Source organism: Rhineura floridana, chromosome 9 (assembly GCF_030035675.1).
Source record: "Rhineura floridana isolate rRhiFlo1 chromosome 9, rRhiFlo1.hap2, whole genome shotgun sequence".
Classification (NCBI taxonomy): domain Eukaryota; kingdom Metazoa; phylum Chordata; class Lepidosauria; order Squamata; family Rhineuridae; genus Rhineura; species Rhineura floridana.
Window position 1 is genome coordinate 67096371 of NC_084488.1, and position 288358 is coordinate 67384728.

At 41.4% G+C, this 288358-nt stretch overlaps 1 protein-coding gene across 2 annotated transcripts; it reads right to left on the reverse strand.

Annotated features, from left to right (window-relative positions):
• Positions 1 to 46418: 46418 nt before the first annotated feature.
• On the reverse strand, positions 46419 to 228433 carry HHIP (hedgehog interacting protein). 2 transcript variants are annotated; one of them, XM_061583971.1, is made up of 14 exons: positions 227763 to 228433; positions 200252 to 200444; positions 182891 to 183047; positions 180473 to 180674; positions 94074 to 94225; positions 92203 to 92376; positions 91499 to 91642; positions 90154 to 90275; positions 86743 to 86866; positions 83971 to 84101; positions 75917 to 75998; positions 52833 to 52981; positions 48705 to 48833; positions 46419 to 47100 (listed from the first exon to the last, which is right to left on the reverse strand). In XM_061583971.1, exons 1-14 carry the CDS (start codon positions 228033 to 228035, stop codon positions 46985 to 46987), a joined length of 2148 nt encoding a protein of 715 aa, XP_061439955.1. In that variant the 5' UTR covers positions 228036 to 228433; the 3' UTR covers positions 46419 to 46984. The 2 variants fall into 2 exon arrangements, with proteins under 2 accessions (XP_061439955.1, XP_061439956.1); XM_061583972.1 differs by lacking the exon at positions 46419 to 47100 and having other exon boundaries at positions 47315 to 48833.
• Positions 228434 to 288358: the final 59925 nt, after the last annotated feature.

Sequence of the window (288358 nt, forward strand, 5' to 3'; positions counted from 1 at the left end):
GTAGAACACTGGGATGTAATTTTTTTTTTAAAAAATGTGTTTCTGGAAGGGGGGCCTACTTGAAGGTAACTTGGTCAGTTTTTCCCTCTTAGTCTGCAGTGAGAGTGAGGAACCTGTGAACCTGCAGATGTCGTTGGACTCTTAACAATCCCTGACCATTGACTGTGATGGCTGGGGCCAAAAGCAGTTGAAATCCAACAAAATCTGGAGAGCCATAGTTTCCCCATCTCTGGCCTAAAGCCATTAGCACTTTGTAATGGGAGACCCTATGAATGCTAGCATTTGACTGAGAAGGTGAATGTTTTAAGTTCATTCTATGGCTTCCTCCCCTTTGAAGCTAAACTGTAATTTCCATTGCATATTGGATGAAATGCAGTGGGTTCCACCATAATTAAACAGAACCTTAAAGAAGGTCCTCTACCCATGCAAATCTCATTCACCTTTAATGGGGTTTGTGCCAGCAGAGCTTTCTTGAAGTTCGGATACTTCCCTTGAAATTCCAGAGTGACTTCCATTTCATTCTCAAGTGTAATTGGCAAATTATTTTCCCCCTATAAATGTTCATGGTTTTGGATGTTTGGTTGTTTGAAAGCATTTGACCAAATAATCTCTAAGGCAGTTTGTTGTGCATTCAAATGATTAAACAAACTACCCAGCACTCTTGTTCTTCAGGCTGGTGATGGAGTCCAGAGTGTCCCTCCTTCCCTTCCCTTATCCCAGGCCAATTAACAGCTGGAACAGAGTTCTTTCTGGGCAGGAGAGGAAGCAGACTGTCTGCAGTTGCTCATTTTCGGGTCAGTCTTTACACCTTGGTGTGATGATGGAGCAAAATGGATTCATAATGCCTGGATTTGTTGTAAATGTATAATTAAACTATCAACATCATTGTGCTTTGTTTTAAAAAAATGATTTTTGTTCCTTGTGGAAAGGTCTAGGCACTTACATTTTAATTGACCAAAATCTAATTTGACACAGTGTTTTTTTCTCCCCCCCCGCCTTAGCAACATTTAGTCTAACAATCACCCTACTGTAGTCCTACATGAAAGCAATCGCATTTCTGTACTTTTCCTATGACAAATTTATTTTTCCTATAAGCTTTCATTGGCTGGCGCAGCTGGCATAGGCTTACTGACAATGAGCCAGGAGGTCTGAGCTTAAAGGAAAACTCACAGCTCTCTCAGATGTTGGCACAGAGCAGGGTAAAGCCATCCCTGGGCATTAGCACTAACACTTGTTGGCATTGCTGGCATGGCACTTATTGGTACATACACACCCTTGGGAATAAGAAAAGGGACATTGGTTGTGTAAGACAGAGGTGGTCTGCTTGAACAGTTGCCAGAGTGTGTGAGCAGCTACTATCTGGTCCTGTTTTTAGGAGATGAAATAGTTTGCACTGTAGATTGAAAAGTCTGATTTAACAGAGGGGGAGAGGCACATATGGATAAGTTATAGCTCGTACTTTATTAGGTGTTTATATCTGTGTAAATGTGTATGATGGCTGAATATCTGTAACTTCTGATGCTACTGTCAATGGGACCCCTCCCTTTGAATCATAGGTTAGTCCAATAAAAGAGTAAATTAAACAAGGCTTTAATAATTTCTGCAGTTGTGATACAATGTCTGAAGGAAATGCCAATTTGGGGGGTAACAGATGGGGCAATTATATGTGAAACGCTGCTCTCCTTTATGCTTTTCTTAGCACTGATAGCTTACCCATAATCATGATCAAAAAGCACTCTTTGCCTTTAGAGGAGAAGGGATTGGGGTGGGGGGAGAGAGATCTCCTAATACATTCATGCAGAATGAGATATGAACATAAACACATTTACATTCCTTTTGAGACAGGAGTATTATCCCCTGTAGTGATAGTAACAGCGGGGGAATAATGTGAAGGGTCCATGAGAACCTCAGCATATCAGTAAGCACACACTTCAAAGCAAGATACATTTTGCAGACTAAACTTGTTGTACACAATCCAAATAAAATTACAGAGCAATTCTATCTTCCCACATTCACAGCGGGGGGGGGGGGAGAAATCCGGTGGCAGAGCAACCATGTCATGTGCCCTGCTGTTCACAATGAGCATGGTGGGAAGTGGGTGATAACTTTCTTGTTTACCATTGTATTGACTGCAGTGGGAGATAATTAATTAGGGAATTAACCAGGGCTGTTGTAGAGTCTCACCAGTTTCTGATGTGCATCAGGAAAACAAAGTTATAGGGTGTGATGTCTCTCTGTGCCTTGTTTCCCCCCACTCTGCCAGTGGATCATTGTTGTTAGAAGATCAATGACAGCGGAACTTTCTGTCAGCTATTCAAGGAACTTCCGGTGGCCCAAGTGCTATCCTGTCGGTCTAACTCCATCTCTGGCAGAGTAACACACTACTTCCTGAGGCCCTTCATCTGGTTTACTAGTGAGGGTAGGGTTTCTTAAGGATATTTAAATTCCTAAGATTTCACTGGGCAAGCACATGTAATAAATCTCCTTTTAAAATCAGTAGGACTCAAATGGCTAAACTTTGGTTGAATCGTGTCCATTTAATATTCATTTGCTGAGTGCATGAAGGCTCAAATGCAAAGACAAATGGCGTAGAAATGAAGCTACATGTGATTTTAAAAAACAAAATATAAGTAAGAAATTGTTACAGTTTAAGGAATGTAAAATGGGTTGGACCATTTTGTGTGGTCCTGTTCATATTGCTACTGGACAGATGCAGAGCACATTCCATCAGAGGGAGGCTTTGACTGACAGCCAAGTCTGACAAAAAGTAAGTTTAATACATGTATGCAGCAATTGTTTGTTATTTAAGCTGAAAAACAAGCATAGTATTTAGACTGAGCTCTGCCTTGGCCAAATGTGACAGAAAGTAAGCTTGCTATGTAGATTAGTCTGAGTATTTGCTCTTTGCATTTTTTGGGGGGTGGGAGAGAATAAAGTTTTAAAATCATAAATAGGATGTTTGGGCCTCACTAGCTGACTGACAGTGAAATATCAAAATTGTGAGGGTTCTCCCACCACAGTTAGAAATCTGAAATTTGGCACATCTATTAGTTGAAGGCACTGAAATGTCTGAAAATGGGACACTTCATGTCTAACAAAAGAACACATAATGTGAATTCTCCTTTATAACACCCAGCATTCCAATGGAGAACCACAGGGGACAAATGCACTGAGTTTCAAAACAGTGTTGCACTGGATATATTTTGGAGCTATCCATGTGGCATTCACTTGTTAAGGAAGTAAGAGAGGAGCTTTGAATTATGGAGGTAGGTTACCATGCACTGCACCTGCAAATATCCACTGAAATAAGAAAGATAATTTGATTTTAAGAGTAGCACAGTGTGTAAGGGGAGTGGCTATCAGGTTAGGAAGGTGGATGTGGTATTTATAAACCAAAGATCTGTCCTATCAATTACATAAAGGTATGCCTGTTGGAATAAAACTTATAGACTTAGGAAATTATCTTAGTCAGAAACTTGGGAAGAACTAATAAAAACCCACTCTACAAATTATTACCAAGGCTGGCTTGAAAGTACTAAAACAGGGCTTGAAGAAAATGCCAATGCACAATCAACAGCGACTTGAACATGTGACTGAAATCTCGACTATGGCTGCAATCCTAAACTCACTAAGAGGGAGCAAGTAAGGAAGAACTAGAAAAGGCTTCCTATTTCAGTTAAGCCTTACTTAAGTAACAAAGCCTACCTGAGGTTTGGTGAGTTCTGGTATTTGTTGTTAGTCCTGTCTCTGAGTTTGTCCTTCAGTCCTCCCTTACCCTTTGGTCCTGACTTCTGGCTTCATCCCACAGCTCATGGTTCCTGATTTGCCCCAGACCACTGCCCATGGCTCAGTCCTGGCATAAATTGTGAGCAGAGAGAGGGTTAAGTTCTCCTTCCCCTGCTGCTTCTACCCGCTCACAAATTTCCTATTTTTAATTGCCTTTTCATTTCATTTATTAATTTAACAAAATTTATATACAGTTTGGTTATAGTAAAACCTCTAAGCAGTTTATAAAAATAATAAAACATTCAAATTATCAATAAGAAACAATTAAAAACAGATATTTAAAAATATTCACTTTAAGAAATAGCATTAGATCTCAGTTACGTGTGTTTGAGTGACAGTGTTTATTCAGCCTTTAAAAGGGTGACCTCCACCAGTTGATGAAAGTATAATGTAGAATAGAATAGATCAGAGGTGGAAGCAAGGTAGATCACTGGATGATTTGCAGAAGTTTGGGAAGGATTTCTGGCTTCCAGTTGTTTAACAGTGGCAATAACAAAAATAATGGTTTAATTTGTAAATGAGGCATTTAAAATCCCTGCTCTTTGGTAACTGAAAACTAGATTTCTACTAGTATTAAGCAGGTCATCATAAGAAGCAGTAGACAATTCGTTCTGCCCTGAGTCATCACTTTGAGTCTGGCTCTGGTTCATGGATCTCAGGAGTTCTAGGAAAAAAACCAAAAATTTAAAAATCCTGAAGTACTTAAGTCTGCTCATACCTGATTCTAGATTATTTGGGATGATCCTTTTCATTGGGTTTGACATAACTGCTGGGGCAAGGGGAGACAGCTAGTGCTACAGACTTACAACTGGCTGCCCATTTGCTACCGGGCCAAGTTCAAGGTTCTAGTTTTGGTGTACAAAGCCCTATACAGCTCAGGACCAGGATACCTGAAAGACCGTCTTATCCCTTACATACCCAGTCGATCACTGCGCTCTGCAGGTGAGGGCCTCCTGCAGATACCATCTTATCAGGAGGTTCGTTCTGCACAATATAGGAAATGGACCTTTAGTGTGACGGAACCTACCCTGTGGAGTTGCCTCCCCTTAAATATTAGGCAGGTGCCATCTCTGCTATCTTTTCGGTGCCTTTTGAAGACTTTTCTTTTTCAACAAGCCTTTTAAGTTGAGAGCTATCCCAGTCTGTGTCTGTGACAGAATTGCTTAATATGCTTTTTAATAATGTTTTTAACCCTTTTAAAAAAGTTTTTAAAATGTTTTTAATGCTGTTTTATCTTAATGTATTTTAAGATTTGTTTTTATGATGTTTTAAAGTGTTTTTAGTGCCTTGTTTACTGCCCTGGGCTCCTGCTGGGAGGAAGGTCAGGATACAAATTAAATAAATAATAATAATAATAACTGGAAATGCTGTCTTTCTATAGGAGAAGTTGCATTCCCTTCTGGCTGCTGAAGGTAATAGAATCACAGAATAGTAGAGTTTGAAGAGGCCTATAAGGCCATCGAGTCCAACCCCTGTTCAATGCAAGAATTCAGCTTAAAGCATACCTGACAGGTGGCTGTCCAGCTGCCTCTTGAAGGCCTCCAGTGCTGGAGAGCCCACCATGCCCTAGGTTATTGGTTCCATTATCATACTGCTCTAATAGTTAGGAAGTTTTTCCTGATGTTCAGCTGAAATCTGGCTTACTATAATTTCAGTCCATTATTCCATGTCCTGCATTCTGGGATGTTTGAGAAGAGATCCTGGCCCTCCTCTGCGTGACAACCTTTCAAGTATTTGAAGAGTGCTATCATATCCCCCACCCTCAGTCTTCTCAAGGCTAGACACACCCAGTTCTTTCACTCTCATAGGGCTTTGTTTCTAGTCCCCTAATTATCCTTGTTGCTCTCCTCTGAACCTGTTCCAATTCGTTTGCATCTTTGTTATAGTGTGGTGTCCAGAATTGGATGTAGTACTCAAGATGAGGCCTGACCAGTGCCAAATACAGGGGAACTAGTATTTCATGTGATTTGAAAAACTATACTTCTGTTAATACAGCCTAAAATAGCGTCAGCATTTTTTGCAAATGGTTGCATGGCTGGCTCATTTTCAGCTTGTGATCAACAACAATTCTTTTTCCTAGGCGTAGAACTTTGCACTTACCCCTGTAAAATTTCATTCTGTGGTTTTCAGCCCAATGCTCCAGCCTATGAAGATCACTTTGAATTTTATTTCTGTTCTCCAGGGTGTTAGCTATGCCTACCAATTTTGTATCATCTGCAAATTTGATTAGCACTCCCTGCACCTTCTCATAAAGTCATTAATAAAAATGTTGAAGAGTGCTGGGCCCAGGACCGAGCCCTGAGATACCCTGCTTGTTACCTCCCCCCTCAGTTTGAAAAAGGAACCATTGGTAAGTACTCTTTGAGTATGATTCCATAGCCAACTGTGGATCTACCTGATCGTTGTTCCACCGAGCCCACATTTAGCTAGCTTCCTAATCAGAATATCATGGGGCACTTTGTCAAAATCTTTGCTGAAGTCAAGATATATTATGTTCACAGCTTTCTCACAGTCTACCAGGGAGGTTACCCGATCAAAAAAATGCGATAAGATTAGTCTGGCAGGCTCAGTTCTTGACAAATCCATGTTTGCTTCTCATAATCACTGCATTGTTTTCAAGGTGCTTACAGACCGACTACATTAACATCTGCTCCAGAATTTTCCCAGGGATTGATGTCAGACTGCCTAGCCTGTAGTTCCCAGGTCCCTCCATTTTGAAGATAGGGACAACATTAGCCCTCCTGCAGTCATCTGGCACTTCACCCATCCTCCATGATTTTGCAAAGATAATAGACTGTGGTTCCAAGAGTTCCTTCATTACTCTAGGATGCGGTTCATTGAGCCCTGGGATACAAACTTCTTCAAAGTAATTTGGTATTTCTTGACCATTTGCCTATCAATCTCAAACTGTAATCCTGTCCCTTCAATTTGTACTTCAGTTTTGCCAGGACTGTCATAATCTTTTGGGAGAAGACTGCGCCAAAACAGGAATTCAGCCCTTCTGCCTTTTTTTTTGTCATCTGTTATCATTTTGCAATCCTCATTGAGCAGCTCTACCACCGTTTCTTTTCCCTGTCTTTTACTATGGATGTACCTGAAGAATTTTTTTTGTTTCTTTTAACATCCCTCACTAACCTCAGCTCATTCTAAGCTTTAGCCTTCCTGATGCCATCCCTGCAATTCTGTGCTACCTGGCTTTACTCTTCCTTTGTGGCCTGGTCTTCCTTCCACTTCCTGTATGTGTGTGTTTTCCCCAGGTCATCTCTAAGCTTTTTGTGGAGTCATATTGGCTTCTTCTGTTGTCTTCTACCTTTTTCCCTTGTTCGAGTTGGTTGCAATTGTGCCTTGAGAATTTCCTTTTTTTAGAAACTCCCACCCATCTTGGATTCCTTTTCTCGTAAGGTGCCACAGAACCTTACTTACCATTGTTCTGGGTTTATTAAAATCAGCTTTCTTGAAGTCCAGGGTATGCGTATGGCTACTCTCAGCTTTTGCTTCCTTTACAATCAAGAACTCAAGTATAACATGATCACTTTTCCCCACAGTTCCCGTAACTGCCACTTCATTCACTAAGGCTGCAATCCAATGCACACTTACATTGGGAATAAGTCCTATTGAATCCAGTGGAGCTTAGTTCTGAGTAGACATGTACTGAATTGCACCCTAAGTCATGTCTGTTGGTTAGAATCAAGTCAAGGATGGCTGATCCTCTAGTTCCTTCCTCCACTTTCTATAGGAGAAAGATATCTCCAACACGTCAGAGTCTTTTGGGATTGGCTGTGTTTGGCATAATTTGTCTCCCAACAGATATCAGTGTGATTGAAGTCCCCCATTACTACTGCATAATGCCTCCTTGAAACATTGGCAAGTTGCTTTTCAAAAGTTTCATCCTCATCATCTTCTTGACTGGGTGATCAGTAGTAGACTCCAACCACCATGTTCCTTTTCTTCCTTGCACCATTTATTTTAATCCAGGTACTCTTGATGGGGTTACCAAGTTCATCCTCTGGTATTTCTGTGCAGGGATATATGTTTTTAACATATAGTATGACTCCATCTCCCCTTCTATTCCTTCTGTTCTTTTTGAACAAGTTATCTCCTTTAGTTGCTGCATTCCAGTCATAGGAGTCATCCCACTAAGTTTTAGTTATACTATCAAGTTGTATTTACCCTCCTCTATTAAGAATTCAAGTTCATCCTGTTTGTTTCCCATCATCTGAGCATTAGTATACAGACATTGAAGATCATGTGATTTATGGTCTGGTTTTCTTCCTACATTTTTATGAAGACTCTTACAGGGCCCATTAGAGCAGTTCTCTCAGTTCCTGTTACTATGAATAAGCCTTCATCAATTGTTCCCTCCAAGTTTATGTCTCCCTCTCCCCCTTAGGATTCAATTTATAGCCTTCCTGATGAAGTTCTCCATGCTGTGGCTAAACACATTCTTCCTGGTCCTTGTTCAGGTGTAACATATCACTTGCTAATACTCAATCTTCCAGGAAGTGTAGCCTGTGGTCCCAGAATCCAAATCTCTCATGTCAACACCACCTTTGTAGCCAGTCATTCACCCAGAGCATTTTTCTTTCCCTTTCTACTCCTCAGTATGGGAAGGATGGATGAGAAAACTATCTGGGCCCCAAAAGTCCTTTAACTTCCTTTCCAGAGCTTCAAATATGATTTCTTTGTAGCTCCACTGGGCAGCATCATTTGTTCCCACATGGATAAGAAGAAAGGGATACATGTTAATGGGCTTTGAGCATTGGCAACCCTTCAGTTACATCTTTAATCCATCCCCTAAGGAGACAGCATGCCTGGCGAATCTATGGGTCCTCTCTGCATACTTGGGTTTCAATCCTACGCATTAGGGAGTCTCCCGCTTCTATTACTACTGTTCTCTTCTTGTTGTAGGGTGTGGTTTTACTGCCTCTGCCTGACTGAGCTTCATCCAATCCAGATTTGACACAAATCAGTACAGATTGGCCCAATTCAATTCAGGATTCGGACAAATCAGTTGCACAGCCCTAGTTTTAGCCTCATAACATCCCTGTGAAGGATAGGCTGACAGGGACTGATTTACCCAAAGTCACCCAGTGAGCTTCATAGCTGAATGGTGATTTGAACCTAGGTTTCCTTTGTTGACACCCAAAAAGAGCATCACAGTGCTTCATTCTAGGGATGCTGATGTGTGAACTATGGAGGAACCACCTCTCCTAGTGAGTGATTCAATAAAGAAAAAAAGGATGGTGTGGCAGAGAGTTGGAGAGAACAATTTAGAGTTCCTGGCCAGGTCACCCTGTTCTAAATGAAACATTGTGAGTGATTTTAAACTTGTGAGTGAATATAATTTATATTGATTTAAATGTATTATAGGTTTATATATTCTATTTCCAAGCCCAAAATGGGCCTGGATGCTCTAGTCTAAACTTTATATTTAATCTGAAGGAATAGATCATACTTGTCAACCAGATGCGTGAATGCTTTTCTGCAAAAATATGTACATTTAGTTATCATGGTTTTACAGTAGTCCAGACACGATATAAATAGGGTACATCACCATGGCTATGACATCTCCAGGAATGGGCATAATCTGCGCACAAGCCTCAGCTGTGCAAAAGTGCTATATCCATGGGAACATCAGGTTGAAGGCTAGATTCAGAAGCACACCTAAACTAAACAAGACTCGAGTGTTGGACTTAATGTACTCCTAACCTTTCCACTATTTTCTGGCAGGAATCATTTATGGATAAACATAATAAAGAGATCTAACATGCATGTCAGATTTCTTTCCATTGAACATAAACACTGTGGAAGCCATTGTAAGAGTGTATGCCAGAAACTACATGACAGAGGTAAGATACAGACTCTCTGCTGAACTTTGTGAGATGCAAAAATCGGAGCCAGATTCTTAGTGACATTAGATCCATCTCAGATTTTCCACTGAAGTAAAGAGAGAAAAGTCTGAACATACCACAGACATGTCTCCAGCAGAAACTAGAGGAGTTAGAGGGTTTCTGTAGCGAGTCATGGCACTGCAGAACTTCCATCCATCTGCAGATGTGTGCATTAGTTGAAATATTTTACAAAGGTTTATTACACCATAATATAAATCCAACCCATGGCAGCTGCCAGTATGGTCACATTTTAAAAAGCAGTTATTCAATAACTGAATGAAGAGCTTCCAACAAGACATGCTATTGCTGCCCTACATTGTCTTGTATGTTAGAGCCATTTCAGACAGTATAATAAGTAGTGGAGAAAGGAAGCATAACTTGCACTTTATGTTCCTCATGCTTTTCCAAAGATGAACTCAACCTTCAGGGCCCAATGTGATGTGATGTTTCTTCAAATAATAGCTGTGTAGCAAGCTGATCTGGTTTGAGACTGTGGCAGAGAGGATAGGGGGCCTTTAGCCTTTGCCCTGCTATAGTCCTGATCTGGATTGCACTCCCTGCCCAGGGTTGCTGTTTGCTCCAGGGGAACACTTGGCACTGTCACCAATGGGAGCTTCCATCCTGATGCCAAATAGCCACCTAGTGGGGACCCAGAGGAGGGCCATCACAGGTGCAGAGCCTTCTCCCTCCATGCCATGGTCTCATTCTAGAGGCCAGCGACTGCTATCTAATAAAGAAGAACAAGCATGCAAGGGCCAATTACATGATTAACATCACTTCTAGTTTGGCTCTCAGATGTGACCAAGTTGGGCCTAGTGAATGGTCAAGGAACATGTGATACTGCAGAATTGCTGAAGCTATGCTGGTATGGCTGTGATTAGCAACCTGGTTAAGAGATCAATGGGAGCTTCATGTATGACTAGGTTTGACAATGCTGATCTACTGTTGGGAGTGGGAAAAGGATGTGTGTGCGGTGCATACCTAAACTATGGCATTCACTGTCACAAGATGTAATCATTGTTCTCATTTGGGCCCTGCTGGGCTTCAGAAACCAGCATTCCACAATGGACTTGTGTTACTTCTATTTGTGCTTGTGAATCTCAGCGACAGTTGTGTGAGATCTTGGCAATACCATATCAGCCGCATGAAGAGATGTCAAAGAAAACAAAAAGAGAAATAACAGCCGCATTTCAGCAAATATGAAATCGTAACGTTATTGAACTGTTTTGAAAAACATGTATAAAAAGTGACCTGAGTAAAGAATTGCACAGAAAGCAGAAGTCTCAGTTACACTTTCCCTCAGATTATGGACATCCACAGTTTATATCTTATATCGATGCACCTATGTAAGTAATGAAATTGACATAAAAGGTGGAAAATTCCATCATCCTGGTCCAGTACCTGATAAATATAAAAGGCTTTTAATTGTTCTTTCTCTTCCCCTGCTCCCTTCTCTTGGTCTATCCAGTACTTTTTCACATATTCTGAAGACAACAAGATCCTGGACCATTGTTGTGACTGGGTAACTATGGACGTTAAATTTAGAAAGCTAGGATATTAGGACATTTAGAAGTTAGGCCATAGAAATTTACTAGATGGGCTGGAGGAAACTAAGAGGCCAAATCTTCAATTAGAATAGAAAATAACAAACTGATAATTCTGTGCCATTCTTAATCCATATGATTTTCGAAGTACTTTGTTGCATTCTTGAATTGCTTCATGTTGCTATGTTTACTTCAAAGTTCAGTGGAACATTATACATCAATAAACCAATTTATTCATTTCAGTTACACTGTTGAGTCTGTGGTCATTATCACTGGTAACTCTTTACTTCCTTGGTTACTGAAAATTTAAACCTTGGTTAGATCAACAAATTAACAGTAATTGTCACTAACCTGGATTACTTTAAAAGGGGCTTGGACAAATTCATGGAGGAAAAGGCTGTCAGTGGTTACTAGCCATGATGGCTAGTATACTACATCCAGTGCTTGAAAAGTTCATTTTTAAAAGGAACGAGTTCTAGTTCAGGTTCATTCTCTCCAAGAAGAAACTAGTTCCGGTTCAAGTTTGTCTTTTTTCAAAACAAACTAATTCAATTAGTTCTTGACCAAAAAAACCCCAACAAAAAAAACAGTATTCAGAATGTTCCAACCTGCTGTGCTGTGTATAGAATACAAAAGTAAACTTGGGGCCACACATAAGTAATAATATGTGTGACAAACAGAGTGTCAACTGGTGACACTTTCCCCATAATTGTATTTCCATACTAGGAAAGGCTTAACCTGTTTTATTTGTGTCACCCACACAACTGCTAAAGGCACAAGGTATCATTTGCTTTGCTCCTGTACTTCTCACTGCAAGCTGCTCCTGTTGGAAAAGAGTGACTCTCTTCAGCAGGAAAGATACAGGAAATGCCTCACATTCCTTCCTCCTGATTGCTTAGCAACAGTGATTAAGTGACTAAGTATCTTTAACATCAGCAGCACCTCAATATCTGCCTAATAAGCCTTAGAACATTCCTTTCATGTTTTGCCTGCTGACTTTCTTTATAGGTCTCATTGACTTTTTTTTTTTAAATATGGGAACTACTTTCAAATGTAGTTCAGAGATTTTTTTTAAACTAATCCAGTGAACTTCATTCAACTGAACTAGTTCATTCCAAGCACCAGCTACTTCCAGTATTGTAGGCTCTGAATTCCATTTGCTGGGAAGCACAAATGGGGAGAGTGCAGTTGCACTCATGTGCTGCTTGCAGCCTTCCTATGAGTATCTGGTTTGCTAATATGAGAACAGGATGCTGAACTAGATGGGCCTCTAGACTGATCCAGCAGTGCTGCTCTTTGAACACCTCAGCACATAATTTCAAATATAAGTGTCTGTCGACAAATAGACACGTGCTCATTTTCATACATGGCACTGTAAGCATTGCCTTCCTCCTAACTCTGTGCAGGAAAAATGTCATATGCAAAGTGACCCCACAAGCAGTCATACAACATGGAGGGGAAGATCAGTGGAGTAGTAAAGAGGTACTTTTGAATACTGAGGCATGTACCAGCCCTGGTGGTAAGTAGAATTCTCCCTTAGTAGTAGTTGAATAATAAGATCCAGCCTTTTTAGAGATCATCACATAGGGGCCTTTTCATCTATGGAATATGCCCCCCAGTGAGGCCTGCCTGGTTCCTTCATTGTCATCTTATTCAACACTAAGTAAAGAAGTACAGTTTCTCCTGGACATTTGAAACATTGAGATTGTTTTGTTTTAATACACTACCAAACCTTCCTGTGGTTGTGGGGGGGGTGCTAGTGTTTTGTTGTTGCTTATTGTTATGTTTTATAGAGTGTTTTATTTGTTTTTTGTTTTAACATTGTGCAAGTTGCTTGGGGACTTTTGGGTGTCAAGTGTATAATAATAATAGTAATAGTAATCATAATTGTTATACTGTAATCATTAGAACAGGGTCATTACTACTGTGAAGTGGCCAAATTGCCTTCCCAAGTAGCCTATATATAGAGCAATTTAAACTGAATAGTACCTGATAGAAAGTATATTAGTCCACAGTTCATTAGTGTTTATGCATATGTTAATTAAAAAAAATTCCCTCAGATCAGGAGGGTGCATCAGTTAATAAAACCTTTTGTGTGGTGGAATATTTTGATCCACTTGGAGAAAGATTATTTTGGTTGCTTGTGCCTCTATTTTATTTCATGTTAGCATTTATTTATAACATTTACGTTGAAAAACCTTTTTTTAAAAAGGAGCATTCTTAGCTTCAGGCTTTCACTTGATGCCTTAGAATGCAAAGAAAGCTTCTCAAAAATTGAAATTTTTGTATAAGTTAATATTGTTTAAATTTCTCTAGCAGCTCACCAAGTTTGAGCATCCTACCAAGTCCATTCAAGATTAGAAAGCTTAATTCTGCTTCCTGAGAGCCAGGTACTCTCCAGGTGTCCTTTTTATTGCACATTCATGATTATTTGTGCTCAAGATGCTATCAGGATGGTCACATGCAATCCCACTTTCAATACTGTTTGTACCTTCAAAAAAATTGGGGTGTGGTGGGCGGATCATACTCCAATCAATGCATATCCTGGAACTTCCTGCTAAGATCCTGTAAAATTTTATACCACAAATGTTCTGGTTTATTTTTGTTCCGCTTTTGTTGCTCTATAGGCCCTCTGGACAGCCTTGAGGAAACATTGGAGAACAAACTAAAGTGGAATCAATCTGCCACTAATGCACTATTATTGTGTCAAGAATGTGTTGCAAAATACACCCACAATTGAAACGCCAGTCTGGAGGGGTCCCCATTTTCTGAGACTGTATTGTAGCATACATATTTTATGCAATATTCAGAGGTTAAACAATTACAGGAGTCTATGGCAAACTGATAGTTGCATAAGGAGTGGCACACAGCAAGCATATATTAATCATTATTCTTTTACAATGGGGGAGATACCTTTAAAATTTCTTTAGCTTCTAAAAGATTTAGAATGTCAGCCTGCAGAAAAGGCTGTCTGTTTTTCTCTCTCTTCATTGCTTAGCAAATTTTAAGCAGTCAGAAATCACAAATGATGATGATATTTCTGTTTGCAAATCAGTTTTATCTCGCTCTGATTGCATTGACATTTTCCTTCAACACCGTCTGTCCCCTCCTGCAAACACCTGAAAGATCTTCAAGCACCCCACACATTTGTTAAACGCATCAGCATTAATTTATTTGACAGAAGCTATATGAAAGAGAGTGCTTCTTCAAAACAGTTGGAAGGAAACTTGCTCCATTCCTTGTTTTGTGTTTGGTGATAGCAACTGAACTCTGTAGCCCTGAGCAGCCAGTCCCTTGAGCATCAGTTTTCGCTTGGAGGGAAATTGACGGCTTTGACCCAATCCAGATCTGAGTCTCAGTTCTGGGGGTGTGGATTGGTATTAACTTACAGCTCTGGCATGCCATTGTGTGAGTCAGTCTGCACCTTGCCCTCCCACTAGAGCTATGAATAATAAACGCAAGGAGAAGTGGTGAGCCAATTAATTTGCTGCCAGCTCAGAACACCTCCTCCAGGATATCCAAAGTCTGGTGTGGGTGGAAGCTAAGTACATCTGGAGTGGCCGGAAGCAAACAAGCACAGTGGTAAGCAAATAGAGAGGTTCTAAACCTACCACACCCTGGGGTAAAAAGGTTTAGGTCATCAGAGGGTAGAGTATAGCATATTGCTGGGATGAAAAAGGGGGGGAAATAGCATCAGATGTTTGTTTAAGGATCAAGAAGATCAGATCAGCCCTTTTGTATTGCCAGCATTTATATGAAGCACTGTAAAACCAACTGTAGCCTCTTATTATCCTTCCATTATAGATCGTATTAAGCTTTGGCAGTGAAGACAACCATAGGCAGTGGCCTTCCTGATTTGTAGTTTCTACTTGGCTTACCTTACTTATTTAAAATTTATTTTGTTTTGTTAATGGTCAATGATAGGGCAAGCCTCCAAAGCTGAACTGCTCTGGCCTAGATTCAATATATAAACATTACTGTGGATTCTGGGAAACATAGTAAACCAAACCATTTAAAGCACATCTTGGGCCTTGACAGAGGCGATAAGGAAAACGTTATCTGGGCCTGGGGCTTCCGTGCTTCAAGGTGCTGGTGGCCTCTGCTCCTGTGGGGGGTTAGCAGGCCCTCCAGCCCCAGTCAAGGCCAGCCAGGTAGTGTTAGAGGGTGACGAGCAAGGAGAGAGACGTGCCCAGCATGCTTGTAAAGATGTCAGGCTGCATGTCTGTCACCATTCTGGGGGAAAGCCTCAGAGGGTAGCCCATTGCTTCTGCTGTGCATGCAGAAGGGCTCGCACAGAGCATGGAGAACCAGAATCAGTCTGGGCTGCAGGAGGGCCCAAAGTCCTGACCAGGTCCAGGTGCTGCAGCTACTGCCACAGCTGTGCCCAGGAAGGGAATCCCATGCCCACCAGCCAGCAGCAAGCACCATGACTGATACCCACAATTTATGTAATTAATCTATTACATTTATATCCTCCAAGGGGCTCAGCGAACATGATCCCCCCTCCATTTAACTTGTAAAGTCGGGCTTAGCAATAGTGACAAGCCCAAGATGACAGTGAGCTTCAGAGCTGAGGAGGGATTTGGACATGAGTCTCCCCAGCTCTAGATGTAACCACCACACCACACTGGCTTTCCAAGCCATTGCCTTATATTGTCCTTAGTGTTTATTGTCTGGGCCAAAGCTCAGTTCTTAGGCACCTTACTTATTACACTAATGTATGCATCATGCTCCCCCTTTAAACCTTTTAAAAACCAGGTACTGCTGGTGGCATCTGTTCATCCGGATCCTAAATATATTAACTTGGCCATAAGGCTCATTGGATTCTATCCAACTAAGTCACACTCCGGGTTAAGATACATTGAAATTAATGGACCCAAGTTAGTTATGCCTATTAATTTCACATGGCCTACTCTGAGTAGGACTAAAACTGCGTACAGCTCATGGACAATTCTGCCCTGTTTTCCTGTTAAAATTAATCTGTGTTAGCAGCAGTTAAAAATGATTGGAGGTTTATGTAACTATATAACGATTGCAGAATTTTATGGAAAAAAATGCTGTTTACTTATATGCAATAGACCTCCAGTTTCCCCTGGAAAATTTCACAAGGTACTTAGAGGTTTCTGCTGATTAATGTTACTGTATAGCACAAGAGTGGGGAACCTGCTCTCCGGCTGTTGCTGGACTACAAATTCCATCATCTATGACCATTGGCCATGCCGACTGTGGCTGATGGCATTTGCAACCCGACATCTGGAGGGTCACAGGTTCCCCACCCTGGGGCCTGGCCAGCGACTTGAAAACTGGGAGGCAGGGGGATGCATGGAAAGAAATCATGCAGAGGTTCAGGAAAGGATATGGGGAAAGGGTAACCAACAACATCTGGAATCTGACTGGGAAGAAGGAACAACTGAAAGTGCCATTGGTAAGGGAAAACAGAGTGCAGATTGCAACCAATTAGCAAAGATCAAAAGTACCCTTGGAAAGATTTTGTGGTTGAAAGCAACATATTACAAAAGACAAACGTAGTTGTTCCTTCTTACTTGGAAAGCTTTTATTGGAACTTCTTCTCATACTAAAACCTCTGCAGTATTTAGCTCAGCTTGATATTTGGGCTGCAGCAAATCAACTGAAGTCAGAGGTGTGTGGTTTTCAAGTGGGCAGGACAAAACAAATAGCAACCTGCATGGTCCCACGTTCAAACATCACATTAACATTTCATGAGCTTCTTTCACAACCTAAACTGTAAAGGGCTTATGACTTCATTATTATCTTAACAAAGACAATTGCACAACTACTTTGTGTAACTTGCCACAACGTATCAGTGGCTACATATGTTACACTGCCTGGGTGCTCATAAATCATGTTATCATCACCTTTTCCGGTCACATGGAGCCAATCATAACTACCACTATCCATTTCATGCAAACGACACAATTCAAAGCAGTCCTTGAACACACCTATGGCATCAGCTTTTGCTGCCTCAGTACATTGACTACAGCCTTTCTCTTTTGGAAAAGCCTTGTGCCACCATTTGAATGCCCATGTGAGAAGGCAGCATTGCAAAATATACAAAGTCTCCAGAAAGGCTTTGTGTCTACGTTGCAATAGGTTGCAGGGTTGGGGTGGGGGGGGGAAAGAGTTATGACAGCTTGGAAATGTAATAATTTTCTGGCAATTATACCGGATCCTGTCTCCTCTTTGTTCTTCTCTCTTTGCCTTGCCTCCAAGTGTTCCTTTGGTATTGCAAGCCACAGTTGTGCAGCAGGGGGACCGATAGGTCTACAAGGGAGACCTAAATGCAAACCAGGGCTGCCCATTGATTAAAGATTTTTAGTTGATTAATAATTTGTCTTAAAATTGGTTAGATAATCTATAATACTTGAATAAATTTGTACTTTATTAAAATCTCAAAATAGGTATCTCTTGGGAATACTGAATGAAGTTCAAGATAACTTACAATGTAATAATTTAATCAACACAATTTAACAAACACAAAATGCCATCTTGGTATTTTCCTTTGCATTTCCTATTACAGCAATAGTCCACTTTTTTAAAAAATAAAGCAAAATGTGCCCTTCAGTCTCAGCTCCAATAACTTAAATTTGCCCCTGTCAACTTTTCACCATGCACTCGCATTCTTCAGTGCTACAAGGAATATCTCGCACAATTAAACAACACCACTGGTTCTCTTCTCCTTCCTTTTGGAAAATGGAGAAAGGAATTTTTCACTGCAGATGGCTAGCAGAAACTTGTGGTTTTGCCACTGGAGGAACCACTGGAGGAACCACTGGAGGATATGTCAACTGCTTGGAATAATGAGACTTGAAGATGGAAAACAAATGCAGGAATTGATTTATTTGCTTGGGTTTGGGGAGGAGGGTATAAGAGGTCTTTTTAAAAAAACATATTGGGTTGCATCCAATGTTGTGCTAGCAGCATTCTACTTATGCAAGAGAACTTCCACTTCGTCTCCCCTCTCTGTGCCCAAGGGTGTCTGCAGGGGAGGGCAAGGGAGGCACTTCCCTCCCCCCAGAAATTGAAATGTGATGGTGGATGGAATGGGTTGCCAATGACTCGTAGGAACAAATAACATTTTATTAGATTTATTTGTGCTTACCACAAAAAGTTTTGTCTCAAAGCGACTTACAATTTTTAAATGTATCTAATTTAACATTTAAATTACAACAGAGATTTAAAAAAATTAACTTAAAGTGCTCATCCAGCAATAACATAAAAAGGACACATCCTATCCCACCCAACTAAAAGATGAACACAAATTAAGAGCAAAATGTCTGGGTGAATAAAACTCACCTTGTGCATAAAGATTGATAGCAATGGTGCCAGGCGGACCTATCTGGGGAAAGCATTCCACAGTCAGGGAGCCACCACTGAAAAGGTCCGGTCTTCTGTTGCCACCCTCTATACCTCCCTTGGATTCAGCACACAAAGAACGGCCTCAGATTATGAATGCAAGATCCAGGTAGGTTCATATGGAGAGAGATGACCCCTAAGGTATTGGGATCCTGAGCTGCATAAAGCCTTATAGGTCAAATCCTGCACTTTGAATTGAGCTTGGAAACCAATTGGCAACCAATACAGTTGAGCCAAGATCATAGATCTTCCCCCCAAAAACCATTTCTGCTGACATTCTTGCCTGGCCCCCCACACCCAAAGAAATCTGCACTGGAGAGTTCCCTAACTCTCTGGAGCAGATTTTGAGGATGCACGTGGTGCTGCAGGGGTGAGAACAGGAGTGGGAAATTCCACTGCACAAGTGAAAGTCTTGCATGAATGAGACAGCAGTATTGGATACAACCCAATTTGGAAGGAGCTTCTTTGGTACTTACATAGTGCAGCAACATCCGTTTTTCACTGTAATAGCTCCCCTCTGAAAATTTATACTATTGTATGAAGCTGAACTATCAGTGAGTTTTGCTTTTATGTTGATGCTCTGGTTGTGCTGTTGTATGATTGATACAGCTGAATGGCCATGTTGGAGGATACAAGCGATTTTCTTTATGTAATGTTCAACCATACAACAGAACAACAGGACATTATGAAACCACAAACCATACATATTCTTCCCTAGTCTCTTTTGTAGGCAGGTGAAAATAGTTTATTTCATTAGGCATTTGGGGATTAGTGGAGAGTCTCATTAGGTAGCTTAATTTTTTAAAAAAATAATTGTTTACCTGGATTAATTTTCCATTTTACATGGATTGATTTTAATTGCATTTTTAAAGTGGTTGTAAACTGCCCTGTAAACAATTTTCTGCTGAGAGGCGGTCAATAAATATATTGGGTGAGATCTTGCTAAGTTATACTCTGAGTAGACCCAATTAAATAAATGGACTTAAAAGTCCATTCATTAATTTCAATGGGTCTGCTCTAAGTATGACTAGCATTGGATATCACCCATTGGGTGATATTTGACTAAGGCTGCAATCCTAACTCTGCTTACCTAAGACTAAGCCCCATTGAACTTACTTCTGATTAGACACGGTTAGGATTGCACTCAAAGTCATATTCAAACTAGATCCACTGAAATCAATGGACTTCAGTTAGCTGTGACTCCAAGTATGGCTTAGTCAGATACCATCCATTGTTAAATATAGATGACGTGTTTGTTATTCATTTAACAAACTGATTCTGTTTGTACTATTCATATGGCAGGCATGTATCAGGTTCTCAAAAACAAAATGAAATAATGCCAAGCTGTTTTACTCATCAGGACTATCTAGAAATGTTCACTGGCTAAAACAATCAAGTTGCTTTTGTTGCATCACTGACGAAGCAGCTGTCTGCAAAGAGCAGATCTTTGAGGCCATCCTGACATTCTTCCCCAGTTCTGTTCCGTCCATTTGAAAAACCTGCTGTGGTTCACTCTTCCTGCTCCTTTTCATGCTCCAAGCGCATTTAGTGCAGCTGTTTCTACAACTTCATAGCTTCTTAGGTGTTGTGATTTAGTTGGGTTTCTTGGTGTCCTCAATGCCTCTTTCACTGAGAGACAGAGAGGTTGTCAGGAATAGCAATATTGGAAAGTCATTATATGCTGTTTCTGCCAACAACTAGACAAAAAAAAGTGCTTTAGTTCATTTAACTTCAGATGTTATCTGTATCCCATCCACAATATTATTTAGCAATGTGGAGGTAGAATAATTACAGAGATCGGAATTTTAGCTTTGCTTTTTATTCATTCTGTTTAATTCTGTGGATCTCGACGATAAGCCTTGAATTCAAATGTTAGATTCCTAATGTTAGAATTATTATTTTAGGTCTTTCTGTTATTTGTTTCATGGGCAGCATTCCTTTTCTAGATTTTAAACTGGGCTTTTAGTGTGCCATTTGTTTGGCTTATTTGAATATGGCAGTTTATTTCTAGACCAAATTAAAGCTTTCAGCAAAAACTGGCAATTTCTGCATTGCCAAAATATTGGATGAAGTAAAACTGGAGTTAACAGACTTTTGATATGACTAGTTAAATTTATTGGGATGGAGGGGTCAGCTCTGCCTGTCCATATTGTTTTGTGCACCCCAATCTCTGAGCGGTGAGAAATGTCCAGGGATTCCAGCAATTTCCCAGGGTTTAGTTTCCTTGGAATGAAGGTCAGTGGAGATTGTAAAGTCTTTAGGATATATGGCTTTATTTACACACATATACAACCTGAAAGGGTTCTCAGCATTAACAGTCCAACAAATCTTGCTTCCACCTTTGGCTTCTAGAGGAGGCTTCCTAAAGCCAAGACTTTGGATTCAGCACAGAGAGCAAAGCAAGCCTCTCTGTGTCATTCCAGCTCCCAGTTCCACACCAGACTATTATTATTTATTATTATTATTTACATTTATATCCCACCTTTCCGCCAAGGAGCTCAAAGTGGTGTACAAGGTTTTCCCCTCTCTATTTTATCCTCACAACAAGCCTGTGAGGTAGGTTATGCTGAGAGGCAGTGACTGGCCCAAAGTGAGCTTCATGGCTGAGTGGGAATTTGAACCCTGGTCTCCCAGGTCCCAATCCAACTCTTTAACCAGTACACCACACTGAATAACACAAAATCTACCTCTTACTCTAGCCAGGTGAGGGCTACCCTCATTCCTATGGCAACACATCTGCCCTTCACCAAGTCTTCAGACATGTAAATCAGGTTCATCAACAAAGAAACTGGCTTGACCAGTACAGCAGGTTTCTCTGCTACAACTCCATCTATACAGATTCAAAATCACAGGCTGGAAGGGTCCCTAAAGACATCATCGAGACCAACCCCACAATCCTACAACCATAATTTACTTTCATGGGTCATCAGGAGACTATTGATCAGTCTTATGAATGCAACCTCACATAAGTTCAGGTGTTATACCTGAACAGGGACTCACAAGAAGAGGGGCAGTTGGGGAGGAGGCACATACCGCTCTACCCTCAATATCCGCATCCATCCCACCTTTGATCTTTCCTTGTTGAGCAGAATAACCTGAAGGAAGTTGTCTTAGAACGTTTGGTTGAATGTGCTCAGAAGCCTCCCTGCAACTGCGAACCCAAGCCTGCATTACAAGGCTCCATGTGGGAAAGTTGGGGGAGGAAAGTGAGTGGGGCCAATGTGTGCAGGGACAATGGGATAGGATTACATCCAATGTTGCTGTTCCACTTGCGCAAACTTGTGTAATGGAACTTTCCCTTCTTGCCGCTCCCTTGCCGCTCCCTTGCCCTCTCAAAATTTGCTCAAAAGGATTGGGGGGCATCTGAAGCAGATTTGGGGGGCACATAGAGGGAAGAGAGGAAGGGGATGCCCTGATGTGGAACCTCACTTGCACAGCATTGAATACAACCCAATGTTTTACAGTTGAAAATTGGGGCACCCTGGCAAGATCTCAATATGCTGAGCATTACTGCCCAAGGCCCCAGCGCCACCATTGCTGAAGGTTCTACGTCTCCTGCGTAATGATGTATGCATTTGCTTTCTAACAGCTTAACCTTCCGTGTATTAGAATCTAGGGTTGTGCATTCCCCCCCAGGCCTGATCTAGGACTTTGGACTGGCCCTGATCCAACCCTATGCTGACCTGGATCTGCCCTCAAATTGATTTGGGGGTGGAGCTAATATTTAATTAGTGTTGGGGAAAGAAGGAGAGGCTGCATTTCTCCTCTCCCCCGACCACACCGCAGAGATCAGGATTGAACTTTCTGCTGCCCTGCAGGGAACGTGCTAGCAAAGCAGACCCCTGCAGCCCGCAGGATTGAGCAGAGGGTTCCGTTCAGCTTCGTTTGGCTGCCTGCACTTGTTTCGCTGCTGGGAGCAGGTGCGTGCAGCCCAAGTAGTGTTGGGCTATTGGAAAGCTGCCTGCCTTTCCTTCTTCCCCCATAATGCCCTGCACCCTCATATTTAACTCCTAGAGATCTTGAGGAGGAAGTTGAACTTTGAAGAATCTCTATTCACACTAAAAAACATTAACAAGGCATCTCCCAAAGGCAAAAATAGAGGCAGTGATATGTCAGGCACCAGAAAAATAAGCCAGTAGAAACAGCTGGGGAGTGTATCTGATCCCCCTGTCTCATTAACAAATATTTGCAAAGTGTGTATTGATTTTCTCTCTCCTCCCAAATAAACTATACACTTGTGGTGTCCATAAAGTGACCCCAGGTGTCCATAACATGATCCATAATAGCTTTGCAAGTGTTCTTCTACTATGCTATGTCTGTGTATGATATGGACTGCCTTCAAGTTGATTCCAATGTATGGCGACCCTATGAATAGGGTTTTCATGGTAAGCGGTATTCAGAGATGGTTTTACCATGGCCTTCCTCTGAGGCTGAGAGGCAGTGACTGGCCCAAGGTCACCCAGTGAGCTTCATGGCTGTGTGGGGATTCGAACCCTGGTCTCCCAGGTCGTAGTCCAACACCTTAACCACTACACCACACTGGCTCTATACCCAACTGCAATCCGTGCCCCCAGCCTGCAGCCTTACAACACCAACACAACACCAACACCACCAACAACAATAATAAAATTTTCTAAGCACTTGTACAGAATTAATCCTAGAATTAACTGTGACAAAACCCTGCCTGCAGACTAACAGTCAAAAAGCTAAAGTTGGTTTAAATCCTCCTGTTGCGTTGTTGTCAGCCAATAAGCACAGTCAACATAGGTAGTTTATGAGAATGTTTGTGTGCATGCATGCAAGGAGGTGACCACCTGGGGGTTGATTAACACTAGGGATGGGGGACAATATCTGACAAAATTGAACCTGGTACCGGATCCTGACTGAATTCGCTAGTTCGCTATCCCTTTAGAGTGGCACCAATCTCTTGCGGCGGGCCACAGCTGTAATCGGCACGGATTTTGTGGCTGCAACTGCAATCGGCAAGAATATTTTTTTCAAGATCCCTTATTTTATGTATTTTTTTCCACAATGTTTTGACCCTTCCAACTTGGAATACTGTGATCATTCACGGAAGCAACCTAAAAATTACGCAATGTTTTTCTCCACTGCCAAAAAACCCTACATGGAATGCTGTCATTTACATAAGTACCAACAAAAACTTAATTTTTGCAACCCGATAAAAAAATCTGCAGATAGAATCACCCAAAAACATGCACAGCAGATCGAATGGGCAAGCACCAGAGAAAGCAGAAACAAAAAAGGACAGACCAGTAAAGAAATGACAGACTATCGAAATGCATGCAGATCGGCACCATGCAGCGAACCCCATCCCTAACTAACACATACATGTACCAATTTCCAGAGAATTAGTTGTGCTAGGCTGTTGCAGCAAAAGCAATGAAGTTTCATGAGGTACTGACAAAGATGAGCAAACTTATTATTGCATAACGTGTTGTGGACCAGAGGCAAGTGGGCTCTGGTCCATGGAAGTGTATGCCTAAATAAATTTGTTAGTCTTTAAGGTGTCACAAAACTCTCTGTTGTTTTTTACATGCATGTACAGCACTCATCTCATCATCTGATGTTTCACATTTGGATGTGTGCACAACCTCCATACAAAAAATATTAAATATGAAATGATGTCAGGCAATATGAAAGGTTGATCTCTTTCACATTTGATTTGCTATCAATGTCTTAAACATTCAAGTCATCCCTTGATTTTGCAGTTGTGGAGAATGTGGATGTGTATTCATGGATCTTGAGACTCAAAATGGGAGCTTGGACATGGAAGTTTGAAAGAGGTTGCAGTTGAGAGAGCCAGTGTGGTGTAGTGGTTAGACCAGCCTTTCCCAACTAGTGGGCCACCAGATGTTGTTGGACCACAATTCCCATCTTTCCTGACCATTGGCAATGCTGGCTGAGGCTGATGGGAGTTGTGGTCCAACAACAACTGGTGGCCCACTAGTTGGGAAAGGCTGGGTTAGACAGTCGGACTGGGACCAGAAGACCAGAGTTCAAATCTCTGCTCAGAAATAAAGTTCACTGGGGAACCTTGGGCCAGTCACTGTGTCTCAGCCTAACCTACCTCACAGGGTTGTTTTGGGGATAAAATTGGGAGGAGGAGAACTATGTTTGGATGTCTCCTTGGAGGAAAGATGGGATGTAAAGAAATAATAATAAAAAAATTGAGCACTACAGTGCTATGGCCTTAATATTGTTTCAGGCAGTAGGGCTAGAGATTTGGAAAATAACCTCTCTACAAATAGATTCATGTTGATTGTGTATTATAATGATTCATTGTATTACATAATATCAGAAGTTCTTTTGTTATGGTGAGTCCCTACAAGACAAGTAAACAACAGTTTGAGCCTCTCCTAAGAGCCAGTTTCCTTGGCTCCTCGATGTATAGCCAGCAGTCTTTTGTTCCAGCGTTGAATACTTCAGCGCACGGCAAATGTGTCATTTTCATCCACCACAAGCATAAAGTAGGTCTGGCACAACACGATCACAAAATAGTTGTTTGATAATGCCATAAGACAAAGTACACTTTTCAACCAACAGTGCTCACTCTTTCCTCTGTCTGGAGGGCTGACAGTTAGATAACAGGAAAATGGAAGAATAAGAGCTTCAGGGCATGCTGAAACCCCTACAAGGAGACATGGATGCTTCATAGCTAAAAATCTATGCAAGAGAGGAGTTACCCTGTACATCACTGATATATGGGCCCTCTGCGGCTTGGCTTAACCAAGATATTAATAAAGAAGTGGTTGTGGAGGAGCTTGGCCACTCCTTGCAGTGCCCATACATTCCCAAGGAAGCCCACCTCCCACTCCTCTAAACAAGTGGTACCTTCAAGTTGACAATTTCCTTTGGAACGCCTCTCCTCCCAGCTTGTAGCCTCTAGTTCTGAACTCAGAGGCTTTTCAGAAGGAAATGAAAGGAATGGTGTTAATGTCTGCTTAATGTAGCTAAAGATAAAGTACAAACGGCACTGAATCCTCAGGACCACTAGGTGGCATGCTGTTTAGGTAATGCTGAAAATAAATCAAAGTTTTTGTAATTCATTAAAATAACAGCACAGATTTCTTTTCTTTTGGGGGGAATTGATAGCACTTCAGTATTTTCTAGAGGAAATGGCTTGTAGAGATACAGGGGCTGAAGGAAAAAAAATCCAAATGCAAATACTGATAGTCTGGAGGCAACCAACAAATAACCAACCAACCAACCAACGGGGGGGGGGAGGTTAGGCTGGGATAGCAATCTGCCTAAAAGTCTCCCAGTGAGTTTTTGTGGCTGTGGAGAAGAGAAACTAGGCCCCCTATATTCAAATTTTAGCCCCTTGTAATAATATTTATTAATAGTATGAAAATGTCTATGCATAAGCGAACTTTCTGAAGAGATGTTCAGCTTTCAGCTTTTATAATGCTGTTGGGTTCAATGGCTTTGAAATGCAGAATATTCAGTGATCAGGTACAAGAGAGCAAACAGATGAAGAAATGCAAAGTAATGAAATGTGCTCCCAATCTACTTGGGAAGTTTGACTTCTCTGTAGATGTAGATGTTGATGAGAGATCTCAGGATTAAGTTACCTTAAAGAAATGAATGGGTGGTCTTAACAAAAATTAATATTTGAGATAAAAATCAAAGTGTAAGGGTACATAGAGAGGGATAAATTGCTAACCTCTCTGTTTAGACAGGGATTCAGTTTCAGCAGAAACTAATTTTTCAGAAACATGACAGCTTTTGGCTTTCTTAGCAGGGAAATAGTTTGTGAGCAGAGGTGTGACAAACTTCCATAGATGCTCAGAAAAGGGTTTTGGTTCACCTGAGGTTTTGCATTTCACTTCATGCGAAATGGTAAAGAACATGGTTTAAAAAAGGAAAAACGCAAGTGTATTCAAGTTGTGTTCCGAGAAGCCCATTAAAGACTTTCCAGAGGGACAGTCACGTTTGTCTATTGCACAAACAAAAACAAACAAAAAAACCAAGTCCTTAAAATCTTAACAAATGTATTATAGCGTAAACTTTCATGGAGTACTAGAATCTTACATGCTTGGCAACGGAATGCAAAAAGTACCGCCTGTGATGCTGAATGCGTTCAGTGTAAGCAGAGTGACCCTTCACAACTGCAGCAATAGGTGCTAACAGAATCATTTGAGCGATACTGAGCATGAAGCTGACTATGAAGACAATGAAGCTGGCACGGGTTCTTGATTTTTTAAAACACCTACATGCACACAAAAACACCTCTTTCCTTTCCCCCCAGTCATCAGTTTTTCCATTTCCAAGAGTGTCTGTGCATGGCTGTAGTAGACACAGTGTTGGCTTTGGAGTAGGGTTGCCAGGTCGGAACCATCCAAAAACCGGAGAAAATGGGGACGGGCCCTACTGACATCACAGGGCGGGCCCTACTGACATCACGGGGCGGGCCCTAGTGCCATCATGGGGCGGGCCCTAATTATGTCATTAGGCATGATACATTAAGTATCAACCACAGTTGCTTGGAGCACACCATTAAAAAAAAAATTCTCTGATTGGAAATTAAAATAGAAATCTTACCTAAAATAGGGTGTTCCCAGGTCCATCTGAAGTGACAAGGTCATTCCTTCTCACAAGCTTAGGGAGCATGGATGCAAAATAGAAATGGACTGCCTTCAAGTTGATCCCGAATAGGGTCTTCATGGTAAGCGGTATTCAGAGGTGGTTTACTATTGCCTTCCTCTGAGGCTGAGAGGCAGTGACTGGCCCAAGGTCACCCAGTGAGCTTCATGGCTGTGTGAGGATTCGAACCCTGGTCTGCCAGGTCACAGTTCAACACCTTTAGGGAACATTTAATCTAGCTTACTTGCTTTTGTCATGAAGGGTTTAAGTGCCTTCAGGCCAGGCCAGCCACCGGAAGGCCACTGTAGGAAGAAAGGAACCTAGTGCTTTGGAGATGTTAGATGGGAGCATTCAGGAATAAAGATGGATGCCCCTGAAGACTGCAATTCTAAACTCACGCACTAAGGGACTAAGCCCCATACAACTCAACAGGACTTACTTCTGAGCAGTTTGGATTGTGCTGTTGGTAAAGTTTGACTAGGGATCCTTTGCAAAGAGATCCATATCCAAGCAGGTTTGGCAACACCCTGCCTGGAATGCCCTGCCCTTTTCTTTTAATGTGGCTGCTCCAAACTTCTTTACAGATTTGACCCTTCACTTCAGAAAGAGGTTTGAGAAATGAGTGGGAGTAAGAAGATTCTTACCCTTTCTGTCTACCCTGTGGGCTGCTATAAACTCACTTTGACAGCCAACCCAATTCCAGTGAGTAATAATTGACAGAGAGAAAACAGGCAGCAGCTTGGGAACAACAACTGCAGCCACACTTTCAAATATGTGAATTCTCTTTTACCACTATTGGGCAAGAAACAAACTGCCATGCAACTGACAAGGTGCATCATCAGTTGGTTTTAGGGGGTTGAGCTGAGCACATTCAACCACTGCTGTTGCTTCTATGGATGTAAGGGAGTGAGGTTAAAGGTAAATGAAATGCAAACAGAAAATGAAAAACAAAAGACAATGATGCTTTCCTAAATGCAATAGTATACCAACCACAACAAGATTCCTATGAGTAAGGCAGACGACTTAGCATCCCACAACCAGTCAGGATTCATAACCGAAAACCAAAACTAAAAAAATCCTGGCGTGGCAGCCACTCAGTTAATGCAGAATGCTGGGGCATGATTGCTGACATGAGTGAGATCCTATCAGCACATAATACCTCTGCTCTGAAATCTGCATTGGTTGCTGATTTGCTACCAGGCCAAGTTCAAGCTGTGCTTTCCATGTTATGGGTGCCACGTAGCACTTGTTCTGCTCTTGTAAGAAATCAGTCCTGTAAAGTGGCAGCATTTTGGATACTCTGTTCATAGGGTTTTTGTGGTAAGTGGTATTCAGAGGTGGTTTACCATTGCCTTCCTCTGACTTTGGACACATATCATACTTTGGACACATAATGAGAAGACATGATTCATTAGAAAAGACAATACCGAAAAACAGAAGAGAATAGAGAAAGAGGAAGACCAAAAAAAGAGATGGATTGATTCCATAAAGGAAGCCACAGACCTGAACTTACAAGATCTGAACAGGGTGGTTCATGACAGATGCTATTGGAGGTCACTGATTCATAGGGTCGCCATAAGTCAAAATTGACTTGAAGGCACATAACAACAACAACGAAGTGGCAACACCTACGCTTTGGAACTCCTTGCCTATTGACATTAGGCAAACGTTCCTTTTCAGCACCTGCTAAAATCATTTTTCTTTAGGCAAGCCTATCCACGCATGTAAAAGCTATTGTGTTTTTAAATCTGTTTTTTAACTCGTTGGTTTTATTAATTTGAATGTTTTTCAATATGTCTGTGTTTTTGCCAATAATTTTATTGTTTTAATTCTTTCTGTAAACCACTTTGAGATTTTTTACAATAAAGCAGCATATAACTGTTGTAAATAAAATACATAAATAACTTTTGGAGTCACAGCTTTTAAAAATGTTTTTAAATAAGTTTTGTTTAATATATTTTAAAGTCTGTTTTTATGATTTTTAAAGTGTTTTAGTGCTTTTGTTTCACGTCCTGGCAAAATAAATAAACTTCATTCACCCAATCCAAAATTCAGAATCATGCCACTTTAAGCTGTTTTGCAACTGTTTATACTTGTTTTATGGTTATTGGTTTTTAAAGGGATTTATTTCTTATTGTGAGCTGCCTTGGTTTCCAGTCACCAACTCTACCACACAGGATTGCTGGAAAGACTCCATACACACACATACTTGTAAAAATACACCACATATAATAGTTTATTGTCAAACTAGTTGGTCATTGCAGAACATTTTTTTAAAAGATCAGTATTAGTTTGCTACATAATAAAAAATGTGATATGTAGATAAACCCTGCCTAATTGCTTTAAAAATTGGATTTGAGAGAGAGGGAAAGATTAACAACACAAACACAATTCTTTGTTATGTTTACTCAGAAGTCCCATTAATTTACAGCACAATCCTAACCATGTCTACTCAAAAGTAAATCCTAATGAATTCAATGGGGTTTACTCCAGGTACATGGGATTAGCATTAAAAGCAAGTATTGGATTAAATACTTTCATATTGCCAAGGTTTTCAAAGCACTGCCCTCTCCAACAGCCCAGGGTCAGCCTGGGACACACAAGAGAAGAAAAACTTTAAGCCATATTCTTACTTATTACTGAAACTGAAGATCTGAAAACCACCATTTTCTGATGTTGCAATGAAGCCCAAACACTACCTGGGTCAACAAATCACAACCCTGTCTTCCCTTATTGGCTACAATCCTGAAAGGGCGGGGTTAGAGCCCCAGCTTGGGAAAGTTATTTTTTTGAACTACAACTCTCATCAGCCCAATCCAGTGGCCATGCTGGCTGGGGCTGATGGGAGTTGTAGTTTAAAAAAGTAAATTTTCCAAGCTCTGCTAAGAGCTGCTATACAGATCCGTTAATAAACAGATTAAACAGTCGCCGGGGGGGGGCTGATGTTTTGGTGTATATCTCAGGAACTAGACCACCTAGAAACTTAATTTTTTTTAAAATTGAAGCAGAGAGTCCGGAGATTAAGGTACGTTAGCCAGAGGGGACCCCCCAAAACCAGAAACTCCCGCTGAAAATCGGACACCTGGTAACCCTACTCCATCTTGCACCCCCTTATTGCACCCCCTTATTGACTACACCCGGGGTGGGGCCCCCTGTCCCCCACCCCCCCTTGGGACACCACTGGGTGGTGGTGCTGCTCCTTGGCATCGCCTGGGCAGGAAGGAAGGAGGGAGGGAAGGCAGCTAGCAGCAAGCAGAGGATGGCTGACTGGGAAAGGGCGGGCAGCCAGAGCCTTTGACATATGTGTGCGTGAATCACGCATGTGTGGCTGGGGAGGCTGCTGGAAAACCGGAGATCTACGTGTTTAAGGAGAATATGGCTGGAGACCGGAGACGGCCCCCTTTTGCCGAAGACTCCGGCTGAAAACCGGAGATCTGGCAACCCTACTTTGGAGGCAGGAGGCCTTTATCTTGGGACATCCATGAGACGCATTGGGAGACTTTTGGCAATTTGCAGTTTCTTTTCCTAATTTACTCCATGGGAGGGTTCTAAGGCGTCTGGCCAAACAGTCCTGGTTTCAGGTCTTGGCATTCCTTGCCCTCAGTAACCTCCCACTTCCTTGAGTGGGTCAACCTCCTACGCATACACTGTCCCTTTTTCTTTGGATGCATGGTGGCCCAGAGAGGGAGGCAGACAGGGATAGTTGCTCCTTCTCACTCCTGTCACTGCTCACTCACCCAGGGCAGGTGACCAGACAGCGGCAAGGAGGTGGTTCGGCTGGGCCTTGTGCCTCCAGGGGTTGGCAGTGGGTCCCTTGGTGAGGCATAGGCCTTGGCAGGTGCCTGATGTTACTAAGCCCCGATGCTGGCCATGTGTGTGTGCATGCGCAAATGTGCTATTCCCATCCTATTGAGGTAAATGGCAAAACGTTTGATTTGAACGCTGATGGATTACAGGGGTGGGGGACTCCAGGCATCAGAGCCAAATGGAGCTCCCCAGGCCTCTTTATCTTGCCCATGGAGCTCTCCCCAAGCTGTGCCTCCTATGCCCAGGCCACATCCTCCAGTGGCCCTGCTCCATACCTACATGTGCTTTAGCCTAGCTGGAATGTGTTCTAGGATAGGATGATGCCTCTTGCTTTCCTGGATGCAGGATGGAGAGGAGTGTGTGTAGCCCACTGTACAAAGGCAAGACGGGTATCTGTTGGTGCACCTGCTTTTGCCTTTCGGCCTGCACACCACTGGCACATGGCTTCTGGAAGTGAACGTGGCCATTGAAAGAATATGGCCAAAGGCTGAAAAACATTTCCCCATTCTTGGATTATGCCAGCACAGAGATGTATTTTGAACTGCCCTCAGCTCTTAGAACAGGATGAGAAAACATATAAATGCATTACCTGTAATGGATTGAAGGAGATGTGTGTGTGTGGGGGGGCTACCCCCGGAAAAGCATTACTGAAGTCATGGGTCAGTATGTCTGAAGCAAGTTTTTTTATATGATGATGATACACTTTATTGGAATTTAGTCATTTTAGTATTAAATTAAATGTATGATTGGTTTTATTCATATAACAATTTTTATTTACATAGTATTTAGTGTTTCTTGACAAACTCCTTCATATGAGTTAATTCTGTTCTGGTACAACAAGAAGAGTCTCTAACTGCCCATGAATCTAGATTGTTTTACCAGTCTTTTCTAGGGAGTAATTTTTGTAAATACCAAAGTTTTCCAGAGCTAATTTTCCACAGTAGTTTGGTTTGGTTTCTTCCAACTTTTTATAATTAAAATGTGAGCTAAAATCAACAAATTATGTATCTAACATTTATGTTCTTTTTGAAAATATTGCCCTAAAAAGACAGGCTGCAATTCTATGCACACTAATCTGTGGCAAGCCCCATTGAATGCAATGGGTTTTACTTCAGCCCTGTTAAATGCAATGGGACTTACTTCTGTATAGGATTGAGCTGAAAAGATCTGGTTTTAGAGATGCAATGTATCCAATAATCTTTTTTTATAGTTATGACAATAAGTTTTCATCAAATATGTCTAAAGCCTATATTTGGTTCCATACATCACCAACTCATATTATATAGAGACTGAAAATGCATTTGACAGGTTGGAATGGAGTTTTTCAAACAATGGTTTTGATTGCATCTGACTTTGGCAAAGGAATGGCTAATTGGATAAAAAGAAGGGCTAAATGTCTCTGTGGTGGTGATATATTATGTGGTTGTGCTATCTGCCTCTAGGGTAGGAGATGGGGCGGTGATGGATTTTCTCTGTTTTTTCCCCTTTTTAATTTCCCCTCCCATTAACTTCAGTGGTCATTTCGGGGGTTTATATTCAAGGAATGAGGGGGCTTAGAATTCTGTAGGTCCATCAGCCTCCCCTGACATCTCCAAAATGTTTTGCTCCTCCCCAATTTTCCATTAGCATACCAAGGGCTACTGGGGGAAGAGTTCTAATGGTGTGAGTGCCATCTCATAGGCAGGCCTTTCTCTCCAGTGGTGAAGCAGCACTAATCACACTTCCAATAGACCCTCAGCTGGTCTTTAGCCAGCTTTGTGATTATTCTGTTAAGCTGCAATCCTAACCCCACTTACCCAGAAGTAACCCCCAATGAATTCAATCACATATTTCTGAGTAAACATGGATTCTGCTATTAGTCACTTTCTATGTCTATAGAAACAAAGCAAAAAAAGGGAGGGGGAATCTAGATCTAAGAGTGAAATGGGGTACACATGTTCTACACAAGGCTAAAGTGTAAGAGTTAAATGGGCTAAAGAAAAAATATTCTTCAGAGATAAAACCAAGAAACACAGATTAAATGGGGTAAAAGTCAGTCTTTTAAAATCCAGCTGTGGAGCATGAACTAACTAGGAGAAGACTGTATTCTTTATAAGAGCAAACTGAGGGTCAAGAATTAAATGGAGTAAAAAGGAAGATTCCATGTGAGTCCAACTAAGGAGTCAGAGTTAGATGGGTAAAACTAAAATATAAATTATAAAAAGAGATGGCTGTTCTAGTGAGCACAGCTTGTTCTCTAACAGTAAAGGACAGTAAAGGAATCTGAAGCAGAGCCTCTCTTGATTATAATCACAGCACAAGTTCGTACAGGAGAAGGCATTCCTTGATGCATCTGCATTTATAGCCAACTAGAAGTTAATTGATACTGGAACTGGAACTTCCTCTGGAAGTCAAAGGTAGCTGTGTTGGTCCAGTCAAAAAAATAATAATGCAAAAGCTACAGTAAAATAATGCCTATTAGGAACAGCTAAGATGCCACAAAGTAATGAGCAAGCTTTTGGGCTCTCTAGATCTCTTCTTCAGCCTGGATGTTAAGGATGTCAGAGTAGGGGACCAAAGTCTGCAGTCTATAATACTCTTGAGATGGAGTACAGTAAGTGTCTGGCAGACTAAATTAGATTAGTCTCTAGCCACCTTTATGTGCTACTTGTGTTTGGCATGGACATCAGCAGGGGTAAAGCCTATGTGCATAGATGACAATGATGATTCACTGTACATATAGCCTTTCCTTCTACAGATGTCCATGCTTAGATGCCTGTTGACATCAGGGCAAGGGAAATATATGCAACTTTGGGACTAGGGCCAGTATTGTGGCCCCACCACCCCTTGATCATATCAGCATCCCTTCACATGAATGAAGGGAGCTACTGGTAAGTGCCAAAGGAATTTCAGGTTTCACCAAGAGCTTCTGGATCAAAGAAACAATAATGTCTATCCTGCAATCTGTTTTCAAATTAAGTCTGACACCTTCTTTGCTCAAGATTGCTACAATTGCCTCCAGCGCCACCAACCATGCCGCCCAACAAGATCAGCCACACAGGACCTTCTCTCAATCCCGCCAACTAAAACAACTAGGTTGGCGGGGACAAGAGAGAGGGCATTTTCAGTGACGGCCCCCACTCTCTGGAACTCCCTCCCGTATGACCTTCGACATGCCCCTTCCCTGAATGTATTCCGCCAAGCTTTGAAGACCTGGCTCTTCAGACAGGCCTTTGGGACTTACGGGGAGGGTTAAATTTTTACGACGAATAGCCTACTACTCTGTACTGGAACTGTTTTATTGTTTTATTGTTATATTGTATTTTATGATGTATTTTATTATGATGTAATGTATTGTTGTTAAATTGTACGTCGCCTAGAGTGGCCATTGGCCAGATAGGCGACTCACAAATTAAATTATTATTATTATTATTATTAAACCGCAGACTTTAGGGCATCAACACCATGGCCATCCTTTTCTCTTCATGTTCCCCTTTGCACAAAGGAGAGTTCTGGAGAACTTGAACGTTTTCTCATATTGTGTTACATTTTAGTAACAAGGTGAGGAAGCTGTGGCTCTCCAGATGTTGTCAGACTCCAATACTCCTGAGCCCCAGACAGTGTGGCCAATTGCCAGGGATGATGGAGCTGACATCCATCTGAAGGACCACATGTTCCCTATTCCTGATCTAGCTGGCTCTGATAAAGGCATTGCCCTACTGTGGGCTTTAAGATTTGTTCTGCAATAAGAATACGTTGCTACATATTTATGGAAAGTTTCACTTAGTCCTCTTGTGTTCAGTAGAAGCAGCTGTGAACTGTCACTCCAAGCTACTAACCTTTGTCATAGATTATCATGACTGCCTGCAGTGAAAGCAAGCTGCTTGTTCAACCCTGATAGTCAGACTGGAAGCACTGGCAAGACAGATGACTGCAGTCAGCATGCATCCTTTTAATTAGAGGACATTGGCATATGACAGACATCATTTCTATGAATGTGGAAGACATCAAACTATGGAACTACCTGAAGAACTCTCAGAATCACTGTCAATTATCTTTGCAAACTTATGGAGGATGGGTGAACTGCTGGATGACTGGAGGAGGTCTAATGTTGCCCCTATCTCCATAAAGGGCAAAAAGTAGGAACCTAGGAATTACAGACCAGTCAGCCTGACATCAATCACTGGAAAAATTCTGAAGCAGATTATAAAGTGGTCAGTCTGTAAGAATCTTGAAAACAATGCAGTGGTTACTAGAAGCCAACATGGATTTGTCAGGAACAAATCCTGCCAGACTAATCTTATCTCATTTTTTGATCAGGTCACTTCCCTGATAGACTATGGGAATGCTGTGGACATAATATATGTTAACTTCAGCAAAGTTTTTGACAAAGTGCCCTATGATATTCTGATTAGCAAGCTAGATAAATATGGGCTGGATGGAACAACTATCAGGTGGATCCACCGTTGGCTCCAGAATCGTACTCAAAGAGCACTTATCAATGCTTCCTTCTCAAACTGTGGGGAGGTAATGAGCAGGGTACCACAGGGCTCGTTCTTGGGCCCAGTGCTTTTTAACATTTTTATTCATGACTTGGATGAGGAGGTGCAGGGAATGCTTATCAGATTTGCAAATGATACAAAATTGGGAGGGATAGCTATCACACTGGAAGACAGAAACAAAATTCAAAGTAATCGTGATCAGCTAGATCATTGGAATGAAAACCACGGAATGAAATTTTACAGGGATGAGTGCAAAGTTCTACACCTAGGAAAAAGAAATCAAGTGCACGGTTATAAGATGGGGGATACTTGGCTCAGCAATACTACATGTGAGAAGGATCTTGGAATTGTTGTTGATCACAAGCTGAATATGAGCCAATAGTGCAATGTGGCTGCAAAAAAGGCAAATGCTATCTTAGGATGCATTAACAGAAGTATAGTTTCCACATCACATGAAGTACTTGTTACCCTCTATTCAGCACTGGTTAGGCCTCATCTTGAGTACTGTGTCCAGTTCTGCTCTCTGCACTTAAGGAAGGATGCAGACAAACTGTGTCCAGTTCTGGATACCAGACTTTAAGAAGGATGAGGGCTGGCACCCTTAGCGTGGGAGGGTAGCACTTCTGTGCCGTGGCAGTGTTGGGTCCCGAGACCAGGTAGGCGGAATGCTCTGGCAGGCACCACAGACCCAGGGTAGGCTGGTGCCCAAGGGCCCAATCATGCCTGACGCTGGTCCTGGCAAGTATGCAGACAAACTGGAACAGGTTCAGAAGAGGGCAACAAGGATGATCAGGGGACTGGAAACAAACCCCTATGAGGAGAGACTGAAAGAACTGGGCATGTCTAGTTTTAAGAAGAGTAGACTGAGCGGAGATATGATAGCACTCTTCATGTACTTGAAACGTTACGCAGAGAACGGCCAGGATCGATTATCCTAGATTGCAGGACACGGAATAATGGGCTCAAGTTACAGGAAGCCAGATTTTGGCTGCACATAATGAAAAACCTCCTAACTGTTAGAGCAGTACAACAATGGAACCAATTATTCAGGGAGGTGGTGGGCTCTCCAGTGCTGGAGGCATTCAAGAGGCATCTGGAAAGCCATCTGTGGGGTATGCTTTATGTTGGATTCCTGCATTGAGGAGGAGGTTGGACTTGATGGCCTTATAGGACCATTTCTATTCTATGATTCTATACTTCCAATGCAATCCTAAGCATATTAGATACAATAGATATAGTAACTCACACTGTATTCAATGGATCTGACTTGCAGGACAGGATTCCAATATAGGACTGGAGCCACAGTGACCATGTTGCACATAAGAACATAAGAAGAGTCCTGCTGCAGGCCAAAGACTCATCTAGTCCAACATCCTGTTCTCACAATGGCCAACCAGATGCCCATGGGAAGCCTGCAAGCAGGACCGGAGCACAAGAGCACTCTCCCCACTTGCAATTCCAAGCAATTTGTATTCAGAGGTAGAACATAGCTGATTATAAACTGATTTTAATTTTTATTTCTATGGTATGGTTGTGTATTCAATGTATTATCCCTCCTTTTTAGAACCATAGTGAAAGGCAGATTCAAACAATTATCATGGGACTGCATCACCTCAGAATTCAGGTACAAGACTGAATATTTTGGAGAACATACAGTCACGTGAGAGGATTGTACATTGTGCCTAACTTCTGTGTTTACATTAGCTCTAAGGCTAGATTCACACACTTATTTTAGCAATGGTAACATTTGTACTCAATGAAATTACTTGGATTTTTTTTCTTTTTTGCATTGGGTACATTTCATACAAATGCCCCACCACACTCCATACGCAATGTGAAGTGGTATAGTCCCTATACCACTATGCAACTGCAAATCTTGTAGCACCTTAAATAACATTACTTTTATTGATTACATTTGAACCTTACATTACCTCCAAGAAGCTCAAAGCAGTGCCCAAATTTATTTTGGCATAAGTTTTTCACAATGTGATCTTCCATTTATATGGACCGAGCCTAAAACTTTATACCCTTCCCTTGTAGCAGTGCACATCACTGTTATTTCCATTTTTAGGGCTGAGGAACTGAGGCTGAGGAATTTGCCAAGGCAGCACAAAGCAGGCCAAAGGCCAACTGGATCATCCTAGTCTAATTAGCAATGAAAAGAGAAGACATTGAAAGGGTTTGCAAGACCCTTGGCACAACTACAGTCTTCTGAAATGACGTCCATTTCCCAGTCTCCACCCAGGAGGCATTGCATGAGGTAAGGGAACCCTCCATGTAACTCCACCAGTGGGTGCCATGTTAAGCTTTCCCTGCTCGGAAGTCTCTCATAACTACCTCACACCTGGCTATATTTCAAAGATTAATGAACAGCATCTTGTCAGGTTTAATATATCACCCTGCTCAAGTTTACTTTGACGATGTAATCATAAATTCCTTGACTTGTGGACTATACCTTAAGGATTTGCATGGAAGTTCTAAGGAGAAAGTAGGGAGGGAACAGAAAGCTCTATAAAATAGAATAAGTGCCAATTTGGAGAAAATGAACTGTTATTTTTATTAATTTTTTTAACATTGGTTTCCTCCCCTCTCTTTCTCAAGGATTACTCGCAGACTAAACAGAATTGAAGCCATAAAAATTTAAAGACACCAGAAAACATAACAAAAATAAGATCCTTTTTAGGTATGACACAGTCCTAAAGGAAATGTATGCCCAATTATGCCACCCAAGCAGAGCTGTTAATTAACCTAATGAGAAAATACGTTCCATTTCCATGCTCCAGAAGCATTTGATATTTCTAAAAGCAACATCTATTCATTATGCTGCAAATACATTCCAAAAATGGTATTAAGAATAAATTTATCAGGCTAAAAAGAGAGAACAAAGACATTTTTCTGTTAATAATATGCGTAAAACAACTAACAGGTAATCATAGAATAGTAGAGGTGGAAGGGGCCTATAAGGCCATCGAGTCCAACCCCCTGCTCAATGCAGGAATCCAAGTTAAGGCATATTATCGCTAGTGCAATGGAATTTTATCTCTCTTCTCTCCTTGCACACACCCCCTCTTAAATCTACTCTAGGGATTCCTACAACCCTCCACAATCTCTTTGTAGCTAGAGATGCCTCCATTAAACTTCTAGCACAGAATGTATGACAACCTTTCTGGTATTTATTTCTGTGAAAAGTAATGGCATAAGGTTAACATGCTTTCTTTACATGTGCTGTGTATGTTTTAGAGCTTCCCAAAGCAAACAGTTGATCTCATTCCACCTATACTACACTATTATTGATGGAATTTGATGCCAGCTTTCAGATATATCTCCCCTGGAAAATCACAAACTGCAACTTTTAAAACACTGTATGAAATGACTGTGTGGAATAGCCTATATGGAGATAAAAAAATGTAAATGTACTGCCTTCAAGTCGATTCCTGAGTTATGGCGACCCTATGAATAGGGTTTTCATGAGGCTGAGAGGCAGTGACTGGCCCAAGGTCACCCAGTGAGCTTCATGGCTATGTGGGGATTCAAACCCTGGTCTTCCAGGTCGTAGTCCAACATCTCAACCACTACACCACACTGGGTCTTTATATGGAGATATGATAAACCTATTAATCTGGGAGGCAAGCCCATGGCTGGTGCTTTTGTAGTTAAGATGCTAAAAAAACAAAACCCATATGTACAGTGCTACATTGTGAGGCCTTAAGCCATCACAGTGTGACAAGCCATTCAAATAATACTTTGGTCAATGCCTAGGACTGGCGCTTTGGGACCTTAGGGACACTCTACAGCAGGTGGAAGGAATCTTCCTTAGCCAGGATCACCTTGGGTAAGGTCTGTAAGTCAGTGGTAAAGCATCTGCCTTGCATGCAGAAGGCCCCAGGTTCAAACCTTGATATATCCAGGCAGGGTGGGAATATACCCTGCCTGAAATGCTGGAGAGCTGTTCCCAGCCATTGTTGACTACTGACCAAGATGGGCCAATACCCTTACCCAGAGATAATGCCAATACCTTTAAATGGTTCACTTTTGATGAGTTCCTCCTAGGTTTTTTGCCTGTCCTCCTGCCTCATCTGCTGTGAGTGGCAGTTAAGGGAGAAGGGGTGAGATGGAAGTGTAACAGCCTCAGCTTGTTTGCAGAGCCAGTCCCAGTTTTGGGAAAGCCTGGGTAAAGTGCCGCATGGTGCATCCCGTTTTCCATCAGGGAACTCTGGTGGGCTTACCTGGCAGTGTTTCTGGTCAGCAGTGGCAATAGTGCTCCCAGTAGCATTGAGTGGCTAAGCCTAGCCACCATGTAAATTTCCTACAATGGCCCTGAGGTTGTATCACTCTAGGCACGGAGGGATCTGATGGCAAGATTGAGCAACCTTCAGCTGTGCTTTGAGTCCTGGACCAGATTTTTTGTTTTTCAATGGGGGTGCTGGATGCAGCTGACACTGGTCCTGTGCGTTTGCTGCCTCAGAGTATTTAATACTGTAGACACCATTTTGAGGGAACAACTTGGCAACCTAAAACCATTGCTGTGTAACAATAATGGTATTGTCATCATTATCATCATCATCCAAATAATATATATGTTATTCATCAACGTATACAATGTTTTGCTGTCTTTCATTAGCAAAAATAGAAATAGCAGTTTGAACTACAAAGTGGAGAGTTTTCAAGTGAAAGGAACAAGAAGAATAAGACCAGCATGTTGAGTTCTGAATCTTTAAGTTAGAGGATCTAACGGGAGGTAGGGATCTAACTTGGTAGCTGTCATAACATTACAATTGATGGGACTATTGTTAGTGTTAGCTTGAGCTGGTGGCATATGCCCAGATATGGTTACAGTCCTCCTGGCCTTTCTTTCTGCAGCCCTAAATGTATTTACGCTGCTGGGCTGGATAGCTGTATACTTCAATGAAACTTCACTGGCACAAGTACATTTGTGATCACAGACAGGATAAGCAATTGGTGTTTTTGAATTGCCAGATGACACAGTTCATAAACAGCTCTCAAAGTAGGTCTGACCTCACAGTAATCCACCAGTATTCAAAGGATGCATAAAGTCCCAAAGTGCTGAACTACATTTTCTTTCACTTTTGTAAATTTCAAACTTTACTGAATACAAATGTAGCATGTTAAAGAATGGTTTACTTATACTTTTTATTCCAAAAATCCATTTCCTTTATCCTTGATTTCCTCCTGAGTTATGGAGCCATCAAAGCCTTTAATGACCATTACAAGCTGCAGCTACAGCAACAATATTATGTTTCCTAGCAGGTGTACTCTCCACCCATTAATCGTATTATAGAGAAGAGGTGGGGTCCTAAATACAAATTCTTTGATTCCAAGCTGGTGAGGTGACTCCACCCTTCCTTGCAATTGGCTATGACAATCCAAGTGGCAAAAGTAAAACACATGAAGCACTCCTATGTGACAGAGTTTTATCTTAAATACAGTTCCACTGAAAAAGAAAAATATAACCCAGATGTTGTTTGGAAGTGCTGATGGAATGAAAGTCTCTTTAGTCCAAATGGACACCATGCTGAAATTGCATGCTGTCACGTCTCTCATTGCAATGAGATTCCTTTAAAGCCAGTGGTTTGCATTCCCAGGACTTGAGGTAAAACTCCTGTGTAAACTTTCTTCAAAACAAAAATGAAAGGTCAGGTGCATATTAATTACAAGGCATATAAATATGTCAGCAGGTTTTTGTAACTTCTTAATAAATCACCAAAGCAAGCTAAGCCAGTTCATGATGGCAGGACCATATGCCCAGTAATTAGGTATCGTGCCTTACAGAGTTCTTTTCTGTGCAACAGAGTCTACCAAATGTTATACTTTTTTGTCCTTCCTCAAAGGTCAGTATTATAATAACCAGAGGCAATCAGATAGAGGCAGAGATGCAGCATTCTCCATCACTCCTCTGGAAAAGCTGCAGCTGTCATGCAGCTGCTATGGGCACAGAGTCTCTGTCAGGAAAAATAAAATGTGGCAACACTAGGGAAAAGAGAATGATACCAGTATGGCCTATTTTCTTTCTAGCTAGCAATGTCTGCTCTCATGGATAGTAGCACTTCTGGGTCACCGGTTCAATCTTTTACACATCACCTGCTACCTGATCCCTTTTGCTGGAAACACCAGGGTTTGAAGCTGTGCTTTGAGTCCTGGACCAGATTTGTTGTTTTTTAATGGGGGTGCTGGATGCTGCTGACACTGGTCTTGTGTTTTCGCTGCCTCTGAGTATTTAACACTGTAGACACCATTTTGAGGGAACAACCTGGCAACCTAAAACCATTGCTGTGTAACAATAATGGTATTGTCATCATTATCATCATCATCCAAATTATATGTTATTCGTCAATGTATACAATGTTTTGCAGTCTTTCATTAGCAAAAATAGAAATAGCAGTTTAAGCTACAAAGTGGAGAGTTTTAAAAAATTAAAAATTGGCTGGTTTTGGGAATTTTGATCTCTTTGGCCTATTGCAAAATAACTACAGCAATGAAGCATATGGTCAGCAGCTTCTTCTGTTTCAAATTAAGAGCCAGCCACATCCTAAAACATGACCAGGAGTGCAGGAGGCAGGATGACCACATACAATGGAATATAGCATCCAGGTTACTTTAATAGCGTTAATGTACATGAAGGAATCTAGCAGGTGGAGCTTTACTCATCTCTGCTGCAAGATGCCATGAAAAGGTGCACTGCCCCAATTTTTCCTTGTTTATTCAACTATTCAAGGGACAGAAACCTGCCCTCTCTTGCATCCCATGACTGTAGTCAGTGGCATCTTGGGGAAAAGGCAAATGCCCTCACCTATGTTGACCATTGGGGACTCATTCACCCAGCAATTCTAGAGTCAGGCCAAACAACACATTGTGTTTAATGTATGTGGTTGATTTTTTTAAAACAAAAAGTGTGAGGGAGTAAAGAATAATATTAGGACTGTGGGGTGGGGGTTAACCTTTCTGCCTAAGGTCCCGATGAAAATGTTCCCCTATAGTTGTTATTTGCTGCAGAAGGGCAGCTTCTAGCAAATAGCTGGTAGGGACAGGATTTTTCAGCAGGACCATAGAATCATAGAATAGTAGAGTTGGAAGGCCATCAAATCCAACCCCCTGCTCAATGCAGGAATCCAAATCAAAGAATTCCTGACAGATGGCTGTCCAGCTGCCTCTTGAATGTCTCCAGGATGGGGGTGGGGAGGGTTGACCTTCCTTCCCTCATGCCATGGTTACAATTCTGGCTGGGGGGCCTTGCAGCGATTTTCCTTTTTAAAAAAGGAACCCCGGCGGTTATGTTAAATGTGATCATGTGTTTAATGTAATGTAAACAGGAAGGCCATGGCACCATTAGTGGTTCACAAGTGATTAAGGTGGCCATATTCCAGGAATGGGGAACCTAGGGCACTACTGATAATGTTGTTGGACCCACCAACCAGCGTGGCCAATGGTCAGGGACAATGGGAGTTGGTGTCCAGAACTTCTGGAAAGCTAACACATTCTCCAAGAATGCCTTAATTCTACCCTATTATTTCCCTATATAGTAGCATGGCTATACAGATTACATGGTACCATTAAGTAGGCCTAAAATCTTTAAGGATGGCTGAAGTTTTGAATGCTGCTGCATCTGTTCGTGCCAGAGTGGGTGAAGTAAACGAGCTTGCATTTACATTCCATGATGGGATTTTGTGTAGACATTTAGGGCAAATTCCATCTGTCAACCATCTTCTCAGTCATTCTGGTCATCTTTTGAAGCCTAATTCATTCTCCCCTTTCAAGGGAGCCCCACCATAAACAAATGATTTCTAAATGCATTTTGTGGAGTGGGGAGGGATATAGCAGACATACTTAGAAAGATTAAAAAGTATGTTTTATTGTCATTATATAAGCAAGTAGACAATGTTTGAAAAGTTGAAGGAGAAATACAAATATGTAATATGTTAAACTTCATTAATTAACAATATGTAGGTTTTATTGTGTAGCATTAAAAACCAAGACTTCAGATATGGCCCTTTTCTTACTTGTTTAAACAAATTTCTCCTATGTTTTAGCTGATAACATTATAATGTCTATTTACAGTAGTGTAATAAAAATATGTTGCATATAGAATGAGGATTTCTATAATCATGTGTGAGCTGAAATTAGTGCTAGAGCTGCACATATCTAAAAAACTGTAAACCTTTAAATTGTAAAAATGCCATGAAAAACAATCCCTTACACCCTGTAAATGCAATCTTGCAAACCATCAGGTTACAGAGAGGAATTGTGCTGAGCAAGATTTGCAGATTGGGTACCTGAATGAGCTTATGTCACTGTTTGTTACTCCACTGAGGCATGGGAATGAATATATGATTACCTTCTTCATGTATTCAGACTGCTCCTTTTCCAAACTTGTCTATTGCAAATTTATATGTGCTGTGTTTTTAAAGTGGTAATAGTTATTCCCTGCTCCCCTTGACAGATTAACAATTAGGCTAGGAATGTTAAAAAGTTGAGACCCAGAAAATTATGGACCTCCTTTAGAAGGAATCTCAACCTTGCTATTTCCTTAATATTCCCCACATATGAGACTGCATGGACGGTTTCCTAACCATAAGGAATGATGAAGAAATGTAAAATACTGCATTTTCTATCTAATCACAAGGTGCAGAACAACTGCTCTCTGTATACCATTATAGACACCAGCTGTGAAGGGGCAAGAAAATGTGTCTGTTTTGCATTTCTCTGCATGATTACATCACTGTGAGGTCAGGTATTAAAGAGCATAATGACCAGAGAAGTGTGGAGTGAGACCCAGAGCATGATCTATCCAACACAGGAGCAGCACATTCTGATTCTGCAAGTGATCCGCAGTCTATTATTAAGTGTCCTGACATCATCCCATCAAGCACCAGCATAGGCTACTGAGCTCTGAAAACCCAGCATGCTCAGAACCAGAGAGACTGCATGGTCCAGCAGCCTTCTACAGTTAAAGATACTGCAGTTGATTGGTTTGAGCAGTCATATATAAATGAAACCAATGGAAATAGAGTTGCCCATGTTGTAATGACTTCAGTCATAAATTTTGGAAGCCACGACAGCCTGAGCCTCTCTAACTTCACTGATTTCTCTTACCTTTGATTGCACCAACTGCAATTGCTGCAGCTTCACCAGTATGACTTCAGTCCTTAAGGCTGCAATCCTGTCCTCATTTATTTAGGATCACTGAACACAGTGGGATGTAAATCCCAGAAAACATACATAGAATTGTGGAGCAATAACCTATGTATTTACAGGGCAGAATCTGCTGTCTGTTTTATGCAGTTCCCTTAACATGGACTGTGTTGAAGGTCAGTGTGTGGTTTTTGGCCTAATATTATGTTCTGAACATACAACAGAAAAGTCAGTTGACAGTAGAAAACACACAGGGCAGCTATAACTAGTTAGAGAATAGCTTAATGATGGCATCTTAATACCACAACAACTTTGACTCGCAAGAGTCATGTCGTGGCAGACCAGTGGATGTATACAAACATTAGTTTGCTCCAAGGGTCAATTAATGGTTATTTAGGCAAAAATATTCTTCTTATATGCATTGATATTAAAATGTGATATATGATTGAAATTCATCCAACTTATAAAGTAGATATATGTATATACATTGGAGTATTCAGCATTTATTGTACTTGAGAGCACTCTCCACCTGAAAATATACACTGCTGTGGAAACAAAGTCAATATTTTATATAACTTCATTAGAACTGCAAACCAGGAGAAGCAGATGAGCCTATTAACTGATTGCCTCACCGACCTCAATTTTTACTGGAGGCAAATGTTTCATTGTAAACTTCATTTTTAGGGTCCCATTGTGAGTCACCATGGTGTGAGCTTAATTAGCAATGAAATTGTCAAAGAAATGATTTAAAAATATTTTTGCAGGTGATTATTCAAGGTAATTATTATATACTATTGTCTTCTTTTAAGTTTAGGCTGAAAGGGCAGATGCAGAAAAGGACATATAAGGATTAAAGTCACCCACAAACCTTTTATATAATTGCTGTGGTTTTCATAAATATGCTGCTGAGATTTTCAGTGACTTTACTGAGAACAATTCAGTTCAAGTGAGGAATTCTCATGCTAAATTATGCACTCGTGGGAGCCTTTCACAGAGACACATTCCTTTCCATATTACTCCAATTCAATATTTTAATTGCTTAGACTGGCCTGTATTGACTGCTGCTCCAGTTCAATATTACAGAATAGACATTATGCCATTGCCGCTTGCACTGCAACTAGATACAGCAGGCTGTATTCAACTAAGTCCTACTCAGAGTAGACCCGATGAATTAATGAGCCTAAGTTAGTCATGTCTATTGACTGCAGCAGGTCCTCTCTGAGTAGGACTATCACTGAATACCACCCACCAGCTACATATTGCAAATTGGCACCAATTTTCATACAGTCACTAACAAAATAATATAGTGATTTCAGTTATTATATATTCCTGTGCTTATTATGAGCCAACACATGTGGTGCTTGACATATCTACTCACTTCAAGACTAACCTTCTATAAGAATGAGGCATGGGGTTCTCATTGTTTAAACTGTTTGAAAAATGTAGGAACTGAAAATATTTGCTTGTCACAGATGAAGTTATGCTAACTTGGAGATAGTTCTCTCCCCACCTTCCTCAAGGAAATGCTAGCTATTTGAAACATGTAAATGTGAGTTGGTTATAATTGTTGCAGTAACTTTATTCTTACTCTGGCAACATGATGTGTATAGTATGTGTAATAAAACAACACTATCTGATAGATTTTAGACAGCTGCCTCATTTTCTAGAAGTTCACATTTTGTTAGTGTCACCCCCACATTGAATAAGGGAAGATTAGAAGGTAAGGTCAATGTACCAAAATGGTTGCCAGGACATTTTTTTTAATTGTAAAACTTTTTGTGATGTGATTCAGTAAAAAGACTATAGGGAGAAAGCAATGGAGACAAAGAGCTGCTATTAACCTACAGATGCAGGCTATTGCAGGGTTCATTGCGAGATTTGTCACACTGCTTAACCAATAACGTGCTAGTATGACTGGAAGAGACAACCCTTTTCTGGGGTAAGAGGGTAATTTGGTCTCCATGCTCATTTAATCCTGAACCTTCTCTGAATAGAGTGTCAGTTGGATCTACATTGTGCAAAATTATGCATGCACTTTTTAATGCTGCCCATTGTTCACTAAGCACTCGACCAAGATTTCTCAACCAATTTCCATTTGTCAGGAGGTCACTTGAAACCCAAGAGTAATCATAGGTGGATGGCAAATGCAGACCTTGCTTCCTTCTGCTGTCTCTGAAACAGATGTTTGCACAAGAACAGCTACCTATCGCATTTTGCTTACAAATTATAGCAGTACTAAAATTTAAAGAAATTGCTTGATTTCATTTAGTGACTGAAGAATTCACTCTGTAGGCATTCCTTCTCCTACAGATACCATTTTCAAGTAGGCTGGGAATAGTTAGTTAAAGTGTCAGGCTACATTGCTTAAACATTGCACACTGTTGGTATAGGAGGAACAGGTGTTTGATGAATTGTGGGACGAAGGGCACACTTGCTCTTCCCTTCTCTCTGTGTGGGAAGACTTCTCTGCAAAAACAATAGCACAAAGAGAAATTGATATATGCCACAAGTATGAACACGCAGACTAGATCACAAGTATTGCAGGAATAAGCATTTTAAACCCTGAGGATGTTCCTATAGTTCAAATATTAATTAATACTTTAACAATTCTGAATACAGCATGTACATCAAATTTATTGATAAATTTACAAAAAGGAAACAGTATTCTGTTAACTCTTCAAGAAACATTTACATTTTAAACCATATTTGGCAATAACCATAATTTTAATGATTTGTACAAGTATCCTCTTACACAGGCAAGACTTTAGCTAAAATGAGCTCCCATCCAGTGAAGTTCCATTCAGTGTGAATTCTGCAATAAATTCTTATTACATATAAATGGGCCAGTCCTGATATAGTGGAAAGAACTCTATCAACATTTACAGTGACTGGTTGCTGCTGTTTCTCTGTCAATTATGAAGTAAGGCTGACACAAGGATAAACTTCTACATTAGGTCCATAACACATTAAAGAGTATATTCACTCTTTCACTCCCCTTCATTCCAATTAAGTTGGAAAAAATGTAACTTCAGTATTTTACAGGACATGGTAAAGTTGTTCATCTAGATGATGTCTATATTATAAAAAATAAAATAAAATAAATATGTAACAAACCCAGTGTCCATTGTTAAATAAGTTTTCAATAAAAAACAGACCTTCTACAATGACTGTTTTTAAAATACGCAGATATAATTTAATTATTAAGAACTTGAAACACTGTGGAAATTAAGCTGCGATAGCCACATTTTTGCACCTATGCCAGGTAAAGTAGTTAATTGCATAACATTCTGTTACATTGATAGAGGTGTAGATTACAATCTTAGAATGAATTGCCTATATAAGAATGCATCAAGGAGTTCTGAAATATTGTTTTGTTATGGTAGGATGGATTCACATGACTATGTTTTTGATACAGTAATTGCAATTTTCATATGATAGCTTGGTCATCTGAAGCTTCCAGTGGGTGATAACTACCACAATACCATTTCCATCCTGTTCAGAGAATAGCATTTAATGGGAGAAAAAAAGTCAGTTTGTTTATCAATCATTACATGAATTGAATTGCAATTGGTCATTTGAATCTACTTGCTGTTTGTTGCACTTTAACAATGGTTAAAATTAATTTTTAATAATGTCCAACACTTTCAAAACTCCTTTCTGATTGCTATAGTCAAATACTTATACACATAAAATTGGTGGGATATCAAATAATTCATAGTGACATAACTGAAAATTATTTGTGACTAACAGTGGCACTTCTGTGTAAACTACTTTACATGAGGAAATATAATTTTAATATTCCACAAGTTATGCAACCAGATGTTTGTGCGTAAATTGTATGTTTCTGCTTCTCTGAAAAGATTAAAAGACAGATCTACAAACCCAATGGAATCACTGGAGTTTCAAAGCAGGATAAGGATCTTTTTATAAAAAAAAAAGAGGAAGAAGAAAAGATTCAAAAACAAATGCCCATTGAAAATGTGGTTTCCAAATAAGTCCCAGAAACTATACAATGTAGCTGGTTAGATCCAGCAAATATGATGTCATGTCTATGATCTGATCAAGAATACCTGCCCTTGTCACTCTTCGGATGTTTCTATCCACTTGTTCACATTGAGGACCAAGATATCCTTTTTTACACAAGCATTTGTTTGGTCGTATGCAGACACCCCCATGTCGACAGGCTGGATCACATTTTGCTGTAAAAAATTCAAATGCTCTAATTAAGAGGCTTTCCTGAGGCTCAGAAGCAAAGTCATATGTACAAAATGGGAACTAGTTATCACAATAGTAGCATTATTAATTGATTTATTTAAAAATACTTTCAGGCTTCCTATAGGCATCTGGTTGGCCACTGTGACAGCAGGATGCTGCACTAGATTGGCCATTAGCCTGATCCAGCAGACTTTTCATATGTTCTAACAATTTGCTTTGTATATTTCTCAGAATATAAAATAGGCCATGATATGTTTTGGGATGGATTACTTGCTAGGAAAAAAAGTGGATAAAAATATAATTGAAATATGTTGCAGTTTGTACAGTATCTCTCTAATTTAGGGAGTTTACTGTATTCTTATTAAACATCATTCTGCATATTTATTTATTTGCTTTTGTTTTATATCACACCCTTCTCCCTGCAGGAGCCCAGGGCAGCAAACAAAAGGACTAAAAACTTTAGTTTTAAAACATCATCAAAATAAACTTTAAAACACATTAAAACAAAACATCTTTAAAAACGTTTCTTAAAAAAAGCTTTCTAAGATTAAAAACATTTTAAAAAGAAGGTTTAAGAACATATTAAAAAGCAATTCCAACACAGACGCAGACTGGGTCTCAACTTAAAAGGCTTGTTGAAATAGGAAGGTTTCAATAGGTGCCGAAAAGATAACAGAGATGGCGCCTGTCTAATATTTGTTGTTATGGGCCTTCAATTCGGTTACAACTTATGGCGACCCTATGAATCAGCGACCTCCAAGAGCATCTGTCATGAACCACCCTGTTCAGATCTTGTAAGTTCAGGTCTGTGGCTTTCTTTATGGAATCAATCCATCTCTTGTTTGGCCTTTCTCTTTTTCTACTCCCTGCTGTTTTTCCCAGCATTATTGTCTTTTCTAATGAATCATGTCTTCTCACGATGTGTCCAAAGTATGATAACCTCAGTTTCATCATTTTAGCTTCTAGTGATAGTTCTGGTTTAATTTGTTCTAACACCCAATTATTTGTCTTTTTTGCAGTCCATGGTATGTGTAAAGCTCTCCTGCAGCACTACATTTCAAATGAGTTGATTTTTCTCTTATCCGCCTTTTTCACTGTCCAACTTTCACATCCATACATAGAGATCAGGAATACCATGGCCTGAATGATCCTGACTTTGGTGTTCAGTGATACATCTTTGCATTTGAGGACCTTTTCTAGTTCTCTCACAACTGCCCTCCCCAGCCCTAGCCTTCTTCTGATTTCTTGACTATTGTCTCCATTTTGGTTAATGACTGTGCCGAGGTATTGATAATCCTTGACAAGTTCAATGTCCTCATTGTCAACTGTAAAGTTACATAAATCTTCTGTTGTCATTACTTTAGTCTTTTTGACGTTCAGCTGTAGTCCTGCTTTTGTGCTTTCCTCTTTAACTTTCATCAACATTCGTTTCAAATCTTTACTGGTTTCTGCTAAGAGTGTGGTATCATCTGCATATCTTAAATTATTGATATTTCTCCCTCCAATTTTCATACCTCCTTCATATTGGTCCAATCGCACTTTCCGTATGATATGTTCTGTGTACAGATTAAACAAATAGGGTGATAAAATACACCCCTGTCTCACACCCTTTCCGATGGGGAACCAATTGGTTTCTCCATATTCTGTCCTTACAGTAGTCTCTTGTCCAGAGTATAGGTTGCGCATCAGGACAATCAGATGCTGTGGCACCGCCATTTCTTTTAAAGCATTCCATAGTTTTTCATGATCTACACAGACAAAGGCTTTGCTGTAGTCTATAAAGCGCAGAGTGATTTTCTTCTGAAATTCCTTGGTCCGTTCCATTATCCAACATATGTTTGCCATATGATCTCTGGTACCTCTTCCCTTTCTAAATCCAGCTTGGACGTCTGTCATTTCTCGCTCCATATATGATGAGAGCCTTTGTTGTAGAATCTTGAGCATTACTTTACTTGCATGGGATATTAAGGCAAAAGTTCGATAATTACTGTATTCTCTGGGATCCCCTTTCTTTGGAATTGGGATATATATTGAACGCTTCCAGTCTGTGGGCCATTGTTTAGTTTCCATATTTGTCAACAAATGTTTGTCAAAATTTGGACAGATTCAGTCTCAGTAGCTTGTAGCAACTCTATTGGTATGCCTTCTATTCCTGGTGATTTGTTTCTTGCAAGAATTTTAAGATCAGCTTTCACCTCACATTCTAAAGTTTCTGGTTGTTCATCATATGGTTCCTCCGTGAATGAATCTGTCATCCTGTCATCTCTTTTATAGAGTTCTTCAGTGTATTGCTTCCATCTTCCTTTTATTTTATCTTGGTCAGTCAGTGTGTTCCCCTGTTGATTATTCAACATCCCTACTCGTGGTTTAAATTTCCCTTTCATTTCTCTAATCTTTTAGAATAGAGCTCTTGTTCCCATTTTGTTGTCCTTTTCTATTTCTATACAATAAGTATTGTAATAGTTTTCTTTGTCCCTATGTACGAGTCGTTGTATAGTTGCATTTAGGGTTCTGACCATGTTTCTATCTCCTTTTGCTTTTGCTTTCCTTCTCTCTTTAACCATTTTAAGAGTTTCTTCAGTCATCCATTGAGGTCTTTCTCTCTTTTTAACAAAAGGTATTGTCTTTTTGCATTCTTCCCTGATAATGTCCCTGACTTCACTCCATAGTCCTTCTGGTTCTTTGTCAACTAAGTTGAAAGCCTTAAACCTGTTCCTTATTTGATCTTTATATTCTTCTGGGATGTTATTTAAATTGTATTTTGGCACTATGAGTGCTTTGTTATTCTTCTTTAGCTTTACTCTGATACTCGATACGATCAGTTCATGATCTGTACTGCAGTCTGCTCCTGGTCTTGTTTTTGCAGGAAGTATGGAACTTCTCCATCTTCTGTTTCCAATTATATAATCAATTTGATTCCTATATTGACCATCTGGTGATGTCCATGTGTACAGTCGTCTTTTTGGTTGTACAAAAAATGTGTTGGCAAGAAACAAATCATTAGCTTCACAGAATTCAATAAGTCTTTCTCCTGCTTCACTTCTGTCTCCTAAGCCCCATTTCCCCACAATTCCTAGTTCTTCTCTGTTCCCTACTTTTGCATTCCAGTCCCCCGTGATTATCATATATGCACTGCCATTGTCTTTCTTTTTGCAGAGAGAGATTTCTTGAGTTGCAAGGAATTCCAACCTTCAGCTCCATTTTAAAAGGAGTTTTTTAAAAGAAAAAGTGCAATGAAAGTATAAACAAATTAAAAAATGATACATTTTATTTTGTTCCAAGAGGGGCTGTAACTCATTTAGAGTGGGCATTGGGAGTGCCCACAGAGACTTTTGGAAAGAGTAGGTACTCTTCCAGATACACTGTTCCAACTCTCTAGGATTCAGTTCTGGAGTGAATTGCCCCTAGCTGGGCAGGTGGCGGCGGCCAGAATGTCTCTTTTCAATAGCATAACCTCAGGGAATTCCTTCTGTCTTTCTGCCTTTCAGCAGTATAGTGAGACAGATGTTTTCCAAGGATGCTACAGCTGCATGCTCCATAGTTTTTCCTGCCTTACTCTTTCTCTTCATTTCACTGTATCCCACCTCCATCTTCTGGTAAACAGATCTATTTTTGCAGCCTAGAGTCTCTTGTATGCACAGAGATACTGAATGAAAGCTTAGAGAAGCATTTGAATGATGGCAAATGAAAGTTTGTTTGATGACAGTGGTAGTCCCCAGATGTGTCTTTTCACTCCTGTGGTCCCAAACACACTGCTTATGAACAACATCCAGAATTCATTTTGCATTGTTTATCAAATGCATACATGGCGTTTGACTAAAACAAATTTCCTAGCTTCTCCCTCTACAATCTTCTTTTTTTACCCACTCATTTTTAGCTTTAATAAATGGGGTACTTAAAATATATGAGTATTAAAAAACATTTGTTAGAAGTTGGTAGAGCCTTGCTATTTTCATGGATTACTGTGAACTTGGATTACTAACCGGTTCTGCAGAACTCGCCTTCCCAGCCTTGGTTACAGCAACATTTTCCGGTGGGAGTGCAGTGCCCATTTCGACAATGCCTTGAGCATTCAGATGTCAGTATCTGGGCAGGAAGAGCTGTTCTTTTGCATTCTTCTGGGACTAACGGCCTGTAGAAAAATATACAGGCAACATACGTATTTAAAGTCAGGGTCAAAGAGAAATAGTTTACACACAGGCTGGATTCATTTTTGTTTGCCAAAACAAAACTGTTTAAAATGGCCCATGCAACAGAGTTTTACGAAGCATGGAAAATAGTATCTTAACTGGTAAGAACAGGCCTTATAAAAATTGGTTTGGATGCTAAAAAGAATAAAGCTTCTTTAAAAGTTCTTCTCTTTAAATGTTAGCCCAAACACATCAATATTAGCAATTATAGCTGATAATGGTGCCACTGATTTTACAGAGATGTTCCTAACATATTTAGCAGAGATGTAAGGGTAAGCCTAAAACAACATGCACAGTATCTGTCTGTCTATCTATGATAAATTCAAAATTTTGGGGACACAGAATCATAAGGCTTAACACAGAATCATAGCTAGGCATAGACAGGACTGCAGAAGTGAAGTTTAGCACATATAGACTGCATGGGCAATACTGTTAAATACAAAGTTGATGAACACAGAGTTTTTGGTAAAGACAGTTTGACAAATGTCTACATGAGAAACCTAGAGGTGAGATACTATGTTAGAAGACCAAATTTGCTTATCTTGTCTAGAACAGCAAAGCAAGAAACTGGGTGAGATGTTATCACTGAGGTGAAGACAGAGGTCTAGGGAACCAATCAGAAAGAGACATCTCAAGGGCACCTCCTGACATCCTTTTCATTATGCATTCATGATTATTTGTGCTCATGATGGTATTGGGGGTGGTTACATGCAATCAATACCGTTTGTTCCTGCAAACTTTTCCAGGCAGACACACTGTTTCATTTCCAGTTGGTGCATGCACTGTAGCTTCTTGTTGAAATCCTGTAACTTTTCATATCACAAATGTTCTGGGTTCCCCCTCCCCTGCTTTTGTTGTACTGTAGCTAGGGATGGTTGAGAATTTTGATTCAGTTCACATTTCAAGCAGAATTTATCAAATTTGCACTTTCCGAAACAATATGAGAACTGAAACACAGCCATCCTTTGAAATTAGCATTTATTAGAATTTTGGGATGCAGTTCGCCAACTAAACTATATTGATAAAAATGCATATATTAGGAGAAAGTGTGCATAAAAATGAATATATGTGAAAATAACATGCAAAAAGGCATGATGTGAGGAGAAATAGCTTGCAAAAATGTGTACCTTTGTGAAAACTGCCTGCAAAAATGTGTTTATTTGGAGAAATTCACACTAAAATGGTGGAGAATATTCATGAGGATTTAAAAAAAATTTTTTTGCAGATTGCTGCACAAATGTAGAGACCTGAATTTAACATTAGAAAAGCGAGAAACTGAGAGAACCGAAATTGATAGATCTTTCCATCCCTAGCTGTAGCTCAAGAGTGCTCCTCCAGATGGCAATTGTGCAGTAACTGGGAAAGCATTGTAGAACTAATCAAACAGAATGATGTGTTGATGGCCCAGTATAAATCCACCACTAATTCATTACTGTTGCATCAATGACACAAGCTGGGTGGAGAGAGGAAAAGGGAATAAAAGGCTATTGGCAGATACGTTCTTTCTCCCTCTTCTGGAGAAAGAAAGAAGTAAGTGCAGGAGAATTGGGAAGGGGGGAGAGATCTGGGATGGAGGAACTAAGTCAGTACTGGAGGAAAGAAGCAGAAGGAACAAATGGACCCAGGGTTAAGACCTGTACTTGAGGCACTTGGAGGTCACCACTTGCACACTAATAGACCATTTCATGTAAGAACCAATAGTTTGGTGTTGCTTTTTTCTTTTATATGTGTTTGTCGTAGTTGTAACCTAATAAATTTTTCTAATCATTTGCTTGGTCCACATGGTGGGAAGCCCCTTTAAGCAGGGTGGTAGGATCCCTGTTGGACAGTGTTGGAACCACATGATACAACATTTCACCAAAATTCATGCATAAGCTATTTATCTATCCCAGAAGCCAAAATTGACATAGATTATAAATATATGTATTCAGAATTTTTGTTGGCAATCATCTTTCCCAGTAATACACACACTTACTCAGAAGTAGCTATGCTTAGGATTACAGCTCAATAATTATCCACAAAGAACATAGGACAAACACCACCACTAACAAAAACAATAATAGTGTTTCCATGAATGTTACATAATGCAATAAGAACATAAGAAGAGCCTGCTGGATCAGGCCAGTGGCCCATCTAGTCCAGCATCCTGTTCTCACAGTGGCCAACCAGGTGCCTGGGGGAAGCCCGCAAGCAGGACCCGAGTGCAAGAACACTCTCCCCTCCTGAGGCTTCCGGCAACTGGTTTTCAGAAGCATGCTGCCTCTGACTAGGGTGGCAGAGCACAGCCATCATGGCTAGTAGCCATTGATAGCCCTGTCCTCCATGAATTTGTCTAATCTTCTTTTAAAGCCATCCAAGCTGGTGGCCATTACTGCGTCTTGTGGGAGCAAATTCCATAGTTTAACTATGCGCTGAGTAAAGAAGTACTTCCTTTTGTCTGTCCTGAATCTTCCAACATTCAGCTTCTTTGAATGTCCACGAGTTCTAGTATTATGAGAGAGGGAGAAGAACTTTTCTCTATCCACTTTCTCAATGCCATGCATAATTTTATACACTTCTATCATGTCTCCTCTGATCCGCCTTTTCTCTAAACTAAAAACCCCCAAATGCTGCAACCTTGCCTCGTAAGGGAGTCACTCCATCACCTTGATCATTCTGGTTGCCCTCCTCTGTACCTTTTCCAACTCTATAATATCCTTTTTGAGATGAGGCGACCAGAACTGTACACAGTATTCCAAATGCGGCCGCACCATAGATTTATACAACGGCATTATGATATCGGCTGTTTTATTTTCAATACCTTTCCTAATTATCGCTAGCATGGAATTTGCCTTTTTCACAGCTGCCGCACACTGGGTCGACATTTTCATTGTGCTGTCCACTACAACCCCGAGGTCTCTCTCCTGGTCAGTCACCGCCAGTTCAGACCCCATGAGCGTATATGTGAAATTCAGATTTTTTTGCTCCAATATGCATAATTTTACACTTGTTTATATTCAATTGCATTTGCCATTTTTCCGCCCATTCACTCAGTTAGACTGTCTTGTTTTAAGTTAGTGTAACACAATAATAAACTTCCAAGTGCCTAATAATTTAAAACTGCTTGGAATGTGGTAGATTCTCCTTTGCTAGGCTGGATGTCCATCTATCAGGAATGCTGTAGCAGTGGCTTTCCTGCATTGGCAGGGTGCTGAATGACTTTTGAGATCCAGCTCTATAATTCTGTGCTTCTATTACTATATTTATCCATGAGTTTCAAAAATGCACGTTTAGATACTCTGGGTCATTACGTCTGTTTATTTATATATTTTTTTTATTAGATTTATATCCCGCCCTTCCTACCAGTAGGAGCCCAGAGCCCAGCTTTATGTATTCACGGCATTGTACCCTGCTCCTCAATTGAAAGGACTTCCAGAGTGGCTTCAAGAGCAGCTTACAAAACAAGACAGTTCCTGCCTACAAACTTACTATCTAGAAGGCACAGTATAAAAGGGAAAAGGGCTTAAATACCAATTCTTAAAGTTACCATTCTTATAAAGACCAGTTGGGATGGAACACAGTTCAGGTAGCCTGGTGGCATGTACAGGGTGGGAGTGCTTGTCCTAAACCGGTGCCTGCAGGCTGGGGGGGCTGGATGTGGGCTAACAAACTGAAACTTAATCCACAAGACGAAAGTGTTGCTGGCCAAGGGGAAAACTGCCCCAGGAATAGGGTTGCAACCTGTTCTGGATGGGGTTGCACTCCCCTTGAAAGGGCAGGTCCGTAGTTTGGGAGTTCTTCTGGATCCTGCCCTGCTGCTGAAATATCAGGTGGCTGCAGGAGCCAGGAGTGCTTTTGGCCAGCTCAAAATGGTCTACCAGCTGTGTCCATTCCTGGAGGCAGCTGACTTGGCCACAGTGACACGTGCATTGGTGACATGGAGGCTTGATTACTATAATGAACTCTACGTGGGGGTGCCTTTGAAAACAATTCAGAAACTACAATTGGTCCAAAATGCAGCAGCCAGAATGTTAACAGGAGCATGGCGCAGGGAGCATATCATCCATGTGCTTTATTGATTCTACTGGCTCCCAATTTGTTTCCAAGCCCAATTCAAAGTGCTGGTTTTGACCTTTAAAGCCCTAAACGGCCTTGGACCAGTGTACTTAAGGGACCGCTTATGTCCATATGTTCCTACCGTGGATTTAAGATCATCTGCCTCTGGTCTCCTCTGCGTGCCTGGAATGAAAGAAGTTAGATTGATAGGCATGCAGAAGAGAGCCTTTTCAATTGTGGCTCCCAGACTTTGGAATTCCCTGCCCCAAGAAGCCTGCTTTGCTCCCTCCCTGATGGTTTTCTGGAAACTTGTAAAAACTATTTTGTTCTGGAGAGCCTTTGGTTGGGACTGACGGGTCAGCCTGACACTGTTTAAAGTTTTTTATCTCTTTATCTTTTAAGTTCTTTTATTCTCACTCTTTTATATGTGTATGCACATATATACATGTATGTATGTTTGTACGTGTGTGTATGTGTATGCATCATGCATTTTATGTATTTCAAGTGTATTTTATGTATTTTCATTTACTGTAATGTTTTGTTTTTATTGTGTATTTTATTATATATGTGTGCTATTTTATTGTAGTCGCCCTGAGTGCCCTATTGTAGGGTAGAAGGGCGGGATAGAAGTATTTTAAATGAATAAATAAAATAAATTACTAGGTGACTGATGAGAGAGAGGAGAAGGGCAAAAGGCAGCCCATCTTTCAGCACAGCCAATGGAACTGCCCTTCTTCCTTTCTCCCCTTCTGTTGGAGCCTGAGGGAAAGCTGGTCTCTCAGCAGAGCCAATGGAATGATAAGTGAACACAGACAAGCCAGGTGAGCAAACCCCTGACACTGGCCCCACAGGCTGAAGCTTATCTCCATATTTAGAGGTCTAACTAGATGTGACCTGCAGCCCTGTGTTTGACGTCAGTCACTGTGAACAGTGCAGAGAGCCCTGTGCATGTGTGTGCCTGCACACAGTTTCATTCTGACCTGTTTGTTTCCCCTGAAAGCCCTTTCCCCTTTCATCTTTTCTTTTGTCTCAGTTCCATGCCTGGGAGAAAGGATGGTTGTGGGGGGAAGTAGGAGAAGGGTTCAGTATCCTTCTGCAGCTTCCTCTTCTCCACATTAAATTGACTCTGATGTTCAGCATAACTCACATTCTGATGCAGAATCCATGCTGCAGTCACATGCGATAAAATTCTCAACAATATCACTCTCCCCAAATACTAACACAGCACCATTCAGGCACATAAACATGTTCTGCATAGAGTACCAAATATAATTTCCTGCTAGCCATAAACCAAATTGTATGGCTGTGGGTAAGTCACTATTTCAGGGACTAACTGCATGTTGCACGCTAAAACATAGTGTTCTGATGCCCTTAAAAAAACATCAGCAGCCACAAGAAAGCTGCTTGTTTTAGAAGAGAATTTAGTGAGGAGAATTAGTGAGGGAAGATGTGCTTAAAAGTTTTCTTGCTCAACATTTCTCCATGTCAAATTTCCCTCAAGTGGCTTCACAAAATACAGTGTTAAACACCCTTGGGAAACCGTTAAGCACCCTTCCCTCCTTTACTATTTCTCTCCAAATTCCTCTCTCTGGAAACAGCTTTGCTTTAAAAAAAAAAGTGTTGTAACACATGTTAGCATATAGTTAGTTCCTAATTACTGTCTTGGCTCACATCCCTCTTTGCTCCTGTATCTATTTCCTTCTCGGCAGTATTGGAGATGTAATGTGCCACCACATGTTTTACAGGTGTCCAAGGTTCCTACTCCTCAGTTAACTGAATTTATAGCTGGTTGTATAGCTGTTGTGTAACCCACACTTGGCTTGGGTTGTGTACATTCCCCACCCATTCAAGGACCCTGGAAACTAGTTTACCTCTCACAGAGATACATTTCCCAGCATAACAAACTACAGTCGCCAGGATTCTTGGAGGGAAAGTGTGTTTTAAATGTGCTTTAAATATATGGTGTGTATGCAGCAGTAGTGTAGTGGCAAATTCAGAAGTGCAGGGTCCCTTCATGTTAGTCACAGCCATGCCCAGCCCCCATTTTTCGCTGCGGGATTGGGAATGAGATCCTTGTTAATGCCTTCTCTCACAACAACAGACATCCCTAGGAGTCAATAAGCATTAAAGATTAGAATGTTAGCTACTGAGAAGAGTCTTCTCAGACTTCCTTTCACTCTGATTGGCTCCAATCAGCAGGAAAGAACAAGGAAGCATGTTAGAAGATTCTTCTCAGTGGCTACCTCACTCCCTTTTTATGCTGGTTGGCTTGTAGGATGCTGGAGACATAGGGACCGTGCTGGGACTCTGCTCCCAAAAAAGTAAGGAGTCTAAGACCCCCTGAGACCCTGGACAGCTCCATCTCTGGTATGCAGACTTGGAGATGGAATAGTGTCAAAAGTGATCTGAATCAATACACCCTCTCTGTTTATAGACATGTTTCTGCTTCCTCCTTAACACAAAGACACATGATCCTACAGGAGCTTATTCTTGATGTTATATTCTCAAGGAGTATGAAAGAACCACATGTTGGTCAAGGAGCCCTCGAGCTCTAAGGGAGGCGACTGTTCCTTCCAAAAGCCTTTTTCTTTCTCTATACTATGTATAGCAGGCATTGCTGTACTACAACTCCCATCATTCCTGGTTGGTGGGCCAAAGGTGTATTGGATAGAACCACTTCTTTCAGACTCACCCTGGTAGCAGTGATGAAATGTGGATATTATTTCTGGATCACAATGTATAACTGAATCACAGGACAGAATCAGTAGTTGATGTGGACATTAAGAACCTCTCCACTGCTAACATCGGTGCCATTCATGTAGGAGTACAGTGGAGAGCTAGATAGCCTCCTGCCTATTATACCATGATGAAATTGGTTGGGGAAATGTATTATTCTCTTCTGTGCTGACTGAACTATTACAATCCTTGACGCGTGGTCATCATAATGGATATATAAGCATAATATATAACCATATATATAATGTTACATGTATATGGAGCGAGAAATGCCAGACGTCCAAGCTGGATTTAGAAAGGGAAGAGGTACCAGAGATCATATCGCAAACATACGTTGGATAAAGGAACGGACCAAGGAATTTCAGAAGAAAATCACCCTGTGCTTTATAGATTACAGCAAAGTCTTCGACTGTGTAGATCATGAAAAACTATGGAATGCTTTAAAAGAAATGGGGGTGCCACAGCATCTGATTGTCCTGATCCACAACCTACACTCTGGACAAGAGGCTTATTGTAAGGACAGAATATGGAGAAACCAATTGGTTCCCCATCGGAAAGGGTGTGAGATGGGTGTATTTTATCACCCTAATTATTTAATCTATATGCAGAACATATCATACGGAAAGCAAGATTGGACCAAAATGAAGGAGGTGTGAAAACTGGAGGGAGAAATATCAATAATTTAAGATATGCAGATGATACCATACTACTAGCAGAAAGCAGTAATGATTTGAAACGAACGTTGATGAAATTTAAAGAGGAAAGAACAAAAGCAGGACTACAGCTGAACGTCAAAAAGACTAAAGTAATGACAACAGATTTATGTAACTTTACAGTTGACAATGAGGACATTGAACTTGTCAAGGATTATCAATACCTTGGCACAGTCATTAACCAAAACGGGGAGAATAGTCAAGAAATCAGAAGAAAGCTAGGACTGGGGAGGGCAACTGTGAGAGAACTAGAAAAGATCCTCAAATGCAAAGATGTATCACTGAACACTAAAGTCAGGGTCATTCAGACCATGGTATTTCCAATCTCTATGTATGGATGTGAAAGTTGGACAGTGAAAAAGGCGGATAAGAGAAAAATCAACTCATTTGAAATGCGGTGTTGGAGGAGAGTTTTTCAGATACCATGGACTGCGAAAAAAACAAATAATTGGGTGTTAGAACAAATTAAACCAGAACTATCACTAGAAGCGAAAATGATGAAACTGAGGTTATCATACTTTGGACACATCATGAGAAGACATGATTCACTAGAAGAGACAACAATACTGGGAAAAACAGCAGGGAGTAGAAAAAGAGAAAGGCCAAACAAGAGATGGATTGATTCCATAAAGGAAGCCACAGACCTGAACTTACAAGATCTGAACAGGGTGGTTCATGACAGATGCTCTTGGAGGTCGCTGATTCATAGGGTCGCCATAAGTCATGGTCGACTTGGAGGAACATAACAACAACATACTAGCGGTCTCCAACACCTATGTTACAGATACATTCCTAACTGGCTCTTCTAAACAGTGGCGGGTGGTGGCTCCATGTCAGTGCGACAGTGGAATCTGCTCTGGGTTTTAGTCCTGAAGCACCTTGACAGCTCCTTGAAAGTCTGGACTAAAACCCAGAGCAGATTCCACTGCCCCACTGACATGGAGTCACCAGCCACCACTGATTCAAAATACTGTATTTTGCAGTTAAATTGTCCCACAGCAACACAGGAAGTTCATGTTTGACAGAATGTAAGATGGAGGTATATCCATGGATGTCCAGAAACCTTTGACTCTTGTGTGGCTGGAATGTAGCTTACTGTACAAAGGCAAGAATTGTATCCATTGCCCAATTCACTTTTGACTCTGGCCCTAGCCATTTTTAACCATTTTTAACGGCTTGGGTCCAGGCTATTTGTCAGAGCGCATCGCCCTCTATGTGCCTGCCCGGGCCCTGAGATCTTCAGGAGAGGCCCTTCTTTCAATACCTTCATCCGCACAAGTACAACTGGTGAGGATACGAGATAGGGCCTTCTCGGTGGCTGCCCCTAGGCTTTGGAATTCCCTCCCTAAGGAGATAAGAATGGCCTCTTCCCTGCAGTCCTTTCGTTGACAGGTAAAAACTTTCTTATTTCAGCAAGGCTTTGATTCCGAAGGCGGCTAAGGATAGGCCCCAAAGGAGGTCATATTGCTCTTGCTTGTTTATTTTTTAATTATTCTGATTTTATGAGTATAGTTTTTAATTATCAGAAATAGTTTAATGCTATTTTAAATTAGAGTTCATTTTTTAATTATATCTGTCTATATTTATTTACTTATGTATTATATGCTTTTAACTTTGGTAGGTTTTAATTGTATCTGTTTTTTATCTGGAAGCCGCCATGAGTTCCAATTTAGAAAAACGGCGGGGTATAAATAAAGTTAATAAATAAATAAATAAATAAATAAATATAAACCTCTGATCCCGCCTACCATTGGCATGCAGCCCCTGGAATGAATGCAGACCTTAGCTGGAAAAGGTTCCCTATCCTTGGTGTAGAGTATTTGAAAAGGTGTGGATGCCCAACTCTTTTCTTATATGTGCTGCCTGCCTGCTTAAGTGATACCACCATCAGTTGCAATGCATACAACGTGCAGGCTGTTCTCATATCACCCCCTTGGTATGGTCAATTTTGGGACAAAACTTCAGTGCATTGGGATTTCTCTGGTATGGAGCATGCCAGGAAAGGCTGAGAAGATACAGTAACTTTTAGCCATACTGTGTTCTCTTCCTCCTGTTTCTCTTTCTTTGCTTTTACAGCAGAACTACACATTACCTCACTAAACATGTGGTCCCGAGCAGCAGTTTGGGAGTTGGAGGCATTTTCAGGTAGAATCCATGGGTGGGAGTCAGATGCTTAACTTCCTGTACCTGCAAATTGTCCTCCACAAGCCTTTCCCAGGCCTCTCTTCCAGGCTTATTTTCATTTTTGGAGCCAACAAGGAGGAAAACAGGGAGTAAACAGTCAAGGCAAAGGGTTGCAGGGGAGAATCAGCAGATGCAGGGAGGACTAAACTTTTCCCTGCACCTATAGGTTCTCCCTTGCAAATGGCACCCTGCCCTCACACTGGGATTGGGAAGTCCCTCAGAAAGTTCTGTGTCTCAGGGCTATTCCACATGTCCCACTTATTGAGCATTCATCCTGATTTGCTTGCACAAGGCTTGTACGGAGGTTATACACTCCTTACTGAACATTTGTTCTAATTTGTTTGAGGGGACATTATATTTCTTCCCATCAATTGATTGTTATGCTTAACTTTTTAGTGCATTTCTCAATCACTTTCCTAACTGGAAAAAGCCTGTTCCCCCCCTCACACACACAAAAAAGTGGATTTGTTATGCCAGAGCACTTTAATCCACTTTAATTGTGCAGACTTAAATTTCCGATATGCGATTGAATACTTCCTGCAAAATAGGGACAGTCTGGAGGCAACCTCAGCCATAATGAATGCAGCTATTATGAAGATGAAATGTGCTCTTATGTTTTAAAAGATATTGGTAGGTTTTGTATCTATTCTTTTCTTTGTTTTGGAATAGTTAAGTGCATCTCAGGAAACTGGCTAGGATGTTTTCTATTGAGGTTTACCCATACAAATATGTGCATGCGCACACACACAGCCACAGACTGTCAGCAGCAGGAATTCCACTGAAAGCTATCTTTATCCAGGTTGTTTTGGAAGGGGGGGTGACAGAGGGCTGTGAATACAGAAAAGATAAAAAGTTTTCCACCCTCGAAGCAAAGTAAAACAAACATGTTCTAGTTAATTTTTTCCTTAGACCAAATCACTAATGGAGGCTTCCTCACTGCTGGTTTTAAGATAAGCCTGAAGAGGTTTTTCTTCCAATGTGCATTTTGGTTAATCAGCTATATAAAAATAATTGTTAATGGGTAATTAGTTTGATTCCAATGTAATGATTTTAAATTTAATGGTATACTTGCAACTACTGTATTTTTATGTGTTTTAATTTTTTTTTTGTAAACTGCCTTTTGAGGGCAGTTTACCTTGAAAGGCAGGTTAGAAGTTCTTTCAATAAAATAAATAAGTAACTACTTCTGCAGCATAAACACAGCACCCCTTCAGGTATGATTTTTCAGTACATTTGCTTTCAGTACTGGGAGGCAGGCCAAGAGCTCATTACTTGATTTACTACAGGGGAATGATGTGGGGTGGAAGAAAAAAGAACCTTCCCCAGTTTCAGATTTTTAAACTCAGCAGCATATCAAATTTATTCTTATACGGTATACTTGTTCATGACCTCTAGTCTTTAAGAAATTCTGTCATATTTGAAAACTAGTCCCCAGCGGAGTCTGTATCAGTGTTAATAGCTGTGAGGTCAATGCAACTGCTAAACAGTTTGTATTACTGTCAGGGTGGTCATGAAAACAACACCTGCTGCATGGGGCCTTGGCAGCTGGGTCAACAGGCACTGTGGGAATTTATCAATTTAGGGGGCCACTTGCATAGCACTTTGATGGATGAATTGGGAAAGAAACTGGCTTATGGGCCAAAGCTGCTCTATTATGTATTACATGCTTTACAGCAGCAGAGAAGCCAGCTTCTTGCATGGACCAGAAAGCAGACAAAATATAAACTCAATAGGTATTTTTGCCTTATAAAGTGAAGAACACAGAGAGGTCCTTAACAGCCAAGGTTATAAAGTGGCTAGGAAAGGAGGTGAAGGGGAAAGGAAATGTACTGTGCATGGATTAAGATGTGCCTTAATTTTTTTAAAAATCCCCTCTTGCATAACTGATGTTACAAAGTTTAAAATCTTGGGTTTATGGATTCAAATAATGTTAATGCACATGTTTCACCTATAGAAAAGGTAATTGCATATGAATAGGTAAATGAGCTAATTAGATATTTAAATACACACACACATAAATATGTATGTACTGTATGTATATATCTAAAATTCGTTAATTCATTCTGGGTTTCTGCAACTGCAAATAACTTGAGGATTAGGTACATTTGAATTCAAGGGGATCACATGGTCCATTTGGGTGGGTTCCCTGGTCAACTGCTGTTTGATGACAGCTTTATATTACATAATTCTGCAATATTATTTAAAGGCAATCGGGCATTAGAAGATAATTCTGGAGAAGTTTTATACTGTGTGTCTCACTGAATCATAGGATTTAAAAAGGGTTTGAAATCATTGTGAGGTATCGCTACCTTAAAGCAGGATCCCCCATTCACAAAGCCACACTGACTGCACTTCAATGCTATTTATTCTTAATTTATGTCTTCTGCGATACAGCACACCTTAAAAAGAAAACAGTACTAAAGAATGTACTTTATGCTAAAAGTGCCTGTACAATGTAAGGAACAGCACAGTGAAAACATACAAAAAGTTCAAGAAAAGTGAGTCAAATGCTATTATTGATACTCATTTTTACAGGACAGGGTAGTGGGTGAGGGGGATTCTGAGGACATGTGGGCTATCTCCACCCCCACCCCCCGGAAGTCTGTGCATTTGGTTGGCGTCTAAAGGGATTCTATGCATGAACTGTAGAGTCTCCTCACACATTGGCTGAACATGAAGATGTTGTTGTGTGTGGCCACTGTATGTGTCAGCAAAGGTGGCTAGCCTGGCCTGGCCTGCATAGCTCCACAATCCCCATCTGTGTTCTTTCAAAGCATGGGGTGGGCATCTGAACCCCCTTGTTCTGATGGAATTTGTTCTTTTAAGCATCACGTAATCTTGTGGGCAACAGGTCTGTAAACTGCAGAGAGGTGCCCCTGGTTAAGAAAGTTTCCAAAGTGCAGACAAAGGGCCTTTGTGCTGGGCGTCTTTAAAGATGAAAGGGATGTGCTTTCCTGGATAAAATCATTATCTCTGATTACACTCAACTTGACAGTTGTGAAGATGCACCCCTCCTGATGCCTTCGTTAAGGATAAAGATGTAAGTTTAACTCTTAAAAGGTTGACCAAAGCACTGGGATTGGAGGGTGCTAGTAAAATAATCTCCTCTGGTTACAAGCTAGACCTGTCAGATCACAACCGAGCTATTCTTCCCTGTCCTCTCCTCACTTATCTCTTTGCTCTCCCTTCACCCATCACTCTGACATTATGGCAAGCTTAGAGGCATTATGTTTGCTTTCAACAGACAATAATTCTCTGCAGAATTTTTTTGATGTCTGGATTTCCAGTGTATCACTTGACGAGTCTAGGGACTAAACTACAACTCCTACCATCCCTGACTATTGACTATTGGCTAGGGCTGATGGGAGCCAGAGTCCAACAACATTTGGAGGGCCATAGGTTGCCCATCCCTGTGATAGATCTATCTAGTCCAACAGTACTTTTCTTATGTACTTATGGATCTGCCACTGTCATATCTCATTAACCCCTCAGACGTCCAAGAAGAGAGATTGCTAGACTGTTCAGTTAAAACAATAGGTGTTCTATGTCATGGGCTACAAGCTGTAAATAACTGCTACTATCACTAGTGAGAGTGGGCAGAAATACAAGGGAATAAGAGTTCTGCCAAAAGTATTTTACCCACTTTCATTGCTGAGTATACCATATATAAGGATATGCAACATCACATATTGGAGTTTCAGAAAAGCATTTAATTGACTTTCATCACCAGCTACTCTAACAAACTTTGGGCAGTTCATAGAACTGGACCTTCCAACACAGTGGCTGCCAGAAGCACACTGGTCACTGACAGCCTCAAAACATGGCTATTACTTGGAGGCTTCCCTTGTGGATAATGAAATTTATATGATTATATTCAAAGCTCGAAGAAGGCTTGTCGTCATCACAAAAACCATGATGGTTTTGTGTGTGTGCCTTCCACTTGTGGGTTTCCCACTATACAGCAGAAGAGAATGTTGAGGAGAGGAACAACAAAATTGAGAAATTCCATGGAAAAGGGTAACAGTTAGGAGCAGAAGAGCTAGAAGACACTCTACACCAGTGGAACTATGGAACCACTTTCAGGTACTTGAGGATGAGACTGGAGGACAACCTGCAGAGGGAGAATTAAAGGAGACCCTGTTTGACAGTGAGTGAGAGGCTGAAGCTCAGTCAAGCAGAGGCAACAAAACGACGCCCTGTGACAAGAAGAAGAGAAGAGTATGAATAGTGGAAGGCTCTCTACTGTGCGGGATTGAAACCCAAGTGTGTTGAGTAGACCCATGGACTATGTTGTCTCCCTGGAGGTCGGATTAGAGATGTGACTGAAGGGTTGCCATCACTCATAAAGCCCATTGACAGGCATCCCTTTCTTCTCATCCATGTGGGAACAAATGGTGCTGCCAAGCAGCACTACGAAGAAATCATGTCAGACTTGGAAGCTCTGGGAAGGAAACTCAAGGACTTTGGGGCCCAGATAGTTTTCTCATCCATCCTTCCAGTACTTAGAAAAGGAGAAGGAAGGGAAAGAAAAATCCTCCAGGTGAATGACTGGCTATGAAGCTGATGCCAACATGAGAGGTTGGGATTCTGGGACCATGGGCTATGCTTACTGGTGGACTGCTGGCAAGTGATGGGTTGCACCTAACAAGGACTGGGAAGAATATGTTTGGCTACAGCATGGAGAACTTCATCAGGACGGCTTTAAACTGAATCTTAAGTGGGAGGAAGATGTAAACTTAGAGATAATGATTGACAAAGGCTTATGCACAGTAATAGGAACTGAGAGAACGGTTGTAATGGGGCCCAATAATAGTCTTCATAAAAATGCAGGAAGGAAGGCAGATCGTAAATCACATGGTCTTCGATGTCTGTATACTAATGTTCAGAGTATGGGAAACTAACAGGATGAAGAACTCATAATAGAGGATAAATACAACTTGATAGTATAACTGCAACTTGATGGAATGACTCCCATGACTGGAAGGCAGCAACTGAAGGATATAACTGCAGGGTTCCATTCTGTCTCCCATGCTCTTTAACATTTATATGAAACCACTGGGAGAGGTCATCTGGAGATTTGGAGTACAATGTCATCAATATGCTTATGACACTCTATCTCTCCTTACCACCTGATCGCAGGGAGGGAGTGCTCATCCTAAACCGGTGCCTGCAGGCTGTGAAGGGCTGGATGTGGGCTAACAAACTGAAACTTAATCCAGACAAGATGGAAGTGTTGCTGGTCAAGAGGAAAACTCCCCTTGAAGGAGCAGGACTGCAGTTTGGGAGTCCTCCTGGATCCTGGCCTGCTGCTGGAATATCAGGTGGCTGCGGTAGCCAGGAGTGCTTTTGGCCGCTCAAACTGGTCTACCAGCTGCGTCCATTCCTGGAAGCAGTTGACTTGGCCACAGTGACACATGCATTGGTGACATCGAGGCTTGATTACTGTAACACACTCTATGTGGGGCTGCCTTTGAAAACGGTTCAGATATTACAGTTGGTTCAAAATGCAGCAGCCAGAATGTTAACAGGAGCATAGTATAGGGAGCATATTGTCTCTGTGCTTTATTGACTCCACTGGCTCCCAATTTGTTTCAGGGCACAATTCAAAGTGCTGGTTCTGATCTTTAAAGCCCTAAATGGCCTTGGACCAATGTACCTAAGGGACCGCTTATGTCCATATGTACCTGCCCGGGATTTAAGATTATCTGCCTCTGGTCTCCTCTGCATTCCTGGAATGAAAGATGTTAGACTGACAGGCACATGGGAGAGAGCCTTTTCAGCTGTGGCCCCCAAGTTTTGGAATACCCTACCCCAAGAAGCCTGCTCTGCTCCCTCCTTGATGGTTTTCCAGAGACTTCTGAAAATGATCTTGTTCCATAGAGCCTTTGGGAGGGACTGAGGGTAGAGCATGACACTGATTTTATGCCTTCTGTGTTAATGTTTACCTCTGTAGTCCCTTCAGTATCACTCCCTATATATATGTATATCTGTCTGTCTGTCTGTCTGTCTGTCTGTCTGTCTGTCTGTCGTATTTTATGTATTTTAAATGCATTTTATGTATTTTAATTTATTTTAATGTTTCTGTGATCTTTATTGTGCACAATATTTATTATGTACGTGTTCGATTTTATTGTAAGCCGCCTTGAGTGCCCTATTATAGGGTGGAAGGGTGGGATAGAAATATTTTAAATAAATAAATATAATAACTTGTTCAAAAAGAACAGAAGAAATAGAAAGGGAGGTGGAGGTGCACTATATGCTAAAGATATGTATCCCTGCGCAGACATACAGGAGGATGAGCTTGGTAGCTCCACTGAGAGCATCTGGATTAAAATAATAGGGGCAAGGAATAAAAGGAACCTGTTGGGTGGAGTCTACCACTGACCACCCAATCAATGAAAAGACAAGGATGAAACTTTTGAAAAGCAACTTGCCAATGTTTCAAGGAGGCATGATGTAGTAATAATGGGGGATTTCAATTACCCTGACTGGTGCCAGGCTCCAACAATGGACTGGATGAGGGCTAATAAACTGAGGCTCAATCCAGACAAGACTGAGATGCTGCTAGTGGGTGGTTCTTCTGACTGGATAGTGGATGTCCAACCTGTCCTGGATGGGGTTGCACTCCCCCTGAAGGAGCAGGTTCGTAGCTTGGGGGTTCTCCTAGAACCATCTCTGTCACTTGAGGCTCAGGTAGCCTCGGTGGTGCGGAGTGCTTTCTACCAACTTCGGTTGGTGGCCCAGCTGCACCCCTATCTGGACAGGGATAACCTGGCTTCAGTTGTCCATGCTCTGGTAACCTCCAAGTTAGATTACTGCAATGCACTCTACGTGGGGCTGCCTTTGAAGACGGTTTGGAAACTGCAGCTTGTGCAAAATGCAGCGGCCAGATTGGTAATGGACCAGACGGTCTGAAAATATAAAACCAATTCTGGCCCGCTTGCATTGGCTGCCTGTATGTTTCCGAGCTCGATTCAAGGTGCTGGTTTTAACCTATAAAGCCTTGCACGGCTTGGGACCACAATACCTGATGGAACGCCTCTCCCAATACGAACCCACCTGTACACTACGCTCAACATCTAAGGCCCTCCTCCGGGTGCCTACTCCAAGGGAAGCTCGGAGGGTGGCAACAAGGGAGAGGGCCTTCTCAGTGGTGGCCCCCAAATTATGGAATGATGTTCCTGATGAGGTGTGCCTGGCGCCAACACTGCTATCTTTTCGGCGCCAGGTCAAGACTTCCCTCTTCTTCCAGGAATTTTAGCATGTGTTTTTAAATTGTGTTTTAAATTGTTTTTAAAAGATGTTTAAAATTTGTATATTTGTTTTTAATGTTTTTAGTTACTGTAAACCACCCAGAGAGCTTTGGCTATATTTATTTTACAATAAATAAATAAAATGTAGAACTAGAGAATCAGCTATCCTTGACTTGAGATGTCTAAAGGGATGAAGTGGCAGTAATGGGAACTCTGGGGGAAAATGACCATGTTATACTTGAGTTCTTGATTTTAAAGGAAGCAAAAGCTGAGAGTAGCCATACGTGTACCCTGGGCTTCAGGAAAGCCAATTTTAATAAACTCAGAACAATGATAAGTAAGGTTCCATGGCAAACAACCCTAATGAGAAAAGGAATCCAAGATGGGTGGGAGTTTCTGAAAGAGGAAATCTAAAGGCGCAATGGCAAAAAATTTCAACAAGGAAAAAAGGTGGAAGACAGCAGAAGAAGCCAATGTGGCTTCATAAAAATCTTAGAGATGACCTGAAAACAAAAAAAGGACATGTACAGGAAGTGGAAGGAAGGCCAGGCCACAAAGGAAGAGTACAGATAGTTAGCATGGAATTGCAGGGATGGCGCCAGGAAAGCTAAAGCTAAGAATGAGCAGAGGTTAGCAATGGATTCTAAAATTCTGGATTCTTCAGGAACATCAATAGTAAAAGACAGAGAAAATAAATGGTGTTACAGCTACTCAATGAGGATGGCAAAACGATTACAGATGACAAAGAAAAGGCAGAAGTGCTCAATTCGTACTTTGGTGCAGTCTTCTACCAAAGGAGGATCTATGACCTTCCTAGGAAATGTGAAATTGAAGGGGCAGGATTGCTGCTGGAGATTAATAGACAAATAGTCAAGGAATACCTAATCATTTTGAATGAGTTCAAATCTCCAGGGCCTGATGAACTGCATTCTAGAGAATTGAAGGAACTGGCTGAAGAACTCTCAGAACCACTGTCTATTGTCTTTGCAAAATCATGGAGGATGGGTGAACTGCTGGATGACTGGGGAGGGGCTAATGTTTTCCCATCTTCAAAAAGGGCAAAAAGGAGCAACCTGGAAACTACACACTTGTCAGCCTGGCATCAATCCCTGGGAGAATTCTGAAGCAGATTATAAAGCGGTCAATTGGTAAGCACCTTGAAGCCAACATGGATTTATCAAGAACAAATATTGCCAGTCTAATTTTATCTTTTTTTGGTCAGGTAATCTTCCTGATAGACTGTGGGAATACTGTGGACATAATATATCTTTACTTCAGCAAAGTTTTTGATAAAGTACCCCATGATATTCTGATTAGCAAAGTAGCTAAATGTGAGCTAAATGGAACAACTTTCAGGTGGATCCACCGTTGGCTACAGAATCATACTCAAAGAGTGCTTATCAATGGTTCCTTCTCAAACTGGGGGGGAGGTAATGAGTGGAGTACTTCAGGGCTCAGTCCTGGGCCCAGTGCTCTTCAACATTTTTATTAACAACTTGGATGAGGAGGTGCAGGGAATACTTAATCAGATTTGCAGATGATACAAAATTGGGATAGCTAATACCCTAGAGGACAGAAACAAAATTCAAAGTGATCTTGACAGGCTGGAGCAATGGGCTGAAAACAACAGATTGGAATTTAACAGAGATAAGCGCACAGTTATAAGATGGGGGATACTTGCCTCAGCAATACTGCATGTGAGACGGATCTTGGGTTTGTTGTTGATCACAAGCTGAATATGAGCTAACAGTGCGATGTGGTTACAAAAAAGGCAAATGCTATTTTAGACTGCATTAACAGAAGTATAGTTTCCAAATCACATGAAGTACTAGTTCTCCTTTATTATACACTGGTTAGGCCTCATATTGAATACTGCATCCAGTTCTGGACACCACACTTTAAGAAGGAAGCAAACAAACTGGATTAAGTTCAGAGGAGGGCAACAAGGATGATCAGGGGACTGGAAAAAAAGAACTGGACATGTCTAGCTTTGAGAAGACTGAGGGGAGATATGATAGCACTCTTCAAGTACTTGAAATGTTGGGCCAGGATCAATCATCATAGATTGCAGGACACGGAGTAATGGGCTCAAGTTACAGGAAGCCATATTTTGACTGAACATCAGGAAAAGTTTCCTATCTGTTAGAGTGGTACAATAATGGAACCAATTACCTATGGAGGTGGTGGGCTCTCCAACACTGGATGCAATCAAGAGGCAGCTGGACAGCCACCTGTCAGGCATACTTTAAGTTCGATTTCGAGCAGGGGGTTGGACCCAATGGCCTTATAGGTTCCTCCTTACTCTATTATTCTATGATTCTATGTTTTGTGCAACAGCTGCCTCCATGTGAGTCTGGTCAGGCTGAAAACTCTTTTAGAGTCCTGGTGGATGTCAGCTATCTTACCTGGTCCTTAAACTTTAACATACAGGATCTGTAAAATGAGAACTACCGAATATATTCCAAGAGTGACTCTACACATTTTAAGGTAAGGGTTGATTCTTATTGTCTGGACATCTAGGAAGTCTGTTCTATTTATAACAGACTTTTTAGATGTCTAGGAAAAAATCTGATGCATTTCTAGAGTATGAGAAAATGTTTTAATTCAGTAATCCTCTGCCACACACAGAATTGAGATGCTGTGTGTACAGAAGAGCAGTTTTTCATGTGAAATTCCTATGGGATCCTGCTGCTTGTATCAAACAAGAGCAGATCTACTGCTCTGCCTTCTACTCACAGAAAATGGAATGGAATCCTATGGTAAACAAGTAATGAGGGACTTCTGTGCAGACAAGAAGAACACACATGTTGCACGTGCATGAAAGAACAGTAAAATGGTAATATTGTCCAGCTAGCCATGTGGCACTAGTTGTATAGAGTACTTTTCTATGTGTGCTTTAGATCTTACCCTGTGCAATAATGATTTCAATATAATTTTGCACACATGCCAAAACATCCATCAAAGAAATCTTGTGAAATTTTAGTGCTGTGTTAAAAACTATCTTACAAAATCTTTCCTGCCTTTCCATTTTTTAAATCAGTTTAATTTCAAATGTATTCCAAAGTACATAATATCATTACCTAAGGGTATATTTCCCTCTTGTCTTATTCTGGAAAAGGAAATGGACTGCCTTCAAGTCAATCCCAACTTATGGCTACCCTATGAATAGACTTTTCATGGTAAGCGGTATTCAGAGGGAGTTTACCATTGTCTCCCTCTGAGGCTACTCCTACCCCCCTGGCTAGGGCCTGCTCAGCTTGCCACAGCTGCACAAGCTAGCCCCTTCTACCAGCTGGGGGGCAACTGGGCTCCTTGGGACTATGCAGCTTGCCCACAGCTGCACAGGTGGCAGGGCACGTAATCTCTGAGCCACTCACTGTGGGGGTGATCTTTAGCTGACCCTTGACACCCAGGAGACATGAGCAGGGATTTGAACTCACAGACTCTGGACTCCCAGCCAGGCTCTCCTCCCCACTGTGCTATACCAGCTGTTTGTCTTATTCTAGCCAGATATATTATCCTCTGCCACACATTAAGTAGCTAACCAGGAACTCTGCATTGGGAGGTCTGGCCTTTCAGGTATGTCATTTTGAGACCACCCTAATCGCCAAGGCAACAGGAGCACAAAGCCAAGGTCAAACAATGCAACCTCCTTGTAATTAGATACTAATAGTGGATTGAAGGTGTAAAATTCGCCTAAATCCACACACCAACAGACTAAACAATCCAAATGAAGCCGGCAATATTTGTTTTGTAAAAATACTTTCCACCTAGAAATCATAAACAAAACAAACGTAATACACTTGATTGACTGCAGTAACATCTGCTTCCTAATTAGTAACATTTCAGTGACAGATGCATGACAAACAGAATTTTCCTATAATATATAATGTTATTAATTTATTGTTGGGTTGTTTAAAGTTCTGAAATACTTATGCCGCTCTGTCAAAAATGATTGCTCTTATTTCAGCTTCCCTGCCAATTTGTCATTTCCTTCACATCTCAACGGTCCAAGTATTGACCCTACCTCTTAGCTCTCCACAGTATCTTCTCTGTTCCCACTAAAAAAGCAGTTTGATGACTGAATGTGCTCTTTCTACCTCACTCATTAATTTGAAGGCTGATTAGTTTGAATGACAAATCTTTTTCTTGTGTGTGTGTGTGTGAGAGAGAGAGAGAGAGAGAGAGAGACAGACAGACAGACAGAGACAGAGGGGTTAGGCTCTTGTTAGGCCCAATATATGTATACCAGCATACATATGATTCTTCTCTTAGGGTATAATCATGTGTATGCCTGAAATATACATTAGTCTGGGAATGTGTTTGTGTGATCATTTCACAGTCAGCATGACAAGGTGTTCAATACTGGGACTGAACTAATCATGATGGGGAATGAATTCAGCAGCTGAAAAGAATTCAGGAGTAACCTTGAGAAAGAATTCTAGAAAATTTTGACTTTAGGTTTTTACACGATTCATTTTGTTCCTAGTCACTAAAACACAAATGCACATCATTAATATTTTCATGATTTTTCAATCAGCATATGGCTTATACCTATTCTACTTTGAAGATTAAACTCCAGGCTTTCCCCTCTTTTAATGTCATGTAAGCTGTATTTCTAAAGAAGGGATATACAGCTACTGGATAGTGTTTTGAAGAAGGCAGAAATCTAGGCGGCCTCCATTTTCTTTTCTGGTCAGGAAGGAGTCATACCCACAGCCCAGTTTCATGAAAGTCTGCTTGAAATTTGGTTTTCTGTTTGGCTCTATGACCCTTGGGGGAAGGTGGACAGCAGCAGACGCCATGGTGCACTTACCTGACCTCCCAGTAGGTGAGTCACTGCTGCTTACCAAGAGGAATAAGGGAGGGGTAAGATGGCGGGGAGGGCAGCGTGGTGTAAACGCACGGCAGGAGTGCTAGATTGACTCTGCTGGTAGATTTGCACTGCATTAACTTTGTTGCTGCCTTAACCCTCTTGGTAAACAGCAGCAACTCACCGACCGGGAAATTGCCTCTGCCCAACTATTCTGTCTACTACTGAAAGTGGGATGTTGGGGATGGACAACGTTATTATCCTTGGATATTTTTGTCAGTTATGTATCTCTTGGAAGCTTTCATTCCCAATACTGCTAGACTGATATGTTAACTTAGATGCTAATTATTGTTAAGCCTATTAACCACTGCACCAGTAGACAGGTTTAAAAACAACAACCCACAAAAGACCACTGAATAGAGTGGAATAAGATTAAATGATCAAACAAATCTTCACATTTTTCTGGTTTAATTATGAATTTAAAAGATCAAGTGCTCCACACCAATGTTTTTAGATTTTTATAGATAAAACTATGATGGTCAGAAACCATATTTACACTTTAACACCCTGATTTTGAGCAAAAGCTCTTCTGACAGTGGAGAGGGGCCTGTGTGCACCTAAAGGAACTTTGGCAGATGGAACTGTTCTCCCACCTTGCAGAAACTCTTGCCCTCAGAAAGGATCCTCCATGCAAGATACACCTGTAGAGCAGCCAGATACAGGGGATGCTGTTGATGTGCCTCCGCACACCAAATTCTATGCCTATTAGCTTAATGATATGCCCATTCCAAGGGTGCACAATTATGTCAGGTCTGAAACAGGTGCTAGATATTTCGCACCCATTGAACAGAATTGTGAGAGCTGAAACTGAGCAGGAAATCCATTCACCACCATACACAACCTAGAACAACAGAAGTTTGGATGTGGCAGAGCTGTCATAGGTGGAATAGAGACAGATCTTGGAGCCAGCAGATTCCTGGCCATAGGATTGCTTGATCTCTTGGAAACAAGTCCCATTGAAACTGATTTTCAAATATGATACCAAGGATCAGAACCTAGATTATCTTCTCTTCTGATGTACCTGGAAACCAAGATGATATTCTCATTAAATGCTGTGCTTTATTTTTATAAAGCATTTCCTACCTTTTAGGGTCAATGATTTTGTAGAGTTTTCCATTGTGAGAGTGTGTCATACTTTTGCTACTTGCTAAGATGTAAACTTCACCTGTTAAGGAAACACATACAGTAAATTAATGTTGGTATTCACTTGAATACTGAAAAGTTAATATATCATTTGTGGCTCTTTTTACTTACTTACAGTTTATTACGGTCATAGACCCAAAATACAAAATATCACAATACAACACTCAGTACACCTTACAAATCATTAAAAAGTTTTTCAAACATTTAGATTAAATTACTGTTACTGCAACAAAACCAGAATTCAATCTAAACTTAAACAGCATAACAATACATACAATCAATTGAACTGGAATATAAGCAAATTAAAAACCCATAGAGCAGGTCTGAATTTGAATAAATCCTAAACTTTAAATCGACAACCTAAAAATTATAAAACCTGCCTTTTACGAATGGTCTGGGCTATATAAAAGAATTTGGCTACATGCAGAGTTACATAATTGTGTTTATCAGATAAAAGGTAGTGCGTTTTCCAGGTTAAAGATCTACCTGGAAGACCAGTAAATATAGGTAGAATAAGATTTTTTCTTGCATCAGAGTCTGTCCAGAGTCACAGAAAAAGAGAACATGGCAAATTGTTTCGGGTAGGTTCATCTTACAGATACAAAATCGGTTTTCTGTGGGAATACCATGAAAGCGACCCTCTAGGATAGCAGAAGGGAAGCAATTGAATCTTGCTCGGGTAAACAAGAATCTATATTGCGGGAAGGTTAAATCTTCTAAGTATGAAGCTTGATTTGGAAAGCAAAAACTCAGGCCAAAAATGCGATGGAGAACAAAAAGTTTTTGCTTTAGACATTAGAAACTGACGATCTAGATCTTTTATCCGTTGGCCAATTGTATGCATTGCAGCCTTAAGATCCCAAGAAGCCAGTAGCTCTTTAGATAAGCCTAAATAGTTTAACTTTTCGTTTAGAATTTTGGACCAGGAACTGACAAACGGATCCCCCCATAGTAGATGAAGGTAACCCAGGGAAGGACCCGTATACGCCATTTTAGTCCAAAAACTAAAAGTTTGCATCCAAGCTGAGCACTCTACAGAATTGATTCCAGCCTCTAAATGAAGACCAGCAGGAGAGGTGCAATTTGGTAACCCGAATATAGCCCTCAAGAAATCCGAAAGAACTTGTTCTATTTTGGGATTAAAATTTGTAACCCAAACAGGTATACCATAGAGGAGGTGCGGTAATATTTTGATTTTAAAAATATTTAAGGCTGCAGGGATGTATCTGCCTCCTCTGGAGTAGAAGAATCTAATAATAGTTTTGGAAATATTTTGTGCAGATGCGGTGACCGCACAAATCTGGCAAGACCAAGATAGTGAAGAACTAAAAATTATACCGAGGTACTTAAATTTATTTACTTGACTAAAATGTTGGCCTTTAATTTTCCAATGATATTTCCGTTTGTTTTGCGAGAAAACCATTATTTGGGATTTGGAAAAATTTATACTGAGAAATTTTTTTTCGCAATAAACCCTGAAGATTCTCAGAAGACGCTTTAATCCTATTTCCGAAAAGGACAGTAAAACAGAGTCATCGGCATACAACAACAGAGGACAATTAACCTCTGCTATTTTAGGGGAGTGCAGATTGCTTGAGCAGCAATTTTCTTTTAGATCATTAAGAAAAAAATTGAATAAGGTTGGAGCCAACACACACCCTTGTCGGACACCTACTGTTGCTGGAATGGAATTTGTTATGTTTCGATTTGGGTCATATCGTACCCTTATCGACGTAGATTGATACAAACGACTAATTAGGAATAAAAGACGTTTGTCGATCGAGGTTTTATATAATTTGGCCCATAGTAGTTTTCTAGGGACAGAATCAAAAGCCATCCTGAGATCCATAAAAGCTGCATAGAGGCCCCTGTTCAACCCATTCATATATTTTTCTGCTAGATGTCTGAGTACTAAGCAGTGAGCTAATGTAGATCTCTTTTTACAGAAGCCCGCTTGTTCTTGACCTATAATGGAGTTTTCTACTATCCAAGACTGTAATTTCACATTAAGATAGCTTGCATAGACCTTACCAACAACTGAAAGAAGGCTGACAGGCCTATCGTTTGCTGGAGTTTCTTTATCTCCTTTTTTGAAAAGGGGAATAACTATTGCCTCCAACCATATTGCAGGGATGTTTCCAGACCGATTTATTTGGGTAAAAAGTGAGGATAGCAGTGGAGCCCACCATTCTACATTTGCTTTTAGCATTTCTGGTAGGATTAAATCAATTCCAGGGGCCTTACCATTTTTAAGATTTTGGATCAACAGAACTACTTCTGTTTGATCAACTGGGGGCCATTCAGACACAGCGTTAAGACTCAGTTGGCAGAAAGACCCGGGGGACTCTTGATTATAATTTGCAAAAATAAGAGAAAAATGTTGCTCCCAAATAGCTGGGGGTATAGAGCATTTGGTGGAAGCGGGCGAGCTTAGGGCATTGGTGACTAACTCCCAAAAAAGTTTAGAATCATTATTTAATGAGGCGTTTATTAGGATTTTCCAGTTTTCCTGACAGGCCAATTTCTTTTTCTGAACAATTAGTTTTTTGTAGGACTTCTTTGCTTGAAAGTAATTTAAGGGAAGAGTGAGTACCCCAGAGTTTCTATATGCGGAGTAAATTTCTAATAAATTTTGTTTAGACTCTCTGCATTCCTTATCAAACCATCTGGGATACAACTCTTTGGATTTGCACTTAAAATTTAGAGTTGATGTTAAGGTCTCTGTTAGAGCAGAAGATAGAGAGTGATACTCCGATAAGGTTTCTAAAGTTTCCTTGGATTTGATAATACGGAGTCTAGAAGAAGACCCTGAATAAGAGTGGTTCTTTTTGTGTGTGGTAAGAATATTACAATAGTTATCTTATTCATCCTTCCAACAACCCTGATTAGTATTTCCATTTTGAAAAAAGGAAACAGAAACCAAGAAAGAACAACTTGGCCAAGAAAGCCCTGAAGATTCATGGTTTAGAATGGAATCTGAACCCAGAACTCCCTGGTCAAAGTTTAAAGATCACATCTGAGGATACATTTTCTTCGAATCTCAATATCTGTTCTCAGTCTCAGTACTTGTTGTGTGTGTATGTGAATGCACTTCTCCTGAAACATAATTTGATTGTGGATGAAGGTGCTGATTTCATGTGTATTACCAAGACCTGGGTGGGTGAACTGGGATGAGTTGATCTGACCCAGCTTTGTCCACCTGGATACTCCATGCAACACCATCAAAGGCTGCAGGGACGGGGGAAGGAGTTGCTGTGGTCTACAGAACTTCCACCTCTGTCAACAGGAAACCACTCTATCTTGGAGCTAGCTGTGAGGGCCTGCACCTGGTGTTGGGCCAAGGAGACAGGAAACTAGGGTTGCTGCTGGTATACCATCCACCCTGATGCCTGGCAGCTTCTCTGACCGAGCTGGAAGAGGCTGCCTTGGTTGTGGTATTGGAGGAGCCCAGAACAATAGTTCTGGGTGATTTTAATGTTCATGCTGAGACTGCCTCTAGTATTACAGCTCGGGAGTTCATGACGACCATGGGGCTGTCTCAAGTTGTCACCGGCCCAACGCATAGGGCAGGGCACACCCTCAACTTGGCTTTTGCTGCAGATGGAAAAAGGGGTGGTCTGAAGATAGCAGGGACGGATGTCACCCCATTGTCATGATCAGACCACTTCCTGGTGAAGTTTAGACTTAGGGCTCCAATCCCCCCCTGCAGGAGTGATGGACAGATTAAGATGGTCCACCCTGGATACTAATGGAATTCACAGGATTCCTGAATAACCTGGGGGAGTTCCCAGTAGATAGAGCAGGTGACCCCGTTGAAGCCCTTGTCACGCTGTGGAACAGTGAGGTGCGTCAGGCTCTTACCTCTCAGGCAACCGTGTCAAGAACCCAACATACCTCACTGTTCCACAGCGTGACAAGAGCTTCAACAGGGTCACCTGCTCTATCTACTGGGAATTCCCCCAGGTCATTCAGGAAAGACGTGTTGCGAGGCTTATCAGGCATGAGTAAAACGTCATAACTGTGTCTGCTGTGTGGCGGTGAGGGCAGCAAAGAAGGCCCACTTCTCTGCCACCATCACATCCTCAAGTAGCCGTCCAGTGGAGCTTTTCTGTATTGTCAGGGGTCTGTTGACATCAACTCCAGGAAATTGAGTTTTAGACCCTCTGGAGGCCCACTGTGAAATGTTTGCAAGGCACTTTGAAGGTAAAGCTGCTTGCCTCCATAGCAATCCTAATGCCTCATCCATATCTACTGTAGTCCTCAGTGAGGTGTCCAGTGCAACATCTGCTGCAACTTCTTGGGAACGGTTTCAGTTGATGCGGCCTGATGACATGGACAAAGTGCTTGCAATGATGCGGCCAGCAACATATCCTCTCAACCCATGCTGTTCTTGGCTTATTAAAGCTTGCCAAGGTGGATTGACCAAGTGGATCCAGGGTGTGGTCAATGCTTCGTTATGGGAGGGAGTGGTTCCAGCCTCCCTGAAAGAGGTGCTGATCCAACCACTCCTGAAAAAGCACACCCTAGACCCAGTAGTTTGTGACAACTACTGCCCAGTCGCAAATACCCCCTTCTTAGGGAAGGTGATCGAGAGGGTTGTGGTGCAGCAAATGCAAGTACTCTTGGATGAAACAGATTATCTCGACCCATTCCAGTCTGGGTTCAGGCCTGGTTATGGGACTGAATCAGCCTTGGTCACCCTGAAGGATGACTATTGGGAGGACAGGGGGAGTGAGGCCCTGTTATTCTTACTTGATCTCTGGCTTTTGATATCATTGACCATGGTATCCTTCTGGACCGACTTCCTGAGATGGGTATTGGAGGCATTGTTTTACAGTGGTTCCGATCCTATCTCCAGGGTCATTTTCAGTTAATAGCATTGGGTGATTGTCTTTCAGCCCCCTGGCAGTTGTGCTGTGGGGTGCCGCAGGGTACCATCTTGTCCCCCATGCTGTTTAACATCTATATGAAGCCCTTGGGAGCGTTCATCTGTAGCTTTGGGGCGAGGTGTCAGCTGTACACTGACGATACCCAGCTCTATTTCTCTGTAACGTCTGAATTGGGAGAGGTCGTACAAGCCCTGGACTGCTGCCTGGTCTCTGTGGTGTGCTGGATGAGGGCCAATAAACTGAGTGTGAATCCTAGCAAGACGGAGACGCTGTGGGTTTGGATGGGGTTGTACTCCCTCTGAAAGAGCAGGTCCGTAGTCTGGGGGATGCTCCTGGATCCATCTTTATCGCTAGAGGCCCAGGTGACCTCCATGGCTAGGAGTGCCTTTTACAAGCTTCAGCTGGTAAGACAGCTGTGGCTGTTTCTGGACCATGCTATTTCTGTTGTCCATGCACTGGTAACCTCCAGGCTGGATTACTGTAATGCACTCTATGTGGGGCTACCCTTGAGGTTGGTCCGGAAGCTGCAGCTGGTGCAAAATGTGGTGGTGAGACTGCTCACTGGGGCAGGGTATTGCCAACATGTCACCCCACTGATGAAAGAATTGCACTGGCTACCTATTAGCTATCGGGCTAAGTTCAAGGTTCTAGTTTTGGTGTACAAAGCCCTACACATCATGGGACCAGGATACCTGAAAGACCATCTTATCTCTTATATACCCAGTCGATCACTGCACTCTGTAGGTGAGGGCCTCCTGCAGATACCATCTTATCAGGAGGTCTGTTCCGCACAACATAGGAAATGGACCTTTAGTGTAGTGGCACCTACCCTGTGGAATTTGCTCCCCTTAAATAGACAGGCACCACCTCTGTTATCTTTCTGGTGCCTACTTAAGACCTTCCTCGTTCAACAAGCCTTTGAAGTAGAGACCTTATCCCAGTCTGTGTCTGTGTTGGAATTGCTTTTTAATATATTTTTAAACCTTCTTTTGTAAAAAACAGATGTTTTAAAAGCTTTAAAAATGTTTTTAAAGATGTTTTGTTTTAATATGTTTTTAATGGTTGTTCTGTTTTAATATATTTTAAAGTCTGTTGTTATGATGTGTTTTTAGTGCTTTTGTTTGCTGCCCTGGGCTCCTACTGGGAGAAAAGGGTGGGATATAAATCTTAATAATAATAACTCCTTGCACAAAAGAGATATATAAACCATTTCTCTGCACTGTTCTTTCTACCACAAAGTGAAAAGGGACTAAAGGAGCAATCCTAACTCCCCCTCCAGACATGTGGAGCCTTATACAGTGGAAGGGCCACTGCTACATCTGCAGCTCTGACAGCTGGGGTAGAAGGTGGGGGACAGGCAGAAGGTTGCACCAGCCTGGATCTGGCACAGCAGCTGGGCCCAGTGGATTATGGACCGGCTCAGCCCCATACTGCTCCTCTAAAGCCTTGTTTCAGGGCTTTCTGCTGGCTTCTGCTGCCAGGGATCCCACCACCATCACTTCCACCTGCCTGCACATTTGGCGGGCAGAAGGGGGAGCGCCACACCAGCAGCTGGTGGGAGGCCGAAGGAGTCAATGTGGTTTTGATTACTGGCCTAGTGTTAGCTTGGCAATACTTTGGAAAACTTTTCCAATAGTTTTGTTAGTTTTTTTGGGGAAAAGAAGAACTGATTGTTCTGTAGCTTTGCTGCAACTGATATACCCAGTACACGGTTACATTTCAGAGATAGCTTGTCCATGGTCATCCATGTTCTGTTGACCTCCTATTTACACTATTACAATACATGCTAGAATACTGAAAAGTTTTCAGTACTGTATGTGAGGCTGCCTTTGAAGGCTGTGCAGTAGAAAACACAACTGGGATTGGTAATTGGGAACGTATCTCACCTGTGCTTATGTAGCTGCATGGGCAAATGGTCTGCTTCTGTCCAAGCACAGTCCAAAGTGTACAGTTCTGGTCGCCTCATCTCAAAAAGGATATTATAGAGTTGGAAAAGGTTCAGAAGAGGGCAACCAAAATGATCAAGGGGATGGAGCGACTACCTTACGAGGAAAGGTTGCAGCATTTGGGGCTTTTTAGTTTAGAGAAAAGGCGGGTCAGAGGAGACATGATAGAAGTGTATAAAATTATGCATGGCATTGAGAAAGTGGATAGAGAAAAGTTCTTCTCCCTCTCTCATAATACTAGAACTCGTGGACATTCAAAGAAGCTGAATGTTGGAAGATTCAGGACAGACAAAAGGAAGAACTTCTTTACTCAGCGCATAGTTAAACTATGGAATTTGCTCCCACAAGATGCAGTAATGGCCACCAGCTTGGACGGCTTTAAAAGAAGATTAGACAAATTCATGGAGGACAGGGCTATCAATGGCTACTAGCCATGATGGCTGTGCTCTGCCACCCTAGTCAGAGGCAGCATGCTTCTGAAAACCAGTTGCCGGAAGCCTCAGGAGGGGAGAGTGTTCTTGCACTCGGGTCCTGCTTGCGGGCTTCCCCCAGGCACCTGGTTGGCCACTGTGAGAACAGGATGCTGGACTAGATGGGCCACTGGCCTGATCCAGCAGGCTCTTCTTATGTTCTTATGTTCTTAAGTGCTGGTGCTTACTTTTACATCTCTTCATAGATTAGGACCTGGATATCTGAATGAAAGTCTGATTCCAGCTTTCCAGGCCCTTGGAGGCCACTACCCAACATTTTTATTTATTTTAAAGCATTTATAATTTGCTTAATAGAGATTTTTGAGATATGTGAGGCAAGTAGTGACAGGGAAAAGGGCCTTTTTGGTGCTGGCCCCTATTTATGGTATTTTCTCTCTATAGTGCCTATAGTAATGTATTTTGGAAGCAGGGGAAGATTTTTTAAAAATTTCCCCTAGATTTTAACATTGGATGAACTTTTAATACTTGACTACTTTATTGCTGCTTTTTAATTCTAATGTTTTGTTGATTGTTTTCATTTTATTACATTTTAAATATTGTGAACCACCCTGATAGTAATATATTGAATAGCAGCATATAAATTTATTAAATACATACATCACTCTAAATGCACAAGATATATCTGGATCAAGTTATAATTATCAATATAATAATTTGCTCTATCTTACCTAATTCATCTTCACCAAATCCCAAGATATGTCCTGAAAAGAAACCTCTACATGAACCACTGTTGCCCAGACACAGTGGTTTCTCCTGCCACTGTTTGGTCATGGGGCTCTGTTGTAGTGTTAAAAAATTTCTGTAAATACATATAGAAAAAAACAAAAAAGTTACACAATGTGCTTTACAGCAAAAAAAGCAGGAACTAAAATGAAAATATCAGAACACGGGTCTTTAAAAATCTGAGCTATGAAACCTACAATCCTGACTATACGTGGTGCTGAGCATTAAAAAATTCTCATGAAATATGAAACAGATTGTCATAGCACAGCAATGTTTTGACAAGTCCCAATCTTTTATGCTTTGGCCACAAAAATCTACTTGTGCACCAATATACTTCAGTGTGATTGGTGGGATTTTTGGTTCTTCTCTCCCTTGGAATAACAGGTCTACATGCCATGTCACAAATTGATTTTGAAACTCTCCAGTGTATACATTGCTGTTTGAGAAACACAAATCCAATGCCCCTCTGGGTCTGTTATTCTTTGGACTGTTGTCTTAGTCTGCTGATAGACACACAAAAGCCATGACTCAAAAGTGGGCTAGACTCAGTATGGTTAGATTCATACTCAAACCTAGGATTTTTATATTGGACTATAAATGTTAGGTGGATTGAAATCTTGCAGATCATTCATATAAAAATCAAGCAATTTCATTATTTCATTCCAGTATTTTTATGCCGCCACTCAGGGCAAATCCTCTCAAGGCAGCTCATATAAAATACATAAAAAGCATATAACCATAATAAACTACAAAACTACAAACAGCAGCATATTAAAACAATATGAAACCTAGCAAATAGCGATCTAAATAGAAATAGATTAATATAATCTTTTGTAAATATATGCTTAAAAGCTAGTAAAGATGATGCCATACATCCTCCCCTACTGAGAGAGTTCCATAGTTTGAGGGCTACCACCAAAAGGGCCCTGTCTCCAGTGCTCATCAGTCTAATGGTTCTGATGGTGAGCATGCAAGCAGGGCCAATGTGGCTGACCTCAAGGCCTGGGCAGGTTCATATGGGTGCAGGTGGCCCTTCAAAGAACCTGCCCCCAAATTATTTAGGATAGGGTTAGCTAACCTTTTATGGACCAACGACTGCATTGATCCCTAATCAGCCCTCTGGGGACTGAAGTGTAAAAGTGGGAATAGCCAAATTTAAAGTGGATGCTGCCAATTTTTAAGGGACGGGGGGTTGTGTGTGTGTGTCACAAAACCCTTCTTGGCATCTCAGAATCACAGCAGGAAACCCACAGGAACTGTCAGCAAAAGCAAATAAATTCATTAATTTTACAAAAATTAACAAGTGGGGGGCCTTGAAGGATCACTAAAAGCTTTTGGCATCACAGTATTACATTAGGGGACCTATGGGAGCAGTCAGTAATTTAAACAAACACATTTTTAATGAAAAAATTTGGAAGGGTCTGGGGGGCATATAAAACCTTTTGGCATGACATCACAGCAGGGGACCCACATGAGCTGTCAAAGTAAAATCTCTTTCTCCATATATATATATATATATAGAGAGAGAGAGAGAGAGAGAGAGAGAGAGAGAGAGAGAGAGAGAAATTTGGGGTGGTGGTCAGCCTCTTACAGGAGATGAATATGTCTCACTGCCCACAGGTTAGCCACTCCTGATTTATGATTTACCAGTGTTAAAGGTCAGCATTTTAAATTGTCCTATGAAACAAATAGGCAACCAATGCTACTGGTATGGAATAAGTATTACATGCTCCAAAAGCCTAGCCCCCACTAATACCTAAGCAGCTGATTTATGTACTAGCTGAAGTTTCTGGATAGTCTTCAAAGTCAGCCCCTATGTATAGTGCATTACAGTAGTAACCAGAGCATGTATAATGGAGGCATGGTTTGTTTTCTCTAGACAGAATTACAGTTGCTATTCTTAGCCTTCAACAGTTCATTTTTGGAGTTTGTGATATTAACAAAATTTCTGTAATATTTCTGTGCAAATATCTTACTCTGTTCTATGACATACCTTATTCTACTTTATTCTATTTTATTATACATATTTGGATAATGTGTTTTTTGCTGTTTCTGAATGCTTTCTATGCTGGTCATTGACCGTAATAAAGAAAATTGACCACCTGCCCCTCCATCAATAGCCCATTAACAATGCCACCATCAATAGTGCTGAGTCCAGGAGAATGCCCAAGCTGCAGACTTGGTCTCTCAGTGGAAGTGCAACCCCATTTTAAACTGGTTACAAGTCTCCATCCAGATCAGCATATTTCCCACCCCATAATACCACCATCTTATCTGAATTAAGCTTCAGGTTTTTAGCCCTCATCCATCCCAAAACTACCTCCAGGCACATATGCAGGGTTTTCACTGCCTCCTTCAATCTAACCTAGAAAAGACAGGCAGATCTGCATGTCATCCACATGTTGATGGCATTTTAGCTTAAACCTCTTCAGATAACTTCTTCAGTGGTTTCATGCAGATGTTGAAAAGCATGGGAGTCAAGATGGGTCCTGAGGCACTTCAATGATCATAAGATGGAACAGCAATCCCCCAGCACCACCTTGTGAGTCCGCCCATCCATCCAAAAAGGGCTGGAGTCATAATAACAATGTGCTTCCAAGACCCATTCTAGCAAGATAGTATGGTCCATATATGCAGTGTGTACAACATGTATATATTTTACAACTGAATATATAACATAAATCTGTACTTTTTCATGTGAATGTTTAGAAACTTACCCATTGCGGTCTGCAAATATATAACTTCCATAAAGCCTTTCAGACTGGCAGCCTCTGTATACAAATCCACCAACCAATGGTCCACTACTGAATGGCTTGAATTCTAAAAGTGAAGGCTCACTTTCTACAAAGGAACTACCATAGTGTTAGATTAAATGCATTTAATTTGTTAAAGACATGCTGTTAGTCAATGAGAACAGAAATTAGGATATTTCTATTTCAACAACACTAGTGCTGAGAATTAAAAAAAAATACAAGTTAGAATGTAATAAAATTACAGCTTCTTTACTCAACATTTCTCCAGCATTAGATATTAAGCAGCACAATATTATGCATGTTTATTCAGAAGTAAGTGAGTCAATGGTCAATAGACCCTTCTCCCTCATAAGTGTGTGAAGGGTTGCAGCTTCAAGGTGAAAAGACCTGTGAATCAGTAGTAGCTGTTGGATGAAACCGGGTGGGGCAGCATTGGTTATCTAACTGTCCAATGTGGCAGTTGCTGCTGGCAACTGAGAGGGAGATGAGGTGGCAGTAGGGTTGCCAGGCTCAGGGCCTGAGAATGATTCTGTATTTTTAAGAGATGAGAAAATTCACCAAAGTACAGGTTTTCTTGCAACACTGTGATGGGAAAAAACCACAAGGTGGAATTCTCCCTTCCCCCTGCACAACTTTTAAAGATACAGACGACTTCTTGGAGGCTGGGCCTGGCAACCAAGAGGTCTTCTGTATCTTGAAACTTTGTGCAGGGGGAAGGGAGAATTTCACCTTGTGGTTTTTCCCATTACAGTGTTGCAAGAAAACCTACACTTGGCTGAATTTTCTCTTCTCTTAAAGATGCAGAATCATTCTCTGGCCCTGAGCCTGGCAACCCTAGGTGGCAGTGAGGTTGGCGCAGTGTGGATGGAGCATCAGGAGCATCAGGTTGGCTCCTCCACTGCACCAACACCACAGTAACCTCCCCACTGCCTTCCCCTCCCCCTCTTGGTTACTGGCAGTGACCTCCACGTTGGGAAGCCAGGTAAGCTACCCCACTCCACTCCATCAGGCTTACACCATAATAAATTTCTTAGTGTTTAAGGTGCTGCAAGGCTCTCTATGTTTTCAAAAAATAACATGAGGAAGCTTATTCAGTTTAGGGCAGGTGTTCTGCAATTGTCTATAGATGCAACTGGAAAAATACAGTGTGGAATTCAATGTTTGTTCTAGTCAGAGTAGACCACTGAAGTCAATAAACATGACTAACATAGGTTCTTTCACTGTAATGGATCTACTCTTGAGTACAACTTAGTTGAACCCACAGTATAGGAAGAACAACTTGATTTGAAATATTGGAAGATGGAAGGCAAGCATTCATTTATCTGCCATGCTGACACCCTTTCTTTTATGAGAAGGTACAATAATCACTGGTAATCTTGGATGCCCCGCAGACTTGATCCTGACCTGTATGGAATTATGTGATTCCTGGGGTTAAGTGATTCCTAAATTCTATGTGGCAAGAAGCTGTGTAGATGAATTACTCAATGCATATCATACATAAAATCAAAGCATATTTCAAGACCAATTAACTTAAATCAAAATTAAAATGTACGTCCAAAAATTGCCATTCTTCTTCTGAGGACTTTTAAAGGGAGGCTCCAGAATGAAATAGCTGAATTGAAACTAATAACAAAGTTTAATTCTATATGAATTGTATATGAACAATGGTTGTCTGTCCAACTACAAGTGTTAATTAACTTAGAAATGCTATTTCCACCAATTACTGACATTGTGAATGACCGCTGTGTTTATTTTATATTTAGTTCACCTTTAATTGAATTTTCAGTCTGTACTTTTTGCATTTCATTGCTGTTTGACTCCATCAGCATCAACTATTTTTTTCTCCACTTCATGAATCTGATTAAGTGGATTCTAGTCTGCAAAATTTTACACTTTCATTATTCTTTATTAGTCTTTTAGGTGCCACAAGACTCTTCCTTGTTTGTGCAGAATATATAATTGTAAATGAATGTCACAGACATTTGTTGTTGTTATGTGCCTTCAAGTCGATTACGACTTATGGCAACCCTATGAATCAGCCACCTCCAATAGCATCTGTCATGAACCACCCTGTTCAGATCTTGTAAGTTTAGGTCCGTGGCTTCCTTTATGGAATCAATCCATCTCTTGTTTGGCCTTCCTCTTTTTCTACTGCCTTCTGTTTTTCCCAGCATTATGGTCTTTTCTTATGAATCATGTATTCTCATTGTGTGTCCAAAGTATGATAACCTCAGTTTCATCATTTGAGCTTCTAGTTACAGTTCTGGTTTAATTTGTTCTAACACCCAATTATTTGTCTTTTTCGCAGTCCATGGTATGCACAAAATTCTCCTCCAACACCACATTTCAAATGAGTTGATTTTTCTCTTATCCACTTTTTTCACTGTCCAACTTTCACATCCATACATAGAGATCGGGAATACCATGGTCTGAATGATCCTGACTTTAGTGTTCAGTGATACATCTTTGCATTTGAGGAGGATTTATGTCACAGACATAAGAGGCTTTTATTTGCTAGATTCTAGGAAGCTACATTTGCTAGATTCTAGGAAGCTAGAGTACTGCATTCACTTCATTTAATTTTTAGACATGAATTTGCATGGTAAGCCCTTAGGGTAATGAAGACAATATTATGCAATCTGATAAATTGTGCTTTTAACCAAAGGGCCACAATTCTTTATTCTAATTGATTTTTTTCCCTGGGTGGTCATAATATTACATCACAACATTGCTTTGTTTGCTCTTCATTAGATTCAGTCAGAATTCCATTGGAACTGTGGTTTAATAAATCCTCTTTTGAACCACATAATTCTTGAGTATTTATAAAATACACCCACAAATATGAGCAATAGCTAAAGCTGAAATCTAGAAGAGGGTTAGACATGCTCAAGTTCCATTGATTTCAATGGGACCTAAGTGCTCATAACTATGTTCTGGATTGTGGTCAGTGCTGTAACATGCTAAAAGCACAAATCATATGGGGCTAGAACGCATTTTTAAATTGAACATGGTCAACAAGAGCTTGATGGCCTGCACAACGATGTATTAGAATCTATGTGTCCAAGTGGAAATACCGCAGGAAGTTCTCATGTGCAAGCCCAGTTGAAATGTTAAAATGTTCTCCTCCTCTAATCGATCTGTTATTGATCAATAAAGCAGGGATACTATCATAAATTATGCACCATTCTTGAAAAGCAAAATAAAGTCTTAGATTTGGATCCAGAGAAAAGCCCTATAAAATGATCAAAATAGTTTTAAAATCTGCCTTTTGCTCCGTTTCACATGTGACATGCTGTATGTCTGTAAGGCCATACTCAATACCCTACATATCCTTTGAAGGGTATTTAAATACATTGTACTTGATATAGGACTTACCATAATCTTTACCATTTATTATCTGAAGAATTCTTGCTGAGGACCTGTTCTTCCCATTGGAGTCTGAACAAAGTATTGTTAAATTAATATTTACATCAGTTGGATGACGATCCACAGCACACCTGTGCAACAGTATGTTAAAAAAAGATTGATGAAATAGCAAACCTTTTGTCATTTATTACTTTAATTTATGTGCCAGAATACTCGCAAAATAATGTTTTTAATGCTGAAATGCTGATCTTTAAGTGCATGACAATTACCATTCTTGTATGGTTGTTTTAAAACAAGGTTTGAAAACACCAGCCCTGGGAGCTCAGTATGTCCCTCCAAGCATCTCTGTCTGGTCCTCCCAACTCTCTCCTGGCCATGTCCCACTTCAGGCCACACCTCCTACTCCTCACATCTCTTGGGTGCTATTGCTGGCTGGAATGTGTCCTTGAATAGTCATAATGCCTTCACACAGAGAGAGAGACACACACAGAGAGAAATCTAACTTCTTGGCTGGAATATAGCCTACTGCTGTTATGTTGTAACACTGGCTACTGCTGAAGTAGACAGTAGTCTGTGTTGTGATACATGAGTGAGTTAACTGCTGATGCAGGCAGACAAATTGGTTCAGCATTGCTCTGTACCACATATTTATAATTTTGAATAAATTATCCAGCTGCTTTGAATTTTCTTCAGCTATTAACTGGAAATCTGTAATACTTTATACTGAGCCTATAACGTAACTAAAAGAGAAACTTTCGCTTGGAACCTTGGGAGGCGGTGGGATAGTGTTGGGGTAGAGTGTGTATTTTCAATTTGCGCAGAAAGCACAGAAATTCATTCAGCTTCATATCATACAGTCTGGAGGGAGACCACCTGAGAACCATATGTATGCCACCTTGAGTTCCTTGATGAAAGGAAGGTGCGATATAAATATAAGAAAATAAATAAAATAAAATATTGATGGTTACTGAGTAACCTGGGATGCTGTGGTCCGTCTTAGGCCACTTGCACTGCTGTGCTCAGATTTCTGGCTGGGAAAGTGATTTGAATTCCAGTCTCCCTACTGCAATACCACTTCACCACATTGTAGTACTGGGTAGACTGAAATGTAATGTACATGTTAATACAGTATTTCAGAGCCAACGTATAAATATTTTTCCACAGTTGTAAAATCCTGTTCCAAATCTGTGAAGAACAAATATCTACTTTTGGCTACATTATTTTCTTCTCTTCTTCCTCCTCTTTCTTGTGTGCATGAATAAAGAGTGTTTCTGAAAACTATTTTTTTTTAAAAAGTATATTAATCTCCTTGTTAGTTTAAGCTCATGATGAAAAAGAAATATAATCTACTTACCTGCCTGGATTGTGGAGTCCATGGGCAAAAATTTCAGGAGGCTGATTGGTGCTGTTAAAGTGTGGGTTGCTCCTTGGTATGGAATAAGGCACGTGGCAGAAATCAGTATCTACATCCAGGCGTAACACAGAACCTGTAAAATCACTGAGAAATTTGGAGGATAACAAAATTGATTTTTGAAAGGATTTTTACGTGCCAGTATTCATTTATACAGAATTGCAATAAGGGGTAGGGCAGAGGGGTAATCTATATGGGCTTAGTGTAGCATGCTGGCTGCATGAAATGAACAAGTGGAGGCAGATAAGTCTGATTTTGAACTTTTTAGGAAATAGAAATGACATACTTGCTTGCACCTATGATTTGCTCAAATGACTTGTTCTGTTTGGAGGACAGACACTTCTGTTTAGCAGTAATGGGTAGTGAGCAGTATAATAATTTTACATATAAAATGCATTTATTAAGCATTTGTTGTTTTCCCCCATTAAGCATTCTTTCTAACACTTTGACAGTAGTTTGCATCCAGTTCATTCATTGAAGTGATCAGGATATGAATGGTCTAAATATAGTGAGTGGGATTTGCTTGTATGTTCAGTGATGAAAAATCACATTACTGATCAGTTATTGGACACCTGAATGGTAGAATTATTTTAGCAGGGATGGAGATAAAAAAGAAAGAAGGTTTTATCCACTGGTAATTGTGGTACCTTAAACCATCCATCTCCTCCATATCATCTATAGTGATCATTCCATCACCAAGGAATATGTATAAAAATCCATCAGGGTCGAACAGTAGCTGCCCTCCAAGGTGTTTTCTGTGTAGCTCTGCAACTTCTAGAAAACCTCTTGCTGTTCTTATATCAACCTGATGTGGATTTTTCCTGAAACACAGAAAGAAATACAGAATTAATCCCAGTAATATATTTCTATTCAAAATATGTCTTAAAATATTTTACGTCTGTTCTTGCATTACATCAGAATGCCAGGGACATGAGGTTTGTCACAGATTGCTTGCCACAATGCTTTTGTCCTAGGTCCTCTTAAACATGGTAGTACAGGTGGGACATGGTAGCTGCCACTCATTTGGGCTGACCAGCGATGTTTCCTAAGTGGACTGTGATTGGCTATCAAACACTGTGGTCAACTGTGGGTTGGGCTCAACAAAGTCCTACTCACAGTAAACCCATTGAAATTAATGGACCTAAATTAGTCTTGTTTATTAAATTCAGTGGATTTACTCTGACTACCTATGTGAGGGTTTGGGGTTTTTTCAGTTTGTTTGCTTTCCCTGTGGCAAGGGTTTGCAGCCTGAATCTATCTCATTTTTTTGTTGCTGATATCAAGAGACAACCAGTGTGGTGTAATAGTTAGAGAATGATTATAGTAGTAATGCTGACTATAACACTCATTATTGCTGAACGCTAGCCATGCTGGCTGGGGCTGATGCAAGCTGGAATCCAAGAACGTATAGAGGGCCACAGCTTCCCCATCCTTGAGTTAGTGTTGGAGTAGGACTAAAGTGACCAGAGATCAAATCCCCACTCAGCCATGAGATGACCATGGATCAGTCACTTTCTCTCAGTCTAACCTACCTCACAGAGTTTTTGTGAGGATAAAATTGGGAGAACTGTGTACAGCACCCTGTGGTCCTTGGAGGAAGAAAATAAATAAATAGATACATAATTAAATAAAATGTATGTTATTTAACACAGCTGTAGGTGGAGAGGACATACATTGATACTAGGCCTCAAGACATCGTTAGAGAGAGGTACAATTGAACTACTCTCCAGAGGGATCTCATTAAAAAGCATAGCATAACAGGATAAAGTGTTCTGAAGGATACAGGTAACCAGCCACAAGTAATATGAATGCCAACTTAGAGTGAAGCCAACATTCCTCATTTCTCCATCTCCAGCAAAATAAATAAATAAATAATAAATAAAAATAAATAAACGCATATAGCACTTGAGAAACCACCATCAAAATGAATGGTTTCTTTTGCCCAAATGTCACTGATTAGCCTCTCCTCACATGAACTAACCCAGACCATGCACTTTTTACCTGAGGACTTTTTCTGTACGCTCCCACTCAGGGTAGTACAAAGGACGGCAACACGAGAATGGGCATTTTCAGTGGTGGCTTCCCACTTGTGGAATGCTCTCCCTAGAGAGGCATGCTGGCAGCATCACTATCTATTTCTAGGTGCCAGGAAAAAAAACACATTTCTTTTTACCTAGGCTTTCAGCCATTAATCTGGAGGGTCTCAAGTATTTGTGCCTTCTTTTCGTAGGGTGGGATGAATTACAACTGCATTTTTATACATTTATGCATGTGTTTTCTCACTCTGTTTTGGCTTTTGTACTTGGTTTTAATGTTTATAATATTTTTGTAAGTTGCTTTGGGTCACTTTTGTGAAAAAAATGACTAATAAATGTAAACAACAACAACAGTAACAACAAGGCATGCAAAAGCAGAAAAACAAGGTCTGGGAACTGACAGATTCCAGACATATCAAATAAGTATCTTGAAGCACACTGTATATGGGAACTTACTGCAGAAACTGTTTATAAAATTATACCTGGACACGGTGTATTCTACAACTCTGAGAATATGGTCATGAGGCCCGATGGCCCATCGCTCTTGGTTGGTGGTATAGGACACATACAGTTTTCCATTTTTTTTGTAGTTGGGATGGAATGCAAGGCTTAAGAGACCTCTTTCATCTCCACCCTACAGTCAAATAAAAAAAAAGAATTGTGAAGTTAATTATGTTTTGTATTGTGTTTAAGAAGGACCCCCCCAAAAAAGTTTTTTGTGAGTAATCTTTGCCTGCCTTCTTTCCTCTTTCCTTTCTTCCTTTTCTGACTATAGTACAAAAAAGGATTACAAAACATTTCATCTGGATATTTTTTTTGGAGGGAGTGCTCCTTGAGAGTTGGAACAGGACAATTGTTTGGTGGAGCTATCGGTACACAAGCCTCCTTACTCCTCTTTTATGCAGTGATTTTTGGGAACCACGAAGACAAGTTTAAGTGCTGTAGAGAATTCTTTGCTGGATTACTAGGTTGCTTGTTGTATGCAGAAGGCAAATAAAAAAGGGCTATAATCAGCAGTCACTTCAGATCCAAGTATCCAAGCCCTAAAACACAGTGCCAACTCCCACTGTCTTGGCAATATGTTTAGAAAACAGTTAAATTGCTTGTGTAATATGTAAACCTTTGTTTTACCCTGGAGGCAGCTACATCACTTGTCACAACGATGGTGGTCTGTTCATCATTGCTAGCATACTGTAGGTAATAAGCAGCCTCCAGTCTCACTGCAGGAAAGCATCATTTTGTATGGGGGCCTATAGTGCAAAGGTTTTTATTATTTCAAAAAACAAAAATAGAAAATGCCCAAACATCTTTCTTTCATTATTTATGTATGCCACATAGATTAGTACAGTTATATGCTTAGCATCAATTTCATGTACTGTGACAATACAAATGCCAGCAACAGAATGTAGCAAAGCCCCCCCTCCCCCCAAAAAAGGCAGGGGAGGGAGAGGGGGATATTTCAGAGAACTGAAGTACAAAAAGCAAAAGAGCATCTTTCGGACATACTAGGATAAATTTATTTTTACAGAGATAATCTCCAGGTAATATTTATACAAAGAAGATATCCAACTACTGAAATTTTAAAAAACACAAAGGTTCTGATCAGAAAATGTTTTTCTGACTATGATGTATATTTCACACATAATTGGTATATGCTGTAGTTTGTGAGCTGCTTCTTAGTGTAGTTAACTCTAGTTCTTCCGCAAGCTTGATATACTGAGGCTGCAATGCTATACTTTCTCATCTGGGAGTAAGTTGAAGTCAATGGGGTTTACTTCTAAGTAGACACCATAAGGATTGTAATCAGTGAGTTAATTTTTTTCTTCAGTGATCTTGTTGTATTGCTATATGTGTTTTCTCTCTCTTTTTTGCTACCTGCATTTGTAACTTTATTTTGAAATGAAGTTCTATGAGGAAACATACAAACCATTATAAGAATACAATGCAAATGTATTTGTATATGTGGATATTGTGTTTGTATACCTGTATATTCATAATAGTTGGGCATGGATACTTTACACTATTCTTAGGGGTGTTTTTTGTTGTTTGTTTTTTCACACAACAGAATGCAGGCTTTCTTTTTGGTAAACAAAACTGTACTATCCACATATCTTGAAATTCATTTTTCTGTCTTTTCAAATAAAAATGGGCTAACTTACAGACTGCAAATTGGGAAATTCTGTAACCATTTCAAGAATAAAAGCTACAGCATGGAAACAAAATTTAGTTTCACTAATGGTACATTACATCCACTCTTTACCCTTGGATGGGAGCTAAACTTAGTCATGCCTCAAGTTGATCCATTGAAATCAATGGGCTGAAACATGCCTAACCCTGTGTCATATTGTGACCTCTGTGGTAAAATTCTGTTATTGCTTATAAAGTATATTTGATTTTGGGCTGGAGGCAGAATTAGTCATGCACAGAATATGCCCATCAGGACTTAAGTTAATTAAGATGGTAAGTCCCATTGGTTTCAGTGGATCTACTTTAGGCATGACTAGCTCCAACCCAATATATGCAACTGGGTGCAAAAGTGGAATTTAGCAAAGTTAAGTTCCTTCAGTTCCCATTGATATCAAAAGTTAAGGACCAGGATCCAGAAAACCCCCTTAGGAACATGTAACCCCTTTATGCAAGTATCAATGGGTCATGGCATACCTGTTTCCTCTCCTGATTTTCCCTGTCTTTATGTTGCATTAGAGGCCACCATCAGAGACCATTGTCGAACTTTGGTTACAGTTTGTTTGGTAACATGGAGAGCTGCTTTCAGAAAGGCCCCACTGCATTCTCTGTATGGTGTCTGGATCCCAGCCACAGTCCATTACATTGCACTTTCAATGGCCTCATAAGTACTCCTCCAATTAGCAGCATCCAGGATGAAAGTTTGGTAAACCATCCACCCTCTTTCTGAGTTCATAAACAAAACCATCACACAACTGCTGCCAAGTTGCTATGATATGTTGATTTCAGTTTCCTTACGGAAAGTACAATGGCACACCAATTATCTAAACTGTGATTATCCTCAAGTTAATATTTCAGGTCACTGTCATGTATCTCATTTGAACCCATATTTGAACATTATGTTTATACATTATATACATTTCATTCATTCTTTGGGTTTCCTTGTGATCCCCAGCCCTGCCAATTTCACTGAAAGGCACTATGACGAACTGCTATAGTCCAAAGATATAATTTGTATTAAGTGCATTAAAGCCCAGTTTTAGCAACATTGGTTTAATGAACTTTCAGCAACATGGGATAATAATAGCTTTTTGAACATTAGTCACTACTGATAATTTAAAAATCCTTTGATTTTAGCTTCTTATAACATTGTTCGAAACAACCAAAAAATACTGTTAATGCCCAAGTGAATATTTATAGCTTAACTTTCCTATAGTGAAATTAACCATCTGTTGAGAGTTCTATATGTTCCTTATAGCCTATTCATAATTCAAACAGCTATGTTGACAATATATAAGATGAGTGGATCCATGCAATTGCTTCACCATGATCCCAACTCAAAATTCAACCTATATTTACTATGCAATTGATGAACATTAAATCTATTAATGTGACCTCTTGGGCCCACATCAATCGAGCTTCAATCGAGCTTAGTAGGAATTGGCTATTGATACTTTACTACAAAGTTGCTTTTCAAGTGGTTGTGATCAAGTGGTAAAAACTCAGCGGGCTGAGATTCAGCCCAAGGAATCACTGTTTACATAACCAGTGAGATCATTGGGAGGAGATGTCCCCTGTACTAGAGGCCCAACTGTCTTCAACCAGAAGTTGGGCATTTAGTGTCACCAGTCCCATGCTGTGGTACACTCTTCCAGCAGACATTCAGCAGGCATCCTCACTTTTGACACTCAGCTGTCTCTTGAAGACTTTTCAAAAAAATGTTGATAGGCCTATACAGCTGTTTAAATTTTTCTTGAGTAGCCAGTCATTTTAGTGATGGTTTCATACTGCATTTAATGGTTTAAATATGTTTTTATATTGCTGTATGCCACCCTGATATTTTGTGAGAGGGTGGTATATAAATACTTTTTATAAATAAGAACATAAGAGCCTGCTGGATCAGGCCAGTGGCCCATTTAGTCCGGCATCCCGTTCTCACAGAGGCCAATGAGATGTCTATGGGAAGCCCATAAGCAGGATCTGAGCACAAGAGCACTCTCCCCTCCTGTGGTTCCCAGCAACTAAAAGCATACTGCCTTGACTATGGAGGCAGAGCATAGCCATCATGACTAAAAGGTAAAGGTAAAGGTGTCCCTGCACTTATAGTGCGAGTTGTTCCGACTCTTAGGGTGACATCTTGTGACGTTTACTAGGCAGACCGTATATATGGGGTGGGATTGCCAGTTCCTTCCCCGGCCTTTCTTTACCCCTCAGCATGTGCCAGGTACTCATTTTACCGACCACGGATGGATGGAAGGCTGAGTGGACCTCTACCCCTTTTACCGGAGATTCGACTTCCTCCTTCTGTTGGAATTGAACTCCGGCCGTGAGCAGAGCTTCGGCTGCGTTACCACCGCTTACCACTCTGCGCCACGGAGGGACTAGTAGCCATTAATAGCCTTATCTTCTATGAATCTGTCTAATCATCTTTTAAAGCCATCCAAGTTGGTGGCCATCACTGCCTCTTGTGGGAGTGAATTCCGTAGTTCAACTATGCACTGTGTATAGTACTTTCTTTTGTCTGTCCTGAATCTTCCAACATTCAGCTTCATTGGATGTCCGTGAGATCTAGTGTTACAAGAGAAGGAGAAAAACTTTTTCTCTATCCACTTTCCCCATGCCATGCATAATTTTAAACACTTCTATCACGTCACCTCTTACTCACCTTTTCTCTAAATTAAAAAGTCCCTAATGCAGCAACCTTTCTTCATAGGGAAGTCGCTCTATCCCCTTGATCATTCTGGTTGCCTTTTTCTGAACCTTTTCCAATACAATATCTTTTCTGAGGTGAGGGACCCAGAACTGTACATAGTATTCCAAATGTTGTAGTACCATAGATTTGTATGATGGCATTATGATAGTGGCAGTTTTATTTTCATTACCTTTCCAAATGATTCCTAGCATGGTATGTGACTTTCTCACAGCTGCTACTCACTGAGGCAACATCTTCAATAAATAAATAAATAAATAAATAAAGCTGGAAGTTAGCTTTAAGTACTGTGTGAAGAAACCATGTCCTTTGGCTACATTATTGCAGCATGATAAACATGGGTTGAGTTGCAAGTCTGGGATGAGAGAGACCTGTATGCATGCATAAAATGCTTCTGCACATATGGCACAATGCCTTGTGAGATGCTACTCCAGAGCATTTCAGGGGCAAAGGGGGCTGCTCCTAGAAAGGGGGAGGAACTGAAAATCTCTGATGCATGCTTGGAAATAACACACCAAACTTTGGATCCTAGTCATTGTAAAGCCATCACATGGCCATTTTTACAACATGCATGGATCCACTCATCTCATATTTTCAATTAACTAATTTGGGTATATTAGTTTAGTATTACTCTAATCCAGTGTTTCTCAAACAGTGGGCTGGGAGCCATCAGAAGATCTCAGTCCACTTTCAGGTAGGCCTCAGTAAACACAGCCCACACAGTGCCTCCCCAATCACTCACTTGCCTGCCCTGCTCTGTCCTCCTGTAGCCTTCTGGTTGAACCAATGCCACCAGTAACAGCTCTCCACAGGTTAACTAAAGATGTGGGGGACAAAGAAGGTCAGGGAGTGTGGGAAGTGAGGGAGATCTTCTAACACTGTTTTGTTTTAATGTATTTTAAGATCTGTTTTTATGATGTTTTAAAGTGTTTTTAGTGCTTTGTTTGCCACCCTGGGCTTCTGCTGGGAGGAAGGGCGGGGTACAAATTAAATAAACAAATAAATAAATAAATAAGGGAAAATGGCCAGTGGAGGTATTCAAGGAAATTAGAAAGTGAGACAGAAGATTAATGGTTGTTTTTAAAAATACTAATATTAATATACTGGGAATAGAAAGGAAGGGGATATGAAAGGAAGAAGGTCAACGTAAAAGAAGCATAAAGGAGGAATGAAAGAAAAAGGCAGCTTATGGGGGTAGAATAAGGTACAAGCAAAGTGTGAAAGGAGAAGGGGAGAAGAAATTACAGGAGATGATTAAAACTGCTTTGAGAGACGTGTGTATGTGTGGTAATATAAGAAGCCTTTTCCATTTATAATCTTTGAATCAGCAAATTCTGCATAAAATAGGGAGGCTGAGTCACAATACCCAATGTCTGTACTTAGCTTGAGGAAAGCTGAACAATGGAACTCATTATGCCACAAGGAAATCAACTATGGCCAACAATTTGGCAATTTCCAACAAGAGATTCAATATCAATAGAAAATAGTTGCCAGCTGATTATGGCTATCATTTTGTGTCTGGATCTGCCCTTGTATTGTGATTGGTGGACCACAATAATTTTCAGTTCTCTCAAATGGGGTAGATTGTTTGAGAACTCCTGATGCAGTCCATTGTAGTGAGTGAGCTGTGTGGACCAGTCTTTAAAATTTCAACAACTCACCACAGTTAGTCTTTGTATGGTCTGACAATTAATCACACTATTATACTGGTCTATATACTATATTTTGTTAATCAACACAGTTCATCAAACATGCTTCCAATAGCTGAAGTATGTCAACACATTCTGTAAACTTTTTAAAAAATTGAATATTATATTTCAACAAGTAATCACAGATTCAATCACAGTTTTTTAAAAAAAATAACTTCTTTTAAAAACAACTTCTTACCACATTGTAACAATGTGGTAAAACTGTTAAAAAAATAAACTTTCAAGTACCTAAACATACAGTCTTCAAGACTTTGAAATCCATTGTGAATTAAAGCTTTTCTTTAGAGTGAAAGTTCAAACTCTGAGTGTGTATGCAAGCAAACATGGCAAGTTTGACACTGCTTATCCAAAATAGATCAGTGTATAACAAACTGTAACATTGGTTAATTGAAAACAAGTCCATTCTGTTTCACCATGATTACGTATGTAAAGTTTTGAGAATCATCCATAAAGGAAGAATAGCAATTATAATACTTAGTGCATTACAGTACAAGCAATAACATTGATTTGTGGGTATGCTGATCACTGAAGACCACTCATTTTAACAGACAAACGATGAACAGACTGAACATGGGATTAGAGGTTAAGTGCACTGCATTGTTATGGCTAATAAACCTTTATACATCTCCAGTTCATTTTCATTTACCTTCAACATTTTGCTTTGGCAGCAACAGATTGACATTTACATAAATCAATTATTTGGGAACACTGACATTTGTTAAAGACATTGGAAGTAAGTAGATCATGTTGCTCCATTTCAAGAAGGATGCAAACCGGAGAACCATTCAGACAAGATCAACAATGATGACTTATTACCTAGTTCTCTCCCTGATTTAGTTGCAAGTACATGGCTTTAAACAATCAGCTAGTACCCTTTCTCAAGTACAGTGAACTTTGTCCCACCTGCCTTAAGCTGTCCCATCAATCATTCTTAGTTTTCATCTGTGCTCCATTGTATCAACATGAAGGAAGATAAGTTGATAGGTGCTGTCAATGCTCATGCATTATAACCACCCTGTGTATAGCACTGCATAATTGCTCAGGGTACAGCTCTAATGCAGTTGTATTAATGACTGTTGCTATTCTAGTACAGGAAACGGGGACAGCTCGCAGCACAGGAGCAAGTGGACTTAGCATATCTTGATCCAATAGCATTTCATGAACACAAGACATCCTATCAGGCAGGGTTAGATTTCATTTTCTAAAATCTTGGTATTTTATGTTCAATAAATTCTTGGGATCTTGGTGTCTGAATGACAAGCTTCTGTCATATAAAGATGCTTCAGCATTGATCTTCTTCAGAGGGTCTTTTCTGGATGACCTATGCCTTCAGAGTTGAAGCAGTTGGCTACCAGGGAAAGGGCCTTTTCAGTTGTGTCCTCAGAGAGGCCCACCTGGTGCCTTCTCTGCAGGGCCAGCCGAAGGTATTTTGCTGCCTGAGGGAAAGGGCAAGATGGTCCCTATTTCATGTACTGAAGCCAACTGGACTAGAGATGTGAAATTTCTGGGAAATTTTGAAGCCATGGAAAACAATAATATTTTCTAGTTTATTTTATTTTAATTTGGAAAATGGAAATTTTGGGAGAAATGGGAAAATATGTGATTTTTTTTAGCAGCCTTTACATAATGAAAGACACTTTGTTACTTTGGGAACATAAAATGTATTATGTATAACTTGGTTTGCTATAAAATTAACATGTTTGGTATATTAAAAATACAGTCTATTCAGACAATAATTACAAATTGAATTTACTTTTTAATTTTTTAATATACAAATGGAGCTACTAGTTGCTGAACTGAAAGGAGCCTAGCATCTCTTCAATTTTGCCAGTTTACAAGGAGCAGGCAAAAACAATAAAAACAGAATAAATACTTAACATAATAAAATTAAGTGCTGTGTGTTCTGAAAATTATCATGTCTCTGTAGTGCTCCACAGTGTCAGACATAAACAGACAGTGTCCATAGAAATAGATGAGAAAAAGGGTGGAGGACCAAGGCTCCATGAATACTACATGAATACAGCAGAGCCCCACTCACACAGCGGGTTACGTTCCAGACCCCCGCTGTAAAGCAGAACGCATTGAAGATAATGATGCGTGTCACACGAAAATGACGCAAAAATGGTGCGCAACGAGCAAAAACCGCCGTAAAAGTGGAACAAGTGCCATAGGAGCGGGGCCTTTCTGCAATTGACAACCGCTGTATTAGCGGAACACTGTAAAGCGAAGCACTGTAAAGCAGGGCCCTACTGTACTACTGTCTCATTTTCTGAGCTATCACTATCAGTTTCTGTTCTTTGTGTTGGTCTGTGTTTTCTCGCACTCCCAGTCCTTTGAGGCCTATTCAAGCCAACAGAAATAGATCTACCTACTAGGCCAACAAGAGGGTGACCACAAGCAAAGAAGGCACCAAATTTTTCTTCCTTCTCTTGTGTCAATCCAGTGCCGGATTTAGGCATAAGCTAAACAAGCTACAGTTTAGGGCTTCACAATCTGCAGGGGCCTCAAAAAATTTCAGAATTTTTTTGGGGGGCTTTTAAAATTTTATGTGTATTGAATATATATATATATATCTGGTGTAATTTTTTAACATAGGGCCTCCAAGCTTTATATAGCTTAGGGCCTCACCACGTCTAAATCTGGCACTGTGTCACTGGCAATGCCTCCTAGAGGCAGGAATGTATCTTTCTCTTGCAATAAGAATTGTACAGTGTACTTAGGACTTGCTTGCCCTCAATGTACAGGAATTGTAATGATTTGATATTGTACAAACATTTAGAAATCATTTTGGTGAGAAAATATATGAACATCTTTTCTTAAACATTTTATTTATCATTCTAAAATAAAATGTTTAATAATCTCAACGTTTTTCAGTTTCCCCAATTTTTCGGAGAAAAAAAGGCTTTGAGAAAAATGGAAAAAAACTTTTCGTCCCCCTCCCTGAATTTTTCCAGTTTTTTTTTCTGGGCCTTCACATCTCTAGACTGGATTGGTAGTTGAATCTTACTAGCGATAGGAAAGTGTCCTTTGTCACACCTGAGGCAGCAGGCCAGATTAAGGGCCCAAGGTCAGGCCACATGGGAGGAAAGGAGAAATTGTTTTTTGGGGGAAGGTGGCCAGGAAGATCAAGTGATGCCTTAGGTGGTCACCTCTTTTTGCCTAATGTTACAGCTAGCTATGCTTCTCTGCTAAACTTGAGGCACAACGTGAAGACCTTTGTATTTGCCCAGACTCAGCAACTTTGATTTTGCTCAACAAGAACTTGTATACAAGCTGTTTTACTTGCCTTTTTATCTGCAGCTTTGATTACGTGTTATTATTTTCATTTGGCTCTGTCTCTAGTTATTATATATATTATATATGTATGTATGTATATTTAAATATATATATTTGTTTTCATTCTACTGCTTGTTGAAAAATGTAATCCACATTGAAAAGTAACCTATTAATCTTGGGGGGGGGAGATGCATTCTTCCTGTTCGGCCAACCATCTGCTTCATTCACATGACACACAAGCTTGATTAACTTACATAAGTTGCTCTTAACAAACCCGTGCTGGAGCTATGTCATCCCCTATTCTTTTTCCAGAAGCTCCCCAACTGATTGTTTATCATTTGCTCTAAGGGAGGGGGGGCACAGCCAGAGAGTCCTAGGCAAGAGCTATAGGGGTAGAAGACATGCTTTTTACCTGTGTAAGGTCCCAAGTTCCCAAGCATCTCCAGGTAAAATATCTTAGTACAGTTGAGAAAGGTCTCAGCCTGAATCCTGGAGACATTCTGCCCATCATAGTAAACTGTACTTGGGCTAGGTGGTTTGAATCAGGATAAAGTAGTTCTCTAATATCATCCCAGGTATCGAAGTCAGGCTAATGGCTATGTGGTTCCCTGAGTCTTCCTTCTTCCCTTTGTTCTGCATAAATCAGAATATGTATATATTGGGAGGGTGATGGAAATCCATAGACAACTACAAGCATTCAGGAAACTCCCATGAAGAAAATTAGTTCCACCCATACTAAATGAATGGCATGCATGTTTCCTATTGAGAATAGCCATGGTTTCATATTGTGTGAGTAAATCTTGACAGGTGAGCTTATGTGTTTCAAGAAATTGCTATAATGAGAGCTCTGATATTAGTTTGAAAAGGTATACAGACTGAGTATATGGGAGTACCTATTTTCCCACAGGTCTTTTCTCTCAACCAATGTTCCTGTGTGTATGTGGGTACACAAATGCATCTATAGAGTGTGTAGTACATGCAAGCTTGATTTTAGAATGAAGTAATGGTATTGGGGTATTGCTGTATATGAGAATAGACCCTGTAGTCAGTGAAACTAAGGATCAGACTAAAAATTGCTGCCCATTCTCAATGCTGGAAAGAGTTGCAATGTTGTTCCCACAGGAAAAATTGCCCGTCTTGCAGGGGGTTAATGCCAGGATGATGTAAACACACATATTCTGACAATAGGGTGTGTTCATTGTTCTTAGTCCTTCTGGGTCTTGGACAGATATTGTGACTATTCAGCAACTGAGAATACTTGCTGCATCAGTCCTCAAGTACTGGCCCTTCTTGGCCAATGCAACTCATGTGATGCCATTAGTCGACTAAATACAACTAAATCTTTTATTAGCTACTGTCGTATAGGTCAGCCTATCTGATGAGCCTTATTCTTCGACATCCCCTTCTCTTCTCATGTCAATCCTTCATGTGGATTGAATAGTATCTTCCTTGTTCCTGGATGATGACAATCTTAACGAAGTGTGCAAAACGGGTATCCTGATATGGGTTTTTCTGAAAAGGTATTAAACATTAAACTGAAGCCTGTGAAGATACCTTCACTGACGACTCTCATCCTTTCCCCACAGTTGAGAAGTTTAAAGACTTAAGATCAATGGTTTTCCAGTTATTCAAGATAGTTAGAAATGTGATACATAGAGACTGTAAGGTTATGAGCTCTTTAACTGTGAGGGTTTCATCTGTTGAAAGTTCATTTCCTTTGATTCTACTGTCTTTATATACTAGATTTCAACTTTTCTTATTTAGGGGAATTTTTTCAGAAAGGGGAAGGTTTTCCTGCCTTAAGGAACCTGATACTCAATATAAAACCTCACATACAGTTCTATGGGTGCTGTTCTAATAATATTTTCCTAGAAATGGGTACAGTCAAAGGGTTCTTTGTCCAAGCAATGTTGAAGCAGCCTATCGGAAATGCTGTTAGCTGGTTTAAAATGTTGGGAAAGTATGTGTTTATAAAGATAACATAAAGAATGTACCATGGCTTGTTATTATTTGGTAAGTGGCCTTCATAGGAATCTAAGGATTGTCCTACCACTAACATACATACAACTTCTGATGCTGAGTCCAAAGAACTTCAGATATATCTTTTGCTATGTATTAACAATACTGCAGCCCCAATCCTAGTGACATGGGTAGGAGCTCCATGCTGAACACTGGAGGATCCATTGAAGTCCTTTCTCTTCAGTGTATTGCCCTAGTTTTTTTTCCAGACTATGAGCAATCCAGATTGTGCAACAAGTGTATGGCATACAAATTAAGCACACTGGTGCATTTTTGGGATGTGTATAATATGTAACACATTAGAAATTTTCTGATTGCAGAATTCTAGACTTCCCCCTGCTCCAGGTATTCACTTTCAGTAAACCATGTGATACGTACAAGGTAATTCTGATGTACAATGATCAGTTATAGTGCACAGGGATTTTAATGCTCTAACTGCATATTAAAATAGTATTTTGTTACAGAAAGAATGATATAGCATATCAGGTCCTTCTTAGAAGCATAGGCCTGAGGGGCTAGTTTGGAATTCAAAGATGAAAAAGGACCACTAATGCTATAAACCTAAACATACTTACATGGGAGCAAGCCCCACTGACCTCAGTGAGCTATATTTGTGAGAAGCCATGTATAGGATTGCACTGTTAGGTTGCAATCCTAAAATCACTTACTGTGAATACATCTTGGTTGCTTTCATACAAGGGGCTTATTGCAACAGTTTTGCAGATTAAAATGGTAGCACTTCTGTCCCAATTTCTAGAATTCCTTTCACACTGCTGTACCTGTTGTGTCAAGGAACTGTGGCTTTTTCGGTTGATATACTGGTATTTAGCGCAAATGTCTTTCATACTGCTGCAATGAACAATATCTTGTTTTTCCCTCACCCATTACACATATGCACACTCAGAGCTTGGAAGATTACTTTAAAAAGTAATAAATTACAGTTACAGTTACATGGCCAAAAAAAGTAGTAATTACCGTTACAATAACAATTGCTCTGAAAGTAACTGATTACTTTACTTTTTCTCAAAAGTAATCACTACAGTTACATTTCAGTTACTTTTTTAAAAAACCACCTACAAGGTGCTGGCCTTGGCTGCTGCACATCTAAGTCGCCTAAAGCAACATTACAAATAAACACACACACAGAAGGTAGTAGAATGATACTTTTACAAATTCTTCAAAACTCAATTTCATGGTATCCTAGAACATTTGCAGCTCCCATTTTATTCTAAACCAGGCCCAAAGTATTAGTGCTGGCAAGTCTGAGCTTAAGCTGACAATTAATGAAGGTAACTTCACAATCTAACAGAACTGTATGTCCTTGTGCAAAGGTTATATTCAGAAAGAAGATGACTCTTTAAACTCTTATTTAAAGTTTTTAGGCAGCTACTATGTCTTTACTGCCCAAACGCAGAACAAAGCCTATTAATTCCGACAGTGTCCTATATTAACTTATCAGTAGTTCAGGGATAATAACTAAGATGCTAAGCAAAAAATAGCGAATTAATCTCAGCTATGGAATCCATTCCTGACTAACTTCAGAGCTCTATACTATACACATATGAATTTGCATGGCTCAGTGTGCTCTTACAATTAATTCAAAATGTTACAAAGAATGTGGAGGCACACACAACTTTAGTTAGGATCAAACCTCTTTAAACACAAGCTAAAACAAAAGACAAATATTTACTTTCAGAACATTATTTTCATTATAATTGCTTTTATTTACAGCTCATCAGTCAGAAAATTAGAAGAGTAGATCCCTTCAGCACTTCACAGTAATATGTTCCCCTCTTACTACAGGCATCAGCATGACCATAAAACCACTTCTACATATCATCAATGATTTACAGCCTGTTCTGGACAACAATACACCCCTCCCGCAGGCCCTGGGTGCTACACCTGTCCTTGCTTAGAAACAGCCCTGTAACCTTAAACAGCTACTTACCAGCAACAGGTCATATAACAGAGATACAAATGGAGGGACCAGATCCTGTGGCAGACCCAGATGCCAGTTCTGACCTTAGTGCTGTTTTATCTAGCAACACTATTGCAGGACATAACAATGTCACCCACAGCATAAACATCAATAGGACTATTGCTGGCTGGGAGATAGACACCAACTATAACCTCCCTAAACTTTTTCTGCTGCACCTCAAGAACAGCAGCCTGTTGCCACAGCTATAGCTGGTTTCCAAGAGGCAAGCCTATTTGGCAGTAGCCAGCAGGTCAGCCCCAGCCCAGGAAAACACCAAAGGAGAGCGTCACTCCTTTGATTTGTTCCTTGAGGGTGTGATGAGAGTGAGGGAACCTCATGTGGATCATTGGCTGTGGATGAATTTGCTCCTAGCTGAGAGATTGGAGAGGGGCAGCAGAATGTGAATTAGCCAGACTTACCAGTAAAAGATGGAATGTTGGCTTCTCCAACAGGCTACTGTTCTTGAGGTGCAGCAGATGTTGATTACCACAACCACTACCAGCCCAGAGAAAGGTGGTTGAACTATAAGAAAACTATTACAATAGTTATTGTATAGAAATAGAAAAGGAAAATAAAATGGGAAGAACAAGAGCCCTATTCCAAAAGATTAGAGAAATGAAAGGGAAATTTAAACCATGAGTAGGGATGTTGAATAATCAACAGGGGAACACACTGACTGATGGAGATGAAATAAAAGGAAGATGGAAGCAATACACTGAAGAACTCTATAAAGGAGATGGCAGGATGACAGATTCATTCACGGAGGAACCATATGATGAAGAACCAGACATTTTAGAATGTGAGGTGAAAGCTGCTCTTAAAATTCTTGCAAGAAACAAATCACCAGGAACCGATGGCATACCAATAGATTTGCTACAAGCTACTGAGACTGAATCTGTCCAAATTTTGACAAACATTTGTCAAGAAATATGGAAAACTAAACCATGGCCCACAGACTGGAAGCGTTCAATATATATCCCAATTCCAAAGAAAAGGGATCCCATAGAATGCAGTAATTACCGAACTATTGCCTTAATACCCCATGCAAGTAAAGTAATGCTCAAGATTCTACAGCAAAGGCTCTTACCATATGTGGAGCGAGAAATGTCAGATGTCCAAGCTGGATTTAGAAAGGGAAGAAGCACCAGGGATCATATTGCAAACGGATGATGGAAGGGACCAAGGAATTTCAGAAGAAAATCACCCTGTGCTTTATTGACTACAGCAAAGCGTTTGATAGTGTAGATCATGAAAAACTATGGAATGCTTTAAAAGAAATGGGGGTGCCACAGCATCTGATTGTCCTGATGCACAACCTATACTCTTGACAAAAGGCTACTGTAAGGACAGAATATGGAGAAACCAATTGGTTCCCCATCGGAAAGGGTGTGAGACAGGGGTGTATTTCATCACCCTATTTGTTTAATCTGTACGCAGAACATATCATACGGAAAGCGGGGTTGGACCAAGATGAAGGAGGTGTGAAAATTGGAGGGAGAAACATCAATAATTTAAGATATGCAGACGATACCATACTATTAGCAGAAACCAGTAATGATTTGAAACGAATGCTGATGAAAGTTAAAGAGGAAAGGACAAAAGCAGGACTACAGCTGGACGTCAAAAAGACTAAAGTAATGACAACAGAAGATTTATGTAACTTTACAGTTGACAATGAGGACATTGAACTTGTCAAGGATTATCAATACCTCGGCACAGTCATTAACCAAAATGGAGACAATAGTCAAGAAATCAGAAGAAGGCTAGGACTGGGGAGGGCAGCTGTGAGAGAACTAGAAAAGGTCCTCAAATGCATAGATGTATCACTGAACACCAAAGTCAGGATCATACAGACCATGGTATTCCTGATCTCTATGTATGGATGTGAAAGTTGGACAGTGAAAAAGGTGGATAAGAGAAAAATCAACTCATTTGAAATGTGGTGCTGCAGGACAGCTTTACGCATACCATGGACTGCAAAAACGACAAATAATTGGATGTTAGAACAGATTAAACCAGAACTGTCACTAGAAGCTAAAATGATGAGACTCAGGTTATGAAGACATGATTCATTAGAAAAGACAATAATGCAGGGAAAAACAGCAGGGAGTAGAAAAAGAGGAAGGCCAAACAAGAGATGGATTGATTCCATAAAGGAAGCCACAGACCTGAACTTACAAGATCTGAACAGGGTGGTTCATGATAGATGCTCGTGGAGGTCGCTGATTCATAGGGTCGCCATAAGTCATAATCGACTTGAGCGCACATAACAACAACAAAAAATTCAAATGTGACACAGACAGAATATGTTCTTTGTACTTAGGAACTGTTTTGTCTGTTGAATCTTGAGTAATCTGAAGCTCTCTAACAAAAGCACTTTCTGGTCTATAGCTCAGTGGTCAAGCACATGTTTTGTATATGAAAGGTCCTAGGTTCAGAGCTTGGAAGTAACTAGTTACAAGTAACAAATTACTTGTAATTCATTACTTTTTTGAGTAACGAGTGGGTAATTCCTTTACATTTTGATTGCAATAGAACTAGGAGTAATTTTACTACTTTTGTGGAGTAATTGTAATGTTTCCAGAATTACTTTTGGGCATTACTTGGGAGGGGAGCAGGGGATGTCTTCTGCTCCTCTGATATGTGGATGAAAATCATGTGCCTCAAACTGGGCTTCTCTGCAGTGTCGCTCTTTCCTCATGCTCTGTGGATGGGTAGGAGGCGACGAGGGAGGAGGGGGAGAGTGAGACGGGGTGGAGTGGAGAAAACAATTATTTAAAAAAATGGGTAGTGGTGGTGAAGAATGAAGTGGAGGGAAAAAGGATCTGGAGGCCAAGAACATGGATAAAGGAGAAGGAGGCAGCAGCAGAATGGAGATAAAGAACTGTGGAGGTGAAAGATGACAACGTTTGTGTGTGAGAGAGAGAGAGAGAGAGGGAGGGAGAGAGAGAGAGAGAGAGAACTGTGTTTGCACTTGGCACACAAAGTGGCCTCTACCACCCTCTCTGGCTACTGTGCTGCATTTGCAGTATTTTAACTTTTTTGCATCTCAGGGGAAAATGTTTGCTTGAGTGAGTGTCCCTTAGTTGGTGGCAGGGCAGGGTCTGGGAGATGGTTAAGTGAGAGAGATTATGCTGGCTGGCTGGCTGGCTGAGTGGGGGGGTTGCACTTGGTTTGATGTGCAAAGATCTGAGTAGTGGCCTCAGCCTCCCTCTCCACCACCCTTACCAGTGGAGAGACCACCATTGCTATCTTATGAACAAAAATAATTATTCTATTACCTCTGTATGTGTGTGTTTATTTTTAATGTTGTTTTAGGCGACTTAGATGTGCAGCAGCGAAGGCCAGCACCTTGTAGGCGGTTTTTTTAAAGTAACTGAAATGTAATTGTAGTGACTACTTTGGAAGAAAAGTAAAGTAATCAGTTACTTTCAGAGCAATTGCAATGGTAATTACTACTTTTTTGGGCCATGTAACTGTAATTTATTACTTTTTAAAAGTAATCTTCCAAGCTCTGCCTAGGTTCAATACTTAGCATCTCCAGGTAGGATTGAGAAAGACCCCTGCCTAAGGTCCTGGAAATATGCTGATAGTCAATGTGGTATGATAGCTGACTAATAGTCTGACTTATTATAAGGCAGCATCCCCTGAAGATCTGGATCTGTGTTACTACCTACAGGCCCATGCTGCCAGCTTAAACCTTGAAAAGTTTCATCGATGAGTACATCTGTTCATGCTCTGCCTATGACAGTTACTATTTAGTGATAGCCTAGCTATGTGAAGTAACCTTATGCCTATCTAATGGTAAACTAATAAGCTATATGAACAAAATTTAATAATTTCATGTTAAATATTTCAGATCAGAAAACACTTTAAATTAATGTTAGATAAAAGTAATCCTGTTTAAACTGAACTGTGTTTCCAAAACCTTGAAATTAGTACATCATCTGTTATTTTTGTCCATTTAACATAATTATTAAAGCATTCACCACAGGTCTCTGAAGAGAGATGGATATAAAGGAGGACAAAAGGAAACATGCAGTCTTTCAGGAGTTATTGTTTCTCATGTTACATGAAGTCATAAAAAAATCCAGAAAAAGTCATTTCAAGGCCTACAATCCAAGAATGTTTTGCCAGGGAGATTTTATGCCACCATGATATAAAAACAGAGAAGAAAAAAACCCTGTTGCTGCCATTTGGGCTGCTGCTGGGAGGAAGGGCAGGATATAAATCAAATAATAAATAAATAAATAAATTTCTGTAATTCAAGAGTTTGCTGCCAAGGACAAATTATGGTTCGGGGTATGATGCTACCTTTCATTCATCTACAGCAAGACTGATAAATGCCCAGTTATTCTACACACACACAAAATCTTTCCTTCTTAAAGGGAGCAAGACAGCTTATACAGCATCATTACATCCTGCCCGTCCTCCCAGCACAAGCCCAGGACGGCAAACAGAAGCGCTAAAAACACTTTAAAACATCATAAAAACAGACCTTAAAATACATTAAAACAAAACAACGTTAAAAACATTTTAAAAAAACGCTTTAAGAACATCTTTTTAAAAAGGGTTAAAAACATATTATTAAAAAGATATTATTAAAAAAACATATTAAAAGCAATTCTAACAGACGCAGACTGGGATAGGTCTCAACTTAAAAGGCTTGTTGAAAGAGGAAAGTCTTCAAAAGGCGCCGAAAAGATAACAGAGATGCCGCCTGCCTAATATTTAAGGGGAGGGAATTCCACAGGGTAGGTGCTGCCACACTAAAGGTCTGTTTCCTATATCGTGCAGAATGGACCTCCTGATAAGATGGTATCTGCAGGAGGCCCTCACCTGCAGAGTGCAGTGATCGACTGGGTATATAAGGGATAAGACGGTCTTTCAGGTATCCTGGTCCCAAGCTGTATAGGGCTTTGTCCACCAAAACTAGAACCTTGAACTTGGCCTGGTAGCAAATGGGCAGCCAGTGCAATTCTTTCAGCAGCAGGGTGACATGTTGGCGATACCCTGCCCCAGTGAGCAGTCTCGCCGACACATTTTGCACCAGCTGCAGCTTCCGGACCAACCTCAAGGGCAGTTCAAACACAGAGTGCATTACAGTAATCCAGCCTGGAGGTTACCAGTGCGTGGACAACTGTGGTCAGGCTATCCTAGTCCAGAAACGGCTGCAGCTGTCTTACCAGCTGACGCTGGTAAAAGGCACTCCTAGCCACTGAAGTCACCTGGGCCTCTAGTGGCAAAAATGATTCCAGGAGCAGCCCCAGGCTACAAACCTGCTCTTTCAGAGGGAGTATGACCCCATCCAAAGCAGGCAACTGACCAATTATCTGAACTCGGGAACCACCAACCCACTGTGCCTCCGTCTTGCTAGGATTCAGACTCAGTTTATTGGCCCTCATCCAGCACATCACCGAGACTAGGCACCGGTCCAGGGCTTCATGGCCTCTCCTGATTCAGATGTTACGGCAAAAGAGCTGGGTATCATCAGCATACTGCTGACACCTCGCCCCAAAGCTCCTGATGACTGCTCCCAAGGGCTTCATATAGATGTTAAACAGCATGGGGGACAAGATGGTACCTGCAGCACCCCACAGCACAACTGCCAGGGGGCCAAAAGACAGTCACCCAATGCTATACTCTGAGAGCGACCCTGGAGATAGGATCAGAACCACTGTAAAACAGTGCCTCCAATACCCATCTCACCAAATCAGCCCAGAAGGATACCATGGTCAATGGTAGCAAAAGCCACTGAGAGATCAAGTAAGGATAACATGGTCCCACTCCCCCTGTCCTTCTCCTGATAAAGGTCATCCATCAGGGCAACCAAGGCCGATTCAGTCCCATAACCAGGCCTGAACCCAGACTAGGATGGGTCAAGATAATCTGTTTCATCCAAGAGTACTTGCAACTGCTGTGCCACAACCCTCTCAATCACTTTCCCTAAAAAGGGGGTATTTGTGACCGGTCGGTAGTTATCACAAACCAATGGGTCCAGGGTGGGCTTTTTCAGGAGTGGTCAGATCACCGCCTCTTTCAAGGCGGCTGGAACCACTTCCTCCTGCAATGATGCATTGACCACACCATGGATCCACTCGGTCAAACCACCTCTGCAGGCTTTAATAAGCCAGGAAGGGCAAGGGTTGAGAGGACATGTTGCTGGCCGCATCATCGCAAGCACCTTGTCTACGTCATCAGGCCGCATCAACTGAAACTGTTCGCAAGAAATTGCAACAGACGTTGCACTGGACACCTCATTGGGGACTACAGTAGATGTGGATGGGGCATCAGGACTGCTACGGAGGCAAGCAACTTTATCCTCAAAGTGCCTTGCAAACAATTCACAGTGGGTCTCCGAAGGGTCTAAAACTCCATTTCCTGGAGTTGATGTCAACAGACCCCTGATAATATGGAAAAGCTCCACTGGATGGCTACTTGAAGATGCAATGGAGGCAGAGAAGTGGGCCTTCCTTGCCGCCCTCACCACCACAGAGTAGACACAGTTATGATGTTTTCCTTGTGCCCGATCAGCCAGTTAAGAGAGGAAGTAGCTGAACTTGCTTAGCTAAGTGTTTTATTTTCCTTTCATTTAAAATGTTATATGCACATTTCTAAAATTGCTGCATTCCTAAGATGGTATATAGTTTCCCTTCTTGAACCCGCGTTTGCTACAGCACAAGCATGATTTTAAACATACAATTCTGTGCTTGTTGAGAAACATGCTGACACAATTGTACAATTTGTGCTGCTTTTTGTATTATTTATATCCCACCCTTCCTCCAAGAAACTCATGGTGGTGCACATGGTCCTTGTCTCCCTTGACTTTATCCTGATAACAACCCTGTCAAGTAGGCTATATTGAGAGAGATGGTGACTGGCCCACGGTCACTCAGTGTGCTTCATAGCTGAGTGGGGTTTCTCTTCACTTCTAGTATGTTTTATTGCTACACTGCACAGGTGCTACATCACACATTTGCTTACAACACCTGCAAAACCTATAATATCATGTTTCTTAGGTTATGCTAGAAATAGTTGTTTTTACAGCCCAAACAAAGTATTTGTCCTGGTGCCACGAGTCGTAGCATCAGGCTGTTCTATTTATTTCTTTGTTTCAAAAGCAGGAAGCCATGCTATAGTGACTACTGTCTTATTGTTACGTGCCCTCATCTTTTGATGCCAGTAAGAAAGAAAGGGGGGGGGAATATGATACTGAAATATTTGGGGGATTTTACCAACCAAATTATTGCTGCTGATGAGAATGCTTGGCTGTAGTAAGGAATATATGATTTCTGACTTCTTGTTTCCATAAAGACTCTTCTATGGTCTGTAGCTAATATGGTGGTCATGCAGCTAAAGGCATTATCTTCGCATCATTAGAATGAAACATAACACTGGAAATCCCTGACTTCATTGCTTGAGGTTTCATTGCTATCTGAGATTTTATATTTCCCACTGTAAATCTAAATAAGAACTTGTGCTGACCTTTATTAGAGCAAACATTAAACAATTTTGTAAGATTACTGCTATGAAAGGGAACTTTTACAAAATGTGTTTTGGACCACCAAGAAACAATCATAAATTTAAGGAAATATGAGGTTTTGACCATGTGACATCCCTTGCTGAGTTATGCAATAGATTGGTGTGACTTAAAGGTCACACTTTTTTAAAAATGACACATTTTAAAGAGTTTTATACAATTACTATTTATACAATGTTCATATTAACCTTTTAAAAGATAGTAACTTATACTAAAATAATAAATACAACTGAATTCCTATGACCCCCTTTAAAAATGCAGAATACTAGGCCAAGAGTACATTATGTAATCTAGAGCTATAATAAACTCATATATTTTAATGGACAGGCAAATAGTTCTTAATGATCCAGATGCTGAGGAAATTCCAGCATACTTATATGTTAATTTTTAAACTGGAAATTGAAATCTTTATTTCATTTACAGCCTACCCTATCAGTAAAGTTGAGGGTGGGAAAAACATTTAGAATAATTTTTAAATTTGATTGCACCAGCCCAGTAAAAGCAATATGCATGGCTCACCCTTTAGGGAAGGGGCATGAATCAGTGATAGAGCACTGATTCAATCCCAGATTCAATCCCCGGCATCTCCGTGGCTGAGAATGTCCTCTGAAACCCTGGAGAGCTGTTGCCATTCACCACAGTCAGAAATGAACTAGATAGACCAATGATCTGACACAAAGAAGGCAGATTCCTATCTTCTGCATATCTTCTTCTACACATTCAACACTGAAGAAATGACTGGCATAGGTAGCTCAGGCAGAACTAAATAATTTTGGGTCCCATTTTGGGTGGGGCTCTCTCCACTGGTGCCCACAACATATCCCTTACTAGCTGGTAGGCAGGCTGCCAGCTCCCCACCCTACCCCAAGTTGATGGCAGAGTTCCCTTTTGGAATCAGTGCATCTCCACCTACAGGATATTGTCTACAGCCTAGCAAATTAATGGCAATCCACATAGGAACATAAGAAGCTGATTTATACCAAGTTTCAGTATTGTCAGCACTGACTGGCAGCAGCTTTCCAGGGTTTCAGGCCAGGGCCTTCATTTCCCAGTCCTACTTGAAGATGCTGGGGATTGAACCTGAGACTTTCTGATTCCAAAGCAGATCTAACACTGACCCATGGCTCTTTCAGTGAGGCAAAATGGGATTTTCTACACATGGGAGTTTCCTACCACTGAAGTCCCCTTCCAGCAACCCCTCCATGTGTGGAGAGTTGTTCATACTAAACACTGCACATAAGGAACCAACAAAATAACTCTCATACTTTTCAGCAGTATCATTAATTGTTAATTCTACACCATGGGAAAGCTTCCAATTGTACATTTGCCCCTTGCGTACCATCACAAACACACAAAAAAGGCTGAGAGGCTCTATGAAATAAGTGAAGAAGTTTTAAAAGTATAAAACAGGAGCTTTTACTTTTTGCTGAACCTGGGGTGATTTAGAATGTTTATGGTCCTGCTGCTGCTGCAATTCCACTGAAAATAAAATGTGGCACAATTAAATATATTTCATCATATTTGAAACCCACTTGCTGCCTTTGTCCAGGTTGCAGCCAGGCTTATAGTGTTAACACCTCTTGTATATTCATCCATGTAGAAGTGAATGTGCGGAAGGAGGGCCCCGGACTCACCTGAACCTGTGAACACAGCTTACATGGTTACAACTTTCTCAGTACAATCAGAGACCTGCTGAGTCAATTCAAAGGCCCACCTAGTCCAGCATTTTCTTCTCACAGTGGCTAACCAGATAGCTATGGAAAGCCCACAAGCAGGACATGGGCGCAATAGCCCTCTCTTGTTCATGTTCCCCACCAATGGTATTCAGAGGCACTTGCCTTGGATACTGGAGGTACCATACAGCCATCATAATGACTAGTAACCATTCAGAGTCTTATCCTCGATGAATTTGCCTTTTAAAGCTATCCAAGTTCACAACTACTATATCTTATAACGGGTCTATGACCGTACAATAAACTGAATGAATGAACTACTATATCTTTTGCTAGCAAATTTCACCATTTAATTAACTAGTTAGTTTAACTAGCTGATAGTTTAAACCATATGTATAAATGCACTATAAGAATAATGACTACAAAATCATACCAAATAAGATGTGAGATGGTGCTCCATTAACTGAAAATGTTTTTGTTATTTTATTACATCGATATACTACCTTTCCTCCAAGAAGCTCAAAGAGATGTACAGTAGGGCCCCTCTAATACGGCGGGTTAGGGACCAGGCCCCCGCCGTAAAACAGAAATCGCCATAAAGTGGAACCCATTGACTATAATGGGCCGCGTCGCGTGAAAATGACGCAAAAATGTTGCAAAATGCCGTAAAAAAGCAAAATCGGCTTTAAAATGGGGAATTTCCCCGAATTGAAAGCAGCCGCATGAGCGGAACGCCACAAAACGGAACGCTGGTGAGCGAGGCCCTACTGTACATGGTTCTCCTCTCTCCATTTTATCCTCACAACAACGCTGTGAGGTAGGTTAGGCTGAAAGACAGTGACTGACCCAAGGTCACCCAGTGAGCTTTATGGCTGAGTGGGGATTTGAACCCTGGTCTCCCAGGTCCCAGTCCAACCATTACACCACACTGGCTCCCTCACTCTGTATAGTCAAAAGGTTTGCTCTATAATTTGGACAATAAAGGAAAAATGTGTTCAAAATTTAGGGTTTTACAAAGAGAATTGTGTACACTGACTGGCAGCAGGTCTCCAGGGTTTCAGGCATGGGACATTTCCAGAATGTTGATCAGAAAATCTGGCCCATGGGGGTTAAGTACCCCTCCCCACTGCTACAACTGCAATGTGCAGCCTCCCAAGCTGCATTTCAGTTTAAAAAAAACCCCACCAATTCTCCCATTCCCATGTCTAGAGGCTGTTCATTCATCTCTAGCATCTCCTCTTGTTTGTCCCTTAATTTAGATCACTTCCTATTTTTCATGACAAACAATGTAACTCTATACCAAAATTGGGTCAAGTTAAAACTAATGACAAGAATATATGAGCTTTTAGTATTAATAGTAAGTAATCTTCACAACGAAGATAACAGCAGCAGAATTTTCAAGGCTGTTTCTTCCCTTTATGTCTGATAGTTTGAGAGAGAGAGAGAGAGAGAGGGAGAAAACATTAATAAAAGTCAGCCATCATTATGATGTCACTCTTCTAATGTCCCCTGAAATAAACTAGTGAGTACAAATAATATTTGTAATGAGTGACATCATTAATGTACCTTTCCATTGCTCAAATTTTGTGTTATACTTAGCAGTTTTTCCTGTTTGTTGTAAAGAACACCTTCTGGGTGGAATGGATTCCATTAACAAAAATCTGTCTTATGTTAAGCCATCTTTGTTAAAACATATGTACACATACCAGCCAGAAATGATACAGATCCAATGTACAGAAAGAAAACAGGACCCAGATAATATGAATAAAGCCCATTTCCTAGGAAATGTATCATCTCTAAACAACAATTTCCCATACATTATTTTATTTATTTTATTTATTTATTCTATTTCTATGCCACTTTTTGGCCAAAAGGCTCTCAAGGCGGCTCACAAAAAAACACAACCCCCCCCACAAATACAAAATACACATCAAAAAGAATACAGTGCACAGGAATTTAAATAACAAAATATTAACATTGTTAAAAAAAAACACCAAGGTTCTTTACAGGATTATCTTTAAAGATTCTTTAAAGATTATCTGTCCCAAAATGTAGTACTGCCACTTCAAGAATTTTAGTCCTCATTGAGCAGCTATTGTAAAGGATTCACTCCCCAACACCGCCAGATTCTTCCCCAAAATCATCGTCCATAGACTTGAAGTAGAACTTGTAGTTGGACCGATGGAGGAGCGCCTTGAAGTCACCCAGCATACATAACGTTAACCTAAATGCTAAACACGGATGTAATCAAGATTTATCAGAGGGATGCTACACTGAAAAAAAATATATAGTGTGACTGCACTCCTGGTTTCCTTGGGCCCTGTGCTGTGGGAAGAAGTTCTAGCCAAGTTAGAGTGTACTTTGCTCATCCTTCTCTTTAAAAACCCTGCACTACCACCTAGTGAAAGGATTAATTTTTCTACAAGTCTGCTTTCTACCATATAGCCTAAAAACTTCTTGTCTCTTGAGAACACCTCAAAGTAGTGTGTAACTTGGCCAAGACATTGGGTGGTATATTAAATAACAGACTAGAAACTTCCCAGGAGGATCCCTCCGCCTGTGCAGCCTCTGAGATAGCTCTCGTCTTGGATGAAACTTTTTCAGCTATAAATCCAGTCAGAAAAGTTTTTTTTTGACTGGGGATAATTTCTTCCGGATAAGGAAGAAACGTGAGATCTCCCACACAGCTTTGTTGTGATTGTTGGAGACTGGAATTCGTCAGAATTGTCTGTGAAAGAAGGTCTTCCAGCAGCTCGAACGGAGCGAGGATTTTTAGCTAGCTCAGCTGAACAAGTGATCCGTTTTTTTTTCTCTTTAAAAAAATACAGACTAACAGGCAAGCATTCTCCTGTCTACGATTATCACTTTCTTATCTATACAGCTAAAGAGATTTGTCAAAGGAACAGCAATTAAGATAACCTGGGTGAGTCACAACTCCTTCTCTTTTACTCACGGAATTAAGGGGGAAGAAAATAAAAATAGCCTATCTTTTTGTTATTGCAAAAAGCTGACATGGAAAATAGCATTATAAAGATTACAACGAATGAGGGGTTTCTGATTGGAAGAGATTTTTGATTTATAAGACTTTTGTGTAACATAAGTCTGGGACTATTTTTTCTGATCTACTTTTTTTTTGACGAATCTGCTCACTCTTTCTGCTACTAGTTATTTGTACGCTGTGAACTAAAGCTGTTTTTGCACTTCTGGGCATTTAAGAGATAAGAGCTGTCTAGAGTGTGACGCCAGTTGGTTTGAAAGATTAACTCCTTTGTAACTGGATAAAGAAATAAACTGCTCTTTGTTTGGGACATTGAAAATTGAAGGGGTTTTGTTCCTTTGGCTTTAAGAATGACAATTAAGAAGACTATGGATGTACAAGAAGGGACTTTATCTTTAGACATGTTTCAGAAAATAATGAATGGGATTAAGTCAATAAAACAAGAACTGAGAAATAATAGTCAAGCGTTGAGAATTGAATTTGAAGAAATGAGACAGGAGCTGAAAGAAATTCAGGATTCTATGAGAAAGGAGAATAAAGATAGATCTGGAAAACCAAAAAAGGATGAAAGAGAAATTAAAGGCAAGGTTCAAACTATGGAGATTGGATTAAATATGGACATGGAAAAAGATTTGGATTTCCTGGCTGTGATGGATCCTGGAGACAAATATTATGGTTTGGAACTCAGCGCTGTCCCTGAAGGAATTAAAGAAATTGGAGATAAAGATATTATTGGTTCAAAAAAATTCCTGGACTGGAAGGATTTGATGGAACTTGAAATGGAGAAAGTTAACAGAATTAATCCCTGTTTTGTGTCAATGGAAAAATCCTCAAGAGATGTGCTAGTGTATCATGTAAAAAAGAGGAACAGAGATGCGGCTTTGCAACAATACTTCAGTGATACGTTCGGAATGGATGGCAAGAAAATATCTGTGATAAAGGAAATTCCTATCAGACTTTTATTATATGACTATGACAGCAAGATTATGGGGTGCGTAAAGATGGAAGATGGAATCAATACGGATAATGGAAGAAGAGCGATTTGAAATTACTGGACTTAGTAGACTTGATGAGTTGGATTAATTGACATGTTTATCTAGAAAAAAAAATTGATGGACATATATCTCAAGGATTGGAAACTTCTCTTTGACTTTTTGTGGAAGAATAAAATGATATGATGTTAATGAGATTTGAAACCAATTAAGATAACCGCTGGAGGAGGGTGATTTTATAATCTATTTAGAGTCAGGCTTGTTATATATTATAGATTTATAGCTGAACTAAGACAAATCCGAAGTCAATATTTTTTATGTTTTTTTTCTTTTTTTCCCTTTTTTATTGTATTAGTTGTTGAATTGTGTTTTGTCTTTTTGTATTGTTTTGGTTTTGGAAACTTGAATAAAAATTAATTGAAAAAAATATTAAATAACAGACTACAAGGTTTTGAACTGAAATGAAAAAGTTTACTAAGAGGTAGGTCTTAGGAAAAAAGGGTTAAACACAGGAATAGTTACAGACGACCATCATATCCCACCATGGGGCAACCCCCCCAATATACAGTTAAATTCAATCTGCTTTCCCTCGTTCTAGTCATAATCCTGGAAGCTACTGACTTAAATCCACTAGCTGTACATTGAGCCCTCATTTATGTTTCCTTGGTATCCTGAGACCACTCCCTGGATTTGCTTGCCCTTTGTTCTGGCTCTTTAATATACCCTCTATCTACATGACTTTAAAGGAAGTTTTGAGGATTTTAATTCCCACTTATAGACAGAGCCTATATGCAACCCATCAGATCTTCAATGAATATCCAGCCTTTCAGTTTGAGCCATGGACAGGTCAGGCATAACAAATTAACACCGTAATCTTCAAACTGACATGCAGTTTTTTATGTTATTGTACAATACGAAGTAGTTCATTTTTTAATATATCTTAATCTTATAGAGAAGAAGTCATGGTTGTTTAACAGCCAGCATTAAGAAAAATCAAAAGGGGAATTGATTTTGGGGGAACTGTTGAATCAGTACTGAAAAATCAGGTCTCTGTGTGCAAGATCTCAAGGTGCACATTCTTAAATATCTGTCTCTGAAAAATCTTGGTCTTTTCAAGTAACATTGTGATGTTGATGCCTGGTTCCCCAGGGAACGTACATACATATGACTTCTTTCAGAGGTTTCTGCTACTGTGAGTTGAATGCTGGGAAACAGCAATTCAGTGAGAACAGGACTGATATAATCTGTGAGAATTTGTGAAGTTTGCCCAGAAGAAGAGGAGTGTCTGGAAAGACTCTCCAAAGAATAAAGTATTGTTACTATAATAAAATATATGTGCAAATGAACATATAGGAATTTGGTTTGGTTTCATTTCTTTTAATAGAAGGCAGAATTTGCTATCTCAGGTTTTATCATCAGCCACATAACTAGGCAGCCTTCTTGAATTTGAGCTACAATGCAGATCCAGGTGATAGCTAATTATCTTTGCTAATATTGCCCGGGAGAAAGCAAAGGCTGTCTCTGCATGCACTATGAGAGAAACAGAGTAGCAAGAGCTAGTGTGTAGCCACACTATCTTTATTAGAGAAGAGATATGAGCGCTTAGAGATCATCACCACATCACCCTAAATAAGTAGCAACTTAATATGACCTGCTCTCTTCAACTGAAGTGACAATGTGTCCAGACCTGGTGAGGATTAAACCACAGAGGAAGATAGAGAAGGCGGGTCTGGCAGTGGATAGTGAGAATAAGAGCCTAATTTAATTGGTTTTAGATTGTGGATTTGCATTTATATTTTTTGTATTGTTCTGTGTGATTCTATTGTATTTATTGTAATGGTTGTACACCGCCCAGAGATCTATGCTAGTGGGGCGGTATAAAAATCCAATAAATAAATAAATAATGAACAGAGACAAAATCAAAGGTCTGGTGGCAGGAGACAGGTCCTTCAGAACACTAGACTGATCCAAGAAATCTTTTTCCTATTATTTGTTTGGTGTTAACTGAACCCTTATATACTTCCTAGGGTGTGACAACCACTCTCTTTGAGGAGAAAAGGAGAACCTTAAATAGGCATCCCTCTGTCCTAGAGTTTAGCGCTCCTTCATAAGAACATAAGAAGAGCCTGCTGGATCAGGCCAGTGGCCCATCTAGTCCAGCATCCTGTTCTCACAGTGGCCAACCAGGTGCCTGGGGGAAGCCCGCAAGCCAGGACCCGAGTGCAAGAACACTCTCCCCTCCTGAGGCTTCCAACAACTGGTTTTCAGAAGCATGCTGCCTCTGACTAGGGTGGCAGAGCACAGCCATCATGGCTAGTAGCCATTGATCACCCTGTCCTCCATGAATTTGTCTAATCTTCTTTTAAAGCCATCCAAGCTGGTGGCCATTACTGCATCTTGTGGGAGCAAATTCCATAGTTTGACTATGCGCTGAGTAAAGAAGTACTTCCTTTTGTCGGTCCTGAATCTTCCAACATTCAGCTTCTTTGAATGTCCACGAGTTCTTGTATTATGAGAGGGAGAAGAACTTTTCTCTATCCACTTTCTGAATGCCATGCATAATTTTATACACTTCTATCATGTCTCCTCTGACCCGCCTTTTCTCTAAACTAAAAAGCCCCAAATGCTGCAACCTTGCCTCGTAAGGGAGTCGCTCCATCCCCTTGATCATTCTGGTTGCCCTCTTCTGAACCTTTTCCAACTCTAGAATATCCTTTTTGAGATGAGGCGACCAGAACTGTACACAGTATTCCAAATGCGGCTGCACCATAGATTTATACAACGGCATTATGATATCGGCTGTTTTATTTTCAATACCTTTCCTAATTATCGCTAGCATGGAATTTGCCTTTTTCACAGCTGCCGCACACTGGGTCGACATTTTCATCGTGCTGTTCACTACAACCCCGAGGTCTCTCTCCTGGTCGGTCACCGCCAGTTCAGACCCCATGAGCGTATATGTGAAATTCAGATTTTTTGCTCCAATATGCATAATTTTACACTTGTTTATATTGAATTGCATTTGCCATTTTTCCGCCCATTCACTCAGTTTGGAGAGGTCTTTTTGGAGCTCTTCGCAATCCCTTTTTGTTTTAACACCCCTGAACAATTTAGTGTCGTCAGCAAACTTGGCCACTTCACTGCTCACTCCTAATTCTAGGTCATTAATGAACAAGTTGAAAAGTACAGGTCCCAATACCGATCCTTGAGGGACTCCACTTTCTACAGCCCTCCATTGGGAGAACTGTCCTTTATTCCTACTCTCTGCTTTCTGCTTCTTAACCAATTCCTTATCCACAAGAGGACCTCTCCTCTTATTCCATGACTGCTAAGCTTCCTCAGAAGTCTTTGGTGAGGTACTTTGTCAAACGCTTTTTGAAAGTCTAAGTACCCTATGTCCACTGGATCACCTCTATCTATATGCTTGTTGACACTCTCAAAGAATTCTAATAGGTTACTGAGACAGGCCTTTCCCTTGCAGAAGCCATGCTGGCTCTGCTTCAGCAAGGCTTGTTCTTCTATGTGCTTAGTTAATCTAGCTTTAATAATACATTCTACCAGTTTTCCAGGGACAGAAGTTAAGCTAACTGGCCTGTAATTTCCGGGATCCCCTCTGGATCCCTTTTTGAAGATTGGCGTTACATTTGCCACTTTCCAGTCCTCAGGCACGGAGGAGGACCCGAGGGACAAGTTACATATTTTAGTTAGCAGATCAGCAATTTCACATTGGAGTTCTTTGAGAACTCTCGGGTGGATGCCATCTGGGTCCGGTGATTTGTCAGTTTTTATATTGTCCTTTAAGCCTAGAACTTCCTCTCTCGTTACCACTATTTATCTCAGTTCCTCAGAATCTCTTCCTGCAAATGTGAGTTCAGGTTCAGGGATCTGCCCTATATCTTCCACTGTGAAGACAGATGCAAAGAATTCATTTAGCTTCCCTGCAATCGCCTTATCGTTCTTTAGTACACCTTTGACTCCCTTATCATCCAAGGGTCCAATCGCCTCCCTAGATGGTCTCCTGCTTTGAATGTATTTATAGAATTTTTTGTTGTTGGTTTTTATGTTCTTAGCAATGTGCTCCTCAAATTCTTTTTTAGCATCCCTTATTGTCTTCTTCCATTTCTTTTGCCAGAGTTTGTGTTCTTTTTTATTTTCTTCATTTGGACAAGACTTCCATTTTCTGAAGGAAGACTTTTTGCCTCTAAGAGCTTGCTTGACTTGCTCATTAACCATGCTGGCATCTTCTTGGCCCTGGCGGTACCTTTTCTGATCTGCGGTATGCACTCCAGTTGAGCTTCTAATATAGTGTTTTTAAACAACTTCCAAGCATTTTCAAGTGATGTGACCCTCTGGACTTTGTTTTTCAGCTTTCTTTTTACCAATCCCCTCATTTTTGTGAAGTTTCCTCTCTTGAAGTCAAATGTGACCGTGTTGGATTTTCTTGGCAATTGGCCATTTACATGTATGTTTAATTTAATAGCACTATGGTCACTGCTCCCAATCGGTTCGACAACACTTACATCTCGCACCAGGTCCCGGTCCCCACTGAGGATTAAGTCCAGGGTTGCCGTCCCTCTGGTCGGTTCCATGACCAACTGGTCTAGGGAATAGTCAATTAGAATATCTAGAAATTTTGCTTCTTTGTCATGACTGGAACACATACGCAGCCAGTCTATGTTTGGGTAGTTGAAGTCACCCATTACTACCACATTTCCTAGTTTGGATGCTTCCTCAATTTCATATCTCATCTCAAGGTCTCCCTGACATTTTGATCAGGGGGACGATAGATCGTTCCCAGTATTAAATCCCTCCTACGGCATGGTATCACCACCCACAATGATTCTGTGGAGGAGTCCGCCTCTTTTGGGTTTTCGAGCTTGCTGGATTCAATGCCTTCTTTCACGTATAGAGCGACTCCGCCACCAGTATGTCCTTCCTTGTCCTTCCGATATAGTTTATATCCAGGGATAACCATATCCCACTGGTTTTCTCCATTCCACCAGGTCTCCGTCACGCTCATTATATCAATGCTCTTCTCTAAGACCAAGCACTCCAGTTCTCCCATCTTGGTTCGGAGGCTCCTAGCATTAGCATACAGACACTTGTAAGCAGTGTCTCTCTTCAAGTGTCGTTGGCACTTTTGGTTTGGCCTGTGGTAATTTTGCCCTTCTGAATTGATATCCTGTGCCCCTGCTCTTGCAATGCCTACTTCTAGGCCTACCCCTTTTAAAATTTCATCATTTCTTTGGTCTTTATTCCAGGGGGGAGGTTTATTCCGAACCGGACCTCCCTCAGCTCCTGTCGGTTTCCCCCTCAGTCAGTTTAAAAGCTGCTCTGCCACCTTTTTAATTTTAAGTGCCAGCAGTCTGGTTCCATTCTGGTTCAAGTGGAGCCTGTCCCGTTTGTACAGGCCCGGCTTGTTCCAAAGTGTTCCCCAGTGCCTAACAAATCCAAACCCTTCCACCCGACACCATCGTCTCATCCACGCATTGAGACTACAAAGCTGTGCCTGTCTGGCTGGTCCTGCACATGGAACCGGTAGCATTTCAGAGAAAGCCACCTTGGAGGTCCTGGCTTTTAGCATCCTACCTAGCAACCTAAATTTTGCTTCCAGGACCTCACGGCTGCATTTCCCCATGTCGTTGGTGCCAACATGCACCACAACCACTGACTCCTCCCCAGCACTGTCTACCAAACTATCTAAATGATGGGCGATATCTGCAACGTTCGCACCAGGCAGGCAAATCACCTTGCGGTCTACACGCCATCACACACCCCACTGTCTATATTCCTAATGATCGAATCGCCCACTACAAGGATCCCTCCACCCCCTGGAGATATATCCTCGGCACGAGAGGATAGCTGCTCATCCCCCAAGGAAGGGGTCCCTTCTAAGGGATTGTTTCCCTCTTCCTCAGCTGGATACTCTCCTTCCCTGAGACCATTGTTCTCCATGATAGCAGGAGAGCTATCATCCTTGGAGTGCGACACAGCTATAACGAAGGCCTCATCCACACACCTCTCTGCCTCTCTCAGCTTTTTCCAGGTCAGCCACCTTGGCCTCAAGGAAATGAAGTTGTTCCCGGAGAGCCAGGAGCTCATTGCACCGAGAGCACACCCACGACTTCTGTCCAACAGGCAGATAGTCTTACATGCTGCAGGCAGTGCAAAACACTGGAAAGCCCCCACACCCCTGCTGGCTTCTTACCTGCATAGTTTTGTTTAAGGTTTATTATGTTAATGGGTTGGAAACTTCACCATTCTGCTATCTCTGATTGGGCTTGCTGTCTATGATGGTGAACTATCTCAGTGGGGTGAGATAGGGGAGATAATACTGGTCCCTTGGTGACATCCAAGTTGGGAGCTGGAGTTTCTGGGAGTCCTGGATCAGGGGGCTCTGGCTTGAGAGGTCCCTATTTGCTAGAACTAGCCTCAGTACAATATCTCTGTGGTTTATGCCACTGTCTCAGCTGGCCCCTCTTCTTCTGAGCTGATGTCCAGGTCACTGCTGGTAATTATAGGTCATGATACCATAATTCTCTGTTGTCAGTCTCCCATAATTGCTCATATTCTCACTACCTCAAAGGTTGAGTATATCCAGTCCTACTCAGCTGCTTCCATTCTATATGTCAAAGATGGCCAGCTCCCATTCAGATCCTTTGGCTATTACATAGAGAGTCAGTGTGGTGCAATGGTTTGAGTGCTTGATTAGACTGGGAAAACCCTGGTTTGAATACCTGGTCAGCCTTACAATGCTTACTGGGTGACCTTGGACCAGATACCATCGCTTAGTTCAACTTAAGCTTGTTGTGAGTATAAATGGGATGTGGAGTGGGGGAGAATCACATACTACACTGGAAGCTCTCTGGAGAATGGCCAGGATTAACAAGAATAACCATTTTAAATAACTAAACAACAATAATGATTTTGCTTGCGCACAAGGCAAATATGCTTGCCCACAAGTACTAAAATATGAATTAGTGCCCATTGGACTTGGAAAAACAACTTAGCTATAATAAAGGAAAAGGAAGGGGAAGGGCACTTTCTCCAAATGGAAACAGCGATAGCTATATATGTGTATGTGTATATATATCTTAATGTAAGCAGGGGAGTATGTCTGAAACTGGCTAAGCATTCATTAGAAAGCAATAAAATAACTTCCATTGTTTATAACTTCAGGAATGTTCCTTTGCATTTCTTATCTTCTTGAAACTGCTAGAGAAAGAAAAAAACCATTTGGGCTGGATCCAAAGAACCACAAGTGGACAGAAAAGAGTACTAGTGCTATTCCACTAATATATACCAAAAGAGTTTGAATGGCATTATAAAAGGTAGGTTCTCTTGTGCAAGAGATCACACAAACAGAATAACATGGCAGGAGGCCATCTGAGCCAGGAGAGTTAAGTGGATGGACACCTTCACTTAATCCAACACCCACCCCTAGAGCATAGCATAAGGGGTCCTTGGATTGCTCTGCCCACCATTGTTTTTTAAAAAGAGGAAAAAATCCCATAAAACCATTTGTGGTAACAGTCTCAGCTTACTTGATTAGCAGTTATGTCAATCGGTTTACTGTACCAGTTCTTTATAATTATCAATATTTCTCATAGTTATATATTTTTTCTGGGTCTCACTACACTATCTGACTCCTTGAATAACTTCTTCTACCTTTCAGAGCCTCTGTAAAAGAACTGGCCCCTCTCCAGTAATAATGTCTGTGTTCCCATGGATAAATTACATAGCTTTGTTATTAATTCAACTACTTTGACATTCAGTCTTTTCTTAAAATGCTTGTTAATGTTGTTTGGTTTTAGTATGTCCCATCACTATCTTTTCTCTTTCTGTTAATACTGTCATTCTGTGACCAGCATTTTCTCAACTCTTAACACATACTTTAAAAAAAATTGTCTTAGCCCACTCCTGTGAGCTTTCTGCGAATTCAAGCCTTGATCATTTTGCAGCCTCTTGTTTAAAAATTTACTTATCAAACTTGTAAACTGCTCCTTGCACCAAGAAGGCCAAGGCAGCCAACATTGGATTACCTTATGTTTATTCTTCCAAGCTTGAGAGATAATAATTTGCCTAAAGCCACTAAGTGAGTTTCATGGCTAAATGGGGCTGAGCCAAAGTGTTTGCTTGACTATGAGGTTGGTCCACAGAGTCCTTGGGGGATCAAGAGACCCCTTCAGTAGAGATTCCCACACCTGGAAGCCCCATACCCTGAAGGAGCCAATGGGTGCAGAAGGCAGTTCCGTCGCTATAAATTGCAAAGAAGCATCACTCAGGGGATGGGGCCTTCATTCAATGACTATCTAGCCCTACTATAAACTCAGCAAATAGCTCCAGGACCCTGCTGTGACAACTTGGATGTTTGACATCAGCTGGAGGAGCACTATTTGTGGTCCTGAGTCCTCACCTTGATCTCCCTCCAAGGTGCTGACTTTTACCTGTGGAACCAGGAACTTTTGACCTTCCCTTGTTTGGGCCATTGCCCTTCTTTGGTGGTTGGGCATCCATGTGGATCATGGGAATGCTGTATACAGTATGTACTTAAACAGTGTCAACACCCACTAAATGTTCCCCAGTTTGGGGTATGATTTTCCATTCATTTTTACATGAAAGGGTTGTAGAGAGAGAGTGCATCATTCCCTAAGCCAGGGGTGGGCAACCTTTTTCTGTCAAGATGCATCACTCTGGTTAATGGAAGCAAAATTTGATGCCTACATCTAAGCATTAGTAGCTGGCCCTAGGCAGTAAGTGAGCAAAAACAACAATAAGTGGTTTAAAATGTGATACTGCACATGCTCACAGTATTTTTGCTGATGTTTATCAAGGCTGGCAAACTGGTTTGTGTTTGTCTGTTGTGGTAAAATATCAGGGGTGGAATGTAGCAATGAAAGGATGGTGGGTGGGGAGAGGCTTGCTTTCCAGGCTTTGGGTGTGTTTCTATCTCCAGTGTCTCATCACCTCTTTTTGCTTGTGAATGTTATATGACATTTATACAGTTACAGATGTTCATTTTTCAATTTAAAATTATATTATCAAGTTACCCAAATGCTCTTTTTTGTTATTGTTGTTCTTCGTACTCTTAGCTTGAATTCTTTCCATGATTTAGGGTTGGCACTGCAGGAGAGCAGGGCTCTTGTGCCTTTAACAGCTATGTGGCAGGCAGAAATTAAAATGGGTAAGCCTTTTCTAGTATGAAAATACAATTTACGGGAAAAGTTTCATCAGTTGACATTCTTCCTGTCAGACATTAGTTGTGGGTGGTCCCTGATTCACTTTTGGGCCATGCACCCCCCACCTCACAAAAGAAGGCACACATTTGCTTTATGCATATTTGTATATTCTTTTGCGAGTGCAACAGAAAGACTAATCCATATACTGTGTACTGGGCCCAGATCCTGGTGGCATCCCTGAAGTAACCCATGCCACTCTCTGGTATTTAGGAAGCAATGGCAGCACTGCACTGTATGCTTCTTCACAGCCTTGACTGGCTACAACTTCAGTACCAGTTCTTCCTAGCAAGAGCAAACAGATTTGGCCATGTGGTGACATCAATGAGGCAAAAAAGCTAGTTCAGAATGAGGGCAATGCTATCCACTGCTCACTCTGAATTTGCTTCCTTTGCCCTCAGCAAAATTGTTACATAGCCAAATCTGATTTGCAGCATAATGAAGTCTCTGTTACCAGGATGAAGAGCATTTTAAAAAATGATGCTTTGAGGACTCTTTTAGGAAATTTTCACTCTTTCCCAAAGTTCTCTTGCCCTCACCAAAAATGTTCCATGGAGAATATTTGGGTCAGACCTATGGTCGAGTTGACTCTGAGTTTCCCCCAGCCAAAGCTAGCACTCTAGTGAAGCAAATCACACTAGTTTTCACCACCCTACACTGCTAACTAAATCCTGCTAACCATACATGGATATGAACTACAGTTTCCTGTACTCTAGTCAGTATACCACACTCTCTTTTTGTTACTAATTTGTCACTACTTTATTCAAAGAGGACCCTTTTCCAAAAACCTTTTTAAAAAAATCCTCAAGTATTTCATTATACTCTCAACAGTGCAAGCTAGTTCAATAATGGTACAATATGGCTTAACACCTTTTTATTCATATTCTAGAATATGGTGGAATAATGGCCACCAGCTTGGATGGCTTTAAAAGAAGATTAGACATATTCATGGAGGACAGGGCTATCAATGGCTACTAGCCATGATGGCTGTGCTCTGCCACCCTAGTCAGAGGCAGCATGCTTCTGAAAACCAGTTGCCGGAAGCCTCAGGAGGGGAGAGTGTTCTTGCACTCGGGTCCTGCTTGCGGGCTTCCCCCAAGCACCTGGTTGGCCACTGTGAGAACAGGATGCTGGACTAGATGGGCCACTGGCCTGATCCAGCAGGCTCTTCTTATGTTCTTATGTTCTTAATTTCCATAATTAAGCAGGTATGTTTAAGCAGCCTTTGTGCTGATCTTATATATTTTAATTTCCTAACTTTCCCCTTTAGGCTATTTCTGGTTTGCGTGTTATTAGAAATGAAGTTTGCTGTGAAATTATTGCCTTATGGTATGATCCCATGGGAGGATGCAAAGTTTAATTACATTATGGTCATTGCTACCTATTGGCTGAACCATGCATTTCCTGAATCAGGCTTGCTTGCTTATTTATTTATGTATTTATTTATTTACTGTTTGATTTATATCCCACCCTTTATATCCTTCCTCCCAGCAGGAGCCCAACTCATGATTTTTGTCTAGAGCAATTTCTTTCCTTGAGTCTTTCCGAGTCTTCAGAACTAGCTCAAAGAATGAGCAATAAGTTGTTTGCTGCACATGTCCCTAGAAGAAAAACATTTTTGTGGATAACACTATTACGAAGATTCACACCCCACCAGTAGAAACAAGCAACTAATAATTTAGAGCTAATTCACACAACCATGAGCATTAGCCTGTTACATGCAGCAAATTCACAGCTGGCCACATCATGTAATAAAATAACCTGATGGCTCCCTCATTTAGTCAGATCCATTTTTATCACACTATGAGATAGAAAACTCCTATGTGGTTTATTACAATTTGAGAAATTAAAATAGCCAAGTCATAGCGCAGTTAGATTGAATTCTTTAAATCCAACATTAGTCATACAGTAGACCCCACTGAAGTCAATGGAGTTAAATAATTTAAATCCATTGACTTCAATGAGTCTATTCTGAGAATGCCTCAGTTGGCTATTGAATTGGCTCAATGAACATTTGGGATCTGTTAAGTTGTTATTAATGCCTAGATCATATTATTCCAAATTTGTCTTGGCTTGGGTTCATAGCTCCACATATACAAGCTCAGCCCATGTTCATTGTATCAATTAATATGGATTTTACTACTCCCAAGTTCCATATCTGCCATGTTGGTTAAAACTGATAAAGCATTATTAATGTGAATTAGAATCTATACAACACAATTCATAAGCATATACTTATTGGGGGGGAAAGATCTGCACCCTTTTGTCACTCCATAAACAGGGATGGGGGAGCTTCAGATGTTGCTGGACTTCCATCATCCTTGACCATTGGCAATGTTGGCTGAGGCCGATGGGAGCTGGAGTCTAATAACATCTGGAGAGCCACAGGTTCAGCATCCCCGCATCTTGATGGTGATTACTGCAAAATGACTAAAGGATGTTAAGGACACTATTGACTCTTGTTAAGTGATTTTGAGTATGTGCCAGATGAGCAGCAATCCCTGTTATCTTATAGCTTAAGACCAATAGGAAGAGCAGGTAACAGCAGGAGGGAAAAAGGAAGGAGAAAAGATGAATACAAGAGTCCCTGAAGTGTTTGCTGCCTGCCTTCTCCAGCAGAAGATAGCACCTTAAAATATTCTGCCCAGGACCCCAAGTGTGAGAGATCTTTATCCAACTGGGGATCCTTGTGTTCAAACATAACCTACATATCTAACTTTGGATTTAGTATTCTCATTTGAATTTATGAAAAATGTAGCATATATTCTGGTTAGAAAGCAGAAAGCGGCAGTGCTACACACACAACTGGGAATAACTCCACCAAACACAGTGAAACTTATTTCTGAATAAACATACTGGATTAAACTGCACAATTATCAGAATGAGTTACAGAACAAGAGGCTTCATTTACACTTCTTTAGCAAGTCTTGGTACTTGGGTTATAGTACCTTAATTTGTACCTTTGTGTCATTTTGTGTGTGCTTAGAGTATCTAGAAAATTGGTATTTGTCTGATCACAGAAAACAGACATGAAAACTCCTTTTATATATAATTATTGTATATTGTGAGTTTGGGGGTTGGAATGGATGATTCCTGTGAGTTCCCTTTCATCCTCTGATTTGGAATCCTGTGCCTTGGGGTGAGGGGCTGACTTTGCTGGCCAGATGAGTTTCTTTTGTTAAGCTAATAGAGTGGCCAGGTTTGTTAATGGGTCTATCAGGTGCCCAGCAACTGGTGAATGAGCCAGGAAGATCCTTTTGTCATTGAAACCCTTCAGGAGAGCCTCCCACCCTCCTGGCAGCTAGGAGAGGTTTGTTAGTGTGTGTTGAATGTGTCTGGAGAATGGCTGGGCACTGGAGGCAGGCAGAGAAACTGGCTCTCTGCACTATGGCTTTAGGATGCCTCCTGTAACCCTGATGGAAAAGCTAGATATTGGACTGCTGATGCCTTGAACCCCTCCATCCTAAGCTCAGGTTGGAATGTGTGTAAATAAACAAACCATATTTCATAAAGACACCACAGTCTCTGCTGACCTTCTTCCCAAGGAAACCAAGCCCAGGGCGAGTGCAGGGACCCCAGGAAATCTCACCGCTCGGAGATTGGGGAGGCACGCAACACTGGTGTCAAAAGTGGGATTCCTAGAAGAAGCATCAGGAGCAAGGTGTGCCTGAGCTAAAATGGAGGGAGAAACAGCAATCCTCCTGGAACAGCTAAGACTGATGTTCCAGCAGCAAGCAGAGCAAAGGCGCCGAGAGCACCAGGAGGACCGGCAGCAAAGGCAAAGAGAGCACCAGGAGGACCAGCAGCAAAGGCAAAGAGAGCACCAGGAGGACCAGCAGCAAAGGCAAAGAGAGCAGGGGCTTTGCCTTTAACAGAAAAAGGGGCACATGGGGGAGAAGAGCAGAACCTCCCCCTCCCCTGTGGTTTTGCTCCTCGCAGCTTATCTTCCTGAAAGTTTTGCTCCTATGTTTAATTGTTATTTTGACATTTTACATATCCTGCACTAGAACCGTTTGGTCAAGGGTGGGTTATAAATAGAAATATATAAATAATGAAATAATACACACAGTAATGGAAGTTACCTCGGTTGGCTGAAAAGTGCTCAAGCGGGGGGGGGACTGGAAAGGTATATCGCAGGAGTGGGGAAGGAAGTATGTATTCAACAAACTTAGTAAAGAACAAGCACTGGAAAACACAAGCTGTCCAGCTTTGTTATATTCTTCAAGCAGTATGACTATTTAATAGAAACTGTACCAGTTTAAAACTTTTTCTCAGGCTGCTTACTGGAAATATAAATTCTTTAAGGAAAGCAGTATGGAACCTGTTTTCAGAGCTGGATGTGGCATTCAGAAACTATTTATTTGATGGGAACCAGAGCTTTAATGTATGCACAATAGATCCCAGTTGCTAATCAAATTATTCCTTCACTTCTCTGTGAACCACCATGCTGAGTAATATTCTTGACCAGTTTGTTTACAAACTGAAGATAAAATGAATACATCAAAAGGAGATTTATAAGTTTCTTCATAGTTGTTGAATGAATTATAAATGCAATAAATGATAAATACAAGTTAGATTTTTGCAATATATGAAGTGGATTTTAGTTTGGATAACCTGAAATGTTACTCCATTCAAGTGTTATTATGAAATGCTTAGACTCTTCAGTGAAAATTCATTTAGCTGAATGCCTTTGCATATGTCCAAATTATTCACATCACAAGGACATTTCATTTCAAAGTACTTATATTTATATTTATATGCTTGCATAGTGTAACAGTTGAAAGAAGTATACAGTGAATCTGGATTACCAGGACTCTTTTCCTAATAGGCTTCCAAAGACATATACAGTATGGCCAAAACTATAAAACTAACTTCTACTCTAGCATATTAATTGTTTGGCTGTATTGAGAAATTGCTTCCCAAGATAAGAACAAAAGACAAACCCTGTTGAATCAGACGAAAGGCCCAATTAGTTCAACATCCTGTTCTCATAGTGCCCAAGCAGATGCCTATGGGAGGCCTGCAAGTAGACCTGAGTGCAACAGCACTGTCTTCACTGGTGATTCCTGGCAACTGGTATTCAGAGGGATACTACCTCCACAGTGGAGATAGAACATAGCTATCAAGCAGAGCTTGGAAGTAACTAGTTACAAGTAACAAATTACTTGTAATTCATTACTTTTTTGAGTAACGAGTGGGTAATTCCTTTACATTTTGTTTGTAATAGAACTAGGAGTAATTTTACTACTTTTGTGGAGTAATTGTAATGTTTCCAGAATTACTTTTGGGCATTACTTGGGAGGGGAGCAGGGGACGTCTTCTGCTCCTCTGATTTGTGGATGAAAATCATGTGCCTCAAACTGGGCTTCTCTGCAGTGTTGCTCTTTCCTCATGCTCTGTGGATGGGTAGGAGGCGACGAGGGAGGAGGGGGAGAGTGAGACGGGGTGGAGTGGAGAAAACAATTATTTAAAAAAATGGGTAGTGGTGGTGAAGAATGAAGTGGAGTGAAAAAGGATCCGGAGGTCAAGAACATGGATAAAGGAGAAGGAGGCAGCAGCAGAATGGAGATAAAGAACTGTGGAGGTGAAAGATGACAATGTGTGTGTGTGTGTGTGTGTGTGTGTGTGTGTGTGTGTGTGAGAGAGAGAGAGAGAGAGAGAGAGAGAGAGAGAGAGAGAGAGAGAGAGAGAGAGAGAGAGAGAGAGAGAGAGAGAGAGAGAGAATACTGTGTTTGCACTTGGCACACAAAGTGGCCTCCACCACCCTCTCTGGCTACTGTGCTGCATTTGCAGTATTTTAACTTTTTTGCATCTCAGGGGAAAATGTTTGCTTGAGTGAGTGTCCCTTAGTTGGTGGCAGGGCAGGGTCTGGGAGGTGGTTAAGTGAGAGAGATTATGCTGGCTGCCTGAGTGGGGGGGTTGCACTTGGTTTGACGTGCAAAGATCTGAGTAGTGGCCTCAGCCTCCCTCTCCACCACCCTTACCAGCGGAGAGACCACCGTTGCTATCTTATGAACAAAAATAATTATTCTATTACCTCTGTATGTGTGTGTTCATTTTTAATGTTGTTTTAGGCGACTTAGATGTGCAGCAGCGAAGGCCAGCACCTTGTAGGCGGTTTTTTTAAAGTAACTGAAATGTAATTGTAGTGATTACTTTGGAAGAAAAGTAAAGTAATCAGTTACTTTCAGAGCAATTGCAACGGTAATTACTACTTTTTTGGGCCATGTAACTGTAACTGTAATGTATTACTTTTTTAAAGTAATCTTCCAAGCTCTGCTATCAAGGCTAGTAGCCATTATCGATAGCCATGGTAACTCGTAACTATGTTCTACCTTCAATGCCATCAAATTACCTAAGCAAATGACCTAAAATGTGGATTAAAATACATTTTGAACAGGAACTGTAAATGCTGTGGCTACTGTCTAGCGCCCAGAGTTTGCATGGGACTGTTCTAGTTATGGAAAATGGAGTACTTGGTGTTTTTATTGCTTTCTTAGTTGTCCATGGAAAATAAATGCATTGGTCAACATTTTGACCCAGTTTGGATGAATGAGCAAATGTATGGGTTCCCAGAATGAAGATGGTAACTGCAGAACTCCTCCCCCAGTCCTGCTCTCACTCCAGATAAACCACATGCTGTAACTACATTTGTTCTTGGTTTACCGCTTGTGGTTTTTCTGAGGGAGAAAAACCATGAGCCTGGGTTCAGATGTAATGCTAAGACAAGCTCCAGCTTGTGAAGCAGCAAGAGGACTGCAGAAGGAGCACTGCAGCCATTATCTTAACTCCAGGACCTCACACATTTGCTTGTTTGTGCTTAGTGTTTGGCTTAGTGTTACCTGTGAACTGGATCGCTATTGGACATTTAAATCTCTTTGCTACCATTTCTTTATTATTTTCTTGTTCTAACTCTCTTAAATTTGGTTGATAATCTGCCCTGATGTCACACACAGCACACATTTAAAGCACCCCTCCCAAAGAATCCTGGGAACTATAGTTTGTTAAGGATGCTGGAAAGTTTAGCACTGTTGAGGGGTAAACTACAGTTCACAGGATTTGGAGGGGGGGTTGCTTCAATTCTATGGTGAGTATGCAGTCAGCTGTCCCACTAAGGCCTTCAAAGTCCTCTGTGACATCAGACTGCCTGTTGCAGATCCCAGCTGTCACAGCATTTGACTGCCATTTTTTCTGAAGGTTTTCTGAAGTCACAGAGGACTCTGAAAGTCCTGGTCTACAGAGATGATGGAGGAAGTAATAGGAAAACCTCTATTTCTGAAATCTGAGGAGCATGGACAACTTTGAGCTAAATTATTTGGGGAATGTGTGAATGTGCTTATGATACGGACTTTCAAATGATGCCACGGGTTCTAACCAGTTCAATAATCCTGAAGCCTTTAACAAGACACAGATAGAAAACACTGACTTGCTTCTAATAAGTTAGAGTGAAATATTTAATTTACCAACTTGTTCCAGGTCTATTGCCTGCTTCTAGATAAATGTAGGAATACTTTCGTGGGGCCTCTTAAACACTTTTACCAAATCCTGCAATCTTTACTCAAATGGAAAATATGTATTACTTTAGCTACACAAACCCGGGAAAATCATAGGCATTTACTATATAGGACTTGATTAACATGAAAAGAAGATGTTGCATGAGCAGACAGCTTTCTAACAGACAATCGTTAATTCTACAAGCACACTCCCACTACCCGTTTTTCCAGACATTTGACCTGTCCTTGAATATGTTTGTCAAGTGGGCATAATTTTGTGTTGTTCTATAGTAACTTTGTTAACAATATTTTATGATCCTGTATAATCTCCTGGGTGGCTTGTATTTGAAGTTTAAGGCTTGTTTACATACACTCTAAAGAGCTTAAGTTTATGGGAAAACAGCTGCTAAAAACTGATTGTAGCAAGACCCAGTTTAGGGGCAAACCTGAACTGTAGAAGCTAACCAAATTAGATTACTTTGAATCTGAATAATTTAAAATATTTTTTTCTTTACCAGGCTTTTAAAAATGTCCAAGCTTTAGTCTATGTGTCAGTGTCTCTAAACACTATCTGAAATTTAATAGGGAGCTTCAGGATATTATTGCTGTATATTTTTTAAAAAATGCTTCAGATGCACATATTGTTAAAAATTGTATCACATATTTAACATCCAAACTGCTAAAGGGCAATCATGTATATGCCATTATTAATATTTTTCTAACATTTGCCAAAGAAGGAAGCGAAACAAGAAACTGCTTTATACTTAATCAAACCATTGGTCCATTTAACTCAGTTCTGTCTACTTTGACTGGCAACAGCTCTCTAGGGTTTCTCATTGTGGTCTTTCCCGGCCCTACCTTGAGATGTGATGGACTGAACGGACTTGGGACCTGCTGCATGCAAGTTATGTGTTCTACCAATGAGCAGGAAGGAAGGAAGAAAAAGTGTTCAGAAAAAAGTGCTGTCCTTTAACTGTAAGGTTATTGATTTTCCTCACAGCAATAATAGCACCTGTCACTATACACATCACAACTTCTAGTATAAGCTGCATCTTCAAGAAGAAACATTCCAGTCCTGTAGATCTGGTTTACGTTGCAGTGATGTATGAAGTTGCATTGCTCCAGCTGAAGCTCATATATTATACTTGGCAAGCAGGACAAAGGTGGAGAGTTCTGTCACACTTAAAAAAAGCCTCCAGCTAGCCTACCAGCTTTGCATTGGTTTCCATTCCTCCTATGGAACAAAAAGCTAAAGGCTGCTACATAAGCTGAAGTGATAGATCATGCATTCTCTCTTCCACTGTTGTACAGAAAGTGTATAGCACCATATGCAATGAAGAGAACATAAGATGAGCCTTGCTGGATCAGGGCAAAGGCCTATCCTAGCATCCTGATTTCACTGTGGCCAACCAGATGCCTATGGGATGTCCGCAAGCAGGACCTGAGATTTAACAATAGGATATAGGAAAAGCGATGGCATATAGCACCACAGGTAGCTCAGCTGTCTATTTTTATTTTTATATATTTAATACACTTGTATCCAGCTTTACTTCCATGATGGAAATCAAAACCACAAACAGCCGGTCCCAGAAAGTTTGTCATCCAGACACTGCTCACACCCAGACCTATGTTGCTTCAAGATGGCTGCATGATGTGCCCTCAGACAATGCTCTGGGACAGATTTGAGAACTCATTACTTACATTCTGTGAACAGCTACCTCAGTGCAGTGGTTCATAGGTTTGTCCAACTTAATTAAGGCCAGTGAATAAGATCAAGTGGGTGGGGGATGTTTTAGATCTGTCTGGATGGGGGCTTCTCTGTGTGGTGAACCATTAACTCAAAGGTGCTCATTTCATCATGCCAACACATGATGAAATGTGGGCTTCTGATATAGTAAAAGCCCTAGATTCTGCAAGGGGAGTTCCTATACACAAACAGCTTTCCATATGGAACAACATTCATAAAGTCAGATTTCATAGGTATGAGAAATAACTTCTATCTGGCAAGGTGATAGCACATAAGTATTTGCTGACTGTACCTTCTAGTAGGCACATCTAAAGAAGTGCATCCTAGTTCTTTTCCAGCATTCTCCTGCACAATTGTAATTACAGGGAGGAGGAAAGTAGGACTATGGCCCTACCCCTGCCCCCAGGCCCAGATGCGGCCTTTGAGGGATGGGGGAGAAATTCTTTTCAGTTTACATTTAAAGCTGAATCTATCAAATTTGCACTTTCTGAAACAATGTGAGAATTGAAACACAGCCATCCTTCAAAATTTGTACTTATCCATATTTTGCAATGAAGTTCTCCAGCCAAGCATTTACAAAAATGCACATATTAGAGGAAAGTGTGCATTAAAATGAATATATTAGTGATAATCTGCAAAACTACATTATAGTAGGAGAAAGTGCTTGCAAAATGTGTACATTAATTAAAACTGTATACAAAAATGTGTTTATTAGGAGAAATTCATACTAAAATGCTGAAGAATCTTCATGATAATTTTTTAAAATTGCAAATTGCTGCAGAAATGTGGATAACTCAATTTCAGACTGGAAAAATGAGAAACTGAGAGAACTGGTGGACCGATCTTTCCATACCTATTGCCTTCCATGCTTGGGGGGGGGGTAACATCTGGAAAGGGGAGGCTGTTGAATCTCCCCATGATTAAGAACACTGCATGATGAAAATTCTCAGTTATGAAGAGATCCTAACCTTTAGATACATTGTCCTTACTGTATGGTTTGGAGGGGCAGGAATGTGGAAGACACAATGGCAGGGCATGCCTGCTGAAGTGATCACAATTACATGGAAGAAATGCCTTGAAAGAGTTCCTGTGTGCCACACATTGGGTTACAATGGAGTGGCCATGGTTTGGTTTTCATCCCTTTCCTAGATTCTTCCAGATTTTCCATAACTGTACATATTTTGATATCGTTGTTGACTTCAGTAGCCACTGTATCTCTTGCACAGGATGTATGTAAATAGAGGCATACTTGCTGTATCCTAGTTTTGTCAGGACTTAGGAATTACTTAGGGCATTTTTTTTTGCTTGTGATGGCTACAGCATAAACCATATCATCACCATTGTGACTATTGTGGGGCATAGTTGAAAATGTGCCATTTGAAAGCCCACCAAAGTGCACAACATGTACACGAAGAAGAAACATTTCCCTATGATTATATGAAGTACAAAGGCCCATACAAGGAAAAGCAAACACATCTGTGCTTAGCACTATGATGGCTAGCACATTATAAATACCTAAGAAAGTAAATTCAGGGACCTGATCTTCCTAGATTAGATAAGACTCTATGCTGTCATAACAAACCTCCCTGATGCTAAAACTACGTCTGAAGTAATTTGATCACTGGATGTTGGTGCTTTATTTGAAGAAGAAAATGCACCCCTAGAAGTGTAGAAAAAGTCTGCCCTTTTTCTGAATTTATATACTTCATATTATTTTATAACCCTGTCATATCATGCAAGCCAACTCCTCATAAACATAAGAACTTCAAAAGGAGCCCCTCAGGATCTCACCAAAGGCATATCAAGTCCAGCATTCTCTCGCTCACAGTGGCCACCCAGATACCTCTTGAGAAGCCTACATACCTTTGCCTTTTTTCCTTTTATGTATAGGTCTCCCTGTTTAGTTTCAGAAGCTCTGCCTTTATCTCAGGAAGAACCCTGCTTCTTGCTTCCTACTCAGAACTTCAGCACAATAAAACAGAGTTCTTCAACCATGGGCCCCCCATTATTGTTGGATTGCAACTCCCATCATCCTCAGCCACTTTAGCCAGTGGTCAGGAATGATGGGAGTTACAGTCCAGCAACATATAGGGATACAAGGTTGAAGAAGGTTGCAATAAAGACACCATGATGTAGTTTTACCCCTGCTCTCCTATGCCAGTCATTCTTTCTGTTAACCACACAAAAGTAACCTTCAGATGTGCAGATAGTTATAATCTCATTGGCAGAATTGTTTTATACCAGGAGACAGGGATTATTAGACTAGTCCTATCTAATACAAGTCTGCTCAGAAGGAGGCCCCATTGAGTTCAGTGGGACTTACTTTATACACCTACCTGGGAGTAAGTAAAAGACTACTGAAAAAAAAGGAGGGGGAATGATCTAAAAAATCATTTTTTATTTTCCCTCTGCTGTAGTCAGCCTACAAGCCACAGGTTAGAACTCCCCTGCCCATGGTGAGACATCATGATACTTCAGTATAACAGAGCAACAAGCCACATGCCAGCAGCAGGGGTGCCTCAAACTGGGCTTCTGTGCAGCGGTGCTCTTCCCTCATGCTCTGTGGGTGGGTAGGAGGTGACAAGGGAGGAGGTGGAGAGTGAGACGGGGTGGAGTGGAGAAAACAACTGTTTTATAAAATGGATGGTGATGGTGAAGAATGTAGTAGAGGGAAAAAGGAGCCGGAGGACAAGAACATAGGTAAAGGAGGAGAAGGAGGCAGCAGCAGAATGGAAATAAAGAACTGTGGAGGTGAAAGATGACAAGTGTGTGTGTGTGTGTGTGTGTGTGTTTGTGTGTGTGTGAATACTGTGTTTGCACTTGGCACACAAAGTGGCCTCCACCACCCTTTGTGACTACTGTGCTGCATTTGTAGTATTTTAATTTTTTTGCATCTCAGGGCAAAATGTTTGCTTAGGTGAGTGTCCCTTAGTTGGGGGCAGGGCAGGGTCTGGGAGGTGGTTAAGTGAGAGAGATTATGCTTGCTGGCTGAGGGGGGGGATTGCACTTGGTTTGATGTGCAAAGATCTGAGTAGTGGCCTCTGCCTCCCTCCCCGCTTCCCTTACCAGCGGAGAGACCACCATTGCTATCTTACGGATAAAAAGAATTATTCTCCTACCTCTGTATGTGTGTGTTTATTTTTAATGTTGTTTTAGGCTACTTAGATGTGCAGCTGCCAAGGCCAGCAACTTGTAGGTGTTTTTTTTAAAAAGTAACTGAAATGTAATTGTAATCAGTCACTTTCAGAGCAATTGTAATTGTAACGGTAATTACTACTTTTGGGGGCCATGCAATTGTAATGGTAATTTATTACTTCTAAAAGTAATCTTCCAAGCTCTGCTTTTACCCTGCATTTAGATCACTGAGACTTAAGACTTAGTAAAAATAAGAAAAGCTACTTTATTTATAGAAATACATAGTAGATAGGAAAGGCATAACTAAGTTGGAGGTGCAATGCCCAGACTTGGGTATTGCCCTCATGGCTCAGGAGAGAGAACAAAGACAAAGATGTCTTCTCTCTCCTTGGACAGTTGAAGAAGAAGACAAAGGAAGGGGGGCAGGTCAGCTTCCCTGAGCATATCAGTTTACAACAGAAGGGAGTTAGGTAGAGAAGAGTACAGGTAAAGGTAGGCAAGCCTGGCCAGCTGGAGAACCCTAACTCTAGCCTGCTCCATGAGCTAGAGGGAGCCCCCAGCTGACGAAGCGTCAAGGCGAGTTAAGCAGCAGAGTGAGAAGAGGGTAAGTAGCACCCATTTATTTCATTATTTAATTGAATTAAAACAGCTCAGAGTAATATGTAATAAGGGCAGCCTAGGGTCACCCTGAGCTAGGAGCCAAATCCTGAAAGAATCTACATCTTAGGAGACAGATCCTAGGGGTAGGAAGCCTATAGAAAGCTAGTTTTCAACACCACCCTAGCAGAAAAGCTTCAGGGGACACTGTAAACAAGGCTAAATTTCAGTTGGAGAGAAGGGGGAAAAGGAAACTCCACCAATACATACAGGGAGAGAGTCAGCTCAGTCTTTGCTAAAAAGGGCAGCTTTAGCCTTCCTTAAACACAACCACAAGCTCTGTTTCCCTAGGTTAAAGAAAGGTCAGGCTGTTCTAGGTGGGAAAACAAAAAACAAAAAAGACTCGCCTGGAAGTCGCAGCCCCTTGCTTAGATTAAAAGCAGCCAAAAGCTAGTCTAGTTTGTCCAGGCCAGAGTGCAAGGCACCACTTAAAACTACAGGGGAACTTGCACTGATAAAAGTGGTTGTTGTCGCAAATAAAATAAAAATAGAGTAAAAGCTAGTTAACCTTCTTAGTACCACTAGTCAAAGTCCTTAAACAGCCCCCCCTCGCTAAGGAAGGAAGGAAGGAAGGAAGCCTGCCTTCCTGCCTTCAAAGGAAGGAAGCCTGAGCTAATCCTAAGGAGTTAAGCCCCAGCTGATAGTTGAGCCATCAGCCTCAATTAACACATCATTGGCTGGCAGCAGTAGCTGGGAGGGACCAGCCACACATATAAATTCAGAGGACCCTAGCGAGGGAGCCTGCTCCACGAGCTAGTGGGAGCCCCCAGCTGACAAAGCATCAAGGCCCCAGCTGACGAAGCGAAGCGTCAAGGCCCCAGCTGACGAAGCGTCAAGGCCCCAGCTGACGAAGCGTCAAGGCCCCAGCTGACGAAGCCGCAAGGCCCCAGCTGACGAAGCCGCAAGGCCCCAGCTGACGAAGCCGCAAGGCCCCAGCTGACGAAGCCGCAAGGCCCCAGCTGACGAAGCCGCAAGGCCCCAGCTGACAAAGCAAAACGTCAAGGCCCCAGCTGACAAAGCGTCAAGGCCCCAGCTGACAAAGCGTCAAGGCGAGTTAAGCAGCAGAGCAAGTTCGGCAGCAGGGCGAGGAGGCCAGGGCCCCCCACTCTGCCCGTCTGTTCCCTGACCTCAACTAAACCATAGTCCCCAACCCATTAACGTAATAAACCTTAAACAAAACTATGCAGGTAAGAAGCCAGCAGGGGTGTGGGGGCTTTCCAGTGTTTTGCACTCCCTGCAGCATGTACGACTATCTGCCTGTTGGACAGAATTCGTGGGTGTGCTCTCAGTGCAATGAGCTCCTGGCTCTCCGGAAACGACTTCATTTCCATGAGGCCAAGGTGGCTGACCTGGAAAAGCTGAGAGAGGCAGAGAGGTGTGTGGATGAGGCCTTCAGGGACACTATAGCTGTGTCGCACTCCAAGGATGATAGCTCTCCTGCTATCATGGAGAATGATGATCTCGGGGAAGGAGAGCATCCAGCTGAGGAAGAGGGAAACGATCCCTTAGAAGGGACCCCTTCCTTGGGGGATGAGCAGCTATCCTCTCATGCCGAGGATATATCTCCAGCGGGTGGAAGGATCCTTGTAGTGGGCGATTCGATCATTAGGAATATAGACAGTGGGGTGTGTGATGGGCGTGTAGACCGCAAGGTGATTTGCCTGCCTGGTGCGAACGTTGCGGATATCGCCCATCGTTTAGATAGTTTGGTAGACAGTGTTGGGGAGGAGTCAGTGGTCGTGGTGCACGTTGGCACCAACGATATGGGGAAATGCAGCCGTGAGGTCCTGGAAGCAAAATTTAGGTTGCTAGGTAGGATGCTGAAAGCCAGGACCTCCAAGGTGGCTTTCTCTGAAATGCTACTGGTTCCACGCACAGGACCAGCCAGACAGGCACAACTTTGTAGTCTCAATGCGTGGAAGAGACAATGGTGTCGGGAGGAGGGGTTTGGATTTGTTAGGCACTGGGGAACATTTTGGGACAAGCTGGGGCTGTACAAAAAGGGATGGGCTCCACTTGAACCAGAATGGAACCAGACTGCTGGCACTTAAAATTAAAAAGGTAGCAGAGCAGCTTTTAAACTTACTGAGGCGGGAAACCCGACAGGAGCTGAGGGAGGTCCGGTTCGGAATAAACCTCCCCCCTGGGATAAAAACCAAAGAAATGATGAAATTTTAAAAGGGGTAGGCCTAGAAGTAGGCATTGTGAGAGCAGGGGCACAGGTTATAAATTCAGAAGAGCAAAATTACCACAGGCCAAACCACAAGTGCCAAAGACACTTGAAGAGAGACACTGCTTACAAGTGCCTGTACGCTAATGCTAGGAGCCTCCGAACCAAGATGGGAGAACTGGAGTGCTTGGTCTTAGAGGAGAGCATTGATATAGTGAGCATAACGGAGACCTGGTGGAATGGAGAAAACCAGTGGGATACGGTTATCCCTGGATATAAACTATATCGGAAGGAAAGGGAAGGACGTATTGGTGGCGGAGTCGCTCTATACGTGAAAGAAGGCATTGAATCCAGCAAGTTCGAAACCCCAAAAGAGGCGGACTCCTCCACAGAATCATGGGTGGTGATACCATGCCCCAGGAGGGATTTAATACAGGGAACGATCTATCGTCTCCCTGATCAAAATGCTCAGGGAAACCTGGAGATGAGATATGAAATTGAGGAAGCATCCAAACTAGGAAATGTGGTAGTAATGGGTGACTTCAACTACCCAGACATAGACTGGCCGCATATGTGTTCCAGTCACGACAAAGAAGCAAAATTTCTAGATATTCTAAATGAGTATTCCCTAGACCAGTTGGTCATGGAACCGACCAGAGGGACGGCAACCCTGGACTTAATCCTCAGTGGGGACCGGGACCTGGTGCAAGATGTAAGTGTTGTCGAACCGATTGGGAGCAGTGACCATAGTGCTATTAAATTAAACATACATGTAAGATCAGAAAAGGTACCGCCAGGGCCAAGAAGATGCCAGCATGGTTAATGAGCAAGTCAAGCAAGCTCTTAGAGGCAAAAAGTCTTCCTTCAGAAAATGGAAGTCTTGTCCGAATGAAGAAAATAAAAAGGAACACAAACTCTGGCAAAAGAAATGCAAGAAGACAATAAGGGATGCTAAAAAAGAATTTGAGGAGCACATTGCTAAGAACATAAAAACCAACAACAAAAAATTCTATAAATACATTCAAAGCAGGAGACCATCTAGGGAGGCGATTGGACCCTTAGATGATAAGGGAGTCAAAGGTGTACTAAAGAATGATAGGGAGATTGCAGAGAAGCTAAATGAATTTTTTGCATCTGTCCTCACAGTGGAAGATATAGGGCAAATCCCTGAACCTGAACTAACATTTGCAGGAAGGGATTCTGAGGAACTGAGACAAATAGTGGTAACTGTCAGAATTTCTCTCTATTGAGATGTGTAGCAGAGTTGCGGAGAGTATTGAGCGAGCTTAGTGTGTGTGTGTGTTTGAATCTTTGCTAAGATTCTACCTTCCCTGCAAATGAGTCAGACAGAGACTTTAAGCTTTAAAATAAGAAACAACTACTTTATTCCGGAAGTACATGCTTGATAGGAAAGAGTTCTATATCTAGCTAACTAGCTATGCTGGAGCAACGAGCACTGGTCCCAGTACTTGCCCTCATCCTGGTTGAGAGGAGAGACAAAGAGAAGATGTCTGCTCCCCTCTCGAGAGAAAGAGAACACAGAGAAAAGGTGGGAAGGAACTGGGATCAAACATCCTGTTGCTTATCAGTCTAGCAGGAAGGGAAGAGACGGCAGGATCAACGGGATAGGTATAGCCTCAACCAGCAAGAGGTCTAGCTCTCTAGCTACCCTTATTAACCCCATGCAGCCTCAACCCACCAAGTTGGAGTTGAACCTCATACATTCCAACAGTAACGAGAGAGGAATTTCTAGGCTTAACAGACAATATAAAAAGTGACAAATCACCGGGCCCGGATGGCATCTACCCGAGAGTTCTCAAAGAACTCCAATGTGAAATTGCTGATCTGCTAACTAAAATATGTAACTTGTCCCTCAGGTCCTCCTCCGTGCCTGAGGACTGGAAAGTGGCAAATGTAACGCCAATCTTCAAAAAGGGATCTAGGGGGGATTCTGGAAATTACAGGCCAGTTAGCTTAACTTCTGTCCCTGGAAAACTGGTAGAATGTATTATTAAAGCTAGATTAACTAAGCACATAGAAGAACAAGCCTTGCTGAAGCAGAGCCAGCATGGCTTCTGCAAGGGAAAGTCCTGTCTCAGTAACCTATTAGAATTCTTTTTTTTTTTACAATAATTTTTATTCAAATTTTCATAAAACATAGAAAACAAAATCATAAAACATTCAAAGACAAAAAACAAAACAAAACAAAAATGATTAAACAAAAAAAAATAAAATGTTGACTTCCCATTTGTCACATATCAAATCAGTTATAGGTCTACAATATATAACAATCCTGTCTCTTAAATCATATTATAAAATCACTTTCCTCCAGTAGTTATCTTAATTAATCATCAAATCTCATAAACATTACTTTATTCTTTCCACAAAAAGTCAAAGAGAGGTTTCAATTCTTTAAGAAATATATCTATCAATTTTTCTCCAAATAAACATGTCAATTAATCCATCTCGTTAATAATTATAATAATCTTATTGTCATAATCATAGTCCAAATAAACATTTCGATTAATCCATCTCATCAGAATCTGTTAGGTCCAATAATTTCAATAGCCATTATTCCATTATCCCTATTAGTTCCATCTTCCATCTTCAATAGTCCTGTTAAGTCCAGTAATTTCAGTGTCCAATCTTCCATTATCAGTATTCCATAATAATCTTGCTGTTGTAGCCATAGTCATATAATAAGAGTCTGATGGGAATTTCCTCTATCCCAAGTATTTTCTTGCCATCCATTCTGAATAAGTTGCTGAAACATTGTTGTAAATTCATATCTGTGTTCTTCTTTTTTAGAAAATGCACTGGCTCATCTCTTAAGAGTTTTTCCATTGTCACATGACTGCAGTTAATTCCATAGATTTTCTCTATATCAAGCTCCATCACATCATTCCAGTCCAGAAGATTATCCAAGCCATTGATAACTTTATCTCTAATATCTTCATTAATTTCTTCAGAGATAACGTTAAATTCCAAACAGTAGATTTTATTTCTAAAATCCATAAACTCCAGATCTTTTTCCAATTCCACATTTGTTCCAATCTCCAGGGCTTGTATCTTCCCTTTATTTTTTCTTTTCTCATCTCTGATCTCATTCTCCTCTCTCACAGGGTCCCCTATTTCTTTAAACTCCTGCGTCATTTTGCTCAGTTCAATTTTCAGCTCCTTACTACCCTGTCGCAGGGCTTGTTTCGTTATCTCAATCTCATCCATTATTTTCTGAAACATAATTACTTCCAGATTCTCAGCCACTTTCTTGATTGCCATTTTTAAAACCACGAAAACAAAGCAAAACAAAAATAAAGAAGAACCACTTCTTATTTCAGCAACAATTGGGTTAATATTCCAGGCTTGATGACATCACAGTATAAACAGAGCAACCTGCCTTATCTCTCTATGTTCAAGAATGCAAAATAAATTTAGTTCCCAGCATCAAAACAGTTAGCGGCGTCGTGAAGAAGCAGATTCGTCAAAATAAAATAGACCAAAAAGAGAATAGTCCTAGACAATATAATATTCCTCGGAATAGAAATCAGGAATAGAAATCCCTCTTCTGTTTATTATCTTTAGAATGCACTTCCAGGACAGCTTTTTGCGACAGAAACAGAGATAAGCTGTTAATTTCGTGAATAACAGAGAAGAGCTATATCTCACCCAGAAGTTGTCCAAAGCCGATCAATCTGACAAATCTCCTTTTGCTGCAACAATTTAAACCAAGTAAAAAAAATAATAGAAAGAAGGGTGCTTGCCTGTTAGTCCGTTCTCTCTTTCAAGAAAAGATAAACATATCGCTTAAGCAGATAGAGCTTGTTAGGAAGTCCGTCCGGCATTGTTGGCTGGACCTTATCTCATAAATTAATGAAATCCAGTCCTCCCAACAAAAACAGGCTTTGAGGTTGATCTCTACGTTTCTCCCTGCCCTGGAGAAATTTCATCAGTCAAAAAAAAAAAAATGTTCTGACTGATTTATATCTGAATAAGCTTCTTTTGAGGCGGGAGCCCGTCCCAAAAGCAGGCACAAGCGAAGTCACCCTTCCTGGAAGTCCTAACCTATTAGAATTCTTTGAGAGTGTCAACAAGCATATAGATAGAGGTGATCCAGTGGACATAGGGTACTTAGATTTTCAAAAAGCTTTTGATAAGGTACCTCACCAAAGACTTCTGAGGAAGCTTAGCAGTCATGGAATAAGAGGAGAGGTCCTCTTGTGGATAAGGAATTGGTTAAGAAGCAGAAAGCAGAGAGTAGGAATAAAGGACAGTTCTCCCAATGGAGGGCTGTAGAAAGTGGAGTCCCTCAAGGATCGGTATTGGGACCTGTACTTTTCAACTTGTTCATTAATGACCTAGAGTTAGGAGTGAGCAGTGAAGTGGCCAAGTTTGCTGACGATACTAAATTGTTCAGGGGTGTTAAAACAAAAAGGGATTGCGAAGAGCTCCAAAAAGACCTCTCCAAACTGAGTGAATGGGCGGGAAAATGGCAAATGCAATTCAATATAAACAAGTGTAAAATTATGCATATTGGAGCAAAAAATCTGAATTTCACATATACGCTCATGGGGTCTGAACTGGCGGTGACCGACCAGGAGAGAGACCTCGGGGCTATAGTGGACAGCACGATGAAAATGTCGACCCAGTGTGCGGCAGCTGTGAAAAAGACAAATTCTATGCTAGCGATAATTAGGAAAGGTATTGAAAATAAAACAGCCGATATCATAATGCCATTGTATAAATCTATGGTGCGGCCGCATTTGGAATACTGTGTACAGTTCTAGTCGCCTGATCTCAAAAAGGATATTATAGAGTTGGAAAAGGTTCAGAAGAGGGCAACCAGAATGATCAAGGGGATGGAGCGACTCCTTTATGAGGAAAGGTTGCAGCATTTGGGGCTTTTTAGTTTAGAGAAAAGGCGGGTCAGAGGAGACATGATAGAAGTGTATAAAATTATGCATGGCATTGAGAAAGTGGATAGAGAAAAGTTCTTCTCCCTCTCTTATAATACTAGAACTCGTGGACATTCAAAGAAGCTGAATGTTGGAAGATTCAGGACAGACAAAAGGAAGTACTTCTTTACTCAGCGCATAGTCAAACTATGGAATTTGCTCCCACAAGACGCAGTAATGGCCACCAGCTTGGATGGCTTTAAAAGAAGATTAGACAAATTCATGGAGGACAGGGCTATCAATGGCTACTAGCCATGATGGCTGTGCTCTGCCACCCTAGTCAGAGGCAGCATGCTTCTGAAAACCAGTTGCCGGAAGCCTCAGGAGGGGAGAGTGTTCTTGCACTCGGGTCCTGCTTGCGGGCTTCCCCCAGGCACCTGGTTGGCCACTGTGAGAACAGGATGCTGGACTAGATGGGCCACTGGCCTGATCCAGCAGGCTCTTCTTATGTTCTCTCTTCCTTCTGCAATACAAATAAAAGAACCCAAACAGGAATTGCTCTTGCCACACTTCCAACAGTGGGTACCAGGTAAGCACACCTTAAAGCCCCTGTTGAAGTTGCCCCCACCATCTATGAGCGGGTATAGGAAGCTATTAAAGAAGTAGTGTCCAGGAATGCATCTACTTTATTAACTGAGGTATTACTGTATAAGGATTACATAGACAATATGTATGTGCCTTTTAAGTAGTCTGTCATATAATTTATTTTCTGATTGTCATTTGTGCATTGCTTGGTACATTTCTATATAGGCAGGCTTGGAGCACTTAAATGGATATCAAACTATGATCTGAATAAAATGAAGAGAACAGGCAATATGCATGCCAGGTCTCCAAAACTTTAATGAGGATGGAAGGAGTTGATTTGTTCCATAGTTTGACAGTGGCAATATGTTGCTTTCCTGTACTGAGGGCCAGTTCCTAAATTACAGGAGAAGCATAGCTACTGGCAATATTAGGTGAAGGACATGATGTGGGAGGAGGAGGTGCAAACACTGGTGTAGCATGGTGCAACTGCGAGCCACCCTCCAAACACCAGCACTGCTGCAGCTTGCCTAGATGGGGCAGAGCAGTGGTGCAAGTGAGGCTGTGTGGATGCACTGGTGAAGCCAATATGGCTCTCCTGACAGCCTCAACACTAAATTGCCCCATCTCTATCCAGGTAAGCTGCACCCCCAGGTATCAGGAAGGTGGCTCCACCCACCCCACCAGCCAGTGTTGAGTAGGAGACAATGATATGGTCACTTCCCATTCTAGTGTGCCCCACGTCCAAGGATAGGCAACTCTGGCCAGCAAAGTAATCACATTGTGATCCCTTCTTGTGTGAGATGCCACCACACTGCTCCTGCAGTGTAAATCAATTCTAGGAGATAATAAGGCATACAGCAATACAGACAGCAGGCATCAATGCATCACTGGAGTCCTTCACCAACTCCTGATTGACTGGCTTGGTGGGAGTATGCTGGCAGTGAACCCTTTTTCCAGAAGTTACTGCTCTTAGACTGATTGAAATTATTTTAAAGGTGGATTGTGTTCTTTCTATTCTTATTGAGGCCCTCTAGCTGGTATCATTAAAAACTGCATTTCAGCTTCTGAATTTTATTCCAATCCAAATAAACCAGATCCAAAGTTTTCAAAAAAGCATCATTTAAAATCAAAATCAAATGGGCAACTAGATCTGACAGATCATATACCCACTTCTCCAAATTAAATATAATAGTCAATATTGGTTTAAAGGAAATGTATGGATTTATTTATTTATTTTAAAACAGGAGAAATGTGAGTTTTTGCTGGTAAATGTACACACATGCTGTTGACTAAGCAGCTTTAGCTTTTTCTTGGCATTATTTAATTTATTTATTTCAACTATAGGAGGGAAACATGAGCTCCAGTTTTAAAAGATTCTATTTAAACCACTTCCAGATCTCTCATTTATAATCTCTCACTTAAATAAGAGAAAGGGTGGAAGTGAAGAGCAGAAAGGCAAATAATTTGTCAACAGGTTTAGCCTTTCAAAAGTCATGCGGTATCCTGCTAGAGCTCTGCCTCTGAAATATGAGAGAAAGGTTGGAGGTAGATTTGTAAAATGAAGATAGATCACCATTTGCCAAGAAAGAACTTATCACACTATGTATGTAACCTGCATATCTGACTCTTTTGCATGTACCCTTAGCATTATGGGAACTGGTTATCCAGGGCTCTTGGGTGATGATTTGGTGAGAAAGTACCGAATTGGCCTCATCCAGATTGTTCCAGCATTGTATGGAATCACACTATGGAGAAGTAGGTCTCACATCACTACAGGTATAGAAAGGGGAGGTCTCTACTGTCCCACCAATTGGTCTGCAAAGCTTTGTCTCTCCTGTGCTTCCCCAGATTTGTGATCAGATACAGAAGTGTAGTAAATTATCTTAAGAACTTCGTAGCAAGATACAGATAGCTGGTTTACAAGGGGCTATAAGTGGGATGGGAACCTGTGGCCTCCAACTCCCATCAGCCCCAGAAAGCCTGGTCAATGGTCAGGGATGACTGGACTTGCAGTCCAGCATATCTGGGCTACAAGTACACCACAGTAAATTGCCACTTGGAAAATTGTCATCTGTTTTTATTTTGCAGGCAAATTGGCAATCCACTCAGCTCAACTCTGTCCCTGTTTACTCAAAAGTAAGTCCCACTGCACTTACTCCCAAATTACAGGATTACAGCCAGAATCATTCACAAACAGCAGCATCAATATGTATTGTTTAATGAGACATAGGTTTTAGACTTCTTCCTGCAGTGTACTTTCTAACTCTGCAAGCTGGGGAATGCAAAGAAAGTATATCTTCCCAATGGCCATAAAGAAAACTTTAATGTAATGGATATTCCTTAATTAAAACAATGAATATTTAATGAAGCCATTAAATTAAAGGTGAGGAAGTCATGGACATCCAGTGTGGCCAATGATCAAGGTTGATGATCATCCTTGGGGGAAAGGGCTGTAGCTCAGTAGTGTACCTCCTGGAAAGTCCTAAAGTTCAGTCCCTGGCATCTCCATGTAAGGTTTGGAATATCCCCTGAACCTGCAGAGCAAAAGTATTGTCCTCATGGATGATAGTGAGTTAGATGGGCAATGGTCTGATTTGGTGTAAGGCAGCTTCCTATGTTCCTATGATGTAGTCCAGCGAAATCTGGAGGGCCACAATTTCCACACCACTGCCTTTGTTCAAGTTCATTCCCCTTGTTATTTGAGGACATCCATTGGGTTGGAAAGGGGCATATTCTTTCAAGAGGATGCTATGACACACATTGAGGAAATTATTTATTTATTTATTTATTAAATTTATATCCTGCCCTTCCTCCCAGTAGCAGCCCAGGGTGGCAAACAAAAACTAAAACCACTCTAAATAAAAGATCTTTATGCCTCATTACCTTGACGTTTTGTTTTGATTGATTCTATTATAAGGCTAGTCTCAAGGTTATATGCAATAATTATTTTTTATTTATTCAGTTTATATCTAGCCCTTCCTCCCAGGAGCCTAGGGTGGAAAACACATCAATAACAATAACATTAAAACATTTTAAAAACAGTTTAAAACATTCTAAAAACAATTAAAAACAATCACATTCTCTCAGCTGGCTCTCAGAGTTGCCAGGAATAGTATTTTTCAACCATCAAATGCCTGGCTAAACAAGGATGGTTTAAAATTCTTCCTGAAAGTCAGTAATGAGAGAGAGAGATTCACATAATCAAGGAGGGCATTCCACAAATGGGGAACTGCCACTGAGAAGTCCCTATCACAGTTCAACACCAACCAGGCAGTCCCCAGTAACATAAAAATAAATTAAAAACAACATCAATAACATATAAATACCATAGATAATCTTTAAAGCATATATATTATTATAAATATTATACCAAACAGTTCAGCGTAACTAGAACAGTACAATATGATATACAACTGGTACATCTTAACAAAGGACGAACTGCTTCCAAAAGTTTGCACAAAGAAGCATGTCTTTAGCTGCCTATGGTAGAACATTAACATTGGTGCCAAATGTACCTATGGTAGTAAATCATTCCAGAGGTGGGGTGCTGGATAGAGAAGGCCCTCTTGTTTGAATTCATTCCCTGTATCTCAACTGGGGGTGGAACCATCAAGAAAGTCCCTCTTAGGGATTTTAAGGCCTGGTCAGGATGATATGACCAGAGTGTTCCTTCAGATAATTTGGGCCCAAGTCATTTAGGGCTTTATAAGTTAACATTGACTCTCTGAATTGGGCTTGGAAACAGATAGAACCAGTGCAATTCCCTCAAAACTAGTGTTACATGACCCCACCTCATGGTGGCAGTTAGCATCCTGGTTGCTATGTTCTGCACAAATTGTAGTTTCTGAATCATCCTCAAAAGTAACCTCACACTGTGTATGTGTGTGTTACAATAATCCAGTCTGGAGGTTGCCAGAGCATAGGTAACTGACTAGATAATCTATGTTTTTGTGCTTAACATTGGTTGTACTTACTGACTACTGATACAGAATCTCAGGATGTGGCTATTAGATCTCTCTCTCTCTCTCTCTCTCTCTCTCACTCACTCACACACACACACACACACAGAGCGAGAGAGAGAGAGCGCCAACCTCCTTTCTTTAGTTATATTTTTAAAATAACATCTCATTTAGTTGGTTTTGAAAATTTCTAAATAAAAAATTCTTTTGCTTACAGCACATGACATGTCAGAAGATTTTTTAAACACTTTTTAAATTGTTGAATGCTCCCAAATGAGTTGTACACATAACAAAATTGAAACACAGATTATCTAGCACTGTGTGTGGGATGCAGCTCTAAGTCATACACTGCATGGAAAAGAAGCTGGCAGTCTTCATCCTGCTACACACATCTCCATAATAACAGGGTATAAGGCATACAATTTCAAGGAACACCCACAATGAAAACTATACTTTCAAACAGAGCCTTGCTTTGGAACAAGCTCAGTTAATTGACACCATGGGATTCCTCTTGAGGAAATACAGAACATTAAACCTATACATGTGCATGCAAAATGATAAAGTATCATCCTCATTCCTCATCTAGGTTCCTCTGTACTAGGACACTGGGCCCAAAATCAACAGAGGCGATAATGTCTTTAGTGGAAAACAGTCTGCCTGAACGTTACTGCAATATTCCACAACTGCTAGCATAAGTTAAGAGTTATCTTGTGCAGATCTATAGGGCTCTATAGCATGTGGATGTACTCTGACAGTTAAAAGTATGACATTTTCAAACTTATTCCAACTTAATTGGTATCCATACAGAAATTATTTTCTTATCTAACTCTTTAAAAGAGTGGTAAGCAAGTTAGGTATTATGGTTACGCTAATATATTTGGTCATATTGTTTTTTATTATATTAGTAGCTATATTCAGAAATAGGGATGTCAGAAAATTCTGATGAAATGGAAAAGGAAATGGAAATTGCTGCACATTGCAGCAACCTGTGGCCAGGAACAGAAAACAGTCAAGTGAATATGATATGTATTTGTTCACATTGTTGTTTTTTAAGTTTGCAAATGATATGTAATGAATGACTTTTTTACATTGTTTTCACATTACCTTTATATTGAAATGAATGTAAGTTATATAAGCTATGTAAATAGTTACATAACTTACATAATTTATGTTAAATAGCAGAGAGTGAGAGGAATAACATAGTATTTGACGGAAACCAAACTGCAGCCAAACAAAAACAGCATTGATTGTGATGAATACAGGTTAGGATGAAAACTGTCAGAATGTTCTGTTTTCTATCTTCTAAAATCTAATTGCAATGGTGCCACATCAGTGGGAGAAACTGTGTTTTTGAAACATAAGAAGACATTGAAACACCTTCCCCCCCCCTCTCCATCACAGTTCTGTACGGGTAGGATAAAGTGCAGCGCTGGATGGGAGACTCTCTACCTCCTAACTCCAGGAAACCAAATGCTTTGGAAGCCCCACCCTGCTGTGTCTCTGTCTGTCTGCTTGAATATCTAAATGTGTGAGGAACTTTATTCTGCTGAGGCCATATTCCCTCATCTGTTGAGGGCCACATTCCCTGCATGCCAGTGGTGGGCAGGGGCCAAAATCAGTGGTTGGCAAGGCCACTATGTTTCTCTCTCTGTCTCTCTTTCAGCCACTCTCCTTTCTCTTTCTCTCTCTGCCACCCCTTTTCTCCCCGGTTTTTCTCTCCCTGCATCCTGCATGAAATTAGGCCAAGAGCTTCATGTGGCCCTCAGGCCCCCATTTTATATTTTATATGGCTGTTGGGCTCCCCAAACAATTACATTTATGCACAGAATGTAGGTAGAATATATTTCACTTAGAATGCCACCATCCAACTCAGCTGTATTGATTTCAGTGGCTTTTGCAAGATTGTGACTATGGGGCTGTTAATAATTTTGTTGACATTGAGTTCTCTTGCCAAAACACTTTTGTGATCTAAATTATAATATGGAAAGGGTTGATACCTAGAACTTCTTGTGAGGCAGACAGCGGTAATGTAAAAATCTAGGAACAGCTTGGAACACCTGTGTCTGACTTGAGCATAAATCCTTTTAGATTCTACAAAGGGAAAATTATCCTTAGCTCCCTCCACATTTAGTATATTAGAAAAATACAGCAGAGATAGCCACAGAATAAGTTATGGAAAGTTTGAACTCATAGAATGTGGGTGGGGAACTTGTGCCCCTGTGGCTGTTGGGCTTCAATTTCTGTTAGCCCCAGCAAGCATGGTAAATAAAAGGGATTATGAGAGTTTTAGTCCAGCAAAATCTGGAGGGCCACATTTATAACCCTGTTGCAGAAGGAGGGGTTTCTGTACCCCTTTATACATAAAGTTTGCTATTGTGATGACAATTTCAGGATATTTAACAGTGGAGCCACTGCAATAAATAAATACATAACCAACCAACCAGCATGAGCTGCTGTCCCATCCCATGTTCAGTGCACAAGTATGTTCACTTCATTTGTCTACGTCTGTAGACCAGACATAGGTATACAAATTCCACTATCTTCAACATCAGGCATATGAAGGAAAGAGTGCTGAAAAAAATGTGAAATGTCCCTTAATTATTTCTTCTTCTTCTTCACAGAAATATATCTATCAAAAGCACACTGAGTATCAGAAAACTGTTTGAAGTTTCTTGAATCGGAGAACAGAACATACCCAAATGTCAATGCTTGTAAGAAAAGAAGTTCACTTCAGAACTGAACATGCATAGCTGAAATACCTTGGCATATATCTGTAATGCACTGTGATTGTGGCAAACTGTGAACTGTTGAAATTATTTCAAAAGAAATTATATAAAAAAAAGATTTTACTCCCCCTGCCACCCTGCAAAAAAAAAATTGGAAACATTGAAGTATGTATAGCTGGTTTCATTGGGGGATTTGACTATGGAAAGAAACAAAGAAGCAGATGTCGTTCAAGATTTAGGGAAACTTTCTATTAAAATTTAAGCCATTGTGACAAGCAAAAACAATTCATAGCCTGGAGGGGAGCAGAAGGTGGCTGAGGTCAAGGAGTCTAGCTCATATATTCGTAACAGCCTATCTTCAGTATCACTTCCCTGACATATGTTTTCTCTTTCATGGAGGTTCATTCATTCTCCTCAGAGGCTTGGTGCTTTTATCATTATGTTTTCATTAGATTTATTATTAAAACACTACTATCATTACTTAAACAGTTGATCTCAATACCATACCTTTGATACAATATATTTGTAAGTTTCAAACGGACATGCTTTGTTCCTTACTCTACTGCTTAAACTGTCTAAAGGAAAAGCAGGAGAAGCTTGTCTTATAACAGTCTTCACCAACCTGGTGCTCTCCAGATATTTTGGACTAGAACTCCCATGGTCATGCTGGCTGGGACTGATGGGAGTTGTAGTTCAAAACATCTGGAGGGTATAGTCCTTTGCAGATCTTATAACTCCATGCCCTCATATAGTATCCCAATTTTAATAATAAAAGTATGAAACTGCTAATTTTAAAACATTATTGCCTTCTCAAATTGTGTAACACTGAAGGTTCAGTTCTTATCCAGTGAAACTAGTAAAATCTTTCTCATTTAATTCTGTCTATTGAACAGTTTTCTACCCATAATAATAGCTTAGAGAGCATTTAGTAGTAGTAGTAGTAGTAGTAGTAGTAGTAGTAGTAGTAGTAACAACAACAACAATAATAAATGTTTAAATTTATTACCCACCCTTCACTCAAAGGTCCCAGAGCAGGTTATAAGAGTTTTATAATACATAATTAAAAACAGTTAAAAACAACCTAAAACCATAACAACAACAAAAAATAGGGTGGGTCCTAAAAATATACACCCGAGATATCAAAGGCCAGGGTAAAGAGGTATGTCTTCAGCATTTGCCAAAAACTGTAAGTGAAGCTGCTAGATGCACCTCTGTGGAGAGGGAGTTCCACAGCTAAGGGGCTGCCATGGAGAATGTCCTCCTCTCGGCCAATATCCTCTGGGCTTCTGAGGGTGGTAGAACTACCAAAAGGGCATCCTCTGCTGATCTCAACACCTGAGAGGGTCTGTAGGGAAGGCAGTGGTCTTTCAGATATTTGGGATCGAAATAATTCAGGGCTTCACTAAATGTGAGCACCTTAAATTGGGCATGGAAATGAACTGGCAACCAATGCCATATAACCAAAATGGGTTATATGAGTTCTAAAGTGAACCCCAGCCAGTAATCTGATTGTTGAATTCTGGACCAACTGAAGTTTCTGAGTCATTTCCAAGGGCAGCCCCTTGTCGAGGGCATTGAAATAATCCAATGTGAAAGATATCAAAGCATGGAGTACTACAGCCAAGTCATCTCTGACCCAAAGGGGCCAATGCTGGCTATCCACCAGAGTAAAAGGCACTCCTAGCCAGAGGTCACCTGAGCCTCCAGTGACAATGTTGGATCCAGGAGCACCCCCAATCTGCAGACCTGGTCCTTCTGGGGGAGTGCAACTCCATCCAGAATAGGCTGTCTCCTCAACTCTCAGACATGGACACATAACACCTCTGTCTTTTCAGGATTCTCATTTTATTGGCCCACATCCAGCCCATCACCACCACCACGCATTGTGTCATGCCCCCCTCAGAGGACTCATCCAAAGAGGAAAAGGAAGAGAACGCAGGAGAGGGGCCAAGCAAGGAGACAGCCCAGGATCCTTCACCAGACCAAGAGTAAGCCCCTGAGGGAGTCTGCCTGTCAGAGTCCGGAAGTGACCAGGAGGCTGCGCCTTCCCCAGCAGAGAGAAGACACCAACCGGTGTTGCAGCAACAAAGGCAATCAGCTCGATTAAGGAGCGGGAGAGCTCGCAAGAACGCAGGCTGATTGTAAGCACCTGGCCTCGAGCATAAAAGACTGGAAGGAAAGGGAGACTTCTTGCTAGAGTCAACGTCAAGCCTTGCTGCAGACATTGCTCCAGTTCCCCTGTTGACCCGTGCCTTGGACCCTGCACTGCCTGGTCGGATCTCTTGGTTTCTGGACCTTTGGACTACCTTAAGGACTCGACTCCCCTGCATCCTCCTTCAGCGCTTCTCAAATGGTAAACACGTTGGCTGGCCCTGGGTTCCTCCTGCCTAGCAGATTTATGGTCTGGCTGGCATCTGGTATCTGTTAATTAGGTGCTAGCCGCTGTGAACCCACCGTGTTTGACAGATTGACTCTAGCCAGACCTGCAAAGTAAGAGCAGCTAGGGCTGAGAGTTTTCAACTATGGAGCAGCTTGTGCAAGAAAATCTTGTCCTGCGTTCCCAGATTGACCAGTTAACCACAGCTGTGCAAGCCCTGCAAGCTCAGCAGGGAGTAGCTGCCCCTCCCACACCGGCCATCAAAGGGAAATGCCCGGTGGCTGCCCCAGAAAAGTTCTCTGGAGTGGCTGACCAGCTCTCCACCTTCTTGACACAGACACAGCTTTATATAGACCTGAAACCTAAAGCCTTCCCAGATGACAAGATGAAGGTGGGATTTCTAATTAGTCTGCTGACCGGAGCAGCAGAGAAGTGGGTCACTTCCCTGCTGTTGGAGCACAGCCTGGTGCTGACTGATCTGACTGCCTTTACCCAGCAGCTCCGAGCCACATTTGAGGATCCTGTGAGATCTGTCAGCACAAACCGCTGCCTATGCTGGTTAAGACAAGGCCAACACCCTCTCATGGAGTAACTGACTTCTGTCTGTTGCAACAGGACTTAGCCTGGAATGAAGCAGCCTTCATGGATCAATTTCAAGAGGGTCTGTCAGATGAACTACTGGATGAGTTGGCTTGGGTGGAATGCCCTGCAACCTTGAAGGCCTTGATTCCTTGTGCCTCCGGATCGATGGGAGATTGGAAAGCAGGCGAGCCTCAGCCCGCCTCCGGCCAGCCCGCAGACACCCTGTCTCCACACCAGTCAACCTGGGACCCTGGCCCACAGACCCAAACCCACCCGAGGAACCCATGCAGCTGGGCAGGGCTCGACCGCGCCTGTCCCCGGATGAGAAGCAGAGGCACAGGCAACATGGCCTCTGCCTGTACTGTGGGGCCCCGGGCCATTTTGTGGCATGGTGTCCAGTCAAGAGCCCACCACCAGCAACCCCAGGAAATGGCAGCACCCTGGCCACAACAGGCCCCTAGACTGGGATGATGTTACCATCAAGAGGGCCTGTCAGCCCCCCCTCGACACATCACCTGACTGTGTTGGTCACCCTGAAGATCCCTGAACAGGGGATCCTGCAAGTGGAAGCCACGCTGGATTCGGGCTCCACTAGCAACTTCATGGACATTTCCTTTGCCACCCTGAACCACATCCCATGACAGCCTACTACCCAGCCTGTACTGGTAGAAACCATTGATGGGCAGCTCCCGACCTCAGGACCAGTGGTGCAGGAGACCATGCCCTTGGAGATGACCTTGGCAGGACACCAGGAACAGATCCAATTCTACCTGGCAGTGGTCTCCCAGTTCCCGTTGGTGCTTGGTCTGGTTTGGCTCAAGCAACATGATCCATGCATTCAGTGGTCAAGGGCCAGATATTCTTCCCTTCCTCACCGTGCCAAATGGCTTGTTGGGTCCAGAAGGAGCGGGCCATGGGTACTTCAGATGAGGGCCCCAAACTGGACAAACTGCCGAACAAATACAGGGAATTCCGTGAGGTGTTTGGGAAGTGGGAGGCAGATCAGCTACCCCCTCATCGCCCATATGACTGTCTGATTGAGTTGATACCTGGGCCCAAGATTCCAGTGAGGAGGATCTATTCCTTATCCGAACCTAAATTGGCAGCCCTAAGGGAGTACATGTACGCTGCTGGAAAGTTTAGTGGTCTGGTTTTCCACAAAGACAGCAAGGAAAGCCAAGGAAAGGGTTAAGGCATTCAGAAAGCTCAAGGACAGATGTGCAGCTGGCACAGAGCTTCTGTTGTCTATAAAGCCTTGAAACCAAAAACCGCTTGGTGTGGGAGGTGTTAGTAGTGTTAGGAAAGTATTCTCATCTGTATTACCGTTAATGTCAGTAAAAGACTCTTAAGACTAAAGGCTCGTGTGTGTTGGTCTCTTCTCTTGGGTGATCTCTCGGGTTGGACTGGACCTCTGGGTACACGCAGTTCTTTACACCATTGCCAACAAGGGTTATGGGCCCAGCCTAGAGGCACAGACGCCCAGCCTAGAGGCACAGACACCCAGCCTGGAGGCACAGACAGCCAGCCTAGAGGCACAGACAGCCGGCCTAGAGGCACATCGCAGCAGAGTGTTTGAAGCCTGTTGGACTACAGAATAGTGTTCCCGAGGCGTGAAGGAGACGTGGCTACGGGTATGGTGGTCTCACTATAAGCCGGGATGCCTTTGGAACAGCTCACCGAAAGAAACTATTCCAGTTGGTGCTTGAGAATGCAAGCTTTCCTAACCAAGGAAGAGTTATGGCAAGTAATCGAGGACGACCCACCGGCAGCACCGCAACCAGCTCCATGGATTCGGATGGATGAGAGGGCGAGAGCATTTATCATCTTGGCGGTGGATGATGCCCAGTTGCTGCATATTCAAGATAAACAGACAGCGAGACTTATATGGACTGCTTTGAATGAAATTCATGTGAGAAAAACAGCCAGCAGCAAAATACACTTAGCACAAAGGCTCTATCAGATGAAGCTGGCTGAGGACGGGACAATGTCTGCTGATTTGTTGGAAATCAAGAAGCTGTTTGCAGAACTGCAGGAGAGGAATGTGGTACACATGCAGTTGCAACAGATCTATATCATTCTCTCTTCACTGAATTCTTCCTGGGACCCGGTCGTGAGCTCGTTAGAAGCAATGCCAAACGTGGGCCTGACTGTAGAGTACGTATCCGGAAAGCTGCTCCAGGAATGGGAGAGACGACAAGAAGCAGGAGGAAGGGAGAGGAAGGAGCAGAGAGACAGCAGAAAGCCACACTTCAAAGACACAGAAGCAAGGTCTTTCGGACTAAAGGCTTGCTACTTCTGTGGCTCACGTAATCATCTACAAAGAGACTGTGCAGCGAAGCGAAAGGAACAAGGGAGGAAGACTCGGAAAGTACAAGTCGTAAAAGTGTCAAGTTCGAGACAAATGGACAGAGACTGTACTGAATGGGTTGTAGACTCCGGAGCTACCCACAGTATGATTAAGGACATAGAAATGTTCAAAACCACACTTCCCACGCAAGAGGATGTTGTGCTTGCAGATGGCACGCACAGACAGGTATTGGGGAGGGGAACTGTGAAGTTAAATGTCCTTAATACTGTAATGACTGATGTATTGTATGTACCAGTCTTAGAGAGCAATATCATGTCTGTTACAAAACTAAATGCAATGGGGCATGAAGTAACATTTAGAAAAGGGACATGTGAGATTAAGAAAGGGGGAGAAACCTGTTTGAGAGGGTATCTCTAGAATGCACTGTTTTACATAAAGCTGAACCCCACAGGATGTGCTACTATGATAGCAAACAAGAAACCTCATGACAGATGCATTCACCTATGGCACAGAAAACTTGGTCACGCTAATTATGGGACAATAATGAAGACACCCAGTAATAGTTTGGATGTAACATTACAAGAGTGTAACAAACATGTGGATTGTGATATCTGTAAGCAAACTAAGGCTACAGTTGCTCCCATATGTAAAGAGGCGGAGAGTAGCACAAATGCACCATATCAAATGATTCATATTGATCTTGCAGGACCATTTCAAAGATCTCAAGGGGGTGCCAAATATTTCCTAGTTATTGTTGATAACTATACCAGGTTTTGTACTGTATATTTGTTGAACTCTAAAGATGAAGCAGAGGGGAAATTGAAACAATTTGTGAAAAAGATTGAGGTGCAACAGGGTATAAAGATCCGACGGATACGCTCTGACCAAGGTGGGGAGTTCACCAGTAAATCATTGGAGCAGTATATGTTAACGAGTCTACAACCCATTTTCTCCGTTTCAAAACGGACTAGCTGAGAGAAAAAATAGAACATTGCAGGATGCAACGAGAGCAATGTTAAGAGACTCTGATTTAACAGATGCTTGTTGGGGAGAGTGTATGCTGTACGCAAACTACATTCAAAATAGACTATATCATAAAGCAATACACATGTCGCCATATGAAAGGCTCAATGGCAAGAAACCGAAATTACAGCACATTGTACGGTTTGGGGCGAAGTGCTGGGTGCACATTCCCAAGGGCAGACGGCATGGGAAACTGGCTCCCAGAGCACAAAAAGGACATGTGCTGGGATTTCAGAATGCCTATTACCGTGTCTGGATACCAAATCAAAGAAGGGTGGTGCTTAGTAGAAGCATTAACGTTCAGGAACAGGATTGGGATAACATTGAGTATGTTGAACTAGGCAACTCACACAGACATGAACATACTGAACAAGAGAGTGAGCAAGGAATAAAACAAGAAGAAGAGGAACAACCTCTTGCCAGTGAAGATGAGAGAGGCAGAGAGGAAACAGAGCCTCAGGTAACATTAAGGCGATCTGAAAGGGCAAATCTGGGTAAACCACCTGAAAGGTTTCAGATTGGCACAGTAAAGGGCCAAGAAACAAGGAAGTGCATTGACAAAAATGATGGTGAAACATTGTACCTAGAATGTATAAAGCCAAGATCGTCATAACTGTAAACTGTGAATATAACTGTGAATAAATGATGTCTTTATGGAAAAGGTGGGAGCTGTAGGCTGCTGGAAAGTCTAGTGGTCTGGTTTTCCACAAAGACAGCAAGGAAAGCCAAGGAAAGGGTTAAGGCATTCAGAAAGCTCAAGGACAGATGTGCAGCTGGCACAGAGCTTCTGTTGTCTATAAAGCCTTGAAACCAAAAACCGCTTGGTGTGGGGGGTGTTAGTAGTGTTAGGAAAGTATTCTCATCTGTATTACCATTAATGTCAGTAAAAGACTCTTAAGACTAAAGGCTCGTGTGTGTTGGTTTCTCCTCTTGGGTGATCTCTCGGGTTGGACTGGACCTCTGGGTACACGCAGTTCTTTACACCGCTGCCAACAATACATTGATAAGAACCTGCGCCAGGGTTTTATCCACCCCTCTACTTTGCCAGCTGCTGCCCCAGTGTTGTTTGTAAAGAAGAAGTGTGGAGAGCTGTGGCTTTGCAATGATTATCGGGCCCTTAACCGGATCACTGTTGGGAATTGGTACCCGTTGCCTCTGATCCCAGAACTCCTGGAGCGGTTATGTGAGGCCCAAATCTTTACAAAGTTGGATCTGCAGGGGACCTATAACCTAGTGCATATTCGGGAGGGGGATGAATGGAAGACAGCCTTCCGTACCAGATACCGACATTTCGAGTATACCATGTTGCTGTTTGGTCTGTGCAATGCTCCAGCGGTCTTCCAGCATTTTATGAACCATGTCTTCCGGGACTTCCTTGACTGCTTCCTGGTGATTTACCTGGATGACATCCTCATCTATTCCCCAAACCCCCAGGAACACAAGAAACATGTCTGAGCAGTGTTGCAGAGTCTGAGGGAACACCACCTGTTCGCCAAGCTAGAAAAATGTGAATTTGATCTGACCACTCAACTTCTTGGGCCACCGTATGTCCCCCTCTGCTATCCAGATAGACCTGGCCAAGGTGGAGACTGTCCTAGAATGGCAGCCCCCATGCTGCGTCAATGACGTGCAAACCTTCTTGGGCTTCGCCAATTATTATCGCCGGTTATCTCTCACTTCTCCAAGCTGACTGTGCTCATTTCAGATCTGCTCAGATCTAAAGATAAGTTCCACTGGACTGATGTGGCTCAGCAGGCATTTCACTGCCTCAAGGAAGCCTTTACCTTGGAGCCCATCCTCCAGCAGCCCGACCCTGCTAGTCCCTTCATCATGGAAGCAGATGCGTCAGACAAAGCTGTAGCAGCAGTACTGCTGCAGCCAGCAGACAAGCGACACACTCTGCTCCCATGTGGGTTTCATTCCCGGAAACTCAACTCTTCAGAGAAGAACTATACTATTTGGGAAAAGGAGCTGCTAGCAATCAAGGTGGCTTTTGAGACGTGGTGCCACCACCTAGAAGGGGCACGTCATCCGGTGCAAGTACGGATGGATCATCAGAACCTAGAATACTTGCAGATTGTCCGGCAGTTGAATCAGCGCCAGATCTGGTGGTCCCTTTTCTGTTTCCGGTTCAATTTCACCATCTCCTACTTTCCTGGCCATCAGAATAAACATGCAGATGTACTCTCCCACAAACCAGAGTACCATACTGAGTCAAGCCAGGTTCCCCTACGCCCCATCCTATGTCCAGAAAATTTTGCAGCCTCCCAGCAACCCCAATCCCTACTGGACTGGGTAAGAGAACACCAGCAGAAGGATCCGTATGTGCCGAAGCACTTGCAAGGACTCCCGTTGGGAACCCCAGCTACAGCTAGTCCACTCTCACTACACCATGGCACCTTGTACCACCACAACTGGTTATATATGCCCACAGGGGTCCTAAGAGGAGAGGTGCTGTGCATGTGTCATGACAGCTGGCCATCCGGGCACTTCGGAACCTACAAGACCCTCCACCTAGTCTTATGAGAGTTCTGCTGGCCCTGAGTTCATGTGGACATCAAGGACTGAGTAGCCGCTTGTGATACCTGCCAGCGGGCAAAGGGCCGCCCTGGGAAGCCACTGGGGCCCCTGCTTCCACTCCTGACTCCCCCAGGATCCTGGAGGTTGATCTCCCTGAATTTCATCACAGATTTGCCTGCCTCCAGAGGAATGACTACTATCCTGGTAGTGGTAGACCTGTTTACTAAGATGGCCCACTTCTTCCTATGTACCAGACTTCCCTCAGCTCCCGAGACTGCCTGGATGTTTCTTGCCCAGGTATTCCATCTGCATGGCCTTCCAGATCATCTGATGTTGGACTGTGGAGCCCAGTTCACCTCCCAATTTTGGCAAGCCCTGTTTCGAACCCTAGATGTCCAGCTCCATTTGTCCTCGGCCCATCATCCTCAAACAGATGGTCAGACAGAATGTACAAATGCTACAGTGGAGCAATACTTGTGATGCTATACCAGCTTCCAGAAGGACAATTGGGTGGATCTGCTGCTGCTGGCAGAATTTGCATATAACAACTCTCTGCATGCATCCACACAACAAACCCCATTCTTTGTGACTTATGGCTATCACCCCTGGTTTTTCCCATCAGTCTTGGCTCCCTTGCCAGTCCCTGCCGCAGCTCTCATGCTGCAAGAATTATGGGCCATACAGGCAGTCCTGAAAAGCCAATTAGACCAGGCAAAGGAAGCATACAAACACTTTGCAGACTGTCATCGCCAGCCTGGCCCTCCATTGAAAGTAGGGGACCAGGTGTGGCTCTCCACCAAGTACTTGTGGGGGCCGACCCGGAAGCTAGATGCATGACACATCTCCCTCTTCCTGTTCACCTGCCAGATTAACCAAGTGGTTTTCCAGTTGCAGCTCCTGGCATCCCTGGGTATCCATCCAGGGTTCCATCAGTCATTGCTCAGTCCAGCCCACCCACCTCACCCCTTGAGTGCTTGGCTGCAGCCTCCACCCCTGTCAATGTTGATGGGAGGGAGGAGTTTGGAGTGTCCCAAATCATGGATGCCCACAGGCATCAGGGCCGGCTCCAGTATCTGATAGACTGGAAGGGATATGGCCCAGACAAAAGATCCTGAGAAGATGTGTCTCAGTTGCATGCCCCCAGTCTGGTCTGCTGGTTCCACCTTCACTACCCAGACAAACCAGGGCCAGAGGGTCAGGGGCAGGAGGACCCTGGGGCAGGGGATAGTGTCCTGCCCCCCTCAGAGGACTCATCTGAGGAGGAAGAGGAATGGGATACCGCAGACCCAGGAGAGGGGCCAAGCAAGGAGACAGCCCAGGATCCTTCACCAGACCAGGGGCAAGCCCCTGAGGGAGCCCGCCTGTCAGAGTCTGGAAGGCTGCCCCTTCCCCAGCAGAGAGAAGACACCAATAGGTGTTGCAGCAACGAAGGCAATCAGCTCAATTAAGGAGCAGGAGAGCTCGCAAGAACACAGGCTGATTGTAAGCACCTGGCCTCGAAAGCTGAGCATAAAAGACTGGAAGGAAAGGGAGACTTCTTGCTAGAGTCAACATCAAGCCTTGCTGCAGACATTGCTCCAGCTCCCCTGTTGACCCGTGCCTTGAACCCTGCACTGCCTGATCGGATCTCTTGGTTTCTGGACCTTTGGACTACCTTAAGGACTCGACTCCCCTGCATCCTCCTTCAGCACTTCCCAAATGGTAAACACGCTGGCTGGCCCCTGGTTCCTCCTGCCTAGCAGATTTATGGTCTGGCCGGCATCTGTTATCTGTTAATTTGGTGCTAGCCACTGTGAACCCACCATGTTTGACACATTGGTCCAACACTTGAACTGTCTCTCCTGATTAAGATGGAACAGAGAGATAGAGCTGGTTGTCATATGGCACTTCACTCCAAATCTCCTGCTGATAGCTGTCAGTGGCTTCATATAGATGTTAAATAGCATGGAGTACAAGATGGGATCCTGCAGAACACCACAGAACAGTTCCCATGGTGCCGAACAATAGCTTCTCATAACTACATTTTTGAAACGGCTCTATAGGCATGAGCATAACCACTGAAGCACAGTGCCCCCAACCCCCACCTCCCTGAAACACTCCATGGTCAGCAGTATCTAGGATTGCTATGCCATTCATGTAAAATGTATGCTAACAGTGGAAGACATGCAACAGGCCAATGAATATCTGACTATATAATATATATTTTCCCATATAGATGCATACTACACTTGAAATATATTCTGTAGTAGGGATGGGTCCATTTAATGGGGAATTCTATATATCCACACATATATAATCATAGATATTAGAAGGTATATGCTTTATAATCAAAAAAAGTTAAGCATAGGCTTGTAGGCCTATTGAGACCTGAGATTCAGGCTCAAAGAGAACCCTGAATTTCCATAGGCCTCAATCAGATCTGTGAGCAGAAGCAGGCAAAATGAACTTGGTTTGAACTCTTGGGTTCTTGCCAGATCGGCCGGGACATGTCTGACTGATATTAATTACCCTATTGTTTGGAATCGAGGAACGTTTGACCTGTGAGAGAAGTTGTGATTGATGTAATAAGTGGGGATTGCCAATGTTTGATTCTTGGGTAAAGCAAGAATTCCACCTAGGGGGGAAATTATGAAACGTATTGGAAGTTTTAATGAAGAGAAATAGTGAAATTTTATTATGATTTTACAACTTTATAAGTGTTTTCATTAAGAAAAAGGTGGTGTTTTCATTAAGAAAGAGGGGGTGGTCTGCCTCCTCTATATATCTCCGAGGCTGAAAGATAGTAGTTAGCCAGAGTCATCCAGTTTTTTCCTTAGTCTGTGTGGTTTCACAATGTAGCTCAGGGGTTTTAAACAAAATCCTGTTTCATGAGTTGTATATTTTATAAGTAAGGAAATGGGATTTCTGAGAAAGTATAAGGACATAAGAACCTAAAGGCAAAGGAATAGAACTGGGGGTGCTTATACATTCCCAAACACCCTGAGTTGAGGCAAACTTAACTCAGGGAACTTGTCCAAATATTTCCAGGTGTACGTGAGTCAGCCTGACCCATCAGAAACAATGAAACAATGGAATGTACCAAGTATGCTTGAAAGCATATTCACAATAGTAACTGTTCCAACTAGTCCCAAAATTCATTAGTCTTTTGAGACAGTAGGACAATGGAGACATTAATGTCCTTGATAGAATCTTGGAATCACCACTGGAGTTAGCTAATACTTTCTGATAGGTTTGGAACGATTGTAGAGAAGAGGAACTGTGATGTTGGGTGGGCAGGAACTCATGAGATTGGTGAATCACTGTCACATGCTGTAACTGTACTCTATAAAAGAGATTGCACACAGTGTCTCAGTGCAGTCTCTCCTGGATGTTTCTTGGGGGCTGACCCTGCATGTGCATATGCATATGCTTGTAAAGATTAAAGGCCTACCTTTTTGCTTCAAGCCCGTGTCCTCAAATTATTATTTTTTAAGGACCCCCACCAAAAGATCCCAATGGAGAAAAATTCTCTAACACATTGGCCAATACCGGTTCAAAAGCATTCCATTGACCTAACAGGCTGGAATCAACTTGAGTTCGTTCTGTATCCACTTACCACTGCTTTTACCAATCTGGTTTTTTTCACTTGGAAAAAATGATATTAATATTTATATTTTTATGTAAATATCAATATTTTGAAATATACTGCTTTTACCAATCTGGTTTTTTTCACTTGGAAAAAATGATATTAATATTTATATTTTTATGTAAATATCAATATTTTGAAAGAAATATAGGTACTTTGGTATTTTGAAGATATCAATATTTTAAAAGGAAATATCTATCATTCTTTTAATAGATGTTTTAGAGGCTTTTTAAAAAAAGTCTATTTTCAAAAATAGCTGCAGAAATTTGCTACATTAAAATCTGATCCTCAGTGATTGAGAATAATTCAATTAATGGAAAATTCAGTACCAAATCTGAACTGGCAGGAATTACAGCACATCCCTATTCTACAGGCACTTCTGTATTATGGATCAGTCTCCTCAAGGACAATTAGCACAATCCAATATATGTCTACTCATGTAAATAACTGAGTTATTTATTTATTTAATATGTGTATAAACCTGCTCTTTCATATAAAATCCAGAAGGCAGTATACAGATTAAAAACACAGTATTATAATTAATAAATTATGATTAATAAATTATGATCAATAAAAACCTAAATCACATCAGTAAAAGCTGACTGGCAAAGAATCTCAGATTTGAAAGGCCCAAAATATATTGAGAATACTTTCCAGAGTTATTTGGATAAATTTCCTCAAAATAACTTTCCCCACCAAATCTCTAAACTCTTTGAAATGCCATGAATTTAAAAAACATGTGAGGAATTGGTGTGAGAGCTGCTTAAATGGAAAAGCAGGCAAAAATAGTGCACATGGTAGACCAAGAATAATTCCCCCCTTATGTTGATCTCCTAACTTCTTTGGAAACCTCCAAACTTCTTCTACTAAACCTCCAAACATCTTTGGAAACAGTTGGGGATCAGGCAGTGGGAAGCACTGTAAAGGAAATCTAAGTGGGCACAAGGAAAAATATCAGACATGTTTTTGAATTACAGACTAATAACTCAATCCTATGCTCAATAGGGCTTATTCTTAAATAAGTGTGTATAGAGCTACAGCCTAAGTATTTCCCATGCAGGGCCGGTTCTAAAGGGCGGCCAGGTGGGGCACTAGCCCGAAGGTCCCTGGAGCTACAGGGGCCCCTGAGGGGCCCCTCCGCTCCCCTTCCACAATCCACGGCAAGAGCCACAGATCGCAGGACTGGAGGAGCTTCCGAGCCACCCGCCATCCCCCTGCTTCACCTACCTTTCTCTCTGCTGTTTTTTTGCAGTGCGCGCAGGGTTGCCATCAATCAAGATGGCGGCTGAGGTTTCCATAAGGGGCTGAAGCCTCTGCCGCCATCTTGGTTGATGGTAGCAATGCGCGTGCATGTGTGCCATCAACCAAGATGGTGGCAGAGGCTTCAGCCCCTTACGGAAACCTTGGCCGCCATCTTGATTGATGGCAACCCTGTGCGCGCAGTGCATGCAGCCGCAAAAAACAGCAGAGAAAGGTAGGTGAAGTGAGGGGATAGTGGGGGGATGGCTCCTGCCGTGGATCACAGAAGGGGAGCGGAGGGGCCTGGGGCAGGCTAGTGCCCAAGGGCCCCAGCATGCCTGGAGCTGGCCCTGTTCCCATGAATGTTGTAGCTGGCATTGTGATCACCATATAATATTCATTATTTATCAGTTAATATTTTAAAGTTGTTTTAAGTCAAAACTCTCCCAAGACTGGGAACACGGATTCTGTCAACATCCAGAATGCAAGTGGGGCAGAATGTTAGCCTGCAATGAACAAAGATCTCTTTAAAGGGGAAAACTGGCATTGTCAAGGACACTCTCAACTCTCTCAGCTAGTAGATCTAGTGACAAGAGTTTGACAGTACAAGCCTATGTCTACTCAGAAATAATGAGACTTACTCCTGGGTAAATGTGTAAAGGATTGCAACCTGAAATTATTTTTACCTGTCTTACACTTGGTTTGTTTTTGTTTTTTTTCTTTGTGTCTGCATTTTTTAAAAATATGTTTAACGCTTTGATTGTTTTTGTCTTTTATGTTAAAGTTATGTTGGTTCTTTCTTATTAAATATAAGGCAATACATACATAAAATGGGACAGATTAATACCAGCTGTGCAATATTTATTTATTTATTATTTGATTTATATCCCACCCTTCCTCCCAGCAGGAGCCCAAGGTGGCAATATTATGTCATTACCCTGATTTAGGCTTGCCAGGTCTCCGGCAATCTGCCGGAGAGTCCGGCAAAAGGGGGCCGTGTCCGGCCTCCGGCTATACTTCAGTTTAAAAGGTGGATCTCTGGCTTTTTATTGGCCCCCTCAGCCACGCATGCGCGATTGACCACGCATACGTTGGGCTGCGGCTGGCCGACTTCCGCTCTTTACAATTTCAGGCAGGCAGGCCGCAGGCAGGACTTGAGCAGCCGACACAGTGAGGGAGGGACTCCTCCAGCAGCAGCCCCTGCCCGCTCCTGCCACCACGCACAGAGAGAACATACAGGTGGCCGGGGCCCGGGCGTGTGAGGGTGATCTGATGGCCCATGGGTGGGTGGAGGCGAGCGGTGGCAGCAGCAGAGACTAGGCTGGGCCGGCCTGGCTCCGTCTTTCTTAGCCCCGGCCGGCCCGGAGCCAGTTCCCCGCCCTGGGGCTCAGGCTGCTGAAGTCTCTGGTGGGGGGGAATCGTGATCGCGATTGCGGCCGCGGCCGCTGCCGTGGGTGGACTGAGGCGAGTGGTGGGGTGGCAGTGGAGCCCAGGCTGGGCCGGCTCCCTCTTAGCCCCGGCCAAGACGGGGGCCGGGGCCCATCCCATGCGGCTTGCGGCCTGCCTGGCAGCCTCAGTGCAGGAGCCGTGGAGGGCAGGCCGGGGCGGCTCCTCCTCCTTAGTCCAGCCGGTTCTCCAGCTCCAGAAAGGACGGCCGGCTGCTTCACCCCTCCTGCTGTTGGCGCTGCTGGGGGGGCCCATCGCGGCCGCTGCCACCCAGGGGTGCCCACAGCAGGAGGGGTGAAGCCGGCAGCCATCCTTTCCGGAGCAGAGGAACCGGCTCCGGGGCTAAAAAGGAGCCGGCCCGGCCTGCCCTCCACGGCTCCTGCTGAGGCTGACAAGCTGCGACACCTATCTCCTAGCAACCGCTGCCGAGACAGGGCCGACGTGGAGGCCTGCAGGCTCAGCCTGTTCGGAGGTAGGCTGACCGGCCCACTTCTGGTACGTCTGTTAAGGAAGCGTGCTGAAAGGCTTTGAGGGCCTGTTTGGATGTCACACTCTCGCACCTGCAACTCTTTAACTTAATCTCAGGTGCTTGAAGCGCTGTTTATTGAAATAACTTTGCACATGCTCGGCGATACTGTCTTTACTTCTTCATTTCTGGGCTGAGCCGTGGTGGTGAAAGCATGTTTCTTGGGGTATTACTGTGCTTGACCCTTGCCTTAAACTAAAATTGGGGATTTGTTAGCTCGGGGCTGCCTCCATACAAATACATGGGCCATAAGAAGAGTAGAGTTAAGGGCAGAAAGGATTTGTTTCTGCAGGACTCCTGTGTTCTTCTCTCCTCTTTGTGTTACTGTGTGTTTTTAAGTGCTTCCATCCTCCAGGGACTTAATTATTTCTTGCCAGGTTAGATTTAAATCTGGCTGTAGAATTCCCCACTTTAGCTTCATATCTGAATTCATGTATTAAACTTTGCAAGACAGTCTATAGTCTGTGTTTTCTTCTCCCCTTCTTTTTTTTAAAAAAAGCTTTCTGTTATCTGTTGCTGTCTGCAAACCCTGAATGATGACAGCATGTGTACTACCAGCTGTCAGATGTTCAAAATTATCAAAACAGGACTTCCGGGAAGGGTGACTTCACTTGTGCCTGCTTTTGAGACGGGCTCCTGCCTCAAAAGAAGCTTATTCAGATATAAATCAGTCAGAACATTTTTTTTTGACTGATGAAATTTCTCCTGGGCAGGGAGAAACGTAGAGATCAACCTCAAAAGCCTGTTTTTGTTGGGAGGACTGGATTTCATTAATTTATGAGAAAAGGTCCAGCCAGCAATGCCGGACGGACTTCCGAACAAGCTCTATCTGATTAATGCGATACGTTTATCTTTTCTTCAAAGAGAAAACGGACTAACAGGCAAGCACCCTTCTTTCTATTATTTTTTTTACTTGGTTTAAATTGTTGCAGCAAAAAGAGATTTGTCAAATGAATCAGCTTTAAAGAACTTCTGGGTGAGCTATAACTCTTCTCTGTTATTCACGAAATTAACAGCTTATCTCTGTTTCTATTGCAAAAAGCTGTCCTGGAAGTGCATTCTAAAGATATAAACAGAAGAGGGATTTCTATTCCGAGGAATATTATATTGTCTGGGACTATTCTCTTTTTGGTCTATTTTATTTTGACAAATCTGCTTCTTCACGACGCCACTAACTGTTTTGATGCTGGGAACTAAATTTGTTTTGTGTTCTTGAACATAGAGAGATAAGGCAGGCTGCTCTGTTTATACTGTGATGTCATCAAGCCTGGAATATTAACCCAATTGTTGCTGAAATAAGAAGTGGTTCTTCTTTATTTTTGTTTTGTTTTGTTTTCGTGGTTTTAAAAATGGCAATCAAGAAAGTGGCTGAGAATCTGGAAGTAATTATGTTTCAGAAAATAATGGATGAGATTGAGATAACGAAACAAACCCTGCGACAGGGCAGTAAGGAGCTGAAAATTGAACTGAGCAAAATGCCGCAGGAGCTTAAAGAAATAGGGGATCCTGTGAGAGAGGAGAATGAGATCAGAGATGAGAAAAGAAAAAATAAAGGGAAGATACAAGCCCTGGAGATTGGAACAAATGTGGAATTGGAAAAAGATCTGGAGTTTATGGATATTAGAAATAAAATCTACTGTTTGGAATTTAACGTTATCTCTGAAGAAATTAATGAAGATATTAGAGATAAAGTTATCAATGGCTTGGATAATCTTCTGGACTGGAATGACGTGATGGAGCTTGATATAGAGAAAATCTATGGAATTAACTGCAGCCATGTGACAATGGAAAAACTCTCAAGAGATGAGCCAGTGCATTTTGTAAAAAAGAAGAACACAGATATGACTTCACAACAATATTTCAGCAACTTATTCAGAATGGATGGCAAGAAAATATTTGGGATAGAGGAAATTCCCATCAGACTCTTATTATATGACTATGGCTATGACAGCAAGATTATTATGGAATACTGATAATGGAAGATTGGACACTGAAATTACTGGACTTAACAGGACTATTGAAGATGGAAGATGGAATTAATATGGATAATGGAATAATGGCTATTGAAATTATTGGACCTAACAGATTTTGATGAGATGGATTAATCGATATGTTTATTTGGACTATGGTTATGACAATAAGATTATTATTATTATTAACGAGATGGATTAATCAACATGTTTATTTGGAGAAAAATTGATAGATGTATTTCTTAAAGAATTGAAACCTCTCTTTGACTTTTTGTGGAAAGAATAAAGTAATGTTTATGAGATTTGATGATTAATTAAGATAACTACTGGAGGAAAGTGATTTTATAATATAATTTAAGAGACAGGATTGTTATGTATTGTAGACCTACAACTGATTTGATCTGCGACAAATGGGAAGTCAACATTTTATTTTTATTTTTTTGTTTGTTTGTTTAATCATTTTTGTTTTGTTTTGTTTTTTGTCTTTGAATGTTTTATGATTTTGTTTTGTATGTTTTATGAAAATTTGAATAAAAATTATTGTAAAAAAAAAAAAATTATCAAAACAGAAAGAAACTGGCCTGTTTGAAAGCTGCATTTTTATAGAGCCATAATTTTATTAGAGCAATATGGCTTTGGCAACATTCCCCCACCCCTTTTTTTCTTATTTTTTAATTGCGGTTTCTACATACTTTAACCATAAAAAAGTAAATTGAACGACCTTTTTCTGGTCTAAAGTTAATTGTTGGCGAGTTAAAAGTACATCTTTAAGTCTGCAGGCTAGCACATAGGATGACATACACCTCAATCCTCTCCACTTTTATTCAAAAGTAGTTGTTACATATGGTTACAACCTTAGTATTGGGCATTGTAATAAAACATCCCAAAACATGATGATACACTGCTTCTTGAACAATTTGTTCATTGACCAGGGAAGGAAGGAGTCAGTTTACTTACCTGCCATGTGATCTCACTGAGTTTCACCATACTCCAAACTAGGTGGAATCCATGTTAAATTAACAGTAATGTTGAGTTCAGCTTCAGCATCCCCCACCATGGTCAATGTATGTGCCCTACTTTTGTCTCTTGCATGATGTAGTTCCAAAAGTCTCAGAAGGTAGACTTGTTTAGACAACTATACTGATTAATTGTGAGACTGACACTACTATAAAAGCTGTCAAATGCTCATTGTTGATAAACCATATTCAATTTCTTTAGTAATTTTTGTCTAATAATAACTTTTGCTTATAAATTGTTTTAAATTTTTTAAATTGTGTTTTAAATTGTTTTTAAAAGATGTGTTTTAAATTTGTATATTTGTTTTTAATGTTTTTAGTTACTGTAAACCTCCCAGAGAGCTTCGGCTGTTGATGGACTTTTTGATGAACTTTGCCTGGTTAAAAAGTTTGTGCCTGAGGTCAGAACATCTGATCTTCCTCTGGATGAGAAATGGGTGCAGTTGCTAAAGAGCATCAGATCAAGAATTCTGGTGAAGGTTGTCAGTGCAGTGTTTGCCATCCCAGTAAGCAATGCTTTCGTGGAGAGAGCGTTTTCACTAATGGGCAATGTATGGACTGACAACAGGAACCGTATGTTACCTTCCCTTGTTAAAGCAGAGCTTTGTGTCAAATTAAACTTTGGCATGAACTGTGCTGAGTTTTTTAAATATGTGAAGGAAGAACAAAGGTTGCTTAAAGCTTGTGTTTCAAATGAGAAGTACAAATTCTAAACTCAGCCTGTTTAGTTATTTAACACCAGTTCCTACAGTGAAAGCACTTTGTTCATTCTTTCTGTTTTTCTTTTATAAAGAGTAATACTGTTTATAATGGTTGAAAACATCCCTTGGATGTCATCCACTTCTCTTTTGTAAGAGAGATAAATGTCTAAAACCAGCTGCAATTTCATTGCTTCAGTGGGTCTCTACTCTAGTTGGGACTAGATTGATTGGTGAGGTAACCTGCCTTTGTTCTCTTAAAGATAGTGTTTGTTAATAAAAAAATTGTTTGTAACCTGGTGCTATTGGTTTTATTTCTGTCACATTTTTACCTTTACCTTAATACTAGAGGTAATTGTATAATTGTATAATTGTGATTGCCAACTGCTTGCCTAGAATGCCCTCCCTTGTCCTTAACATGGCTGCAACCGTATCTACTCAGAAGTAAGTCCTATTTAGTTCAGATCTTGTAAGTTCAGGTCTGTGGCTTCCTTTATGGAATCAATCCATCTCTTGTTTGGCCTTCCTCTTTTTGTACTCCCTTCTGTTTTTCCCAGCATTATTGTCTTTTCTAGTGAATCGTGTCTTCTCATTATGTGTCCAAAGTATGATAACCTCAGTTTCATCATTTTAGCTTCTAGTGATAGTTCTGGTTTAATTTGTTCGGACACCCAATTATTTGTCTGTTTTGCCTAGAATATCCTCCCTTGTCCTTAACATGGCTGCAACCGTATCTACTCAGAAGTAAGTCCTATTGAGTTCTATGGGGCTTGGTTCCTTAATAAGCATGTTTACAGTTGCTGCCTTCAGGGGCATCTATCTGTGCTCCCATCTAACATCTCTGCAACACTAAACTCCTTTCTTCCAATAATGGCCAAGTCTGAGGGCACGTAAACCCTTCTTGCCAGAAGCAAGTAAACTAGAAGGCATCAGAACTGCACCTCCCAAGAAATGTCCCTAATGTCCTAGTAAGAGTTCTACCTAGAAGTTGAAGGGTTACGCTGACCCTTTGGTATGTGTTGCTGTGGTTGGTATGGTATTGCATTTAGGGAAGCATCACTGTCTTTTTTCATTTTCTGTTTGCATTTCATGTACCTTTGACCCTCCTCCCTTACATCCATAGAAGCAACAACAGTGGTTCCATGTGGTCAACTAAACCCCTAAAACCCATTGATGATGTGCCTTGTTGGTTGCATGATGGTTTGTTTTTTGCCCACTAATGGTAAAAGAGAATTCACATATTTGAAAGTGTGGCTGCAGTTGTTGTTCCCAAGCTGCTGCCTGTGAAGGTAGACCAAACCATGGGTGTTTTTTCTCTGTCAATTATTACTCACTGGAATTGAATTGGCTGTCCAAGTGAGTTTATAGCACCCCACAGAGTAGACAGAAAGGGTAGAGAATCTTCTTTCTCTTACACATTTCTCAGACCTCTTTCTGAAGTGAAGGGTCAAATCTGTAAAGAAGTTTGGAGCAGCCACATTAAAAGATAAGGGCAGGGCATTCCAGGCAGGGGGTTGTCAACCCTGCTTGGATATGGATGTCTTTGCAGAGGATCCCTAGTCAAGCATTACTAACAGCACAATCCAAACTATCTACTCAGAAGTAAGTCCTGTTGAGTTCTATGGGGCTTAGTTCCTTAATAAGCATGTTTATAATTGCTGCCTTCAGGAGCATCCATCTGTGCTCCCATCTAACATCTCTGCAACACTAGGCTCCTTTCTTCCAATAATGGCCTGGCCTGAGGGCACGTAAACCCTTCTTGCCAGAAGCAAGGAAGCTAGATTAAATGTTCCCTAAAGGTGTTGAACTGTGACTTGGGAGACCAGGGTTCAAATCCCCACACAGCCATGAAGCTCACTGGGTGACCTTGGGCCAGTCACTGCCTCTCAGACTCAGAGGAAGGCAATAGTAAACCACCTCTGTCTGAATACTGCTTACCATGAAGACCCTATCTGGGATCAACTTGAAGGCAGTCCATTTCCATTTTGCATCACCCTAAGCTTGTGAGAAAGAATGACCTTATTTTACACCCTATTTTAGGTAAGATTTCTATATTAATCTCCAGAGAATTTTTTTTGAATGGCATGCTCCAAGCAACTGTGGTTGATACAATGTATCATGCTTAATGATATCACTAGGGCCCGCCCCGTGACGTCACTAGGGCCTGCCCCGTGATGTCACTAGGGCCTGCCCCATGATGTCACTAGGGCCCGCCCTGTGATGTCACTAGGGCCCACCCCCATTTTCTCAGGTTTTTGGATGGCTCCGACCTGGCAACCCTACCCTGATTACCCAGCAAGATAGACCAACAGGGGGATTTTAGTAGGACAGAGGCCTGCTCATTAGGACATGTTTAGTATGGATTCCCTGCTACCAAATCTGAACTGTACATAGCTAGACAATCACAAAAATTGAGACCAGATTTAATAAAGATGCACATTCATGTGGTTTGATTATCATCATGAATATAAGAATTACTATTCTGTAAAGTAATTTTTTACACTGTCTAATCACAGAACTGAAATACCATTTTGTGTTTAAAGTAGCAACAAAAAAAGGGAAACAAGCACCTCAAATGACCAAAACCAAAAGGAGAACAGGCTCCAGAGCTCAATGATGCAATACACTGTATTGTAACTCAACACTTTTTGGAGAAAAACATTTTCTTCAAGAGCTTGAAAAAGATAAGAGTTTTTAAAAATCTAGTCAATTCAAGAACCAGCTTGAAAAAGTAGAACATTCTTCTAAATTCTCTCCACATCTGTGTTGAACCTCTGCAGCATAGTTTAGCGTCAGTTAATTTAACTAAAATATTTGCATTTCTTTTAATGAACGTTTCTACTGTACACAGATGAATGCCCTAATCTCTGCATGCAAAATGAATTTTCTCCTAAGAGGGTTAGGGAATTTTAATGCATTCTTCTATTTGGATTGTATGCTTTAATTTGGAATCCTGCATTGAGCCAGAGGTTGGACTCGATGGCCTTATAGGCTCCTTCCAACTCTACAATTCTATGATTTCTAGGAGAATGTTGTGCAACATGTATTCAGGGTTAGAAAAAAAGTCCATACAATGTATAGTTTACAATGGAGAACAGAGCATAGTTTCATCATATTATGGATGCATCAAAAGGCCGAGGAAGAGCAGTCCCCTTAAATAGCTGATGCAGTAGGAACTTCCCCTTCAACAATCAGAATGGCTTGCAACATTAGGTGTTAAGAAATGACTCTCTGGAGGAGGGCCAAAACCGCTTCCAGAGAAATCATCTATAAAGACCCACAATCTTGACAGGAATGAAATGAGAGCTGGGTCCAAATTATTTAATTGTGGTCATAATGTTATGCACATAATTATGTGAGAAAGAACAAATATAAAAAGCTTTAAATTTTAGGAGTCAATGCAGAAAGAGTTAAACATTTTATTATATGAAGACTTATACTGAATCACATCATGATGCGTCCAGCTTAGTACCTTCTCGGTCTGGCAGCAGTTCTCCAAGTTCTCAGGGCCTGGGCTTTCTCCAGCCCTGCTACCTGAGCTCCTTTGCTAACTGGCAATGCTAAAGACTGAACACAAAACCCTAGACATGCAAAGCGTAAGCCCTACCACTGGAGCTATGGCTATTGAGCCTATTGAGCTATAAGTTCAATGAATTGTAAGCATGATGAAAGTTCATTGGGTTGGGACCACAAAGAGAAAAAGGAGATATGATTTATCTCTTCCTTGGTAAGCTGGAACTCTCCTTTTTAAATATTTGCATACTATTTTCTTTTTTTAAATCGAAAAACAAACAAAACTTGAAGTTGTAGAAAATGTAATGTAGTGAATACATTTGAAAAGGCAGTCAATGATAAATAAAAAGAACTCAAACCTTTATTCCACTTTGAACAAGCTTGTGTATGTCCAGAAATGGCTCCTTGATTATATCCCCTTCAGGTGTGAAAATCTTTATATAGCCCTCTTTCTCAAGGATGAACAAGCGCTGGGATCCATCTCCACAGTGTATTGCTCCAACAGGTTGCCTCAGGCCACTTACAACCTCATGAAGGCAAAAGCAGTTGTGTTTATGTTTCCTAAAAAATAAAAGGAACAAAAAGCAGTTTTTGTTATTGCTCTTGATTACTTCCTCCATATCTAAAATTTCCTGGAAGAAAATTGATTAGCAAGAAATCAGAACATGTAATACAATAGGCAATATCTTGGATATGTGGATAGTTGTATTCAGTATGCCAAACAAAGACAATGTTTGGCATCCCATAATACAGTCTGAAGGTGAAGTAGGTGAAGTGACTGATAGAGATATGATAACATGGGGCCTCAGCTGCTGGCTGTCCATTCCTTTGTTAGCCAAATTGTTGCCTAATTGTCCAGAATCACTGTTGAGGTTTCATCTATGGGAGCTAATGACAGGCCCAAGGTCTCCTGATACCTGAGAACGTCTCTCAAGTGTTTGGACAGAGATACCACCTAGCTGAAAGTAATGCCACTCTAGGTGAGGGGAGGCAGCAGAGGCAACAAACGAACAGGAGTTTTAAATTTTGGATGGACAGGGAGACAGCACTGAGATGTTTTTGGCTGGAGTTATCCGTAACTTGGGATGCAAACTTGAGGGGAAGGATCTGCCATCTGCTGAATGGCTGTCTATTTGCTTCCTTTTTGCTCTGCTTGTATCTTTGCAAAATAAAGCAAATATTATGACATTCATAAGTCACCACTGCTCTCTCTTCTAAAGCAAACTAATTGTGGCAGTCCTGTCCAGGAACTTCTCATGGCTCAGACATGGGGATCATGTGACAATAAATTAAGGAAAGGTTGAACATGTACATTCTGCATAAAAAGAAACACCACGAATCCTAACAGCTAGGATTATAAACTAAGTTAATTTAAAGAAGTCTCCCATCCTCCTCCCTATAGACAGCTATACCTCCAAATAGCCTCTCCAGAAGGTCTGGGGGGCTTCTCAACAATCTGAGATGGGGGAGGGGACAGGGAGGCTTCTGGAGGAGGGGAAAAATCAACTCAAATTGTGTGGATCTTTTAGTGATTCATATCAAATCCCATTTTTTGTGGTGGTGGGGAACCTGTAATAATCAAAAAAAGGGTGAAAGTGGGTTTTATTCAGACAATAAAATGCTTCAGACAGCAACATTCATCACAGATTTTAGAAAACCCACTATATTGTCAAATGAATTTAAGACTGCAGTCCTAAACACACCTATCTGGGAGTAAACTGCACTGAACACAATAGAACCTACTTCTGAGTACACATACACATAGTATTCTTCTGCACAGGAAGTAAGTGAAAAGTAGTGACCCAAATATTAATTAAATGCATCATTTAATTAATTTCTAAATGTCAGCATATTCAAATTTAAATTAAAAACTGCACAACAATTTGAAAAAGGACCGAGACAATCTATCTTATGGAATGGTTACAACTGACAGTAATTATAAACAGAATAAGGCCCGATAACTTATGGAGATGAGTAAATGAGAACGATGTAACAGAATATATAATACATACCATATTATTCTTATATATTGTGTATACAGAATAATATAACACACACACACTACAGAGATTGTTTTTTAAAACTAGCAAAATTAGTGGCAAATGTACTTCTAAAATGAAGTGAATTTAAAGCTTTTTTTAATACAACCTGTGGAAATAAAGATCAAAATAGGATAGTAAAGACATCAGAATTAAAACTGGATTTTTAAAAAAAGAGAGATTGAAGCACATTTTTGAAAGATGGGACTGGCTTATCATCTTAAAACTCATGGTGACCCTAACCTCTCAGTGCTGAAAACAGTGGTTAAATTTCCTATTATCCTGGGATGACCACTAAATATTGACCACATAAGAAGCATTCAGCTTTGGAAAAACACATTTATTTGCTGCACTAAACTTAAATGATCCTTACTTTTTTTTCTATTTTTTTCTGGTCATATTGAAAAGGTAGAAGAGGTGGGAAAAACAACAACCAGGAAAATAAAACTGATAAGTAATCAGGAGGGCGGGGCCTTCAAATGACCAACAATTAAATTCAGATAACATTTCAGATAGCAATGTATATGATCCAGAATTAAGTCAATCAATCATTAGCAAAGTATGTGTTCCACAGGAATTCGATACATTAAAAAAATAATGGACTGCTAACAACAGCAAGAGAAGGCAACATCTGGATGACACAGCTGGGAAGCATAAGCATAAACTGACTCAGCTCACTGTCAAATCTACAAAGATCTGTCAGATTTTTTAGATTAAACAGTATTTATCTTTATGAACCTGCTGATATCTTCGACTTTGCCATATTCTTCCATCTGGTCCAAATAGTTAGAAGCCGGTCCTCGAACTTGTTTTCTTGGAAAATCTGGAAAGCACAAGCCTCCGTCTTTTCTTGCATAGTAGAAGCAAAAGTCATCAGCTGTAGTTTGGAGAAAACCTTTAAAAGAGCAGGAAAAATGTTTAGGCTATTGATTAACCTTGACATTTTATTCATAAATATAGAAATAGTCTTTGTATAGACTGAAAAGGAGCAATTTTTGAACATACTTTTCTGTCTTGCAGAAGACTCCCTTTATCAAAGAACCATAGAACAGAAGAGTTGGAAGAGGCCTATAAGACCATTAAGTCCAGCTCCCTGCTCAATGCAGGAATCAAGTTAATGCACACCTGACAGGTTTAATATAGATAAATAAGAACAAAAATATCTGCTTGCAGTTTGTTTTTATCAGACAGTTTAGCACTACAATTAATTAAATCAAATGTTTGAGAAATAAATTTAATGTTTGCATCCCATGAATAACTCTAATCAAAGAATCTCCGAACAGAAACCTTAAAATACTGTTGCATGCAAACATCTTGTTTACCATTGATTTATTACAAAAAAAATACAATATTGATTTTCATTTGTATTTTCATCCTGCTCTCTGTCTTAAAAGTAAATATTGGTAAAGGTCCATCAATGTATACAATGAGCCAAACAGCAGCAAAGTTTATGATACATTAAAACTTCATGAAACACGAATGACTTCTTAAAGTTACTTACGTAACACCAATGTAGACTAAGGAGCCATTCAGAACAGCCATGAATCAATTCCATTCAAACCAATGAAACCATAACTATGAAAGAACATTCTCTTGGGTACACTTGTCACTTCTCCACTAGCTTCCACCCTTAAATTCCAGGACACTCCACCAGTTGATAACAGATGAGAGAAGCAGGTGGATGGTTAGGGGCAGGAACAAGGTCATATTCAATAGGACTTACTCCCAGACAGTAGTGTAGTGGAAAATTCAGAAGTGCAGGGTCCCTTCATCATCATAGTCACACCATGCTACCCTCACATCCACACACCCTTTCCTTAATGTCCCTTGCTCTCATTGTCATCTCCGTCCCTAGACATCCCTAGAAGCCAATCCACATAAAAGGAGAGGCTGTGTGTTAGCTACTGAGAAGAGTCTTCTCAGTGGCCGATTAACCTCCTTTCCCTCTGATTGGCTACAACATGCTCCCCTTTCATGTTGATTGGCTCATACACAGGGACCTGGCCGGGACCCTGCTCCCAAAAAAGTAAGGGGTCTATGCCCCCTTGCAACCCTGAACAACTACACCCCTGCTCCCAGGTAAGTGTGAAGGACTGCAGCCTAATCTACCTCACTTGTTATAAGAGATGGCAGGTACACTATCCTAAACACTTTGGAGGAAAAGTGGGTAAAATGTAATGAAAAAATGTATAACCACCTGCTAAATATTTGACTACAAATGTTTAATATGTGTTTGTGTCAAACATTTGTTACAAGTTTATTTTTCTTGATTAGTGAGTACATATTTGCAATGAAACACCATCTCATGAGTAAATAGATCAGGAGGAAATCTGATTAGAAGACATGATTAACAATAAATCATACCACAGTGCTAATATATTTACACTCATCATTTGCAGACACAATGAAAATGGCAATACATCCAGTATCCAAACAACAAGGCACAGTCAGTGTGGTCTCATAACACAATTGACCACATGGAATGGAGTCACATTTCTCTCCGGCTTGTTGGACTGCAACTTTGTATGGATACATAATGTTCAACTTAAAAGTGTGGGATCCATACTGGAGATCCTTCGAAGAATTTGGCTTTTTGTGCTAGAGAATTTCAAGTGTGCTTCAAACATATAATTGGATGGGATGGGATGTGTTCAAGATGCAGATGGACCAATAGTCAAAACACATATAGCTGGTTTTTGGCCTGGTTTTATTATTTGATAATGCTACAATAAAGCTCTAAAAAAATTGTTTAATAACCAGCATGTTGCAATTTTAGCTGTATCCAGGGGTGTAGTCTTCCAGGGTCTCAGGGAGTCTGAGCCCCATTACTTTTTTGGGAGCAGAGTCCCAGCAGGGTCCCTGTCTCCAGCATCCTATGAGCCAATCCGTATGGAGAATGTGTTAGCCACTGGTAAGACACTTCTCAGTAGCTAACACTCTTCCCTTTCTTGCTTATTGGCTCCTAGGGACTTCTGTTGTTGTGGGGAAAGGCGTTAATAAAGATGTCCTCCTCCACCCATCAGCAAAAAAGGGGGGAGGGGCGTGCTTGTGACTAACATGATGGGACCCTGTACTTACGAATTTGCCACATCACTACTGGTTGTATCTATAAAACAGGTGTTTGGGAAAACTTTGGCTCTCTAGATGTTGCTCAGCTACAACTCCCATCACCTCCAGCAAGCATGGCCAATGGCCAGGGATGATGGGAGTTATAGTTCAACAACATCTGGAGGGCCACACCTGCTATACAGAAACAAATACGTACTTTATTTGTGTTATATGGATATAAGATATAGATATGAAGTACAACAGGTACCCATCTTAGAGATGTGTTTTAGCATCTGTTAGACTGATTTGTTTTGTCAAGTGTGATTTTAATACCTAGCTTTTAGTGATAGGTTTTATAATTTCCTACTGTGGTTTGTTGTATTGAAGATTTTGAAACTGTTGTTTTAATACATATTGTTTTAATATATTTTGTAAATCAACCTATCCCAGTCTGCATCTGTGTCAGAACTGTTTAATATGTTTTAATAATGTTTTAACCCTTTTAAAAGTTTTTTAAAAATGTTTTTAATGCTGTCTTGTTTTAATGTATTTCAAGATTTGTTTTTATGATGTTTTAAAGTGTTTTAGTGCTTTGTTTGCCGCCCTGGGCTCCTGCTGGGAGGAAGGGCAGGATACAAATTAAATAAATAAATAAAAAATAAATAATTTGATAATTAAGGGTAGTATATAAATATTTTAAATAAATAAATAATATATGTAAGTTTCTGTAAAATATATAACTGGCACTATAGCATGCCCTATTGCTGATCCTAATTCTGTACCTGGAGAGTTAAATTAATGTTCTTTCTGGTTTTGGTTAGCAGTCATTTCAGCCTTTTGTCTGTAGAAATAACTCAGGCTAAACCTAAAGTAGCCATGGAGGAAAATCACACTACCTCTTGAACTCTAAGTACTCAATGTCTGATGGAATTCAGTAGCTCATACCACCATCCAATGTACAATACCTCAATAATTCTATGTCTCATGAGTTGTATCCATTTGTGGTTCCTTCAGAGACAGAAGGCTCTCTGAACTGATGGAGCAGTCCATCAGTGGAGCTGGGATGAAGGCAATCTTTGCTGATCTCCCCCCACCTCCCTGCACACCCTGTACCACCTTCCGTGCTGTTCCAAAAGGTCCTGTAATATCTGGAGCAGATTTTGGGGAGAGAGCCTTGGGGAGCTGCAACAAGTAGGGGGAATTGCTGAAGATCACCTCAGTCCCTAATGCACTGCCAAAAGATGCAACTGGATCCAAGATCCTCCATCAACAGAGGCCCACCAACTGGATACCAGCCACTGCTGTGAATTACATAATCTATTTATTCTTTTATCAGGAAGCAGGGGTCACTAACCCAGCACCCATGGGTGCCATGGTACCTACAAATGCATTCATTTGTGCCCCGAGACAGGGGCTCTGAACTTTCATTTTTTAAAATGTATGTCTCTAGCCCTCCTAGCAAGAAAGTTATGAAGCAAAAGGTGCAGATAGCCTTTTAAGTGATTCGCTCTATAGCTAACCTACATTATAATGCTATACATGTATACTTAAAAAGTCTCTGTGTTTAATGGTGCTCACTTCCAGATATGTGGGTACAGGAAGGCACCCTAGGCATTGGTTTAGGGTTGGCATTGCAGAAAATGGGGGTCTTGTGCCTTAACAGCTGTATCTCTACAATCAAGACTAGAAGGACATAGAACACATGGTAAACAAGAGGTTGTCCACTGCGGGGGGGGGGAGAGAAGCAGTAATGACTGTACTGTCTCTCATTCTGTATTATGCCGTGCCCTCCATGTCAACCAATGTGCCTCCTGATCCAAAAAGGTTGGCACCTTCTGGAATAATGCATTAGTAGGAGGAAAGTGAAATAAAATAGACAACATCAAGTGTGGGGAACCGTTGGCCCATGAGCCATATGCGACTCTCCAGAGATTCTCCCCAGGATATACCCCCTCAGCCCATGTCCCTTCCCATGCAACAACTCTCACCAGCTGCCTTCAACACGCTCCCTGGATTCTTTTGCCTGCCTGGAATATGTCTTTGAACTGTCTGATATTTTTCTTGCTTGCCTGTACGGATGGAGGTTGTGTAGAAACTCTTGGTTTTTGCATGGATGGAATGTAGCCTGCTATACAAAAGGTAGGAGCCACATCTGTTGCTCTGCCTACTTTTGCCTCTAGCCCTGTCCACCACTGGCTTGGACGCACTGGAAGGTTTCCCATGAGGAAATGCAATCTTAATGCTGAAAAAGGTTCTCCACCCCTAGTTTACATGGAACAACTGAAATTGTCATACTTATGTTACTATATTAAGTACGCACAGATGCACTATTGCTAATCCATTCCCCATTCCAGAGGGGTGACTAATTTGAGAAGCACTAATTTAAATTCATATATTATAGGAACATTTGTCTTTCAACAAGATTGCACAGCCTCTGCCAAGAAATGGATGAGATAGTATGCATGTGCACACATGCACATGTACATGCACATACATTGTCGCTAGATTTTCTTTAAATAACTAGAGCTATAGTAAGATCTGAAGGCACATGATGCAGCAACCTTGCTAAAGTTAAGCAATCTGTCAGTATCTATATAGGAGACCAACCGAAAACTTTGTATATGCCACTTTGAGTTCTATGATGGAAGAAAGGTGGAATATAAATGAAATAAATTAAGTCATGATTTCAGTTTAACTGTCCAATAGAAACTGACGATGTTCTCTGTTGTGTACATTTTCATTCAATTAAACAGAAGCCTATAAGCCATTTGATTACATTTTCAAGCAACAGCATCATTAATCCTCATGCACAATTTCATTTACAATGTATTTCAAGATTTAAAAAAGGTTGCCAGTTTTCATTTGAATCATTGACTATGATAATGCATTGACTTTGGAGCCTGTCATAGAGAGCTGTGCCTAGGATTCTTATAAACAGTTCCCTCCCACAATCCAAATTCTGCCATTTAATACATTAGTTCTCTTTTAGGTCCATCTTTGTTTTCTCATCTGCCACTCCTAGGAATCTAATTCAGAGGAATATTCATTTTAACCAATAATACTTAGCCCAACCCCCTTGCTCTACTCATATTACTATCATCCTATGTGGAAATTCCTGCCCCTTAATGTAATCCTCTCTTAATCTCCCTTTCATTATGAATGTGTACCTCTGAACTGTATCTAAATGACCAATGAATTCTGTGCTTTTAGGTGCTCCCTCTTCAGCAGCTATGATGTATGTATCTACACCATACATCTAAAGCTTATTTTGAAGAACAAATTCAGACCCAGTGCCTGCAGGAGGAAGGGGACCACCACTGCCCAGGGAAGAAGAGCTGATTGGTGCTGCTGCCTGCCTGCCTGCCTGCCTGCTGCTGCTGCTGCTGCTCGGCTACCACCACCGCCCTCTCCCTGTTGGACTTCTGTTCTGCAGCTATCACGCCTTGCAGGCCCAGGCACTCAGGCACTCAGCCAGCTGTTGCTGATATCGTTCACCTGTCCCCTCCTTGGAGGGGATACATAAGCTGGCTGGCTGAGGTGGCTCCTGTTTTGCAGATTGCCTGGCTTTTTGCGGGTCTTGAGTCATGTGCCTGGGAGAGAGGACTCAGCACCAAGTGGGAGACTTGAGGGGCCCTCAATTAGTGTAGTGATGGTAGAGAGAGATATGGCATTGTGAGGACTTGCCAGGTAAGGGGAACGTGGCCCAGGCAGTTAATGACTGTGCCTTGTTTCAGTCCTCCCCACACCCGCAGGTTTGTTGGTTGCCCTATCAGCCAGCTCTCAGACCTCTGAATGCTGTTCCTAAACGCCAGATTGGTGCATAATAAGATCTCCCTCATTCATGATTTAATTGTGGATGAGGCAGCCGATCTGGCATGTATAACCGAGACCTGGGTGGGTGAGCAGGAAGGAGTCAGTCTCTCCCAGCCATGGCAGTCAGGGTACTTGGTTCAGCATCAGGGTAGACTTGAGGGTCGGGGGGTTGCTGTGGTCTATAGGAGCTCCATCTCTCTCTGCAAGCTGCCTGTCCATGTGACTACTGGTCTGGAGTGTTTGCACCTTGTGTTGGGTCAGTGGAACAGACTGGAGATTCTGTTGGTGTACCGCCCACCCCACTGCCCAACAGACTCCCTAGCTGAGCTGACGGAGGTGGTTTCGGGTGTACTGTTGAGATCCCCCAGACTGTTGGTTTTGGGGGATGTCAACATCCATGCCAAGGCCACTTTATCCAGGGCAGCTCAGGATTTCATGGTCTCCATGACAACCATGGGACTGTCCCAATATGCCATTGGCCCAACACATGTAGCAAGGGCATACTCTAGACTTGGTTTTTGCAAGTGGACATGGAGATGGTGATCTGAATGTGGGGGGCCTTACATCAGTCCCTCTGTCATGGATAGATCACTGCTTGATGAAGTTTAGACTTACAGCGGCTTTTCCCCTCTGCAAGGGTGGGGGACCTATTAAGTTGGTCCTCCTCCAGAGACTAATGGATCCGGATAGTTTCCAAAGGGCTCTGGAGAGTTTTCTGGCTGATAGGGCTGGTGCTCCTGTCAAAACCCTGGTTGAACTGTGGAATACAGAAATGACCCGGGCAGTTGACATGATTGATCCTGAGTGCCCTCTCCTGTGTAGAGCTCGTACGGCTCCATGGTATACCCCAGAGCTGAGAGCGATGAAACAATATAGGACACGGCTTGAGTGCAGATGGAGACGAACTCCTGCTGGATGCAATTACACACTGGTAAGTGCCTATGGTAAGTTGTATTTAGGGGCAGTGAGGGCAGCAAAACAACAATATTTTGCTGCCACTATCAAATCATCAATCTGCCACCCAGGGGAGCTCTTCAGAATTGTCCGGGGGCTATTACATGCTGGCCCCAAGGACATGGTAGAACCATCTGAGGCCCGCTGTAATGAATTTGCTAGGCACTTCCTGGATAAAATCTTTAGCATCCGCCAGGACTTTTATAGCAGGTGAATCAAGTAAGGTATCCAGAGCACAGCCTTGTCCCAATTTCTTGGATGAGTTTCAATTGGTACAGCTTGAGGACATTGACAAGGTGCTTGGACAGGTTCGTGCAACCACTTCTGTGCTGAATCCTTGCCCTTCTTGGCTAATAAAAGCTAGCAGGGATGGAACAGCCAGCTAGGCCATGGAAGTGATTAATGCCTCTCTGTGAGAGGGGGTGGTCCCTGGCTGCCTGAAAGAGGCATTAGTGAGACCACTCCTGAAGAGACCCTCCCTGGACCCAGAAAATCTTAATAACTATAGGCTGGTGGCAAATGTTCCATCCTTGGGCAAGGTCCTTGAACAAGTGGTGGCAGGCCAGCTCCAGACACTCTTGGATGAGACCGATTATCTGGATCCATTTCAGTTGGGTTTCAGGCCTGGTTTTGGCACGGAAACAGCCTTGGTCGCCCTGTATGATGCCCTCTGTCGGGAGAGAGACAGAGGGAGTGTGACTCTGTTGATTCTCCTTGATCTCTCAGTGACTTTCGATACCATCGACCATGGTATCCTTCTGCGAAGACTGGCTGAGTTGGGAGTGGAAGGGACTGCATGGCAATGGTTCCACTCCTACTTGGCGGGTCGGCTCCAGAAGGTGGTGTTTGGGGAACATTGCTTGGCACCCTGGACTCTCCAGTATGGGGTTCTGCAGGGATCAGTTCTGTCCCCCATGCTGTTCAACATCTTCATGAAACCATTGGGTATGGTCATCCGGAGCTTTGGAGTGCATTGCCATCAGTATGCTGATGACACGCAGCTCTATTCATCTTCTTCAGGTGAGGCTGTCAATGTGCTGAACCAGTGCCTGGCTGCGACAATGGACTGCATGAGGGCTAATAAACTGAGGCTCAATCCAGATAAGACTGAGATGCTGCTAGTGGGTGGTTCTTCTGACCCAATGGTGGATGTCCAACCTGTCCTGGATGGGGTTGCACTCCCCTGAAGGAGCAGGTTCGTAGCTTGGGGGTTCTCCTGGAACCATCTCTGTTACTTGAGGCTCAGGTAGCCTCGGTGGCACAGAGTGCCTTCTACCAGCTTCGGTTGATGGCCCAGTTATGCCCCTATCTGGACAGGGATAACCTGGCTTCAGTTGTCCATGCTCTGGTAAACTCCAAGTTAGATTACTGCAATATACTCTACGTGGGGCTGCCTTTGAAGACAGTTCAGAAACTGCAGCTTGAGCAAAAAGCAGAGGCCAGATTGGTAACAGGGACCAGACAGTTCAAACATATAAAACCGATTCTGACCCACTTGCATTGGCTGCCTGTATGTTTCCAAGCTCGATTCAAGGTGCTGGTTTTAACCTATAAAGCCTTACACGGCTTAGGACCACAATACCTGATGGAACGCCTCTCCCAACACGAACCCACCCATATACTACGCTCAACATCCAAGGCTCTCCTCCGGGTGCCTCCTCCAAGGGAAGCTGGGAGTCTGGCAACATGGGACAGGGCCTTCTCAGTGGTGGCCCCCACATTATGGAATGATCTGTCTGACGAGGCGTGCCTGGTGCCAACACTGTTATCTTTTCAGCACCAGGTCAAGACTTTCCTCTTCTCCCAGGTATTTTAGCATGTGTTTTTAAATTGCTTTTTTAAAATGTGTTTTAAAATTTGTATATTTGTTGTTAATGTTTTTAATTGTTGTAAACCGCCCAGAGAGCTTTGGCTATGGGGTGGGATACAAATGCAATAAATAAATAAATAAATACAAACATGGCTTCCTCAAAAGAATCCTGGGAACTATAGTTTGTTAAGGGTGCTTGGAATTGTAACTCTGTGAGGAATAAACTACAGTTCCTGGGATTTTTGGGGTGAGTGTGAAATGTGCTTTAAATGTATGGTGTGGATGCATGCAACCTCACAAGCAGAAATGGAGGTGATGAATAACAAAGCTTATTGTCTTTTCAAGCTCTTAGCTCTTCATTCCTAGATCTAGGCTGCTTCTGCTCTTCCTGCCCACCCACCCTCTAGGAACCAAGCATAGACAGAGACATTTGCTACTGCTTTGCCCCACAGTTTTGTTAAGGGAGTTTAGCCAGTTAATGCCAGAGACTTTGCCAAGGCACCACTACTAACACCAAAATCTCCTAAATGTAAAGGGATGCTTAGGCTTCACTTACTGATAGGGTTATTCAAATATCTGAAGTACTTCTACCACTGACAGAAACATGGAAATGTGACACACATGAAGCCAAAAACAACCTGTTAGAAATGTTTGGAAACAGGACATGTTTATGCCTCTCACTCAAAAGGCATGATACAAAGTCTACTCTACTTCTTTTTTCAAAAAACAAGATATGGAAAGAGAGGGCTGGAAACTGGTATACTGATATACTGAAGTACAGTTTGTTCCCTACTTTTCCATCTCTCAAGCAATGCATCATAACTGTGGTGGTTCCCTCTAAGCTGTTCTGGAATCTTTTTCTTCCCCCAGATATCAAGAAGATTGATGATTTCTTGTGTTTTCCATGAAATGCCTCTTCCCTTCCCAATTTACTGATGTACCATTTGTCCTCCATTGCAAAAGCAGCAATCCTCAGCTTTACAAAAAAAGGAGGAGAAAAGGTAACTCCCAGGTGAGTGGGCACAGAAATGAAGGGGAGTGGCACAGTCCTGAAATGTCACACGGTCTGGCCCAGTAGGAAGCCAGCTGAGGAAGTGCTCGATGTGTATACATTCAGGCAGCAAGCCCATGAAAAGTGCATTTTGGGGACAAAACGGATTATAGCCATACCAGCAAAAAGCACTTTAGATCAACCAATAGACAGGAACAATATGAGGATGATGTCATGTATACAGCACCCAAAAACTGTGTCTGCATCCTGCACTGAATGCATATTAGCACATAATGTGTATACTGACTGAATTTGAGCTCCAAGGACTTAATAATCTGTTTTTACTTTTTATGATCATATGCATTTTCATGAAAAATCAAATAAATAAATAATAAATAAATAAAATAAATAAGATAAAAATTTACTCAAAAGCTTGCTGCTATTTTGCAACATTTTGGTTGGGCCTAAAAAAGGACCAACTGCCCAACTGTGGAGTTTGGATTTTTATTCTAATATAGCAACATTTGCTTTTCAAGACATAACAGGCAGTAGAAGAATTTCCTTTTGTTTTCCATTCTCAGAAAAGCAATAAATGCCAATTGAATAAAGCCAGCTCCTGAAATAACTGGAAATAGGACATAACATCAAAGAGTCCCCTTAAAGGCAAACAAATGTTTTATGGCATAAACCTTTATGGACTGCAGATTTTAAGCTGCAGTCCTAACCCTGCTTACATGAGAGTAAGCCCCAATGAATTCAGTAGGACTTATTTTTGAGTAGACATATTTAGAATTGCAGCCTTCAAGCAATTAAGGTTTATGCCATAATCAATTTGTTACCTGTTAGGTGTCATAAGAGTCCTTGTTCTTTTTGCTGCAACAGATTAGCACAACTTCCACTCTAGACATTGTTACAACCCTTAGGAAGAGATCTCAGAAATCAAATAAACTGTAATTTTTGTTTTCTGCAAATACCTTTTTTAAAGTCACAGAACTCTAGAATTCAGCCATCAGTTATTTGTTCTAGAAATAGGAAGCAAATCTCAGCATAGCACTTTCAAGATTGTTAATATACATGTGAATGGTCACTCTACCAAACAAATCCATTAAATTGGTTGGACATTAGTATTGTTGTTTTGTGATTGTGGCCCACTTTCAGAACAATTCTTTAGAATGATTATTAGCATCTGATAGATGTAGGAAAAATCCTATTATAGTTGATGCTACATCATGTAAGCCATTTCCTCCACAGCCCCATGCTTAAAGTTATGTTTTCATCTGGTTATCTTTCAAGGCAACCTGGGTGGTCATGAAAAGCACTTGACATCTTGATGCACTTCAGCAGTTTTACATATACACAAACTCTGTAGGAAAATAAATTTGTCATTCGTCACCACATATGTTGATCTGGGGAGTGAGGTTCTTTCGACTCCAGCTCCTGTGCAGCTCAGATCACTCTCTCCCCACTTCCTTTAGCATTTAGCATCTTATTCTTCTCACAGCACGAAAGGACATTTTCCTCAAAAACAATGACTTTTGCACACACAGAAAAATCATGTTAAAGTTTAGCAGAATATTCTTCTCGTATGTGCTAATTAATTTTTTATTTATATAGATTTTTTAAAGTTAAAAAACACCCTTCCTAGCAGCCTCCAACAAGAGCCAAACATTTAATCTAATCTGTTATCGCTGCTCAACAGGCAGTCTTGGCAACTGTGATCTATTCTGCTTTGCCTTTGGGAATGCAATAATGAGCAAGGAACAGCTGGTTTAAGAAAGCCTTAGAAACGTCTCTGTAGTTTACAGAGACAATAATAATATTTTCATATTTGAATGAGTTTAGATACATGTTAAACCACACCAAAGGGGAAAAGCAATTCTTTTCAAAATGTTTTCTCAAGTCAGAGAACACAACAAAAAATGTTCTGCATCCTTGAGAATTCAAAGAAATCAAGCTGTACACAAACTTTTTTTAGAAAAAGTTTGAATGTATTTCATTTTAGCCTACACCTTGTTTTGCAGCATTTCTTATTTATGCAGCTTTTAAAAAAATGTAATAACAAACCATGCTTTGGCACTATATAGATGGGCAGAGCTGAAGAAAGTCAAGGATTGAATTTGTGCTGTCCTGCCTCCCATGTGCTGAAGATTTCTAAACTGACTTCCTGGTTGTCAGCAAATTATAATTTCCCATTGTGTCGAAGTGCAGTGAAATATGGTTTGCTTAAATCACAGTTTGCTCTTAAACCAATACGGCAAACCACAGTTTGGTCCTGGTTTAAGAGCAAACTATGGTGTGAGCAAAATGTATTTGCCACATTTGGATTCAAGAGGAAGCCACTTTAGAAACCCTCAGAGAGAGGGTGGAACACATAAGCCTGGGGCTCAACTCTACTCAGTTCTGTTCATGCATATTAGGAATGTGGCCATTTATTTTTAAAGTTTTACTACCACAGCTTTATTTGCATCAACAGGATATACAGTTATAAAGTAAACATGGGAAGAAACAGCACAAGAAAAGTGAGCTTTACAATTGTACATTTTGAACTTTAGAACTGTATTTTCAAAAGGTGATACAATATCAGAAAGTTGAACACAGTTCATTTTGTGGGCTAAGATAGACAGAAATATTTTAACAGCAAAAAGTAGTGGTCATGGTCCAGCCAAAGTTAAGCACTGCTACCATTAATTTAAATAGAAAGAATTTAAGCACTGCTGAACTATCACACTGGTATCAATAGGAATTAAATGTGCTTATATTTGCCTACATCGTGCCCATAATTCTTTATCAAGGGATAGAAGCATATATGCAAAGTAAAAAAATAATCAGAAAAATTTATAATCATGAGGTCAAAGTCAAAGCAGTTGGAGGATTAGATATCCCCTGCAAAGCATTTTGATGGCACAGAGAAAGATGACAGTAAAATGTAAATGGACTGCCTTCAAGTCAATCCCGACTGATGGCGACCCTACGAATAGGGTTTTTGTGGTAAAGGTGGTTTACCATTGCCTTTCTCTGAGGCTGAGAGGCAGTGACTGGCCCAAGGTCACCCAGTGCGCTTCATGGCTATGTGTGGATTTGAACCCTGGTCTCCCAGGTCTTAGTCCAACACTCTAACCACTACACCACACTGGCTCTCAAGATGACAGTAGACTATAGGTATAATCCAGAGAAAGCTGGGTGTTCCTAAATCCCACTGATGTCAAAGGACTTAAGTACAACCTAAATTTCTCTGTACTGTGCCCCATGTATGGTCAGCAAAGATCCCATTGTCTAAATTATCTTCTCTATCACGTAATGCATCAAGTATCACATATGGTATATTGTGATCTCCTGTTTTTATCAAATGCCACTATTTTGCCCTATGAGTTTAGCAGCACCATGGCATTGGTCCAAAGCTGACAAATCACTTGAAAGTTTGCTTTAGTCCTCAGGATATGTTTAACTTACATTACTACCAAACGAGCTCTCTTAAAAAAAATTTTTTAATGAACAAGACATCTCATGTTTGCATTTGGAACGTGTCAAAATTTCAAGTTAATGTTCCTAGTCTTTCTGAAGAATTAGACCGTTGGGCTTCTCCATGACAATTAAACGCCCACCATTCCACCTGAGGCTGCCTATAACCTTTCATATTGCCCTTTAGCACAGTGCTTCAAAGAGACCAGGATGTCACCTTCCTTTATTACTACCTGGTGCTCTTCTGTTTCTTTGCTTGCTTTTCCTTTGATCATCTGTGTGGACTGAGAATTTCCCCCCTTTCTCCCTGTTCCATGTCTCCCTATGACTGGGATTCAGTTTCCTCTGCTATCTCAGTTTTTCACTTCTTTTCAAATAGTCATTAAGACCTAACCTTATCCCTTGGTTTTCCTCCATTAATGCTTTTCTGTTTTATTTTATAAATTAAAATAGTGTGATAATAATAGGAAACTTCCATCAAAACTGTGTTTTACAACTTCCATATTCTTATCTTCTTTTCTGTCTTCTATGTCCCCTTTCCTAATGTCTTGTCAATATTTAGAGTGAAAGTCTAGGCAGAGATCTGTCTTTTTTCAGAACAAAGTGCTTTGTTTATTTGACGTTCTATCCAAAATAATAAATAAATAGCTCAAACTCATGAATCCAAAGAACAATGAGTAGGGGGGGGGGAAACCTGTAAAAACTTAAGAGTACAAACAGCGCTCTAATATGGTGGGGTCTATATAGGGATGCCAGATCTCCGTTTTTCAGCTGGAGACTCAGGCATCTGAGGGCCCTCTCCGGTCTCCAGTCAAATCACCTCCAAATACCTGGATCTGCGGCTTTCCAGGCTCCCACCCAGCCAAGCATGCATGATTCACGCATACCTTTCCCAGAGGAGCCATCCTTGCTCTCTGCTTGCTGGGAAGGGGTCTGGGCAGGCTGCTGCCTCCCCTCCCTCCTTCCTGCCTGCCTGTTTGTCTGTGTGCTTATGTGCGCGTGCTCATGTGCTCACGCTCATGTGCTCACTCACTCAGCAACCAGCCGCCACTGCTGCATCCCTCCCTTCCTGGTACCGCCTCACCCTGCCCCCTCTTCCTACTCAGCACCTGACACAAACTTTAGTCGGGGAGTTTTCTCTCTCTTCCAAAGCTCAAAGCTTTTGATGAAGTGCAGCAGGCAGAAGGATCGTGGCCAAAAGGCAGGCTGGTTGGCTTTCTTACTCCTAAGGGTAGGGGGCCATGTAGGAGGGGCGCATCTTGGACGGCTCCTCCTCACCGAGGAAGTGAGTGTGGTGCCCCCTAGGCGCACGGGGCAGCTGGTGAAGTGTGCAGCCTTTCCTCGGCACACGCAGCCCCATATGTGGGGCGGGGAGTGATTGTGACAGGGTGGCACAGGAGGGGGCAGCCCCATCGGGAGGGCTGCCAGTCACTGGAGCCGGGTGGGATGCAGTGCAAAGAGCAGCATCGGGGCGGGAGCCCGGCAGGCACAGGGCAGCAGTCCAAGGCCTGTGACGAGGCATGCGAGGGCGAGCCCAAGTCAGTGGTGCAGCGCACGCAGGTCCTGATTGCATAAAAGATAATTTTTGCAAATATATTCTGATGTGCCTTTCATTACTTTTAAAATATGGTTCCACAAAAGCCTTCTGTTTGATTTTATCTTGTTGTGGTTGGTATGGTATTGCATTTAGGAAAGCATCACTGTCTTTTGTTTTTCATTTTCTGTTTGGATTTCATTTACCTTTAACCTCTCTCCCTTACATCCATAGAAGCAACAGCAGTGGTTCCATGTGCTCCGCTCAACCCTCTAAAACCCATTGATGATGCATCTTGTTGGTTGCATGGCAGTTTGTTTCTTGCCCAATAGTGGTAAAAGAGAATTCGCATATTTGAAAGTGTGGCTGCAGTTGTTGTTCCCAAGCTGCTGCCTGTGAAGGTAGACCAAACCATGTGTTTTCTCTCTGTCAATTATTACTCACTGGAATTGGGTTGGCTGTCAAAGTGAGTTTATAGCAGCCCACAGGGCAGACAGAAAGAGTAGAGAATCTTCTTAGTCTTACTTATTTCTCAGACCTCTTTCTGAAGTGAAGGGTCAAATCTGTAAAGACGTTTGGAGCAGCCACTTTTAAAGACAAGGGCATCTACTCACAAGTAAGTCCTGTTGAGTTCTGTGGGGCTTAGTCCCTTAGTAATTGTGTTTATAATTGCAGCCTTCAGGGGCATCCATCTTTACTCCCGAATCTCCCATCTAACATCTACATAAGAACATAAGAAGAGCCTGCTGGATCAGGCCAGTGGCCCATCTAGTCCAGCATCCTGTTCTCACAGTGGCCAACCAGGTGCCTGGGGGAAGCCCGCAAGCAGGACCCGAGTGCAAGAACACTCTCCCCTCCTGAGGCTTCCGGCAACTGGTTTTCAGAAGCATGCTGCCTCTGACTAGGGTGGCAGAGCACAGCCATCATGGCTAGTAGCCATTGATAGCCCTGTCCTCCATGAATTTGTCTAATCTTCTTTTAAAGCCATCCAAGCTGGTGGCCATTACTGCATCTTGTGGGAGCAAATTCCATAGTTTAACTATGCGCTGAGTAAAGAAGTACTTCCTTTTGTCTGTCCTGAATCTTCCAACATTCAGCTTCTTTGAATGTCCACGAGTTCTAGTATTATGAGAGAGGGAGAACTTTTCTCTATCCACTTTCTCAATGCCATGCATAATTTTATACACTTCTATCATGTCTCCTCTGACCCGCCTTTTCTCTAAACTAAAAAGCCCCAAATGCTGCAACCTTTCCTCGTAAGGGAGTCGCTCCATCCCCTTGATCTCCACAACACTAAGCTCCTTTCTTCCTACAATGGCCTTCTGGTGACTGGACTGGCCTGGCGGCACTTAAACCCTTCTTGCCAAAAGCAAGTAGGCTAGATTAAATGTTCCCTACCCAGGCTCCATCTTTTAGCTAAGATTTCTATCTTAATTTCCAATCAGAGAATTTTTTTTAATTGTATGCTCCAAGCAACTGTAATTAATGCTTAATGTATCATGCTTAATGACATCACACAGGCCCACCTCTGTGACATCACACGGGCCCGCCCCTGTGACATCACTAGGGCCCGCCCCTGAAATCTCAGGTTTTGGGATGCTTCTGACCTGGCAACCCTAGGTCTGTAGCAGTTCTCATGTTTTTGCTTGTGCACAGGAACATAGGAAGCTGCCTTAGTATTACTGAGTCACACCATTAGTCCATCTAGGTCAGTATTGTCTGCACTGAGTGGGAGCAACTCTCCAGGGTTTCAGTAAGGAGTTTTCCCAGCCCTACCTGGAGATGCCAGACTGAACCTGGGACCTTTTGCATGCAAAGCATGTGCTCTACTACTGAGCTACAGCCCTTCTATAGAGTTGGCACAACCAGGACAACACCTTTAGATTTAGTTTCTCTTTTCCGACACACAATACTCCAATGAAAGATGTAAAACAGGCCTTCTTTCCCTGAGGGGTCCCCAGCAGAGAAGTCACAGTGTACACTCTGAGACTATTCAATTGCACCAGTTGTGATGCTTCAAGCCAGAGTGCCATCCCTTTACATTCACAGAAGCAGGGTGGCTCTCAATTTTCAGACCCTGTGTAGAAATATAAGGAGTCAGTTAAGGTCTGGGCTCTGCCTTCTCTGGGAACACCTACTGGGAGCTCTCCCAGGCCCTGCAGAGCTCATGTCTGACCCTGCTTCTCCAGATTATGTTCTCTGGACCTGTTGCTTAGAACCTGTTGCCTGAGACTAAGTACCCATGAATTATGGTTTAGTGCCCCATAGGGAGAACAGGAAAAGCTGTATAGTATGCCAAATAAATATAATTAATTTTAAGAGAAGAAACTGTTAACTATAATATTCTGATTATCTAGATCAAATGTTTAAACCCATAAGTAGCACTTTCCTGATAAAACACATTGGGCCACACATATGATGCTTTTCACAATGCATAAGGAATTAAAGGTATACACAATTACAATTTGTTACTATTTACAATATTTTTACCTGGTATGTGACCTCTGCAAGTGTAATAGAATTCTTTACAATAATCCTTGCACAAGAAAGGAAGGACCAGCTCTCTTCCCAATGCTTCTTTCTCAGCTGAGTGGAACAGGTTCTGAGAATTCGGTGAACAGTGTGCACATTTGATTTCCTGCAGCAGCTTCACACATTCTGTGTTGTTGGTAACAGGAAAGATCTGCAAGCCACAAACCAGATATATAAGCTTCCTGTCTTCTGCAAAAAGTACAAATAATTTATGCCAATTTAAGCAGGGCAGTTATATATAAATATACTACACTATCATAGTTTTGGTAATAACATTACAAGAATCAAATAAACTGTATTACAAGGAATCACATACGCAACACATAACCTGATTTGACTACTTTAAAGAACAGCTTCGCCATGGAAATTAAAACAGATTTCATACAAATGACTAATCTTATTTCCTATTTAGCTTTTTAAACCCTAATCTAAAGGATGTGAATTCCAACATGCATAATTTTATTTTGCTCTACTACCCAGGTTACACCTTTCCCAGCAAGTTCCTCTGATCTACACATGTGTTGCAGAAGGTGTGAAGATGACAGTCTCACCTTCTCTCATGAAACATTAAAATATTTACATGAGGACCAGAGGTAAAGTATGCAAAGTCCAAGCAGCAGAAGAAAATTTCCTATCAGTGGCACAGACTGCCTTGGTAGGTAGTGGGCTCTCCTGTTGACCCATAGGCAATACTACCTCTGGTTATTTTCATCAAGCCTGAAAGCCTGGAACAAGGATGGGCATTAGCAGGAGTTAGGTTTTTTGAAGGTCCTTGGAGAGCCTTGGCAAGAGGCCTGGCACAGCCTCAAGGCCAGCACCTGCTGTCAAGGCAACTGATCGAGATATAGGCTGGAGCGCTTCTGCCAGCCTGTTCTGTTGGGGGGTTTGATTCTGTGTGGAGAAGGAAGTGTCGTGTGGGAAAAGTGAAACCGTTTGTTTTGTAGCCTGTAAGCGTTCATGCCTTAATGTCCAAGTAAAGGACTCTTAAACTATCTCTTGCCTCTGGAGTTTCTTGACCGTCTCAATCTCAAGTGTAAGCTGCGCTGATCATGCAAACATCCGCAAACACCAACAGGGTTATGGGCCCAGATCCAGCGCATGCTACACGAGAGTAAGAGGCTGGTCTGAGCTGAAGACGGTGTTCCAGAGGGCAGCTTGATTGATCGTGCCAGACAGAGGTGAGCGGAGATGGCTGTCAACATGTCTGGAAGCATGCCGATGGAAAGGCTTACGGAATCTAATTACGCCAGCTGGAAGCTGAGGATGAGAGCTTTCCTGATAAAAGAGGATTTATTTGAGGTGATAGAAGTGACCCCACCAGCACCACCTCAAGTGGCCTGGAGGCGCAAAGATGAGAAGGCGCAGGCGTTTATTACCCTGGCTCTATCCGATTCTCAACTTTTGTACGTGAGAGATGAACCCTCAGCCAGACGGATGTGGGAAGTGTTGCAGGCTCTTCATGTGCAGCAGACAGCGGGATCCAAATTGTGTCTGGCAAGGAAGCTGTACCAGATGCGCTTAACGGATGAGTGCACTATGACTAAGCATCTCACAGAATTCCGGCGCTTATTCGCTGAGTTAGAGGATAGAGGGATGGATCTTCTTTTCTTCAAAAAGTCTATATTGTCCTGGCATCCCTGGATGAGTCTTGGAACAATTTCCTGATGGCCATGGAAGCCATGCCTGATGGCGGATTAAATTTGGACTTTATCGAAGAAAAATTGAACCAGGAATGGCAGAGACGACAAGAGAAGAAAAAGACTGAGCTGCAAGCTGTTAAAAGTAAGCAGGCAAGCTCCAAAGAGCAGCAGGGCACTAAAACGTGTTATTTTTGTGGAGCGCGTGGGCACATTCAAAGGTACTGTGCAGTCAAGCGAAGAAACAGAGACAGAGGCTGGAAGCAGAACAGCATGAACGTTGTTAGCACAGAAAAGCCTCAAGTAGAGACAGATTGGGTGCTTGACAGTGGTGCGTCCCATACACTCGTTAAGGACAGGAGTTTGTTTCACACATCTACAGCTGTGCAGGACTCTGTTCGACTAGCAGATGGTTCCAAAAGAATCGTGAAGGCACGAGGGACGTTGAAATTACGTAAGATTGGCATTATTTGTGATGTGTTGTATGTCCCTGAATTGTCCAACAATATCCTGTCAGTCAGAAAATTAACCAGTACTGGGTTTAATGTGGTGTTTGAAAAGGACAAATGTTTTGTGAAAAGAGGGGGTGAGGTATGCATGCAAGGAAGCCTGAAAGATGCACAGTTCGTTATACAAAGCAATCAGGCAGGGTGTGTTGCGTTTGGTGCTAAGGCGCAGACACATAAAGGCTGTGTGCATGATTGGCACAAAAGGCTGGGGCATGCAAATTACGAAACAATTAAGAAAACCCCGAGTCATAGTGAAAACATGCATTTGACAGATTGTGGTCAGTTAATTGATTGTGATGCCTGCCATAAAGCTAAAATGACAATTGCACCCATAAACAGGGAGGCTGAAAGCACAACAACTGCTCCCTACCAGCTCATTCATGTAGATTTATCAGGGCCAATACAGGCTTCACGAGGAGGTGCGAAGTATTTTATGGTGGTGGTAGATGACTTTTCAAGATTCACTCATGTTTATTTGCTGAAACGGAAAGATGAAGCAGAGCAGAGGCTGCGCCTGTTCATCAAGAGAATCGAAACTCAGCATAACGTTACTGTGCAAGCCATACACTCAGACCGGGGGGGGGGAATTCATGAACAGTTCATTACATGAATTCCTGGACAGCAAAGGAATAAAACTACATGTGAAAGCTCCTACTTCCCCGTTTTCTAGTGCGCTTCAGGAAGCATTGAGAGCCATGCTGGAAGATTCCAGCTTACCGGGTTCTTTCTGGGGAGAGGGAATTTTGTACGCGGCTTACATTCAAAACAGGGTGTTGCACAGTGCTATTGGAATGTCACCCTACGAGAAACTCACTGGGAGAAAGCCGCGGGTGCAGCACATTGAAAGGTTCAGAGCCAGATGCTGGGTTCACATTCCACAGGGAAAAAGACGTGGCAAACTGGCACCCAGAGCACAGGAAGGGTTTGTGCTGGGTTTCCAGAATGCGTATTACAGAGTGTGGGTCCCACAAACACAGCAGGTTGTTCTGAGCAGAAGCATTAAAGTCTCAGACAAGCCTTGGGATCATAGACAAACAGTTATTCTTAATGGGTCAGACGAAACACCAACACAACAGCTAACACAAGGGGTAAAAGTGGAAGGAACACAAATTCCACTGAAGGATGCATTAAATGAACTGATTTGGGGCAAACGGAAAACAAAGAAACGTAAGGCTGACGATCTGACATATCCTGAGCAAGCTGTGCCAGGAACAAGCACAGGTGGTGGTGCAGTGGGAGCCGAAGCTCCAGTTCCCTTAAGACGCTCTGAAAGAGCTAACATTGGGAAGCCGCCTGACAGATTTACAGTGGGTGTAGTCAGCGGCCCGGGTATGTGTCAAGAAATAGAGATGGATGTAGAGACTTTGTATCTGACCTGTGTACAACCAAAGTTTGATTAATAAAGTTTGAGCTGTGTGAACTGTAAATTGAAAATGTAATGTATGCAATGTACTGAAATATAACTGGAGACTGAAATGTATTACTGAATGCATACGTATGTAAAAAAAAATGTACTGCTGAAATATAAATGTAGGTTGCAGTCTTGATGAAAAGGTGGGAGCTGTTGACCCATAGGCAATACTACCTCTGGTTATTTTCATCAAGCCTGAAAGCCTAGAACAAGGATGGGCATTAGCAGGAGTTAGGTTTTTTGAAGGTCCTTGGAGAGCCTTGGCAAGAGGCCTGGCACAGCCTCAAGGCCAGCACCTGCTGTCAAGGCAACTGATCGAGATATAGGCTGGAGCGCTTCTGCCAGCCTGTTCTGTTGGAGGGTTTGATTCTGTGTGGAGAAGGAAGTGTCGTGTGGGAAAAGTGAAACCGTTTGTTTTGTAGCCTGTAAGCGTTCATGCCTTAATGTCCAAGTAAAGGACTCTTAAACTATCTCTTGCCTCTGGAGTTTCTTGACCGTCTCAATCTCAAGTGTAAGCTGCGCTGATCACGCAAACATCCGCAAACACCAACATCTCCTTCACTGAGTTATTTAAGGAGAGACTGGACTCTGTCAGAAATGCTGTAATTGCATCCTTCATTGCAGATCCTGCAGTGAGGAAGGTGTTAGGCTGGATGACCTTCAACGTTCCTTCCAATTCTATGATTCAATTATGTCTGTTTTATCCAAACATCAGTACAAAGGTTGTGGTAAAGCAATGGAGAGAAGACACTAGGTTTATTAGATCAAATGTGGTGATAAGCCTTGTTAATCTGCAGCACTTAATATATACGCCAGCAAGCCTGATGTGTGTGTGCGGTTAGTTGGTACATTACAACTTTGAGATGCATGTTTCATTCCCACTCAAATCGATGCCTGCATGCCAACATACCAATTTATGCTACAAAGATGTGGTAGAGGAACAACTTCTAACTATACTGATATCTCTTGTAATGTTGTTGGGGAGAAAACAGCTTCTTTGTCAAAGTAATACACATAATGGGTAAGCTGCTATTGTATCGCTACCACTACTGCTACTAATGTTTAATCAACAGAGCGATGGATACTGCATCTACTATATATTTTGGAAATATGTTTGTTTGTTCACTATGCATTGCAACACCTCTTAAGGTATCATAACAAATTTTGCATGATGGTTCCTGAGATCAAGGAGCAGGGTTTTGTCTATGTTTGGATATCGTATGATACAATTCTGAATCAAGATGGCAGATTGAACCTTTCAAAATTGCACTGATTTTAAGCACTAATTTCAAAACTGCACTGGTTTTTTGATTTCTTAGAATTCCCAAGCAATACTGGTTGTTTATAAATGCACGCTAATAAGTTGTTAGTAGGCTTGCTTCTGTTATCTTTATCAAGGCTGTATGAGAGACAGCCATGGAATATGTATCAAAGCCTTTCTTTGCTATTCACAAGAACCCAGTGTATTTAATCCAAACTTGTTGCAGTGATCTAATAGAACTACAGCATATACTATAGTAAATACTTTAATCCATTTATTCTTACATGTATAACAATAATTACTTAGTATAAAGCGTAAAGTTCACAATGTCACAATTGATAAAAAGAATCCTATAAGAGACAGTTTATGCTTATAGAAATTATTGTTACACATGTAAGAATAAATAGATGGTTTTATTTGGTATACACTCTGTTTCAGCAATATCTCACTCCTCTGCCACATCAATAAAGGAAAAATTAAAAAGCCCTAAACACAGTAATTTAGAACAGGACCACTGCTTACCTTTCCTAGGCCTGAGCAGGGCAGGCTAGAGCAACAAAGAGTACGTATATGGCATGTATGTATGTTGCCAGTAGCCTACCACTGTATGTTGTCATGCACTATGACAGCATGCTACTGAAAAGGGAACGGGTGCAATGTCACACTGAATGCCGTTTGTGTACATGAATGCAATTTCAAAATACACATCCGCATGTGCACACAAAGGCAAACACAAGTCTAAACAACTGGGCACCAGCATCAGCCTTTTTACCACAAGAATTGCAGCTTTTCTGCTCCCCTGAAATCAGTCAAGTTAGTTAAAAGCCAATACACTGCCAGTTCTACAATGTGAGTGCTTAATTATCACTGGCCTCAAACTGTCTTACAAAATTGCCCTGTAGCATTGTAAAAACCACATTAATCAACTGTATGAATATTTTTGCTTTAAATATTTGGGATACAATCTGAGTGAATGCACATTCATGACTAAGTAGCCATGACTAAATTCATACTTAAATAAATAGAAATAGAGTAGAATAGAATAGGAAAACAGAATAGAAACAGGGAACCTCAGGCTTAACGACTAAATCTTCCCCTTTGCAAGAATCCCCCAGGAACCCATCCATAGATCTGAATTAATTTGGCCACATCCTGCTTTAGTTTTGGTTCCAGGCCCATTAACATGGGGATGTTAAACAGGTTTGAAATTTCAAAGACAGTGCCATGGATGGTGCTGGAGAAGGAGGAGTGGTGGTAGCTGACTACTACAACAGCACCATGAGTTTCTGGCAGACACAACAGCTGCTGGTTTAAATTTCTTAGCTTAGTGATGTCACCAAATCTCATATTTCTTGTACTGGAAAAACTAAACTTGGGAGCTCAAAATGGGCCCATAATTTTCTCCAGTTTGGTTTTCAATCCAAACTGGTGAAGAATTCAGCTTATTTTCACTCTTTTACCCCAGCATGGTTGTCCAAGCCCTCTCCCCCTTCCCTCCACTCTCCCACATGTGACTGATGGCTCTCTCCCCATCTAGTGTCTCTCCCTCCCCATCTGGAGCTACTATGCAGCTTATGAGGCAAAACTAGATTTTCTGCAGACACCATAGCAGCATACCAGTCACTAAAGCTAAAAAAAGACCTCCAGACACCCCCATTCCTACCAGACTCAACAGTCAAGTAAGCAGGTGAGACAGGGTTTATAAGGCTTCCGGTTTGAAAGTTCATGGAGGAAGGGAGAAAGGAAGTTTGTGGAGGATAAGGAGACAGGCTCAGAGGCTCACCAGGAGGCTGGGGAGGGGAGGGATTGGACTGTGTTGTGCTTCCAATTAGGGATGAGGCAGAAATGCAATTCAATTTGCATTGAAAGATTAACCTATCTAATTTGCACTTTCTAAAACAATATGCAAACTGAAACACAGCCATCCTTCAAAATTCACATTTCTTCAAATTTTGCAATGCAGTTCTCCACCCAAGTAATGTGTACAAAAATGCATACACTAGGATAAAGTATGCAATGCATATATTAGTGAAAATCACATACAAAAATGCATTATATTCGGGAAAATTGCTTTGCAAAAACATGTATATTAGGCAAAATTGCAAACAAAATGTGAATTTTAGGAGGTATTCACACTAAAATGCAGATGCATTTTCACAAACTGAAAAAAAATCCACAAATTGACATGGAAATGTGGGGAACTGAACTTAAGATAAGAAAAATTAGAAGCTGAGAGAAACCAAAACTGACAGATTCATCCATCCCTACTCCCAATGACATAATCAGAGGGATGATTTGGCTCATAATTGGTCTCAGAAAAAAAGGAGTGATTTTCTAGGTTTTGGAGAAAACAATGGTGTTTGGAAAACAAAACTAGAAGCTTAACCAAGGGGATGGTCACCCAGTCATTAATTTGGTTACATCCTCCAGATGTTCTTGATCCTTTCAGAAACTGATGAGTAATTTCACAATTAATTTTTACCAATAAGTGGCTGCTCTTCCTCTTTATTGCATGGTGGGGTACATGTCTGTGTGAATGTGCCAGAGAAGATAGAAAGTGTCTGTGGGCTCTTTTTGATGTGGCTTAAAGCCAATAGAAAACTGGTAATGTCCAGATAGTCTTAACATTCCCACTTTTAGGTGTGGGACGTGCAATTTGGAGGCAAGTTTCCCTGCACCTTTGAATTATAATATTTCAATTTTTCCTTTGTTCTTAACACCTCAACTGAGGGTTGTTAAACATTATTAGCAATTAAGGATAACCTGAGCAATCAGGTGCCAGATCTAAGGTGGTCCATGTTCTTTCTGACATACAAGCAGCTAAGACAATGGCAGCCACAGAAGCCATAACATTGCAGTTTGTAAAGGCTCAAAATGTCATCAGAATAGATTGGGCAGAAATGTTAGAGGGGAAGGAGAACACAGCAAGAATGAATTGTATAAGAGAAAGTGAATACAGTCCTCATAAATGTCTGGCTCTTCACTACTATATTCATCAGTACCCCTATTATTAAACAAGTATCCCATGTGTAAACATGCTAGCCAATAAAACAGATCTGGAGAGGAGGTCAGAGTGGGTTCTAAGGAGATTTCTGAGGAACACAGAAATAAACTGGAGTTTTGAGCAAGACCTCTGGCTCCCCACAACTCCAAAACTGGTGAAGAATGAGGACTGTACATTGGTGCTATCCTCATTCTGTTTTGGAAAGTTGAAAGCAAAGAACAGCATATAGGTGTGATTCCTCAGCCACCAGAGCTGCAAGTTAGACTGAATGGAAGAAAATGGGGCCTAAAGGGACAGGGAAAACTGAGGTCAATATGCATAGTATCATAGAGTTGGAAGGGGGCTTGCAGACCTAGTCTATGTATGAGGAACCAGAGGCTCTCCAGATGTTCTTGTATGGCAACTTCCATAATCTCTGATCATTTGCCACACTGGCTGGGACTGATGGAGTCCAACAACTTCTGGAAAGCCATAGATTCCCCATCCCTGATCTAGTGAAAACCCACACACCCCTTGTTCAAGACAAGGCATAATGCTTACTTGTAATTTAAAAGATCACAGTGTGGAAGATGAATTAGCCTTGGAAATTTTTTGCAATCAGGTGTGTGTTCCCCAAAAGCAAAATAGCTTATCAACCATATTCTCAGATAAGTGCTTTGATCCTTAAGTTTTGTGCTTGCTTTTTAGTCTTACATTTTTCTGGGGAAAGGCTATGAGGCAAAGTGAATTTTCCTCCACAGCTTCAATGATCTAGAGATGTGGGTAGGAGGTAGGTATGGGAGAGAATATTGATTCAGTTTGCATTTGCATTTCAAGTTGAATCTATCAAATTTGCAATTTCCGAAACAATAGGGGAACCAAAACACAGCCATCCTTTGAAATTCACACTTACTTGAATTTTGTGATGCAGTTTGCCCACCAAATAATATTTACAAAAATATTATCAAAATTGCCAGCAAAAACATGCTTATTAGGAGAAAATCACACTAAAATGCTGGAGATTTTTTATGAGGATTTTTTTTAAAAAAATTACAAATCAGTGTGGAAATGTAGAGAATGGAATTTAATACTGGAAAAATGAGAAAGTGAGAGAACCGAAATTGAGAGATCTTTCCATCTCTAGTAGGAAGTGACCTTGGAGACATCCTCTGAGGTCAAAGGAGGCAAAGGGAAACAAATTCACACATCTTTCAGTTTTGCCTTGAAGGCTGCCACACCATAGGAACTGGTTAGTCACTACTTGTCTGCTCAAGATGGGCATTTTCAGCTTGAAAAATTTTCCAACCAGAGTAGAGGAATGGTAGCTTATGTCTTCAAAGCTAGCTCTATGAAGTCAAGCCTAGAGATGCTCACCGCAACCCCTCTGCTTGAGCAAGGTGCTTTCCCTAGTGTGCAGAGGGTAGTGTCCTGATCTAGCTAAAGGGATCATAGCAGGACAGTCTGAATGAATACAAAAGTTAAAATTGCTGCTCTAGTTTTCTTAGTCCAACTTTGGTTGTGGGTCAAGGATTTTATTAGGACATGAAAGTTATTATTTGCTATGGGTTTCCTCTGATCTATATCAGAAGGACACCTGTGTCTAAACTGGATCCCTTATGTTTCAGAAGTTGTTATTGCTAATTGCAATATTCTTACATGACATGCTTCATATCATGGATGGTCACCTGGAAACCCACATCCTGCATTAATTTATGTGAATCTAGCCAACAGGTTTACTAAAATCTGTGTTGATAATTTAAAATACTTCCCACTGTTGCACTCATAAGGAAAATTATTATCAAAATATCTCTCTTTGTGTGAGTGTATGCACGTGCGCACATGGGCGCACACACATACACACATGTTTAACACAGAGAGAGTGATTTCAGATTGTAATGTTCCAACTTTCTTTGGATTTTGTATGTTCCATAACTGCAAATCCTTACTTCTAGAGGGGACCAACTCTACTGAACAATCTGATCCCTCATAGGGGAGATTTTCTGCCTTTAGGCCATTGTCTGGAGAATAATATGGCTCTCCTAAGAATATAGAAATTGGCCAGTAAACCATTTTGTATTGAAAAACCCTGCAGTGAAAAAGCAACTGTATTTATAAAAAGATCACATGACAATATTTTACTCCTTGCATCTTCCCATTTATTTTTACTTATTACCTGAAAGTCAAATAAAATCATATACAGTTTAATATTTATTTTAGCATGCTTATTGTACTTTTTTCCTCCTCCATTTTTTTTTTTAACATGGATAACGTCCCAGCCACATTCTACATTCTGGAAGATTTTACAACCTAGAATCAATCAACATTTATTAACATTGTTTAGACCATGGAGTATGTGGGATATGTGGTGTTTCGGACTCTGTAACGTCACACTGATCAGTTCTTTTGGAAAGAGTACAGTAATTTTTCGCTACATTGCTCCATTCATCCTGCCTGAATTAAACCTTTCTATGCCAAATATAGCTGTATTACTTAATTCAATTTAGATTCAACCCATAATTTGTGTATATTGTATCATGGCTCTTCTGAGACACTACAATTCTGTAACAAAATCTTGGAGTCATCACATTGGGTGGCAATCACATAAAACTTGGTGTAAATTAGATTAGAGATTGTGTTTCATTGTGCTAAGTAATCTGTCAGTGGTTTCATTACACTTGTGCCAGTGAAATGCTCTGAAGTCTCTGGGATTGTCTTGGCAGAAAAATACCTAAATTTAGCCATAGGAAATTTTAAAGTTGTAACCATTATTTTTCAAGATAGCCTATACCTGTAAAGCACTGACCATTCAGGAAAGAGTACAGTTCTTCTTCAGTTTTATCGTACATTGTTAACTGCTTAAATCCCCAGTGCAGGAACAGACACAGCACAAGGTTTTGTGATTTCAAAGAAAAAGTTGCCCTTGGTATGTCCATATGGCAGCTTTCTGCACTCCCAGTTCAGCAGCATACCACACAATGTCTAAACCTTGCACAGGTGACAGCTGTATCTTCACTGGCAATCCTCATGCATGCCACAAAAAACTAGTCATGTGAACCGCACAGCCTATGCATATCATAAGAATAAAAGAAATGTCCTGCTGGATCAGACCAAGGAACTATCTAGTCCACTGTTCTTTTCTTGCAATGGCAGCCAAATGCCTATGGGAAGCCCACAAAGTAGGGCATGGCCACAACAGTACTCTGCCAATCATGTTCCCTGTCAACTCGTATTCAGAGACATGCTGCCTTTAATCCTGGAGGTAGTACATAGCCTGTTGACTAGTAGCTATTGATAGCTTTATTTTTCATGAAGCTTTCAAACCCCCTTTTTAAAGCCATCCAAGTTGGTGGCCATCGCTGCATCTTGTAATAGTAAATTCCATAGTTTAACTATGCACTTTGATAAATATCAAAACCTTTTGCCTGTCCTGAATCTCCTACCATTGAATGCCATTGGATGACCCTGGGTTCTAGTATTATGAGAGAGGGAGACGTCCTATCAACTTCTCCACAACATGCATAATTTTATGCATCTTTATCACCTCCCCTCTTACTTGCTTTCCCCCCTAGACTAACATTGTAAGAAGATCCCTGGCAGAGTCAATTCAGTATTCCTGCTGGCGTGTCCACACAGCCCCAACCTTATTCAGAGATAACTATGTATTATTAATTGTTTCACCAGATTTCTGATATGACCACTGTACGGTACTTGTAAACTCCTTTAGTACTATGCACTTTAGCATCCTATGCAGATTCTTCTCAGCTGTGTGAGCTAGACAGGGTCAGCATGGGCTAAGTGACTCTGCCTGTACCAATCCCAAGATTTGGTTGAGACTCCATTCATTGCTTTGGGATACAGCCCACCTCAGTCTAAAGTGCTTCAGAAGCTGCCCAGTTCAACTCAAAATTAGAGACCGAGTCTACTTTGAAAAAACAACACTTCATTTCCCCCTGCCTTCACTTTTGGGAAATGTAAAATATTTGCAGACAAAGTAGCCTGCCACATTACAAGCAAATAGGCCCAGGTGTTTTTGTATTGGACAACTTTAATTTTTTTTTTTTTTTAAGGAAAGACTTTTTGAATTGGATAAAATGTGTAGGCATGATAAGCCCTTCTGAGGAGATGACTTCTGCCAAATTTCAGAAAGTTAGCTGCAGTGGGTTTGCCACAAAAGAAGTCTTTATAGTTTTTACAGTAAAAAAAGGAATCCTATTTTTTGGGGGTGGGGTGGGGAATTGGTCTGTAAATAGCAAACAGAAGAGAGGTGCCTCTAGGCCAAATCAGCCAAGTAGTTTTTGAGTTAGGCACTTTTCAAGTTGTTGTTGTTGTTGTTATCACTTCATACAAGCCCAGAATCCCTCCAAACCACCCCACACTAGCTAAGGATTTATTATTGTCTGAAGCCACTGCACACCCATACTATAGGAATATAATGCAGCAGCACCTCAGATTCCCTGCATTAGTGTTGTCCTTAAATATTAGACAGGCGCCATCTCTGTTATCTTTTCGGCGCCTACTGAAGACCTTCCTCTCTCAACAAACCTTTTAAGTTGAGATCAGCTGGTATAGCACAGTGGGGAGGAGAGCCTGGCTGAGAGTCCAGAGTCTGAGAGTTCAAATCCCCGCTCGTGTCTCCTGGGTGTCAAGGGCCAGCTAAAGATCACCCTACAGTGAGTGGCTCAGGGATTACGTGCCCTGCCACCTGTGCAGCCATGGACAAGCTGCATAGTTCCAAGGAACCCAGTTGCCCCCCAGCTGGCAGTTGCAGATAAGGAAAGGGCTGGCTTGTGCAGCTGTGGAATGCTGAGCAGGCCCTAGCCAGCTGGGGAGGACTAGCCTCAGAGGGAGGCAATGGTAAAACCCCTCTGAATACTGCTTACCATGAAATCCCTATTCATAGGGTCACCATAAGTCGGGATCGACTTGAAGGCAGTCCATCCATTTAAGTTGAGACCTTATCCCAGTCTGTGTCTGTGTTGGAATTGCTTTTTAATATGTTTTTAAACCTTTTTTAAAAAAACAATATGTTTTAACCTTTTTTTAAAGATGTCTTGAAAACTTTAAAAATGTTTTTAAAGATGTTTTGTTTTAATGTATTTTAAAGTCTGTTTTTATGATGTTTTTGTGCTTTGGTTTGCTGCCCTGGGCTCCTGCTGGGAGGAAGGGCGGGATACAAATCAAGTAATAAATAAATATGCCATGAGTACCTTTCCACTTTATTAAAAAAGAGAATTCAGTGCACTCTAATTATTACCTATTGCTTACCTCTTACTGTCTTTTGTGGTATGAATACTAAGAGATCAATCACAGGGAGGGGGTGTCACAGACCCCTGGTTCATTGGCAGAAATCCACAAAATGCACACCCTCCTATCTATTTGAATCTACAATATGGCATTTGAGTAGCAGTAAGAGATACCTGTAGTTTCACCTTTAGCTTGCATCAAACTCACCACTTTTCCCTGCCATTAATGCTAAGAACTGCAGGATGTGGAAAAGGGACACTAATTAGCTATTATAGGGATGAAAACAACAACAAATAAAGCAGGGCTGATTCCAGACTTGTGTGGTGACCCTGCCATGCCATGAGTGACAGGTAGCCCCATTCCCCCTCTTATCTTCTCACCCTATGCATTATAAATAACCACTATCAGCATACGGGTGAGTGGACAAGACCCCCCAAAAGCTGCAAGGAGATAGAGGAGAAGGTGGATGTGTCACCACTACCAGTGGAGGAACTGGAAATGATGGTACCACCACAGAAAAAGAAAGAAGAACATGAAGAAGTGGTGGCGCTGGATTATTGGTAGCTGCCTGACTGTATCACCTGATGTTACCAGGCCTGAAAAGAAGCCAGAATTTGAAAAAAAGGGAGGTGCAACTGTTCAGGTCTATCAGGAAGCCATAGCCAAGTGAAAGACATGTAACAAGCTGTGATGGAGGGACATCAATTTTCATATTAGCTTTACTACAAAGAGTGCAAAAGTGTATCAGAGTAGGCCAGGAAAGTAGTCCACAAAGAAAACTGAGAGGTGAACAACTTATCTCATTACAGATATATTTCTGATGGGCTGTGCATACATCAAGTTTTACCAAAAGGTAACTGCTGCATTTGCTTCTAGGCAGCTGCAAGCTTTAAGCAGCTGTTGGAAGTAATTCACTAGAATACTTGAGTTCTGAGCTAATTCTAACAGAAATCCCTTTCTAGGGAAATTCTAACAAACTTTCCCCTGATTTCTGTAAACAAATAGAAACATTGTCATTTCAAAAACATTGTGACATTTTAAAGGCTAGCAAATTCATGATGGCATAAGCTTTTGTGGACTATAGCCCATTTTATCAGGTGTATGAATTTATGGGGAGGGAGTACTGTAAACAGTGAAGTGAGAGGGAAATGAAATGCAGAAAAAACAGAGTGATAACTGCATAATCACTCTGGAGGAGCCCAGAACGATAGTGCTGGGTGATTTCAATGTCTATGCTGGGGCTGCCTCTAGTGTACTGGCTTGGGACTTCATGGCCTCCATGACGACCATGGGGCTGTCTCAAGTTGTCACTGGCCCAACACATAGGGCAGGGCACACCCTCAACTTGGTTTTTGCTCCAGATGAAGGAAGGGGTGGTCTGGAGATGGGGGGTGGTGAATGTCACCCCATTGTCATGGTCAGATCACTTAATCATAGAATCATAGAATAGTAGAGTTGGATGGGGCCTATAAGGCCATTAAGTCCAACCCCCTGCTCAATGCAGGAATCCAAATCAAAGCATTCCAGACAGATGTCCAGCTGCCTCCTGAATGCCTCCAGTGTCGGAGAGCCCACTACCTCTCTAGGTAATTGGTTCCATTGTCATATGGCTCTAACAGTTAGGACGTTTTTCCTGATGTTCAGTCAAAATCTGGCTTTCAGCAACTTGAGCCCATTATTCCGTGTCCTGCACTCTGGGACGATTGAGAAGAGATCCCGGCCCTTCTCTATGTGACAACCTTTCATGTACTTGAAGAGTGCTATCATATCTCCCCTCAGTCTTCTCTTCTCCAGGCTAAACATGCCCAGTTCTTTCAGTCTCTCCTCATAGGGTTTTGTTTCCAGTCCCCTGATCATCCTTTTTGCCCTCCTCTGAACCTGTTCCAGTTTGTCTGCATCCTTCTTGATGTGGGGAGACCAGAACTGGACACAGTATTCAAGATGAGGCCTAACCAGTGCTGAATGAAGGCCTAACCAGTGCTTCCTGGTGAAGTTTAGACTTCTGGCTCCGATCCTTCCCTGCAGGGGTGGTGGACAGATTAAGATGGTCTGCCCCCGGAGCCTAATGGAATCCACTGGATTCCTGAATGCCCTGGGGGAGTTCCCAGTAGATAGAGCAGGTGACCCTGTTGAAGCCCTTGTCATGCTGTGGAACAGCGAGGCGTGTCGGGCTCTTGACACGGTTCCTCCCGAGTGCCCTCTCCAGCATTGTGGAGCCCGTCTTGCACCTTGGTACACCAGTGAGCTAAGGGCAATGAAACAGGCTGGACTATGGCTAGAGTGCAAGTGGCGAAAGACGTGTTGTGAGGCTGATTGGGCATGAGTAAAACATCATAACTGTGCCTACTGTGTGGCGGTGAGGGTGGCAAAGAAGGCCCACTTCTCTGCCTCCATTGTATCCTCAAGTAGCCGTCCAATGGAGTTTTCCGTATTGTCAGGAGTCTGATGACATCAACTCCAGGAAATGGAGTTTTAGACCCCTCGGAGACCCACTGTGAATTGTTTGCAAGGCACTTTGAGGGTAAAGTTTATTTTATTTTTATTTATTTATTATTTGATTTATATCCCGCCCTTCCTCCCAGCAGCAGTTGCTCACCTCCGTAGCAGTCCTGATGCCCCATCCACATCTACTGTAGTCCCCAATGAGGTGTCTGCTGCAACCTCTTGGGAACGGTTTCAGTTGATGTGGACTGATGATGTAGACAAGGTTGCGATGATGCGGCCAGCAACATGTCCTCTCAACCCTTGCCCTTCCTGGTTTATTAAAGCTTGCCAAAGGGATCTGACCGAGTGGATCCAGGGTGTGGTCAACGCATCATTGGGAGGGAGTGGTTCCAGCTGCCTTGAAAGAGGCGGTGATCCGATCACTCCTGAAAAAGCCCACCCTGGACCCATTGGTTTGTGACAACTACCAACCGGTTGCAAATACCCCCTTTTTAGGGAAGGTGATTGAGAGGGTTGTGGCACAGCAGTTGCAAGTACTCTTGGATGAAACAGATTATCTCGACCCATCCCAGTCTCGGTTCAGGCCTGGTTATGGGACTGAATCGGCCTTGATTGCCCTGATGGATGACCTTTATCGAAAGAAGGACAGGGGGAGTGTGACCCTGTTATTCTTACTTGATCTCTCAGCGGCTTTTGATACCATTAACCATGGTATCCTTCTGGGCCGACTTGGTGAGATGGGTATTGGAGGCACTGTTTTACAGTGGTTCCAATCCTATCTCCAGGGTCGTTCTCAGAGAATAGCATTGGGTGACTGTCTTTCGGCCCCCTGGCAGTTGTGCTGTGGGTGCCTCAGGGTACCATCTTGTCTCCTATGCTGTTTAACATCTATATGAAGCCCTTGGGAGCAGTCATCAGGAGCTTTGGGGTGAGGTGTCAGCAGTATGCTGATGATACCCAGCTCTATTTCTCCTAACATCTGAATCAGGAGAGGCTGTGCAAGCCCTGGACTGCTGCCTGGACTCAGTGGTGGGCTGGATGAGGGCCAATAAACTGAGTCTGAATCCTAGCAAGACGGAGGCACTGTTGGTTGGTGGTTCCCAAGTTCGGATAATTGGTCAGTTGCCTGCTTTGGATGGGGTCATACTCCCTCTGAAAGAGCAGGTCCGTAGTCTGGGGGTGCTCCTGGATTCATCTTTGTTGCTAGAGGCCCAGGTGACCTCCGTGGCTAGGAGTGCCTTTTACCAGCTTCACCTGGTAAGACAGCTGTGGCAGTTTCTGGACCAGGATAGCCTGATCACTGTTGTCCACGCACTGGTAACCTCCAGGCTGGATTATTGTAATGCGCTCTATATGTAGGGCTGCCCTTGAGGTTGGTCCGGAAGCTGCAGCTGGTGCAAAATGCAGCTGTGAGACTGCTCACTGGGGCAGGGTATCACCAACATGTCACCCTGCTGCTGAAATAATTGCACTGGCTGCCCATTTGCTACCAGGCCAAGTTCAAGGTTCTAGTTTTGGTGGACAAAGCCCTATACAGTTCGGGACCAGGATACCTGAAAGACTGTCTTAACCCTTACATACCCAGTCGATCACTGCACTCTGCAGGTGAGGGCCTCCTGCGGATACCGTCTTATCAGGAGGTTCATTCTGCACGATATAGGAAACAGACCTTTAGTGTGACGGAACCTACCCTGTGGAATTGCCTCCCCTTAAATATTAAGCAGGTGCCATCTCTGCTATCTTTTTGGCACCTTTTGAAGACTTTCCTCTTTCAACAAGCCTTTTAAGTTGAGACCTATCCTAGTCTGCATCTGTTAGAATTGCTTTTAATATGTTTTTTTAATAATATCTTTTTAATAATATGTTTTTAACCCTTTTTAAAAAGATGTTCTTAAAGCATTTTTTTAAAATGTTTTTAATGATGTTTTGTTTTAATGTATTTTAAGATCTGTTTTTATGATGTTTTAAAGTGTTTTTAGCGCTTCTGTTTGCCGTCCTGGGCTTGTGCTGGGAGGAAGGGCGGGATATAAATCAAATAATAAATAAATAAATAAGTACGTAAATAAATAAATAAAATAATCAATAGTGGTAATTCACAAAGTAGTTGTTGATAACACAGACATCTTAATGTTGGTAAGCCAATTACCATACACAATTTGCTAGAAATTCTTTTAATCAAATCAAATCTGATGAATCTGATGAACTTTCTTATGAAACCTTAAGGTGTCACAAAGTTTATTGCAAGAGACTAATACAGCTTCCCCTCTGGAATTTGTTGTTTTAGTTGGCCTTTGGGAATGGACCACTGCTCTGCTCTGTCTTATTTTGTTCATTTCCATTTGTGCTATATTTTTATTGTTGCTTTTATTGTTAGTTTAATTGTTTTAAACAACAATGGAACTTGAGTGAACAATAGTAAGGTATAAAAATATTTTAAGTAAATAAATAAGGGTACCAGAACATAAGTGCAGACCACTCCATGGAGGCACTAAGCTAAAGGTTATGGAAAAATATTTTGTGTCTGAGGATGCAATACTATCAGTCATCTTTCCCAGCAGAAACCTCTATTGGTTTCAGTGGTTCTTTTGAGTAGACATACATAGATTGTCATGCCTTTTTGTTTCTTTATAATCTGAAATGGTTCTGAAAGAGAAGGTACATTTTTTAATAAAAAGGGTCAATCCTGATTAAACAACAAATATAATTCAGGGTTTATTTTCAAAGGAGCACTGTTCATTAGTTCCGTGTTTTAGTACTCAAGGCTTTTCCACCTTACTCCTTTGAATTGATTGATGAAGTCCTTTGAAGTAGGGGTGGAGAACCTGTGGTCCTCCAGATGTTGTTAGACTCCCACTACCATCAGCCTCAGCCAGCATGACCAATAGAAAAGGATTATGGAAGTTGGAGTCCAGCAACTTCTGGAGGACCACAGGTGTCCTGTTCTGGGGTGAAGTGAAGCCCAGGCTGGGTGCAAGGCAAGGCAAAGCAAGGCAAGGCAAGAACTCAGGTTGGGGACAAGGCAAGGTGGGGTTTGGGCTGGACAGAGCTGTTTCAGCAAGAATCAAACTGGGCCTTATGCAGAAGTAGCAGCAGCAACATCCTAATTGTTAGTCCCACTCATACTGGCAGGTGCTGCTTTAATTAAAGGGTCCTAGCCCACACCATCAGTCTCCTACTGTGATGGAGTAGAGGAGCCTCTGCTCTCTACAGTGGAACTGCTGCAATGGAGTGTTCTAAGGCCCTGCAAACTTATCCAGTGGAAGCAGTTATAGAGCTGGCTCTGAATGCCTTTCCCCTTCTGGTTTGGATTCCTCAACCTTACCACCTGAAGAAGAGGAATCTGACTCCTGGTTCCTGATGCCATGAGTCCTATCTTCTCCATGCCAAACATTCCTTCAACCTTTTTTCATATTACTTGTTTTCCATACTGCTGACCATCTTTGTTGCCCATTTCTGAATATATTCCATTTTGTCTATATCCTTCTTAAAGTGCATTACCTAGAACAGGGCACACTACTCTAGATGAGGTCTGACTAGTTCATCATTTGGGGATTAGAGGTGTGATTTTCAACATGATCCTAAGCACACTTGGATTCTGTTTCAAGGGGACTTGATTCCATCTAACTTACACTCCAGTCTTATATCTGGAAGTAATTGAAAGTAAGTTACAATTACTTCCAAATATAATTGGAAGTTCTAATTAAATCACTGGCTCCTACTTCCAAATGTTTGGTTTTGATCAGGATGTAAGTCACATCACACATTTCAGAACCATAGCCCTTTTTTATTACAATATCTGAAAATGATAACTGATGTCCACAATCCACAATCTGTATGAAACAGGTTTATGCAGTCAGAAAGGGCTACTTGCAACACTTTGCAAAGGGATACAGCATGACTGGCCCAAGATATTTTTGCTGTCCTTGGCAAATTAGAATGCTCCTCTCCCTATTTCTTGTCTTATCATATGCTGCAGCATGACTATTATTATTTTTATTAGTTGTTTACTACATAAAATGTTTCAAAGCAACTTACCACTGTAAAATATCATTATCAACAACAACATACACATACAAGAGTTTAAAAGAGGGGTAGATGACCTCTCTTAGGCTGTGAGCATACTAGTTACCTACAGCAAAGCATTACCATTGGCCACACCTGGAGGGGGAACGGGTTGATCTACCGATCAGTTGCGAAATCTCTTTGAAGTGAATTAAAAAAACTTCACTCAAGCTGATCTCATCAGGTTTTACCATGAAAAGAAGCAGGGTTTGACTACCGTTGTGTGCCCCCATTTTCAGAAAATACATGTGGAGACATACTGGAACTGGCAGAACAGTGAGTGTGTTTCTACCCCTAGTAGTTTCATGTAGATAGGAAACAGTGAAAAGGAAATGGACTGCCTTCATGTTGATCCCGACTTATGGCTACCCTATGAATAGGGTTTTCAAGGTAAGCGGTATTCAGAGGGGGTTTACCATTGCCTCCCTCTGAGGCTAGTCCTCCCCAGCTGGCTAGGACCTGCTCAGCTTGCCACAGCTGCACAAGCCAGCCCCTTCCTTGTCCACAACTGCCAGCTTGGGGGCAACTGGGCTCCTTGGGCCTATACAGCTTGCCCACAGCTGCACAAGTGGCAGGGCACATAACCCCTGAGCCACTCACGGTGGGGGTGATCTTTAGGTGGCTCTTGACACCCAGGAGACACGAGCAGGGATTTGAACTCTCAGACTCTGGACTCCCAGCCAGGCTCTCCTTCCCACTGTGCGGTATAAAATTGACCACTCCAGTACACAGATCAATCAAGGCTTTTACAGGAATGCCAGCCATATCAGCCAGAAAATTCCCCTGAACAGCCTGGGAACCAATTGGATCCATCAACCTTCAAGGGCGGACCATTCTAATAGGTATTCTGTCTCTGCAGAGGGGAAGATCATTGAATGTCAAAATCTCAACAAGAAATGATCAGACCATGACAAGGGACTGATGTTAAAATCCCCCACTTTCAGATCATCCTCTTCCTACCCAGTCAAGAAGATCAGATCCAGAGCATGGTCTGTCACATGTATTGGGCCAATAGCATATGAGGACATGAAGTCATGAGCCACCCCAGATTTTGTGGCCTCAGCATGAATGGTGAAGTCCTCCAGGATTAACAGCTTGGGGACTTCAACATTGTCTATGAGACCACTTCTGTTAGCTCAGTCAGGAAGGCTACTGGGTAGCAAGGCAAGCAGTAAACCAGCATCTGTCCCAGTTGCCCAAAGTGAGGCACAGATACTCTAGATCCCCACTCAAGAGGGCAGGAAGCCTGGAGAGAGAGAGACAGAATTCTTATAGTTTATAGAAACCCCTCCTCCCTGACCCCCAAGTCTGCTCTGATGCTGTACTGAGTACCCAGGTGGGCAAAGCTGCGTATGTCCAATTCCACCCCACTAACTTATCCAGGTCTTGGTAATGCAAGCCAGGTTGGCTTCCTTATCCACCATCAAATTGTGAATGAGGGAGACCTTATTTAGACGACAATGTGTTTTAATTTCTTTTTAGTCTACAGTCTTTTAATTGTCTTTCAAATGTTTTAACAGTTTTTATTGATAATTTTAATATTTCCTGTAAATCTCTCAGAGGTTTTATTACAATCAAGCAGTATATAAATTTTATTAAATAAAAAAATAAAACCGACCTGGCATTTATTAACAGCATCCACAGACCTGAGAGTTGGCTGATAGAATAAGCACAATTCTTCTAGCTAGGCAAGGAGCTGGCACAGCCACTATCTGTGTTGTGACTGGCATGCCCCTTTTCTCACACTACACCTCCCTGTACCTGAGACCACAGCAAGTGTGGCCTCCTGAGTTCTCCCCAACTGATCCTTCCATAAACACATATCAAAAATCATCCACCCAAGACTCAAAACAAAAATAAGACCATCAGACCATGCTTTTAAATACTAACTGGGCAAGATAGCCAATCACACAGGGTAAACAGCCCAAATAAAGCCTCTTATTCATTACATGTTAGAGAGGCGAGTCTTGCCCTTGACTCCTCCCCAAAGTGATGTCACCCATGTCAGTTCAGCTCTTATGCCCCAAACCCATGGAAGTCAAGCCCAGGCAAGGCTGCCACCCATATCAGAAAAGGATGGGCTGCCCTGCAGCTGACTGTGGAAGGCTAGCATAGCTGAGTGAGTGGGAGAAGGAACTCAGCAGCAACAGAGCAGGGGCTGGGCAAGGAACAGTCACCTGTTCCTTGACAGTCCCAGCTGCCATATCTTGCAAAAATCGAAGCTGAAATGAACAACAGCTGACTAGGATGTAATTTTTGTGTTTTCATTTTTAATATCTGTCACTTCTTTACTTCCTTTCCCTTTACTAAAGCATCTATGCCCTACAAGGCCCTTGATCATGTGTTTTGGGCCACAGGGAATATCTCTAAGCCAATTAACTGCTAAGCTGTCCCTGTTCACCTCCTCCAAAAGGGCAGGCAGTAGCTCTCTCCCCAAGACACCTAAACAGGTGTGGCAGGTGCCCCTGGAATGTGACACTCCAAATTTGCTTAGTTTGCCTTTATGGTTGGGTGGGTTCTATGAGATACACATTATGGACACACCCACATAGGAGCTTCCTTGGCCTATGCTGGCGCATGCGAGCACATGAGCATGCACACGCACACACACACACAGAGGGGAACTGTGGAAGCTGTACCCAGAAAAACAGGCCTAATGAAGTGTGAGGAAGTCTCCCTGTGAACATGTCTTATGTTATCTTGCCTCTGTATTGTATGTTAGTGTATACTGCTTTCACATGGTAGACTCAGCACACTTTGTTATATGTGAGTTCTGGTACACAGGAAATTGCCTTGTACCAGATCAGACTTATACTATACCAGCCCAATGTTGCCTACTGTGACTGTCAAGCTGCTCCTCAGTGGAGGTCTTTCACATCATCTGTTACCTGACTCTTTTAATTGGGACCTTCAGCATGTCATGCAGATGTTCTATCACAGAGCTATGATCCCTCCTCAAAGTATAGCTCTATTACCCAAGATCCTGTTAATTGGAGATGTCAGGGATTGGGGGCTTTCTGTATGCAAAGCACCAGTTCCTACAGATCCTGTTCAGTTCTTGATTTTTTGACAAATCTGTCCTGGGTGTGACAAATATGGATTAATTTGAATAAATGTACCCAAGAACAGCACACATTGATGTTAATTTTATTTTGTTATACTCAATTTTTTGAGGGTATTTCCAAAAGCTATATGTAAAACCATGAAATTATAGTGGCTTAAGCTTGCAGCATGCCTACTAATTATTATGCCTACTGACTGATTCATGACATAATGTTAACTCATCCTTTAATCTCTACGCAAAGGATGGTAAAGCCAAGAAAACACAGGTAAGATAAATATGCAGGGACTTGCAGTTTACAAACTTGGGTTAGTAACTATTAAGTTAATGGCAAAAGGGGAACAAACATCCAGGGATATAATTTCTTCCAACTTTTCTTTTTTTTTTACAATAATTTTTATTCAAATTTTTCTTCCAACTTTTCAAAGGAATCTAGCCAACACAACCATTTCACATGAGTGCAAGCAGACAAGTGGTACTGAAGTAATAGCAGAATCATAAGTGTTCAGACGTTAACATGAAGCAGTTTTTGAAATACAAGTAATTATTTCTCAAAATAGGATGCTTACAAGATTGTTCAGCTGCTAGTTTGCGCATATGCTTATTTTGATACCATAGTATTAGATTATATCATTAAGGAGTTCAGTTTCAACTTTAGGGCAATATGTAAATGGATCATTGTACCAAGGCAGCTGTTACAGGGACCCCAAGATGAGTTATTTGTTTAGTTGGATGTGTTCAACAATAGCTTTTGTTCAAAAAAGAGCCAGAGCAAACAAATGATTGTAAAAGGGCACACTTGAAAACAATTACTTTTCACCCATTCCCTGACAGCCTTGGCTGTGAAACCAACTAAGGTAGAGAAGATAACTGTGCTTGACAGCTTATAAGCAAAAAATGCATTGTATTGCATTATTTGCTTATGATTTAGTGAATCAAATTATAAACAAGGCATCATCAAGAGCACCAGAAGGTAAGGATAAAATGTCAATGACATCATGCAAAAAACAAAACAAAAAACAAAGATAGGAGGATATAATTTCATGTCTGTGTATTGTCTCTTGAAGTTTTGCACTGCTTAAGAGTCTGGCAACATTTCATTATAAATACAGATCAATAATTTGATCATTAAATCGCTAGAGGGATGACCACTGCAATCTTAAGCCAAGAGACTTTTTGTAATTGGAAATGTCTGCTGAGTAGGTTTAGTTCCTTTTAAAAACTGCTGAAACACCTATTTCTTATCACCCTTACCCTTGTCTGTGGATGAATATATCATAAGTGCAGCGTCATAGCAGAGCCACTTGAATGTTCTTCCGGGAGTCTTTCCAGAGCATCCTGTGCATAGTCTGCAATCACTACATCTACTGGATACATTTTGCATGGAAATTCATTCATTGTGTTCCCTGTGCAGTGAAAGTGGCAAACTTTCCAAGTAGAAAACTAAAGCTACAATCCTATGCACATTTATTTTACTTCTGAGTAAGCATGAATAGGATTGCACTGCACATCAACATGTAAATGATATGCTTTTGTTCATTTGCTGAATAAACTTGTAAAAATAATGTTTTGCCAAGCTTTATTTAAATGAGATTATATCTATCTGTTGATATGATACTGCTTGTAATAATGAGCTGAGATGTACACTAAATTCTGTGCCTTCCAGTTAAAAGTGTTTTTAGATGCCTCCAGCCACAAAATAAAGAATGCTGAGAAATCAAGTTTCATAACTGGCAATAGATGCAACTATTGTCTAAAACCTATCTCAGCTTTAATCCATCACACAGAAGTTATGTATTACAGGGAGCTTCCAGTGAGTTCATCTAGCAGATGCTGCTGCTCATTGCTAGATGTTACCAACAGGATAAACTAGGGACATTTTTCTCCCCAGTTTTACTCTGGCATTTGTGGGTTTCATTTAGAGCCTTTAGGAGGCTATCTGAATGTAGTTAGTGTGTAGTTTAATGTGATTACCACACAGGAGCTTTGCTGACACTACCTCTGGCCAAACATGCGGAGAAAATATCCAACCAAACTGTTGCTGCATCTGGTAAGAATAGAGTTTCCTTTGCTGAAATCCCTGCAGCAAAGACAGCTCTCACTCATTTGGGAACGGAGGCGATAGGACAAATGCGCTCTCAAAAGCCATGAGCATTTGGACAGAGCTGGGGACTGAAGGAGAATGATGTTCTCCAGTTTCACCCATTAGCGAACCAACCAACAAATACAATGGTGTTGTTGTTATTCTTTTGCCATAAGCAACAGGACTCTGTGTGTGGGCAGCAGTTTAGTGGGGAGGAGGATAAGTCGACCCCTTTTTGTCCTATTGATTTTTTCCCTATTTGCATGACTTGAGCAAATTAAATGATGCAATATGGCTTTTTGTTACAAAACAAAGTGAGAGATACCACCCAGACACATATGTTGATTCGTAGAAGCTGTTTACATGAGAATGGAGTGAAATCTACCGTGAACTGAGCATAAAAATTCGATTCAGGCTGGGTATTTTTTTTTTTATTATGCTTGGGCCAGAAAGACTGAAACACAAGTTTTCCAAGACGCTCTCAGACCTTGACAACTGCAGCGTTGTAACGGAGGAATTCTTAATTAAACCTAAAAGCTGGGGGGGGGAGTAGGGGAAAAGAGGGGGCAGTGAGAAAGACACCTGATTGTTTATTTCACGTGCAGTGATTCCCAATGACATTTATTCATCAGGTCTCCCTCCCTAGATCCAGCATTACACTTTGCCCTTCTGATCAAAACAATAGTTTGAAAAACTTAAGAGAACGCCAACACGCTGGAAAGCAGCAAATCGCAGTCCCGTTAACAGGCGTCCTCCTTATTCTAGGATGCCTAGAATTTTTTCACTTATCTTCAGAATTCCACCAAGTCTAATGACGTTGGAAATGTCATGCTACAAAATCCAATTTCTCTCTCTCTCTCTCTCTCTCTCTCTCTCTCTCTCTCTCTCTCTCTCTCTCTGTCTCTGCACACACACTGTGCAGTAAATACTCTGTTTATCCCGTTTGAGAGAGATCCATATGCAACCATTCCATACGCTTTTACATCCCCTAACTTTGTACAGGAACAACTTCATGGAATCCTCTCTCTCTCTCCCCTTCCTTTTCTCTCCAGAGCGAGGGACCGACCTAATCGGTGGAAGAGCTCGTAAAAAGTTTGCAGCGTCCTGGCATCATCTGCTCTCCCAGTCGCCATCTGCTACCCGAACTTTCCTGACCAAACATGTGGGGAGAATAGTACAAACTTTTCTACCCTCAGAAAAAATAAACGGGAAAACCACCGCCACCTTAATTTACAGTCCCACTGCTGCCAGGAGCGCTGACTGATTCCAAGAAAATCCTCCAGACGTTATTGGCAGCGCCTCCCTCCCACCCTGCACTCAACCACCCTCCCCCGCGTCCTATCCCTCATCCAGCCTGGGGCGAGAATTCTACCTATTTCTCACTCACAGCTCTCTGCTCTCTTCCAGGTGAGACAACCTGGCCAGTGGGGCTTTCAGGAGTTGCTATCCTATCACTATTGTGCCTCTTCCCCTTTCTCAGTTGTATCCTTCCTCCCTCCCTCCCCCAAATAATAGATTGTAGGCTGGTATAGCACAATGGAGAGGAGAGCCTGGCTGGGAGTCCAGAGTCTGTGAGTTCAAATCCCCGCTCCTGTCTCCTGGGTGTCAAGGGCCACCTAAAGATCACCCCCACAGTGAGTGGCTCAGGGATTACGTGCCCTGCCACCTGTGCAGCCGTGGGCAAGCTGTATAGTCCCAAGGAGCCCAGTTGCCCCCCAGCTGGCAGTTGCGGACAAGGAAGGGGCTGGCTTGTGCAGCTTTGGCAAGCTGAGCAGGTCCTGGCCAGCTGGGGAGGACTAGCCTCAGAGGGAGGCAATGGTAAACCCCCTCTGAATACTGCTTACCATGAAATCCCTATGCATAGGGTAGCCATAAGTCGGGATCGACTTGAAGGCAGTCCATTTCCATGTTTCAACCTAGGGGCAAGCTTTGTTCTTTGTGCCCTAATTATCGCCTAGAGTCTAGACTTTTTAAAAGCCCTTTGAGCATCGTTGTCATCTGAAGACCCCCCATCAGTTACCAACGAAAACCTTGAAGGAGGTTTCCCAAGAACTGTGGTGCTTTAGGGTTAACAGGAACCTACACACACACGCACGTGCTCCTAGAATTATCACCCCATCCTAGAAGAGACCGGAAGCGAATCAAGATACAACAGTACCAAAGCCGCCTGCATCCAAGAGAAGTAACCGCGCAATCCTTATACGAGTTTGCTCAGAACGAAGTCAAACTATCCTTAGTGGGGCTTACAGTGCAATCCAACACAAATTTACTTGCAAGAAATTCCCCTATGTTCAACAGAGGTTATTGCCAGGTAAAATGTGTGTTTAGGATTGCAGCCATATTCCTTCTTTCGTAAGCCTGCTGGGGAGAACATGTGGGTCGATGAAGAAGATCTGAGCCATTCCAGAGTGCAACTACTCCTGGGCTGATAGAAACTGGTCCAGTTGAAGACTTCTATCTATTCCTTCCCTTCCTCTTCCATCACTTCGTGCATTTGATGAAGCGGACTGTGACCCACCAAAGCTCATGCCACTGTTAAGATGACTTCCCCCCCGCGCGCACAGCTGTGTGTCTTCTCACCTATGGTGCTTCTCCCGCCTTCCCAAGCCCACTGAAGATAAGAGAATCAGGCCCACCTCTCCTGTTCACTCACGGGGTCTCCTTCCACCCACCTACACCACGAGGCCCCTGGATCCACATCCAAATCCTTCTCCTCAGGTGAGCCCAGAGTGTGCAACTCTCCCAACCCCAACCCCGACAGCCGCCTACCTACCTTGTTCTCCATCTGCAGCGAGCCCTGACTATCCGCCCTGGGGCAGCAGGACAGGCGAGGGTAGAACCCCCGACACATCAGCTCTCCTCCGTTGGGCGGCTCCAAGAGCATTAGCCTCCTGTCCCGCTTTTTGAGGCGCTTGGGGGGGCTGCCGTTCAAGCACTTTCTCTTCTTGGGCCCCCCGCTCTCCCCAAACCTGGCCTCCCCTTCGAAGAAGCAGAGGACCACGGCCACCAAGAGCAGCTTCAGAGGGAGCATCTTCAGCCCGACCATGCCTCGCAAACTTCAAGCACCGCAGTGACAAATCCCAAGGCAATCCAAGAGCGAGAATCTTTCCTTTTGGGAAAACCCGAAATGGGGGGGGGGAAGGCCGCCAAGGCGGGCGGCGGGGGACGAGTGATATCTGAGGGAGAAAAAGTGCACGTTGTGTGTGAGGGAGAGGGAGAATGGGAGGAGGAAAAACAGCGCAAAGGAAAGATGCTGAGCAGTTGCGCGGGAAAGTTGCGCAAGAGCGGCCGCAGGTTTAATAGGCGCTGCTGCTGAGGCGTCGAAACTGACGGCCCTGTTGGAGGCGGCAGCGGCAGCAGCAGCAAGTCCTTTCTGGTCGTTCCATATAAAGGAGCCTGCAATTCAGGGAGGACAGCCTGGCTGGGGTGATGCCTCCTCTTCTGCTGCCGGCGGCGGCTGGAGCTCACTAGGGCTCTCATGTTTCGCTCCCTCTTTTCTTCTTCTTTTTAAGTGGCGCGCGGGGAGGTGCTGCCACCGCGCGCCCCTTTACGTCACCGAAAAAGGGACTAAGCGGGCAGAAGGGCGAGTGAGCGTGCGTGTCCGCGCGCGCGGGAGCGTGAAGGCGAAGGAGAGGAGGCGCGAGCAGTCAGAAAGCGGAGAGGCGCGTGCGCGAGGGGGCGCGCGCTGGGCCGGAGAACCTGAAGGAAGCGCGCGTATGAGAAAGCGAGAGACAGCTCCTAGCCAGCCTAAAAGTTCGAGTTCGAGTTCGAGTTCGTGGGGGGGACAAGAAAAAAATTCTGTAACATATTTATATATTTTTTGTAAATAACATTTCAGAGTTTATTTCAAGCTTCCCCCCCCCACTTCACATGCTGTTAGCACACTGCCCACCTCCTGACTTGTCAAGTAATTGGTCCAATCTCCCATAATATATTCCTAATATGGTTATGAAGGTTTGAAAGGAACCAGTATTTATCTTCATTTTCTGTTTCTTTTTCTTTTCCCATCTATTTCTTGTTTAGAAACTACCCAGCTCTTTATTAAATCTCATATGCTTACCTGTACAAAAACGTACTTCACACTGCACAAATGTTTTCGACACTGCCCACAATGTGTCTAGGTGCACATTAGAATAAACCCAGAAATATTTAGGGGGGCAGAAAAATTTTAGGGGGGCAGGTGAGCAATAATAGCTGGCAGCTTTGGTGAGGGACAGACTGGATGCAGGTAGGGGATTTTGAGGGAATAGCCAGTCCAGTGCCTGAGGCCCTTCTTGTGCAGGGACTCAGGAACAGAAGGAAAAGGGACCCCCACCACACTATGCCTTTCCCTCTGGTAGAACCCTCCCCCCCGGGGGGCTTTTAATTAATTAATGTACTTATTTTAGACATATATTGCCCTTAAGCCAAGCTTCTAGAGCAGGTTAGATTTTTTAGGAAGAAAGAATAAAAATACAAAACTACAACCTTAATTTAAAAGCAACACCACAGCAATAGCTAAAAGCAGATAAAATGTTTAAATGCCTGGGAGAATAAATGTTGCCATATGGTGCTCTACCCACGTATGGCTTTGACTCCACCCGCTGCTGACTCATGGCCCCAGGAGGTTACCCATGAGGGAATGTGGCCCTCAGGCTGAAAAAGGTTTCCAACCCTTGCCGGAAATAGTCTGGGATCAGGGTAGCTGAAGGGCACCCTACACCCATTTGAACCTTCCCAGTAGCTGTGATAATCATGAAGTGTCCTTGTTTGGGAGCCCTCACCTGCAAATATTTGGTAGATGGTTGCTGGAACATGACATGCTCTGGGACTGTGCCCCAATAATGGAACTGTGTTCCAAGGGGGATCCATCTGTTGCCTCTCTAGCTGTATTATCCCTTAGTTGTATTTAGGCTTTGGATGGATAATTTCATTTGCTGTATCTGGTTCCTGCCCATCTCCAGTGGCTGTTGTTTTTAACACTGCTATTAACACTGCTTTTAGTATTGTTATAACTGCTAGGGCATGTGCTTTTTGATGGTGTTTTAATTATGTAATTGTCCATAATGATGTGTGGTTTTTATTTTTAATTGTTGGGTTTTGGGGGTTTATTGTGTGAATGTGATGTTCATTGCCTTGAATATCAGCAGTGGTAGATGTATAATTTTTAAAATAAATAATAATGGGTGGCAGTCAATAAAGTACTTGGGTTAGCACAAGGATTAGCGCTAGCACAACAGGATTTCCCCCCTCTCCTTCCTCAAATCTGCTCCAAAACAGATTTACAGGGCGCATAGGGAAAGGAGAGGGAGAGAACATTCTGTTGCTTGCTTACAGAATCTTAGCACTATGTTGAACACAACCTAATGTGTTCCTTTTCCCAATTACACCTTGAATCTTATTAAAGGAAACCATCATAAATATTGCATAGACTTTATTTATCCTAGTTAGATGGAAAGGGCCCAGTATGGACCAAAGTGCCCAGAACAGACTTCACAGAAACAGTGCATTGGATTATCTAAATTATATCCAGCTAGCAGCCTCATAACCTGTGTTGCTCACGAATTCTCAGAAACCAAAAAATCAGTGCAGTTTTGAAATCAGTGATTAAAATCAGTGCAGTTTTAAAAGGTTTCATCTGCCATCTTGATTCAAAATGGAATCCACTTGTATTCAGATAGAGACGAAACCCTGCTCCTTGATCTCAGGAACCATCATGTAAAATGCAAAATTTGATTATAATATCTTAAGGTGTGTCCAAATGCATAGCAAACTAACCAGTTTCCAGAATGTATGGTAGATATGGTAGGAACTGGCTGCTTGGAAGTGGTGATAAGGCCAGTAGAACAAGTATGTGCAGAATGTACTCCTGGGTATGTATGTATGTATTGTCATAGTCTTAATTCTCCATATCTTTGTGTGTGCCTACAGGTTCTGTGCATTGGGAAAAAGGTACCACTGGTTTCAAGGTGAGGGAGGTCTTTCTTCATCAGTATAATGTAAAATAGACTGCAAAGCAGATTATTCTTTCTGACTTCATGAGTTTTCAGGAGGTTAACTCGATGCTGCTATGATGTATGTGTATACTAGATGAGTGAAAGGATCAGAGCTCACTAGGTGTGTTTCATAAATCCTTCCTTTGCAACATGTGCTATCAGTTTAAGATTTGTGCTGTGGAAACTGTGAGGCTCACACAAACAGAGCTTTTCGAATTTGCAAATCAAATGCATTTGTTTCCGTTTGGCAACAGCTAGAAATTGCACCATGTGGATCTGTGAAATTTGTTGATTTCAAGGCATGCTGTGAATGTTGCTTCTAGCAACATCTTGTGCTTTACAACATCTTGAGATCTTCAGGAAGAAGAAAATAATGTAGAAGTCCATAAAACCTTATCAGCTGCATACCTCCAGTTTAATTAAATGAGAAGGAAGTAGCACCATATAAGCCACATTGAAACTGAAACACGACCTATATAACTTATTCAGAACTGGCCCAGTAGCCAGAAGACAAATAAACAGATAAAAATTATTTCCTCTCATGTAAATAACATTTCAGAGTTTATTATAAGCTTTTCCCCCTACTTCACAAGCAACCATTTCATGGCATATTCAATTAAGTCTTTATCAGAGTTTATGAGCAGCTCTGCCTGCATCCCTCTCATTGTTTCTAGTTCAATAAACCTAATTCTTACATCAGATGTCCAGAAGGATAAAATGCAGACTGTTTTTCAAGTGAAAAGGAAATATCAATTGCACTGTAAAGTCTTCCTATGTGTTTTGTGGCCTGGCCGAACAAGTCCCTTATTTATTTTATTTAAAACATGTATATATCACTTAATCATTTGCATTTCTAACCAGTGTAAAAACAAACCAAACATACATTAAATAAAAGAACAATAAAATCATCATAAAATCAAACATTAAAACAATCATACGAAGTATCCTTTCTCCATAGTTCCCATCATCAAAGTTTCCCATTGTGTGTGTTCAAAGGGTGGACAATATGAGTCTAGAGAAATATGGCTGCATGCTGTGCACCCTCTCTTTTGGTTTATGGTATCCTTGTCAGGAATTTATTTACTGGTGTTGGTGTGCTGTGATAAAATACAGAGTTAGTAATACTTCATTGTGGCAAAGTCTGAAAAGTTGGGAGGACATGGGAGATAGTGGGTTTTGCTCTCTTTAATGGTTTTGAGTTCAGTCAGTGAGCTTTGACAGCACCACTGAAGTTGACATAATATGCTAGTGTTGGAGGTGGAGTCTGAGGACGTATAGGACTTGGCATATGTTCACTCCTCCCCCCAAGTCATGTTTCCATCTCTACCTTGCTTTGGTGATCCTTTTGCTGGTGAAGTTGTGTCGCCAATACAAATAAACCAGCATGGCCTGGTGCTGATATATATACAAAACTATGCCGATAGATCTTGTAGAGATATATCTTGAAGTGGGACCTGCTGTGTGCTAACACCCCCCCCATCCCACTCCGCAGCCAGAATATCTCAAGTATGGGATTGTATCCTGAGTATGACAGGTGCAAGGGCACCAAAGTTTCTCTGCTAGCCTTGAACCCTTAAATATATTCTGAAAAGACTTATTCCTCTATCTCACCTTCCCAGATTTTTCTACATGTGCTGCAAATAGTCCAAGGGCTCATCCAGACGACTATAAAATGTGTGACATGATCGCTTTGTGTTTTCATTATTTTTCGGTCATCCATATGACGCTGCACGCTTTTGCGCATTTTTGCGTGGTTAAACCCGCTCCTGCAATACTGCAAATCATGCGATTTGCTTTTTTAAACCGGGAATCATCCGCTGTACCTTCAGGCGCTCAGAAGCAATACTGCAGACTTTACAGCTGTGGGCGTTTGATGGGCGGTTCTTGGGTGGTTCCCCATATCCCTTCCCTCATTCTCAGCTAATCATGTATTTCCACTGTTGCACATGTGCGTGAATGTCTGGGGAAAGCCTGGGGAAAAGGAACCTATCAGAGCAATGGTGTGGTGTTGGGCCCCCCCCTGCAACTTCTACTGCGCAGATGCAAAAAAGCACATTTGCGCAGAAGCAGCAACAGCAGTTCATTTTTAGCCAGCCTGCAAACTGCGCAGCCACTCAGGGTGAGATCTGCAATTGTGGTTGTTTGTAAACTTTTTCAAGGGAGAAAATATTTATCTTTGCCTAACCTGTAAACATTTTCAAGGGAGAAAATATTTATCTTTGCCTAACCTCCCCCTCCCACCCCTCCCCCTCCCCCATCAAATGCCCTTCTTGACCATATTGGTCTGTGCTTTCAGGCATCCAGAGTCCAGGGAGAGGGGGGGGAGAAGAGAAATAGAGGCTTTCCTCTTGGATTACAGGCACTCACACACCCTTAGTCAATTTCGCTTTCCTGCCTGCAAGGCTACTCTCTTTGAGACTTGTCAATTTCAACCACAGCCTGCAGGTTTTCTGCAGCCCAGCTGAGCTGAAAAGCATACAGTCACTTTTGTGAAATATCGCAAATACAAGCAAAAAACCCACAGGAATTATTGGCATATAAGTGGTTTGCTAGAGTGTCTCAGCCTCCCGCAACCATAGAGACTGGTGGTCTACCTTCCTAGACATGACACATTGTTACTTGCTGTTCTGGAGAAATAAGTGGAATTGCAATCATGTGTATCTCCAGAAACGTTAAAGGTAGAAAAGCATACAGTTGGTTTTGCGAAATATTGCAAATACAAACAAACAAAAATACAGGAATTATAGGCATATAAGTGGTTTGCATGTTTCTTTTATCAGAGGGAACACCGCAAAGCCTGTGCTGGTCGCTTCAGCGCAGATCGACACAGCAGCTCGCGGGGCTGTTTTCCCGCATTCCATGCCTGAGCCAAGAGCGGCCACCCGTGGGGGGGGGCTGTTTGCTTCCCTCAGGGGCAGTATTCCTGCCGCCGAGCTGCATAACAGTCCGAGGCTGAACCCTGCAGTGAATGAGCGCAAGGGTCACGGGGGGATTCGCCTGGCAATTACAAGCGCTGATCCCTTGCACTGCCCACAATCCCCCTGGATGGTCAGGGGCACCTGGAGACACACATCCCGGCCAGCGCTGCTCCAGAGTGGTGAGCGACAAGGAACTCCATTACAGCCACTACTACCAAACCATCAGGAAATTCAAACTTTCGTGCTCGTACGTTCAAGCGCATGCACCTTGTTGTGCTTTGTTGCAAAGGGGGAGAGGAGCATACATCATATTTTTGAGGACCAATTGGCTGATAGGGGGGAGTGTTATGGGCAGAGCTGGGGAAAAGCGAGAAGAAGTACGGGTCCTCTCGCTGCGTGTGGGCGCAAAAAAAGCATTTTTTTTATTGGGAAAGAGCGAGCAAACAGGCAAAGTGAGGACTGTCAGATGACAAGCCGGATATGGAAAATGTGGATTATCCCACTCGATTTGGATGAGCCCCAAATTTCAGTACAATAGCTGTTAAATACCATGTATGATAAGCTTTCGTGTTGTTATTTTAGACATCTTTGTTCTAAGAGAAAATGTTAGCAGATTGGTGCAATTCTTAGATCAAATTCAGATGCCAATTTGTTTAGGAATTTTAGATATAAGAATAAAAGTACTTTATCCCTAAAGAATTCTACCAATGGCACATAAAGCCCTGATGAACTCTGACTGAACTTAAGACAGAATCAACTGTATTTCAAAATAATAATAATAATAATAAATAAATACATATCCCAAGATGTGGGAAGGGTTTGCTGATGTTGAAACCATTTGCTCTAGGCACTTTCTGATTAAAAGAAAAATACATGTACTTTACTACACAGGTGTTGCTTCACTTGTACAAAAGTAGATTAAAAATACCACCCTGGGCTCCTACTGGGAGGAAAGGCAGGATATCAATCAATCAATCAATCATCAACCAACCAATCAATCAAATAAATAAATAAATAGTACCCTATACCTTTCCATATATATCAGTTAATCGAGACGTATTCAAAGCCCACTATTGAAGGAAGAGATCTGAAAGAAACAGAAACAGAAGTGGCACTTGTTTGTAACACAAACACTACAACATAGCAGTTATATAGCTCTTTAAATTGTCAAAGCAATACTCATTCAGTATCTCAATAATCCTGACACAGCATCCCATAAGGTGGGTCAGTACTATGAGACCATACTGCAGACAGTCATGGGGACTGAGATTGAGAGAATGGTGGCTTGCCAAGTACCATCACAGTGTCTTATGTGAAATTTGAGCATGGGTTTTTACAGCTCTTGCTCTTAAAATGCCACACATGTGAGACACTGGATGTCTGTTGTAATGAATGTGTAACCCACTTTCCAGAAAAGTGGCTGTATTTGGCTCAACTTTGGGGCTCCCAATTTTATTGTTTTGTGGGTCTGACTGGAATCACTAAGGTTTACCACTGAGAAGGGTGAAGTTCAGATCCATACTGAGCATGGCTTAGAGTACTGGGTGATTGGATATTGTTGTTATTAACGATACTATTTCCTGGAGCTTTCTCATCACAATTCTCATTTGTTCATTGTGTGTATATGAAGTAGCTACAAAGGACTATGTAAACTATGTGATCCAAGTTCTTCTATCTTGATACTTTCCCAGTGTTTGCAGATAGAGGGAAATGTGAAGCAGGTGATCCAGACAAGAATTAGAATGGGTACACCCAGTGTAGGTTATATAAAGAGCCCCTGATTCGTAGCCTTGGGCTGCTTCTGGATCTTCAGCTGTTCCTGGAAGCTCAAGTGTGGCAGTAGTCAGGAATGCTTTTTTACCATCTCCATTTGATGAGAAATCTGCAAGCTTTTCTGTCAAATGAAGATCTGACAATACAACTTAGCATGGACATTAATATGACTTACCTAACAATTGTCATTCATACCTTCAGCATGTGCAGTTGTTTTTAGCACACTCTGTGTGGGCTGTTTTCTTGGTTTGAGGAAGTGAAGAGGCACAGGATTGAACGTAAAAACAGAGCCCTGCTTGATCAGACCAAATGCCTATCTAATCCAGCATTCTGTTCTCACAGTGATCATCCAGATCCCTTTAGAAATCCCACAAGCAAGACATGAGTGTAATAGCACTGTTCTGTGCCCTAGCAACTGGCATTCAGAGGCATACTCACTTCATGACTAGAAGCCATCAACAGCCTTATTCTCCGTGAATTTGTGTAATTGCCTTTTTGAGGCCATCCAGGTTAGTACCTTCAGTACATGTTGTGGTAGTGAATCCCAAAGTTTAACTATGTTCTGTGTAAAGAAGTACTTCCATTTGGCTGTCCTGAATCTCCTACCATTAAGCTTCATTGGATGTCCCTGGGTTCTAGTATCACGAGAGAAGAAAAATATCTCTCTCTTTTATCTTTCTCTACATAATTTTATACACCTTCATCATGGCCCAGTTGCTTTTTTCCCCTAAGCTAAAAAGCCCCAAACATTGCAATCTTTCCTCATAGAGGAGTTGCTCCAGACCCTTGATCATGCAGTTGCTCTTTGCTGCACCTTTTTTAGCTGCATACCTTTTTTGACTTGCGGCAACCAGAACTATACACTATATTCCAAATGTGGTTGCCCCGTAGATTTGAATAAAGGCATTATATTTCTGGCCACTTCATTTTCAGTCCCTTCCCTAATGATCCCTAAGATGGAATTCACCTTTTTCACGGTTGCTGTACATTGGGTTGACATTTTCATGTACTATGACTGAAGTCACAGCAGAGAACAGTAGGTTAATCCTGGGGGAAGAAATTCTCAGAGCTGATGCAGATAGACTTAGGTCCCTCAGATTAGCAGATGGTGCTAATAGCTGACTTTGATTATCTTCTAGAAACTTCATCTGGCATAGAATGTGGTGACATGCCACCTGTCAGAGATGCATCACTGATACCATTTCTCCAGTGCCTGCAATTGCTTCCCATTAACTTCAAGCCACAATTCAGGACTCTGTTTTGACCAATAAAGCCCCAAATTATAATGCTTTCTTGATGGCTGCCACATAACTGCAGAACCCACTTTCTGAAGAAGTTTGTCAAGGTTTGCATACTTGCTGAAAGGATACTTTATTCTTTTTTATTGTGTATTGTAAAACACCCTCCCCAAGCCTCATAAGATTAAGCTAAGTTACGGACAATAAGATAAAGATAAGACACAGAAAATGAATTTGGGCTTAGTTTGTGTATACATGACTCTGTTGGCTGTTTAGGCTCTTTAAACATCCATCCATTTTGTTTTTGTTTTTAAAGATGAAGATGATTAATTTCATTTATTAATTGCTTCATATGAGGCAACCCAAAGTGATTTACAATAGAAAACATGTGGAAGGGTGTAATGCATCTGCCTTGCAAATTGCAATCCAGAAAACACAGAGACAATCTTCCCAGCACAACCAGTTTCCATTATTAACCTTTCCATTAAATTATGTTATTAATTTACTTGCTATTATTAAGACTATTCAGTGCACTGCATCCTATTTCTCACGTCTATAGTTCTCAAATATACTATAGCCCATAAGGTTTTGCAATTAATTGTGTATGATAGCTAATCTATATTAATATCTCCCAAATTGCTATCACTGGAAATCTAATAAACACACTTCATCCTCTCATCTAGCATCTTTATGAAAATTACTAGACAGTTTGTTGGCCCAAGATTAATTCTTGAGAATTCCTACAGGATAGTTTTCTCTAGCTCAAACACTTTCCTTTCAACATAACTCTTTGTCTTTCCTATTCCTTTTAACCAATGTCTTATCCATCTTACGATATCTATATTCATATCCATATTTCCCAGAGCAAAAAAAGATTTTACATGTGGTTCTATATTGGATGCATTGCTGAATATGAAATAGGTTAGCCAGATTGCATTCCTTTTGTCCAGAAAACCTGGTATAATTTCGAAAGAGGATATTAGATACGTTTGGTATGCCTTATGCTTGATGAAACCAAGAGAAATTACATTACATATGCCTTTTTCTGCCATGTTTTTTATCAATCTTTATATTTGCTTCTATGTCTAAGGAAACTGGCTGTTTCAGTCTGACAACAATTTGAAAGAGTTCTTCAGGATGGCACTCCTCAAAGACTGTATTGGATTTGAAATTTTTTTTTAACACATGAAAGTGTTTTTCATTGTTTTTTAAATTGTAATAGTTGCTTTTCTATATGAAGCTGCGTGATTGTTTTATTACTGTCGCCTCTTAATTGCCTTTTCTGCAACCTTTCCTCATAGGGGAGTTGCTCCGTCACCTTGATCATTCTGGTTGCCCTTCTCTGAACCTTTTCCAGCTCTACAATATCCTTTTTGAGGTGTACTCAGTGTTCCAAATGTGACTGCACGATAGAGTTATATAACAACTTTATATCGGCAGTTTTATTTTTAATATCTTTCCTAATGATCCTTAGCATGGAATTTTCTTTTTTCACAGCTGCTTGCTAGGTTCTCTTCTTGCTTAAGTACATCTTGGATATTTCAATGCTCACCCTTAACTCTAGATCAGCCTTTCCCAACTAGTGGGCCATCAGATGTTGTTGGACCACAATTCCCATCTTTCCTGACCATTGGCAATGCTGGCTGAGGCTGATGGGAGTTGTGGTCCAACAACATCTGGTGGCCCACTAGTTGGGAAAGGCTGCTCTAGATCATTTATAAACAAGTTAAAAAGCAAAGGACCCAATATAAAACCTTTGGGAACTTTGCTTTTTACATCTCTCCATCGGGAAAACTGTCCAATTATTCCTACCCTGCTTCCTGTTTCTTAACCAGTTATTGATGCATGAGAAAACTTCCTCCTCTTTCATGACTGCTAAGCTCAGGAGTCTTTGGTGAGGTACTTTGCCAAAAGCTTTTGGAAAGTCTTAAGTACACAATGGGCTCATCTACATGGTGGTTTACTGTGTGGTGCTACTCACATCTCCTTTAAATTCACATGACGTTACCAGTTTCCCCCCTGTAAATCCAATCCACTAATAATACAAAAAGGGGAGAGAAAAAGTCTCCACTCCATTTTTCTAGTGGTTGCAGACATTTTGCTTCAGTGCTTTTAGGTGGGCATGTCAATCATTCCTCTCTCCACCCCCACTATCTCCTCCTCCTTTCTTTCATTTCATTTCCTGTTGGCTGCTCTCCTCCATTCTGCTGGCCTTTTTTATGTTGTTGCAAATGGTGCCTTTATTTTCTTTCCCCCCTAAGTTGTGCACAAAAGCATAACACTGCTCAAACAAAGATTTGTATTTCAGCTGTATCCTACCAACCATAGGCATGGAAAACACAGATGTTCACATTTCCAGTTTTTTTTTTAAAAGGAACCTTCTGCAACTGATAGGACAGACTGAACATGCTCAGTCACCTAGCACCAGAGTGGAAATGTATAATTAGAGGGTGGGTTCACAAGGAAACAGCAAGACTAATCCTTCCCAGAGAAACAACAATTTGTGTGAAAACTGATTGGCAGCTAACATTGAGTAGGAATGCCATTGAGTATGTCGTCCTGGGCTCCTGCTGGGAGGAAGGGCGGGATATAAATCAAATAATATATAATAAATAAATAAATAGGAACTGCAGACAGTGCAAATCAATAATGAAGGTAAAAGCAGTGTATTTGCTATGAAGAAATGCTCCCATGTAGATGAGCCCAATTTCAGCTAGATTATCCCTATCTATATGTTTACTGACACTCTCAAAGAACAGTAATAGATTAGCCAGACAGGACTTACCCTTGCAGAAGCCATGTTTGTTCTGCTTCAGCAAGATATGTTCTTCTATATGCTTGGTAATTATTTAACAATGCTTTCCACGAGTTGTCCCAAAACAAATATTAAGCAAACTGGCCTGTCATTTCCAGGATTCCCCCGGATCCCTTTTTTAAAATTGGTGTTACATTTGGTATACAAATATAGTGACTATAACTTAAAACTCTTGTGTAAAAATGTCTTTAGTCCACCAAGCCAATTAATAGTAGACTGTTGGCTTCCATGTCCAACTTATTTAAAGTCCTTATCTCTAAACTAGGGAGCTGATTTGCTAAAGTAGTTTTTTGCCATCCTTGTTAAGTGAACTATTCCAGCAACTATTCCTTCCTGAAACCCTATTCTGCAGTCACAGTGTTTCAAAACCTTACATATAGAACCATCTGTTCAACTGCAGATAGCACCTGAGCCTTCTGGGTCTTTGGACTTTTTCCTTTGCCCAGAGAAGGGTGTGTGTGTGTGTCTGTGTCTGTGTCTGTGTAAAACAATTCTTGGGATTCCAAAGCTGCTGGTATTGCTCTTTATAACCCACATATTCATACTAATCTCTCTATATTACTGTAAATGTCTGCTGGCGATGACTCTTGGCTACCTCTGTCTAAAAACCCAGACCCAATGCAAATAGCACAGGCTATTGGACATGGAGTTTGTGACCAGCAAATAGGCCCTTCTGGCTCTCTCAGGAATCAGGATACAATTTACTGCAGCATATGCAGTTCTTTGTGTCTCTTCATATTCAGTTTGGGTACAATTTTTGGCTCTTTATTTAAAGCCTGGTATGTTATCCATTGTATTTTTGTACTGACTTCAATCTCCTTTATTTTTTATTTGCATCTATCTGTAGCTCCTTTGAGGTCGTCTTAGCTATCCCTTTGTCTTCCACATCCTTATTGAGGGTCCCAGACATACAGTTCATTGACTTAAGAAGGATGTGGGGGCATTTACACAATAGAATGAGAAACTAGGTGTGCGATGTGAACTCAGAAGTGACAAGAAGACCTTAACTCTCCTGCCTATATAGAGCATATTAGCATTATTTAGATTTGTATGCCACTTTCCCATATAAATATGCTCAAAGCAGCTCACAACAGAACAAAAATACAAATCAATATATCAGTAACAATCAAATTCTAAATCATTTCAAAACATAACAATCCAACAGATAACAGTTTGATTACATGAACACCACAAAGCTGCTGTCGTCGTTGTTGCCAGGAAAAGGTTCACAATGGCACCTCCATTTATCTCTGTCCCAAAAACCAGCCAGAGACCTCCCAAGGAAGTGTCCAGAGATGGCTCAGGTGTGACTGGTCTGGAAATCAGGGTTAGCATCATCTCCCTTCCCCTTCATTCTTGAGCTGCCAGAAAAGTCCCATTGCCCTCAAAGTCCCACTGTACAATGGATCACACATTACATATTGCAGCAGTGAGAGTGATATAGGTGACTATATTGTCCTCACTTCTATTCAACTGGGATAGTACCTTCACCCACTGCTGTAACTACGTCCACTTTCATCCACTATTGTAACAAGTGGTTAATAGTGGTTTTGATGACCTGCTTACTGCTGGTGTCAGACTCATGAAGGATCAATGAAATATAATCATTCTTAATTAGGTTTGAAGAATAATTCCTGGTATTCTTTTTTTTTTTGCCAGAAATGCTCACATTTTTTAAAAAAAGCATATGCATTGTAGAACAGAAATAAATCCAGTAAAATGATTGAAACAGTCCACTCCTTTCCCTTTCTATATATATTACTTATGTTACCATTTATTAATGAGCTGTATCCCAGGCTGTGTTCCAGCCTACTTAGTTCTTTTCCAATAGCCAATTCATTTTCTCCCAAGATCTGTTAAGTTTTGGGCTTTAAACTCATAATACATTAGCATAATTTATATCATGACACATCCATAAAACAACATTTTCCAGATTACTAAACACATAGCTTCAAATAATCTTGTCTGTGCCAATTATGAGTTCATCTACTAACAGTTTTGGACTTAAAAAAACGATCAAGTGGGCTGAATTGGAACAACTGGTCTTGTTTTGTCTTCTTATTTCATGTCAAAATGCGCTTCCTCTTTTTGGCCATTTGTGAACACATTTATGTTATAACAGATTTATGTTATTACCAGCAGTGTTAAGTAATACTTAGGTTTCATGTTCTTTATTCACATGAGCCTTAGCCTGGCATCCATTTTTGGTGGGGAGCAGTAGTATAGTGGCAAATTCAGAAGTGCATGGTCCCTTCATGTTAGTCAAAGCCATGCCTCTCCCCAATTTTTTGCTGCGGGATTGAGAATGAAATCCTTGTTAATGCCTTCTCCCACAACAACAAACATCCCTAGGAGCCAATAAGCATGAAAGAGGAGTCTTCTCAGTAGCTGACTCACCTCCTTTCACTCTGATTGGCTCCAATCAGCAGGAAAGGACAATGAAGCATGTTAGAAGACTCTTCTCAGTGGCTAGCACACTCCCCTTTCGTGCTGATTGGCTTGGAAGATACTGGAGACATAGGGACCCTGCTGGGACCCTGCTCCCCAAAAAGTAGGGAGTCTAAGCTCCCCCAAGACCCTGGACAACTATACCTCCGGTGGGGAGGGGGACAAAAAACGCTCAAGCATCCTTTGTCTTGACTTTTCTAAATGAATGGATTTGCCATTTGTGGCAACAACATGAATATATCTTACACAAGTCAGGCTGCCAACCATCACCCTTTTTTGCTGGGCTGTGGGTGGTGGTGGTGGGGTTGGTAGAAGTATCCATCCAGTGGTGGTTGGTGCCCACTAGACCAGTTAGGGCTGCTAGATTGTCACGGGGGTGGCCACCGAGGTTATGGGAGCATGGCAAAGTTCTGCTTTACTCCCCATCCTCCTCCTTTGCAAACATAGTGTGGACACTTAAGCACTGCTGTTGTACAAATAGCACCTAACCAAATTGAAAAGTGTCTTGCTTTTTTTCAGAAGGGGTCCCTGCTGACACAGTTGTTTCTCTGATGTGAGAAAAGTTATGTGGCCTCCACCTGTTCTGGTTCTTTCTCTATCCTCCTTTGCAAAAAAGAAAAAAAAGAAAAGAAAAAGAAAAAGTGGATGCTTAAACACAGCAGTTTTAGTAATCCTTAGCACCTAATAGAACTCAGTCCTATGCTTGCTGTCATGAGTGTGCACATAGTTAAATCATATCTCCTCAGTAGTGAACAGAAAGCTAGACCTCTGCTAATTCAGTAAGGCTTTCTCAATCCTATTTAAAAACATACTCACAAAGTGATTGAGTTGCTAGAAACTCACACTTTGTGGGCACCAGCATACAAAATGCTTTAGTCTTATGCTCACTCTCATGAGTTAAGCCCTACAGAAAACATTGAGATTGACTTCTGAATAAGATAAATAGGATTGTGTTAGTAACCAGCAGTGCTTGGGAAGTTTATTTTAAAAAAGAACTCAATAGTTCAGTTCAAGTTAATCCAAATGCACTTTTAGTTGATAATAATTTCTGTCTGCCACACAACTGTTAAAGGCACAGGAGTGCTGCTGTTCCCCTAAACCATGCAAAGAACTTGTTAAGAGCAAAAAGAAAATAAAACACACATTAGGGCAACTTGATAGTATATTTCTAAATTTAAAAATATTTAAAATGAGCATCTGTAATTGTACAAATGTAATTGTTAGAGTGTTGGACTAGGACCTGGAACACCAGGGTTCAGTTCTATACCCATTGAAATGAACCCAGTGGGGCTTACTTCTCAATAAAAGGAACAGGATTATATTAGTGAGCACAATTAAATCACACCTCCTCCTTGGTATATTTATTTATTTATTTTATTGCATTTGTATACTGCCCCATAGCTAAAGCTCTCTGGGCGGTTTACAACAATTAAAAACATTAAAAACAAATATACAAATTTAAAAACACATTTTTTAAAAAGCAATTTAAAAACACATGCTAACCATTACATGTTAGCCATTACATATGTGAGACTATATTACTCGTATGGAGAAAACAGCAAATATTGTGTTCAGGAATATGTTGTTGTTGTTTATTAAATGTATGTCCCACCCTTCCTCCCAAGGAGCCCAGGGCAGCAAACATAACAAAACAATGTAACAGTATCAAAAAGAAAAGCATTCTAAAATCAGTTTAAAAACATTCTAAAACAAAGTTATAATTTAAAAACAATCTAAAGCACAGCTACAATTTTTAAAAACATTCTTCCATCCAGTGCTCTCTAAGTTGCTAAGAACAGTCTCAGCCATCAAATGCCTAGGTAAACAGGAATATTTTCAACTTCCTCCTGAAAGTCAATAGCGATGGAGCCACCATCTGGGAGCCACCACTGAAAAGGCCCTGTCATAGGTCAGCTCCTGGTGGTGGTATCACCAACAAGGCTTTGCCTGCTGACCATAGGGTCCAAGATGGTTGATACTGGAGAAGGTGCTCTTTTAGATACTTGAGTCTCAAGCCATTTAGGGCTTTATATGCTAATATATTATGTTTCCTGACTCCTAGCAGAGCAGAGCAGAGCAGAGGGAGCTGTCTCAGTTGACTACAGGTGAAAACATATAAGCAAGCCAGCTTTCAGAGAGCGAGTGAACAGAGCAAGTGAACAGGGAGAGCAAACAGGAGTTTGACAAAGGAGTTCGACAGGTGAGATCAAGGGGGAAATCTCTAACCCCCCCCAAAAAACCAAATTACTAATTCTCCTTGTACAGCGCACTGCATACCAGTGGGACTCTTAAGTTTACCCTATAGTAGGACAGGACAAAGCACAGGCCACTCCAAAACAAGTAGTGAAAAAGAAACATAAGATAGAAGAGAGTATGAACAGGAAGGATACTCCAGTGGTTGTGACCTGCAAGGTGTGTGCCATGTTTGTTTTCTTGCCTGAGAACAACATGGCATACACATGCAACAAGTGCATGCTCATGGTACTGTTGGAAGAAAAAGTGAGAGGCCTGGAATGACAGGTGGCCACACTGAGGACTATAAGAGAAGATGGAGAGTTCTTAGACAGAACGCTGGAACAACAACAGCAAAGACAAGTGGAGGTGGAAGAGCAACAGCAGGTCGTAGCAGAAGAGGAGACTGCTTTGGAGAGGAACAATGAAGTGGAGGAAACTCCGTGGGAAAGGGTGACAGTTAGGAGCAGAAGAGCTAGAAGACACCCTTCACCAGTGGAACTATGGAACAGCTTCCAACCACTCAAGGATGATACTGGAGGACAGCCTGTGGTGGAAGAATTACAGGGGACCCCATGCAACCATGAGCAAGAGGCTGAAGCTCAATCAAGCAGGGACAATGAAACTACATCCCACAAAAAGAAGAGAAGAGTACTAGTAGTGGGAGACTCCCTACTGCATGGGATCGAAACCCAAGTACGCTGAGAAGATCCGTGGACTTGCCAGGTATGCTGTCTACCAGGAGGATGGATTAGAGATGTGACGGAAGGGTTGCCATCACTCATCAAGCCCACCGACAGGTATCCCTTTCTCCTCATCCATGTAGGAACAAATGATACTGCGAAATGGAGCTATGAAGAAATCACATCAGACTTTGAAGCTCTGGGAAGGAAACTCAAGGACTTTGGGGCCCAGATAGTTTTTTCATCCATCCTTCCAGTATTTAGAAGAGGAGTAGAAAGGGACTTCCCAGGAGGATCCCTCCGCCTGTGCAGCCTCTGAGACGGGCTCCCGTCTTGGATGAAACTTTTTCAGTTTTAAATCCAGTCAGAAGGGTCTTTTTTGACTGGGGATAATTTCTTCCGGATAAGGAAGAAACGTGAGATTTCCCACACAGCTTTGTTGTGATTGTTGGAGACTGGAATTCGTCAGAATTGTCTGTGAAAGAAGGTCTTCCAGCAGCTCGGACGGAGCGAGGATTTCTAGCTAGCTCAGCTGAATAAGTGACCCGTTTTTTTTTTCTTTAAAGAAAAACGGACTAACAGGCAAGCATTCTCCTGTCTACGCTTATTATTTTCTTATCTATACAGCTAAAGAGATTTGTCAAAGAACCAGCAATTAAGAAAACCTGGGTGAGTCAAAACTTTCCTTCTCTTTTACTCACGGAACTAAGGGGGAAGAAAATAAAAATAGCCTATCTTTTTTTTATTGCAAAAAGCTGACATGGAAAATAGCATTATAAAGATTACAACGGATGAGGGGTTTCTGATTGGAAGAGAAAAGAAAAATCTTTTTGATTTATAAGACTTTTGTGTAATATATGTCTGGGACTATTTTTTCTGATCTACTTTTTTTTTTTACGAATCTGCTCATTCTTTCTGCTACTAGTTATTTGGATGCTGTGTACTAAAGCTGTTTTTGCACTTCTGGGCATATAAGAGATAAGGGCTGTCTAGAGTGTGACGCCAGTTGGTTTGAAAGATTAACTCCTTTGTAACTGGATAAAGAAATAAACTGCTCTTTGCTTGGGACATTGAAAAATGAAGGAGTTTTGTTCCTTTGGCTTTAAGAATGACAATTAAGAAGATCATGGATGTACAAGAAGGGACTTTATCTTTAGACATGTTTCAGAAAATAATGAATGGGATTAACTCAATAAAACAAGAACTGAGAAATAATAGTCAAGCGTTGAGAATTGAATTTGACGAAATGAGACAGGAGCTGAAAGAAATTCAGGATTCTATGAGAAAGGAGAATAAAGATAGATCTGGAAAACCAAAAAAGGATGAAAGAGAAATTAAAGGCAAGGTTCAAACTATGGAGATTGGATTAAATATGGGCATGGAAAAAGATTTGGATTTCCTGGCTGTGATGGATCCTGGAGACAAATATTACGGTTTGGAACTCAGCGCTGTCCCTGAAGGAATTGAAGAGATTGGAGATAAAGATATCATCGGTTCAAAAAAATTCCTGGACTGCAAGGATTTGATGGAACTTGAAATGGAGAAAGTTAACAGAATTAATCCCTGTTTTGTGTCAATGGAAAAATCTTCAAGAGATGTGCTAGTGTATCATGTAAAAAAGAGGAACAGAGATGCGGCTTTGCAACAATACTTCAGTGATGCGTTTGGAATTGATGGCAAGAAAATATCTGTGATAAAGGAAATTCCTATCAGACTCTTATTATATGACTATGACAGCAAGATTATGGGGTGCGTAAAGATGGAAGATGGAAGATGGAACCAATACGGATAATGGAAGAAGAGCGATTTGAAATTACTGGACTTAGTAGATGAGTTGGATTAATTGACATGTTTATCTAGAAAAAAAATTGATGGACATATATCTCAAGGATTGGAAACTTCTCTTTGACTTTTTGTGGAAGAATAAAATGATATGATGTTAATGAGATTTGAAACCAATTAAGATAACCGCTGGAGGAAGGTGATTTTATAATCTATTAAGAGACAGGCTTGTTATATATTATAGATTTATAGCTGAACTATGACAAATCGGAAGTCAATATTTTTATTTTTTTATTTTTTATTGTATTAGTTATTGATTTGTGTTTTTTCTTTTTGTATTGTTTTGGTTTTGAAAATTTGAATAAAAATTAATTGAAAAAAAAAAAAGAAGAGGAGTAGAAAGGGAAAGAAAAATACTCCATGCGCATGAATGGCTATGAAGGTGGTGCTGACGTGAGAGATTTGGATTCTGGGACCATGGGCTATGCTTCCTGGAAGATGGATTGCTGGCAAGTGATGGGTTCATCTGACAAGGACTGGGAAGAATGTGTTTGGCCACAGCATGTTCATCAGGAGGGCTTTAAACAGAATCCTAAGGGGGAGGGAGACGTAAACTTGGTGGTAACGACTGGTGAAGGCTTGTGCACAGTAACGGGAACAGAGAGATCGGCTGTAATAGGGACCAGTGACAGTCCTCAGAAAAATGTAGTAAGGAAGCCAAGCCATAAATCACATGGTCTTCGATGCCTGTATACTAATGTGCAGACCATAGGAAACAAGCAGGACGAACTTGAACTCTTAATACAGGAGGACAATTATGACTTGATAGGTATAACTGAAACTTGGTGGGATGACTCCCATGACTGGAATACAGCAATTGAACGATATAACTTGTTCAAAAAGAACAGAAGGAATAAAAAGGGAGGTGGAGTCGCGCTATATGTTAAAAATATATATCCCTGCACAGAAATACAGGAGGATGAGCTTGGTAGTTCCACCGAGAGTATCTGGATTAAAATTAATGGGGCAAGTAATAAAAGGAATCTGGTGCTTGGAGTGTATTACCGACAACCCAATCAAGGAGAAGACAAGAATGTAACTTTTGAAAAGCAAATTGCCAATGTTTCGAGGAGGCATGATGTAGTAGTAATGGGGGATTTCAATTATCCCGATATCTGTTGGGAGACAAATTCTGCCAAACATGGCCTCTCCAAAAAATTTCTGACTTATGTTGGAGATAACTTTCTCCTACAGAAAGTGGAGGAAGCAACCAGAGGATCAGCCATCCTGGACTTGATTCTAACCAATAGAGAAGATTTGGTGGATGAAGTGGCAGTTACGGGAACGCTGGGGGAAAGTGACCACACCATACTTGAATTCTTGATTTTAACAGAAGCAAAAGCTGAGAGTAGCCATACGCGCACCCTGGACTTCAGGAAAGCTGATTTTAATAAACTCAGAACAATTGTAAGCACGGTTCCATGGCAAGCCACCCTAATGAGAAAAGGAGTCCAAGATGGGTGGGAGTTTCTAAAAAAGGAAATTCTAAAAGCGCAATGGCAAGCAATTCCAACAAGGAAAAAGGGGGGGAAACAACAGAAGAAGCCAATGTGGCTTCACAAAAAGCTTAGACATGACCTGAAAACAAAAAAGGACACATACAGGAAGTGGAAAGAAGGCCAGGCCATAAAGGAAGAGTACAGGCAGGTATCATGGAATTGCAGGGATGGTGTCAGGAAGGCTAAAGCTGAGAATGAGCTGAGGTTAGCGAAGGATGCTAAAAGCAACAAAAAAGCTTTCTTCAGGTATGTCCATAGTAAAAGAAATGGTGGCACAGCTACTCAATGAGGATGGCAAAATGATAACAGATGACAAAGAAAAGGCAGAAGTGCTCAGTTCCTACTTTGGCTCAGTCTTCTACCAAAAAACTATCTGTGACCCTCCCGGGAAACATGAAGTAGAAGGGTCAGGATTGCAGCTTGAGACTGATAGACAAATGGTCACTTTGAATGATTTCAAATCAGCAGGGCCCGATAAACTGCATCCTAGAGTATTGAAGGAACTGGCTGAAGTACTCTCAGAACCGCTGTCTCTTTGTGAAATCATGGAGGACTGGTGAAGTGCCGGATGACTGGAGGAGAGCTAATGTTGTTCCTATCTTCAAAAAAGGCAAAAAGGAGGAACCAGGAAACTACAGACCAGTCAGCCTAACATCAATCCCTGGAAAAACTCTGGAGCACATTATAAAGCAGTCAATCTGTAAGCACCTTGAAAACAATGCAGTGATTACTAGGAGCCAACATGGATTTATGAAGAACAAATCCTGCCAAACCAATCTTATCTCATTTTTTGACTGGGTAACTTCCCTTGTAGACTGTGGGAATGCTGTGGACATAATATACCTCAACTTCCGCAGAGCTTTTGACAAAGTGCCCCATGATATTCTGATTAGCAAGCTAGCTAAATGTGGGCTGGATGGAACAACTATCAGGTGGATCCACAGTTGGCTCCAGAATCGTACTCAAAGAGAGCTTATCAATGGTTCCTTCTCAAACTGGGCAGAAGTAATGAGTGGGGTACCACAGGGCTTGGTCCTGGGCCCAGTGCTCTTCAACATTTTTTATTAACGTCTTGGATGAGGAGGTATCAAATTTGCAGATGATACAAAATTGGGGGGCATAGCTAATACCGTGGAAGACAGAAACAAAATTCAAAGGGACCTTGATAGGCTGGAGCATTGGGCTGAAAACAACAGAATGAAATTCAACAGGGATAAATGCAAAGTTCTACACTTAGGAAAAAGAAACCAAATGCACAGTTATAAGATGGGGGATACTTGGCTCAGCAATACGACAGGTGAGAAGGATCTTGGAATTGTCGTTGATCACAAGCTGAATATGAGCCAACAGTGTGATGTGGCTGCAAAAAAGGCAAATGCTATATTAGGCTGCATTAACAAAAGTATAGTTTCCAAATCGTGTGAAGTATTAGTTCCCCTCTATTCATCACTGGTTAGGCCTCATCTTGAATACTACGTCCAGTTCTGGTCTCCACACTTCAAGAAGGATGCAGACAAACTGGAACACGTTCAGAGGAGGGCAACAAGGATGATCAGGGGACTGGAAACCAAGCCCTATGAGGAGAGACTGAAAGAACTGGGCATGTTTAGTCTGGAGAAGAGAAGTCTGAGGGGAGATATGATAGCACTCTCCAAGTACATGAAAGGTTGTCACATAGAGGAGGGCTCGGTCATCCCAGAGTGCAAGACACGGAATAATGGGCTCAAGTTGCAGGAAGCCAGATTTTGACTGGACATCAGGAAAAACTTCCTAACTGTTAGAGCCATATGACAATGGAATCAATTACCTAGAGTGGTAGTGGGCTCTCTGACACTGGAGGCATTCAAGAGGCAGCTGGATAGCCATCTGTCAGGAATACTTTGATTTGGATTCCTGCATTGAGCAGGGGGGTGGACTTGATGACCTTATAGGCCCCTTCCAACTGTACTATTCTATGATTCTATTTAAGCTATGCCTGGCTTATTCCCCAGCATGCAGAAATAACTAAATACACTGAGCAGTGTATTTAAGTGTCATAGATAATAGTCACTGGCTAAAGATCTTTCCTTTTTTAAAAAACCTGTCCTGTAAACTGTAAGCTTCTATTGCTCAGATAAAAAGGTGTGGCAGGTGGGGAAAAACAAGATGCCAAAATGTTAGAAGAAGGAGTCTTTTACACCGTATGCTCAGTTCTAAGTGTTGCAGCAGGAAGTTCCATATGTTCCTCTAGTATTACACTGGCATGGGCACTCAGACATTCACAGAAAGTATATTTAGGATTTTCTAAAAGCAGGGATTTGCTTAACTCAAAATTCCTTCTCCTTTTGATCAACCACATCTACACAGGTCATTTCCCCACTCAAGTGAAGTTGGGGATGGAAGTTTGCAACAATTCTACACGTCTTGCTAATGCCAGAATGTCTGTGTTATCAACTATTCTTATGCTTTCTTCCTCCCACCGCACCCCTGATAATGAAATACACTGTTCTGGACTCAGAAAGAAAATAAACATCTGGTCCTCTTCACTTTTGATGGAAATTATGTGGTACAGCCTTCATTTTAAACACTATTTCACCCATTTTGTTTATTGTTACCATATGTGAATTCTGTTTTGGTCCATGAGATATTTTGGTCCACCAAAATATTTGAAAAAAATTGAAAAAAGCAAAAAAAGAAACAAAAACCTATCAAGTGCTCTCTACTTCCTTGAATGCTGCAAAGTTCTGGGGCACTGCTACAGGAGCGAGGGAAGGGAGGGGAGAAGCTCCAAGATGCCGGAAGAAAAGGAATGCCGGTGATAAAATTCCGAATGAATTTATTGAAAAAATAAGCCCAACGCGTTTCGGCCACATAAAACTCGGCCTTTGTCAGGGGCGAACGTGGAATCTGTATACAAAGTTGTCTAATAATCAAAATGTACAAATACTGCAAATAAGCTATAGTTCTGCACAATAGAGTGAATTTGAGTTACTTGATTCACTCTATTGTGCAGAACTATAGCTTATTTGCACTATTTGTACATTTTGATTATTAGACGACTTTGTATACAGATTCCACATTCGCCCCTGATGAAGGCCGAGTTTTATGTGGCCGAAACGCGTTGGGCTTATTTTTTCAATAAATTCATTTGGAATTTTATCACCTGCGTTCCTTTTCTTCTGGCATCTTGGGGCTTCTCCCCTCCCTTCCCTCACCCCCGTCTTTTTGGATGCCAGCCACTTCTGTTACTCACACCACTACAGGAGACTTATGGTGCCTTTGTAATATTTTTAAAATTTATCTATAAGCAAACAATAGTGGAAGCAAGTAGTTGCAGTGAAATTGGTGGGCCTGCATCAGATTCCCCAAAAGAGGAATCCTGAGGACACCTCTCAAAACTCATTTCTGATTCCAAATTCAAAGAGCAACATTTCCTTCTCACTCACTCACTCACTGACACACACACACACACACACACAAACATACACACACACACAAATACATATGAGTCATTCAAGAAAGCATCACCAATCCTTATCGCCCAGTGAGAAAATGTCAACGAGTCACCCTAATTAACTGACAAAGAACAGCAATCAGCTTAACAAATGTTGGTCACTCAGGAGCTATAACAGTGCACTTTGTAAATTTACCATGTTATGTTTTGAGACATTTATTTTATTTTTATTTGTTTTAGGAATTTCTCTCCAAATGTCTGCATTTTCCTCAAGTTGGTTAATAATACTGTTTTGTTCATAATATATATATATATATATGTTTTGTTAATGAAATATAACAAATTTGTGCTTTAAGCAAAGACTCTCCCTGAGTTACAAAATCATATTGCCCAATTCACAAAACTGGTAACGTTGTTTAATTCATGAAATAAGCAAACTCCTGAATTAGACAGAGCATTTCAGTGCAGTTAGAAAGTTTCATGAATCTGTCAGTTTCATAAATTATTAGGCAGAGACTTTGTTTAATTAATGAATTAAGTATCATCATTAACTATTTTGGCTGAACATCAGGAAAATATTTGTAACTGTTAGAGTGGTACGCCAATAGAACCAATTACCTAGGGAGATAGTGGCCTCTCCTACACTGGAGGCATTCAAGAGGCAGCTGGACAGCCACCCATTGGGTATGCTTTAAGTTGGATTCCTGTATTGATTATTATTATTATTATTAAATTTTATTTATACCCCACCTTTCGGCCAAAGGCCCTCAAAGCAGCTTACAAGAAAAATAAACACAGGTATAAAAATACAATAAAAGCAGTACAATTTACAAAAATTAATTTAAATAACAAATAACATTATCATTATCAGCACCGTCAAGAAAGAGGAGGTGGTGTTAGCGGGGGCTGCAGTTCCCGAGAGGCAGAAGGGCGACAGGCATTTGTTACAACAAAGCTGTTTGCTGTTTCAATGTTGTCTTCCTCTCTATGTCCTCAGGCTCTCTCAGCTGCTACTCCCTGGGCTTCTGCTGCTGCTGCTGCTGCTGCTGCTGCTGCTGCTGCTGCTGCTGCTGGTTTATGTCGGGAGGCGGCTACGGGAGCTCAGGCTCAGGGACCTGGGCCTTGCCTGGCCTGCTTTGCATCTTCTTTGATGGTTTTTGGTCAGCTGAAATATGTCCTTGAAGTCTGACCATGCCTCTTCTTTGCCTCCATGGAAGACAGAGAGGGGTGTGCGAGTGTGTATAGAAACCTGCCAACTTTTAATTGCAAGGTGAACATGGGCAGTGTGTGCTTTCCTTTCTATTAGATGTCTCTGCCGTTCTACAGCCTCCCCAGCTGTCATAAGAACATAAGAACATAAGAAGAGCCTGCTGGATCAGGCCAGTGGCCCATCTAGTCCAGCATCCTGTTCTCACAGTGGCCAACCAGGTGCCTGGGGGAAGCCCGCAAGTGTCTTCACTTCCTGATGTGAAAAAGCCCTGTAAGGATTGATGGAGGAGTTGGACTTGGCGGCCTCATAGGCCCCTTCCAACTCTATTATTCTCAGAGCTTGGAAAAGTTACTTTTTTGAACTACAACTCCCATCAGCCCCAGCCAGCATGGCTACTGGATTGGGCTGATGGGAGTTATAGTTCAAAAAAGTAACTTTTCCAAGCTCTGATTATTCTATGATTCTATGATTCTGTGATTCTATTTTGAATTAGATTGAAGCATTTCCAACTTTCATTTAACTAGCCTGGGGATGTATACGTGGTGAGTTAGATGAGAGTACCCATATTCCATGAGTAAAACAATATTTCGTTTATCTGACAAATGAAGCAATTTCACAAATTTAGCATAACCAAAACAAATGCAATTTAGATTGTGCATTACTTAGACTTTTCCTAATCGGAAAGAGCCAAAGAAGAATCTAAACAAAAATAGAATGAAGAGTTAAAACACCTGTATGATCCTATTGTGCATGATCACATTATCATTATTAGCATAGCCACTATTGTGAACTATTACCATCTCTCCAAGTATACATGCCAAATGTTCACCATGTCTGCCCACAATTTCTACCTCTCCATCAGTCCTGTAGACAAATGCAGTTTCACCATCCATTTAGCATATTTGTGTGCAACCACACACATTCAGGTTTGGAGGAAACTCTGGTCTCACAAAAATGTTGGTATTTGTCAAATTAGTATGCCTTTGCAAAAATCATTATTTTTACTGCAATCCAAATGCCCCATGACTAGGAAAATCCATTCCACATGCTCCATGTTAATTCTTAGCTTCAGCTGCAAGGAACCTTACTGTGAGGGATATGGGAAAGGTCAGTGCTGCATTCCTCTTTTAAACTACTCAAAATGGTATCCTCATACCACACAAGAGAATGGGTGTAGCCAACATAAACCATTTTCTAGCCACAGTGCATAAGGATTTAATTATAATAAATTGCACCAATAATTTTTCTTGCTAATGAACAAAATACTTCCAGAACCTCAAGAGAGACACACAAGCTCTATGTGCAAATTATTATCCACTCAATTTATGTAATGTAAAGAGAGAAATAATGTACACATCCATGTGCATTTGAGGCACAGTCCAGAAAAGGTTGCCACCCTGGCTCCTACTGGGAGGAAGGGTGGGATGTAAATTTAATATAAATAAATACGCAAACAAATGAATAAACTGAACTCAATAGGACTTTCATGTCTAGCTATGTGAGATCATGCAATCTTATGCACATTTACTCAGACGTGTCCCATTGTGTTCAATGGGGTTTATTCTCTATTCAGTAACATTGCAGACTAAGTCACATGGATTTCCATGGGACTTTGCCATATTTTGCTTATGTTGGCTTTCACATTTATTCTATCATAGTGCCATTAAAGCTCTATTGAACTCTGTAAGTGAAGAGACATGAAACATTGCTAGAATAATCGGGCCAATTTGGAAGCTTCTTGCTTGCATTCAGTCCAAATGTACCTTTCCTATCCAGGGATTGAGCTCTGAAAAAATGGTTCTGAAAGTTTGCAAAAGTAGCTGCCTATGGGTAATGCTGATAGCCTGGCACCCACGGTGTCATGGAGACACCTTACTCCACTTTTATAGTGCTTTGTTTTGTAAGCAAATTGCTTTATTTTTATAATAAGGTAACAAATACACAGATAATTATACAGATGGTACTAAAGGGCAGCCAGCTGGCAGAAGAGAAAATCTGATGGCTGAAGGAGCATTCCATTTGATGATATGTACATCCATCATGTGGCGAAACCAGGAGGGCAGTCAGGCTTTAGCTGTGATTGAAGAACTTGTTTAGGTTCTTTTTTCATATTATATCTGTCTTCGCTCTTTGAGACTAGAGTCCTCATGGGGTGAAGTTCTGTATGCATCATTATTCCCAAATTAGACCCCTTTTGATAGGTACTGCATCTCAAAAATGTCTTAGAGCCATTTTATAGTCATAAGAGCGGTGCAGTACAAAGTTGCTGGACTGTGCTATTTCAAAATGCCCCCAGTCCCCCACCCACATTAGAAGAAAAGCAAAAGATTAGCAGATTCAATTTTACATTTATTGTTGAGAATTAATTGTTACAACAAATAAAAAAATGAAAGATACAGTTAAGATTTTAAAAGAAGAAAAAAAGCAATGGCAATTCCATCCAGAACCAGGATAATGAGTCCCCATATTGGCCCTAAGATCTGAAACTGATGATTCCTAAGTTATGCTGTATAATATACAGTGTATATTATAGATAATAAGGACCAATAGGAGGCAATCAGTCTATGAAAGGAGTAAACAGGTAATAAACAATATGTGTCTTAAATTTGTAGATCCCTGAAATATTTCCCTTCTTTGTTTGAACTTGAGATCATTTTTAAGTATTAAACCTAACTGGATTTTTATTTCAAAAAGCTGGATAGAATTACAACCAGATTTTGGTGAGTAGCAGCAGACTGTGAACCACTGATGTGTATAGTTAATGCCTGCCTGAGACCAGGGAAAGTTCCTTAATGTTGAAACTGGCTAAAATAATTTAAAATTTGTAAGGGTGGTGAAAAATCCTTGGCTAATGCTATACTTTTTTTGTGTGTGTTCCCGTTTAATAGAAGTTTGTGAAATATGTGTTAACAACATGTTCAGTGTCTTGAATATCTGGCAGATGTTCCAGAATCTTTGGCCTATAAAAGAAAAGAAAAATCTCTTGACCAGTGCCACTAATTTTATAGTATAGACTTTTGCAATAAATTGCTACTCATTGTGTGTGGAGAAATGTACAAAAGAGAGAAGGCATTCACTCTTGGACCCAGGTCATAAAGAGCTTTGAAGGTAAATACTACCTTGAATATGGCACAGAAACTAGTTGGCAGCCAATTAAGTTCATAGAAAATTTGTGTTATATGTTCTCTGAGACCTGTATGGGTAATCAGCCTTGCCTACTGTGTTTATACCAGTAGAGGTTTTCAATCCTTTTCAGGGCCAGCCCCATGTAGAATGCATTATAGCCTCAACAGGAGGTTACCAGGACATGCTGCACTGTAGGGCATGCACCTGGAAGAACAACAGTTCCCCGGAAACATCTTTTGAAAACATCCATTAAGTTACGCCAAACAGTACTTACAACCCCAGTACTCAACCCATGGGCGATGGTATCAAAAGAAGCCAACAGATCCTAGAGAACCAATAGGTTCATACTGCCCTTGTTCATCTCTCCACAAAGACAGTCAATCACAGAAACCAAATTAGCTTCAGAATCCAGCGTGAAGTTGGATTGAAATGGATCTAGATAACCTGCACCTCAAGGAGCACTTGGACCTATGTATCCACTGCCCACACAACACTTTGGTTAAAAACAGGTGGTTAAACACTGGTCTATGATTCCCTAGATCTTAAGGGATTCACAGATCTAGATCTTAAGGTTTCATAAGAAGAGGGAACACTATGACCTCCATCATACTTGATAGCATGTCACTCTCCCTCAGACAAACTATTAACCAGTAGCCAGGGTTTTAATTTCTCATAACTTGCTAAAAGAAGCCAAGGTGGACATTCCCCCATTTTTTACATTTTAATTTGCATTATATTATTTTTAAGGATGTGCTATAATTCCACCCTATTCAAATTTGGTACTGAATTTTCTATTTTTGCTTATTCACTATCGTTGTGGATTGGATTTTTATGTAGTGATTTTCTGTGGCTATTTTTGGAAATGGATTCTTTTAAAAAATATGTTTCTAAAATATTGATAATATCTATTTTCATTAATATTTTCTTCAATTTATCTATATTTTCTTTAGGGCATTGACATTGCCTTTCAAAATATAAATATTAACATCAATATATTTTCTGAGGGAAAAAAATCTGGATTGGTAAAGGCAGTGGCTGGCAGGCAAAGAACGAACTCGAATCAATACCTTCCTGTTAGGTCGACAGAATGCTTTTGAACTGGCACTGGCCAATGGATCCCATCCCTAATTATTTTGGACTACTAAGGCTTGGTGCAGATCATTTTAAACATTTGGAATGTATTTAAATTGTTATGGCTGTTTGCTAAAAAAAATACAATAAAACAAATCCAAATCTGGGTAAAGATGACAAATTGTGGCATGAAAAGGTTTAAGCATCATATCCACATCTCTGAGTATCAATAAATGAAATTCATCCAACAAAATATAACTTGTACACCTCTCCTCTTGACTCTGCTTCAATGATAGAGTTAACACTTGTGCAGATGTGGGTGATTTTATCTGAAAATATCTCCTTTTGGTGCAAGGTGCTCAAGAGCATGGTGGCAACCCAGCTTCAGTTATGTGTGAAGCACACTGATAATCTGGATCCATTTCAGTCCAGGTTCAGGCCCAGTCATGGCACTGAAAACACCTCTGTCATCCTCAGGGGAGTGCAACATTCTCCTTAACTCCTTGATGGCTTTCGATAGCTATTGACCACAGTAGTGGCTCAGGGTAGTAGGGAGTGGGGGCACTGTACTTTGATGGTTCTGCTGCTACTTTCAGGGTCTTTTCCAGAAAGTAATTATGGAGGACATTGTGTTGTGGGAGTTGTCCTGTAGCATCCTGCAGGGTTCCATCATACATCTGAAATCACTGGGATGGCATCATGAGAAGATTTGAGTGAGGTGTCATCAGTATGCAGATGACACCTAGCTCTATCTCTCTGTTTGATCTGAATCAGGAGAGGCAGCTGAAGTCCTAGACCAATGCTTGGGTGCAGTTAAGGGTTGGATGTGGTCCAATAAACTGAAGCAGTATCCTGAAAAGACACAAGTGTTATGTATTCCAAGTTCTCAAGCCTGGGAGGTGGGGAGACAGCCTTTTCTGGATGGGGTTGCATTCTCTTGGAATAAACAGATCCCAGGCTGTGGTCTGAAGGCAAATAAGGCCAGCACCCTGCTGAAGCTAAGCAGGGTCAGGTGTGGTCTGTGCCTGGATGGGAGACTGCCTGGGAACCATATGTAAGCCTCCTTGGGTTTCTATCATGGAAAGAAAGTCGGGGTATAAATGAAATAAATAATAAATAGTTTGGGGATGGGTTTTGTGAGCTAAAACCACTATATAATTCTATCTTTAGCGGAGTAGAATTGGCAAAACTGAATTCAGCACTAACCAGCCCCAACTTCCCCTCACACAGGCTAGCTGAATAAAAGAAACAGCCTTCTTAAGTAAAAAGTATAAAATAGTCTTTTACTCACAACCTTTCATGTGTTGAGGAAACACAGGTTCAGCTTGGAGACAAAAGATAAGATGGATAGTAGGTTTATTCCATGATTTAGAGTTCTGTTGTTGGAGCAGCTTGGTGGCTCCTCTCTCTCTTGGCTAACAGAGAATATGCAAAAACTCAAGAACTCTAACAATGAGAAGAAGAGAAGTGAGAAAACCAGGAAGATTTATCACAGTAAACAAACATAGAGCTATTCCCAAATCTAGCTAGAAGGGATATCTCCCTACATCTGCACTAAAGCATACAACCTTGCTTATTCCCAACAATGTTCCTGGATCCAGCACTTGAGGACTAAGTTTGCCTCGGTGGGTAGGAATGTCTATTTCCAGTTATGACTGCTTCTCCAGCTATGGCCCCTCCTGGACAGAGATGATTTGGAAACTGTGCTCCACACTCTGGTAACCTTCAGATCGGACTATTGCAATGCACTCTGTGTGGGGATGCCCTTGAAGATGCTTTGGAAACTTCAACTGATCCAAAATGCAGTGGCCAGATTACTGCCCAGGGTTTCATTTACATATAACCTCTGTTTTAAAACAGCTGCATTCATTGCCACTTTGTTTCTTGATCCAATTCAAGGTGCTGACAGTCCCAAATATCTGAAAGACAGCCTCCATCCCTGCTGACCTTATTAACTATGGTTAAGATCAGCATAGGGGTTCTGTGGTAGTTCACTCAGTGTGCAGAATGGCAGTCCAAGAGGGGGATTTATCTGTGGCAGCCCCTAAGTTGTGGAACTCCCCTCCAGGTGCATCTAACATCTTCCTTGTACAGTTTTCACTGTATGCTGAAGATGCCCCTCTTCACCCTGGCCCTTAACAGTTAAAGTATTTTGTTTTGTGGGGCCCACCTCTTTTGCTGAATTTATATTGTTTTGTTCCAGTTCAATGGTTTTACCTGTTTTATAACTGTAATGGTTTTATTTATTTTTATAGCTATACAATTGTAACCTACCCTGGGACCTTATGGGGAAAGGCAGGTAAGAATTCTTATAAATTAAATGAAATTAAAGTATTTCACAGCAGACCACTAATGGTTCCAAACCATCCATCAAAATGGATATAAAAGGGGTAAAGTGTTCCCCCTGCATTGGTGAGATTGAACTCCTCCTGAAGGAACAAATTCACAGTCTGATCAGTCACAGTCTGATCATTGATCAGTCACAGTCTGATCATTGATCAGTCTTTGTCACTGGAGGTTAATTGATCTGATTATGTTTCTATTCATACATACCCCTATTTTAACATGTGTTCATGGAAGCACAACTTTGGATCTTTAATCTGGAGACAGTGGATTCTGCATTATATTACTACCAATTTAAAAAAGCAAACAGTCTTGCTTACTTGGAATTAGGACAAACCAATAAATGCCAATATAAATGCAAAAAATATTGGGGGGAGGGTTACACAAAATGGTGCACAGGAAATAAAATAGATTTGTAGCTTGAAATGTCAATGCAGTGGTATAAAATACAAACATGGTTATTTGTTATAAGTTACACAGGCTATGCAAACCCATGTTGCTTCGACTAAATGCTTGCACATAAATAATTTGTATTACACAGATGGAGGGCTCATCCAGACGACTATAAAATGTGTGACATGATCGCTTTGTGTTTTCATTATTTTTCGGTCGTCCATATGACGCCGCGCGCTTTTGCGCATTTTTGCGCAGTTAAATCCGCTCCTGCAATACCGCAAATCATGCGATTTGCTTTTTTAAACCAGGAATCATCCGCTGTACCTTCAGGCACTCAGATGCAATAATGCGGACTTTACAGCTGTGGGCGTTAAGCCTGGGAAAAAGGAACCTATCAGAGCAATGGTGTGGTGTTGGGCCCCCCCCTGCAACTTCTACTGCGCAGATGCAAAAAAGCGCATTTGGCAGAAGCAGCAACAGCGGTTAATTTTTAGCCAGCCTGCAAACTGCGCAGCTGCTCAGGGTGAGATCTGCAGTTGTGGTTGTTTGTAAACTTTTTCAAGGGAGAAAATATTGATCTTTGCCTAACCTCCACCTCCCCCCTCCCCCATCAAATGCCCTTCTTGAAGTATTGGTCTGTGCTTCCAGGCATCCAGAGTCGAGGGAGAGGGGGGGAGAAGAGAAATAGAGGCTTTCCTCTTGGATTACACACACTCACACACCCTTAGTCAATTTCGCTTTCCTGCCTGCAAGGCTACTCTCTTTGAGTCTTGTCAATTTCAACCACAGCCTGCAGGTTCTCCACAGCCCAGCTGAGCTGAAAAGCATACAGTCACTTTTGCAAAATATGGCAAATACAAGCAAGGGGGGAGTGTTATGGGCGGAGCTGGGAAAAAGCGAGAAGAAATACGGGTCCTGTCGCTGTGTGTGTGGGCGCAAAAAAAGCATTTTTTAATTGGGAAAGAGTGAACAAACAGGCAAAGTGAGGACTGTCAGATGACAAACCGGATATGGAAAATGTGGATTATCCCGCTCTGTTTGGATGAGCCTGGAGTGTGCAGAGTTTACCTTATACGGAGCAGGGGCTAGTAATAGGGCACAGGCAGAGAAGTTTCCTAAGTTTTATTGTGACCTGCAGTGGCATAGTCACAAATGAGTCTAGAGTTCTGGCAGTGAGTCAGTTGATTTGGGTGGCAGGTCCTTCACAGACTGCAGAGACAGCTAGCTACCTCTGTTTACTGAAAGGACACCTAACAGGATCAGGTGAGGATGGGGTAGCTGATAAGGTGGCCTTTGAGTCCAAAGCAGCACTTACGGCCCTGCTGTCCAACACAGTTGCTACTCACCACATGTGATTATTTCTATCATCTTTAAAAAAAAACATTTCTATCATCTTTAAAAATAAAATTCTTTTATACATATATGAGTTCAAAAACGTGTTCACCCTCTCCCCTTAATAATGACATATTCATCCTTGGGTCCCAGACTCCTCAAAATGCACTTTCGACATCTACAGTTCTCAACTGTCTCAAGAGCTTGTGAGGCTTCTTTTTTTGGAGAGGCACCTTTTCTAGACAGATGTGATTTTACTTCAAAGCGCTCAACATTTGAGAGATGATTAAATTGTAATGATGTAGACATATTTTAAACTGGAATGAGTTTGTGATTCTAAATACAGCTATTCCAAAATTGTTTTCAAGTTTTGGTTCAACATGGCTCTGCAGATCAACTTTTTCTGTGATAAAAATGGTGAAATCAAACTGTAGATCACAGATATCGGACAAAAAGGTGGAGTTGAGATGTAGGCTAACTGATTTTATGCCTGATTTCACTGCATTACTTAATGAAAAGATATGTCAGAGTTCTCATTAAGTCTATCAATAAATATTTCAAAACATTATTGTGTATTTTTCTATCCTCAAAAACAGTTACTTTTTTTGTCATGTGGCAAAAATGTTAACACATTTGCCACAATTTTGGCAAGTATGAAAAAACGGTTGGATACCACTGCCTTATGGGATATAACTGCCTTGTGCATCTCACAACAGTTCTGACTAAACCAAAGAAAATAACAAACAGCAGAAAGACAGGGACAATAGCCAAGGGAAAGGATCTAACTGAGGCATCCAAGGGGTCACAGTGAGCTTGGAAAGGAGAAGCGTGGAGCTGTCCAGCAACCATTAAACATATGAGACTGAATCTTGGAACAGCTTGTTAGTTTAAGGATCTGGAAGACGACCTGTTATAGGAAAGAAACTGCTGATGGATGTTAGCTTTAACACCATAGGTGATTACCTTAATGACAGGGTTTCATTGGATGCTAATGAATTCAAATACTGTACCAAGCTGTTATGAGACATAGTGATAGACACATTTCCTCTTGCAAAGTGGCGGGAAGGTCTCTGGCAAATCAGAGCTTACAGCCAGATAACTAAGGTTTCCCTCATGGAGAAAGATGGTAGCATTTCCCAGGATATGTAGATTTAGGCTCAGTCTAATTACTGGTGGAAGATGCTTGCTGGAGGAAGCCTTTAAGGCCAAGTAATTGTGCATGCTTGCATGAGATGTGGCAGGGATTCTGATGAAAATGCAACTATGTTGTAGTCCATGTGACGGTTTTGTTCTATGCACAGCTGCTATTATGAGGCATTAGCCTTCATAAACCAATGTTGCTTTCCATGTTACTTTGCAGTGGTGCCACATTCATTGCCCAGAGCAAACCCAAAACAGACTCATAATTCCGGGGCCCATGCAGTGTTTCAGCTGAACCAAGCTTCTTGTTATCTCTGTGGCATGGACTGCATTTTACCACTTTAGAGTGGTGCACCAGCTATGGCCCTACCTGGACAGAGGTAGCCTGGCCTCAGGGATCCATGCCCTGATAACCTCAAGATATTAGATTACTGTAATGTTTTATGCATGGGGCTGCTTTTTAAGATGGTTTGGAAACTGCAGTTAGTCCAAAATAGATCAGCAATGTTGTTAGCTGGGACTGAAAGCTAAGATCCCATCACGCCTGTGCTTTGCCAACTGCACTGGCTCTCAGTCATTACCAGGCTCAACTCTGTGTTGGCTTTGACTTGTAACGATCTTGATGGCTTGGAACCAGAATATCTGAAGGATTCTTTGTCTTCACATGTGCCTGTCTGTCCCATAAGTTCTTTAATGGAGGCCTTTCTTTGAGTGAAGCCACCATTTGAAGTGTGGTGGACAGCTACTTAGTGGTGACATCCCATCTGTGGAACACCTTTCCCAGGGAGATTTGCCTGGTGCCTTAATGTCATTTTGATACTAGGCAAAGGCCTCCCCCCCCCCGACTTTTTAATCCTCTGCACATTACTTTATATTGCTTTGTGTATATATTTTTTTCCACTGACTGCTTTTCTGTTGCTCTTTTATGTTATATTTTAATGTCATTAATCTCTTTTATTGTTATATTTTAATGTTTTTAATCTTTTATTGTAATTTTAATTCGTTGAAAACTGTCCTGGAGCATGTTGAGGGGTGAGGTATACATCTCTTAAATCATCCATTGCCAACCTGACACCCTCCAGATGTTTTGGACTACAACTCCCATCAGCCCCCAAGGCAAAGGCTGTCTTAAACAAAGAAAGAAATGAAAGCCCCCCTCCACTTAGAAAAGCTCTGCTGGATGAGACCATGCAGCCATAATGAAAAGCATCTTCACTGCTGTCACTGTCACAGAATAGACTTTCTGGTTCTAAGACAGATTTGCATTGAGGTTTGCTCCACATACACTCAAGTCATCATCCCAACAATCTCATATCCTGCAGTTGTCTATTAAAGCAAGGGAAGACCAGGGCTTTGGTGACTAGGAGAAGATGCATAATCACCATTGCGTCCACTACTTAAGTCAACTCATTCCATGAAAGGGCTAGGGCGAGCTGTTCAGGTCAGTCAAATAATCCCATAGGGTTGCCTGATTCAGATCTTTTACAAACTAGGCAAACTAGATGCAGCAGAATCTTTTATAGCACTAGTATTATATGCTGACATGGATGCTCTCAAACTTCAGTCTTCAAAAAACATTTTTTTAAAAAAAAAAAAAAGGAGGAGGAAGGTGAGATTGAGAGAACCCTCGACTGAGAGAACCTTTGTTCAATAGTTTTTGGAAAATGATATTCAAGAGATGGAAGTGAATGATTTCTTAAACTATTTAACATTATATCAGACTTGATTGTGAGACAGAGAGAACTTCATAGTTTCATAGCATTTACATTTTGTCTTTTAAAAAATCTAAATCATTTTTCCTACAGAGATCTGCAATAACAATTGAGATAGGAAGTATTTCCTTTAGATTAATGGCTGGTTAAGAGGAGTTGATGGCTCAAGGCTCAACTGGGGGCCATTAAACACAGCTGGTCATTACTCTGCAGGAAATGCTCCAGGCAAAAGTCATTACTAAAAGTTAAAATGGAAATGAAAAAAGTGATAGGTGTGTGGATTTTTCTATTAGTATGAGCAGGACATTTATAGGAATGTCTACTTTGTGTTATAGAGAACTCCATTGCTTGAATTAGCATCCATATTCCATTTTTTGTGACCTTTTATAGTTATAGGATTCTTCATATTTGCATAAAAGTCAAGATCACATCAAGATATTGTATCTGTTGTTTTTTAAGCAAACATGAAAAAACCCTTTAAAACTAGGTCCATATAGGAAATCCAGCTTTGCTGGATCAAAACTTCCATGAAGATGTAGCTAGAGGATCAGATTTTTAACTTCATGAAGAAAACCTAACAAAAATATAAAATGCATGTCTCATAGTGGTAATATTTCAGTACTGTCTATTTCAAAAAGTAAAAAACCACAATTTTCTTTTTAAAAATGTATACCTTTTGTCTTATGCACTTGGTTATTAATTTTTCCATTTCAGCTACCTCTAAGATATGATTAATCCCTCCTGAGAGCATTAGAGAATGGGTCGGTTTTCATAAGGTCTTGCACTGATAAAACCAAAATGCAGCTGAGTGCTTTTTGTTTTTCTGAAACAGCATTCATTTTGCTGCAAAAGTGCCTGAAGACCATAGTTTGGCAAGGCTGAAAGCATACAGACAATGGTTAGAAGACTACAACGGCTTCAGCAATAATTATATTTTCTGATCATTTTGATTTCATTTTTTAAATATTTTTCAATTTGGCATAAAAATGGAATTTAGTTGTTTGATTTTGGTCTGTAGTGGTTAAGGAGTTGGACTATGACCTGGGAGACCAGGGTATCCCCACACAGCCATGAACCTCACTGGGTGACCTTGGGCCAGTCATTGCCTCTCAGCCTCATGAAAACCCTATTCATAGGGTCGCCATAAATCGGAATCGACTTGAAGGCAGTACATTTACATTTAAACATTTCAAAAAATGTGGAAGGCCATGGCTAAAGATAAGTGCATTATAAAACTGGGGTCAAAACCAGTTGTGTTCAGAAATCTCCATCCACAACATTGGCCCAGGAAGAGCTCTGTAATGGCACCTGAGTTTCTCACATTTAAAGGTTCAGCATAGAACCTACTATTATCCAAATCCTTATCCTATACTGAGATTTAAATTCTGCCACCGTGGGGCTTCAGAGGGCAGGTTTAAGTCATAGTCTCTTCTGGCTCGGGCACTGAGCTTTAGCAATACCTTTCCAAGCATCTCACATGAAATTCATGAACCTTTGTTAAATCTCAAGCATGCACTCACTGAAAGTAACTGAAGTTCAGTGAGTTATAAGCAACAAGCATAGAGCATCTTACTTTTCTTATTCTGCACATTTTTAAAAGAACATTGGCACTGTCAGCACATAAATGGCTCTGGGCTGCCAATAAAGAATGTTATTACCTGGTCCATTTTGCTCCTGCTTTGTTCTAATCACATTTCCCATTAAATCAGGGATGGCTAACATATGGGTTGCACGTGGCCCTCCAAGATCCCCCCCCCAATTTTAAATATAAGATTTAAGCAGATTTGACTGCTCCTGGGTCACTTGTTGCGATGCCATGATGCCAAAAGGGTTTTTATCACCCCAAGGCCCTCCAATTTATTTTTAAAACTCATTTTTAAATTGTTTTTACTGACTGTTCTCATAGGTCCCCACTGAGATACTGTGATTTTTGTACACTCACACAAGGCTAAATACCAGGATCCCTAGATCCCAAATTGCCTTATGTCAGCCTTCCCCAACATGATGCCCTCCAGATATTTTGGATTACAATTCCCATCATTCCTAACCATTTGTTATGTTGGCTGGAGTGGATGGGAGCTTCAGTTGCAGTCCAAATATCTGGAGGGCACCACTTTGGGGATGGCTGCCTTACATTCTGATGTTGGCTACTACTTTGATTTTGGGAAATGCTTATCTTAAGAAAATCACCAGTATATTTAAAATCAGTTTTTTTTATCCATACCTTGTACATTATATTTAAATAAATGTGGTTCTATAGAGTACCTGATTCAACTATAATGCTAAGCATTGTTGCATATGTTTCTGCCTTCAGGAGAAAATATGATCTGATGAGGTTATATTTTATCGTAATTTCCATAAAGTTCAAATACTTTATTGCAAGGCCATAGGCCAGCGCAGATATACACAAATATACAGATTCAATACATTAAATATACAAATATAAATGTAGAAAGAAGAAAAAGGAAAGTTGGGATAAAAAATAATTTTTAAAATAAAAGAAAATGGCAAAAAAATTAGCTCCTAGCTGCTACGTTGGGAGCTTTGGGTTTAATATGCAATGAAGAGTGGCTAATTAAATAAAATGAATTATCCCATTTTGCTAAAACTCGTAAGTTTCTATCAATGATGGCTGGAAATCCAGCACATAAAATATGTAAACATCTAATAAAAACTGAAGCACATCATGAATACATGGCAGTAAAAGTCCAGGGAGCCATAGAATACATTACTTACATTCACTTTAGGTGCATAGCATCATTTTTCCAGTTTTGACTCCTATCAAGACCACCCCGAAGAACAGCTTAATTGAACCAAATCCTCAAGGACTCTGTATTTATCATTTAGTTTATAAGTTTGGCAGCTAACTAGACATAACAAAATATGCAAATTAAATTACATCTGATCATTACATAAAAAACACGTTGTTTGCACCACAGAATGTAAGTATTTTGAATTTAGTAGTACCAGTCAAACCTGGGGTGTGTGTGTGGAGGAGAGGTTGAAAACTTTAAAATAACTGACAAAAAGATGTCATACTTATCCAAGTATGTCCCAAATCATAGCTGATCCATACGTACCTGTATAGTGAAATAGTTTGTGAGAGACTTACATGTGCATGAAAGGATAAAGGCAGCAAAACTAGCAAAGTGTTTCAAAGATAGTGTTTCCTATCGTGACATTGTAATGTATGCTATATGCATACATTGTAATGGATTTAGTAGTTAGCAAGGACAAAGCATTTTGGGTATTCATGCACAGCAGTGTTTTCTAATAATGCTCAGGATATTCAAGAGTTCCTTGATATGACAAAGGCTTTAGGGAAAGAGTAGGAAACCTGTGGTGCTCCAGATATTGGGTTCCAACTCCCATTATCTCTGACCACTGATCATGCTGGCTAAGGCTGATGGGAGATGGAGTCTAGCAATATCTGGAGGGTCACAGATTTCCTATCCCTAATTTAGGGAAATAATGGAAAGTTAAATATTTTATTTCTTTATAATACTTTAAAAGTATTTACATACTGTCCTCTTGGAAAATTTCAGGGTAGCATACAGGACAGCAACATAAAAATGTTTAAAAGCACTACAAAACAATAATTAAACTATAATCTTGGCTACTCAAGAAAGATTTTAAATAGCTGCATAGGCCTATCAGCACAAAAAAGTTTTCAAAAGGCACCTGAAAGTCAGAAGCGAAGATACCTGCTGAATCTTTGCTGGAAAAGTGTTTTACAGCACAAGACCAGTAACACTGAACTCCTGACTTCTGGTTGAGGCCAGTTCGGCCTCTGTAACACAGGGGACAACTAACGGTGCACTTCTTGATGATCTCAATGATTGGGCTGGGATACAAAGGCTCAGGTGGTCCTTAAGGTATCAATTAAGGCAGTGGTTCCCAAATTGTTTCCCCTACAGACCACCTGAAAATTATTGAGGATCTTGAGGGACCACATGATTTTTCTGCCTGTTGTAGCAATTGTAACACACTGTACTAAATGCTGTATCATTTTTAATGGTATTTTTATTGATTCTTTTATTTCTTATATTGTATTTTCTTGTATACAATTTGCATTCCATAGAATTCAAACTGTAATACAATAATGTTCAATATAAGTAATAAAAGAAACGATAAAAATACCATTAAAACCAATTTCAGACCACCCGAATGAAGCTTGAGGACCACTGATGGTCCATGGACTACAGTTTAGGAACCTTTGAATTAAGATACATGAATTTTAGAAATTGACATGGAAGAAACAAGTATTTTAAGAGATACTTAATGTCAGGGCTGTGGTCCAGAGGAAAATGGCTAGTTCTAGTGGTTGTCAAGAAGACAGATAAGCATGTCATAAAAATGATAGCTGCTTGGTCCATTTCAGAATGATGACTTGAATAGATGGAGACAGGCCCAAGTCATCACTGTATCATGAGGGCCCTGTTGTCATCTAATACATCAAATTGTGCTACGACTCTACTACTTTTAGACTGGGGTGCCTGAGTTTCAATCTCTAGACCAGTAATGGGGAACCTGTGGACATCCAGATGTTGTTAGACTTCAGCTCCCATCATACCTAACCATTGATCATATTGGCTGGGGCTGATGGGAGTTGGTCCACCAAAACCTGAAGGGCCTCAGGTTCTCCACCCCTGCTCTAGAACCCTTAGCCAGATACCTTGTCTCCATATATACTGTATATGCAAGGGTAGGAATGAAAGGGCAAAACAATAGATAGAACCATGACTGGATCTCCTACATATTTTGTTTTCTAAAAACGGCTGGTGTGTGTGTGCACGTAATTTGAATCAGAACATGGTACAACAGTGTATATGTGTTCATTCTGCTTGTCCCAATTCTCAGATGCAAAATGGCTGATTGCTATGCACACTCTTTGCTGAACCTGTTTGAAACAACTACACGTCCTGTAAAAGAATTGAAAAATGTAGGATTGTTAGTGTATGATGTCAAGTTTACAGAATGAAAATGAAAATATTACTTTAAAAACAGCAGTTGTTAAGGTATTAAAAACAACAACAAAAAAGCAGCTGTATAGAACTGGCACTAGGTAGGATTCCAAACATATCACAAAAACATTTTTTATCACAAGAAATGTTTATTTATTGTCTTTAGCATAAAAACAAAAAAACTGCTTCGAAAAATGTTTATTCTGCAACAGAGCTCACTAAGGGTACTTCCATATGGGGACTTTATGTTGCAAATCCATTCAGATGTTGTTTTTCTCTGTGTGTGTGTGATTGGCATGCAGGCATGCAGGCAGTCTGTTTTTAGTCTTAGGTTTTCCATAGATTTTCTGCTGCTTCCTGTTCACATCAGCGGACAGTCCTTCATGGTGCTTGATTCAAGCTGCCCTCAGTTGGTACTCACCTACCTTTCATTACCATTTCCCATTCTGGGCATGCACACAGTTATTTTTGTACATGTGCTGTGCACTTTAATACTCATTTTAATATTATGTGCAAGAGCACAAGAGCAAACACTGCCACCCCTTAGTTATGTTGTTTCATAATGGACAGAACAGAGGCTTGTACTTTTTTGGTGGTGGGCAACATCCATTTCCAGTTTTTTAAAAGAAAATGAATAAAGAGGTCTTGCACCATACTGATATTTACCTATATCAACATTCTAATAAAAAAGTCCTAGACAAGACCTCTCTTTTATTATTTCTTTCAAGTCCTGATGTATATACTATGATTATAGTCTCCAAGGACATCTCCCACATGTCTTGAGATCTTGAGAGAATAGCTTCTCCAAACTGGGATGTTGAAATTGATATGCCCAGCATGTGACAATCAGTGGAGATAGGCATGCTCCTGTCCTTTGGGCCTCCAGAAACAAAATGGTTAGGTGAGGACCAAATAGAAGTAGGGGTATGGCGTTAGGGACCAGACCACCCACCCAAACGCCACCACATACATGACAAACCACCTCCCCCCCAAGAATGCACTAATGAGCTTCCACACCAGCAGTTACTGCAGATGTATAATGGCTTATATTTACTTATCGGATTTTCTGTGGTAAGAGGACATCCGGATTAAATGTTAAAAAAGTATGGGCTGGCATTTTGATGATAACGATGTTATGTGGATGAGGCAAAAAACCTGTGTGTGTGTGTGTGTATGAGCAGCACCGATTCCACAGTAAACCTCTTCTGGAAACACCCTAAAGCAAACCAAATGTTTTTGGAACACCACCAATATGTACAGCTGTCTTTTTGTTCCTGTGAATCGCTTTTTGTTTTGTTCTTTTTGTACATGCACAATATGAGCCATGTATATTCCCCCCCTCCGTAGCTAATAACAGCTGGGGGAAGAAGTGCAGTGTTGCATCAGTGAATCAGCATGGGGAGAAAGAGTTAAATCTAATTCAATTCATGTTGCCCCCCCCCGGAGCTTTTAGGACAAGAAATTTTATAATGGCCAGAGATTCAAGTATGGATCTCTAGTGTAGTTTGGCCTAAAGTAATATAGTAACACTGTGTCGCAACCCAACTTTAAAGTAGATATATTTGAGGCCATTGATTTTAGACCAATGGAATACACCTAAGCAGGGTCAAGAAGATGACAGCCAATGGCTTCAATACAAAGAGATGCCTAAAAGGAAGAAAAGCGACAGTGATCATTTGCCACAGCTCAGACAATTTCCTGTTCACCTGTCCAAGCTGACTCTCCAAATAACTTTTTAAACCTGAAGGATTTAAAAAAGGAGTCAGGAAGGTGGTTTGGAGAAGGAGCTCCTGCAGAAGAAACTGAATGAAATACTTGTTTGTGCACATACAACAAGCACCCAGACACCTCTGGATCATGCCCAGAATTTTCAAACAAACAAAGGAATGCTACAGCATTTACTTTCTTCTTTGGTTTGCATTTCTCCATCCATTGCCTACACTGCATGCTTTCTTCAGCTACCTGTCTGTCAGTTACCTGTCTACCTGTCTCTTTCCAGCCCTTAATCTCCCTCACAAAGCTGCTGCTTAAAATTTCATACATTTAAAGTGCAAGTCATCAATATTTAAAGTTCCCCCCTGCAAGAATTCTGTGAACTGTAGTTTGTTAAGGATGCTGGGAATTGTAGCTCTGTGAGGGGTAAACTACAGCTCCCGGGATTCTTTGGTGGAGTTTTAAATGTATAGTGTGCTTGGATGGCATTAATTCCAATAACTTTGTTTCCTTAATGTATATGTTTTAAATGTATAGTGTGCTTGGATGGCATTAATTCCAATAGCTTTGTTTCCTTAATGCTTGTAGTGTTTATGAATATTCCATATTGTTATCACAACAGCTCAGGCAATTAGTGTCAGAGGCTTCATTGTCACAGTGGTAATGCGATATAGATTGTTAAAGAAATGGTATGGTTCAAGATGCAGTCCTATATAACATCCTAACTATGGTGTGGAGGAGGCATGAAGAGCAGTAGTTATGAGTCATAATATATACACCTGACATAACAGCAATATACACACAGTTTGATGAAATCCAGAGAACGTTCCTAGGCCATTCCTGTTACTATAACTACAGGTGCATGCTGGCAGAGCACATGTTTATAACAAATAATGCTGCTCTATGAAAATGCCTTAGAGTAACATGTAACAGTTTGGAAAAAGAGGGAGTTACGCTGAGTAGACAGTCCATCTTGTTCAAGGCTTAATCCTACGTTTTGAGCTTGCAGGAGAGGATTCTTTTGAATAATTTAAGCCAGCAGTGGGAACCCATGGCTGTCCAGATGTAGCTGAGCTCTAATTCCAACCAACCCTGAGCCAACCTGATATTAACATCAGTCATCAACTATCTTACGACCATTGTCCACTACTTTTACAGTACTCGTTGTTTCAAACAGTTTAAGCAAAGAGGACACATTATGATAAACTCTTTTTGATCTCCTTATTGAGCTTGTATGTTTTCCCATTTATGGTTAATAGCAGCTGTGCGAAGAGGGGCAGTCTGTCCTCCGCCAGCCTGCCAACCTTCTAGCAACCAGTCCAGAGGGATAGCCCTGGCTGTCAGATCCCTCTTCCTTTTATCTTTGTAGAACTCAGAAGGGGGGAGGATGAAGGCAAACCCAGAATTAGTTGGCTCCAGCTGTCACTGGCTTTGGCTCCTCCTACTGTCCCAATAGGCACCGGCCACTACTGAAGAAGGGTAGATTTGCATCAGAGAACTGGTGCAAGCTGAAAGGATGAACATATACACATGGCTGCACCACCTTCCTGATTCAAATTACATGCACACACCCATGCACACACACACCAGAGCTGTTTTTAGAAAACAAAAGTATGCAGGAGTTTCAGTCAGTGATCTCTTGCTTAACATGCAGTTTGGCTCTTTCTTTCCTGCCTTTGCATGCATATGGAGGCAAGATATCTGGCTAAGAGTTCTAGAGCAGGGGTGGCCCTCAAGAGATTTGTTGGACTCCAACTCCCATCAGCTCCAGTCAGCATGGGCAATGGAAGTTGGAGTGCCATAGGTTCACCTTCCCTGATTAAACCCAGTGAACATTACTTCTGAAAGGTTGAAGCATATATCTATCCTGCACCTGTTAGAATGGGCGAGACTGGTTGCCATGTTATGCCATAATACTAGAAAGAAACATCTTGAAACTGTAGGTTTATTGGCCTGCCATTTATGTTTTATTATGGAGAGATGAGTTTGAAATGCCCTAGCAACCTCATGGATATTTTTTTTTGACACTTTAAATTGCCACCTTTGAAGGAACAATGTCAGCTTCATATTCACAGCACAATATTCATAACACAAAGTAAGATGGCATCATATAGTTGTGTATGTCTTGTCAGGGCTCTTAGTGAAACAACTACCAGGTAGTGGAAGAATAAATAAGTGGCAAATATTAGGGAGATTGTATGGGAGGGGGGAAGGGAGAGCTGATCAAGACTGATGGAAGTCTAATCTTATCTAGAGTTACTGTATGGTAGTAAGTTTGGCTACCCCTTAGAAGTATTTGTAACAAGGCAGAAGTGAGCCACCTGTATTGAGGTGTCAGTTGCCAATTTATGTTTGACTACTTTCATGTCCATACTTGGCTATCAATATATTCTGGGGTTCCAAGTGCAGCTAGCATTGGCCATGCCAGTAAACAATGCTAAGTGGCTGTCTAGGGCACAGTGGTGACTGGTGCCCATTGAGACTGGTAGGGCTGAAGACACAGAGGCCTGCAGTAGGTGAAGCCAGATCCAATGACAGGCAGAACCTCCCTGACTAGTTGTAAGCAAGAAGGCAGGCAAATGGTGGCTGGCCTAATGGACCTCCAGTGGAATTGCCCCACCAACAGGCAGCACCCACTTGCCTGCCTTCTTACACAGAACCAGTCCAGGGAGCAGACCTGGCTGTCATCTTCCTCCTCCTTAGTCTCAGTAGTTGCCCTTGTAGAACTTAGCAGGGAGGAGGATGGGGACAAACCTAGAATTAGTTGCCTCTGCCTGTCATTTCCTGTGGTTGTGCCTGTTAGTGGTTCTGGCCCCACCAACTGGTGGTCTCCTTGAATTCCACTCTACCAGTTCCAGTGATCAACAGTCACCAATGCCATCCTCCATTGTTACAGCAGCTGTTTGTAAGTAGTGTTTGGAACAAAAGCAGATGGACAGGGCATGTTGTTCCTAAGGTATTTTGGGAATCAAGAGCCTGATGCTACATAAAAGGAAGAAAGTGTTGGCTATAGACAAGAAATGCCATAATGATAATGAGAGATGTTGGGAATTCAGTAGCATAAGTCTGGATGTCAGCAGGTGTAGGTAAAACACCAGCAGAAATCTATGGGAACACCTGGGGCTAGTAGCTGCTAAGACATACAGAGAAGAAACAATGGCAAACCAGCAGAATGCTGCTGATTAGAACGACTATTGAAATGATTATTTGCTGTAGAACTTCAAAATGCTGTAGACTGAGATGGGGTGCATTCATAGGGAATTGCTAACAGGAGAAGGCTCACCTCTTTGCCTCTTGTGGCGGATCAAGAGAGGCAGCAACGCGTACCCCTCTACCCACTTGTGGCTGCTATAGACTGTCTGCAAACCCGCTTGCTACAGCTAGTCTCCACAGGCCTGCCCAGCCATCAGGTCACTACAGCTGATTTCCCTTGCTGTCAGCCAGCCCCCCCCTCGTTAAAATGGGGACCTGGTTATGCCTGCTAATTAGCTGCCTACCCAGTCTCCTTTGGCATCAGCCTTCCACTGCCCACCTTTGGCATCAGTCTCCCCCAGCCCAGTGCAGCCCAACCTAACAGAGAAGCTAGGGAGTGGCCACTAGCCACACACCTTTTCTTGGATGGGTTAAGGTGCTGTGGCCACTCTTCAATTCATGCAGGAAAAGGCCAGTGTCTGCTGAAACTGCAAGCTCAAAGGTCCAGTGCAACAGCCTTTGTTAACGCTCTTCCTTCAGCTGTGTCAACCTTTTCCGAAAGCAATCAGGAGGGCATTATTTGACTTCAGAGGGGACCACTAGGGAAGGAAGCCTTTAGTCCCCATAACTGTTACAGTCACACTATAGTTGAGGGTAGACTGTACATTTGGGTCGGGGGGATATGATTAAGGAAGTCACTATTTATTAAAACCTAACATTTTAATTTTCCATCTCATTTCTTAATTGTACTATACAGGTAGGCCATAATTTCCAGGTGGACTGGATATGTAATGCATGGGAAAAAGGTAAGAAGGCTGCAGCAACAGCAGCGCTACCACCACAGAGAACCAGCTCTGCTTTCATTGCTAATGGAGCAGTTTTCATTTTCCGTTCTTGTTTAGCAAAGAAAATAAAGTCCTAAATTAGAATCTTGGTTTTAGAAAGTAGAATAGGGTAATATCCTTCAGCTGATTCTTTGTTAATGTTCTGTTTCTTGTTACCTTGTTGGGCAGTAAATAAATGGAAAAACCCCAAATTAGTTATTTCAGTGACTTTAATATACCGATTTGCCTGCAAGCTATAGTCTTGGAAAATTCTAATTATAAAGCAATTCAGATTGTTTATAAGATGCTTTTGATTTTAATTTTACTGTATTCTACTGTTGGAAAATCCTTTTGACATCTGGTTTGGGGGAAATCCTAGCAACCAGCTTGTATGTTATAACAGTATGTCTTGTTTTACAGACAAGGAAAAGCTGGGCTCTAATGTAACGGTGAGATTTTCAAAACCAAACCACATTACCGTAACTTTGTTACCAATTATATAGGCTACAGATTCACTGAACAGCAGCCCTGCAGCTACTTTTCAGTAGTAATTTTTTACTTTCAACATGTTGATAGAAATAAGAGAAAATTGGTGCTTTCGATATGCAGATGCGCTGTGGTAAGAAGCACTATGCCAACCCAAACCACAGATTTCTAGTGTGGCAAATGTGTATCTCAACTGCCCTGTCAACAAATTAAAAATGATAAATGAAGTAAAGTGATTATATTAATCTCAGCACAAAACAGTGTGTAACTGTATTGGACTTGAAATTGTTTTTATATATGTTTTTATTGTTGATGTTTTTATTGTTAAATCACTTTGGGATGTTTCATGGAAAGTGATTCATAAATGAAATAAATTAAACATTAAAATATATGAATGCGTATCAGTGACATTTTGTGTAACTAAACTCTGGGCTAATACACAGAGGGAATGAAAGAGTAATGCTGATGCTTGCTGTTTGCGTCAGAAGATCAAATGACAGCAGTTAATCGACAGCAACAATATTAGAGTCAAAGTATTGCCACAGCTGCTTGGATGTGTCCAATTGGACACATCTAAGTTGGCTTGGATGTGTCCAGGAAATAGAGCCAGCTGCACCTCTTAAATGTGTCTGAGCACATTTAGAAGACTTGAAAAAAATGAACTAGGAAAAAGGAATTTCTTAATTTTCTTTCGTGTACTCCCTTTTTTGTTATAAACCTGCAAACATATTCTTGTGATATAGTCAGAGCGTGGAAGTAACTCATTACAAATAACGAGTTACTTGTAATTTATTACTTTTTTGAGTAACAAGTGGGTAACTTCGTTACATTTTGCTAGTAATAGAACGAGTGATCATTTCCTTACTTTTGAGCTGCAAATGTAACATTTCCAGTGTTACTTTTGAGCGTTATTGAGGGAAAGCAGGGGAAATCTTCTGCTCCCCTGACTGGTGGACAAAACACATGCACCACACACTCAGCTTCTGTGCAGCGTTGCTCTTCCCAAATGCTCTGTGTTAGGAGGCCATGAGGGAAGAGGTGGAGAGAGAAAAAAATTAATTTATTCAAAAATGGATGGTGGAGGGAGAAAGCCAGAGGGCAAGGATGAAGGAGGAGAAGGCAGCAGCAGAATGGCGATGAAGAGCTGTGGAAGTGAGTGGCGATGATGTGTGTGTGTGTGTGTGTGTGTGTGTGAATTAGGGTTTCCGGATGATGGATCTCTGCTTGCTTGCCCCCCCACCTGCCTGCCAGCCTGCTCACTCACTCCCTCACTTGCCCTACTGCCCCACCCCTGTTCTCTCGCCCCTGCTCACTCACTCGCTTTACTGACCCCAACCCCCTGCTTTCTCACCCCCCGCTCACTCCCTTACTGGCCCTACCAGACCCCCTCTCTTGCCCCCCACTCCCTCACTTGCCCTACCCCCACCCCTGCTCTCTCATCCCCACCCACCTACCCCTTGCTCACACATTCCCTTAGTTGCCCTACTGCCCCCACCCCCCACTCACTCCCCCCACTCGTTCACTCACCCTACCGCCTCCCACCCCTGCTCTCTCACCCCCTTCTTGCTCACTCGCCCTACTGCCCCCATCCCCTGCTCTCTTGCCCCCCCACTTGCTCACTCCCTCACTCACCCTACCATCCCCACCTGCTAGCTCACCCACACTCACTCACTCGCCCTACCGCCCCCCACTCGCTCACTCCCACCCACCCCCACCTGCTCAGAAGTTCTTTTCTGCTCTGGAATGATTTCCCCTCTTCCTCCACTTTTTTGTTTGCCTTTCCTTGTTCCATTATTACAGGTTTCTTAAGGTGTTTGATACGGAGGCATGTGTTTTATGTTAGTTCCATTAAGGACAATATTGCTTATCCCTGAAACTTTTAAAGGTTAATGACCACTGATTTTATTTTTCTTTGTTGATTGTACAGAAGAGTATCTACATCTATTGTAAATTTCTAATTTATCATTGTACAAAAGGAAACAAAAAACCCAAACTTTGCTGTTTAATTTTTGTATCAAAATATTTTTGTTGTATTAATATTAAAGTGTGTGGTGTGGCAACCAGTTGTTTCCTGTCATAGTGCTCAATTACTATTTATTATGTGGCTTTGAGTATTCAAAGCACTTAAGACTCACAAAATTGAAGGTTAGACTTGTAGGTCATCTAGTCCAGCCTCTACTTGATGCAAGAAAGCCAGAAAGAGAAGATCCCCAACAGATGGCTGACCTACTGCTATTTGAAGACCTCCAGGGAAGGGGAGGGGAGCTGACCTTGGGTGCATGGTCCAACTTTTAAGCCACTCTTATCTTTTTGGGATGTTTTCCCCTCAACTAAAATCTACCCTCCTGTAACTTAAGCCTATTATATCCAGTCCTAACCCAGAGGTCTTTGTACTCTTCTGTGTGGCAAGCCTGGAGTTACTTGAAGACTACCATCATGTACCCACAATTAAGCCTTTTCCAGAATAAACCTACCCAGTTCACTTAAACTATCATCATAGAACTTGTTTTCCAAACCCCTGATGATCTCCATTGTACTCTGAACCCATTCCAATTTGTCTAGATCAGCATCCAGAACTGGATGCAGTGCTCCAACTGAGGCCTGACTAGTGCAGAATTACATGAACATTTACTTCTTATGACTTGCAAACTCCAGTTCCAATGAATGCAGCCTAAAATTGGGTTTGCCTTTGTGCTCCCACTGGGGTGAATGGGAGCTTCCCCCCAAGCAAACTACAGGGGCAGGAGTGACACAGTTCAGGACTCAAAAGGCTAAATGCTTCCACTACCACACCAGAGTCCCGATCAATGTCAGACCCCCACACTGGCTATTTCTGAAAGAAAAAACTGCACTGAAGGACAAACCATATGATTAATGTCATGTGGAGATTAAATTGGCCCTCAGTGGCTGTTTCTGCCTGCTCGTCTTGTCCCTGGTTCTACTACCCTCTGTATGTGTGTGCTTATTTTTAATGTTGTTTTAGGCTACTTAGATGTGCAGCAGCCAAGGCCAGCACCTTGCAGGCATTTTTTTAAAAAAGTAACTAAAAAGTAACTGTAGTGATTACTTTTGAGAAAAGTAATCAGTTACTTTCAGAGCAATTGTAATTGTAAAGGTAATTACTACTTTTTTGTGCCATGTAACTGTAACTGTAATTTATTAATTTTTAAAAGTAATCTTCCAAGCTCTGGATATAGTTATATAATGATTTTACACTGTTTATTTTTAGCTATGTGCCTTCTTAGCAATTAACCACAGTCCAGTTCTAGTCATGCACGATGACTAATGACTCCATCCATATTAAAAGATGCATCCACCCAGTTCAATAGGACCTGGATAAGAACATAAGAAGGGACCAGATGGATTAGACCAAAAGTCTGCCTTCTCCAGTCTTCTGTTCCTTCACTTGCCAACCAGATGTCTATGGAAAGCCCACAAACGTAACATGAGCACAATAGTAGTCTGCGCTCACAGTCCCTAGCAGCTCATAATCAGAACCATATTCCCTCTGATGCTAGAGGTAATGTAGACATCATGACTAGTAGCCCTTGATAGACTTACCCACCATGACTTTTTTAACAGCCTTTTAAAGCCATCCAAGTTGGTGGCTATCACTATATCTTGTGATTATACAGCCACAAGAGTGGCTGTATACTATAGTCAGCATGGATTTTTTGCATTCCGCAATGTTAAATTGAAAATACTCCCATGCCATTCTGCTTCCCATAAGATCATTTCAAAACAAAACCTTACAAAACTTGCTTAACAACCCTCTATATTTTCATGGCGAGTCAGAGAGAATTGAGAGTTCAAAGTGTAAAAAGAGAGAGAAAAAAAACCAACAGCCCTTTTGGACTTCTTTCTCTGGAAGTTCTCATAATTTGTTGAAATTAATTAAAAATCAGTCATGTTCACAGATTACCTGTAATCCTATCAGTGACCTTGCCCATACTCTGACCTTCATCTTCTGCAGTTTAAAGGTTTAAAAAATGCCTGGCTGATTTTTAACTAATTTAATAAAATTTGCATTGAACTGAATGATAGTGTCGGGCATGCTAAGTAAGAACCAGCTGTCAGTATCCTAAAAGCCAGACACACAAGCTATTTGGCTTGCCTAATCAGAGGGCCACACCCACACCAGACCTTTATTTCACTTGAGACAGTCATGGCTTCCCCCAAAGAATCCTGGGAAGTGTAGTTTGTGAAGGGTGCTGAGAGTGGTTTAACAATCAGCTGATCTAATTGAAGCTCTGTGAGGGGAACAGGGCATCTCCTAGCAACTCTCAGTAGTTTGTAAGGGAAATAAAGGTCTGGTGTGGATGTGGCCAGGGACAGATTTGGTTTAAATTTGCGTGGGAGGCTACATGTGCCTGCTGTAGAATAAAAAGGTAGGGGAAACCCTGAAAAAGAATGATACTGTTCATAATGTTTTCCTTTTGGAAAGGAAAGGGGCTTCCCCTGTGCCCAGTGCCCACCCACCCAATCTCCTCCCCTCTACCTCCCCTCCCCTTTCTTCCTTCCCCTCCCCCTTCTCACCTCTCCTAAACATAATTGCACAGGAGTAACTCCCACTGAACTCAAAAAGCATGCAAATGATCAAACCTGCCCTCCTCTCCTCCTCCCTCCTATCCCCTCCCTCTTGCCCCTTCCCTCCCCCTTCCTTCACCCCTCCCTTCCCCTCTCCCATTCTGTTCCAATACCCCCTTCCCCTCCCCTTCACCCTCCCACCTCCCCCTCTTCCTCCCCCTCGGTCAGTTTTACCTATCGTAGGACTATGACCTGGGAGACCATACAGCCATGAAGCTACCTAGGTGACCCTGGGCCAGTCACTGTCTCTCAGCCTCAGAGGAAGACAATGGTAAACCACCTCTGAATACCACTTACCATGAAAACTCTATTGATAGCGTTGCCATAAATCAGAATCGACTTGAAGGCAGTCCATTTCATTTTCAAGCATGATTGCATGGCAGTAAATCCCATTGAATTCAATAAGCATGCAAATGATCAAACCTGCTCTCCCCTCCTCCTCCCTCCCATCACCTCCCTTTTGCCCCTTCCCTCCCCCTTCCTTCATCCCTCCCCCTTTCCTTCCAATCCCCTCCTTCCCCTCGCCCTTCTTATACTCCCCTCTACTCCCTTTCCTCTTTCCCTCTACTCTCCCCTCATCCTCCTCCATGGTCAGTTTTACCTATCCCAGCCATGATTGCATGGGAGTAAATCCCACTGAACTCAATAAGCATGTAAATGATCAGACCTGCCTTTCCTTTCCTTCCCCTCTCCTCTTCCTTCCTCCTCCCTTCCTCTCCTCCCCTTTTCCTTCTTCCTCCTCCCCTTCCCACTCCAGGTCTCCCTCCCCATGGTCAATTTTACCTATCCTAAGCATGATTGCAGGGCAGTAAATCCCACTGAACTCAATAAGCATGCAAACGATCAATCCATTCTCAGCAATCTTGCACAGGATCCCATTTCTTACCTCCTGGATTAAAAAGCAGAGAAAATCACTAATAGGCAAAAAAAACTTTGCAGTTCAAGAATGTACCTATAGCCAACAGATATTTCTATCAAACTTTAAAAAGCATTGTGAAAGACCAACCCAAATTGTGTTTGCATTTTGACAAATTTGTAGGGTAGTACAATATCTCAGAGAAAAGGTCAGGTCTCCTGCTCCCCTGGTGCATTCACTATAACTGTCCAATTTCCCTGCTTTTAAAGTTTGATAGAAATATCTGTTGGCTATAGGTACATTCTTAAACCACAAGGGGTTTTTTGCCTATTAGTGAATATATATATATCTCCCCATGAACATATAAGAGTATAATCCAAGAACATATAAGAGTATACAAGAGTATATCCAAAAGCATATATGATGATGAAACATTTTCAGAAAATCACTGCAGTGTTACAACAGATTCAAATGATGTACAGGCAGCTCCTAGCTTAATGGAAGTTGCTGTTCTGCTGTGGAATGATAAGACTCTTGCTTGCTGCTCTGAACTCATAAATGTAATGCTGATGACATAAAGCAGCAGCCATCAATGTCAGAAGCTAGAGATCATTATGGGAAACATTTAGAATTCTTTGGGTGACAACCAGTGCTGTTGTTGTTGTGTCACTTTTCTCACCAGGTAACCCAAAGATAACCATATCCATACACAGAGTAGGCTCATTGCAATCAATAGACAAGCAACTTAAGTCTATTGATTATAGTGGATCTACTCTGAGTATGTATTAGTTGAATATTGCCCTATATATTTTTACCTTTAATCAATTAGCCATCTGGAAAATAAAATCTAAATTCTTTGTGGAAATATAGTTATTGTAAAGCAATGGTTTTCATAACTAAAAGAGATATGTAAACCTTTTTTTAAAAAAAAAACTGTAACAATTCAATACAATTCAAACAGCAAAACCTCTAGCAACACCTCCATAATTCAGCAATGAAGAAATCACTTCTGCAGAACGGAGGGTACAGGAATAAGTTGCTTCAGAGCCGTAGAGCAAAGGAACTTTTCCTCAACATAGTTTCCATAAAATAGTGGTTGGAATTTTGCAGCTGTACTCCTGATGTACTGTAAGCAGCTGCCTTCGGAACCTTTCCTTTAGCTGCCAACCCACAACACGTTCCAAGAGAGGAAAGAAACAATATCCCATCTTCATATGTTGTGTCACATGAGTACGTGAACCAAAGACCTCACAAGTACACCTAGGGAGTGGTAATCATTATCAGGTCAGATGTCAAATCCTGCCATTTCTTCATCATAATAACCAGGGGAAGGGCCATAGCTCAGAGATGGAACACATGCTTTTCATGCAGAAGGTCCCAGGTTCTATCCCTGCCATCTCCAAGTAGGACTGGAAAAGACCCCTGCATGAAACCCTGGAGAGCCACTACCAGTTAATGGTCTGACTTGGTATAAGACAGCTTTTTATATTCCTAGAACTGGTAAGACACTCAGATGAAGGAGGACTTGAATAAAAAGAGCTTCCCTGTTTTCGTATTAGTGTTCTGCACAGGCCATTATTGGATATAATTAAACAACAGGGGCATAACAAGCTCAGGAAGAGTAGATGATTCAGCCTCCCCACCCGTTATGGATTCAATCTCCTGCTTTTGGAAAAAAGCAGGATTTCAAAGGTGAGAAGCTTAAATAGTGTACTCTGTGAGTGATATGGTTTGTTGTTGTTATGTGCCTTCAAGTAAATTACGACTTATGGAGATCCTATGAATCAGTGAACTCCAATAGCATCTGTTATAAACCACCCTGTTCAGTCTTTGTAAGTTCAGGTCTGTGGCTTCCTTGATGGAATCAATCCATCTCTTGTTTGGCCTTCCTCTTTTTTCTACTCCCTGCTGTTTTTCCCAGCATTATTGTCTTTTCTAGTGAATCATGTCTTCTCATGATGTGTCCAAAGTATGATAACCTCAGTTTCATCATTTTAGCTTCTAATGATAGTTCTGGTTTAATTTGTTCTAACACCCAATTATTTGTCTTTTTCGCAGTGCATGGTAGCAGCAAAGCTCTCCTCCAACACCACATTTCAAATGAGTGAATTTTTCTCTTATTCGCTTTTTTCACTGTCCAACTTTCACATCCATACATAGAGATCAAGAATATCATGGTCCGAATGATCCTGACTTTAGTGTTCAGTGATACATCTTTGCATTTGAGGACCTTTTCCAGTTCTCTCAGAGCTGCCCTCCCCAGTCCTAGCCTTCTTCTGATTTCTTGACTATTGTCTCCATTTTGGTTAATGACTGTGCCAAGGTACTGATAATCCTTGACAAGTTCAATGTCCACATTGTCAACTTTAGTTTCATAAATCTTCTGTTGTCATTACTTTAGTCTTCTCGATGTTTAGCTGTAGTCCTGCTTTTGTGCTTTCCTCTTTAAGTTTCAACAGCATTCATTTCAAATCATTACTGGTTTCTGCTAGTAGTATGGTATAGTCTGCATATCTTAAATTATTGATATTTCTAAATCCAGCTTGGACATCTGGCATTTCTTGCTCCATATATGGTAAGAGCCTTTGTTGTAGAATCTTGAGCATTACTTTACTTGCATGAGATATTAAGACAATAGTTTGATAATTACTGCATTCCCTGGGATCCCCTTTCTTTGGAATTGGGATGTATATTGAACGCTTCCAGTCTGTGGACCATTGTTTAGTTTTCCATTTTGTTGACAATTTTTTGTCAAAATATGGACAGATTCAGTAACTTGTAGCAACTCTCTTGGTATGCCATCTGTTCCTGGTGATTTGTTCCTTCCAAATATTTTAAGAGCAACTTTCACCTCACATTCTAAAATTTCTGGTTCTTCATCATATGGTTCTCCTTGCATCTCTTTTATAGAGTTCTTCAGTGTATTGTTTCCATCTTCCTTTTATTTCATCTCGGTCAGTCAGTGTGTTCCGCTGTTGATTATTCAACATCCCTACTCTTGGTTTAAATTTCCCTTTCATTTCTCTAATCTTTTGGAATAGGGCTCTTGTACCTTTTTATTGTCCTCCTCTATTTCTGTACAATAACTATTGTAATAGTTCTCTTTGTCCCTATGTACTAGTTGCTGTATTATGCATTTAGGAGTCTGACCATGTTTCTACCTCCTTTTGCTTTTGCTTTCCTTCTTTCTTTAACCATTTTAAGGGTTTCATCATTCATTCATTGAGGTCTTTTTCTCTTTTTAATTAGAGGTATTCTCTTTTTGCATTCTTCGCTGATAATGTCTCTGACTTCACTCCATAGTTCTTCTGGTGCTCTGTCAACTAAGTTGAAAGCCTCAGATCTGTTCCTTATTTGATCTTTATATTCTTCTGAGATGTTATTTAAATTGTATTTTGGCATTATGATTGCTTTGTTCTTCTTCTTTAGCTTTATTCTGATTTTTGATATTACCAGTTCATGATCTGTACCACAGTCTGCTCCTGGCCTTGTTTTCACAGAATGTATGGAACTTCCGCATCTTCTGCTACCAATTATATAATCAATTTGATTCCTATATTGACTGCAAGAAACAAATTATTGGCTTCACAGAATTCAACCAATCTCTCTCCTGCTTCATTTCTATCTCCTAAGCCCCATTTCCCCACAATTTCTAGTTCTTCTCTGTTCCCTACTTTTGCATTCCAGTTCCCCATGATTATCAGAACATCTTGTTTTTGTGTGTGATCAATTTCCTCTTGTACTTCTGCATAGAATCTCTCCAATTCCTCTTCTTCTCTGTTTGCCATTGGAGCATAGACTTGGATGACGGATATGTTAATAGGTTTCCTGTTTAATCTCATAGATATCTCTCACTCAGACCTTACTTTATAGCTCCTAATTGCTTTTGCTACATCACTTCTCACTATTAAAGCAACCCCGTTTCTTCTTAATTTCTCATTTCCTGCATAAAATATTTTGTAGTTGCCAGATTGAAAATGTCCCATTCCCATCCATTTTAATTCACTCATTCCAAGTATTGTAATGTTGATGCGTACAAATTCTTGCTTGACAATTTCTAACTTTCCCTGGTTCATGCTTCTCGCATTCCATGTTCTTATTATGTGCGTTGTACAACTCCAGACTCTCCTTTCACATCTGTGTGCATCAGCCTCCGGGCTTCCTTTCCGCTTTGACCCAGCTGCGTCATTAGTCACAGCGCTACTCGTGCTTGTCCATTGTTTTTCCCCAGTAGCTCGGTGAGTGCCTTCTGACCTGGGGGTCTCGTCTTCCAGCACTATCTCGTGTTCCATTTTGGATACTCTGTTCGTAGGGTTTTCCTGGTAAGAGGTATTCAGAGGTGGTTTACCATTGCCTTCCTCTGAGTTTGGATGCATCTTAGTCTGGTGTTTAAGCTTTGACCATTCCGCCTTGGGTGCCCCTGCTAGGAGTCTAGCTTCTTGGTCTTGTCACTCTCAGAACCCCTCACCACATTAAGGTGTGCATCCTAGAGGAGGTGTGATACAGTTTAGCACTTGTAGTTTCTGCCCAGAAGTTGTGAACAGCCCCTGGCATTAGGGAAACCATACCTGTTATGAATTACATGGTAAACATTATTGCTCTGTGTACATCAGTCTTTCCACAGTAATGGACAATGTACACATTACATAAGCACTTAGGAACTCTGGGGAAATTGCATTTGCTTGTAGTTAATATTTCTGACCTTTTGCTCTCTAGACCTGTACAAGTTAAAAGTGAGGAAGGGCCATTGCTCAGTGCTAGAGCACATGTTTTCTCTACAGAAGTCCCAGGTTCAATCCTTGGAAACTCCAGTTAGGGCTGGGAAACCTTAAAGAGCCATTGCCAATTGGTGACAACAGTACTATCCTAGATGGACCAGTGGTCTGACTTTCTATGACAAAGTGCCATCCTGCAGAGGTCCATACAGAAGCAGCATGTGGCTAACGTAAAGAGGAAGACATGGGTTATGTCCCTTAATGCTTTAAGCCTATTGATTTGCACATGCAAAACATATTTACACTAACAGGAGCAGAGGACTCCTTTCTCAATATGTCTCATTCTCCAATCTCATTTGGGTCTGGCACTGATTATTTGCTGACATTAAGAAAATCTATTTTTCTCAAGCAGATGATTATTGGAAACATTTGCCACTTTCCACCCCAGAGATGATTGCAGTTTAGTCATGGGTGGAGGGTTCCCTAGATATAAAACGTATCCTTCTTCAGCTGTCAAGTACTTTGGGACTGCTCTGAGTGACATGTGGTACATATTATTAATATTGTGGCAAGACAACAGTCTCATTGTCGTCACAACTTGGTGAAGTGCTGGCACAGAAAATCAAGTAGCATTAGCAAGTTTTTTTACAGAAGAGTAATGCGGAACTGAAAGAGAAGACATGACATAAAGACGTCATCATAGCTCAGTGGAAGAGCACATGCTTCATATGCCGAAGGCCTCAGATTTGATCTCTGACATTTCCAGTTAGAAGGCTCTTGGGTGGCTGAACAGGGAAAGACTTCTGACTTACATCTTGGGCAGCCACTGTGAGTGAGGACAGATAATACTCAAGAAAATGGAACAAGGGTCTGAGTCAGTATAAGGCAGCTTCCAATGGTCATGTGAAGAGTCTTTGGGCTTGTTTACATGGGACCCCAGATCCACATTAAAAATGCTGCTTTTTCCATTGCGATTGCTTTTGACAGTTCACATACTTCCGCCCTCACTACGAATAAATTTGATGTTTTTCTTTGTAGCATTCACACACGTGTGTGTTTATTGCTATCAGCGTTTCCTTGTTGACGCCCCCGCACATTAGCATGTTAACTACGGAGGCGGGGAAGGGGCGGTGTTTCCCTAAATGAAGGAATAGGCACTTGAAAGAAAGGGAATTGCTCCCACCCGTGGCTGTTAGGCTGTCCCTGCACAAGATTGGTGTGCCTTTGGCACCCCGGGACAAGCCTCAGCATGCGTTCTGGGAAACATAAAAAAACCTCAAACAATTATCTTTAGAGAGACATTAAAAGCAGCTACTAAAGGAAGCATTGACTGTTTAATATTATCACTCTCTGTGAGTGGAGCAGATGCTGGGATGAGACACCAAGGCAGCTCACCTTTCCCCTGCACTTTCGGGCGCTTATAAATTCCCCCAGCAGTGCCTTCGCCAGCCTCCTCTCGCTGTGGCTGCAAAAAGGGCACATGCATCAGCCCGAGGGGTGCAGAGATCCAGCTGGGGGGGGAGTGGAGGGATGCTACGAGGCAGAAGAGGTCCTCCACACACACTCTCACTCTATCTCTCGCACACACACACGCTTGACGTAAACAACAGCACCAAAACCACAGCTCAGAGGAAGGAATTTTATGAGCTCCAGCCCTGCTACCCTCGATGAAGGGGTGGGGAATGTGATTTTGTTTAAAGGAGTGGGGGAGGAAATGTATTGGGGGGAGCAGGAGTAAACGGGAGAAAGGAAGGCGAGAGCAACCGGAAGTTGCTTCATCAACCGCAGGAAACAAAATGACACCCAGAGACAGTTAAAGGGGCGGAGAAAAGGGAGGATCTAATGGTGAAGAAACTGCGCAGCCAGAAAAGGCGCTTAAAAGGTAATACACGGTAGAAGCAGGTGCGGATTTTAAAAGCAAATGCTGGTTTTTGTCGCATCCATTTAATCCAGAGTTAAAAGCAAAAGCAGTAGATGCACGTGCATTGGGCAAAACATCGAGTAAACGGTCCAAATTAAAAGGATCTGCAAAAAGCATCAGATGCAGATTTTTCGGGCATGTAAACAGGCCCTTTGAGAATAAGAGCCTGCATACAGTGTGAGCAAACGAATGTAAATAAAACTATTATAGTTGTCCCTTGTTTCAGATACTCCAGATCCACTCTCGCATATTGTTAAGATTAGGGTCTGAGGATTCTAATAAAACAAACCCGGCCATTTCCAGACTGTCACTATTTTGCAGGTAGGATTCAATTGTACACTGGCAAATTCAGGTTGCACAGTTAAAGTGAATTTGGGGCTCCTGCACAACCCATTTCCAAACCAATAAGGAAAGTGACAGGAAAATGCACTGGAAAGTATGGGATAACACTTGCTTGGCCTGATGCCAGACATATAAGTCCTGACAAACAAATCAGAATGGATGCTCAATAAACATTGGATGTTGTATAATCCCCCCACAAACATTGTGCAAACATATCAGAATTAATGCTCAATAAACAGATTGTCTGGAAGTGACCCTGGATTACAATAATAATCCATTTAACCCAGCCTTCTCGACCCAACCATTGATGTTCCCTTGTTTTGGGAAGAATTGTACAACAACCCAAAGTGTTTTGGGAAGAAGTCCTGCTCCGCCTGCCCGAGTGAAGCCTGGACGGGTGGTGAGTATTTGCAGCCTGGGGTTGAAGCACCAGTCGCCATTTGAGGTAAGGGCAGTGGTCACACATTGCGCTGTTTGCGCGTCACGCGTCACATTGCATCAAGGGGTGGGGCGGCTTTAGGCTATTTAAGCCTCTGCCACCCTTCCTACCTTCCTCTCGGCGTGTGACGCCCACCCCGCCCTC

What these genes read in the sequence shown, in the direction of transcription:
- HHIP (XM_061583971.1), bottom strand. Translation starts at nt 228,035, where the DNA reads ATGGTCGGGCTGAAGATGCTCCCTCTGAAGCTGCTCTTGGTGGCCGTG. An exon ending in AAAGTCGAAGATATCAGCAG is followed by an intron (nt 180,675 to 182,890) that starts GTTCATAAAGAT and finishes TTTATTTTTTAG; the next exon opens with GAAACATAAACACAACTGCT. An exon ending in AGGCGAGTTCTGCAGAACCG is followed by an intron (nt 48,834 to 52,832) that starts GTTAGTAATCCA and finishes AATTTTTTACAG; the next exon opens with CAAAATGTGATCCAGCCTGT.